Source organism: Crinia signifera, chromosome 1 (assembly GCF_055691185.1).
Source record: "Crinia signifera chromosome 1, ASM5569118v1, whole genome shotgun sequence".
Taxonomy (NCBI): domain Eukaryota; kingdom Metazoa; phylum Chordata; class Amphibia; order Anura; family Myobatrachidae; genus Crinia; species Crinia signifera.
In genome coordinates, this window is record NC_139217.1 from 267626504 (window position 1) to 267914861 (window position 288358).

General features: G+C 43.7%; 4 protein-coding genes and 1 pseudogene across 5 annotated transcripts; 2 read left to right on the plus strand and 3 right to left on the minus strand.

Moving 5' to 3' along the window:
- Positions 1-20502: 20502 nt before the first annotated feature.
- On the minus strand, positions 20503-98446 carry LOC146074831 (paralemmin-1-like). The gene is made up of 6 exons (XM_083183364.1): positions 98189-98446; positions 86527-86657; positions 35048-35162; positions 33162-33183; positions 29174-29275; positions 20503-21367 (listed from the first exon to the last, which is right to left on the minus strand). The coding sequence occupies exons 1-6, from the start codon at positions 98342-98344 to the stop codon at positions 20622-20624; spliced, it is 1272 nt and encodes a 423-aa protein (XP_083039490.1). The 5' UTR covers positions 98345-98446; the 3' UTR covers positions 20503-20621.
- Positions 58791-62194, minus strand: LOC146074777 (uncharacterized). The gene is made up of 2 exons (XM_083183264.1): positions 61765-62194; positions 58791-60848 (listed from the first exon to the last, which is right to left on the minus strand). The coding sequence occupies exons 1-2, from the start codon at positions 62182-62184 to the stop codon at positions 60291-60293; spliced, it is 978 nt and encodes a 325-aa protein (XP_083039390.1). The 5' UTR covers positions 62185-62194; the 3' UTR covers positions 58791-60290.
- An 87314-nt stretch (positions 98447-185760) lies between the features above and the next one.
- On the plus strand, positions 185761-185877 carry LOC146039337 (5S ribosomal RNA; annotated as a pseudogene).
- A 64891-nt stretch (positions 185878-250768) lies between these two features.
- Positions 250769-285407, plus strand: LOC146074857 (uncharacterized). The gene is made up of 5 exons (XM_083183456.1): positions 250769-250922; positions 272891-273061; positions 278881-278980; positions 282243-282373; positions 284290-285407. Exons 1-5 carry the CDS (start codon positions 250869-250871, stop codon positions 284563-284565), a joined length of 732 nt encoding a protein of 243 aa, XP_083039582.1. The 5' UTR covers positions 250769-250868; the 3' UTR covers positions 284566-285407.
- Positions 264001-269977, minus strand: LOC146074852 (uncharacterized). Of its 2 annotated transcripts, none has more exons than XM_083183424.1 (7): positions 268770-269977; positions 267708-267859; positions 266911-267075; positions 266154-266826; positions 265811-266077; positions 265517-265642; positions 264001-265406 (listed from the first exon to the last, which is right to left on the minus strand). In XM_083183424.1, exons 2-7 carry the CDS (start codon positions 267855-267857, stop codon positions 264733-264735), a joined length of 2055 nt encoding a protein of 684 aa, XP_083039550.1. In that variant the 5' UTR covers positions 267858-267859; positions 268770-269977; the 3' UTR covers positions 264001-264732. The 2 variants fall into 2 exon arrangements, with proteins under 2 accessions (XP_083039550.1, XP_083039539.1); XM_083183413.1 differs by having other exon boundaries at positions 269376-269976.
- Positions 285408-288358: the final 2951 nt, after the last annotated feature.

Below are 288358 nucleotides of genomic sequence, written 5' to 3' on the forward strand. Positions count from 1 at the left end.
TATGTCATCTCTGAGCGCTGGCAGAACAAGCAGACTGCACATATGGGCAGTATAAAAGGGTCTAGCCAACAATATGCCAATTACACCTTGCAGGGTGAGTGGGGTCTGATGCGCCTGTCATGTTCATAAATCCACTTTAGACCTGGCATTTTTATGGCAAATGGGTATAAGTACAGGTTGAGTATCCCGTATCCAAAATGCTCGGGACCAGGAGAATTTTGGATAACGGATTATTCCGTATTTCGGAATATTTTAATATTTCAATGATGTATTTTGAAGTATCTTGCATTTATGCTGTATAAACACATAATATACACACAAATATATTTTATTACCACATAAAATACACACAAATATATTTTAATTGTTCAAAAAACAAGGTTTCAAAACGTGAAACAAAATTTGGGTACTATCTCAGCACTGAATTTGAATGCCAAGCAATCATTGTCTTGCACATATATAGTGCCAGTTACATATCATGTCCCCAGTGATGCTGTTACAAATGTCCCCAGTGAGTTTTTAGCAAAAAAAAAAAAAAATTTCACTTTCTGGAAAGTCCGTATTTCGGAATAATTTGGATAACGGATATTCGGATACGGGATACTCGACCTGTATCACATTAAAACAGACAGTGGCACTGATAGGGGAGCAGGTACTATTAGCCCAGTCCCTTGGGAAGGGCCCTGTGAGGGCCCGGATCTTGCTACACCTCCCTTATCTTCCTCCCCTTGATGCAGAGGTACTTTTGGCAGTGAGAGATAGAACTGGCTGCTGCAGCAGGCTCTTCTCCCCAGCATAGCATAAGTTATAACATACTCTTAAGCCTGCACCAAACTCCTGTAAATCTAGCATGTGGGAGTCTTGGGGCATGCTTAGAAAGTGTATAATGGTCTATGCCATGCCAATGGCTAATGTGTACTGCAATGCTGATCCTGCGGGGATCCATCCAGCACATATATTTCATACATGATAAGCCACACCCCCTGCTTAGCAATCCCCCTGCACCACATGGTTCCACCAATGGAAATAACTGTACAAAATAAAATATGTAAAGGAATAACTGGACAAAAAAATGCAAAGACATATTTGGTAACAGCACATTATTTCTATGGACAGTGGCACTGGGAAAATATAGGAACAGAAAAAAAAGTGTATTTGATTTCAAAATAAATCTCTGTAGTCAATGAATCAAAAATCACCTACTGTATATTAGTGGGATACAATGCAGTGCTCTCACTGTTGGTTTACTTTATTACCAGTACCTGCAGTGTTGCAAGTAAGGGGGTACGGCGTGGTACGGAGTACCTGTAAGAAATATGTTGCAGGTACGCAGTACCACTTACCCCTGATCCACTGTCATTTCTATTTTCATTTTAAGTCTAAATATAATGCATCCGCAGCCCGCCCACCCAGCGTTATGATTGGTGCTGTATGCAGCTACCGGCTACTGCTGATTTAGCCTGTCACACTGACAGGCATCAGCAGCGCCGACAGCATGAAGAGCAGGCTCCACTATTGTAAGCACAAGCTGCCTGGCTCTCCCCCAAGCAAGAGCCAACCCACCCCCAGTCATTCCCTGTCTCCTGTGTCCACGCCTCTATTGTCATTTAGTCACTCCTCTAGCTTTGTGTGACCACGCCCCCTGATGACACATGACCATGCCCATTTTTGGTGGAGGCTATCAGTACCACCAAGAAAAAAATTCTACTTGCACCACCTGCAACGTTTGTGTACCAGTACCTGCAACGTATTTTATCATCAGTAACTAATGAAAATATGCTCTCCTTATGCTAGTAATTAAAAGGCGTTGTAACCACAGTTAATCCGTGTTAACAATCTCCTTAGGTAAAATAACATGTCTCTGCTATAAATGTATATGAAAGTGTCTTAATCAGCAATGAGGGAAACCCAGACGCTTATCACAGGCATGTGCCCTCACTGCCAGGCTTATTCAGCATTTTGGGCCTAATTCAAACTCAGTTGCAGTTTTGCAAAATTTAAGCGGGCGGTGCCTAGCACAGGGTAAGGCAGCACCCACGCTGAGTCCCTCCTCACGATATGCCCACAAAATTTTGCAATTACATTGCTACATAGTGAAGCACTGTGCAGCCTAGATGCAAAGCCAGACTGCCCATATTTCAGGTTGCAATCCAGGCTGCTACCACAAAACGCTCTGCCACCACCCCCAAATGGTCGGTTTCCCCACCGGCATGTCACGCCCCCCCCCCCCCCATGTCACTACTTAATCTGCAGTTTTGGCAAGAGTAACAATTTTCAGAGACTTGCTCGGTTCTCTGTAATTTAGCATACATTCCTTAGGAGTGTAAATAAAATACTCAGTAGACTAGGGACCCTCCACCCTTGTGTTGTGTACCAGGGCACTGTGTACTGACTGTTGAAATAGAGTGAAAGATCTTGAGGAACTACAAGTTTAAGCATGCACAGACATACTGGCACTTTCATGGAGACACCAAACGGCAGCTCCTCCACACGGACCAGGAGCCAAGTGCTGGGCTGTGATGTTATTGTGCAGCACCTGCTCTTGTCACTGAGGAGGAAGAGTCTCCTTAGGCAGCTCACTATCTCCAGAAATGTAGTGCGATGTAAATGCGAAGTTCCCGCAAGATCATGACTCTTTTAGGGGGGCAATTAGTCACACCAGGGGCCTAATTCAGAAGTGGCTAAAAAAATGCAATTTTGTACGCAAATTGGTTGTTCTCTTACTGCACAAGCATCTGAGCTGCAGTCCACACACGTGTCATGTCCATTCACACAGTGTTTTCTGAGTGCGCACAGATTAGCAGTTGCTTACTACTGGAGAGCCCTCTGCAGCCCAGGTTTTTCTTTCTGCCCAGTTGGCAGACATTTGATCTCAGACAACTGATTTTTCTCCAACTAACAATCCATGCTGAATTAGGCCCTTTGTAGGCTGTCGGACGGAAATTAAGAAACAGCAGTTGGTGTCCCTATGCTCAGGTTAGATTTTGCCCATATTAGCATTTATTTGCAATTAAATACGGTAAAGGGTCCCATACACTAGGGTGATTTACATGCAATTTGGGCAATTTACATGCGGTTTCAGTGATAAATTGCATGTACAGTGCCCAGATTGCATGTACATGACAAGAGGTGCGATGCCACGCACGTTCCCATGCGCATTGCAGCGCACCTCCTAGGTCGCACCAACTCACGCCGCAATTTATTAACGGGGTGGGGGGGGTAGTGTAGCTTTACCAGATGCCCACTTCTCGCTCCTACATCAATGATGGAAGCTGGGACCTATAGTAATCCACTGCAGGACTCAGTAATGAACAGAATGTGATTAACTGGTGTAGTGGTTTGAAACAACTGTGGTCCACATGCTGGCTTGCTGTTATACTAGGGAAAGCCGATACCTGCGCATCATTACTCTCCATTCCTTAATGAGAGTCAATTTGCTGGTAATATGCATGTATCCTGACTGTTCAGATGCCCCAATGCACCACTGCAGTAAAGCACTTTACATTTCCTTCCAGACAGACCTTACAGAACAGTAAAACCCCTTTCACACTGACAAATATTTCCCGGATTATTGCCCGTGAACAGTCAACAACCTGGGAAACTGGTCAGTGTGAAAGGGTCCTGGAAGATTGTCCCGGGTCCAACGTTCAATCCCGGTTCTAGACCAGGGTTGGACCCGGGACGGTTGCGGGTCCAGGGGTAGTGTGAACGGGTATTCTGGGTCGATGCAACCCGGGTCCCATTCACTGCACTGTAAAGGTGCCGCTGGGAGATGCTGACATCTCCCGCACTGCCCCAGCCCCGCCTCCCTATTACGTCACCCGCCTAGCTTTATACCGGGTCAGGGGGCTAGTGTAAAAGCGCTTGCAAGAAGGTCGCAGTTGGGATTTTGTACCCGGCTTGCAAAGCTTTCCAGTGTGAAAGGGGTTTAATGCAGCCGGTGCACAGTTGGTGGTGCATGATGTGATGCTTCAGGACTGTTCCTCTGCTCTTCCTCAGGACATGATAAATAACAGCACAGTTTTATTGTCTACACAGCAAAGTGATATATGTTACATTGTCAGCATTGGAGAACCTGTTCAACACACAGATTACTTAACAGGGCTATTTTTTTTGATATAAAACTGCATGTTTATTTCGCAGTTACATATTACAGTCTCTCCGCCCAACCCGGGAACTCCTGAACAGTAGGCAGGTATGTCATATCTTTAGCTGTACAACCCATGTTACCGCTATGAGGCCAAATGTACAGGTGTCCCAGGTGGACAGGTATTACAGATGAGCGGGTGGGCATACAGAGAGATGGACATGTGGGGGGCCATCACATTCTGAAAGCCTGCCACCCTGAGCTGCTGCTGGGAGACAGTTCCAGGGCTACCTGTGGATCTTCTGCTCAGGGATGCCGGAGCCTGCAGTCACTGAGAGGGGTCAGTAGTCAGCCTCTTCTTCATAGCTTTAAATAGCCTTATTTAGGCCAGCCCCTCTAGCACCCTGTAGTAAAGCCCATCAGATATATTGTACGGTACATGTGTATGCAGTAAATTGCATGCGATTTGTCACGGGTTGATAAATTGCATGCACTATATCTTATGCAAAATAAGCCTTCAAATACAAGAGCTAACATGCAGGACTCTTGGTTGCTGCTGGGGAGTTCAAGGGAAATCTGATGCAATTTCAAGCCTCAGATAAATTGCCCTAGTATATGGCCACCTTAAGAACAAGCACATCTGAATTAGGCCCCAAGTGTCACCGACCCCAGTGCAGCAACTGATATATAATTTATTACTCCTGTAATGCGTACTGTAACTCATATAAATCATAAATGTGTATTGCCACTATAATTTAGAAATATTTACGCATAAGAGCCATCTTTGTTGGTGCGTTATAAATATTAGTGCTACCGCTTCCACCCTTTATAAATATGGCAACTACAGTCAGATTGGGATAAGAGAATATACCACATCATTTCTAAAAGTTTGCTCCTATTCCCAATGTTCATATCTATGTATTGCCAATGTAATCAATAAATAATTTAGCTTTTGATTGGCGAAGTAGTGCAATAAATTGGCTGCGTGACTAGTAACTAACCTGGCACAACATAGATTCCGGGCTACTCAAGAGCAGTAGGTGTATTGCATTTTCTTTCATATGGACTCTTTTCCCCACTGGTTTACGTCAGATCCAATAAAGTTTATGCGTGATTGGCTAATGAGTAAGAGGCTGCCCCTGATTTGCTGTGTGGCTATCAACTAGCCAGGTCACCAGAAATGTATTAATTTAGCTAATCTAGCACAGTGAGAGCCCTCCATTTGTTACAGTTTTTCTTTCTTATCATTATAATCCTTTTGGTTTATAGCAGCCAACAGATTTTTTTAAATATAGGACATTGATATGCCCAACCCCTGCAGGTGCCATCACTTACCTGTAATACTCAGGTGCAAAAATATAACCTGGCATCACATATGCAAAGTGGGTATGCATTTTAGCATGTTCATAAATGTATATTACCAGTGGCAGAACTCAGGGCTAGATTAGACTTTGGCCATGCCCCGGTGTAAGGTGGGAGGGTTTAAATTCGATTTTGTATATTTCCCAACATGACCTATTCCAAGAGGGTCAAATGTTCTCTACCTGGACTTCACTCTTAAATTTAAACCAATGGTATATATTAGATTTAAAATACTAGTTTAATAATATCCAGAAACAAAGGTGGGGAGGGAGAAAAGCTGGGATCCCTGTGTCACTTACAGCTCTCTCTGGTCGGGAAGAAGCGCCATCGGTGCATGAACCCTGATACTCCCATGTCTCTGCCTGCACTGCATACTGGGCCTGATTCGGACCTGATCGCAGGGCACATTTTGGGCCTGATTCAGACCCCATCAGAGGGTGCCGAATTCATCCCCGTCTTCGATGACGGGGGTCTGTGCATGTGCATATATGGCGACAATTGCACGGACAGGGGAGGGAAGGGGCCGGCAGCAAGGGAACGCCCAGCATTTTATGGGTGTCCCCATGAAAATGCTGGCTGATCCCCTGAGATAGAAGGTGGGTCAATGCCTGCTTGGGACAGGCAGCTGACATTACATGACGTCAGTGCCCGCACTTTCCCGGCCATCTTTGGTGGAAATAAAGGTCAGTTCAGACTCACTTTTATTACCGAAGGGGGGGGGAAATCATCTGAAGTTCTCTCCCCCATAGCCGTAAGGGGATGTGTTCTCATATACATCCCCTAGCATACTAGTGAGGAGATGTAGGCGGGGTGGGGGTGCATTCGGCAGGGTGATGGGTGGAGCTGAACTATGCGAGTATACGCAGCCTACCGAACAGGTCTGAATCTGGCCTTTTGTTTGCAAATGGACAAAACCATGCTGCACTGCAGGAGGGGCAAGTGTAACATGTGCAGAGAGAGTTAGAGGTGTTTGAAACTGAAATCTATATTGCAGTGTAAAAATAAAGCAGCCAGGATTTACCCTGCACAGAAACAAAATAACTCACCCAAATCTAATTCTCTCTGCACATGTTACATCTGCCCCACCTGCAGTGCACATGGTTTGTCCATTTGTGATACATTCTGAATTAGGCCCACTGTCCTGCTCACATTTGGACTGCCTAGCTCTGCTGCTGCATAAGTGGGAAAGCTGGCTGGGGTGGGGGACTGACAAGGGGAAACTTGGGTACAGTATGCTCTGCGACTCCCCCCCCCCATCTGGCTATGGTGGAACTACAGCTGATGCAGGTTGTGTGAGGGCAATAGAACCCATAGGCACCCTTTTCACCCACTGACGTGACAATATTTCTGCCACATTCTTAGAAGAGCAGAAAGGATGGAGCTTATTATAGATTGCTGTCCCTGTGTCTTGCTGTGTGATAACTAAGCTCTCCTTCAAGTAGGGACCTGTACTATTGGCCCCACTGATTCACAGAAAGTACTTGTTGCAGGTGTCCTATACACTGACAATTTCAAATGAATTGTTACATGCTTTCAACATTTTATAACTACATCACATTAGAGGTATACTATCGGAGTGTACCTGTTTTTCTCATCCTTCATTCCAAAGTATTTAATAAAATGTGTTGTTTTATTCATTCTCAATCCATAAAGCAAATAGCAGTTTTTTGTGTGTGCTATACTATTTTTACTTTGCTAACCTCTAACAACTTACTACTATGAATTAAGGGCCTTATTCAGCATTGGACACAAAAGTCTGACAGCAGATGTGCCCGGACCATTTTCAGGATGGATGCATGACATCACACATAACCGCTGTAAAGGGAAAGATGGTGTTGGTGTGCCTGCCTTCGCAGCCAGGTTGCTCATGCTGGGGTAGACCCTAATCGCTGCAATCGGGTGATTTATGTGATGTAATCGCACTTAAATTGCAATCGCAGTGCAGGGCGGACATTCTCATGTTGGGTGGCCTTGCATTTTGCTAGGCAACCGCCAGCATGTGATAGAAGCAATTGCAGCTTTACAAAAAAAAATTAGCGATACTGAATAAGGCCCGTCATAATTACCTACACATCATAATTACCTACACTTAAGTATTCAGTGCAACATTAAATTTGTACTTTTTAAAAGATGGACCAAATTAGTGTTGGGATTGTACCCCGATTAGTGTGGTTTTGTAAAAAAAAAAAAAAAAAAAAGAGTATTAAAGTTTTTGATGTAATTTTAAGAAACGCTGTAATATAGTATATAGTGTTTACATCAGTGGTTCCCAAACTGTGCGCCGTGGCTCCCTGGGGTGCCTCGGGACACATGCAGGGGTGCCCTAGGTTGGTAGTCCAGGACCAACTGAAATTATTAATGGTTAATTATTTATAAGCAAAAAAGTGCTGGTGGCTGCCAATCATAAAATGTGTACAAATAGAATCAATTCCTGCCCTTTTCCACATAACTGACCCTAAGAATCGTATATAAATCCAATCGAATTAAAATAAATTTGGCCTAGGGGTGCCGCAAAAAAAATTCTTATACTCTAGGGTGCCGTGATTAAAAAAAGATTGGGAACCCCTGGTTTACATTGTTGTGTATCATTTCCTGTTAAGTAGTTTAGTAGCTAACCCTCCCAAGTCTTCAACCCATTGTAAGAGATCAATCTTTGCACCTCTTCTATGATGATGTTTCAGACGAACGAGGTGCTAAGTCTTTCTTTCAACATATATCCTTAAATTAGACCAGTAGTTCCCTTACTTTTTTGAATTACAGCAACCTATATTATCAGAATTTTATTTACAGCACCCCAAGGCCAAAAGTTTCATATTGATAAATTTAGATAACAATAATGTAAATTGGGTGTATATGTCATCCTTATGTTTATTTATGTGGTGAGGGAGAGGATTCACTTCTGTTTGACACATATTTTATGATGGGAGGACACCGCCACTTGTTTGCTTATTGTACTGACTATAAATTATTTGAATTGGTCCTCAACCACCATCCCAGGGCACCCCTGCAAGTGCCCAGAAGCATCACAGTGTGCCACAACACACAGTCTGGAAACTACGGAGCTAAAGTGTAGAACACAGGATAGTTGAGAAATATTCTGCAGCCATATAAAGTGATACAGTTTATACAAACGAAAGCATTTAATCTAGGAAGAGCCCAGTGGCGGATTACCCACGGGGAGAAAGGGACGGTCGCCCCGGGGCCCCCACACCCACCACCCCACTGCTGTGGAGGTGGCGGGTGGGAGGGTGGCAGGCAGCGGGTAGCGGGGTCGGGTCCAGGGCCCCCAAAAACCTTAATGCGGCACTGTAAGAGCCTAACGTGGCTGCATTATGTATTACTCTATTAAAATTATTATTATTATTATAATAGTAGTAATAGTAGTAGTAATATATTACACTGGTGTTGTGTTTCTTAGTCGATTACACCTTTTTCTAATATTAGTAAGTAATTGTAATGAAAATTGAATTCAATTATGGGACCATAAATAACACAAACTGATGTAAAAGAGAATCAAACAACATAACCATTTACATATACAAGTAAGAATATATGCCTTTTATAAATATAGGGAAGGATTTACCTTTGGACACAAGGCTAATCAGCGGCACTAATGAAGAGCAGTAAAGGGGTGTACATAGGATGCAAATGCGGGGGGGGGAGATGGCCGCCGGGCCCTATTCAATGCTGTCTTCCTCCACAGCATTGAACAGGGTAGCTCGTCAGAATGAGTCCGACTTCACAAGCTGTCGGGCTCGTTCTGCCGGGAAGTGACGAGCTCTCGACCGCAGCTCGCCTTTTCGCGGCCGCAACTCACGGCCACGCCCCCTTCTCGTCCCGCTGAGCCCGACGAGCTGACCGAGAATGGGACAGGGTCATGTCGGTTGAGCAAGCTCGACTGCCGTGACCCCAGATTGAATTCCCCCCTTAATCAAAATTACCTTGCCTGCACTGTCTGCACTTTTCCCACAGGGGAAAAAACGTGTACACACATTTAGATGCTGCCTAACTTGCTAGGCAATTTTGGCTATCTAGTCAAAATTGCCCAGCCCATCTCGCCATGTGTACACGGCTTAAGAGAGGCTGCACGTAAATTGGATGATAGCATATGGGAATAGCTTGCAGAAATAGCTTGTTATATAGATAGCACTAATAAACAACATCAAATTAGATCAATATATGGCGACTTTGAATATTTGTATGATTGGAACTACAGTACACAAGATTTAATGCATTGTGTAAGTGCACAATAAGGTAATAAAGGCTGCGTCCATTGGGGACACTTAAACAAAATATGGTACTGGCAACTAAGACATATATACACTGTAAAAGCAGCAGCAGTTTGTCAGACAGAATCAGTAACCAATCAATGAACCTTGTGTTGGGCAGTCAGAGAGGTGCAGAGTTAGTTGACAGTCATCATCGCAGAGACTAAAGTGATCATAGAAAGTTTGTGTTTGGAAAAAAGATTCACAGCAGTTACAGGATGTATAATAAAGAGAAGCAGAAAGGAGACAAGTAGCAGTGAAAAGCAAGTTTATTTCCTTTAGTAATACTATACAAAGAAATTATATAAGCCACAATCACAGCATCAGGTGCTGGCGGCAGGGTCAATTTTTTTATACAATGTGAACTTAACAAAAAGAAACATTTTTTAAGTATTTACGGTACTTTATAGAATAAAGGACATAATATAGCCTATCAGATTCAAGGTGTATAAATGACAGTTTATCCTGACAGATTAGTGCCACATCACTAGTTTACATACATGTCAGACATCTCTTAAATGCGGACGACGTTGGTAATTCTCACCTATGGCATACACACGTTACACAGCAGTGGTAAGACACAACAATGTCTTTGGCCTCTATCAAAGCAAAATGATTTAAATAGCACATTGTAGTTCATTGTATAAAGGATTCTTATGTCTATATACTGAAGATCTACAATGTGAGCTTTCCTTGTGCTGCATAGGAAAAGTATAGCCCTGTTTCTATCAGTTTCTTTTTGGTATATTTGTCTCTTTGTTATTCAATTTTACCTTTTATATTCTTTAAATTCCTATGTCGCAAGTGATATCTCATAACTGAATTGAAGGTTGACAGAATTGTGCAAAAGGCTAAATACTTGCAGTTAGCAGTTTGTAATGATATGTGTTGCATGCACAGCAATATCAGCTGTTATCCATTGTGTCTACACAGGGCTACTGGATACCAGGCCTAATAAAGTACTGCACTGAGCTGCTCTCAAACAAGATGTAAATGAATAAAATAAAAACCCGATGAAGGGATGAGAGATACAAGAAAACTGGAAAGAACTTAAGCACCAGCATTTTATTTGTTGGTGATTTTAGAAACTTGAACTTCTGAACCAATACGATTGGGTAGAGAGAGAACAAACTGTAGCCAAATATAATGTCAGAACATCAGAACATGATGCAGCATTCCTGAAAATAAGTGTGCTGATCGTGAGGGAGGCAGTGATTTATCAATTCCCTGGACTTACTAATGATACAGATGCAGCAAGAGCAGTGGTCAGAAAGTGGGATGGGAATGGAGGAATGGAGGCTAGCGAGAGGCCACAGACAGAGTGCTAGATATAACAGAAGAAGGGCTTCATAACAACACAAGGCCTGATTCCTTTTTTGTAGAGTAAGTAAAGCAAAAAAAAAAACCCAAGGGACTGGACAAAAGCAGTTTGCATTGTAGGCAGGCAGATATAATGTGCAGATATATTTAAATTTTGGTTAGGTGCGTTCAAAATTAAATCTAATTTGTAGTGTAACAATAAATCTGTAGATGTCATCAAGCCCCGCCCCCCAGTACTGGAATGCCCGGAACCCTACCGGCCAATCTGGGATGGTAGGCAACCCTGCTCTGCACATGTCAGGCCCACCTTCAGTGCAATATGGTTTTGCAAAGTTGGATGCCTTTTTGATTTAGTTTACAATCATGACTCAGGCCCATAATACAAAGGACAACCTACCATAACCCCCCTCTGCAACTTTTAGTAGCCTGTAATCTGTGGTTGACAGATGAGAAAATGTTACTTAAGTACGGGGCGAGTTGAGCTTTGGGCTATGCTCAGCACAGATCAGTCAGCACATAGCGCTGCACCAGCGATGCGTGCTGAACGATCTGTCACTGCCCATCTTCTCAATAGAGAGAACACAAGCGATGTCTAGCGGGGACGCGCATTGCTATTGCTATGTGGCATACACACACAGCTATCTGTGCTTAATTTCTAAGCAATCAAGACAGATCTCTTTAAAATGGGGCTTAAATAGCCCCATGTGTATGCCCCATTAGACTTCCAGGAGGAGAGGCATACAATGTATGCAGTAGCAGCGTTGGACTCCTGTTATACAGATACACACTATACCAGGGGTTCTCAAACTCAGTCCTCAGGACCCCCACACACTTCATGGTTTCCAGGTCACCCGGCAGTTGCATTCGTTAATCACTGACACATTTTAAAAGATTCACAGGTGAAGCTAATTATTTCACTTGTGGTTCTGTGAGGAGACCTGCAAAACATGCACTGTGTGGGGTCTCTAGGACTGAGATTGAGGACTGAGATTGAGGACCCCTGGACCTTGGATTCAAATATATATATGTCTGTGTTGTGTGTGTGTGGGGGGGGGGGGGGGGATTTGAGTGAGATGGAGTCGCCTGGCCCTGTGCTGAATGATAGGTTGTGGGGTTTTTTACCCCATCACTGTAATAATGTCTGTGCTACATTGTATGCTGCAAGCGTCAGTTATTATTGGGTTCTGTGATGATTGTGTTTGGCTTACGATGCCCGTAACCTTTAAATGACCCATTTGTGTTATCACATAACTGTAAACAGCAAACAAGCTAAATATAATTGCATAGGCAATTGTATCCTCTACACCCCACAAATGTGTATGACTTGGTTGCAGTAATTAATAGGGAGGGGAAAAGGCACACGCTAAAAGATATTAGTAAGCAGCATAGTATTGTAAACTCCTACAATATGAAATGGTATAGAAAGCTATTACTACAGAATAACCTACATAAGTAGGGTTACATTTCATAGTGGTATCAGAGCACTTGTTTGACAAAGTAAAATATATAAATAAGTCAGTCATTTCTTCATATGAGACTTGTTGGTTCTGTGGACTTTCTTGGTTGGCATAGGGTTTGATGGCAGCAACCGGATAGCTGTATTAGTGCTATTCCATCCACCAATCATATTACTCTCTAGTCTTGTTGGTGTGGAAACATTACCTCAGCACAATGCAGACAGGTAATGTCTGCCCAATCCCAGAAGGCAAACTATGGCAATGTACTTAAGGGCAAAATGTGAATTTGTTCCAAAGTGCCATTGTGAAAAGTCTCTAGAAATTGAAATACAATATAGTATATATAAAAGGCACAATGCATGATATTTATTTACAGGCTGATGTGATAAATCTGTGATGCAGACAAATAAATATGGTCCTTTATGATAGCTACTAAATATAGTGAAGCTGAACACAGAGCAGAAAACTACTGGTGCCGGGTCCCTGTCATCTTATAGATACTTGTCTACATTGTGGCTGGCTTGTGTGTGTGTTATGTACAGGATACAAGGAGAAACAAATATATACTTCATAGTCTCCTCAGGTGCTTTTCTTAGAATATATCTCTCTCTCTGCCACCCTGATAATTGCGTCAGTGTCCTGTCTCCTGATGCAACTGTTTTTATTTACCAGGTACTGTACTTGTACTAAACTGCCTTGTTCTGTATTGTTTTTTCTTGTTTTCACTCATCTATGTATTGTCAGGTGATGTGGAATCACCATATAAATAAACGATAATAATAATATTATTACATAATAGTAGATAATATTATTACATAATAGTATATACAGTATGATGGCAGAGAAGTAAGCAAAATAATTTCAATCCAGTGGTGGAACTATTTGCAATAATGGTGCCAGTCACTTCTGGGCATCAGGCCTGAAGAGGGCAACGGACCTCCTCCATTGTATTTTGGTAGTGTATGAGGGAGTTTCTGGGTGCTACATGGGTGGTGGTATTGCATGAGCATGGTGCAGCTGGGGTGTAGTTAGTGAATTTAGGAATATGGGTGATTGGTTGTTGGTGGGGTGCTGCTGGAGAATAAGGGGGGTGTTACTGGTGAATGAGTGGTGTGACGAGGTGCTTTGGGGTTTTGGTAATAAATGCATGTGTAGATACAAGGTTACCATGGCCAGCAGAAGGTGTGTGTGTCTGTGTATATTTGGACATGCGTGTGTATGCAAATTGCTACATCTGGTGAGTTTGTACTCATACATTCATTTTTAATACATTGCAAAAGTTTGCTGCTTATTTCTATTTCTCATAATATTTCTAATAAGGTCATTTAAATATTAAATATATACATTTATGGTTATAGCTTTCCAATCATATATATTGACGCTAGTAAATGAGGCTTCAAAGAAAATGTTGTGTTTGCACAGAATCTGTGGGAAGGAGGGAGGGAAACAGTGAACTACAGTATATAAGATAGAGGAAAAAAAGTGCTTAAAAATATTTGAAAGCAGCATTTACAAATTGTTTTCCTCATGAATAGCATTAAAACATACAGCAGGGAATAAATACGCAAATATGCCCAATAATTCATCCACACACGTGTTAATATGCTATATAGTTAAATATATCCATATTGTACACACTGAAATTTTAAAATCACATTTCTGACTAAATCAGGATTACAGTATCTTTAAACTTTGTAGAAATTGTGCACTGACTAAAGCACCTAGAATGCTAATCAAGTAATCACTTAATTTAACAAAAATCCGTAAATAGTATCAAAATATTTCATATTTTTCTAAATGACAACGAAAATTATATTAGCATTTTTTAATTTAGTGAACTGCATAATAAGTTTTTATATGACAAGGTTTCTCTGTGTTGTGAATATGAGAAAAGTAGCATGATTTAATTGGGAATTATGGGGTTTAGTAAATTATCACAACTAATGTATTCACCAGAGGCTCCAATGCTGGCTCTTATCCCCCGATGCTGGTGCTTTATCAGGGATTTTGTTTCGCCTGCCAAATCCCTGATAACTAATATGAGATTTGAGGAATCAGAAAATTACCGTTGAATGTTTATTAAGTACTAGGTAAAAATGTCAGATATAAGGAAAACATGACCGAGATGCTGGAGAGCACTTATCTCCAGATCCCCGTGGGCAGCTTCACCTTTCCAAGCAGTCTGCTGCTTTGGGTGTTATCCTATCTTGTGTTCTAGCCAGCTCTGTCTCGCTTCACTGATGCATTATTGGGAGGAGATGTGGCTGTGGTCCCGGTGTGTTCCAGCAGTCTTAGTAATGCATTGGTAAAGATAGAGAGACAGAGCCAACTACTGTAGGATGGTTGTGAATATTTTCCCTTTGTGGGAAGTACCAGGAAGTGATGTAAGGTGAGGGCAGGAAGTGGTTACATGCTTTTATATTGTTTTGTTTTTTTGTCTGGAATTTAGGTTGGTGTAGGGTATCTTCTGGATTGGACCTGTGCGAGCTTGCTTAGCTTGCCATACTTTTATATTCCCCTTTCAGGTAGATCAGTGCATCATGGGAAAGGTCCTCTCTGCAAAGGGGATCTATCTGCTACCTGACTAGGATGGAAGATGGAACTGCAAACAGCAGCAGCAAGCTGCTTGAATATGTGAGACCACCCAATGGCATCCACAGATAAATGGTCCCCTGCATTGGTGGGGAAGGGGAGGGACTGGGGGCAAGGAGGTTGACAGTACCGCACCATGTAGGGTGAGGCTACTAGCTTTATCAAGCAGAGCAGATATGTGTGTTTGTCTGAATGGAGCTCCGATGGGCTCCCACCATTGGTCGCCGGAGGGAAGTACAAAGATAAGGAGCTGTGTTAGGCTTTTATCATATAGGATCAGATGTATTTTTTAATTAAAAATACTTATTTTAATTGCGTGAAACGTATCCATTTATGCTTGATTGTTCAGAATACTGCTCACTATTATACAGTACACCATTACACAGTTTAGCTTCACTCATGATATTAATAGCTCAAATACTCAGAAGAATAAAAAAAAATGAATATTATTTATTAACATTGTTCAAATGTGCAGTAACTCATGGCAACCCATTGCTTAGGTAACGTACACCTTTGTGCCTTGATATTAAATATATTAAATAGCACTCACAGCGTGCTTTTCAAAGAATTTTCATTTACAGTACCCACAGCCTACAGATCCCATATATGCATTACTTGCTTCACAAAGAGTACTGTACGCAGTCTGTATATTCTATATCATTATTTTAATAGCAGTATCTATTGTGCTTCTAAACTGTTCTTAAGATCAGTAAATTTGGTGATGTTTGCTGATGAATTTATATAACTGGCAGTGTCACAGACTTACTGAATACGGAAGAATACCACTAGTATAATACAGTTATAAGAATATGTCAGGTACAGTCGTTTTAATTTGCCGCTCGTTTTTAGTCGCAAACATTACCAGATGTAATAACGCCAAAAACTTAAAATGCAGTGGGAAAATTGAAGGCAAAACAAAAACAACTTGACAGAAATATTTTTTTACATTAGTGAACTATTTATCTGTAAACTTTCTGACAAGCTAGGATATAAAGGGAGGAAAGGAAAATTTATTCTCACCAAATGGAATCGCCAAATCAACCGATGCTGAATAAATATTGTGTGGTAAATTTAACAGGGTCCGAACTCCTGGATTTTGTCGTATGTTTAAAGCGGCAAACAATAACATGGCAAACCAGGTTGGTTTTGCTTTGTAAATGATTGCTATTTTAATTACACAAGGTTTCTCACAAGAAAGCCCGGACCTGTGGTACCTCAGACCCTATTGCATTTACCTCTGTATTTGGAAATGCTATTTTATACCAAAGTTACATAAGCTTTAAGAATGATACACCATTTATACTATGTACTGAGTATATGAATCAACTCTATGAGTATATGATTCCCCATGTGTCCCAGTTTCTTACTGAGCAAGATATGATGACAGCCTTAAAAAAGTCACTTTATGTGGTAATTAGGAGGCAGAGTGGCACTGACATTAGTTGTACATTAGCTGTGTGAGCTCTTATCCACACAGAAAGAATCTGAGAGAAGGCACATTTATTCACTTGAAACAAACAAGACAGTTAAACAAGCAAATAAGGGCTGGTGTCCCAGCGCATGACTCATTCATATTAACTGAGGGTTTCCTAGTTAGATGCCAACTGCCAATGTGACAACACAGGGCAAGAATGCTCAGTACTGTATTTCAATGTCTTATTGTTTGTTATGTAAAAGATCACATGAAGTAAGTTAGAGATGCTTTCTTCACACAGTGTAGTTTAAATCTGCTCTGTGTAGCAAACATCTCAAGCTCTAGAATGGCAAGCAGGGGGCGTGTGCATTGTTAGTACTCAGGAGTAAAAATTTATCATTTGAGTGCACCTTCTGATGCTGGCATTAGAGGAAGGGTGGGGCAATCAGGCAGTGGGGCCCACAGTGTCCCAGTGAACTGGGCATCCCTGTGAATATGTATTTTATTTAAAAAAAACAAAAACTAATAAGGGTTATTGAGTAAGTACATAAATAAATAGTCATTTACATTACATTTTAAGTTTGGTTATCTGATATATGGGAAAACTTGATATTTTTAATGTATGGTTTTCCTACGTGGAAATAACAAAGAAAAAACAGTCACAGATAGTTGGCCTGACTTAAATAATCTACCCACACAGTAGGAATATTAAAAGCATGTTCAATTATTCATTAGTATTTATATTCTGTGCCTGAGACTTGTTGGAAAGGTGTTTTCTATGCATATGAGACAGGTCTTAGATGTGTTTGATCAAAGAGATAACAGGGAATCTTTTTCAATCCTAATTTCAAGGTTGTTTTAAAAATATCTATGAAAAATGAGTGCTGCTGTCAGAGCCTGCAATAAGATTCATTTCCTACAGCCCTGAACATGCCGTAGTAACAACCATGTCTACAGGTTTATGAACTTATACTGTAATAAGACTTTTATTTTATACATTTCACAGCAAACTTAGGCCCCTTATTCACTAGGACAATCCCACCCTCCCGACGTTAGATGCTATCACTCTATAACACCATGTTTTATGTGGTGGAGTCACTTCGATTGAATGCAATCTAAGCGGATAGCCAGACTATACAGTAGCTCAGTTTGAAATGCGCGGCACAAATGCTGAGTGACAGGATCCCTGTCCTCAGGGCCTGATTAATGGTTCCAGCCACCCTAGGCTAATACAGATTTGGGTGCCTCCCCCTTCCCATACCCAATATTATTGCTCATAGTCATCTAAAAATCTGTAACAGGCTTAGGCCTCAGCTCCATTCATATTGACACTTACCACCCTAGCTGCTGGCAATGGCGGCAATGGTATCAATCAGAGTCTAGACAGGGGAGCCAGCCACAGCTCTCACAGGATCTCCCCTTACGTCCCTGCCTCATTGACACCGGCAATCCCAACAGTCTTGGGGTAGATCTCATGAGATCAACTCCAGCAGCACTAGGAAGTGCTCCCATCCCACTGCAATCTATTGTGCCGGTACTGCACACACACCCCCTCCCCCGCCAGGACCCAGCTGCAGCCTAATCAGCCTATTGGTTGATCAGGTCCTGACTGTCCTGTTTGGCCACAGGAATCAGAAGAAACCTGTGCTTACTTCAAGCCTAATGAGCAGATTCATTTAGGCTTCATGTATCAATTAAACAAAAACGTTTTTTTTAAATCTTTAACATTTTGGGAGGGATGAGGAATTTTTGCTTTATACAAAATTGCATTGATTTATAATAACATTAGAGTTTAATTCTAAATGATTTTATGAAAGCTACTATATGATTGAACAGTACAAATAAGAGGTAATGGGAATTGTCCACCTCTTTACATAGAAAAGCATGTAGCTTTGATCTGATTTCTTTGCTTTAGCATGTAAAAGGGCCTACACACAGGGAGATATGCTGAGCGTTCTGAGCGATACTAGATTGTTCAGAATGCTCAGCAAGATTTATTTTGATATGTGTGTTTATAATATAGAAATATGAACGGGCATGCAAAACACAGGTGTCCCTTGTAATCCTCTATCTTAGCACTGTGGGAGACATGACAACAGACATATTTAGCTGCATTGTGGGAAGTGTCTTGTGCGCTGCAGTATAGTAGTAACTCACGATGCACCAAACTTCTGCAGATTAAAGTAAGCCCTAAGCCTCATACCTAGTCAGAATAAGTTCTATTACAAATACATAATAATGTCATCTAATTACAACTACAACAATATTCTCATTTATTCATTCACAGTATCCTGTTCAGGATGTATGTTGTCATTGTACTTGATCTATGTACATACATATAAATAAGTCTGTAAGTCTTTTTTTTTTAAATAAAGTTTTAGACTTGCAGTTCTTGACATTTTCATTTCCAGTTTTGCATTCCTCCAACATGACTCTGCAAAGAAACTTTTCAGTTCATTTGCTATAAAAGTTCCCTGGGCTGAATATATTGATCTGAAAATTGTTTCTTTTAACTATTAACTTTGAAAGTAACCATAGTAGTATACTCTGGGTCTGGGTGAAGTTCTGAAGCATTTTTAGGAAAATCCATATGGATTTATATATCCTCTTTTTAAAAACCATAGGCACTGTTCCCCACATACTGTGTACAGGAGCATGGAAATGAGGTAGTCCTAAAAAAGGTGTTTCTAAGATATTTTATTTTTTATTCCATTAAAATAACTGGACAGTGTTCTTGGGTGTGTCTCTAAAATATCAAAACACTTAAGATACACTTAAAAAAAAAAAAAAAAAAAAAAAAAAAAGGAGGGATAAACTCATTTATGTCCATTAACTGTCAAGAAAGTAAAGTTTGCTTCTACTACATAGAATAATGTGTTACTCTTTGTGCACATCTTTGTGTGAATCAATATGACGCAGATTCTGTGTATTAGTATGTCTAATAAAATAAGAACATCATATGTAATAAACTGGTCTCAACAGCTCTTAAGCTGTAGCATATGTAGAATTAAATACAATCCATGCACACATATAAATATACTATCATTAACAAATACTTCAAGTTTAAGAATAAAAACTTAAAAAAATCCACAAACTGTTTTGTGTAAAAAAAAAAAACACTTCCAAATAACACCCTATTAAAAAAAGTATTAACATGAAAAAATATAGCTTTACCTAACTAGACTATTTCCTTTTCGGTCTCCACATAGTAAATTCTATAAAGATGTTATTTTTCAAGCACACAAAATGTGTTATGATTAACGAGTGTAAGGTAATAACTATACAGTACTTGCTCAAAGAATGTGACAGAAAATCATCCTAGACTTTCTACTGAAAATGCCTCTGCATATACAAGACTGAAAGACAGTCCAAGTGGTTTGGCCCATTGTTCACGCCGATCCAGCAGTTTAAGCATTGCGTTATACATGGCATGACATTTTCACATTAGTGCTTTCTGAGAGGTGAACAATGTTGTAAAGTGTAAGAATTAAGGCAAGAACCTGTATCCAATCTACAGAACCAATCTAGAATTGGGGAAAAGCGGTTCAAGAAAATGTCTCTAATATGGAGTCACTTACTAATGCAAAGTGAAACATTCTGTCAGCAAAATTCCCCAACATTCACTGTTAAACCCAAATGTATTATGGAATCAACTCCATTCAATAGCGTTCCATCAATGCTGTATAGCAACTTAAATACTATTTATTTCATGTATTCATACTTCTGCTGTATACATCAGTGTGGTGTAGTGTGGATAGGTCCATGTGTCACAGACATTTGTGTGGAAAATAGTTTCAAAACTATCCAATAACTGTGCACTATACTGACTATATGCTTCACATCCTGTATTGTGGCTTTATGTTATTTGTCTAAGAGTGTCAACTGACAAGTGTGTGCGCCTAGTCAATAAAGGTCTTCACTCATAATGACTTTTCCATATATATATATATATATATATATATATATATATATATATATATATATATATATATATATATATATATATACACCGATATATATATATAATTTCAAAGCAGCATTCACAGTATTTTGCAGCTCGTACCATGGTACATGATAGTAGTTGGCAGTGTGTGCTGTTTCGGTTGAAAGCAGAGGCGTAGTTACATTACAATACAGCATTTACAGGGAGCTTTCTTTTCTGTACCTGTTATAGGTTCTGTGGCTAAACTCTCATCTTTGCCCTCAGGAGAGGAGGGCTCTGTGGTCTCAGTGAGAAGCTTCCCAGAGACCAGTTCTGCAGCATTCCCATCCATGGTGGACACATCAGTCACTGTCTTCTCCCGCAATGACTTCTCATCATCTTCATCAATGAGAACAAGCTCGGCTTTGATGGTGTCATCATAGCCCAACCCTTTTTTAGTCTCTTCTTCATCATCCATATTTTGGTAGCCCATGAAGATCATTGTCACTGGTTGCTCTAACGTGGCCTCGTTCACATTGCTTCCAGAACTTCTTCCATGTTGTTGTCCTGGTTTTCCAGGAAACCCTTTGTTTGACTTGTGCACCATTTCTAGTTTTGCTTCCTTAAAATGTAATTGCTCCTTCATGTGACTAGAGATCCCGTCAGTGATTACAGTTCTCTCAGGTAAAGTGTCTTGCCCTGCTACTATATTTGATTGTGCAGATTTCTGTATAAGAGCATCTACATCCCTTGTACTTAACTTATGGACACCGTTTTCTACTACAGCCCCTGCATGGTGGAGCTCATACACCACTTTGTTACCATCATCATAGACTTTTACTCCTCTCTGTTGGACCACTTCTGGGTCAACTGCAGCTGCAGAGAGAATCTTGGTCTCTCCTGTCTTTCTGTCTTTTTCCACATTAATTTCCATGGCGTACATTGCTTAAACAGAAACAAGAGAGGAGGTGTATGTTACAACACATAAAGCAAGTGAATGGTTAATTGGCAAACGTACATTGTAATGTGCGTGCACTAATAATGTACTACAACATCATTACATATAAAGCACAGTGTGTTAAGAGTCTGCTTGACGTGAAGATTGTTAAACTCTATATTATTATATGTGAGCAAACATAAGACAGACATTGTTTGTATAACACATACAGTATCAATTGTGATTTGTTACAATTAGGCACCCAGATGAGAAGCAATATGATATTGCCACATAACATGTGTAACATTGTGCAGATCTGTGACTCATGCAGGTATAGACTTAACAAATATTGGATTTAATACAAAGACAACACTTTCAAATGTCAAGGTATATTTGTTAATTCAACCAGTAATACTATATATCTATATATATATATAGTAATTGTGGAGGGACTGTCCCATCTCTGACATCCACGCTGGGAGCCAGGAACACGAGTGTGCCCCTCTAACAGCTCCCACTGCGAGGAAGACAAACCAGCTGGCCACCAGGAATAGGGTAAATATGGGAGCTTGGGCAGGACAGATTATAGTGAAGGCTGTGGGGCTCAGATTAGAGTAGGGTCAAGGGATGGGAGGAGCAGCTGTTTGGGCCGAGAACAAAGGAGATGAAAGAGGGGGAGGTGCTGGACAGAGCATGGAGCAGAAGGGGTGGCAGTCTGAGTCCCTTTACTGGAATCAATATAACCAGCCAAATATCACAGCACATTATAAACTGAAAGTTACCCCAGTCCTATATAACGATACTAATAATAGGATCACACAGGCGAATGATGACCTCTAATAAAACCTTTTTATCATATTATGAGGTTGCAATGGACCTGTATGTGGCAAAACAAATTCTCCTATCTCGAATCTTGGGAGGAGCAGCAGGATCATAATGTGTGAGGCTACCTTTAGACTTATTACAGGCATCTCCTATCAAATACTGTATGACAGAGGGATAAAATACAGCTGAGGAGAATACTAATATGTCTCACCATTGGTTACCCCTGGCTATTCGTTATTTAAATTCTTCAAGCCTCCTGTCTCATCTCATCATCAGCATGTCTGCTTTTCATATATACATTTTATTTGTGTGCAGCAGATTGACAGCACAGACTTAGATCTGTTACAAGGAGCACAGGCACTGGACTGAAAATGACAGTATATAACAGGGTTGCAAAGGGCTGCAGTGCAGTTAGCTTAATGTGTCCTGTGGTGCTTAGGATCTTTACGAAGACAGACATGATGGAGAGGAGACACAACATGATGATAACCGTATCAGACATCCATTGTCTGGAGCAAAGGCATAAACAATGCAGACTGTATACAGATAACCAGCCGGTCTAGGAATTTTAGGTCAGCAAATAAACTAGACCTGGAAGGATCAAATACATAAAATAGAGGAAATTGTATAAATAGAACAAGTGATGACAGCAGGCAAGCTTGTATAGTGATAGGCCTTCATAGTCAACTCATTCTTTCTGTTATCTGGATATAATGGACATTTGCATTAAGGGATGATTTAAATCATGTCTGTTTCTACCTGCAGCATGGGTAAATGGCCCACTCTCCTGATGGCAGCTGTATGTACAGGACACATACGGATGTCAGCATCCTAACTGATGACAAGATTCCGGTATCGGTATAATAGTCCTGACCGATGGGATGCTGAACGCATCCCATATGCGCTAGTACATACTTTATATTCAAATATGTCAAAGGCTGTGCTTAACCTTATGAAAAGATTTAAATGTATTCACAGGTCCACACAGAAGCAAAAGAAAAGTCAATTAAATAGAATCCTTCTCATGTAATTAGTGTATTACTATGGGTAATCCAACATGTCCACATAGATGTTTAGGATTTAGAATATGATTTATAGTAATGCTTCAAAGGAAATGTCAGAGAGTAAAGCACAGTTGAACAGGATCTCCAACCAATAATAAAAAAAAAAGAACACAACTTGTATCAGAAAAATGTTAATAAGGCAATTCAGTAATATTTAAACATTGGCTGCCATGTCACCATTGCAAATTAGCTACACCAGCTCCCAGGGACATATTATAATATGGGAAAAAGACAACTGCTTTATCCACATCTGACCTCAGGCTCAGGTCTACCTTTCTCCATTAGACACTCCAGCAGCTCTTATCCTGCTACAGTGTCCATGGAGATCAGATGGTTGCACTGCTCATATTTCTGCTCTAGTGGGTGTAATACGGTAGGCAGCCGTGCTCAGAGAGGAAGTGAGCTCATAGTCCTTATTTCCTGCCTGTGCAGCACAGGAGCATGGTGTCCAGTATAACATACTGTGTATAAGGGAGATCCTAAAATACATAAAATGGTACCAATGAGAAAAATATGTGAGGTCAATAGTAGTGCTATTAAAGATATTTAAGGGTAATAATGGGAGGAATGAGGAGAAAATATAGGATATGATAAAGATATGAGGTATTCTTTATGTCCCGAAAAAAATAAATGACATTAAAATATAGTACTGTTGCATGAGTAATAGGCTAATATACACTGTTACTGTAATTCATGCTCTTCTACATTTAATTGGGTTGCAACACACTTATCAGTGGCTCTTCAATCATTTCTAGTGAGTGATAATGATGTAGGGTGGTCTATGCAGAGCGTTGGTGATGTCATCAGTGGGAGTTAGCAGACCTGCACACAGAGGCCCTCATTCTGGTTTGCTCAGTAAGCTGTGAGGATTGCAGCTTAACAGCCATTCGCAAAGGGGAGCTGTACATGCACATAATAGATCATGTGCATGCGCAGTCCCACAGACATCGGGACAGGGTCGAACTTGCAGTCTTGCGAGTAAACCAGAATGCCCCCCAGAGTTACACCTTACATGGCAAGCAATGTAAGGAGCTGCTTTTGATGCAGCTCAAAGCCATTCTCCAAGACTGCACAGCAGGTAGAAACTTGTGATATGGGTGGCCTTGGGACATATGTGCTGCGGGATGAAAATTAAGGGAGCATATGATACAAGGGAAGTGTGGCAAGATACCATATCATGATAAGATGTGGGAAGGTAGGGTGCATCTTTGACAAGTGCAGTGTGGATGACGGTACTTGTGAATTATCACAGCTCCCACGATGTGCATCGCATAGCAAAAAATCGCATCGCATTTGAGGCTGTACCACCCCCACTATCAACGCGAACCTGAAGCGTGGCGAGCGCAGCGAGCCCGCGAGGGGTGGCGATACGCGTCCTACGACCTTTTCATACACCCACTATCCACGTCGGCGTGAAGTTGAGAATAGAAAGTGTGGCAAGCGCATCGAGCCACCGAGCCCGAAGTGTGGCGAGCGCAGCGAGCCCCGTGAGGTATACGGGGGGTATACTATACCCGTGAGGTATACTTCACAGGTATACGCGTCCCCTCGCGGGCTTCACAGGTGTCCACGTCCCCTCTCGGGGCTCGCTGCGCTCCCCACGCTTCGGGATCGGTGGCTCGCTGCGCTCGCCACACTTTCTATTCTCAACTCCACGCCGACGTGGAGAGTGGGGGTATGAAATGGTCGTAGGACACGTACCGGCGCCCCTCGCGGGCTCGCTGCGCTCGCCACGCTTCGGGTTCGCGTTGATAGTGGGGGTGGTACAGCCTCAAAAATGACATTTGGGGGCCATTGAACATGTTTGATACGAATTTCAATGCATTTGGATGCTTTTCTGTTAAAAACGCATGCGATCACTATATATGGCATGCGATGACATGCGATGGGAGCCATGATAATCCACAAGTACCTGGATGACATATGTGGTAAGGTGAGGAACAGTAATGTGCATAATGTGTGGCAATGGGAGAAGGGAGGATGACTTCATATGACCTAGGATCAGTAACCGTGCTAGTGTCATGTCAAACATGAAGCGTACAGTACATCATGAGATATGTGCATCTGAAACTTGTGTATGGTATGGAGGACTATGATATATTTCAGTCCAGGGCCCCAAATCATCTACATCCACCACTGCCTGCACCTTCTTCCCTTATTGTTAATGGTGCCTGAAGCACTGATGACAATATTACACACTTGGCTGACCAGGATGAAATGCGTATTCCTCAAAGTGTCAAACCAAAAACAATGCAGCTGTATCTCATCATAGTGGACTGTGGATTTTAGTAGCATCTTCAGTGGGCAGTATATTAGACAAATGCTACAGCAGCAACAATGCAGTGCATGCTGTTCAGTATATTACAGTGCAAAGCCGTAAAGGCATGCATAGGGCATCACAGAGAAGCGTAGTATGATCAGGCCGCTAGGAAGAAACTACACAAACTGAATAATCAGTACCAGCCTCTGGAGCTTGATAACCAGGGCACAACTGAATAATAATCCTGTTCTTGTTAAGCACAACACTAAGAGAAAACACACGTGTCTTTCGCAATACTAGAAAGAATGAATGCAATGTTTAAACACAGCTGGAATAATGCATAGCGCTTATTCAATACTTTTATAAACGAAAACAATTGATTGTTAATGTATATATTACATCAAAAACTACGCACACAGTTCACTAACCCTCCTGACAGACTCCAGAGGGCTGAAATGTAATAGGATGAGAGATTCAGAAAGTGAGTAAGTGGTAAGAAATCTCCAGTTTTTTTAAAGCGGCAATCATTTACACTGCAAAACCAGTTTGATTTTGCTGTGTAAATGATTGCCGCTTTAAAAAATCTGGAGATTTCTTACCAAATCTCTCACTTTCTGAATCTCTCATCCTATTACATTTCACCCCAGATGCACACACAGGGCCTTATTCAGACCTGCTCCCTGGGCTGCGTGTGTTCGGAGCCCAGCGAGCAGGTTAAAGCCGCCCCACCAGGCGAGCCCATGTGCATGGCTGCGAATGGATGTGTACCGTTTTTGTGGGCAGGCCCATGAAACACCAGGGGTCCTTCCTGGAACGCCCCCCGCATGTCGGTCATCCTGTGCAAAGGGACCATGGTTCATGCGCAAAGGGACCCTACCGTCTGTATGCAGGGTTTATCAATGTTCGGATGGGGTTCAAATTTACAGCCCTCCGCACTGGTCTGAATCGGGCCCACTGTACAGTAGCGTACAGTTGATAGCTACACAAAACCAACGTGGTTAAAAGGTTGACATAAAAATGGTCAACACAACAAGGATGGGTTCCTTTTTTTACCAAAATGCATCCATCATGTGACCATGGTAAGTAAAAACCTAGAGCCTTGCTGGATCGCTTTGTTCGCCACACTTTGGGCAAGTAAATATATACCCAGTTATAGTCCACGTGGATGATTAATGAAGCAAAAGCTGAATATGGAAAACATGTTATCCTGTAAATGTTTAGAATCTGTTGACCTTAGACGGTCGACCTTTTGACCATGTCAATCTTTAGACCATCTCAACCATATGCAGTCACCATTTCGACTATGTAACTAGACATTTATTCTTTGACTGGAACACTCTACAATGAATCAGTGCCAGAGGCAGTTGTTTCCATTAAATTGTTGATAATTTAGGCAGGACTGACCCTACATATCAACTATTTGGGGGGGGGGGGGGGGTAGCACTCATTCACTGATGTGCCGCTAATCAGAGAAATGGATAATGAGTGCCACGCCCTCTAATTCATTTGTTTTGGGAGAGGAACAGTGAGGCATGGCCAAATCCCAAACATGAAAACAGCTATGCCCCTCATGACATTGCCCAATTCATGGATCTAAAGTGTTGGGAGTTATTATAGATGCCACTTAGCCCGGTAATTATAAGACAGAAACACAAGAGAAGATGTAACCACTCTTCGCAGAGAACAGGCATGTTTGTAGCGGTAGCTGAAGCATCAGCTAAGTGGTGGTATTATCCATTTACAGTAAGATAGTTAGCACAGGAAAGGGGGACAGCCTAAAATCAGGGGTAGCACAGATGAAGTGGAATACTATACAGCAGTGTTATTGGCCTAGATTTCTGCTGGTGTCTATGCAGAATTCCACACATTTAATCTGATGTACAGTACTGTATTACGAGACAGTCAAAAGACAATGTGCCTGTTTTGCATGCTTACTGCCTCTAATTATTTGGACAATTAAATTCATATGCTTAGAATATATGAATGCATCAAAGATCCAGCTAGACTTGTAATGAATATAGAAACAAAACTGTTTTACCAACATACTAGATACTAGACCTTACAATGGCCCTTATTCAGATCTGATTGCAGTACAAATTTGTTTGGAAAATGGGCAAAACCATGTGCACTGCAGGTGGGGCAGATGCAACATGTTAGAGAGAATTTAATTTGGGTGGGGTGTGTTGAAACTGAAATCTAAATTGCAGTGTAAAAATAATGCAGCCAGTATTCACCCTGCACAGAAACAAAATAACTCATACAAATCTAACTCTCTCTGCACATGTTACATCTGCCCCCCCTGCAGTGCACATGGTTTTGCCCATTTTCCAAACAAATTTGTACTGTGATCAGATCTGAATAAAGGCCTATGTGTGAATATGGAGAATATAAACTACATGCTATATTCCCTGTGTTCTATTCCTAAAATTATTAGGTGATGGATGAAGCATATGATGATGCTCACAAGTAACACACCTGCCCAATAAATGTTGCTATTTGCAACATCCCGAAGTTTGTTTTTTTATGTTTTTTTCAATATCACATTCGGTCCTTTTGCATATGATACATTGTATGCGATCCCAGCCAGGCATGACTCGCAGGCTCCGATGCGATGGGCACGGGATCGAGCATCTCATCGGACATGCTGTCAACTGCATGCAATTTGGATGATTCGTTATGCGATTGATCGCCACAATCTCATAAAAAGTGTCCAAATTGCATGCATAACACCTAGCGTATGGCCAGCTTCAGTTCATTTTAGACATTTTGATTTAAGTGTTATTGTACAGTGTAGCAGCTATTCAGTTGTACAGATATTCATGTATCCACGCTGTAACTATTCCAAATTTGGGACGAGCTCCTGCTGAAGCACAAATTAGATCTAATAGAAATACATACATTTTCGCACCCTGAACAATATTATGTTAAAGCTGCTATTGCTGAACATACATAGCTGAGAAAGCTTGCTTTATATTTCACATGCTTAAACAGAGAACCCCCAGCAAACGGGTGCAATGAATGACTTTTTTCCTGTTTGACTGTAGACAGGAAGCTTTGAAGTATGTTAGTCACCGATATAAATAAAACCAGTATTTGACTAGAAGACATATGCATTCATACAGAACTGATAGATTTGCATTAAATGAGCTTTAAAATTGTGTTCCATTATTTCTGCTGTAATCTCTTCAAGTCATTATTTTGAACATCAAAAATAAAATATTTGAAAAATGTTACAAAATATTTGTATAATAAACTTATATTTTCTTTTATTTTACTCTGTCATGAATCTAAAGGTGCCCACAGACGCTACAATTGTACTGTGCTATGCGTTTTTGACTGTACAATGGTTCTATACAATTTTTCTTCCAGCTTGCTATGAGATGTGCACTTGGATGCATGTGATGAACCCATGTTTGTAATGTTAAATTTCAGATGTAGTCTAAAAAGTACGTGCAGCACATACTTTTTTAGACATACAATATCGGGTTCCAGGGAACATAAACACCATCCAATAATTGTACATAAGATGCAATTTGTGCTTAAAAAGTACAAAACGCATTCGATAATTGTAGCGTCTGTGGGCACCTTAAGAAAGAGTTAAGAGTTTTTAAGATGAGGAAACTTAGTTTCGACGTTCCCCCATAAATGAGTTGTAATATACTTACCAGCTACTCTTGCTGTTCTGTCACATACAAAAGATGTTTCTGGTTGACGTGAGTATAGGTTTGTGAGGTCAGGGATTTGGGAGTAGATATAGTTCACTGCATCTGGTTAAAAAAGAGAGTAAACAGAGTTAGGTTAGTAACACTGTGTGGAGTCCCAAGCCTGAGCTGTGCGTAGCAGCAGAGCTCATTTATCAGCATGTTCATGAGGTATCAGAGCTGGATCAGAGGACACAAAGTGCAGATTTATTGCCTTGTCATTGGAGTTCAATAGACTAGCTGAGGCAGGAGGGAACAGGTCCAGATCCCTCAAGCCCTGTAATAGGTCCATGCAGTTTGAGGTAATTTCTGGATTTGTATGGACCGTGAGGTAAAATTGAACTATCAAAGCTCTACATGTAATAAAATGAACATTTTGTTCTTATAGTGTCATACATAACCATATTTGTTATTATTGATAGGTCCTAAGACCAGTTACTATACAGACCACAGTATTACCCTACACTGCATGGGCCTGAATGACTAATCATTTCAGTGTTGTTGATTGATTGGCAGTTGATTGGCAGTTCTTCAAAAGGTAAGCCCCCCGCTAATGTAGTCCAGCAATATCTCGCTCACATTACCCACAACTAAATTAGTTCAAGCCATGCTGCTCTACCTATAAGAAGTGACTGCAAACTGTGGATTTCTAACTTGTATCCATAGATAAAATGAGTTGCATTACGTGGCATAGCAATAGCAGTCACAGCAGCCACAGTTATAAAAGGCACCTGAAAAATCCCTCATTAGTGCGGCGCTGGTCTTGGCCATTACTAAGAAACTGGGATGACAGTGTGCTTCCGCTTGGGGCAGCTACAAACATTCCCAGCGTATGTGCACCACTGGTCCTGGTCATTCCTAAGCCCCTGGGCAACCAAGGAGCCGGATGGTTGTTGGAAGTACTAATCAGCTGAGCAGACGTGCTGGGCAGCAGCTGATGTATATCAGTCATTTAAGAGGTTGGGCTAAAGGGGGCCTTTTGATTGGCCGCATGCCCCTTTATATTGCAGTCAGACCAGCTATTCCCTACTGGTTATAATTTCGGTGTTCCTAGCTCAGATTCTGTTGTGTCCAGTCCAGCCAGTGCATCCTACCATCCTGGTTTATGCTATCTTGCCAGTGATTTCTGTCATCCTGGTTTGTGCCATATTTTCAGTGATTCCTGCCATCCTGATTTAGTACCATCTTGCCAGTGTATCCTGCCATCCTGTTTGGTGCCATCTTGTCATTGTATCCTGCAGACCTGGTTTGCGCCATCTTGCCAGTGAATGCTGTTGCCCTGGTTTATTATCATCTTGCCAGTATATCCTGCCATCTTGTTTTGTGTCATCTTGCCAGTGTCCTGGTCTGCATCACCCTCCGTTGATTGGTTCCTGGCTAGCTGTCTGCATACTGACCAATAGCAACCAGTATTTCTTGTTTATGATCAGTTGAGTATCTCTAGACAGAATTATATTAGGCCTTATTGTCTGAGTTTAAATCCAGAGGGTCACCTATGTACCGTGTGCGTATCACATGCTAAGGGAGCTGCGGGTGACTGTTATTGGTCAAAGACCTCGCAAGCTACGACATAAGGTTCTTATATCATTCCTTCCTATTGAAACGTAACAATTAGGACATAAGATACTACTTTTCCAGACACTGACACATAATTCACTATTTGTAAATGGGAATGGTCTCCTTAATTCCAGGAAGACAGTAAGCCACTGCTTTCTATCATACACAGTGAACCAGGGTGTCTGGATTTCTAGGGCAGACCAACCTCCTAGATTCTACTTCTCTTTTTACGGACATTTGCGGGGCATCTTTATGAAGTATGCGTTATCAGGCCCCACCTCTAGTGCAGGGAGATGCTATATGGGTCTGATCAAGCCATGTTTAAACAATCAGCCTCATCATGACTGCTGCTCTGTGAGAATACAGGTCAAGTCATTACTGGCCAGGGTGGCAAGTCTGCGAAGCAGAATCTCCGTGTCATGCCACTACACTTGACCCCAGGTTTGTAAAGTAAGCAAGTATGCTTAAAATAGCCTACAAAAGATCACCATGCACAGATGACACAGGGTCAGTAATCGCATGTAGACTTTCTGACTGCATTTACAACACATAAACCTAGGGAATTCAAGCTAAATTGGATTAAAGCTAAATATAGTAGTCACAATATAATCACAGTCAACTGTAGTTCTCAGTCTAGAATTCAGAGCTAAAATCACATATTGTATTAGATAAATTAAAGGAATACAGCTTCAAAACATGCCCAAGATTATATAAACAGGGTATTTCTATTATGTGTGCGCTGACCTAAACAACGGCTCTCCATATCTCCTTATCAAAAAACTGTAATACAGTATCCTACTACATAAGGAAGTTTTAGTGCATATTGCATTTTAAGGAATTAAACTAATATACTCAAACTTGGAAAAACAAAACAAATTTTTTTTTTTATTTATTAAATGTTTTTTATTTAAACCCATTTATTGTTTGCATGTTTGTTTAAATTAAAAATAAATTGAATCCTGTATTAGAAACCTTGGTGAACCATGATTTATTGCTTTCTAACATGTTATTAGGCATTGATTTGATTTATTTTACATATTTCAATAAAACTTTTTTTACAGCAAATTTGTATTACATCTGAATACCTTATTATTATTATTATTATTATTATTATTATTATTATTATTATTATAAGAACATTTTATTGACAAGGCACCACAAGTGGTTTGCAGCCATACATATTAGAACAATACAGGGTATATGTACAGTAGATAGAATAAACATACAAAATATAAAATGCAGAGAAAACTTCTGCACACGCACGCACGCACACACACACACATGTGCGCGCACGCACATGCACACACACACACTTAGAAGGAAGTTTACTAAGAAGGCCGATTACGGACGATCCCATGTACGAACATGCACAAATGGGATCGGCAGTAATCGTCCCAAAATATGACCAGAGAATAGAGCAAATTTACTAGGCTGTTGTATATTCTGGATTGTATTTTCCGATTTCAATGTGATTCGTATTTGGCTGCCGAGTTTGCCGGCAGCCAAATACGGACAAGGCTTGAAACTTTGCACGGATCAGTCATACTCGCGCAATGCTTCTCTCATGAGCCCAGGGCTGGTTGAGAATGAGGGAGCCACGCCATGTTTTTAATTATTTTTTGAGAAGCCTGCATGTCTGACTGATACATGGAGGCTTCAGCCAAATACGAACAGGAAAATAAGGAGTATTTTCCAGTCTTATTTGCTGCTGAATTAGTAGCCGAATTCAGCAGTACGAATGTTAGTAAATGAACACACCATCACAGAAATTATGGCCATATAAGACCTATTGATGGTGTGTTCATTCATACACCAGAATTTGTCTGATCTTGCCGTATATTAAATACATCAAATCAGCTGAATTTGGCTGATTGTAAATTAGCAGATGCTAATTTACTGGCCGTATTTGACATTTGCACCAATTCGATCTTAGTAAATTTCAACTTAAAGTTAAGCATTAGAACTGGGCATGACACTAGCATAGAATAGAAACACACAATTTTTTTTTGTAACATAGCTGGTTTTTAAAGAAGTCGATTTATGAAGCAGTGATAAGGGAGTATAAGTGATACAGTGCCTGGTAATTTATCACCGGCCAATCAGCTCCTATTTAAACCCAGCCTGTAACTTAACAGTCAGAAGCTGATTGGCCAGTGATAAAGTACCAGGCACTTTATCACTTCTCCTCCCTTATCACTGCTTCATAAATCTACCCCACGAGCCCTGTGCCAGTGGTCACAGAATAAGAAAAAAAAAAAAAAAACATTAGGTTTAGACCAGCCATCCCCGAATCTGCTTAATAAAAATACTGAATTTATTTATGACCCTTACAGAACAAAGTTATTCTTGAACTGCATGAATTGCACATTTATACTTAGCAATATACATATCTTACCTTTATCCTGATTCGACAAGCTCTAAAAAAGAAAAAAAGAAAAAGAAACTTTACCTTTTTTTTTACTGAAGCTTTGGGATTATAAATACTAATGTGCTCAAAATGAAGATTTTTTTATTTATTTGTATATGCAGTTATGATTTTGTGATCTGACATATGTAGTCAGATAATTTTCTCATGAACAAGGTGGTGTCTTTGTGGTAAAAGTGAAAAATTACAATTGTCTAAGCGGTATTCAATCCTGGATGAAATTAGCGGTAGTTTGAAAATAACGTCCAGAACCTATTCTATCCACTCACAGCTGCATATTCAACTTTTTTTAAAGTCGAATCTGCATTGTCGGAAACGGCTGCTAAATTGGACAATTATCATCAATTTCTGAGATCGGAACTGACATTGAATAGGCCGAATGGAAATTCGACCTATACTTGTCCAAAACGGATGATATTTCTGACAATCGGAAATATCATCCGCATCAAATACCCCCTATTAGTGTAATACTATAAAATATTTCCAAAATCATAAGTGCCAATGCATGTGTATACCAAATACATAAAACAATTGTTCTTATCTGTGTATAAAGCTTTTAGGGCTCCTGGTGATGGTGGATGAATTGATGTTGGTACGCAATTGCTTTTGCAATTGTGATTTTTAGGCTTTGGAACTGTTAATGTTAGCAAGTGAAGCTGCAGTCCAGAAAGAGCGCCGGAGCCAGTACAAATGTATTCAAAACTGCGTACACATTCATAGATTATCTATCTATTTATAACATTGACTGCTAAGGTTGCCCTATGGTCACGTAGACGATGTTGGCACCATGTTTCCTTTGAAAATGGCCATGACACATTTTGCTGCCACTCCCAAACAATCCCTTTGTGAAAGTCACTCTGTGATAAAAATCTCAGTTTGAGCAGCTTCGCAAAAACACATTAGACTCCATGTTTGTATTCATATTTATTGACACTTCGAATTTTGTAAATATTAACAGCAAAACACTAATAATCACATGTTCTTTTTCCATTTGGTTGACTGAATTAACCTTGAGGAACACTAAGTAAAAGATAACATCCATGATAGGAAGCCTGTAATTGCTTATGTATGTTTGAGTTGCTCAATTAATAAAGTTTTGGTCAACAATGTATTTTATATAATTATTTTATACATGTTATGTGCTTAACTAGCCAAATACTAGGATCAGTTTTACCCAATCTATGAAGATACATTTATAGAAAGGGATACGAAAAGTGGGTAGGAATGAGGACTTCTGCATAAAGAATTAGGGTCAGATTCTCTAAGCTTCAAAAGTGATAAAATGGAGAGTGATAAAAAGCCAGCCAATCAGCTCCTGTCTGACAGTTTTCAAACACAGTCTGACATGGCAGGCAGGAGCTGATTGGCTGGCTGTTTATCACCCTCCATTTTATGACCCATCTCTAGAAAGCGCAATGGAGTCAGGTGTACAATTATTATACAGTAAATTAATAACATGCTTTTTGCTTTTGATGTACGTTTATGACTTATCAGCATGCCTTTACTGTACTTTTTTTTTTGTATTTTTCTTTATTTATCATAGTGCAATTAGTTTTGTATTTAAGCTATCCCGATCACATGCTTATTTGGTCACAGCCCATGCTCTCTTTAATGGGTAGGCAAATCAGTGTGGAGGCTGACCACAACCCCCCTTTGAGACTGGCCACACCCCTAATTATGGATTTCTACCACTGTATTTTCTCAGTGGGCCTTGGTCAGACACTGGTCATTGGAAAACATATACTTTCTCAAACAAACAATGCCTCAAACTGTTTTCTAATTGGTTGATGGAATTCTACAGAGGTTCCCCTATATGTTTCTGCGTTACTATTAATACAGAGAATAGCATACTGTACCTTTTGCAAATCGACAAATGATATTTCGGTTTCTTTTAGCTTTTCTCTCAGGATTTGTTCTTTGGCAGATATAACAGATTCTTCACTTTCTAGTCTTTCAATATCCTGCTCTAACCTATAAAACACAATTGGAGGAATATATATTTATAAAGCTATATTATTTCACCTGTTTATATGGTAAGTGATACATTCTAAAGCCCTCAGTTCCTGTAAAAAGCTGCAAAGGGAAAGGAACAGCAGAACATCCGCGCAATCGCGCAGGGGGGCTATTGTGAACGTCTGCCCATGCGCATTTTTGCGTATGCGCAGAAACTTGGTGCGAGCGGGCACAGCGAACTGCTTGTTCGCCGTCCTGTTCACACCAAGCAGTGCAAGGGGTGTGTGTGTGTATGCGGCAATGGGCTGCACCCATGGGAACGCCCAGCCTCTCATGGGCATTTCCATGAATACGTTGGGCGTTTCTGTGTAAATGCACCCGTGATGCGGTTGTGGGGGTCGGGCAGCGGACATCAGCAGATTTCAGCTGTCCGCCCGCACAGGGCACTCGTAGATGTGAGACACCAGAGAAGAGAGGATGGTCGGCGACCATCTAATGATTTCCTCCCTGCACGCAAGCTGCGAATGGATGTTTATGCAAAACATCCATTCGCATGCGTGCGGGGGTAACTCGGCGTGTGAGGGGGCATTTGGTGTACTTGCAAAGCTGGAAAATCACAGCTTTGCGAGTCAACCAGAATAAGGGCCATAGTTGTGTGCTGATATAGTGCCCGTCCTGTCCAATTGCTAAGAGGTTGCAGATTTAAAAATGCTAATGGAGGCAGCTAGACATAGGGTGTTATTCTGGTTGATTCACAAGGCTGCGAATTCGCAGCCTTCCGAGTCCACCAAGCCCCGCCTTGCGAATGGTGGACCAGAATAAGGCCCATATTCACACATGACCACCTTTGTTACAGCTCTAATTAATATCCTACATTACAAAAAGTTTAATTGTTGTTGGTTGTTATAATGATGATTATTAACTATGCATTTGGAAGTGATTTTTAAATGAAAAAAAAAAATACCATATATCAATATAGAGTTTATTAACCTTGCAATGCACTCACCAGGATCCACAAATGGGTATAATGCTTAGAGCATCTTACCTGTATGGATGTTAGAACGTTAAACATGCTGTGCAAGTGCTGTCCTCCCATTCATGAACTAATCACAAAGTCTAGAGAATTTGTTGGCCACCATAAAGGTGCTTTTATTGAATCGCCCCCGCAAAACAAAATAAAAAAGTCTAACCCCCCCCCCAAAAAAAAAATATCACAAAAAATGATCAGGGCCAATTGTCAGTGGTATTGGCCTGTACCCCTGTTGACAGAACAACAGGGGTACAGGGGTTTCACCCATGTTCCTTAACCCCTTCATGACAGAGCCAGTTTGTGCCTTCATGACAGAGCCCTTTTTTTCAAATCTGACATGTCTCACTTAAGTGGGGATAACTTTTTTTTGCTTTTACTTATCCCAGTGATTTTGAGATTGTTTTTTCGTGACACATTGTACTTCAAATTAGTGGTAAATTTGGGTCGATACAGTCTGTGTTTTTTTGTGAAAAATACCAAAATGTCGTGAAAAAATGGAAAATTTAGCGATTTGCAAAATGTTAAATTTTCTGCTTGTGAGACAAATAATCATACCACTCAAAATAGTTAATAACTAACATAGACCATATGTCTACTTTATGTTGCCATCATTATTTCAACTTCCTTTTCATTTTTTTGGACACTAGGAGGCTTACAATATGAATAGCAAATTCTCAAATTTTCAAGAAAATTTCAAACACTGATTTTTTTAGGGACCAGTTCAGTTCTGATGTGACTTTGAGGGACTTGTATGTGAGACACCCCCATAAATGATGCCATTTCAAAAACTGCACCCCTCACAGTATTCAAAACAGCATTTTGGAAGTTTGTTAACCCTTTAGGTGTTTCACAGGAATTAAAACAAAGTGTAGGTGAAATTTCAAAATTTCTTTTTTTTTGCAGAGTTTCAATTTTAATACATTTTTCTAACGAATACAGTAGATTTTACTAGAGAAATGTGACTAAAAATTGATTCCCCCAATTCTTTTGTTTTCAAAAATATCCTATATGTGGCCCTAGTGTGCACGTTGACCAAACCACAGGCTTCATAATAGAAGGAGCACCTACTTGATTTTGGAGCCTCCTTTTTATGAGATTTTTTTTTAGGCACCATGTAGGTTTCTAGGCACCATAAGTGCTAAAAGTTAGGAACCTCCCCCACAAGTCACCCCATTTTGCAATCTACACCCCTCAGGGAATTCATCTAGGGGTATAGTGTACATTTCAAACCCCCAGGGGTTTCACCAATTTTGGTACAACTGGGATGTGAAAATGGAAAATTACATTTTTTTACACAAACATGCAGTTCTGGCTCAAAATTTTTCATTTTCACAAGGAATGAAGGAGACAAAGCACCCCAAAATCTGTGCCCCAATTTCTCCCGAGTACGGCAATGCCTCACATGTGACCAAAAACTACCAGTTGGGTGCATGGCAGGACTCAGAAGGGAAGGAGTGTTTTTTGGATTTTGCAGCACAGATTTTGGTGGAATGAATGGTGGGTGCTATGTTGCACCAATACAGTGGAACCCCCCCCACAAGTCACCCCATTTTGCAATCTACACCCCTCAGGGAATTCATCTAGGGGTATAGTGTACATTTCAAACCCCCAGGGGTTTCACCAATTTTGGTACAACTGGGATGTGAAAATGGAAAATTACATTTTTTTACACAAACATGCAGTTCTGGCTCAAAATTTTTCATTTTCACAAGGAATGAAGGAGACAAAGCACCCCAAAATCTGTGCCCCAATTTCTCCCGAGTACGGCAATGCCTCACATGTGACCAAAAAATACCAGTTGGGTGCATGGCAGGACTCAGAAGGGAAGGAGTGTTTTTTGGATTTTGCAGCACAGATTCTGGTGGAATGTTGGTGGGTGCTATGTTGCATTAGCAAGACTCCCAAAGCACCAATACAGTGGAACCCCCCCACAAGTGACCCCATTTTGCAATCTACACCCCTCAGGGAATTCATCTAGGGGTATAGTGTACATTTCAAACCCCCAGGGGTTTCACCAATTTTGATACAACTGGGCAGTGAAAATGAAAAATTACATTTTTTTACACAAACATGCAGTTCTGGCTCAAAATTTTTCATTTTCACAAGGAATGAAGGAGACAAAGCACCCCAAAGTCTGTGCCCCAATTTCTCCCGAGTACGGCAATGCCTCACATGTGACCAAAAAATACCAGTTGGGCGCATGGCAGGACTCAGAAGGGAAGGAGTGATTTTTGGATTTTGGAGCACAGATTTTGGTGGAATGAATGGTGGGTGCTATGTTGCACCAATACAGTGGAACCCCCCCCCACAAGTCACCCCATTTTGCAAAGTACACCCCTCAGGGAATTCATCTAGGGGTATAGTGTACATTTCAAACCCCCAGGGGTTTCACCAATTTTGATACAACTGGGCAGTGAAAATGAAAAATTACATTTTTTTACACAAACATGCAGTTCTGGCTCAAAATTTTTCATTTTCACAAGGAATGAAGGAGACAAAGCACCCCAAAATCTGTGCCCCAATTTCTCCCGAGTACGGCAATGCCTCACATGTGACCAAAAAATACCAGTTGGGCGCATGGCAGGACTCAGAAGGGAAGGAGTGATTTTTGGATTTTGGAGCACAGATTTTGGTGGAATGAATGGTGGGTGCTATGTTGCATTACCAATACAGTGGAACCCCCCCAGAAGTGACCCCATTTTGCAAACTACACCCCTCAGGGAATTCATCTAGGGGTATAGTGTACATTTCAAACCCCCAGGGGTTTCACCAATTTTGATACAACTGGGCTGTGAAAATGTAAAAATTTAATTTTTCATTTTCACAGCTCAGTTGTATCAAAATTGGTGAAACCCCTGGGGGTTTGAAATGTACACTATACCCCTTGATGAATTCCCTAAAGGGTGTAGTTTGCAAAATGGGGTCACTTGTGGGGGGGTTCCACTGTATGGGTGCTTCAGGGGTCTTGCTAATGCGACATAGCACCCACCATTCATTCCACCACCAAAAATCACTCCTTCCCTTCTGAGTCCTGCCATGCACCCAACTGGTATTTTTTGGTCACATATGAGGCATTGCCGTACTCGGGAGAAATTGGGGCACAGATTTTGGGGTGCTTTGTCTCCTTCATTCCTTGTGAAAACGAAAAATTTTGAGCCAGTACTGCATTTTTGTGTAAAAAATTAAATTTTTTTACACAAAAATGCAGATCTGGCTCAAAAGTTTTCATTTTCACAAGGAATGAAGGAGACAAAGCACCCCAAAATCTGTGCCCCAATTTCTCCCGAGTACGGCAATGCCTCATATGTGACCAAAAAATACCAGTTGGGTGCATGGCAGGACTCAGAAGGGAAGGAGTGATATTTGGTGGTGGAATGAATGGTGGGGGAGGGGGGCTGGCGCTGCGACTGGTGGGGGGTGGGAGGGGTGCTGGCGCTTCGGCTACCGGGTGGGAGGGAGGGGGGGCTGCCGGGTGGGAGGGGGGGGCTGGCGATCGGTGGTGATCGGTGCTGTACTTAACAGCACCGATCACCACCGATCACTGTGTTACCGAGCGACTTAGCCGCCGGTAACACAGAAAACGCTGCAATTGGCTGTTCACATTTGAACAGCCAATCGCAGCGATCGGCGGCGAGGGGGGGATGTCTGCTGTCAGGGACAGCAGACATCTCCAAACTGTCACCGCGTCTATAGACGCGGTGACAGTTCAAAGCCATGACGTATATATACGTCAACGGTCGGGAAGTACCTCCCGACCATGACGTATATATACGTCATATGTCTGGAATATCTATCTGTCTATATATATATATATATATATATATATATATATATATATATATATATATACATATATATATATATATGTGTATATATATATATATATATACATATATATATATATGTGTATATATATATACATATATATATATACATACATACATACATATACATATATACATATATATATACATATATATATATATACATATATATACATATATATATATATATATACATATATATATATATATATATATATATATATATACATATATATATATATACATATATATATATATATATACACATATACATATACATATATATACACATATACATATATATATATATATGTGTATATATATATATATATGATTTCATTTTATTCCTTTTGAAGTTTTTTACATGCGGGGGGGGGTTTGAGCTGGGGGGGAGCGCTGCTGCTGCTCCTTGATGACAGTGACAGGGAGCGAGCCAGCGAGGTAGGGGGAGCTGCTGCCGGAGTGAGCGCAGCTGCCGGGCGGGTAGGAGGGAGGGCTAGAGCGGCTGCCGGGCGGGTGGGAGGGAGAGCTGCGGATCGGTGGTGATCGGTGCCAGCACCGATCACCGCCGATCCCTGTGTTACCGAGCGGCTTAGCCGCCGGTAACACAGGAAACGCTGAGATTGGCTGTTCAGATTTGAACAGCCAATCACAGCGATCGCCGACCGGGGGGGGCACCCCTGCCCCCCCTGGGCGACGAGGGGGGATGTCTGCTGTCAGGGACAGCAGACATCACCTAACTGTCACTGCGTCTCTAGACGCAGTGACAGTTAGAAGCCATGACGTACATGTACGTCAAATGTCGGGAAGTACTTCCCGACCATGACGTACATGTACGTCAAATGTCGTGAAGGGGTTAAAAGTAGACAAGGTACTTGTTTCCTAGCACGGCCACAACGATCATGATCGTGGTCATCGGGTGTAAAATCGGGGGCATCGCGGCCATCGCATGCACTAAAAAATCGGGTGCGATGGGCCAGACGCGATGGCCGCGATTTCCCCATAGAGACCAATGTTAAATGCCTCAATTTACCCACGATGACCACGATTTCCCATAGGAAACAATGTGAAATGGCTCAATTTAACCAAATTATAATAGGAACAATGGTAAATGGCCCAAAAACACCCCTGAACATTGAAATGTCCCCCCAAAAGTAGTTTACGCCACCCCGCGATCAACGTAAAACCGGAACGTGGCGAGCGCAGCGAGCCCGCAAGGGGCGGCGGTACGCGTCCTCCGACCTTTTCATACCCCCACTATCCACGTCGGCGTGGAGTTGAGAATAGAATAGTGTGGCGAGCGCAGCGAGCCACCGACCCCGAAGCGTGGCGAGCGCAGCGAGCCCCACGAGGGGACGCGGATACCTGTGAAGCCCGCGAAGGGACGCGTTTACCTGTGAAGGTATCCGCGTCCGCTCGCCACGCTTCGGGCTCGGTGGCTCGCTGCGCTCGCCACACTATTCTGTTCTCAACTCCACGCCGACGTGGATAGTGGGGGTGTGAAAAGGTCGGAGGACGCGTACCGCCGCCCCTCGCGGGCTCGCTGCGCTCGCCACGCTTTGGGTTCACGTTGATCGCGGGGTGGCGTGAAATACTTTTGGGGGGACATGTCAATGTTCAGGGGTGTTTTTTGGGGTTTCTGGCCCATTTACCATTGTTCCCTATGATGATTTGGGTAAATTGACCCATTTAACATTGTTTCCTATGGGAAATCGCGGTCATCGGGGGTAAAGTTAGCCATTTAACATTGTTCCCTATGGGGAAATCGCGGCCATTGCGTGTGGACCATTTAAGCATTTTTGGCCGCATACGACCCGACCGACGCGATTTTCACTGTTTTCAATGCATTTCAATGGAAAAATCGTGGGCATCGCGTCGGTCGCGTCGCAGGCCACTAAAAATTACACCCGATGGCCGCGATTGTGGCCGTGCTAGGAAACAAGTACCGTAGACAAAAACAGATGTGTCTTCAGGTGTGGTATGCATAGTGTAATGCTATAATACTAAACAATAAAACAGATTTGTTTTACTTTTAACATTATCTTGTTGAATTTTACATGGAAATAACTTCCTTCCTCATTTGTGCAAAAATACATGAATATACACAATAAGATTCTTACACGTGTTCAGGAAACATTAAACATTTTCTGACCAAAGTTGCAAGTTATTATTTAGTTGGGATTTATGACAAAAATAATGCAGAATTTTAACTTTCTGGAGTGACTTGAGGGACAAGCGAGCAGTCATTTGACAAAAAGCTTATTTTCATGAATGTTTCCAAGTCTTAAATATGTAAGTGTATTCAGCTGATAAGAGATTGAGGGGTAGATTTATTAAGCTCGGTGAAGTGATAAACTGTCTGGTTTTTATCACCGGCCAATCAGCTCACACCTGTCATATTTCAAATCAAGCCTGTAACTTCACAGGTAGGAGCTGATTGGCCGGTGATAAAAACCAGACCGTTTATCACTTCACCGAGCTTAATAAATCTACCCCTGAGTGAGCATGAGGTACAGAGTGAAGCTCTTCCAGGAATACATACTGTACGGTATGGATGACCAGCAGTGGGGAAGTCAGGTGTCAGAATACTGACGCCGGTATTCCAATGGAGGGAATCCCGATAGGGGTCAGGTAAGTATACTGGGCAAAATCTACATCTAGGAAAAGGAGGCAACAAGCTGCTAATGTATACTAACAGTCTATATATACTCATGGTGGCTGCTGAGTACTCAGACAGCACAGCATTAACAGAACATAAAAAAAGGCTCATGGAGCACATGGTCTAATAGCCATAGGCGAATCTAGGGGGTGGTCCGGGGGTGCACAGGACCACCCATTAGCCCATTATGTAGCTGAGGGATGGGGCTTTCCAACGAGCCCAGCCCCGTGTCTCTAGCCCCCTGGGAACCAGAGATACGGCCAAGCAAACCTGGAACGTTTTCCCTATAGGATAACATGGGACCCGCTAATTCCAACCCCCACCCAGTTCAACGGCTGCCAGTTCCCCCTTCGGCATCACTGAAGCTCGACGTTGATCTCAGTCGAACCCAAATCGCTGGTCCTTCAATCTGATACCAGGCTGGATCCATATGGGTTAATTGGTTCCAGGGATATTGAGGTTAAACCGTTTTTTTTTTTTTCATTTCTTAAATGTAATTTCATGACTGTTTATGTTTTTTGAGGGCAGATTTCTCTGGAACCAAACAGCCCAGTTTCACGGGACCAAAATCATTCGAAGCCAACTCAAAAGTTCTTCAATATGATACTGGTCTCATGTAAATGGGTCAGTTGGTTCCGAAGATATAGCTGGTTGGTTAAAGGGGGGTAGGGAGAGGGGAGTGGTTGTCTCTCCCCCTAACACCAGAAAATGCATCCTGGGACCATATTCCCAGGTAAATCCCTGCATTTTCTGTTGTGAAAGGGGTATTATTTCAAACAGCCGTGACCTGCAGTGCTCTGAATACAGCCGGGCAGCCCCCTGCTCTCTGCCCAGCTGTCAATGACTGACACCCCTGCAGCTTCCGCACTAATTCTTCTCCACGTTTTCACCTCAGCCCGCACCCCCTTTAATCACATGGTGCCGGCGCCCGGCGTGCTCCCCCCCCGACGTCATGCACAACAACAGCGCGCACAATATTTCAAAGGGGACACCAGGAGGGGAGTGGGAGCGTGCTCTGCGCTGCGCTCTGCTCCTCTCCCCATAGAAGGAGCTGCACCGCTCTCCATCTCTCCCTGCAGCAGCAGCGAATGCTTATATAAAAATTTGCAGTAAGTGGCACTTTTGGGGGCATTGCTTAAGGAATGCTACAAGTGGCGGTATGTGGGGGCATTACGCATAATGTGTGGCTTAATGTGTAAGGGGCATTACGGTGTGCAGCATCATGTGTAAGCGGCATTATGTGTGCAGCATCATGTGTAAGGGACATTATGTGTGCAGCATCATGTGTAAGGGACATTATGTGTGCAGCATCATGTGTAATGGGTACTATGGTGCGCGGCATCATGTGTAATGGGTACTAAGGTGTGCGGCATCATGTGTAATGGGTACTATGGTGTGCGGCATCATGTGTAATGGGTACTATGGTGTGCGGCATCATGTGTAATGGGTACTATGGTGCGCGGCATCATGTGTAATGGGTACTATGGTGCCATCAAGCAAGAACCCCCTAGCAATGAGCACGTAGGTAAGCAGCACTTACGTGGCAAATATGTAATGTGCATTCTGGTTTGTTATATAATATGTAATGGGCATCATGATGTGTGGCACAATGTGTAATGGGCATCATGATGTGTGGCACAATGTGTAATTGGCATTACGGCGTGTGGCTTTATGTGTAATGGGTATTACGGAGTTTGCTAAAATGTGTAATGGGCATTACTGTGCATGGTCTAAAGTGTAATACCACACCCCTTTTTGTGATGCCACGCCTCCTTTCCATTAGGCCACTCCCCCTTTTCGAGCGCGGCTACGCCGCGCAAAGCTCCACCTGCTATTATGTCTGGATCTAGGACCACCCATTACCATAATTCTAGATTCGCCTATGCTAATAGCCTATATTCAAACCTTGGCAGGTTCTCACACTGATTGATGTTCACCCATCAGCTACTGTAACTAGTGTGTATATTGTACTTATTCCATATAGACTTTTTATTTTATTTTGAAATGACTTATAATGTTGTACAATGTATGGCCATCCGATCCCACCTGAGCTTCCCGGGACCTTCCCAGGCAGCATGATCGCATGTGGTCCTTTGATTGCATATGACCATGTTCCCCACAGCTGGGAGGGGGGCCGAGTGGGAGGTCGGATGGGCTGCAGGCCCGATCTCCGACTCAGGTCCGATGTGCATGGGACCACCAATCGAACCCAAGGGGAACTTCAAACACATCTGATTTGGGCCGATACCTCAGCCTGATCCGTCGGGATCGGGTGAAATCGCCCCAAATTGGACTAGTGTATCTCATAGTAGTCATAGTAGGTGGCAAAGGTACATTTCAATTTGCATCAACGTTTTCCCTGCTACTTTGTCATATTATGGCACTGTATGCAATAACGCCCTGTAATCCTAATTCTACAGCGTGCTCCATCCGCTCCCTTCTGTATTTACTCAATGATTTTATACCATTGATTATATTGCACTTTATTTACTTAATATTTTTTAAGATGGGACAACTCTCCCCGGCTTCCACCACACACTTAGAAGCCAGACTATATGAAATCATTATATAAATGTTTGTTACTGTTGTGTTTTAATAGGACAGTGAATGTCATGATTTGCTATTACCAAGGTTCTTTTTTTCATTAAGCGGTATAAAGTGTATGAGATACATCCTCCATTGATTAAAAGTATGAGATCATTGGTCAATCTTGCCTTTGTTATCTTTCAGGAGTTTGTTTAGTTTCACTTAAATGTTTCTCCATTAATTAAAGATAACTTTGTTTACTTTATACACACTTCTGATCTCGGCCCATTAGTCATAGTCTTGTAGTGGTGACTGAGAAAAGGCTTATTCCCACAGGAAGCAATCAATGATGTCACCTAAAAATGACATTTTTGTAATCTACGTTGGGAGTATCCATATTTCTTAAAGGGTGGACATTAAAACGGAAACGCTAAATACTTGTTGGAAATTATGATGTAATGACAGGTCATTTGGTTTCCCTGCTACTTAAACACAGTAAGTACATGTGATGTAGATATTTCAAAAACAGGGACTACTGTATGTATTCATACTTTTGTCTTGAAGAGGTCAGGCTTAGGTAACTTCTAAGGGCATCAACACATAACTTCCTAACATAAAAGCGAGGGGCGGCGGTACACATCCTCCGACCTTTTCATACCTCCACTATCCACATCAGCGTGGAGTTGATTTTAGATAGTGTGGCGAGCGCAGCGAGCCCCGCGAGGGGACATGGATCACTTTACATGTATTCCGCGTCCCCTCGCCACGCTTCGGGCTCAGATTCTGCGTTCACTCGCCACGCTTCGGGCTCGGTGGCTCGCTGCGCTCGCCGCACTATCTATTATCAACTCCATGCCGACGTAGATAGTGGGGGTATGAAAAGGTCGGAGGACGCGTACTGCCACCCCTCGCGTGCTCGCTGCGCTCGCCACGCTTCGGGTTGGTGTTGATAGTGGGGGTGGCGTTGACAAAGGGGGGTATTTAACATAGTAAGCACCCATCAGGGTGCTTGTACAATTAAAAATCGCATTGCATCGCATGCCATTTGCTGGCATGCAATGCTATGCGATATTTCATTGTACAAGCACTCCTGTTAATTTAATGGGAATATCGCATTGCACACCACTAAGTACGGTATGCAATGGGCGCATTGCTAGGAAACAAGTACCTTTTATTTATTTCCGTTAACTGTAACTATTGCATTTCACTAGTAATCAAGAGTATAGCATTCTGCCTGCCATTAGGTCGACACCATTAGGTCGACATGCAGGAAGGTCAACATGAGTCTAGGGCGACAGGGTCATTAGGGCGACATGGGTTAGGTGGACAGTCAAAAGGTCGACATGGTTTTTTTTTCACTTTTTTTTATATTAATAAAGGGGAAACCTGCCAAGCAATGTCAGGTTATACCCCGCTCTCACTGACGCAAAAACCTGGGTATTTGCCAGGGCAAGCAGTAATTTCCTGTGTCCTGTCTCAGTGTGAAGGGGTCTTTGGGAAATTCCCGGGTGTTATGCCCTGGGAATTAGACACAGGTTTTTTGCAGGGTTTTTCCTAGGTAATACACGGGTGTATGGCAGTGTGAACAGCACAGACCCGGGTTTTTCTCACAAAATGCAAAAAAGCAAGTTCATTGGGGGATGTAATAATGTGATATGTGACAGCCAGCCAATAAAAGTAAATTTATTACTAACACTGTTAAGAATGTTAATGTTAATATGCACACCTGTAGTAACAAATATATGTATCAGGTGCAGGTCCAACAGCAAGTCCCTGCTCTTTTCTTAAAAACAGTGTACATTAAAATGTACACTGTAAAATATAATAATAACTACACACATAAAAGGAATGCATATATTTATTTTTCATCTGCATGCAATAAAATGTTGGTAGTATTTGAATATCTAAATTTCCATGGAGACTGCATGTAATAGTATCCCTGGCTCTTTATAGAACCTAGCAATCTTCTGGAACCTGACTCAGGTGTGCAAACACAGTGATGTGCCATAACTCTTTGCCAACCATGAAGAGAAGAATATGGAGGATATGTGACACAAAAAAAGGTTACTGATGGCTGCATAATTGAGGGGAAATGTGTGCTCCATAACAGGGCATGTGTGGTGCAATACAGGGCATGTGTATTTCATATATTTTACTGCACAGCCACACCTATGGTTAAAAAAAGCACCTTGTATCATTAGGGGCACCGACACCTACAGTGGGCCCCAGAATTGGAAGTGTATGTGGCCAGGCCCCCTCTTTATAAAATATAAAAAATGACACTTGCGCTGTACAATGGGCACCAAAAGCAGATCCAGCACATGTGTGTGTGTGTGTGTGTGTGTGCGTGTGTGTGCGATTGCCCCCTACACACACATCATGCAGGAAGAGAGGATTGAATTCTTCTGCAGCAGCCAAAAAGCAGCTAGACCAGTATCAGTATGTGTGTGTATTTCATCTTTATATATGTCTAGTGTTCGTTTGTGTGTCTACGAAACACTGCCATCTGTTGGCAGCAAGTGAGACGGCATCTCTTTCTTTCACACATGCACAAACACAGAGGCTGTCACAAGGTAGCAGACTCCAGCCGGGTTACAAGTATATATACATCGCAGGTTTTCAGAGAATATTTCGTTTTTTTATTTTGTTTTGTCCCCCCCACCTTTATTTATACTAACCTTGCCCCCCCCCCCCCCCCCCAGAGTCCACGGTGGCCATCGGACATCCTTGGGATCGGAGATGCCACTGAAGACTAGAGTAATCCAATGGCCGCCGTGGACACCAGGGAACACCGTGGACATTGGGGGACTGTTGGAGGATAGCCAGGGGACCAGGTGAGTATGTTAAAAAAAATCTGGAATAATCCCTTATCCAAAATGCTCATGGTCCCGAGCATTTTGGATAAGGGATACTTAACCTGTATTACAAAAAAAGGCCATTTTAGTCCTATGGTACTTAAACAGTTTTTTATAATGAAAGACATTTGAATATATGAATAAACACATATCATGTATATAGAAAACTTTCAGAATAAAGTTATAGAATTAGGTATCAGTAAGAAGGTGCAATGGTTTGTCAAAAACTATTTTGCACTGCAGACATAGGGGTAGATTTAAAATATGCAGATTGATTTTGAGTTGGAAATGGGATGCATCCTGCACCAGGTTCTAAGGTTGCAATGTAAAAATTAAGGTTCTCATTACTTGTATGCTACATGCAGAAGGAGACAATAATGCAAAAACAATCATGGCTGACTTGGGTTCCACTCTGCATTGCCTCTAAGTTAGGGCCCATAGTGAATTGGGAAACAACACAATCGGCCATCTTTTGTTGTACGTATGCTGGAGAGAATAGGGTGAGTGGTCCAATATGCAAGCTGTTCCCACTGTTCAGTAGACTATTGTCACTATATTGCACAACTTTTATCACAAAATAGTTTTTTTATTCTTTATAAGACACAAGTTAAAAGGTTTTCTTCTTAGAGACACTTTCCGGTTGCATGCTACACAGATATATGCGGCAAATAACTTGTTTTCTTTCCATTTTGATGGCGAGGACATATGATTTCATACATTTCACGCACAGTAATAAACTTTAATAGGTTATTAGTCAATACTAAGAGATAATTAAGGAACATTTAATCATTGACATCACTCCCTGTCATGGTGGAGTTTATAATCTAATTTTCCTATAACTGATGCACAAACACACACTATGGCCAGTTCTGTCAAAAAATAATTACTTTACAAGTATGTTATTGTGCTACGAGATGTGAAAAGGAATCACATACACTGGATATAGATGAAGTCTGGGTCTTTACTTTAAAGCAGGTAAATAGCATACCAGGTTAACAGTTTGGCAAGCAAGGTTACAGCATTGCAGGGTTTCCACATTTTTTACAGTCAGAGTACACTTAAAAGCACCTAAGCACCCAGCCGCTTTTCAGCATTGGGACCAATGACCTCCTGCCCTGGACACACTTAAAACAGGAAGCCACAGTCGATTCTTATCAGCCAGACCTTGATCACATCAGTTTACAACACCTGGACTGGATCTAATTTCATTGCTGCTGCTCTAAAACCTGGACTGGATCTTCCACATTACCCTCATTTGGAAGTATGCAGTCCCTGACACAGACTAAGCATGTGCACCGTAAGAAATGTACACAAGAATGGTAAGAACATACAAACTCTGCTGCTGTATTAAAAATAACCCAATCTATTAGAGACAGCTAAAAGTCCTCCCTCTCCATAATGACATGTCGTAATGGGATCTCACATAAGTCCAACATATCAAACCGAGGACCTTCCTTTTACATAAGTGGTTTGCCTCCAGCTCCAGCCATCCAGTCCAAACTGTGCATCTGTTTAATGCAAGTCATGCTGTCAGTCACCACATGTGGGCTTTGTTAAAGCAATGCTTACCTCTTGACAGTGTAGACTGCTGCAGAGGTGAAGATGAATATAATAGGCATGTTTAAATTAAAAGTAAACCCTTTATGTATAATATTCAGATACACTTTATTTGTTAAAAATCATTGTGCAGTAGTAGCTTAATTTGATCTTTAAAATCTTCATCATTTAATACATGGGTCTTCAAACTGTGGCTCTCCAGATGTTGTGAAACTACATGTTCCAACATGCATTGCCACAAGTACAGGCTGAAATTGGAGTCATGGAGCAGAGAGAATTGCTTGATCCTGAATGTGAGTAAAGGTGGCCATACATCAGAAAGATATTGTACCCAATCATACAATCTCAATTGATTGTAAGATGGATTGTATGCAGATTGTGTGCACATCTTGTGTACACAAATCATACAATCAATCATCAGATGGATTGTATGACTGATTGTATGATGGATTGTATGCAGATTGTGTGCACATCTTGCATACACAATCATACAGCAGATGGATTGTATGACTGATTGTAAGATGGATTGTGTGTAGATTGTGTGTCCAAAAACCACCAAGGACTGCCAGGGATTTCAAGGGAAATTGTACACAATCATGAGCGCAATGATCTTAAGATCGATCTTTCTGATGTATGGCCAACTTAAGACTAAAGAATTGATTGTGGATTTCAGAAAGTTGCACAAGACCACATACTGCCCACTGGTTTTAAATGGTCAACAGGTGGAGACCGTTGATACTTTAAAATTTTTGGGTGTTAATATATCTAAAGATCTCTCATGGAGCACTCATATTAATATCGTCATCAAAAAGGTCCACCAGCGTATGTTTTTTCTTAGGAAACTGCGCTTGGCCGGTATGAGTAGGAGAACTTTGGTGAACTTCTATTCATGCGTGATTGAGAGTGTTCTCACTTACGGTATTGTGGCATGGTTTGGTCCCTGCTCGGCAGCTGACCGTAAGTCCCTTCAGAGGGTCGTGTCAACTGCAGGTAGAACAATTGGAGTTGCTCTACCGAGTCTACAAGACATCTTCAAGAAGCGGCTTCTCTCAAAGACTAGTAGTATTCTGAGAGATTCCACCCACCCGAATAGTGATTTATTTTCTTTACTTCCTTCAAATAGACGTTACCGTTCAGTTTTATGTAAAACTAAACGATACAGGGAGAGCTTTTTTCCAGTGGCAGTTCGCACTTTAAATACTTTAAATATTTTAAATGTTTAGGGTTAATCGTGAACTATGTATGAATTCTGTAGTCATGTGTTACCTTTCTTTTAATGTCTCTGATTGTACATTTGTATTGTTCACAATTTATTTTCGTTCAATGTTCATTACATATGGGCATTTTATGATAAATAAAGATTCTATTCTATTTATCCTATAAGAGCATGCCAAAACTGTCAGGGCATGCTGGGACATGTAGTTCCACAACATCTGGAGGGCCACAGTTTAAAGACCCATGATTAATATATACCTTGCAATTACTGAGCATAAGCATCTACCTTTAAAATAACGTGTTTAAAATAACTAATATGTAATCAGTGAACAGACCAAGGTTTAAAATGGGGCAAACCTCAGAAAATACAATTTTCTTAGGATCGGCCACTTACCGCATATGCATCAAGGCTTTGATACTTTGTAGACTTCTAGAAGCCTATGGGCTTCCCTTTGCATCCCCTCCACCCCAACCCCCAGAGAGATCCCATTGGATCCTTAATAACCAACCCCCCTCTTAACTGGAGACTGTCCTTTGTGATTTTTCTTCAAGCATACAGAAAGAGTGGCGGGATACATCACATTCAAGATGCAATGTGTCATGCATCCCACCCTGAGAGAGAGAGAGCGAGAGAGGGAGAGAGAAAGAGAGAGAGAGAGAGAGAGAGAGAGAGAGAGAGAGAGAGAGAGAGAGAAATATAGAGAGAGAGAGAGAGACATGTATATATTGTATATATTGTAATTAGAAACTAAGGCACTCACACTTTAAAATAAAACTTATCTTATGGAAACTACATTTTGGCCAGGTCCTGCTGATTCCAGAGCCTCCCCTCAGTACTAGGATGATAATGCTACCCACATATCAACAAATGTCTCCTTGCCAGGCTCCTCCAACATGCGCTGGGAAACAGTATTCTCTACCCATTCTCTTAGCGTTCCTGAGTATAAGGGACAAACCAAAGGCTCATTCCTGACAGCTTCTCCTACCATGTCTGTAGTATATGTGGATTAGAGTGCTCAATCAGCATACAGGACCAGTATGCAGGGTAAATACTGACAGCTTTTCCATGTAGCCCACAAATACTGGGCAGCTTTACGCTGCAATTTAGATCTAAGTTTGGGCACATATCTCTCACATATACAGTAAACCTCTCTATTGCACATTTTAAAATTTGCCCCACCTGCAGTTCTAAAGGTAAAGGGTTTTTGAACCACCTGCAGTTCAACATGGTTTTGCCAAGGTGCGCAATAATTACTTGCTTTATTTTCTTTGCTTCCATCTCAGCATCAGTCCCTATGTATGTATATTTATTACAGCATTTGGAAACCCCCATCTGCCCTGCTCACCATTACCAAAAAATAAGAGAAAACACTTAGGTTCGCCAGCTTTGCTCCGTCAGTTGCTGTCAGAATAATCTCCTAGGGATGTGTCTCTCCTGTGGGACAAATCCAAGGTTAGCTAAGTGTGTCTGGGAAAATCAGGCTAATCAGGAAGCCCCTTGCATTGTGGGATGTATTGGATTTATAGTATCCACCCTCACTATTTTCCTGTTATTGTTTGAAGTAATATCCACCAGTGTGCGGCTGCATTGTCAGGGCTGGCCGCTCCAGCTGTGGCCTTTTCATCTGTCACTCTGATTTCTGCCAAGCATGATATAGGAAGTGAAAAGGGAACCTTAAGGGAGTAATAAGCTGAATTCCAGCTTTTAAATCACTAGCTTAAAAACACATACCATATGACATTGCAAGTAACACATTTTGGGCCTTATTTTGGTTCATTCTTTCTGACAAAATCCTTCTTAGATGGGCAAAACCATGTGCACTGCAGGTGGGGCAGGTGTTACTTGTGCAGAGAGAATTAGATTTGGGTGGGGTTTTACTTCAAAGTGAGATCTATATTGCAGTGTAAAAATAAAGCAGTCAGTATTTTCCCTGCACAGAAACAAAATTACTCACCCAAATCTAATTCTCTCTGCACATGTTACATCTGCCCCCCCTGCAGTGCACATGGTTTTGTCCATCTAAGAAGGATTTTGTCAGAAAGAATGAACCAAAATAAGGCCTTTAGATCTTTATTGTAATCATTTGCAACTATTTTATTATCTTTGTAGCTAATCTATTTATTTACTAATTACATAATTATATTTTATCAGAAGTCACAAAGTTGACACAGAGTCGCACAGAAATAAACATTTATCGCATAGAAATATATATATATAACAGAATAATAACAGAGCAGCTACCCCTGCATTAGTACATAGCATGTACAGAACATTACTGTAATACCACAAATAGGGGAGTACAAAAGCAACTGTAAAGCTGGGATGCAGTTACCATCCCGGCGGTCGGGATCCCGGCGTTCAGAATCCCGACGCCGGAATCCCGACCGCCGAAATGCCGACACTTTCTCCCTCCGTGGGTGTCCACGACACCCCTGGAGGGAGAATAAATTAGTGTGCCGAGCGTAGCGAGGCACCGGGCCCGCTGCGTGGCGAGCGCAGCGAGCCCGCAAGGGGGGGCGATCCACGTCCCCCCCTTGTCGGCATTTCGGCTGTCGGGATTCCGGCGTGGGGATTCTGAACGCCGGGATCCCGACCGCCGGGATTCAGTACTGAATCCGTAAAGTTAACTCACACTAAATGATGTGCAAACTACATAATGATCATCCCAAATTACCTTGAACTCCAGAAGAAACAATATAGTGCGCACACACTGTGCAATCTGTCAAATGACCGAACGATATATTGTGCGTTGTTTGGTCTGATATATCAGGTATATATTTATATATATATATATATATATATATACACACACACACACACACACACACACATTACCCCACCCGCGCTTAACATTTAAGACAGCACCTCTGTAGGGATCCCCTGTTAGATGGGACCCAAGGGTTTAGAGATGAAAATAAGGAAAGTTCAGGGTGCGCCTAGTACAGATTTTCACAGCACAAATGATGTAAAATTTGTCCACTAGCACAATATAATGAACATAAAGTTAAATTCAATACATAATGGTATAAAAATATTTTTTAATAAATATGTCTTCCAAGAGATGTTGCTGGCCCACCGCGTTTCGTCAATAACTTGACTTCATCAGGGGCATTGAAAGCAGAGTGATACAAAGCAGGTTCACACTGTAAATTATAAAAAATCAGTGTGATTTACACATAAAATATTGGTCAATTAGTATAAAAATGATGAATATGAAGAAAAATGATCTGAAGAGGAGGACAGCGGAGAAACAACTAGTTGGAATTAAGGAGTTGAGTGGTTTCATTAATCCAACACTCATTAGAACAAATGGAGAATGAAGAGTCAAAGGGCGGGATGTATTAACATACATCGCCGCCCTTCGCACGGCAGCCGCCGCGATGCTGCCGCATATGTACTAACATATGCGGCCAGCATCGGGTTACGGTGATGGAGACCCCCGCGATACCTGTGATGTTGGCTGCGGGGGTCTCCGCCACCTCCCGGCGGCTGCCAGCGCCCCCCTGTGTCTCCTCCTCCCCCTGAAGCCGGATGTCCTGCCGGCTGTCACACCAGGGGGAGTAGATGATCACAGGAGGACGGGAGGGGGTGGGCGCGCGGACGGCGTACGGCGAAAGAAGCCCATAGGCTTCTATAGGGTATCGCCACCCAGAGGGTGGCGATACCCTGCCTAGCGAAAACGCTGCGGACGTTTATTGATACATAGGAAAATGCCGTAAAACGGGGGTTTTACGGCATTTTCCCTTTAGTAAATCTCGCCCAAAGTGAGCGAGACATGCAGGTTTATACCCAATTTCCATATTAGAGCAATATAGATAATAACAGAATTCATACCAAAGAAATCATCTCAGATGGAATACACTGCGTTTCTATGGCAAATGTTCCCATATGATAAAAGGCACCGGAAATGAATGGAGCAAAATCTAATATAGAAAATAACCGTACTATATTGTAATTAACCTTCAAGCTCTGTACAAGTGAAAAATATATTGAAAGTAATCACATATTACATACCACTGAAGATCAATTGAAACAACTAAACGTAGCTTGGTAATTGCCCAATATTCTCCATGTTAAAATGCCAACTGGATAAAAGGGAATTAATGGCCCCAAAAAACAGAAAATATGGCACCAGGGATAGGTCAATCTATGAAAAAGGATAGAGTGACCACCATTCAATACAAATTCATTCAAACTCAAACTGTACTTACTGTAGTGGTGAAAAACCGGATGTGGATTCCAGGATTCCAAACACTGAATGAATTGCTGAGATCACATGAGGTCTTATATAGGGCTGTAACTGGTACTTATATGTTAGCTTTGGCTATGTTATCAGCGTAGCCATTGCCGGGCGGCCAGCTAATGTCGGGCGGGGATTGTGCGGCGCACGGGGGCGGACGGGCAGACAGGGGGGGTTTACTTACACCGTCCTGTTGAAGGACGGGGGGCGGAGCGGGCGCTGGGGATTCAGTGGTGGCCGGGCGGGGGTGAAACCTCTAGGCGGCGGTGAACAATGGCGGCGATTTAGCGTAGTCACCGCTGGGGGAGCATCACATGGTTTCCCAGCTCCCCCAGTGGCATTACGCTAATAGTGTATATGTCGGACTGTCATGACAGGCGGGACTGCGGTGAGCCGAGTGACAGAGACATCGTGGATGGTAAGTATCATGCACACTACACACACACTACACACACTTACACAATCATATGGCCACTATCCACGTCAATGTGGATAGTGGGCACACACACTTGACGACTTCCTGAAAAATCATTAATTATATTGTTAGATCTTGCTGAACTACAGACAGATGTGAGAATGTGAAGAACAAAGCATGGGAGCACACAATAGTGCGTATGCACTAAACAATGTGGATGATTGTCATTTGGAATTGTCTCAAAACAAAAATGATCCAAAATATTGTCTACACACTGTAATTTTTGTTTTGAGACAAATCCAAATGACAATCCAGCTTAAGGCAACTTGCCATGGCTACTGGAGCAAGCACTAGATCTAGGAGGGTGGGGGTGTGGAGGAAGAAGATCACTTACTTTCTCATTATATTAATGGTGTCCTCAATGCTAAAAGATACAGGCAAATAATTATGTAGCATGTAATACCATTAGGGAGGCGTCTGACTGGATCCAAATTTATTTGGGATAACAATACCAGGACAAACCTACTAAGGCTTGGCGTTGGTGGGGGCAGCCACAGTTGAGCAATCGTACACCAGGAAGGCAAGCGCCTGGTGGGAGGTGTGCGCCAGTGTTGCACCACTGGAGGCATCACTGTCGCAAACCTGCCAGTCGATGGTATGGCCGGAAATTTTCCAGGAGAGCCTGGGTGGGCAAACCTCCTGGCTTCTGCTGGACCTACACATCCCCTGCCATGCCGGTTAAATACTGGCATTCGTGGGTGTACACGAAAGGGGCAGGGCTAAAAATATGCATATCCCATCATTTCCCCCATAAGCATTGCTGAAGCTTTCCTTTCCGGGCATCTCCCGAAGGGGATAAATTAAAACTCGGCAAATATGGTTTGTTGTGCTGCAAAAAAACACATTTTATATGTTAGCTTAGACTACCACATTAGTAGGGCAACATATTCATGCTACAGTACTTTTCTACTGTTTTATACAAGCCTGTGTTGGTGGTCCCGTTACATAGTCCATTACTAGTTTCAAACACGTATTAAATTAAAATCTGGTTACAGTTGTTGCGACCGCAACATGAGACAAGTGTTCCGTGTATGTTTCAAGGAATAAAAAAAACACAGAACATTCCAAACTCCTTCACAAGCAGCTGAAAGCATTTGACTTCACGTGGTTTAAATGCTCCAAGTTTTTGTGGGGACAAATCACTTTATCGCATTCCACTCTGAAGAGAGCAGAATGACGATCCTACAGGTGGGGGTTTGTCAGTCAGAGCGTAGAAATGCCTGTCAGCATGCTATAAAAGGACAAGCGACAAACCCTTGTTTGTTTCATGGAAAATTGGAACTAGATAGGATTTTATGTGGGAACGCGTCTCAGATGTCTCAGTTGTTTCTCATCAAGAGAAATGAATGTAGGACGAGTCAATCGAGTGCTTCCTATTTTAGTTTTCTAGCTTTCCCAAATGACAAATAGGTTACTACCCATATCTGTCTGCAGCTATTAACCACAAAATAATACACATTCCTGGTGGTGTACTTTGGCATTGGGTTCCGGAGAAGGTTTATATTTCATTTTTACGAGGCTTCTGCACCTTCATTTTACCCAAGTAACCTATATTTATATGTAGAATGACATTTGCATAAGAGGTTTATTGAAACGTGAAGTTTCATTATTTGTCCCCTCCATCACACGAGCCATATTTACATATTAACCCACCCTGGACACAGTCGTGTCTTAATATTATCCTCATCTATATGAAATATGGTGCTTCACTGCTGTAGGCTTCCCATTTTCTAAAAGTAAATGAATCATCATCATCATAAGACTCACACTTCAAGAGTACTGTCACCAGGGCAGCTGGGAGGAGGGGGTACTAATTACCCGGGCCCAGGCTTGCTGAAGGGGCCCAGCGGGGGCCCTGATCTGACACCCCTCCATCCCTCCCATGCAGCAGCAGCAGCACACACCTACAGCTGTCAGCACAGCACATGCTGTAGGTGTGTGCTGCTGCTGCTGTTGAGGGTGGGGAGACAATACCAACAACCCCCCCTCAACTGTAGACATTTTTTTTCACCCCCCCTAAACATGTTGGGGCGTGGCCTCATAGCGTTATGTGGCCACACATCCTGCAATTAAGCCATGCCCCCACAATTTTACCGGGGCCTAGCGTACCTCTCAGTGGCCCTGGCTGTCACTGTAATGTATAACAGCTTCAAGCCACTGACTCTTTTAGTTTGCTGTATTTCTGCTCCTTACATTACAAACTGCTATAGACTGTCTCTATAAAGTTTATTCGTCTGAGCTGCTTTCAGCTCAAAAGCTGCCCAGTGTGTACGGGCCATCGATGAACGCTGATGTGCACACCCACATCATCGCTGACCTGGCCGCTCACCTGCTGGTATTGCCAGATGATAGATGCTATTACAAAGTAGAACAGTTCCTAGGTATGTGGATAGATAATCCAGAAGCTCACTGAACAAATGTGTAATCATCACATGAATTAGCAGCGCCCCCCCCCCCCCCCCAACACTTTAGAGCATTGCCCACCCCTACTTTAGAGTCACAGCTGTTATTAAATCATGCTTGCTTACATTGGAAAACGTATTACAAGGAGATTGTAAAAGCAACCCATATGCACAGGGGTGCCCAGCGTCAGGGGGTACTGAATCTGATTATCTTGGTGTGGGCCAGCTACAGAGCATTGGGCACACCTCCCGAGTCCCGAATGATGGAAACTGGGGTATGCAGTGAAGCCATGCCCCTTTTTGCAAGGCCACAACGCTTTTTAGGAGAAGCAGCCCTAAATATTAAATCCACTATGTTGGGAGTTATGCAAACTATGTACACTTAGGCCCCATACACACCAGAAAGATCAGGATCGTCTAACGATCGTCTAACGATTTTGTGTGCACTTTCCTGCGGCGCTCTCCCGTGGCCTTTTAACAATGTGCTAACGATCGTGTTCTATGTTCCATACGATTTACTAACGATGTACTCACGATACGACATCGCACATGATGGTCGTACGACAGTCGGATGTGCGGATCGTGAGTGCATCGTGAGTGCACTGGTCACGGTCGTTTTTGGAATGTAAATAAAGGGCCGGGCTACCAGAGGGGAGACAAGGGGGGGACAAAAGAACACAAAGAATTATGGGCTGGGCTAGCAGAGGAGGGTAACAAGACTAGGAGCCATTTTGCAGGACCTCATTTCTGCTTTGTGACTAGTGAGGCTTGGTGTATACCTGCTGAACGCTGCACATTGCTATTTTTGTCTGCTTTGTTTTTGCATTCCTGCTGAATGCTGCACATTGCTATTTTTGGCTGCTTTGTTTTTGCATTCCTGCAGAACGCTGCACATTGCTATTTTTGGCTGCTTTGTTTTTGCATTGCTGAACAAAGTGTGTTTTTTTCCCCCATTTTGCTTTTTTGAATTATGGATTCGTTCCAGCAAGATTTCCTGCTTTCCTACGTTGTGCTCAGGGTGAGGAGGATGAGGGCCCAGCGTAGGAAGGCTCGATCCTGCTGGACCAAGCAGTGGCTCCTGGGACGACAAGCGCGGTCTCATATGCCCCTGCTGATGGAGATTCGCGAGAATAATCCCCAGGATTATCGCAATTTCCTTCGCATGGACGATGAGACCTTCCAGGAGCTGCTGCGTCTGGTCACCCCCCACATCCAGAAGCAGGATACCAAGTACCGGATGGCTATCCCTGCTGGTGGTAACCCTCAGGTTTCTGGCTACAGGACGATCGCTGGCGGACCTCAAGTTTGGATCCATCATCTCCCCGCAAGCGTTGGGACTCATCATCCCGGAGACCTGTAAAGCCATCGTGAAGGTCCTGCAGCATCAGTATTGCAAGGTAAGGAAAAATATACCACACACTTGTAGTGAAAAGATAACCTTTTTTATTTAAATAATGGAACTGTGAGTTTCACAAATACTGATAATTTTTTTTTTTTTTTACAGTATAAATATAAAAATTGCCAAAAAAGTTATGCAAATATCAAAAATATAAAGCAAATGTATTGTCTTTGTTCGGACATGAGGTAGATCTCAGTATGACACATGGTGCTTGTGCAGATAATGCATGTCCCCTCCACCTCACGTGATGCATAGTGCAGATGCAATAGTCCTGGCACCATTGATATGCACTATGTGCCACGTGGCCATGTCCTTTGTCTGTACCACAAGTACCATGTGTCATACAGCACATTGAGTACACATAATTTTTAAAAGTGCTTTGTGTTGATTTAAATATTGTTATCCTAAATGCTTATATAGTAATGTTGTTTATTTAAATATTGCAAGAACATTATATTAATTGACTGGAATGCAGCAAGGGGGCAGTATGGCAGACGACGCATGTAGCGCGGACAACAAAAGCACCCTCATGCATCCATGGCGCATAGTGCAGAAGTAGTGGTCCCGGCCCCATTGCTCTGCACTCTGCGCCACTGTAGCATGAAGGTCCTTTCATTGTCTGCACAACATGCACCATGTGCCATACTGCTCCAAGCATGGACCTATAGAAAGAACACACATAGCATATAAAACATAGGCAAAGTGCCATAACTACTAAAATTATTTTAACTTAAAACCAAACCAGTGCCTCATTGCCTTGCAGTATGGAGCAGTAGAGAGACGGCGCTTGTAGCGCAGATAAAGAAAGGGACTCATGATTACCTGTTGCATACTGCATATACAATGGTCCCGGCCCCATTGTTCTACAAGTATGCAACAAGTCAGCATGGCCATTATCTCCGCCACAAGCACCGTGTTACATACTACTCCATGCCAACTGCGAAATAATTCTATGGGATGCGGTCATAAATCTTGCAAAACCGGTGTATCATCCAGGTTCGTGCTGTCTCCCAACAATGTTGTATACATGTGACTGTACCGGGGTGGGGTCTGAGGTTGGGTACAGGATTGTCTAATGGGCGGGGTGTTTAAAGGCAATGATGCAATGGCTGGTGAGGGTACGGCAGGCATCTGTTGCCGCGTCTGGTGCAATGGAAGAAGCCCCATCAGTGTGGTTTTGATTGACAGGCGGCCCTGTCGGCCCATAAACAGGAGTTCGCTTGTGACGCGTTCGAACGCCATCTGTTGGTCCGGATGTAGCTTCCGTAAGCCATCAGCCATGTACTTTCCAAAGGTGTCAAACTCATCAGATGGCCTACGCAGCACCTCTTCGGCTCGAACCAGAATATCATCGGGTTCTTGTTCAGGAACTGCCTTGGTTCTGCGTTTTTTCTTTTTGCCAAATAGTTGAGGCGGGGTGGGGGTTTCCGGAACTCCATAGATTGTTCCCGATGAGTCTTGTGGCTCTGGGGTTGGATTAGGGGTTGAGGTGTGGACCACCTCTATCTCTGTACTTGTTGTCTGTGGAAAAGAAAACAACAACAATTAGTTAACATCACCTTCTCTTTTTTTCAGTTCCCCAACACCGTTCAGGAGTGGCAAAACATCGCTGCTGAATTTGATGAGGCGTGGAACTTTCCTAATTGTGGAGGAGCCATCGATGGGAAACACGTCCGGATCAATCAGCCACCCCACAGCGGTTCGTACTACTTCAACTACAAGGGGTACTTCAGTATTGTGCTGATGGCTGTGGTCAATGCGAACTACGAGTTCCTCTTTGTGGATGTCGGCAGGAATGGTCGGGCCTCAGATGGTGGAACTTTGAAGGACACCAAGTTCTACCACAGGCTCGCCTCCAACACCATGCACTTGCCCACAGCTCAACAAACCAAGCATGGGCTGAACTTTGTATTTGTTGCGGACGAGGCATTTGGGCTTCATGAACACATCATGAAGCCCTATGCCAAGCGTGTACTGGACCACGACAAACGTGTGTTCAACTACAGGCTCTCCAGGGCACGCCGGCTTGTGGAAAGTGCATTCGGGATAATGGCCAGCAGATTCCGCATTTTCCACACAGCCATCAACCTCCGGCTGGATAAAATTGACTGGGCCGTCATGGCGTGCTGCGTCCTGCACAATTTACTTCGCCGCAAAGAAAGGGCACATCGCCCGGCAGGACCAGCACCGCCGGAGGACCCAGATGATCCCAGGGAGGTTGCCCCAATTGTGTCCCTGGAGATGCCGGCCCAGCAGTACCGGGGGACAGCACGAGCCAAACAGGTCAGGGACCAATATAAGGCATATTTCAATGGTGTTGGTGCTGTCCCCTGGCAGGAAGACCACATTTAAAATCTTTTTGGATAAAGGAACAAAAAAATGATTGAAAGAAAGAAATGGGGCAAAGGGGTTATATACACATTGGACCAGTACTTACTGATAACGGCTGGAAACTTTCATCCATGGCCGCTGTCACGTCATCCGCCTCGCCTTCCACCATCATGCAGAGCCCTCGCCTTGGCACCTCCTGGCTGAGTGTGAAGGTCAGCAAGTGGTAATACCACAGCGACGTCTCATACACCTCTCCTGCACCAGCACCGGACCTTTTGGAAGACTGTATTTTTTTATGTTCCTTAAGAAACACAGTCCGCAAATTCTGGATCTTTTTACGGACCCATTCCGTATCAGCCTCTGGGTTGTAGCTCTTGCTAAATTCAAGGAGATCTTGCAGCGCTTGAGCTCTTTTGATTTTATTACTATAGTCTTTCGACTTTGTCTTCCAGAGGCATTCAAGTTCGCGGTATTTCTCTATGAATGCCTCCACAAACTCCTGTTCTTTGACCAGTGCCTGGGACATTCCTGCCAAAAAAAAATAAAATTTGACAATAGTCTATGTACATATTTTTCAAATGTCAATAGTTTGGTTAATATAAATAGTAGTTAAAATTATATGTTTCATTAAACTGTATATAATTAATAAAAATAAATGTTTTGTTTTTATACATTTAAGAAATTTTAATAAATCATATTTCTAAACATTTATCATCTTTACATTACATTTAGTGGTGGTGGCATAATATTTGGTAGGTAGGCCGCAGGGGAAGATTGGCGGCTGGGCTGGCATAATACATCTGGCCACCTTTATTGGTGGGCAGCGGGGACCCAGGTGGGGTGTTGAGGTCAGAGGTGGCCTGGTATGGGCAGCGGGGACCCAGGTGGGGTGTTGAGGTCAGAGGTGGCCTGGTATGGGCAGCGGGGACCCAGGTCAGGTGGGGTGTTGAGGTCAGAGGTGGCCTGGTATAGGCAGCGGGGACCCAGGTCAGGTGGGGTGTTGAGGTCAGAGGTGGCCTGGTATGGGCAGCGGGGACCCAGGTGGGGTGTTGAGGTCAGAGGTGGCCTGGTATGGGCAGCGGGGACCCAGGTGGGGTGTTGAGGTCAGAGGTGGCCTGGTATGGGCAGCGGGGACCCAGGTCAGGTGGGGTGTTGAGGTCAGAGGTGGCCTGGTATAGGCAGCGGGGACCCAGGTCAGGTGGGGTGTTGAGGTCAGAGGTGGCCTGGTATGGGCAGCGGGGACCCAGGTGGGGTGTTGAGGTCAGAGGTGGCCTGGTATGGGCAGCGGGGACCCAGGTGGGGTGTTGAGGTCAGCGGTGGCCTGGTATGGGCAGCGGGGACCCAGGTGGGGTGTTGAGGTCAGCGGTGGCCTGGTATGGGCAGCGGGGACCCAGGTGGGGTGTTGAGGTCAGCAGTGGCCTGGTATGGGCAGCGGGGACCCAGGTGGGGTGTTGAGGTCAGCGGTGGCCTGCTTACCTGCTGTCAGGTGCGCGCAGTAGAAGACGCCGTGTGCTCCTTCGCTGCTGCATCCACGGGGCAATATGGCTGCGGTAGGAGTGTCCAGGAACTCGCGCGAAAACACGGATCGGATGGATGGTCGCGACGACGGAAGCACACTCAATGTGCTAACGATGTGCATATGATCAACACACAATCTGCGGGCGGATCGGCTGATTCTGCTGCAGGAGGCAAAACCGCCAATGCGACATACGAGCTGACGGGAGCGCGCATCCAATCGTTAACGACCACAATCGTGAGTAAAAAACAAACGATAGTGATAAGATTCATGCACAACCGTCGTTACGAACGACGAATTGTACCCTAATCTTGCATGAATCTTTCTGGTGTGTATGGGGCCTTATACAGAGGAGTAGCTAGGAGAAATGGTACCCGGAGCAAGAATATATTTTGGCACCCCCCCCCCCAAGTATTTTTTTCGTTTATAGTAATTCCTCTGACACATTATGCCGGGATACGGTCATTGGGTCTACAGCAAGTTGGTCGACAAGCATTGGGTCGACACCGTTAGGTCGACATGGGGATATGTCAACATGGTTCTAGGTCGATATAGGTCAAGGTCGACATGGGTATAGGTCGACATGGGTATAGGTCAACAGGTCATTAGGTCGACACAAGCATTAGGTCGACAGTCAAAAGGTCAACACAGGGTTTTTCACTGTTTTTTGAGCAGACATGTGCCAACAGGCGGTATTTCATGCCCTACCATCCACTAGAGTGTGGCGGAAGATTAAAATAGTGTGCCAAGTGTAGCGAGGCACCATGCCCGAAGTGATGCGAGGGGATGTAGTGGACTGTGTTGACATTCAGGTAAAAAAAAATCAGCAAAAAACCTCATGTCGACCTTTTGACTGTCGACCTAAACCCATTTCGACCTTGTTCCATGTCGACCTAGAACCACGTCGACCTAATGGTTTCGACCTAATGCTTGTCAACCAACTTGCTGTAGACCAACATACTGTAGACCAATACATCCCAACCCAATATGTCCCACAAACTGGAATGCACATACCAAATTATGCCACACACCATAATGCCAGTTAAACATTATGCCACACACTGGTATGCCCATTACACATTATGCCACACATTATAATGCCCTTTACACTGTAATACCTATAACACATTGTGCCACACAACATAATGCCCATTGCACATGCCACACACACCTTAATGCTTCATTTACTTTATGCCACACATCATAATGCCCCCACTAGTGCTGTTTTGACACATAATGCCCCCTGAAGTGATACTTAAACATATAATGCTCCCCTGTAGTACCGCTTGCACATATAATGTTCCCCTGTAGTGCTGCTTATATATATATAATGCCCCCTGTAGTGTCACTTACATATAAAATGATCCCCGTAGTGCCACTTACACACATAATTGCCCCTGAAGTGCCACTTGTGTATAGGTTGCCAGGAGGGCTTATGTGTTCATTGCAAGGGGGTTAGTGCTTAGTGAGTGGACCTGAATCAGGCCCCATGTGCCTAGGCAAGTCCTCACTATAACTGCAGCCATATTTTACATGTGGTGCTTGTGGAAAGGATGTATGTAGGACTGATACTTACTACTCCCTGGCAGTTGCATTTCCAATATAAAAAAATTGAGCATCCTGCATCCAAAAGATGTTGCTACTGACAATGGCGGATGCAAGGCAAGTGTGTACGGATCTCATCCATCTTTTCATACTAAGCTGGTCATTCTGATTGAGTCGGTAAGCGGCAAAGCCAAGTCGCTGTGACGCCGCCCCGCCGAATATCCCCCCCACGCATCCCCTTACAACCATGCGAGGGGATGTGTTAGGAAGACACATTCCCCCGCATGTGACCACAGCAGGAGAAATCATTAGATGGTCACCGACCATTGAACGATTTCCCATGCTTTCGAAAATATGTCAGTTGAGACAGACTTATATTTTCGGCCGCTGGGACAAAGACGGGGCAGGCGGTTCAATTCATGTGACGACAGCCGCCCATGTACCCATGGGAACGCCCAGTGTTTTTATGGGGACGTCCATGAAATGCTGGGGGTTCCCATGGCCCAGCACCGACACCGCCCCGACCGCCCCTGCCCCCCCCCCTACTGCGAACTGCCCAGCAAGTGACCAACTCACCTTGGCCTTTGCCGTTGGGATTTGCACAATGCACAGAAATGCACATGCACAAACCCTGATCATTCATCATCATGAAATTCATTTCACTGCACGTAAACCAGAATCGGCCCCTAAATTACTAAGCAGAATTTTTATCATCACTGGATGCGGGTCTTTACAGAACATTAGATACTCTTTGTTTTCTGTTTTCTTGTGATATATTTGTTGAAAAGGATTGTTGCTTTCATTAACACTGACCTATTTACTGTAATACTAACATATTTATCAGGACTGTACAATCATGAGGATATATTTGAGCATACAATGACAAAGTAGTTACACACAATTAAACATAGAGTGGTCAGTTTGCTGAAGCATACCCTATGAAGGATGACTTTTGCATGTGGCGTTTGTCTGAATTTCTGGTATTGGAGGACACCTTGTGGCCATATGTGGTAGTGAATACAGGGATTTTACTTGTACTTGTTGCTTATTACTTAAAAAGAATCATCTTTAGTAAAGTTAATTGGATTATAATAAATAATAGTTTGATCACATACAATACAATAAAATTAACTAACATTCTGTGAATTATATCTATAAAACCAAATTGCAATGGAGCACCCTCTGGAAACCCAAAGAAACACTGGAGAACATGCAAACTCCAACACAGCTTTTAGGGCCTTGGTAAACCCAAACCCTCAGGTATGAGAAGGAGCAATGCTAAACATTATGCCAACCATGCCGTCATAGGGTAAAGGCAAAACATGGCAATGAACCTGTAAAAATGTGAGAAATTTGCATGCACAAGTCAATGGAGGTTACAGTACAGTATCTTCAGATCATAGTTTCCAACAAAAGTAAGTCTTTCTATATAATCATTATTGGTCATCAAACTTATTTTTGGGCCACGCATATGGTTATACTGTATTGGAAAATCCAAAGAAAGACTTCACTCATGTCGACCTTTTGACTGTCGACCTTGCCTATTCACTGACCTTGGCAACTTAGGTGCAGTGGCCATGATACTCCTACAGTCAGGATACCGTCGGTACTCTGACAGGAGGACGAGTGCTAAGATGCCGATTGCAGGTGCTAAGATGGCCCTTGCATGCTCGATGGCTCGCTGCACTCGTTACAGGTTCTATCCTCCCTCTATTGGGGTCTTGGACACCCACGACGAAGAATAGCCCCTGTCAGTTGGGATCCCAACTGTGGGCAAACTACCAGTTGGGATTCCGTTGGTATACTGACCGCCAGGAATCCGACTGTCGGAGCATCATCAGGCACTGGGTCATTGCACAATTTTGTTGTTTAGGGCCCTTTAGTCTTAAGTGCTCAGGGCCCCCCAAAGCCTTAATCCATTTCTGACCCCCATCCATCCCAAGGCTACGGCCACCGGTAAAGTAACCCCCCCTCCACCAGGCGCTGCTGTTCAGCCAATGGTTGGGGTTGTAATGAATGGGTTACAAGGGGGTAAGCTCATTTGCCAGAAGGGGGGTTTGTAATTGAGGGGGTGAGGTCATCTGCGCTGGGGGCAGCCATTATATGGATATGGTATTTCTTGCCACTAATACTTCCACCGGTACTGGTGTAATAGCACGGCGCCCGTTACGTAGTTAGCATAGCGTCTGTCAGAATCAGCGCAGTGTTCGCATGACCAGTGTAGTCAATCAGAAGTAGCGTAGTGTTCCCACGGCCAGCATAGTCAGCGTCCCTGTCAGAAGTAGCATAGTGTTGCCACGGCGAGCGTAGTCAGTCAGCGTTACCCAGTTACCGTAGACAGTCAGAGGTGAAGGTGAAGTGACTGCGGAATGGCTGCAGAACCTCTCACGATGTTTAACATGTTGCAGACAGAGGAGGAGTGGGTGTTTTTTTTTTTAGCAGCACCATTTGCTGCCACTAACACAAATAGGGTGACCAACTCATCCCTTTAATCTGGGACACATAGTAATTACACAGGTTCTGTGGCAGTTTAAAACCAGGTGAAATGGAGTCTTGAGGGGTGGCAGTTTAAAACCAGGTGAAAGCCAGCCACAGAACCTGTGTAATTAATATGTGTCCCAGATTAAAGGGATGAGTTGGTCACCCTAGACACAAACCTGTGGTAATGGACACCCCATGCGCTTGAGTATGAAGGAGTGCACATTAAAACCTGCCAAAAGAAGATAAGTCTCCGTGCGGCACATTGGTTCGTATCCCACTTTTTACCCTCATCCATTTTATTTATTCATGGGCAGAGGAGCTCACAAGTATATAGTTTTGTGAGCGACAACTAAAGTTGTCAAACAAAACCACTGTGCTGTACAATAACCTTATGCGTGAGGCCTGCACCGTGGACTTAATGTCGCAGCCCCAACGCCGGATTGGTGGTCCAGGAAAAATAGTTGAGGTGGACGAGAGTCTGTTTGTACAGAGAAAAAGTCATGTCTTCTAGCATACACTTTGGGAAGCACTGCTGTACATGAATCACATGGGTTTAATCCAATTTTTAAAAGGACTGGGGAATTTTTCCTATGACGATATATACTGTATATAATGGAAGTAAAGAACAGCCATTTGTTAGAAGGAAAAAGATGACGCAGATAGAATTATTATGCTACACAAAAATAAAATACAAGGACATTAGTCACATTGCGTATGTCATTACATCAAAGCTGATCAATGTCCCATTGTCAACTGGATAAAGAGTAATCTCTATTTATAACAGGGTTGCCTACCCTCCCAATATGGCCGAGAGGCTCCCAGAAATTGGGTCCGCCTCCCGGTCCCCTGGAAAAGCGGACAAACCCCCTGGAATCCCCCAGCCTCCTGATCAGTGGGGGGTCCACAGGGACCCAATGAGGTGAGTCGCGTCATTGTGGCCCCACCTCCCGCTCTGCAATGCCATGGCCATGATGACAAGATTGCAATGACCACGCCACCAAATACAGCACATTGTTTCAGCCCCACCTCTGGCCATGTCCCCTTCATGGCACGTCCACCGGCTCCGCCCCCTCCTTCGGCTAGCTGGCTGCCCTCTCCCGGAGAGGGCAGCTGAAAAGTAGGCAACCCTGATTTATAAGACTGTGAAACCACAAATGCAGCTTGGATCTTTAGGGTTATTATTTAATAAAAACAGCTGTGTCTATCTAATATATTCTGTATTGTACAAGACTAATGGTATTATATTACATACAGTACTAGTAGGCTTTGATCTTACAGCATGGAAGTAGTTTTGTATCAATAAGTCCAGAAGTTCCTGAAGTTTTTTTTTTTTAAATACCAATAGTAGAAGTCCACTAGGCAGGTAGTGTCATAGCAATGATAAGTGAATCAGAGGATATTGCTGGACTATTAAGGCAGCTACCCTATATGAAGTAGTTGTAGTTATGTGTTCAGGAGTATGCAAATACCTTGGGGGAAATTTAATAAGATGGGAGTTCTATTTCACATTGAAGGTTGCTATGCTTAACCAAATGAATTCTATGGGCCAAATATAATAGGGTGTGAGAATCTGAAATTGAGAGAATTTGAGAGTTTTCCCATTTATTTTATTTACAGTGGTAGTCAAGTACATGGCAAAATCAACCAGTTTTTTTTCAGTGTAAATGATTGCCGCTTTAAAAAAATGGGCAAACTCTCCCAAAATCTCTCAATTTCTGATTATCACACCCTATTACATTTTGCCCTATGTATTATCTTCTAGAAGGCGCTAAATAAAAGAAAATGTAGATTCTGATTGGTTGTCCATAGCAACATCCCATGTGAAATAGAACTCCCATCATAGCAAATTTTCCCCAGTGAATCGACACTAATTTACAGACACTTGCACATATTGCATATTATTAGCATGTATGCGCTAATTGTCCACCAAAGTCCACTAAAATGGCAAATGTAATAGGGTGCGATTTGAAACATTTCCAAAGTAAAAAATAAAAAATGAGACCAGCTCCAGGCTGACGAATTTCACAGAGCCATGCACAGATCAGTTAGATATGTGCATGGTTCTGTCCAAAAAAGTGTCTAAAAGTAAAAAAAAACAACACCCAATATGGGTTCCCCCTCCGAGCTTCAACAGCCCCAGGCTCATTGAGCCAGATCTGGTTTTCCAATTACCGGGGGGGGGGACGGGGGGGGGGGGGGACCAGGACCTGGCTACAACAGCCAGTGGTGTCATGCCACCGCCGAAGGACACTTTTTACGTAAGGTCCCCCAGCCGAAACATGAACACCCTGGCTGGTCAGCCCTGGACAGGTACCTGGTGGAGCGGAGATATGGCACTGTGCCACTGGGGGCCCGGACTGTAGGTCTGTCCCGGACCCCAACATTTCTAGTGGCGGCCCTGCCCCTGGCTACTGAGAGTCACTGGTGTTTTACCCTCGGTGACTCAGGGGCAGATTTATTAAGCTAGCTTGGAGAAGAGATAAACTGGAGATAAAGCGGAGAAAAGGTAAAAGGAGATAAAGTACCAGCCAATCAACTCCCAACTGTCTTTTTCAAACACAGCTGATTGGCTGGTGCTTTATCTCCTTTTACCTTTTCTCCGCTATATCTCCAGTTTATCTCTTCTCCAAGCTTAATAAATCTGCCCCTCAGTCACTGGGTATACCATAACCCAAGCAGGGCTGAGCTCAGCTCTGATTGGTTGTAGCCGTCTCCATAGAGACGGCTACATCCAATCAGTTGGGGAACTCCCCTGGAGGTCAGCTCTGATTGGGTGAGGTTCTTCCTTCATCCAGTCACCCTCACCCTTACACTTTTTACCAGACACCCTCACGCAGCAGCCTGTCTCATAAAACGAAGGCAACGGGAAAGAAGCTCCTCGCTTTTACCTCAATTTTTCCCATGAAATTGGTCAAATGGAATAAAAGCATCACTGTATTTTCTATGGAGTATTTTTATTGCGATTAATTCTGTAGTCCAAGTCACTCCTTTTTATACAGAATTCCAGTCCCCCTACTAATGTTCTTTTGTAGATTTGATATAGTAAATGTCTCCTTCAATTTTCAGCCTAGATGTGTAAAGGGAAAAATCTCTTCATGTTATCTATAATGAGCTCTTATTGCGTCACATGATACATATAATAAGACTCTGCTGCAAACTGTAACTCACATGCTTTAAAAGGAACTTTATTTAGACATAAATGTCCATGGGGACAGGGAAATTACTTATGCTGACATTTTCAGATAAGCTTGACTGTGAAGTGGATGTACTGTACAATAATAGCTTCTTTAATGTCCTAAACAGCAATCACTAAGATTTTTTTGAACAGATTAATTAAAATTCTAATACATGGTACAGTTCAAGAATGCACGTATGTTTACTAGAGATTATTTTTGGAGAATGAACAAACAGTTAGAAGTTAAAACCGTTCTCTAAATTGCATCAATCCACCAATTCTTACCATGGAAGTCAAAGGAAGTTAGCTTATAACATTATGGGGGACATTTAGTAAGATGTGTATTCGACTTCACATGTGATGTTGCTATGGGCAACCAATCAGAATCTACTTCTTATTTATTTAGCACCCTCTAGAAGATAGCACACAGGATCTGTTTGGTTGCCCATAGCAACATCACATGTGAAGTAGAATACACATCTTAGTAAATTTCCCCCTATTTGTCTATTTTATGTTTACTATATTAAACTAGTAAATGTTATTCCACTTCACAATTTGAACAGGCCATTGAAAAACTCAAATCAGCTTTGTTCCAGCCGATTTTAAATTAATATTATCGTACATTTCTGCACCCTCTATAGCCAAACAATCCTCCAAGCAACACCACCACATTCAATTCCCTCCACCCTTTCCTAGTTGTACTTCAGTTTCCAAGGGTTGGGTTGCCCACCCTTCTGGGGGGCCGGGAGGGGGTCCCGATTTTCGGGACACTCCCGGCCATTCCGGGAGAGTCGCCAACCCTGATATATCATATGCACATATGCGACAGCCATATTTGTTTTGGGTTATGCTGCACTGTGACCAGGCTGAGGCCACTGGTAGCTGCTGGATGACGTCACCCGCCAGCGGATGGAAGCGTGGCGGTGCGGCGGACAGGCCTGAAGCTTGGTGAGTAGTGTCATGTCCCCCCCCCCCCCCGGTCAGTATCTATTCCACCTCTGCCAGATCCCCCCCCCCCCCGGGCTGTAGCGTCAGCAACACACACCCCCCGGCTGTAGCGTCAGCACAACTCCCCCCCCCTACCCCCGGCTACTGTTCCGGGGCCGGAATTCATTTCCAATCCGCCCCTGCTAAAGTATTAATAGGTCTTGAATCACTAGAATACAAAAGATAGGCTAACCAGGCTGAATATATTTTCAATGGAGAAACGGAGGTTCAGAGGTGATATGATTAGTATGTTCAAATACAGGATTGGGAAGAACTGGGAGATGATTTGTTCACTAACAGGCCTATACTTAGGACACGCGGGCATGTACTGAGGCTCAAGGAAAATAAATTCTGTACTGAATTAAGAAGAGGGTTTTTCACCATTAGAGCAGTAAAATTCTGGAACTCATTGCCGGTGGGGGGTGGTTACAGCAACTACTGTTAATGAATTTAAATCAAAACTGGATACATTTTTAGCAACTAAGGGAATCCTATATATATGACTTACTCAAGTCAGTGGTTACAAGTCAAATAGGTTGAACTCAATGGACTAACGTCTTTTTTCAACCTTAATTACTATGTTACTATGTTACTCCTATTCTTGATCATGGTGGCATTCAACATATATATGCTCTTGAAATTCAATTAAAATTTTCCTGTGACTCTCCCAGCCCATCCTCTCCTGTAATTCTGCCTTGAGGTACCTACTTATGGAGCATTACCTTAAATAAGATAACATCTCTAAAAGAGAAGTCTTTGTTCCCCCCTCCAAAATATACTCCCATTTCTGAGATCATGCCCACTTCTCACTGGAAGCCACTAAAACTATAATGCATGCCTCAAATACGTTAACCAAGTCTTTACCAGTGCACATAACTCCCACCATACCCCTCTTCAATCCAATCTAAACCCACTACCGGTTTTTATTGGAACCTTACCCCCCCCCCCAGTATGTGCCCTGGCTACTTGTCCTTCACTGAATCAAATTTAAGCTCCTCTCAAGTACCTGAAAACCCTCCTCAACCACCCATCCCACTGATTCCATCTGATAAGGACAGCCTCCATTCCTCCTTTCTGGTCCCTCTTCTCCATCTACCGTCAGGAATTCACTCAAACCACTCCATATATTTAGAATTCTCTCCTTCCCTCCCCCTGGGCAGACTTTCTTTCACACTTCCAGCATTTAAGCGTGCACTCAATTCTAATTTTTGTGTGTGTTATAAATACCTTTTGACACATTTTAACATATGCTTTAAATCAGCTTTGCCCCCTTTTTCTCTTTGGTTACTTAATTGGGGAGAGTTATTCGAAGGTAAGAATGCAGAGGAAATGTGGGATACATTTAAAAATGTGCTAGAATCACTAACTACTAATTACATTCCAAAAGTCAACAAGGGTAAATTTAACAAAAAAAAGCCACCATGGTTGGACAAAAAAGTAAGGACAGCGATCAACAATAAAACAAAAGCGTTTAAATTCTATAAAAATAACGTAAATGAGGAGACATTCATCATGTATAAAGAAACAAACAAAACTTGTAAAGAAGTAATCAAAGTAGCTAAAAGGGAAAATGAAGAGCGCATAGCCACAGAAAGCAAAACTAACCCCAAGAAGTTTTTCAAGTACATAAACAGCAAGCGAATAATTAAAGAGAACATAGGCCCACTAACAGATATCAACGGTAAAATTTTTGCAGAAGATAATGAAAAAGCGGAACTGTTAAATAAGTTCTTCTCATCAGTGTTTACTAGGGGAGAGCAGATAGTGGAAAGCACAGATACCACAACTAGGACAAACAAACCGGATCTAAATATGGATCTCTCGACCGGGGATATAATTTTGAAGCTCAGCAAAATAAAAACTAACAAATCACCAGGGCCAGAGGGGATACATCCTAGGGTACTAATGGAATTAAGGGAGGAACTAGCGACCCCTCTATATTGCATTTTTGAAAATTCACTATCAACAGGTACCAAAAGACTGGAGAATAGCAGAGGTAGTGCCAATATTTAAAAAAGGTAAAAGGGATGACCCTGCAAATTACAGGCCTGTGAGTTTAACATCAATAGTGGGTAAAATATTTGAAGGAATTTTAAGGGATGGTATCCTGGAATACTTAGACCTTCATAGTTTACTTAGTATTAACCAACATGGGTTTGTGAAAAATCATTCCTGCCAGACAAATTTACTGGGCTTCTATGAGGATGTCAGCAAAAACCCTGATAATGGAAACGCAGTAGATGTGGTCTTCCTTGATTTTGCAAAAGCTTTTGATACAGTACCACACAAGAGGTTGATAAATAAAATGGTGGACCTGGGACTAGGTGCAAATATCTGTAGATGGGTAGGGAACTGGCTGTGTAATAGAGAACAAAGAGTGGTTGTGAACAGTGCAGTATCAACTATGATACCAGTACTAAGTGGAGTGCCACAGGGTTCGGTACTGGGGCCCATCTTGTTTAACATTTATATTAACGATATCGGGATGGGGATTCTCAGCGATGTATCCATCTTTGCTGATGACACAAAACTGAGTAGAGTTATTGAATCAACAGAGGATGTGAACATACTTTAAAATGATCTTAACAAACTAGATGAGTGGGCTAAAAAGTGGAAGATGAGGTTCAATGTGGATAAATGCAAGGTTATGCATCTCGGGAGACGTAACCAGTGTGCAAGTTACAACCTAAGCGGGGAGGCATTAGGTACTTCAGCACTTGAAAAGGATCTAGGAGTCCATATAGATAATAAGCTGGGGTGCAGTGTTCAATGTCACATTGCAACAAAAAAGGCCAACAGAATTCTAGCATGTATTAAAAGGGGCATGGAAACTAGGGACTCAAAAGTAATTATGCCACTGTACAAGGCATTGGTTAGACCACACCTTGAATATGGAGTACAGTTCTGGGCCCCACACTATAAAAAGGACATCATGGAATTGGAAAAAACCCAAAGAAGAGCAACAAAGCTTATTAGGGGAATGGAGAATTTAAGCTATGAGGAGAGATTAAGCAAGCTAGGACTATTTACACTAGAGAAGAGACGTTTAAGGGGGGACATGCTCAACATGTACAAATATATCAGGGGCAAATATAAGGAACTCTCAAGCACCCTTTTTACTGCAAGAAAGGAATCTAGGACACGAGGGCACGAATTTAGATTAGAGGAAAGAAAATTTTGTTCCCTCAAAAGAAAAAATTTCTTTACGGTCAGAGCAGTCAAACTTTGGAACTCTCTTCCTGGAGAGGTGGTGTTGGCAGATACAATAAATACGTTCAAAATAAGGTTGGACAAGCATTTATTGGATAAAAATATCCAGGGGTACTAATAAGAACCATATTCTGTCTTTTACAAGGGATAAGCTATTAAAACGTAGGTTGAACTAGATGGACGCAAGTCTTTATTCAGTTTAACTACTATGTAACTATGTTACACCCATATCCATGCTATTGCATCTCATGAGCAGGGCTTTCGGTCCTACTATCTCATCTCTTTGAAAATGCTAATTCTAATAATGCTTTATTGATTATATTACTATATTTGTCTCATGTATACCTATAAACTTCTCTGTTATTGTCAAACATACTTTCATTTTGTTGTTGTATGCCATCTGCTATATATGGCATTGTGGAACCCCTATGGTGCCATATACATATTTTTCAAATACAGTCTGTGACATGGCAGGTAGGAGCTGATTGTCTGGCTGTTTATCACTCTTCATGTTATCACTTTTGAAGCTTAGTGCATCTGGCCCTAGGTATTTTGAGGAGTTGCCTATCTAAATGCGAAATCTGGTCTGGGACCCACCTCGTCAGAACACAAGCACCCCAGCCCCATCCTCGAACAGCATCCAGTAGCATACATCCAAAAATGACAAACATGGGTACTTATATGTTAGTTGGGCGCCCACTATAGTTAGTACGCTCATATCCTAACTATCCATGTCCGCATGGAGTTGATTTTATATAGTGTTGCGAGCGCAGCGAGCCACCGAGCCCGAAGCGTGGCGAGTGTAGCGAGCCCCGTGAGGGGACGCGTAAAACTAAGCAAATAGCTTAGTAGGCGCCCAACTAACATATAAGTACCGAAACATGTTATACAGTTCTATAAAAAAGCATGTCAGACAGTATCAACATTATACATTATGCACATTATGTTGACTCCCATGTTATATGGCCTCAATAACCAGCTATTATAAAGTTGACTGTGTATAACAAAAGCTTTAGTAATTAGATGTACAGGATCAATAACAAAAAAACAAAAAAGTCCAACGTGCATAACGTCAGGTGTTTTAGACGTTGCTGACTATCATGTGTCTGCCAGGGACGTGCAGTCAGTGGAAGCAGGCGAGGCAGAGCCTCCCCTGTCATAAATCATAAAAAAAAAATACAAAGATGATATTTATAAACATATACTACTGTGTTATAAATATCCTATTTGTATTTTTTATAATTTATGGTGTGAGAGGCTGTGTGAGCATCGGGACGCAGTGGGAGCTGTACCTCCAGCTGACAGTTTAAAACTGTCAGCAGCCGGGCGCAGGGCTAAGTTGCGGGCACAAACAGAGGCTGAAAAGCCCATTGAAAAAGAATGGGGAAACGGCACCTACTCCTCTGCCTCAGTGACAGGGACGTGCCTTCAGCTCACATCAAAGTACGCCCCTGTAACATCAGTCTGTCACACACTGACAGACTGATCCGCTGTCACACGCGGCTGGGTAGGAGGCTGCTGGACCCACTAACGGCAGTCGAGCTAGCCCAGGACCTGGCTTCCAAGAACGAGCTGGTGCTGGGGCAGAAACATGGCCTGGAGCGGAGCCTGCTTTGGACGCTCAGCATCGCCAGCAATAACCTGCAGTGCTGGGAGCGCAGGGCACCCAGGGATCTGGTGCGGGACAGGCTGTGAGGACTGAGCTGTATTGGCTGCAGTGGCACCAAGAGGGGGGGGAGCGGGTACAGTTTACCTGACATGTCAGGGTGGCCCAGCTAACCTCCCTCCTCCTACCCTGGCCTCAACCCCACTGGGCGACCCTGCTCTCTTCTTATGCTGCGGCTGTATCCATGGACCGCGCTGGGAGGCCTGGCTCCCCTCACTCCTCCAGCCACCTCTCCCTGCTCTCTTCATGATGATGCTGCAGCGGCTGTATCTCGGGACACCGCCGAGAGACCTGGCTCTCCAACTTCCTCCTGCCACTGCAGCCTGGGATGGCTTTCTTTATGATCAGATCTGCGGCTGTATCATCCCCTCCGCCGGGCGGCAAGGCTGTACACCCTCATCCCGCTGCCAATGCCACTGGAGCCCTGGTAGGCTTCAAAAGTAAGTGATGATTCAGCCCTATGTCCCCACTGTCACTCTCCCCACTGTCACTCTCCCCCACCCCCCGCTGTCACTATCCCCAATGTCACTCCCCCATCCCTTGCTGTCACTTTCCCCACTGTCACTCTGCCCCATCCTCCACTGTCACTCTCCCCATCTCCCACTGTCACTCTCCCCCATCCCACGCTGTCTATCTTCCCACATACCCCTCTGTCACTGTCCATAAAAGCTCCTGCCACTCCTAACACTAACCTCACCGCACATCACAATAGCAGTGTCTGCAATATGCAGTCCAGCCTAAAGGATCACACTGGTTAAACGTAAAAATGTGAAAAAGTTCAAATCTTTAGAAAACAATCAGAAAAAAACCTCTACTCACAATTTCTCCACAATATATTAAATCACTGTACATTGCACATGACTAACAGACAATATAATTCACTGTTTATATGTTTTAAACACACTTGGAACACATGGCAGCATACTTAGACACCTACTGTATCAATGCAGCAGAAGGAAGCTTGGCAAGCAAACAAGACTGACAGCTGTAATACAGCCAAACAGAAGGAGAGCAGATTACTTGAATTATTGCCTTGTCTTATCCATGCACCTTTAGAAGTACTAGGTCACAATACATGCATCACACTGTATATATGAAATGCATAACGTATCTTTTTATATGAGGGTCAATCTCAATGAACATTTCAGTGCCAACATCTCTGTGAGAGATGTGCAAAATATCTGCTAAAAATGCCAGAATCGCTTACATTTGTTATATAAATTCAAATAAAAGATGTGTAAAAAAAATATTATATTTCCTCAGGGCCGGCGCCACCACTAGGCAGCTTCAGGCATTTGCCCCTATGGTGCTGGCCACTGCCCTGAAATTAGGAGCAGGAGTCCCCCCATGGATGGAGGTGAGCTGCAAATCACCTCCCCCCCCAACCCCCCCATGAACGACTCAGCACCAGGCATCACCACCCCGACGCACCCTCCGGGAAGCAATGTGGCAGGTAGTATGTGTATGATGACAGGTTGTGTGTGGGGACCCCCACCACGGGAAGACGGCACAACCACCCCCCCCCCCCTTCCCCAGTGGAACGATGCGGCGGCCACATCGCCCTCCCCCCTGGTGGAGTGGGTGAGCGCCGGGCCGCCGCTGCAGGTCATTGTGATGAAGAAAAATGTTTGCTTGGAATATTCATACCTACTTTAACAAATTCACCTGGCACTAAAGGGTTAATAATCAGTATTAGGCTTGACTCTTTAAGTACATGGGATCACTGCAAAGTCTAAATAGGTTGCTTTGAGAGTCAACATCACAGCACATTACAGATATAAACCAGTTGTTCTGATGTTCTCTTGAAGAACAATTTTCTTTTGGAAGGATTTGAGTAAAATGGATTATTTGTGTCTAGCAAACAGTAAATGGATCCAATGTCTTGTTCTTTTCCAATGATTTCTTGCTATATAAGGACATTTCTACATGCTCTTTGATTCAAATTATAATAATTAAATCTGTACAGATAGGGTGGTCTGGCAAAGAAATTCTTTCCACAAGCTGAGAAACAAATCACGTGAAATATAGGATTTCTTTTATCTTTAAATGTTAGAAGAAAATGTCAAATTTTCACTAAGAGATAGAAATAGCAGGATTTAAAATGTAACTACAATGGGGGGGGGGGGTGTGTATGGTAGGCTCCTGCAGGGAAGCTGCGTAATATGCATATCACGTGTAAAAGAGACTTGTGTGGTGTGGCAGCCTTACCATATAGAGTCAAGCTGGGGTGGGCAATAGGCGGTCCTCCAGCTGTTGATGAACTACACATGCCAGAATGCCTTCTATCGGTTTCAGCATGGCCAAATAGCATGAAGTGAGGTGGTGGAACTCCCTTCTGCCACCCCCTCCCCCTTTATATATCATAGCCAGGGTTAGTGCTAGGGTGTTCAGCGCCCCCTGCAAGTATTTTTAGGGCATGGCTTTGTGAGACTGGGGAGTTGCAAGTTCTTCTGTGCAGTAGTTAAGGTACACGAAAGTTTTAAAACCTTTAACACCCTATTTTCCAACTATTTCAAAGTAATTATTAAAGTATTTAATTATTTTTCTCTGGAAAGGCAATGGTTGTGACAGGGATAGCAATAGATGATATTGGAATCGAGGGCTTCATGGAAACATGAAACAGATGACTGTCTAGTCCTAAATGTAAATGTTCATTTATTTTTCACCTCCTCCACCTCCATTTTAAAAAGGCCATTATGTGGCATAAGCTGAATTTCCAATTGCCTCTTTCTAAGAGGGTCACAAGCTGCCCATAATCAGATAGAAAGGGGAGAGGATTATATCATACCTCCCAACTGTCCCGATAATAGCGGTTTTCATGGGGTGCTCCCGCATCCATCCCTCCGCCGGCAGTATCTCGCGGTGGCGGGGGGGCAGTTTGGGGTCCCCCGTTAGTTGCTGGCGAGCGGAAAATAGATGCTGTGTGCATGCGCACAGCGTCTATCCCTGCATCCAGAGGGGCTGGGGGCTTGGCTAGAGGCTCACAGAGCCTCAGGGCCATGCCCCCACAGTGTAAAACGGGGGCGTGGCCTCACAGCTCGACGCGATTATAGGCCACGCCCCCTCCCTTGGCAAGCAACTGTCCCTTCTCGGACAAACTAGAAGTTAGGAGGTATGTGATACCTAGATTGGGTACTTGTTTCCTAGCACGGCGCCCATCGCATACCATAAGCCATACAATGGTATGCGATGCGATGTTACGCGATGGCAGCCGAAGTTATACAATTTTAAATCGTATACCATTGCATTGTATGCCATTGTATGCCATTGTATGCCATATACAATGGTATACGATTTAAAATTGTATAAGCACCCTAATGGGTGTTTTCAATGTTAAATGGGCCCCCTATAAGATTATTAATTGTATAAGCACCGTAAGGGGTGCTTACAATGTTAAAAGCACCCCCACACCTCCCCCACTATCAACGCCAACCAGAAGCGTGGCGGCAGTACACGTCCTCCGACCTTTTCATACCCTCACTATCCACGTCGACATGGAGTTGATCTTAGATAGTGTGGCGAGCGCAGCGAGCCACCGAGCCTGAAACGTGGCGAGCGCAGCGAGCCCCATGAGGGGAGTCGGAATACATGTAAAGTAATACACGTCCTTTCGCTTTGGGCATGGCGGCTCGCTGCACTCGCCACACTATATAAAATCAACTCCACGCCGACGTGGATTGTAGGGGTATGAAAAGGTCGGAGGACATGTTCCGCCGCCCCTCGCGGGCTCGCTGCGCTCGCCACGCTTTGGGTTGGCGTTGATAGAGGGGGTGGCGTGGGGGTGCATTTAACATTGTAAGCACCCATTACGGTGCTTATACAATAAAAAATCGTATAGGGTGCTTAAATCGCATCGCATCACATTGCATTCGGCTATATGGCATGTGATGCGATACAATGCATAAGATGCCATACGACTGAAAATCGTGGGCGCTGTGATAGGAAACAAGTACCCTAGATTGCACAATATAAAAAATATAATGCTTTTTTTTTTTTTAAGAAACACTTAAAAGTCTTCATTATTAAATAAAATGTGGGTACTTATTTCCTAGCACGGCGCCCACGATCTAGATTGTATGTATCGGGACGATATTGCAAGCATTGCATGCATCTTATGTGTTTGTGCATGGACGAGATCGACGAGATATACAATCTATACAATTGAAAAGATTTTTAATTGTATGTACAATATCGCATCTTATGGATTTCATCTTATGGATCTCATGGATCTTATGCATCCATAAGATGCATAAGATCCATGAGATCCATAAGATAAAAGATCCATCAACACCAACCTGAAGCGTGGCGAGCGCAGCGTGCCCGCGAGGGGCGGCGGTACGCGTTCTCCGACCTTTTCATACCCCCACTATCCACGTCGGTGTGGAGTTGACTTTATATAGTGTGGGGAGCGTAGCGCGCCCCGCGAGGGGACTCGCATTACTTCACAGGTGTTACACGGCCCCTCGCGGGGTTCACTGCGCTCGCCACGCTTCAGGCTCGCTGCGCTCGCCACACTATATAAGATCAAATCCACGCCGACGTGGATAGTGGGGGTATGAAAAGGTCAGAGGACGCGTACCGTCGCCGCTCGCCACGCTTCGGGTTGGTGTTGATGGATCTTTTATCTTATGGATCTCATGGATCTTATGCACCTTAGGGATACATAAGATCCATGAGATCCATAAGATGCGATATTGTACATACAATTAAAAATCTTTTCAATTGTATAGATTGTATGCCTTAATTAAGGCATACAATCTTATGCGATGGGCGCCGTGCTAGGAAATAAGTACCAAAATTTGTTAAAAAAAAAAAAGTCTTCATTGATCAAACTAAAATGTTTTGCTCAAAATATATCTACATTTATATACATCAAGCACTGGAGTTATTTATGCAAACAATTAAAAGGGCATGATTTTGATTTTGAAATAAAGAAATAGCAATTAGTGTAAATGAGGTCCTGGACAGGCCATGCTACCATGCAAGGGAAGCAAACACATACTTTTTGTGCAAGCAGGGTAAATATTGTCTGCTTCTGCATGTAGCCCCTAAATGCTGGACAGGATTATTTTAACACAGCAATTTAGATTACAGTTAGAACATATACCACTCATCTCTAATTCTCCCTGCACAGGTTACATCTGCCTTATCTGCAGTGCAACATAGTTTTTATGTTATAAATAAATAAATTAATTAATTAATAAATCTATAATCTGTTTCCTAGCGCAGTTTAATATTCTTGTGTTTTTCTTAAACACAGCCCTGTCCTAATACCTCCCTCTCTGCACTCACAGCCTTGGCCTAATAACCCCTCTCTACACTCACATCCCTGTACTTATATCCCCCTATCTGCACTTATAGGTTTGTCCTCCTAATACCTCCCTCTCTGCACTCACAGCCCTGTCACAAAACCTCCCTCTGTGCACTCACTGTCCTGTCATAATGGGCCTTATTTTGGTTCATTCTTTCTGACAAAATCCTTCTTAGATGGGCAAAACCATGTGCACTGCAGGTGGGGCAGGTGTTACTTGTGCAGAGAGAATTAGATTTGGGTGGGGTTTTACTTCAAAGTGAGATCTATATTGCAGTGTAAAAATAAAGCAGCCAGTATTTTCCCTGCACAGAAACAAAATTACTCACCCAAATCTAATTCTCTCTGCACATGTTACATCTGCCCCCCCTGCAGTGCACATGGTTTTGTCCATCTAAGAAGGATTTTGTCAGAAAGAATGAACCAAAATAAGGCCCAATATTATGTGTGTATATATAGTACACATTGCATTGTGTGTACTATGGCTTATTATCAGACGCCAATGGGGTGATCCTGGAAACAAGGTCATGCAGCAGGAAGAAATAAATTGCAAGGTGCGTGTTAAGCTCCACTTAATGGGCATGTCAAGTTCCATAAATGGAGAGATTGTGAAAAGAGATTGTGAACGGGCACCTAGAAGCGTGGGTGTGTACTGCTACATCTGAGAGGAATCTTTTAAAATGACTTATATACAAATGTAGATGAGCCCCAAAGCAGTTAGTAAGAGCTACTATTCTTGGTAAAGTGCTGGGAAATGGCGCTGATGATTCAGTGTAAATGTATCTGTCTCTCATTCCTTTTTCCCCGAAAATCTAACAGTGTAATGTGGGCTAGGTGAAATAAGGGAGATTGCTAGACTAATGAGGAAGAGAGGGAGATTGCTGCATTTTTAGGGAGTCTCCTGCAGAATGCAGGAGGGAAGGCAACTATGCCTTTCACACAGGTGAAAAACCTATGTAATAGAGCAAATCTTCGGGTCCAAATTTTAGACCTGGAGATTTGCTCTCCTGTGAGAACGGAATCTGACAGCAGGCGGCCGAATAACACAGCGCTTCAAATGCCGGGTAATTGCTGGCTTATGCAGCAGCCGCTTATTTTCTAAGCAGAGCAGGTTGTGAAACTTAGGGCTTTATTTTGGTCGCTTCGCTCCCCCGCGTGCTCACACGGTGGAGCAATGTTTTTGTTCTGCGTATGCACATTTCTGCGCATATGCATATGATGAGTGCGAGCAGGCATAGTTGCTAGTTCACCATCCCGTTCACACCTAGCAGTGCAAGTGTGGGGCGGCGGCGTGGGGCCTAGCGTTTCATGGGTGTTCCTGTTAAAAAGATGGGCATTCCCATGGAAATTAGGCAGTGATGGGGCTGCCGGGGGCGGGCAGCTGACGTTACCGGATGTCAGCTGCCCACCCTCTTCCCTTACAGGAGAGTGTCTTAGTTTTGTGTGTACCTTCCAAATCATCGAATGATTTCGCCCTCGCACCCAAGGTTGTGAACGGAAGTTTATGCAAAACATCAATTCATAGCCGTGCGGGGAACTTCGCGAGTGAGGGGGGGGGCAGGTGGTAGCGTTAGCGGCGTTCAATCCGCATGCAACGTTGCGAAAATCGCAGTGCTGCGAGTGGACCAGAATAAGGTCCTGACTGAGGTATTTGCATTAGTTATTGTAAGACAGAAAATCTGCCAGAACACTGTATAATATATTAGCTAAGCAAAGTAATATTCTGTGTCCCTTGGCAGATATACACAGGTTACTACTGTACTGATTATGTTGGGGAGGGAACCTGCATAGCTAGCTGGCTGAAACATTCAGCAATTATCAGAACACTTGGCTGCCTCTTGGCGTGGGCAGTGTGATGTAGGCAGGCTGTTATATTCACTGAGGCACTTCACAATCTAGCAGTCAGTCATATGGTGAACAGAAACCTCAGCTGGCATTAATTAATTACAACACTGGTTTTATCTGCAGGCATCCTTTTGTTTTCCCTTCTTACAAGTGGAAAATACAAACTAGCATTCCTATCTACTATTTAATTGGGTAAAGTCAACGTCAAACACTGAAAACCAGTAATAATAGAATTTTCCAATATACTTTGTGCAAAGAAATAACTGCAATTCCAGGTTTAGCTAAAACCAACAAAGGTTTCAGACGAATTTGTGAAGAGCATCGCATAGAAATGCAACACAATAACAATTGAGCTGAGACATGTGGTGAGGTAAATGGTAAGCTTGTCGGTATACCCATATGAGCGGGGGGTCACTCGGTTCCCCTTTCCTCTGGCCGCTCATCTCCGCTGTGTCGCCGCCGGCTCTTCCTGCACTTCGGGGAAAGGTGGAAGAATCTAGGCCCCGCCAGGTGAAGGTAAACTGCTTATGTCCAACTTCGGCCTCCATAATAGACACGGCTGACTTACACTTCCCGTATCAGATCACATGCGCCCGCTTCTCCAACCTCCTCCAATCAGCGTGCAGTGCCAGCTTGTGCTGGCTGCCATGGCGAAAAGGAACAGGGGGGTGTTTGCGGTGGGCAAATGAGCTGCCCGGGCCCTTCCAGAGGCCGGGGCCTGGGACAGCTGTACCCACAGCACCCCCCTGTCGGCGGCCCAGCCGATATCAGGCACCCCCCCTCAGTTCTGCTGACAGTCTCCTCTCCGTGCTTCTGCCGGAGAAAGGACTGTAAATGTAGGCAACCATGGACTAGTATCAGAACCAGATTTTCACAAACATATACAGTATGAGCCAGTGTTCCTTTGGACATTATAGAAAGGCGTAGCAGTATACACTACTGAAAGTTGAGTGAGTTTTGCAGTGCACTGTCTTACCTGGTCTGATTCAGACCTGATCGCTCATCTGAAAATTTGTACATGATTGTGATCCACTGCCCAGACAGAATGAAGTCCTGATTGGTGCAAGTCTGCAGATGACTTGCTAATGGATTGCGGAGCACCATTGAATATTTTCCCAGTGTGTGAGTAATTCTGACCCTTCCGCAACAGTTACAGGCTGATCAAGACCGGCGCTGATGTCACACACCCTCCCTTAAAACACATGGACACGCCTGCATTTTTTAAGGCACTTATGGAAAACGTCCAGTTACCAACCAGCTGTTGCATGATACCTCTGGCTGTTGTAGCCTGGTGCTGGTTCGAAAAATATGAGGGACACTTATTTTTTTTCTGCCTATTTTTCTTCTCCCATATTTCTGTAATCAGGACCAGTCCAAGAGCCCAGTGCTGGTTTCATGAATACGGGAGACCCCAGTTCATTTTCCATATTCGGGAAACCAGGACTGGTTCAAAAAGCCCGGGGTTGGTTATACTTATACAATTTTTTTTATTATTATTTAATTATTTCTCTCTCTTTTTTTACACAGAGGAGCAGTCAGATCTGTGCGATGCTTCATGCCTGTCCATATTTGGCTGCCAGGAAACTTGGCAGAATGACGCCATAGAAAAATATGACTCCTGAGAATTCAGCAGCTTAGTCAATTTTCCAAATTCTCAGGATGTATTTGCGGCCCAATCAGGCTGATCCCAGTCTACCCGTTCGTACACGGAATCCTCCCTGATCGGGGATCTTAGTAAATTTCCCACTAAGTGCCCCTCATGATACTTCATCCTGCCACACAAAGTGGTACTTCTAGCTGATGTACCTGTAGAAAGAGATGCCGTAAGAAAGCCCAGGTAGTTCATTGTCATTAAAGATATAGATATTACTACTGTTGCAGTTTTATGATGGGATCATCATCTATGCACATCTGCCCTAAGTGTCAGTTATGCCTGAAAATCCAATCCTTTTGGCTAAGAGTCCATACATTGGCCTTGTATAATCTAGTTAATTACCTTCCGTTTACCCCTGAATGGACCATTTTTCTAAGACACCCCAAGGTCACAGGATATCTCATGGGGGTCGAAAGCTATTATTAATACTAAGTTCCGCAGCCCCCCAAAAAGTGGGACTTCAAGTGTGGACTCACACAGGAACGCCTCCCTTTTCTCTGTAAAGCAAAACTGTTTTATTTACTCCACATAGACTCGGTAGAAGCTTCCTTGAATAAAGAACTTTGGCAAAGTTATATTTTATCTCTTAGTCTACACAAAACAATTACTTATTAAATGTATTGCATCTACGTTATGGTATTTACCATGACTGGTAGCCAATGGTCCCCCTATAAAGATGGTATACAATAATTATATGTGGCGTGTCCCTCATCACAAACAATGTCTCAATTTTTTGCCTCTATGTTACCATAGCTGTGATTGGTTTTAACATGGTGTTATTCCTGCTATTTGTACATATGTAATCCATCCATTCTCAGTAATACCATGCATTCTTAGATTCAGAGTCTTTCAATAAAAATATTTTTGAAAAAAAAAGACATAGATATTAAATAATGATCACATGAAGTCAGGTTTTCAATCCTCTATCCTCACTTGCTCAGTGGGATTCAGTCGTAATGTCAGTGACAGGGCACCAGTAAAGTCTATGGCCTTAGAACTTATCACAGAATGTGGGGACTATTACTAACAAGCAGAGAGGATTGGTTGAACCGAAGCATGTCATGGGTCACATGAGTAATCAGTCAGCAGGCACTAGTATAATCAGGAACAAGCAAGGTCATTAACAGGTACACAATAAACTAATAACTAACAGGGAGTTAAAGTGCAGAATATCTGTTGCTCAGTCCCCACAGTTGGCCTTAAGGTGGGTTTCATTTCAGCAGCTTGTTATACCAGTTTTAAATAACACATTATGAGCTTAAGAGAAAAGAAATTACATTTGTCATCTAAAATAATGGTGCAGTTATAACCATGAGAAACTTTAGGTTTGTTTTTAGATTTCCATCTGTTAGCAGCAACCAGCAGAATACCGTATTTATAGTCTATATACTTTAGATAGAATCTGTTTAGCAACATAAATAAATGGTCAGCATAAGATGGCTGCTCATATGGACAGAGGCAGTATATTACACACTCACCTTTGTACATTCTCTTCAAGTGATTTTAACTTCAGTTCATCTTCCTCACACTGTCGCTTTCTTGCTTCTTCCTCTTCCACTGTGCCGACCGGTGCTCCTTGCATAAGCCATTTTTCTCGGAGAGATTTAGACTGAAAGTACACAAGACCAGCTTATGAAACACAGTATTCCTTCACTTTGTAGAAACTCTTGTTTTAAACAGAAGATACTATAGAAAAATAAAACATTGTGCAATTTAGGGAAAACATTTCTAGTGAAAGTAAATATAGTACTGACATGTTCCCCCAAGTAGCTGTGAATTATTTATTAATTATTATATCACAATTGTTTACAGAATAGTATAGCAAGATTAATTAAAAGTCAAGCAAGTAAGTAGACCAAATGTTTAACAGGGAATTCACTTAACCCCAGTAATATACTGGGCGTGAAAAATATGTTAGCCATGGCCTTTAGTGCAAGGTGAGCGCCCTCACCTTGACAAAGAGGCATGTTTGGTAGAGACGTTTTGATGTTGATTTAAATACATATTTACCACTTACACCAGTCTCCTGAGTGCCACTGCTACCATCCACATTGATGCACTGCAAGCTCACAGGGGGCACCGGAGCAATTGTCCAGGCTAAGTGGATTGCCAGGCCAGAACACACCATCAACACTGTTCTCTCCGTAGCAGGAAAATCCAACATAAAGTAACGGCTCTATAGGAAATCCTCAGAGCTGCTGTGTTGGATGTCCCTGGCTATGGAGAAAGGAGGGGCTTTCAATAAATAAATAAAGGCCAAATACTGTAAAGGCCAATGTATTGTAATGTATGCTGTCAATTTGCATACAATGTATTGCATTTGATCCCATTCACCGCTGTGGGTCTGATAAATCCTTGCTGCAGCACTGACAATCTATGGATCTGATCCGATTTGCAAGGGACAGTACATTGGAATTGGAATTAATGCTTTGAGTGCCAACGTTGCTGTGAGAGATATGCAAAATACCCACTAAATATGCCAGTCTCGCTCACATGTTGTTGTTTTTTTGTTGTTGGGGGGAGGGGTGTAATAACTAAACCACATTAACTAAAGTGTTTCATTTTTCTCAACTGCGGCCCTGGCATTTTTAACAGATATTTTGAACATCCCTCACAGCAACGTTGGCACTCAAAGGGTTAAATGGAATACGATTTGACACTTTTCACATGATTTATTGGCCCAATGCATAAAATGGTCTAGGAAAGGGAAGAATCGTACCAGTGTATGACTATCTGTAAAAAAAATTAAAAATATTTGCATTTCTAAAGGAACAACTAATATTGGAGGTAATGCCATAGAGACTGATCTGTGTTATCACAAAATTGTTATACCTTTCATTTCTGATATGAAGCTAGATACTACATAACCTTGTAAACCCACAGAATTTTTGTAAATCATTACTATATTCTGAATTTTAAAATAATTGTTCATTTTGTAGTTCCAGTTAATTGTATTATTGTGTTTCATTAGATTTTTATTCTTAAAATTAATGTTAGCTATGGAGTAAGGATTCATTTTTGTAGCAATTATCTGGTTTAAAAAGAAATAAATAAAAAAAATCTAAAAATAAGTGCGAAAGCATGTTACCATGACAACACTACACAGTAATGTAGCTTTGAATGCTAAGATTTAAAGTGACCAACTTACAATTTTGCTGCTTAACTCAAACCTGACCTATGTTATGTATACTCCATCCTTGTGTTTTGTGTTACACCCCAATCCTCTCTGCGTATCTCAGCAGGTGGGAGGTGGAGGATGACATACACCATGGGATTGGAAGTGTGGCATTTGCCTGTAACATCACAGTGTAACACTGACATGCAGGAGCAGAGACCAGCTAACATGTAAGAAACAGCCAGGCGCTTCTCATTCCACTCTGCGTGTGGGCACTGGATGAGTAACATTTTACCTAGGTTTACATTTTAGCAATGTTGCTTCTGGCCTAGGTGCCCTTAAAAAAATTGGTATACTCGGAGACAATAAAATACAATCAGGAAACAGGGATAAAAGCTTCAGAAAAAAACATAGTATGCTACACAGACACCAAATATATGTGCACAATCCTGATAACTGCTAGGTAAGTACTCTAACTCGCTTCTCCCACCACCCTAGAATTTACTTGACTCTAAACTATCCTTAGTGCCTAACCCTAAACCCCCCCAAGCCTAACCTTAACCCCCTTAGCAGCTAACCCTAAAGCTGGGTACACATATATACAATCGTCGGGCCAGTCTTCCGATCTGTGATGAACGGCCGTTCGATTGTATAGGTGTGTACGCTGTCCCGACTCCCTCTGTACGAGCAATAAACGTCCAAAAACGGTCTTGTCTGTCCTTACTCGATCGTTCGAAGGTTCAGTGCTATTTAATATTCATCCGACAGGACGGTCTCATATCAGAACAAAAGTGCAGTGTGTACGCATGTTCGATCAATATGCTGCCCATTCTTGCGATTATACTGCCAAAGCTGGAACGCCCAGGTGGGCGTTCCGTAGCTGCATGATCTCTCCTACAGCACAAGAAGCGTTCACCTCTCCCCATGTATATTTAAAGAAATAATCCTAATATACATGCACCCCATCTTTATAGCAGGTCACCGTATCTGTCCCTAGTCAACCTGCCGGCTGCTATAAAGATGAGAAAAGCGTCTACAGTCAGCCGGCAGGGTGACTATGGACAGATATGGCAAACTGCTATAAAGACGGGTACTCGACTACAGTCAGATTGCTGTATCTGTCCATAGTCGCAAGAAAACAGGGATTGTATATATGTGTACCCAGCTTAACCCTCCCCCTCAACAGCTTACCCCTTATATTGCCTGTGTTTTTGTGACACTGCTCTTAGTTTAGCCAGCCTTTGACCTAAGTTAGTGAAGGTTATTTAGTTTGATAATACTGAAGCAACAAAAAATATCCATATTCTTAGATTTTGGCTGTTTTTATTACTTTTTTAATACTTTTTCAAAATCAAGAGAGGTAAATACAGATACAAAAATATAATATGGGGTTTGGCACACCTCTAGCAAATTGTGATGTGTACTGTGGCATTCTAAAGAGATGAGACATCTACAAAAAGGCTTGCCTACAGTCGCCTCACACACTTTCTTAATGCCTACAACTTATTGGACCCACTTCAGTCAGGCTTTCGCTCTCAACACTCCACAGAGACAGCACTGACTAAAGTAGTAAATGATCTGGCCACTGCTAAATCCAAGGCCATTTTTCTCTTCTTATTCTTCTAGATCTCTCGGCTGCCTTCGACACTGTTGACCATTCTCTTCTCATACAAACACTACAATCCCTTGGTCTTCAGAATACAGCCCTTACTCACATCTCAATCCCTCATTTCTGTTCCAGCTTCTAACTCCAGACAACTTTTTAATACCTTTAAATACTTTCTGACAGGGTTGGAAAAAAAAAACAGATTTTAAACAAAAACAAAACACACTGAAGTCATGGGTTCAATTCAATTCTCACCATGGCCCTAACTGTGTGGAGTTTGTATATTGTCCCCGTACTTACGTGGGTTTTCTCCAGGTACTCCAGTTTCCTCTCGCAATCCGAAGCATTGTAGTTTTCAGGGGGATGCCAAAAACCCTACCACTGGCCCTGTCTGCCTAATAGGGGGAAGGGGAGTAATTATGGGGCATAGAGAAATTAGTTCCCCCACCTCTGCATGACCACTTTATGCCCTGCTGGTAGGTTAATTAGCTTCCAACAAAATAAACCCAAGAATGAATGTGTGTGTACATGTGCTAGGGAATATACAGTACATTATAAACTCTACTGGGGCAGGGACTGATGTGAATGTTCAAATATTCTCTGTAAAGTGCTCCGGAATATGTATGCGCTATATAAGAAACTATCAATAAATAAATGGTTTAAACCATTTGTTTTTAGTTTGTTTAAAACAATTTTTTTTACATTAATATTTTAATGAAAGAAAAAATGTAATCCCATTTGTTATAATAATACTGTGAAACATTGCTATGTACAGTATTTGAAACATCTATTATCTTCTAGAAGGTGCTAAATAAATAATGCTGCTTTCACATTGCAAAACCTGCTCAGACCAGGTATTTAAAACGGTTTTTGAAACGGGTCAGAACAAGTTTAACCCCTTTCACACCGCATGTAAATACCTGGTCTAAAGCAGGTTTGCGGTGTGAAAGCTATTGTGAAAAGCGGTAAAGCCCCCCCCCCCCCGTACGCTCGGAGAGACGGCGCTGAGACACAGGCAGCAGCAGCGGTGCAGCTGATGGAGAGCGGGCAGGGGGGCGCATGGTGAGGTGGTGGGGGCATCACCTCACCATGCTCCCCCCTGCCCGCTCTCCATCAGCTGTACTGCTGGCTGCTCTCCATCCCTCTCATCATCAGCACACCCTGCGCTGCTGCTGCCAATGTCGGACTGTCTCTCAGCACAGTCTCTTCCACCACCACCCCACCGCAGAGGCAGCGGGACATCCACATCGTGCTCCCGCTGCCCGCACTCCGCTGCTGCCCCGCTCCGGAACTGGGGAGACAGCCGTCCGCACCTCAGCCAGAGCCGCCCATCCCCACTCACCTCCTCGGCGCAGTGCAGCAGCCCCCACTCTCACCCCGGGCAGGGCAGGACACAGTGCCCCGGAGTTGCAGGGACCCCCTGCCCCCAGCGCGACCATTCCCTTCCCTGCGCTGGGGGGGGGGGGGGGGGAGAGAGGAGAATACCGTTTCAGACCCATTCTATGCAGCAAATAAACGGGTCTGAAACGGGTAGGACCCTCCATATTTACCGTTTCCAAAAACCGTTTTTTTTGGAAACGGTAAAATCACTCAGCACCTTCACACATTACCGTTTTGAAACGGTAAAAAAACGGCAATAAAACGGTAAATATGTGCGGTCTGAAAGGGGCATAAGAAATACAGATAGAGCCTGGCTCATCCTGACTAAGTTTCTGCACCTAGGCGACCAGAAAATGCTTCCTTTCATCTATTTTTCTCAGCTGCAATACAATAGAGAGAACAATACAGCAAGGGGATTAGTGTGACTGGTCTTTCTCAGTTAATCCTATTAAAGGCTAAGAAGAAAGAGGCTACATCTGTAAAATCTGAATGGTTGCTATAGGCAACATCCCAATTGCAATACAACTCCCATTTTAGTAAATTAACCCCTAACAATTCAAAGTTATTATCCTTCGATATGATTTATTCTTTCAATAAAACCAATTTTTGAATTTTAACATAATTAAAATATGCAAAAGTACTTTTCAGAGAAACACACAAACACAAAAAATGAAGGGATTAAGCATTAGCACTGGCACTAAAGGTTTTGAATAAAAACACAAGTTTAGATGCCTTTTCAGTTCCCTGTCTGTTTTGACGCTTCGAATGAACTAAACTAAAAGAAGAAAACAAATTATTTGTATACAAGTCGAAGATGATTCAGCATTTAGAAGTTTCTCAATAATGGCAAATACATTAGTTTTAATGAATGTTGGGTGAGAAGCTTGATGCTCAGCAGACTTAGCACCTCATTTATCTGAATCACTTCCCCAAATATCTGTTGTGTGTGTTTTACTGCATTGGTTCAGCTTACTTAGATAAAGTCCACAAGCAACAAGAATGTGGAATAACACCAGGGGTTCCCATACAATAGGATTTTTTTTTAAGATGTCACGGTGTCTGTAGTCACAACATGAAAAAAAAACAATCTTTTTTTAAAATAACTATTTAGTTTAAATCATGGTTTAAACCAAAGTGGTTTAAACCAGCCAACTCTTATTTCTGACTTTTCTCACAACCAACCCACCGGCTAATATCAGTGCCCAAGATCTTGCTTCCTATATTAAGGACAAGATTGATAGGATCGCAAATGAAATGACATGCTCCTTCTCAGCCAGCAACCTGTTGAATTCCTTCCCTGAACCCTTCAGCCACCTTCTCTTCATTTGATCCCACAAATGAAGATTAAGGGGGGTATTCAATCGCCGGTGACCATCTCCCACGGAGGAGATGGCCGCCGGACCCTATTCAATGAAGTCTTCCCCGACAGCATTGAGCAGGGTTTCTCGGCACACTTCACAAGCATTCGGGCTCGTTCTGCCTAGAACTCGCAGCCACGCCCACTTCTGGTCCCACTGCAGGCGGAACATTGAATCCCGCCTGCATGTTCTCGGTTGAGCTGACCGAGAACACGACGCGTTAGAGCAAGCTTGACCGCCGTGACCTACACATTGAATACCCCCTAAGTATCTACACTCTTCTCATCTTCCTTCTTTTCTTAACTCTCCTTTTGATCCTATAACCTCATAAATCAGTAGAGCTCTGCTTCCTCCTCTTGATCTTAGGCAGTTGAGAGTACCCCTGTCACTCGCTGCTCTGCCTAGTAGAATATTCAGCAGTGAATATTCAGGGAGACAGAGGGGTAGGGGGCATGGCCTGAAGCTCACAGAGTGGTAGCCATGCCCCCACAGTTGCAAAAATTGGGGCATGGCTTTGTGGGAGTGCCACAATCATAAGCCACATCCCCTAACATCAGGGCCGCTTCATCTCAATTAAAAGTTGGAAGGAATGTACATCTGTTTGTTTATCTCAAAATATATCCCAGCTCGAACTCTGCTTTGCACTCTGCTTTTTATTGGTAACTCCATCCTTTTTAACTTTTCATAACTTTCATCAAATGCCTCTAATTATAGTATTCTTATATACTGCACTGCTAAACGACATGGAACATTGTGATTCCTGCCATCCCAAACAGACACCGAAAAGATTCACGAAGTGGCAATAATTTAACTATTTACTGTAATTGACAGAAGGGTACTGCTATATCACCCATTTTCATTAGTCATAGGAATAAATCATTTAAAGGTATCTTTTTTTTTTACTTTTGGAAAAACAAATGTAGGTAAAGCCTGAAATCAGGGAAAATAAGCATTCTCAGAACAAAGATTTACAATGTTAATCCTAGTTAACATCCTTGGAAAGACTGCAAAATGTGAGGTCAGGCAGGAAGGCAGCTGGCCGAGTCTGGGAGTACACCCCGTTTCTGTAGAGAGTAAACTAAACATGATCAACCTGTTCTTTTAGCTTACAGTGTTCAGGTTATTATGTTCTACACTGAATGTTAATTGGTTGCCAGGATTAAGTGATAAATAGCAATATTAGACTGAAACTCCTATGCTACTTTCATCAGGTTTTTAAAGGATAAATTCCCCACATTCTCAATATGCTTCAGAACTCTGAGTTTAAAGGTCAAAGTATGAACAAGCCAGATGCATCTCCTGCATGGCCACCTATCGAAGCTTTAAAGGATGTGTTTTAGGGATGGCCAACGACCATCAATGACTCAAAATCATTGATGGTTTATGGCCGATGTAGAATAGTTTTGCCATCGATGGGGGAGAACCAGATGGTTTCCCTCCATCGTTGTCAAGCATAAACGTCAAGCATAGCTCTACCCCTGACACAAATGAAGCCCCCCATCCTTGTGTTTTCAATGGCCCACAGGCCAATCAGTCAAATAAAATGGATGACTATAGATAGGTAAAAACATTGATGGTCATCCACTGCATAGTATGCCATCCCTAAAGTTTGCATTGTTAAATAGAGTTGTCACAGAGATGTTATACAGACTCCCTCCCTTTGCAATCTCTTGTCTGCCTGTACTGCATCATCTCAGCGCTGACACTGTGCTTAATACTGCACGCCTCTAATACACATGTGCAGGGAGAATAAGAAACAGGTGATGCTGAGATTTCAAGACTTAGCATGTGAGAGCAGAAAAAAGATTGGGCATGCCTACATTTTAGAAAGAGCATCTGGATGTGACAGCTACACTGAGTGTGGGCATAATGCTATCTTTTTCAGGTGGCATTAGGTGTCATTAGCCAAACTCAACTTTACTTAATAAATTGCATCGTCACCACAGTGGGCTATGATGGTGGTGTTGTTAGAGAAAATGAAGGCACTGCTTGAGAGTTCTCTGATTTCTTCACAGACTTTCTATTTTACAGAGGAGGAGAGCTAGTATCCCCTTTTCCAGAGCAATGTAGTAGCTTTGTGGATCAATGCTGATGACAGATGTGTTGCTTACTGTTCAAAGTCTTTCTATTTTTCCTCATCTTGCGATGGACCGCTGCCACAGGTGATGGCTTACTCACTACACTCGATGATCTCAGGTCTCCCTGCTTTCATCTCCTTCTTTGGAATACTCGCTGTGCCCTCACTGGCTCCACAGCTGCTATTCTCTGGTATGGGCAGAGCTGTGTCCATGCAAATCACCTGTGTCCATGTATTTCACCTAGCTACGTGCTTTGTCATGGAAGCAACACATCTATACTCAACATCAATTTAGAGAAGACACTTAGGTGTAATGACAAGGTAAAAACAAAATCAATACAGAAACCGGTATTATATACCAAGAAGACAGGAGATTATGCTGTAATGTCCTATTCTCCTGTGCAGATAATTTGCTTCTACTAACATCTAGTTTTATAACTGGTTAACACATAAATACTTATTGTCCGCTATTATTTAATCACATACTACCATATCTATACATCCCCCTTTAAGGAATACTTAATGCACTATGATCCTTTTCCTTTTCTTTAATATGATATTCATACCCTATTGTGCCTAGCAGTGGGTTAGTGGGGAATGCCTAGGTAAATAAATACACAAATATATATGTATACAGCACTTACGCGGCACAGCGACATTTATGGAAATAAATACTCCACATTGTAAATAATTTCAATGTTTCAATGCCTGCATGAAGTTGTGTGTGTGTGTATAGCTGCAGCAGAGCAGACAATGCTGTCCTCATCCCCCTCTCATCCACCAACCACTCACCATAGAACACTGAGGCCTGCTGCTGCTCCTCTTAGAATAAGGGTGCCAGAGGTTTGCCTGCTTGGTCCTTGGCTATATGCAGCGGGCTCACTGCATTAACCAGGAACCTCACCATTCAGGGGAATCCTCGTCATCCTCTGACAGTGAGGATTCCCCTGGAACATAGATTAGGACGAGTGGCCGGGGAGGGGGTTAAACGGAGAGGATGCCATGTTTTCTGTGATCCTCGCTGAAAACAATCTATCCTCACCATAAAAACCCGCTCACTGGCTGTATTGAATACACCTGCATTGAATACACCACATCCTGCTTGCTGCAGCTTGCTTCTGCCACCCAACCAACCGCAGCGTACAGTAATAACAACTATTGCTGCACTAGTAACCCCCGGATCCGCCTATGAGTGTGGTCTTGTATTTGCAAACAATTGCAGACATGTAGCCTTGGGGAGAGAAAAAGTCTTGAGCGATAAACTACCAACCAATCAGCTTCTAATGTTTTTGTCCTTTTCCTGTCCTTGGGAGCAAATTTCTGAAGTAAATATTACATTTGCTCCCACCCAGTACCATATTTTTATTCCATCCAAGCAACTAGTTGGATGGTTGGAGGAAAGTTGGTCTGATGTGTGGCCAGCATTACTGTGACATGGCAGTTAAGAGCTGATTGGCTGGTTTATCACTCTCCAAGGCTTCCTACATCTCGCCCCCACAACAGATATATGTCAATCCAACTAGAACCATTTTCTGGAGCTTGAAGGCAAAATTCAAGGTGATGACTGTTGCCAGCTCTACCACATTACTTCTGATTGGCTGATGCACTGCTGTCAACTTTTTTAAAACAAAAGATAGTGAGAAGCACATGCTGTGCTAGAAGAGTTTTTTTTTATCTGACTAAATCAAAATAGGGAATACATCTTGTTCAAGCAAAATAATTGGTATAAAACATGGGAATAAGGGTATATTGGCACATATGTTACTATAGGACATATGTATTAAGCCTGGTAAAGTGATAACGTGGTGACAATGCACCAGCCAATTGGCTCCTAACAGGGATGGGTCATAGGGTCAACTCACTGAAGGTCGACATACATTATGGTTCACGGGGCTTAGGTTCACACTTGAAATAGGTCGACATGGCTAAGGTCAACAGGGTCAGAAGGTCGACACAAGCATTAACTAGTGCAGCGGATGATACATTCCTCAGCTGTGCTAGCTAAGTGGAATTGACAATTTGTGTTTGTTTGCTGTGATATTGGTGAAGGGGAATAAGGAACCCTTTATTTATTCTACTAAATACGTTGCAGTTTGTGCACTTTATCATATTTTTTTGTTATTGTTATATTGTTTTAGCAACACAAGCATTAGGTCGACAATGGGAAGGTCAACAGAAAAAAGGTCGACATGAGTTTTTCAAGTTTTTTTTGTCCCGAATGTCGACATAGTTGACATGGACACCATCTAAGTGTACCGCGTCCCCTCGCAGGGTTTGCTGCATTCGCCGTTCTTCAGGCACGATGCATCACTGTGCTCGGCGCACATTATATTCTCCCACCATGCCATAGTGGATGGTAGGGCTAAAAAAAGTGAAAAAACTCATGTCATCCTTTTGACTGTCGACCTTCCCATTGTCGACCTAATGTTTGTGTTGACCTTCTGACCCTGTCGACCTTAGCCTTACTGTTATTTTTCAAACACTGATTGGCTGGTACGTTATCACCTTCCACTTTATCCCCGCTTAGCCATGCCAGCAAATGTGGATTTATTAGTAAACTCCTTTGACTTTGAGTGCAACTGCAGCCAACTCAGCATCAGTCCCTATGTGCCTATTGCGCACAGCACTCCTACATAACGCACAAAGTACTATTCCTTGCCAAACCAACACAATTACAAATAGCTAATATTGTGGTACATCCTGACCCCGGTATTGAATAGTACACGCCATACATGATGCTCCCCAGCCTAAAAACTGTTGCCCTAAAATTGTGACAACCACCACTGCTGCCTACTGTTTAGATGCTGTCTTTGTTTCGTTTTTTTTTTTTAAGTGTTTTACTATTTTTGTTACTTTTCCCATTTCTTTTATTGCTGTAATTTCCAAATTACAATGTACAGCAGCTTCTATTTGTATCCATCTAGCCCAGGAAAGGCGCAGATGTTCTACAACCTCTGTTGCAAAAAAACAGTAGAATTATTGTATTTATTAAAATGTATGATTTCTCTGTAGGTGTCACTGTATTAGATAACTCACTTCCATCTACCTGCCAGGCCTACCATGACAAAATTGCATGATGGGTAATAAAAGGATTGGCCAACTTGTTCCCTATTCCTATTATTGTATGACTTTTTTAATTGAACCATAACAATGCCTCTATTTGATATATTTGTCCACCCCCACTGAAAAACTTAAACAGCACTGGATGCATCAATTCATTGAGAGTATAACTGAAAAATAATAATAATAATAATAATAATAATAATAATAATAATCTAATAATAATAATGAAATGAATACTATACCATTCATATTGGGAAAACACACAATAGATAATACTATAATGTAAACATAAACATCACCTATCATATTTTACATGCAAAAAAACCAAACAAACAACCTATTAACCTGAGAATCATTAATTGTGCTGTTAGATGAATAAATAATACAAAACTGCTTTCATACAAAAGCCTGACTTGGAATTTTTCCAAGACAGAATCCTCCTCCATTGACAACGCGCCACTATAGAGACTCATGTAACCAACATGTTCAGCATAACATGGATGGAGAGAGAAAGTGCCTCTCCCTGGCAGCTAGCTCTTACCTTTAGGTGTTGCAATTGGAGAATCTGGTCTTCGAGCTGCTGCCTTTTGTCCTCAATTGCAGCCTGTCGTTTCCTTTTTTCCTTTGCGAGAGAAAGAAATAAAATGCAGAATGAGTACATGCACGCTCTGGTTCCTATTTCAGCAGCTGTTACCATGTGCTGGCAGTGCTCTCCCAGTGCTGGGGATAATACATGTTATCATGAGGATAACTGCTGCACACTGACTGACATACAGTACAGTGAATCCCTCTAGTTCTATCACTGATAGCTGCTACACTCCCAGTTTAAAGGAACATTCATATTTTATTTTACAAGCACTGTTCTTTTTATTATTACATAACTGGTGTAATGATCCTAAATAATAACACTTTGTTATTTGATTCAGGGACAGTATAATGTACATTACTGCAATGGCTTTTTCTGTCTACTGTCTATGAAAAGACAAAGATCTAATCAAATGGCTACAGACTGGTCTGCATAGAGATGCAATCATAAAACAACAGTGTAGATATCAATAATGCCAGTATACACATTAATAATGCATGACGATAAAACACGAAAACAAAATTAAAATAAACATAAACGATATTAGCAGATATAATTGATGCACTGGGTGTGGCTGTCTGTAGTAACTAAGGACAACACCCTGGGCTTATTAACTCAGGTATTATGAGTGTGTCTACACAGCAAATAGGACACGCATAATATGCTGCCTAAATGCCAATGTCAACAGGTTCTGCTGACTTTGTGTTTGGGTGTAATTAAAACAAGAACCCGTGCACTGATCTTGCATTCCTGACTTAAGCCCCGTACACACGGGGGAGATATATTGCTCAGCCATATATTGCTGAGCAATATATGGCTGAGCAATATATTGCTCAGTTTCTCGTTTTCATCAGCGACCAGAGATGGTCGCTGATGAAAAAGAAACTGCCGGGGGAGCCCGGCAGTGGTAATCAGCTGGTTGCAGGAGCATGTTCCTGCGACCAGCGATCACTACAGGGGTAAAAACGGGAGCGTGCACCCGGCAATATATCGCTTAGCGACCATATTTCCCGCGATATTGTACAAAATCGCCCCCGTGTGTACGCACTATTACACACAGCCTTTATAGATTTATGTTATTAGTAATAGGCAGCCTGATAAATCCGGGAACCGCACAGGGTGGCTCTCTGACATTCACTGGGGCCCCACTTTCCTCAGGGCAAATGAAGTGATTATAGTTAATTAATGAATGAGAGACCGATCGGTAATAACAGAGGCCTGTTAATCAGCATTATACGTTCTAACAAATAAATATGACAACATAGTCTGAAGGAAGTGGAGACATCTAGTGTAGGTTGGGATGGCCATCTATTGCACCATCACTGGCCTACAGACTCTGGGGGGGGGGGGTACATTTACTTAAGTTCAGGTTTACAGAATTGTAGATGTTGGCCATAGTAATCAACCTGACCTCTCACCTAATCACCTCCTCCCACTCCCGTGTCCAACACTTCTCTTGCGCTGCCCCCCTGCACTGGAACAACCTCCCGCCACTTATCAGGCTTTCTGATTCCCTTACCTCCTTCAAGCGCACCCTCAAAACCCACTTCTTCCGACTAGCCTATCCCTCCTCCTCCTAACCTCTTTCGCTCCTCCTATCCTGTTTACCCTACCTCTCCATCCGTTCCCATCCGTTCCTACTTATGCTATTGTTTTCCGTTCGTCCACCTGTACCTCCTTTTAGTCTGTTAACTCTTATGAGTAGGGCCCTCCTGGAATTACTCAAGTCTCCCAGCGTTACCCTCTTCCCAAGTAATGTGGCCGATCCGAGAGAATCAGAGAGGTCAAGAGCTGCAATTTTCTCATATATATCTACATTTAAGGATTCTTTGGCTCATGTTCACTTTGTTTGTTTCATTATATGATAACAGATAAATTATAGAAAACTGTTAATGGATGGCAAATGGGGTTATGAGAAACTTTAAAAGACAGAAAATATGTTGCTATAGCGGGTGTAATAGAGATCCTAAGCAGTAGAACAAAATAAATAAAGTGATACAAAATTAGACTTATTTCATGTCTAATAATTCTGAAAATGTACACACAAATATATATATATATATAAAAAAAAGGGCCATGATGGTCAGTGATAAAAGGCTGCTAATATTTTGCACCTAAGCGGACTGCGGCGGTTTTCAAGATTGGGACTTACATTTCATTATACAGGTATACTGTAGCTATTAGCGATGGTATGTTGTTGTGTCTGATTGGTAAATACAGCGAGGCCATAATGTTAATTCCGTTATGCCTGTGATATAAATTATTGATGAACTCACTTATAAATGTTAAATCATACTAGATAAATACAGACATAAACACTGAAATAAAAAATGCCCCAAAGTATTCATTACAATTAGAAGCTATAAATGTCTACATATACAACGTACGGTATTAACCCCTTCACGACATTTGACGTATATATACGTCATGGCCGGGAAGTACTTCCCGACACATGACGTATATATACGTCATGACTTCAAACTGTCACTGCGTCTAGAGACGCAGTGACAGAGGGACGATGTCTGCTGTCCCTGACAGCAGACATGTCCCTGCATGCCCAGGGGGGGCTGCGATGCCGCCCCCCCGTCGGCGATCGCTGTGATTGGCTGTTCAGTGTGAACAGCCATTCACAGCGTTTTCTGTGTCACCGGCGAATAACGTTCGCCGGTGACATGCGATCGGAGGTGATTGGTGCTGTAAAGTACAGCACCAATCACCGCGGGGTGTAAGGGTGACACTGGTGTCACCCCACCTCACCCCGCCCGCCCCCAAAGGCCGTGATTGGTTCGTCGGGCCGACGGACCAATCACAGCCATGGAGGGGGGTTTAAACTAACGGTGACTGCACTGCAGACGCCATTCCGGTCTGGAATAGCGTGCAGTGCGGTCACCGTGCCCAGCTGCCGCCATATACTGACCAGAACCTTGCTCAATACTTACCTGATCACTGCTTGGGATCTTGCTTCATATTGTGACATCCTGTGCTGTGTTGTGCTGTGTTGTGCTGCTGCAGTGTCATCGAGTTAGAGAGAGAGAGATAGAGAGAGAGAGATAGAGAGGCCTAGTGACAGAGAGTGCTATATTTTGTGCTGCTGCAGTGTAATAGAGTTATAGATAGAGAGATAGAGAGAGATAGAGAGAGATAGAGAGAGAGAGATAGAGAGATAGTGACAGATTGTGCTATATATTTTTTATATAACTGACTGCTGCCACCCCTTTTGTGCTGATCAGTATAAATTAACTGATCAGCAACTTTTTGGGGGCGCAGGTTTTTTTATATATATATATATATACCTGTCAGTGCTGCTGCTGCAGTGTCATAGTGATAGATAGTGAGAGATAGAGAGAGATAGTGACAGAGAGTGATAGAGACTGCTATATTTTGTGTCTGCTGCCCCCCTTTTGTGCACCCCCAGCAACTTTTTGGGGGTGCAGGGGTTATTTTTCATATATATAACTGTCAGTGCTGCTGCTGCAGTGTCATAGAGTGATAGATAGTGAGAGATAGAGAGATAGAGAGAGATAGTGACAGAGAGTGATAGAGAGTGCTAAATTTTGTGTCTGCTGCCCCCGCCTTTTGTGCTGATCACTATATCTGAGGTGATCAGCAACTTTTTGGGGGTGCAGAGGTTTTTTTTTTTTATATATACCTGTCAGTTGCTGCCAGTTGCACTGTCAGTTGCACCAAAGGTTGTGCACCTGCTGCCCCTCACTGGTAATCAGTGTCGCATCACTGATCACCTTTTTTTTTTTGTGGGTGCTGTGGGGTCTTTTTTTAATTTTTTTTTTACACACACTGTGATTTTGTGGGTGTCCTGTGGCCACTGTGCGCTGATCAGTGACGTACATCACTGATCAGCTTTTTCGGCACAGGGTTGATCTATTTTTTTCATTTTTATCAAATTCCTGTTGCCTTTGAGCGCTGTTCAGTGACGGACGTTACTGACCAACATCTGTGCTCAATTTTTGGCGCAGGACCTTTTTTTTTTTTTTTTTTTTTTTAACCCCTTCAATTTTTTTTTTTAACCCCTTCAATTTTTTTTTTTTTTTAACCCCTTCAATTTTTTTTTTTTTGTATAAAGTATATATTTTTTTCTCTGCACTACATACACACTACACACTACATACCCCCCGGGTTGAAATAAAGTTTGTACCCCCCCTACACTATACACGTGTTGAAACATTTCACTACCAGTAACACAAAAATAAAAATGGCATCCCAAATGTCATCCCAAATGTCATCCCAAAGGTCATCCCAGTCATCCAGAAGAATGTATTCAGTGGAGGAGGCATATGCCATGCTTGCCTCTGACTCTGACACAGCCAGTGAGGCAAGCGGGGAATTTGAAGGATTCGTCTTAAGCTCCTCTTCCTCCTCTGGTGATGAGGGACCTCCTCAAAGACGCCCCCGTAGATCAGCTGAGACCCCCCCCCCAATAATTGATCTCGTATGGACCCCACCACCAGATAATTTTGAGCCCCAAGTTCCTGAGTTTTTGGCCATGCCAGGAATCCAATTTGATTCCACAGGTCTCAGAGAAATTGACTTTTTCAAATTATTTTTCTCTGATGATTTTATAAATTTAATGGTGGACCAAACTAATTTATATGCCCAGCAGTTTATTGCTCAAAACCCCACGTCATCATTTGCTAGGTGGACCCCTGTAGATGCAGTAGATATGATGACGTTTTGGGGTCTGGTGTTTCATATGGGCATAGTAAAAAAGCCACAAATTAGGCAATATTGGAGTACAGATGTTCTGTACAGCACCCCATTTTACCGTATGGCCATGCCCCGGGCTCGATTTGAGACGATCCATAAATTTATACATTACACCGATAATGCACAGTGCCCACCCAGAGATGATCCCACCTTTGACCGGCTATTCAAAGTCAGGCCGGTCATTGATCATTTCAGTGCCAAATTTGCAGAGCTATACATCCCTGATAAATGTATTAGTATCGACGAGTCCCTTATACATTTTAAAGGAAGGGTTAAATTCCGCCAGTACCTTCCCAGTAAGAGGGCAAGGTATGGCATAAAAATGTATAAGCTGTGTGAAAGCACCACAGGGTACACCCACAAGTTTAGGGTATATGAAGGGAAGGATTCAAGAATTGAACCGCCAGAATGCCCCCCCTCCCTCGTAGGTGTTAGTGGAAAAATTGTCTGGGATTTAATGCACCCCTTCCTGGATAAGGGTTATCACCTCTATGTGGATAACTTTTACACCAGCATCCCCCTGTTTAAGGCCCTTGGTTCAAGAGGTACAGCAGCTTGCGGTACTGTGCGCAAGAACCAAAGAGGCCTCCCCAAAACGCACATTGCCCAAGTACTAAGAAGGGGTGAAAGCAGGGGAATATGCACCGAAAATATGTTGTTGGTCAAATATAAGGACAAGAGGGATGTCCTTATACTGACAACAATTCATGGAGACAGTACCACCTCCATCCCTGTACGAGGTACACTGGTACCCACACCTCAAAACCAAATTGTATCCTTGATTACAATAAGTACATGGGCGGAGTGGATCTTTCAGATCAGGTACTGAAGCCGTACAGTGCCCTGCGGAAAACAAATATCTGGTACAAGAAGCTGGCCGTGTATATCATCCAGATGGCACTGTATAACGCTTACGTGCTATTCCGTTCTACCGGCCAGAGGGGGACATTTATGCACTTTCAAGAGGAAGTCATAAAGGGCCTAATATTTGGGAACCAGCAGGCAGAGGGCCCCAGTACTTCTAGTACTGGCCCCCGTATTGTACCAGGGCAGCATTTTCCCAACGAAATCCCCTCCACTGCAAGAAAGGGCAGGACACAAAAAAGGTGCAAAGTTTGCTATAAAAAGGGAATAAGAAAGGATACTATTTTCCACTGTGAAACTTGCCCCGACAAACCCGGCCTATGTATAAAGGAGTGTTTCAAAATATACCACACATCTATGGATTATTAGGTTCATCATTTCACCGTGCTTCGGGGGTCTTGCTAATGCCACATAGCACCCACCATTCATTCCACCAGAATCTGAGCTGCAAAATCCAAAAATCACTCCTTCCCTTCTGAGTCCTGCCATGCACCCAACTGGTATTTTTTGGTCACATGTGAGGCATTGCCGTACTCGGGAGAAATTGGGGCACAGACTTTGGGGTGCTTTGTCTCCTTCATTCCTTGTGAAAATGAAAAATTTTGAGCCAGAACTGCATTTTTGTGTAAAAAAATGTAATTTTTCATTTGCACTGCCCAGTTGTATCAAAATTGGTGAAACCCCTGGGGGTTTGAAATGTACACTATACCCCTAGATGAATTCCCTGAGGGGTGTAGTTTGCAAAATGGGGTCACTTGTGGGGGGGTTCCACTGTATTGGTAATGCAACATAGCACCCACCATTCATTCCACCAAAATCTGTGCTCCAAAATCCAAAAATCACTCCTTCCCTTCTGAGTCCTGCCATGCACCCAACTGGTATTTTTTGGTCACATGTGAGGCATTGCCGTACTCTGGAGAAATGGGGGCACAGATTTTGGGGTGCTTTGTCTCCTTCATTCCTTGTGAAAATGAAAAATTTTGAGCCAGAACTGCATTTTTGTGTAAAAAAATGTAATTTTTCATTTGCACTGCCCAGTTGTATCAAAATTGGTGAAACCCCTGGGGGTTTGAAATGTACACTATACCCCTAGATGAATTCCCTGAGGGGTGTAGTTTGCAAAATGGGGTCACTTGTGGGGGGGTTCCACTGTGTTGGTAATGCAACATAGCACCCACCATTCATTCCACCAAAATTAGTGCTCCAAAATCCAAAAATCACTCCTTCCCTTCTAAGTCCTGCCATGCACCCAACTGGTATTTTTTGGTCACATGTGAGGCATTGCCGTACTCTGGAGAAATGGGGGCACAGATTTTGGGGTGCTTTGTCTCCTTCATTCCTTGTGAAAATGAAAAATTTTGAGCCAGAAGTACATTTTTGTGTAAAAAAAATGTAATTTTTCATTTTCACAGCCCAGTTGTACCAAAATTGGTGAAACCCCTGGGGGTTTGAAATGTACACTATACCCCTAGATGAATTCCCTGAGGGGTGTACTTTGCAAAATGGGGTGACTTGTGGGGGGGTTCCACTGTATTGGTGCTTTGGGAGTCTTGCTAATGCAACATAGCACCCACCATTCATTCCACCAAAATCTGTGCTGCAAAATCCAAAAATCACTCCTTCCCTTCTGAGTCCTGCCATGCGCCCAACTGGTATTTTTTGGTCACATGTGAGGCATTGCCGTACTCTGGAGAAATGGGGGCACAGATTTTGGGGTGCTTTGTCTCCTTCATTCCTTGTGAAAATGAAAAATTTTGAGCCAGAAGTACATTTTTGTGTAAAAAAATGTAATTTTTCATTTTCACAGCCCAGTTGTACCAAAATTGGTGAAACCCCTGGGGGTTTGAAATGTACACTATACCCCTAGATGAATTCCCTGAGGGGTGTACTTTGCAAAATGGGGTGACTTGTGGGGGGGTTCCACTGTATTGGTGCTTTGGGAGTCTTGCTAATGCAACATAGCACCCACCATTCATTCCACCAAAATCTGTGCTGCAAAATCCAAAAATCACTCCTTCCCTTCTGAGTCCTGCCATGCGCCCAACTGGTATTTTTTGGTCACATGTGAGGCATTGCCGTACTCTGGAGAAATGGGGGCACAGATTTTGGGGTGCTTTGTCTCCTTCATTCCTTGTGAAAATGAAAAATTTTGAGCCAGAAGTACATTTTTGTGTAAAAAAAAATGTAATTTTTCATTTTCACAGCCCAGTTGTACCAAAATTGGTGAAACCCCTGGGGGTTTGAAATGTACACTATACCCCTAGATGAATTCCCTGAGGGGTGTACTTTGCAAAATGGGGTGACTTGTGGGGGGGTTCCACTGTATTGGTGCTTTGGGAGTCTTGCTAACGCAACATAGCACCCACCATTCATTCCACCAAAATCTGTGCTGCAAAATCCAAAAATCACTCCTTCCCTTCTGAGTCCTGCCATGCGCCCAACTGGTATTTTTTGGTCACATGTGAGGCATTGCCGTACTCGGGAGAAATTGGGGCACAGACTTTGGGGTGCTTTGTCTCCTTCATTCCTTGTGAAAATGAAAAATTTTGAGCCAGAAGTGCATGTTTGTGTAAAAAAATGTAATTTTTCATTTTCACAGCCCAGTTGTACCACAATTGGTGAAACCCCTGGGGGTTTGAAATGTACACTATACCCCTAGATGAATTCCCTGAGGGGTGTACTTTGCAAAATGGGGTGACTTGTGGGGGGGTTCCACTGTATTGGTGCTTTGGGAGTCTTGCTAATGCAACATAGCACCCACCATTCATTCCACCAAAATCTGTGCTGCAAAATCCAAAAATCACTCCTTCCCTTCTGAGTCCTGCCATGCGCCCAACTGGTATTTTTTGGTCACATGTGAGGCATTGCCGTACTCGGGAGAAATTGGGGCACAGACTTTGGGGTGCTTTGTCTCCTTCATTCCTTGTGAAAATGAAAAATTTTGAGCCAGAAGTGCATGTTTGTGTAAAAAAATGTAATTTTTCATTTTCACAGCCCAGTTGTACCACAATTGGTGAAACCCCTGGGGGTTTGAAATGTACACTATACCCCTAGATGAATTCCCTGAGGGGTGTACTTTGCAAAATGGGGTGACTTGTGGGGGGGTTCCACTGTATTGGTGCTTTGGGAGTCTTGCTAATGCAACATAGCACCCACCATTCATTCCACCAAAATCTGTGCTGCAAAATCCAAAAATCACTCCTTCCCTTCTGAGTCCTGCCATGCGCCCAACTGGTATTTTTTGGTCACATGTGAGGCATTGCCGTACTCGGGAGAAATTGGGGCACAGACTTTGGAGTGCTTTGTCTCCTTTATTCCTTGTGAAAATGAAAAATTTTGAGCCAGAAGTGCATGTTTGTGTAAAAAAATGTAATTTTTCATTTTCACAGCCCAGTTGTACCACAATTGGTGAAACCCCTGGGGGTTTGAAATGTACACTATACCCCTAGATGAATTCCCTGAGGGGTGTACTTTGCAAAATGGGGTGACTTGTGGGGGGGTTCCACTGTATTGGTGCTTTGGGAGTCTTGCTAATGCAACATAGCACCCACCATTCATTCCACCAAAATCTGTGCTGCAAAATCCAAAAATCACTCCTTCCCTTCTGAGTCCTGCCATGCGCCCAACTGGTATTTTTTGGTCACATGTGAGGCATTGCCGTACTCGGGAGAAATTGGGGCACAGACTTTGGGGTGCTTTGTCTCCTTCATTCCTTGTGAAAATGAAAAATTTTGAGCCAGAACTGCATTTTTGTGTAAAAAAATGTAATTTTTCATTTTCACTGCCCAGTTGTATCAAAATTGGTGAAACCCCTGGGGGTTTGAAATGTACACTATACCCCTAGATGAATTCCCTGAGGGGTGTACTTTGCAAAATGGGGTGACTTGTGGGGGGGTTCCACTGTATTGGTGCAACATAGCACCCACCATTCATTCCACCAAAATCTGTGCTGCAAAATCCAAAAAACACTCCTTCCCTTCTGAGTCCTGCCATGCACCCAACTGGTAGTTTTTGGTCACATGTGAGGCATTGCCGTACTCGGGAGAAATTGGGGCACAGATTTTGGGGTGCTTTGTCTCCTTCATTCCTTGTGAAAATGAAAAATTTTGAGCCAGAACTGCATGTTTGTGTAAAAAAATTTAATTTTCCATTTTCACATCCCAGTTGTACCAAAATTGGTGAAACCCCTGGGGGTTTGAAATGTACACTATACCCCTAGATGAATTCCCTGAGGGGTGTAGATTGCAAAATGGGGTGACTTGTGGGGGAGGTTCCTAACTTTTAGCACTTATGGTGCCTAGAAACCTACATGGTGCCTAAAAAAAAATCTCATAAAAAGGAGGCTCCAAAATCAAGTAGGTGCTCCTTCTATTATGAAGCCTGTGGTTTGGTCAACGTGCACACTAGGGCCACATATAGGATATTTTTGAAAACAAAAGAATTGGGGGAATCAATTTTTAGTCACATTTCTCTAGTAAAATCTACTGTATTCGTTAGAAAAATGTATTAAAATTGAAACTCTGCAAAAAAAAAGAAATTTTGAAATTTCACCTACACTTTGTTTTAATTCCTGTGAAACACCTAAAGGGTTAACAAACTTCCAAAATGCTGTTTTGAATACTGTGAGGGGTGCAGTTTTTGAAATGGCATCATTTATGGGGGTGTCTCACATACAAGTCCCTCAAAGTCACATCAGAACTGAACTGGTCCCTAAAAAAATCAGTGTTTGAAATTTTCTTGAAAATTTGAGAATTTGCTATTCATATTGTAAGCCTCCTAGTGTCCAAAAAAATTAAAAGGAAGTTGAAATAATGATGGAAACATAAAGTAGACATATGGTCTATGTTAGTTATTAACTATTTTGAGTGGTATGATTATTTGTCTCACAAGCAGAAAATTTAACATTTTGCAAATTGCTAAATTTTCCATTTTTTCACGATATTTTGGTATTTTTCACAAAAAAACACAGACTGTATCGACCCAAATTTACCACTAACTTGAAGTACAATGTGTCACGAGAAAACAATCTCAAAATCACTGGGATAAGTAAAAGCAAAAAAAAGTTATCCCCACTTAAGTGAGACATGTCAGATTTGAAAAAAAGGGCTCTGTCATGAAGGCACAAACTGGCTCTGTCATGAAGGGGTTAAGATATATAATTCATGGTACACAAATTTCTGCATAATGAAGTTTATTTAACATTATTTAATTCATCAAAAACTAAATAAAAAGTCCCAAAGAAATGTTTTATTCCCTCAGAAGGAGCGATTCATTTTTTTCAATGCCGCGATAATTAATAGGCACCCATTATTGCAGTTCAATACCTTTGGGTGAACTTTAATAATTGTGCTTGTCGCACCCAAATAGTCAGTGTATGTCGTATGGCATTGTATTCAATTTAAAATTGTATACCATTGTATATGGCATACAATGGCATACAATGCGATGCGATTTATAAATTGTATAAGCACCCTAATGGGTTTTTTCAATGTTAAATGGTCCCCCTATACAATTTTTTATTGTATAAGCACCTGAATAGGTGCATACAATGTTAAATGCACCCCCGCGCCACCGCCACTATCAACTCCAACCCGAAGCGCAGCGAGCCCGCGCCGGTCGGCGGTATGCGTCCTCCGACCTTTTCATACCCCCTCTATCCACGTCGGCGTGGAGTTGATTTTATATAGTATGGCGAGTGCAACAAGCCACTGAGCCCGAAGCGTGGCGAGCGTAGCGAGCCCCGCGAGGGGACGCGTATTACTTTACATGTATTCCGTGTTTTGACATGTAAAGCAGCAAATCTAAACTAAATTAATGGGTGTAAAAGGAAAAAGTGCTGTTTGAACACTCAAACAGGTGACTTTTCGCACATAACAGCTCTCCACCACCAGGGCTGTGTGCAGGGATCTATTGTGGGTAGGTAGCATAGTTATATCTAATGCATCTTATTCAGAGGTGTACGCTGTGGTGACAATAGATGAAAATGGTCCTTGCTTTCAGTTTACAAATGAGTCATACTGTGCATGCTATCCGATGGTAACCAAACAAAGACGCAGGGCCAAATGTAATAGAGTGAGTGATTTTGGGCGAGTTTTCCCTTTTTTTAGGTTGATTTTTCCATGTACCGTATATACTCGAGTATAAGTCGACCCAAATATAAGCCGAATCACCTAATTTACAGGGAGTGGTGGAGCGCTAAATGATAAGAATATATGACCAATTGGGTATTACAATTTATTTTATTATAACTAAAAATTCAATAAAGTACTAAAAGCAATTGCATAAAATTGAGGTGTACAGCCTGATATGGAATCACATAAATTGGAATACAGATATAGACATTGTGCAGTGTCTCACTTGTTCCTGAGATTACTCTCCAGATGGAAAAGGGGTACTGTCTCCCAGAGGGTTTTGGGAACAGCTGGAATGGCGGGTGTCCATAAACCTGACCGGAGAAAAAAGTTGGATCTTGGTTGGTAGGATAGAGGTCTCAGTCCTTGAATAAGGAGCTCCGGTGAATAGCAGGTGGTGGTGTCCCTTGCGGTGTCCAGTGAATGTCCCAGATGGATCAACCTCAATATGGGGGAGATGGCGGAGAGTTGGTCCAAGTGAGAACTTGTTTCTGTATAAGGTCCCAAGTGTCAGACTGTAGCACTTTGCCTGACGCGTTTCGTTGCCCACAGGCAACTTTTTCAAAGGTATAATGGCATGGATCTAATGAGGGTTTATATACCTCTGTACAGGAAGTAAAACATTTGACATTTCAACCTGTAACCTGATTGGTCAATTCAAACATTGGTAAAAAATCTACACATATCTAATAAAAATAGTCATATCATATAGTATAAATAATAATAATTAGTAGGAGGCAGTAGTTGTTAAAAAAAGGAATTCATAGATGAGGAATATGCAGTAAAAAACGGTAAAATGGTTATATTTGTTCTACTTCTGGTCGTTGGAACGCACACCGCGTCCAACTTCCGGTTTTACGTGGAACGCATATGTATAAAGCGTCCCTCGATCTTATATGGGGTCTAGAGGGTTTTAGATGGCTAGTACCACATAATTGTTCTATGTATGCATCGTATTTAGGAAGCGGAGTACAGTGCTGCGCCGTTTCCAGCACTTAGATCTCATCTGTAGCGTAAGCCTGGACTTCCGGCTTCCGGTGTTTAGTGCGTCATTTCCGCCACACGGAGTGAGCATGCACAGCTCCATGGGTTTCCTGTGTTTGGACCGCATAATGAGGGGACAGGTACTTCCGGTCACCTGGTCCTTTGTAATCTGTGCACACATTATAATACAATTTAATCCTGTGAGCATAATTTCTGTATTTACTTTGTGTGGTTTAATAGAATCTGTCACAAGGAGAGTGGCAGGCTAATTATTTGTTGAATTTTGTATGTAGAAACGGGCCGCCTCCGGGTTGCCATAGCAACCATCGGAACCTGTCCGATTCCAGACACACAATATCCCAGAGATCTGATAGGGAATAGAGATGATACATTTACTTCAATCTAAGGTTAATATAAACAATATTCTTGTGTATACATAGAGAGAGGGATATACGGAGTGATTCTGTAATAACAATTTAGTATTGGCTTTATTAAACAAAATACTAATAATCATGGGTCTGATCAACACCAAAGTCAAAATAAATGTAATGAAATAAGTACTAATGAAATAATAGATATAAATATAAAGAAATATAAGAAATAAAATACCGTACATATCTAAGAATGCATAATAATTGGCAAATAAATTAAATTAAGATAAAGTATACTAAGGTATGAAAAATAATAAAATTAGTAATACTGATAAGGTTTGATATGATCAGTTTTAAGAAAAACAGGAGAGAGTGCATAAATTAGTTTTAAAGGGGCTTCAAATCCAGTCTTTTTTGTACATATATGGCAGGATTATACATACATAAATAAAGTTGTGTCCAACATTAGTCTAATAGCAGGTCAAGGAGAGCAATACAATTTATAGGCATACGTTAAGTTCTACTTGGTCATTAAGACCTTCAGGGTAGATGGAGTTCATTATGTGCATCCAATAAACTTCTTGGCGTGAGAGGATGGTGAAACGATCTCCGCCTCTTTTGGTGTTCTTTACATGTTCCAACCCTGTGATTTTAAAACATTCGGGATCACTATTATGATGAATAAAGTAGTGTTTCGAAACACTGTGGTTTGTAATTTTGTTTATAATATTACGTCTGTGTTCCAGGAAACGGGTTTTTAAGGCCCTAGTAGTCCGGCCTATGTAATTTACATTACAGGAACAGGTTAGCATGTAAATCACAAACGTTGTTTCACAGTTAATAAATTATTTTATTTTATAAAGTTTGTTGTCAGCCGTCATAAAATGTTGTTTCTTATTTTGAATGTGTTTACAAGTAATACACCTGGTTTTATTGCATCTAAAACAGCCCAGAATAGATTTAGATAAAGTATTTAGCCAGTTGGTCTCTGTGGGTTGTTCGCCCCTAAAAAAACTTGGTGCCAACATATTTTTTATTGTCTTATTCTTCTTAAAGATACATTTTGGATCCTTGGGGAGGTGGTCCCTTAGAATGGGATCACATTTTAACAAATTGTAATTTTTGTTAATAATTTAATTTGAACTGATTCATTGTATGTAGAGATGAATGGGGCTTCCATATTATCTACATTTTCATTTGTATATATTCAGTCCAATCTTTTTTTATTTTTAGGGGATAGTAGTTTAGTTCTATCTAGCATTTCTACCTCTTGGAAAGCTTTTTCCACCAGGTTTTTTGGATATCCTTGTTCTAGGAATGCTGAGGCCATATTGGTGCCCTGTTCTTTAAAGGAGGTAAGGTTGGAACAGTTCCTGCGTAACCGCAGGAATTGACCACGGGGATGTTCTTCTTCCAGGGGGGGTAATGTGCGCTTTTATAATGTAAATAGGAGTTTGTATTGACTTCTTTATTATAGTTTGACGTATGAATCTGGTTATCTATGATATTTAAAGTTCTATCTAAATAGTTAATTGTGGTGGGATGATAAGTATGGGTAAATGTTACAGTATATTATAAATAATTGAATTCAAATAAGTGACAAAAGAAAGTGCTGATTGTTCATCCCCTTCCCAAATAAAGAATAAGTCATCTATATAATGGCCATTGAGGACCAGGTTTGCCCCATGCCCGCCACCCCACACTAGCTGATCTTCGACCATGCCCATGTAGAGGTTGGCGTAACTAGGGGCAATCCTGGTCCCCATGGCCGTCCCCATCACCTGTAAATATTTATATTAACCTTAGATTGAAGTAAATGTATCATCTCTATTCCCTATCAGATCTCTGGGATATTGTGTGTGGAATCGGACAGGGTCCGATGGTTGCTATGGCAACCCGGAGGCGACCCGTTTCTACATACAATATTCAACAAAGAATTAGCCTGCCACTCTCCTTGTGACAGATTCTATTAAACCACACAAAGTAAATACAGAAATGATGCTCGCAGGATTAAATTGTATTATAATGTGTGCACAGATTACAAAGGACCAGGTGACCGGAAGTACCTGTCCCCTCATTATGCGGTCCAAACACAGGAAACCCATGGAGCTTTGCATGCTCACTCCGTGTGGCGGAAATGACGCACTAAACACCGGAAACCGGAAGTCCAGGCTGACGCTACAGATGAGATCTAAGTGCTGGAAACGGCGCAGCACTGTACTCCGTTTCCCAAATACGATGCATACATAGAACAATTATGTGGTACTAGCCATCTTAAACCCTCTAGACCCCATATAAGATCGTGGGACGCTTTATACATATGCGTTCCACGTAAAACCGGAAGTTGGACGCGGCGTGCGTTCCAACGACCGGAAGTAGAACAAATATAATCATTTTACCGTTTTTTACTGCATATTCCTCATCTATGAATTTGTTTTTTTAACACCTACTGCCTCCTACTAATTATTATTATTTATACTATATGATATGACTATTTTTATTAGATATGTGTAGATTTTTTACCAATGTTTGAATTGACCAATCGGGGAACAGGTTGAAATGTCAAATGTTTTACTTCCTGTACAGAGGTATATAAACCCTCATTAGATCCATGCCATTATACCTTTGCAAAAGTTGCCTGTGGGCAACGAAACGTGTCAGGCAAGGTGCTACAGTCTGACACTTGGGACCTTATACAGAAACAAGTTCTCACTTGGACCAACTCTCCGCCATCTCCCCCATATTGAGGTTATTCCATCTGGGACATTCACTGGACACCACAAGGGACACCACCACCTGCTATTTACCGGAGCTCCTTATTCAAGGACTGAAACCTCTATCCTACCAACCAGGATCCAACTTTTTTCTCCGGTCAGGTTTATGGACACCCGCCATTCCAGCTGTTCCCAAAACCCTCTGGGAGACTGTACCCCTTTTCCATCTGGAGAGTAATCTCAGGAACAAGTGAGACACTGCACAATGTCTATATCTGTATTCCAATTTATGTGATTCCATATCAGGCTGTACACCTCAATTTTATGCAATTGCTTTTAGTACTTTATTGAATTTTTAGTGATAATAAAATAAATTGTAATACCCAATTGGTCATATATTCTTATCATTTAGCGCTCCACCACTCCCTGTATATTTGTATTTCTGTTTTTAGGGGGCTGACCTCCCCACGGTGTGAGCAGCTTGCCCAACCACTTATCTAGAAGCGCCTGTACATATTACTCCACCTAGGTGATCTAATATACTATTGTCTGAGGCACCTAATTTTACAACAAAATAACTGGGAAAACTTATTGACTCAAGTGGGACCCTCACTCGAGTATAAGCCGAGTGGGGGGGGGGGAATTGTTCTGAAAAAGTAGGCTTATACTTGAGTATATATGGTAATTGATTGCCGCTTTAAAAAAATGGGGAAACTGTCCCAAAAGCCCTCACTTCCTGATTCTCACACACTATTACATTTGTCCTGCAGACTGATTGCATGCAATTAGGGAAGAGGGCCTACAAGTGATATCTTGCTTAGGGACCTCCGAGGTCTCAAAATGCATACTATGACATTCGGGTAAAAAAAAGTGAAAAACCCCATGTTGACCTTTTGACTGTCGACCTTCCCCATGTCAACCTAATGATTGTGTCGACCTAATGACCATGTTGACCTAACCCATGTCGACATTCTGTCATGTTGACCTTCATGCATGTGGATCTCCAGTCATGTCGCCATTCATGCATGCCGACCTTCAGTCGTGTCGACCTTCATGCATGCATATTGTGTATAATGTCTAGTGCAGGGGTCCTCAAACTATTTTACTATGGGACCCCATCAGACAATAACATTAATTACAGAACCCCAGCAAGTTACTGCAGATGGTCATCACATCACATGGGTGGGTAGTCAGCAGACAGCACATACATAGCAGCATTGTGGAGGCACAAAATTATGTGAGTCTAACATTGGGCAGTATTCAATGCGGGAGTGAGAGGCTGGCGAGGGGGTTAAATGGCGGGATCTCAGAAGACCAGCGATCCTCGCTGTTTAACCCCCGTGCTGGCCACTCTCTCTATTCAATGTTCCGGGGAAATCCTAGCTGTCACAGGACAGCAAGCATACCTCCCAACTGTCACGATTTTAGAGGGACAGTCCCGATTTTCGGGTCCTGTCCCGCTGTCCCACCCACGGCAGGCATTGTCCCGCTGCGGGGGGTGGCAGTTGGGAGACCCCCCAATCTAGTAGAATAGACGCTGTGCGCATGCGCACAGAGTCTATTCTCGTATGAAAATGAGGTTGCGGCTAATTAGCATAAGCCGCGCCCTCATTTGCATACGCCCCACCCCTATTTCCTCCGGACAGAAGTTGGAAGGTTTGCAGCAAGGATTCCCCCAAACAGCGAGTCTCGTGGCTAATGCAGGAAGGCCACTGCATTTATCCATGAGTCTTGCTGCTTCTGCGGCCGCATACGCTGATTCCCTCATGCTCCAAAAACGGAGCGAGGGGGAATCGGCGTATGTGGGGGGGGGAGGGGTGAGTTGAATACTGATGGGCCAGCTGGGACAGCGAGCAAGCAGCCCTGCTCGCTGTCCCCGCTTGCCCCCGGCATTGAATACACCTACTTGAATCACTGGCTGAGATTAGAAAAGTCATCAGCCTGATAGTCAGCAAGGTCAGAACCCACTTTGGGGTCAGGTCCCACAGTTTGAGAACCACTGGTCTAGTGTGTACGCAATATACCATTACCGATGCACACTCCTGTGGGTCTTAACATATGTATAATAATAATAATAATAGTAAAGCACATGATATATACCACATTAATGCACTACATATGAAAGGGACCCCAGTATTTACTAGCCAGTGCTGCTGGTTATTCATATAATTTAGAAGCCCCAATTAGGAGCTCATTTTGTCTACACATATAACCATAGAATCCATCTGGAGAATTTTTACATTCATGGTTGTAAAGCAATAACTGATTTATGTGGGCAGGGAGATAACACAAAGCATTGTGTAATCATTTTTGTACTTAGAATTTGAGAACCACTTTTTTTTATATATCATGAATAACATAAGCAACCTTTTTTTGTACTGGGATTAGGTTGTTTATTCAATGTATTTTATTGAACTAACAAAACATTTGTTTGATAATAACTGGTCAAATTCAGCAATGCTAATCCTTTACATACGGTATTTGTTGTATTTCAGTCATATGCACCCATTAACTGGTGGTAATGTACTACATTTACATGAGGTTTTATGAGCATAGTCATACAAATAGTTGTAATAATATGTAAAATAAAATCACAATTCATTAAAACAAACATTTTCTGCGCAATGTTAGAATTGCTGTAAATCAAGTCGCCCACTTTCTACATAACATGGAGCCAGGAATGTTATCATACAGTATCTATTTTAGTTTGAATGATTTCGCTGGTTCCCAGAAAAAAAATCCAACAGGTTAAAAAGTTATGACGTTGTCTCAGGCCATTAATCTTACAGGTCATTTCTGGGCCGCACTTTTCCCAGATTTAAATTCAGTCAGTACCATTTTGTGATTCATTCTAATTAATTTAAATGTTCAAATTAACTGAAATGTAGACAGGTGAAATTCTGGGGCAAAATGTTGCACATTTCCAGTAATGAAGTTATCTTCCTTACGGTAGCCAGATAATACAGTGTATACACACTAAATACAGTGTATACACACTAAATACAGTGTATACACACACACACACACATATATATATATATATATATATATATACACTTCGGGTGGTGGCGGCACTCTCAGACGAAATGAGGACACAAAAACACTGTAATGTGTTTCAACGTTTCAGTGCAAAGCACTTTTATCAAGAACAGTGTAACACTGTTCTTGATAAAAGTGCTTTGCACTGAAACGTTGAAACACATTACAGTGTTTTTGTGTCCTCATTTCGTCTGAGAGTGCCGCCACCACCCGAAGTATATGCTGTACCCGTTACACTAACGGGGAATCTATTGGAAGGCACCGGGCAAGCTATCTCCAGAGGCCAGGGAGTGCCGGCCCCACGCTAGCTATATATATATATATATATATATATATATAACTTTTTCATACTTCCTCATGCACTCGGATTGGGAACAGTAGTTCTATCATCAGCCAAGTAGAGAAGTAGAGAAGAATAATTTGTGTGCACCACTTTCCCTGAGACCTGTAAGTAACCTCTGGCCCAAAGACGGGGCCCACATGGAGATTCCTCTTTCTTAAGGGCCCTACACACGGGGCGACATTCAGGCATTTTCTGAGCAATTTTATTTAATCACTCCGAAAATGCCTGAAAACGCATGCAAATTGCTGTGCAAGTAGACCACACATTGACTTAAATGTGAGGCCCCGCCATTCTGAATCTGCCCGCAATTCAGAACGGCCCCATTGGATAATGTCTGTGCAGTCGCTCAGAAGGTCCTGCACATCTCCCGCATGTGTGACGAGGGAGGATAAGCAGTGCCTTGTGTGCAGGTGATGCAATACTGCCGTGCCTCCTGAAACCCCCCCACCCACGGCACCCCCTACATCCCCTCCCCCATCTGCGCCATCCATGGCACATCCGACTCCCCCTTCCCACCCGTGGCACATCTGACCCCCCCCCCTCTCCTGGCACATCTGACACTCCCCCCCCCCCCCCCCCACGTCACCCTTAAAACCCCTTCCCAATCCGCGAAAGTCCTATGGCAGAGAAGGAGCAGAGAAGAGCTCCTGAAGAACAAGTCCTGGGTGGTGGCTGCCATGCAAAACAGCTTAAAAGGCTGCTGCCCCCAGGGGTAGAAGCCGCAGAAGCCCTTGGGGGCAGGGCCCCTTGGGTGAAGAAAGAAGATGCAATTCAATAAAACCTTTTTTTATTTTAATACTTCCTTTACAGGGGGCTATAGGTACCAGTGGGTCTTTAATGTCCCACATGCTGGTACCTGTGGTTCTCCCAAGTAACAGCATGTGGGCAGGCTTGCTGGGACCTGTAGTCATACTGTAAAGGACAATACTACTGTTAAACCTAGCTATCAAGCCCACACCCAGTGCCCAGGGGTGCGGGGGATAGCCCTGGGGTGCCCTGGAGAGGGGGAATCCCTTTATTTGGGGGGGTCCCCACCTCCCCAAAATCTTACGGCCTGGACTGACTACTTAGGGTGGGTAATGCGCTGGCCACCGGACCATTCCACCTCCTGCTGGTGCTGGTCCATAAAAAATGGGGGACCCCCACTCATTTTGTCCCCTGTATTTTGGAAACCAGTACCAGCTCAAGAGCCCAGTGCTGGTTTCTTGAATATAGGGAGACCTTATTTAGTATTTCCCCTTGGTATTCAAGAAGCCAGGACTGGCTCAGAGAGCCCGGGGCTGGTCATGCTCATGGGGGTGACCCCACGCCATTTTTATTTTACATTATTTTTTTATTTTTCTATTATAGACAAAGAAGATGACACTCCCCAAGGCTTTATTCCAACCCATTCAATTTTAATACTTTTTTATTTCCCTGAAGTTCGAAAGATTTTAAGGGGGGTATTCAATGTGTAGGTCACTGCCGTGACCCTGTCCCGTTCTCGGTCAGCTCGACCAAGAACATGCAGGTGGGATTTAATGTCCCACCTGCAGTTGGACGAAAAGGGGATGTGGCTGCGAGTTGTCGCCGGGAAGAGGCGAGCTGCAGCCGGCAGCTCGTAACCCTCCCGGCCGTTCTCAGCAGAACGAGCCGACAGCTTGTGAAGTTGGGCTTAATCTGCCGAGAAACCCTGCTCAATGCTGTAGAGGAATACAGCATTAAATAGGGCCCAGCGGTCGCTGGCGATTGAATACCCCCCTTAATCTCTCATGCTGAATCTCCCATTGTGAATCTCTGGTACAAATCTCTCCATGTGTAGGGCGCATTAAACCTGCACTGATTGAATTGTTCTGTATTTAAATGCAAATGTAAAAAAAAAACATATTTTTCCCTTTGTCAAAGACTACACCCTGATGCCTACTATACAGTAAATATACAATATACTTGTATTTAAAGCTCTCCTGCTTGCGAAAGATATGGTCTATCCTAATAACTATCCAGACATGAATTTCATTTCAAAAAGCCATTGTCCATTTTTCCTGTCAAATGTTGTCCTGGTTGTTTGTTTCAGTGCTCTCTATCCTCTCTTCTGGATTGGCCAACACCCACTTGCTAAGATCAAATAGACAAAGTCTGGTGACTCCCATCATCCTGACCCTACTAGTCATTTCACATAATAACCTGCCCAAGATTGCATTTGCTAATTGGACAACTGTGCTCTATCTAACTGTCAGAACAACTATGCAGGTGCCAGTTATAAGGGGGTATCCAATTAGCTGCTCTAATTTATCAGCCAATAAAAATGGCTAATAGCCCAATATTTGACCAAAGGTCATTATTGGGCAATCCAATTATAGCTTGTTTTTATTGCCCAAAAAATGGGATCTGGAATTAAGTATCTGGACCCATCTGGGCTGGTTTGGGGGATTATGCGTCCTGTGACTATGGTTGCCACCTCTCCCGGATTTCCGTGACTCTCCCAGACTTTGTGGCAACCCTCCAGAAGGCTTTTCCAGTAACCTGGATTCCAGAATTCTCCCAGAATCCGGGTGACTAGAAAAGCCTCCACAGGTTCAATCAGTGGCACCGCAAGCATCGGGAGTGGTTGCGTTTGGACCGTGTGCACGTCACGTGGATGAGAGAGGCTCAGGCTCATCACCCGCTGCCCTCTGGCCTGGTGCACATTTGCCAAGTCCCTGAGCTCGCCTCAAAGTGGTATGTAGCTACTTGTTTGTGGCCCACAAAGTGTATAACATTGTCTGTAATTGCTTTAGAATGTTTGCTACAATATCTTTTAAGCCTCAAAATCCATAAAATGTGGTGACAAAACCTTGCGCTGCCCTGCAACCTCCTTGCGCCACAGAACATCTGTCCCTGGATAGTAAAATAAAATCAGTCAATAATGGTGTGTGATGTAACGTGTAAGGGGCATTATGGTGTGCAAAATCCAGAATAGGATATAAGCAAGGGTTAAAAAAAAACATGATAGGGCAGGTCATGGGCCGGGTTGTGGGTGGGCCAAGAGGTGGGGCTGTGGTGGGTCAAGGGGTAGTTTGTGGGTGGGTCAAGGGGTGGGGCTGTGGGCAGGTTAAGAGGTTCGCCAATGTCCAGGAATCTCTGAACACAATGATGGTAACCCTACCTGTGACTGCTGCATGCGAAGCATAATCCCTGATAAATGTTGGCTATTAGGGCTAATTGGATCAACCATGGTAAATTACCAGCCATAATGGATACTGGCCATAGTGTTATTCCTGCTTCCTGGCTGTTGTGTGTTCAGCACAGCTTATACCTGTTCTATTCACGCATCTGTGTATATCAGATCTGACCATGGCTTGCATTCACCATGCGTGAACTGAAAATTTGGCATTGACCCTGACGGCCTCTCACCATTTACAGACCAATATATACAGGTATATAATTTGACCCCTGGGCTTGCACTCACCATTTTGACTTGAAATACTGGCCTTGGCTATATTTGCCTGTCACTATCCTTGGACAGATATACTGGTAATCACCAGCTTTTTCACCTATACGAACGGTTATACTCCAATCCAAGATCATACTCTGTCAGTATTCCTGGACTTACTGTAGCATATAAAATATTTGCAAATATAAATGGCTACTTCATAAAGTGCCTCTGAAACTGTACTTCATCTGGTCACTGGAGTTTCCTCGGTTACTTTTCTTTATGCAGTCTATGCACCATTACCCATATATGATATTCTGTAGAGATAGGCAAGTTCTGTATTTAACTTTCAGTAAAAATAATCAGTTACTACTTGTAAGCATCTAATACTCAACAGAGTTAAAACCTGGGGGCATCTGAGTATCTGAGAACACGTTCAGTTCCACAAGACAGACAGCTGCTTAGATAATTTTACTGGCAAGACTGTTCTAAAGTTTTACTACAGGAGACTGATAACACCCTGCTAGGATAGAAGGATTTCAAGTGCGTATTTCAGTATGGGCCAGATATACTAAGCTTGAAAAGTGATAAAAGGTAGCATGATAAACCACTAGCCACGCAACTCCTAACTGCCATGTCGCAGGCTGTTTGAAAAATGACAGGTAGTAGCTGATTGGTTGTTTATCACTTTTCAAGGATTAGTATATCTCGACCTATGACATCTATCTATCTATCTCTACCTTTTAAAGGTACGTATGCAACTACAATTAAGAGCAATATTGAGCAATAAACAATATTCTTCTTAATGATCCCACTCTATTCCTAAAATATACCTTTACCCAGGGTTGGAACCAGAACAAAATGAAAGGGGGCACCATGACAGGGGAAGACGGAGGTTGCAAATTATACCAGTGTTGCTGGTGAAGTGGACTTGGTCTCACAACATGGGGTGTGTCCTCAAAGGGAAGAATATCCTATCTGTATAAAAGGGAGAGAGTAATGCCTCGGAGAGACAAAGAGGGACAGAAGAGAGAGGGTGATGGGAATACAGTGATGCAGGGAAAGCACGGAGGATGAAGCAGTGGGTGATGGAGAGAGAAAGTGGGAGACAGATAGGCAGTGGATGGTAGGAAGAGGTAGAGGGTGACAGTGAGAGGCAGTGGATGATGCCAGGAAATGGTGACATGGAGGCAGTAGTTGGTGCTAGTGAATGGGTGACAGGGAGAGAAAGGTGGGTGATTCTAGGGAGAGAGTGTGATATCTGGAGTGTTTTTGGACACTGGTGGCAGTTAAAGAAAAAAATGATGGCAGTTAAACAACTGGCGGTAGTTAAACTTTAAAAAAAAAATCTGTCACTGCCTATACCCTGCAGTTCAGTCCCAGTAAGCAGTCATGGGAAAACACTGTCCAGCATAAAGCTGCTGCAGCAGCTACACACAACTCAAGGTTAACTGATTTCAGATGACAGTGAAGGTGTCTGGGTGTGTCAGGCACTACTCTCCTACAACTGGGGGTATCATGGTGTTGTGCTGCATAACTCATGGTTTTAGTTGGTGAGTACTTGCTGGCCAAGTGATACTAGTAGCAGTGGCCAGTAATTCATACCTCCCAACTGTCACGATTTTAGAGGGACAGTCCCGATTTTCGGGTCCTGTCCCGCTGTCCCACCCGCGGCAGGCATTGTCCCGCTGCGGGGGGTGGCAGTTGGGAGACCCCCCAAACTAGTAGAATAGACGCTGTGCGCATGCTAATTAGCATAAGCCGCACCCTCATTTGCATACGCCCGCCCCCTTTTCGGGCACTCGTGCGGCTTCGCCGCGTGAGTGTCCCTATTTCATCATGTCAAAAGTTGGGAGGTATGAGTAATGAAAGGTTATTAATAGTAAGAGGAACCCCAAAACAAATCGGTAAAACTGCTTTTCCAGATGGCAATGTTAGCATTTCAAGAAATAGGACAGTTATTTATATTTTGGTTTAAGAATCACACAGGTCTGCATCATGTGTGTCCAGACATATCTAATTTCACTTACTGAAGAGGATGGTGGATGACATATTGACAATCAATAGGTTAATACTATAGGGTCAACAGTCAAAAGGTTATCAGGGTCAACAGTCTAAAAGTAAACAGTCAACAATCATAATCTGTCTAAAACTAAATCAGAATATACAATTTATATAAGGGATGTAGCAAATGGATCATACACTCTAACAAAAGGTTGAACCCGATGGGCGCACGTCTTTATTTAGCCTTAACTAAAATGTAACGTGTCAACCTTTTTTTGTCGAAATGTCATGTTGACTGTTGAACTTTTATATGTCAACCTTTTGACCCTCATGGCCTTTTGTGCCTGTCAACCCTATGGTGTTGACCTTTTGACTGTCGACATTTTAAATGTCTGTTAATCCACACCTTCTGTAGGTAGAGTAGGAACTGAATTTATGGTATGGTCACTGCTTGCACACAAACTCTATTTATGCATATAATTGCTGGAAACATAATACTTGGATACGATCCCAAAACACTCATCAAAGCTCTAAATGATAACAGCGAACTGCTTGGCAAATACCTGTGGTGAGACAAGTCTAAATAGCTGAAAGGCAAGTACAGTGATGTTATTGATGATATTAACGCTCTTGTTGTTTCTGCTCTTCCCATACTTGTGTGCAATGTTATTATTCTGTGAGAAAAATGATCTAAATTGTTTGGGTTGCAATAAAAGTATACAAACCAAGAGAGACACAATTATGGAAGAAAATAATCAGTCTTAGGGGAAAATGTGTAAAGCGCCAGCATTTATATAATATACAGGAGTTGCACATACATACAGCTGTGCCCTAGCAACAGTCTTGCTGCTCAGATGTGTTTCATAGCTCAGACTGAAAGCTAGTCACTCCGTTTATGGATTAGCAAATCATTTTATCAACTAGCAGACCACTTGCATTACCATTGTGAGTGTGTAACCATAAAACCAGCTATTGTTCCCCACGGTGCCCAGTGATGTTCCGATGGTTGGGATTCTGACAGTCAGTACACCGACATTGGAATCCCAACTGTAAAATGCCCAACAGTCAGGCTCCTGACTTGCAGGGGCTTTTTTTTTACCTCATGGGGGTCCATGACCGGTCCTGGTGGCGTGTACCAGCTACTATTGCCATTTATATAATGGGTGCAATACGAGTCCAGGATGGCCCATCCTGCACCTAATTTTTTGCAGACTCCAGCATTGGGTGCTTTAGCAGTGTCAAAAATCTATGCCAAAAATGGCTGCTGCACATACGTAGTAGTAAAATTAGTCATGTGTCATGCTTCAAGAGGCCTGCACATGTGCAGTAGATTCTGGCTTAATGCCTACTGACACATAAATAGAAGGGGGCCTGCAAATGGGCCCCCTCCTCTGTTAAAATGCCCCTGCCCTTCTACCACACCTTTCTTTTGACTGTTACATGTACAGTATAGAGGGTCCAGTGTAGGGACTGGGAGACTGTGTAATACAGTATGTGAAAATTATTAATCAGTGCCAATGATGTGCATTGCATTTGTACTTTGTGGACAGTGTGCTCCGTTCCCTTTTTAACCTGGCTGATACCCAGGCTGGCTGATTGACCGGCAGCCAGCATTTGATTTGTGGGTATCAACCGGCCGTTTGATGGGAGTTTCAGGGAAAACACCGGCGTGGCCAGGCATGCTACTGACGTCAGCTGCGGCCCTGAACAGCCTGTTTTATCAAAGCCACAGAGTAAGTCCTGGGCTATGTACAGACTGAACACACTAGAAAAATCATTCGATGGTGAGTGATTCCGAACAGATTTGCAGCTATTTGCAGGGACTACAATATTTTTGCTAACACAGGGCGGGATGTCACTCTGGCCGAGTGGTGGCTATCTGATCGCAGAGCTCTGCTTTTTAGCAGTCCTGCGAACAGGTCTGAATCAAATCCAATGTCTGAACATATGTTGAAGCATAAATAAAATGCTTTATGACTTCTCATTTTCTCTTATATTTAGGAACTTATTTCCTACTGATATGATTGTTACCGTTTACATTATAGACTTTGCCAGGCTTTGTATTAGATTTTTCTTTTTATTTATGTTCTCGAAAACATAAAAACCGAGACATTTCTACTTGGTTTGGCAAACATGTACGTTAGAGGAGAGTCAGTGGTTTACTTAAGTTCTGTCTGGTAACGTTTTGGAACATTGCTAGTTAACTATTTATTGTTTAATTGCCCATGTTATACATATTTTACACTACTCTATTCTTTTGTTAATATATTCACATATATAGAAAAAGAAAAGTAGTATATAGTCATTGCGACTTGGCTTAATGCTTCAATTAGTTTATTTATTCATTTAGTTTAGCCTAATTTGTTGATAGAACCATGTCTGCATCCACACAATGAGGTAATGCATGATAATTTTGTATAAAAATATATTTATTTACTTTTCTACTGCAGAGTACTGAAACATAGTAATTTACTTATAAATACACAATGAGGAATAAAAAATGTGTGCATACTGTAGGAATAAAATAATAAAAAATATATTTATTGTTTATCTTGGCATATATGTTGTAACTGTTAAACTCAAACTACATTTAAAGGTATTTAAACTACTATAATTACAGCTACTATAACTAGTAGCAAATTATAGAAAGTGCCCCTATGGTTTTCCTGCATTCTTATTGGTCCGATAGAAATAATGCACAGGATGAATCTCATGTCAATGAATAAGTCCCCGTTGAACTGTTGTTGTTTTTTTTAATGAAGAATATCAAATCATATAGTACATAATTTATCCTTGCCAATATTCTTTTATAGTATTATAAGCAGTTATTTATTTATTATTTATTTATAACTGTTTACATACAAAAAAATGTGGAATAAAGTAGAAAGTCACATTGCTTAGATCAGGCATGTCCAAAGTCTGGCCCGGGGCCAATTGCGGCCCGTGCTGTCATTTCAAGCGGCCCGCAGCCTCCAGCCAGAAGCGGGTGGAGCATCAGATGCGGGACACACAGCACTAAAGGTGGGGCCCTGGCGAGCGTGCCTTTGCTGTCTGCAGCAGTGAGGAGGTGCCGGCCGCCACAATGAGATGTGATTGGAGTCTTTCGGGTGAGTATGCTTCCAAACCCTGCAGCTGGAATTGTATATCACCCTTCTCCGCAATCCCAGTGACAGCAGTGTGTGGGGAGGGGGTGCAGCAAGGGGGAAGCCATCTCTCGTAACATGCAGAGTGGAGGAGGGCGGCAGCGGGAGCCCAAGCATCTCCTGTCCTTGCAGTTCCTGCTTTGCCTCTCTGTCCTCTGGCTCATACAAGGGGCTGGGAAACATACAGGAAAGGGAGGGACAGGCCGAGGGACATACAGTCAATGGGGGCAGAGTGGGCGACATACAGGGAAGGAGGGTCAGGCTGGGGGACATACAGTAAATGGAGGCAGTGATGGACATTCAGAGAAGGGGGGGCAGGCGGTGGTACATAGTGAATGGGAGTCATACACTGAATGGGAGTCATACAGTGAATAGGGGCAGATTTGGGGAACTACAGTGAAGGAGGGTCAGGCTTTTGGACATACAGTGAATGGAGGGTCAGGCTTTGGGACATACAGTGAATGGAGGCAGTGATGGACATTCAGAGAAGGGGGGACAGACTGGGGGACAGAGTGAATGGGTGCAGAGTGGGGAACATACAGTAATTGGACATACAATGAAGGAGGAGCAGGCTGGGGGACAAACAGAGAAAGATGGTCAGGCAGGGGTATATACAGTGGAGGGGGCAGAGTGGGGGACATACAGCGAATGGGGGCAGGCTGGAGGAAATACTGAGAAGGGGTGCAGTCTAGGGAATATATAGTGAAGGGGCACGCTGGGGGACATAAAGTGAATGGGAGCAGAGTGGAGGACCATTCTGATGTGATTAATGATTCAAAGAATGTCAGGCTGAATGGTCGGCCCCCCACATTTTCACCTCAACAAAACTGGCCCTCGTCACAAAAAGTTTGGACACCCCTGGCTTAGATGCTATGAGAAGCTTGAAATGCCTCTGTTCTAGAAACGGAAGTCGTCACCACCCCCTTCCCATCCACAATCACTGATTGTCTGATGCCAACCTGCACCCACCAATACAGACCTGCAGTACAGGTTTGATGCATGTGCAAAGTACCTAACAATTGTACTTTGCACATCCACTGCAAATCCTTCTGGATCTTAAAAAGGGCCCGTGTGATCATATTTAGGGCCAAATGCACTAAGCTTCAAAAGTGATCAAATGGAGAGTGATACACAGCCACTCCTACCTGCCATGTGACAGACAGTGTTTAAAAAATTTCAGGCAGGAGCTGATTGGTTGGTTGTTTATCACTCTCCATTTTATCACTTTTGAAGCTTAGTGCATCTGGCCCTTAATGAGATTTTACATGTATGGCTACAGCTGTGGCTTTTGTAGAAACTAATACAATGTAATCTAATCCAAGAATCCAATAAAAATGCTGGTACTTGTATACCTTCACGGCTCCCATCGCATGCCATAGGTAGTGGCATGCAATGGCATGCGATTTTTCCGTTTTTTTTATGCATTTGATGCAATGCCATGCGATGGCATGCGATTTTGATCACAAATACATCCAAATGCATTTAAATTATGAGCAAACATGTTAAATGCACCCCAAATGTCTTTTTTCACACTGTACCACCCCCACTATCAACGCCAACCCGAAGCGTGGCGTGCGCAGCAAGCCCGCGAGGGGTGGCGGTACGCGTCCTCCGACCTTTTCATACCCCCACTATCCACGTCGACGTGGAGTTGAGAATAGAAAGTGTGGCGAGCGCAGCGAGCCACCGAGCCCGAAGCGTGCCAAGGTCAGCGAGGGGACGCGGATACGTCGCCACGCTTCGGGTTGGCGTTGATAGTGGGGGTGGTACAGTAACAAATGCCCTTTGGGGTGCATTTAACATGATTTTAACACATGTCAATGATTTCTGTGAAAAATGGCATCCCAACGCATCGCATCACATCGCATGCGATGGCATGCGATGCAATGCGATTTTTTCCTATACGATGCCCATCGTGGGAGCCGTGATACTACACAAGTACCAAAATGCTATCACCAAAATTTGATCACTATAATCGTTTAGTACTTAAAATTTAATTAAATCTATGTTTGAAGGGATTAACCCATCAATTGAATATACTGTATATATATTTATTCATTTCTCTCAACATGACTAATTGAGTCCCCGGTGCTAGAGAGGAGGCCTTTCAGGTCAACATGTGCTCTCCAAACAGGCCAGAGCCTGGGTAATCTGTACCTCCCCCACTCTCACCTCTGCAACCCATGTTACAGGAGACTAAATATTTTCCTGGGTATGGTAATTTATCAAATTGGGTGCCTCCACCTTTTAAATTACCTTTCAAAAGCAACTAATTTCCTGTTGCTCACACTCGAAAATAGTGCTAGAATTTTAGTTGCTTAAAAAATACAAAATGATTATTGAAAAGACAGCAGGTATAGTTTAACAGTATAGTCATGATATCCATTATATAGTTTGTTAACATAAATAACTACAAGCAATTAAATAATGAGTGGGAATGCTAGTGATAGAGCATTGCCTTGCACAAGGAAGTTTTGAGGCAAGGTCAAGCAACATTGCCAGATGGATAAATGCTTAGGTTACAATAAGCTCATCATAATTTACTACCAAAGCAAGATACATTGGCTTGAGGAGACAATAAACATTTCAATGTATGGTATGCACCAAACTATGATAAGCCATTTTCTCAGCTCCAGCTCCTCCTGGGCCTTAATACAGGGGTCCTCAAACTCCATCAAAGTCCCCATCAGACAATAAAAATAATGACAGGACCCCGGCAAGTTACTGCAGAAGGTCATCACATCACATGTGTAGGCAGCAGACAGCACATACATGGCAGCATTGTGGAGGCACAAAATGATGGGAGGAGTTGAAAATAACAGACAATAAAACTGATTTTTCAGACTCCTTAAATCACTGACTGAAATTAGAAAAGTCATCAGCCTGATGGTCAGCCACATGGAGTCGCGACCCCATGCTGAGCAGGTTGGGACCCACTTTGTTGGGTAAGGACCCACAGTTTGAGAACCGCTGCCTTTATAGAATGAAGCACATTCATTAGTGACATGTCATCAGTGACATCTCACAATAGATGCTTGACAATGTCAGGCTTTTCAAATTCAGGTACCAATTTTGGAACGTGGATAATTTCTAATTACAGCCTTAGCTTAGTGTATATATCATAGAGTATACATCCTCCAGACATCACAAGAACCTCTCAAAGTTTTCCATGGCACAGGAAATAATTCTACGGTAAGATCAGCACAAGAAGTATGCAGTAGACTGTTTAAGATTGTATCTAATTATTGCCCATTTGGGGCCCACTGGTAAATCCAATAAAATCATGGATAATCAGTCCAAGACTGGGCACTGTAAGGGTTGGAAAGTGCCAACAATATACAGTATTCATAAATCCTATCTAGACACTGCCAGTTAGTTAAATCTCTGAAGTGGTATAATTGGCTGCTATTTTCTATACTGCTACAAGTAAAAAAAGAAAGAACATACAAGTGTTTATTGTATAAGGATGGATGTGGTATTTCTAATGGAGTCACATTAATAGTTATCCTACACCCATTCTCAAATATTCTCTGATCATTTTTATAGATAATATTTTTACTGAATCATAATGTATACCCTTTTTAATGTACTATATGTTGTTTTCATACATATATTTCCACCTCTCCGTAAATGTGGTGAGGTTACAACCAATGTCTGCAGAGAAAAGGAAAGGTGACGTACAGCTAGCGTATGTTACATGGATTTAGCCAGAGTCAACACAATAAAATTGCTTATGTTTTATCCCATAAGTAGGCCTGGCTTGCTGCCTTCTACTCCTTAATTCATAAGATGTAGCCAAATTTTTGCTCTGGATGTTGTTAAAGTTTCCATATAAAAAAACTATTGAGCACATGGATATTTCAGTGTTGGCTTGGACAAAGCCTTCAGAATATGACAAGAATATAATTTGAAATAGTGAGGGCACTGATAAATAATGACCAATAACTGTTGTTGTACATTTCCTTAGTTCTTCTCTGTCATTTGTAACATGTTGACTTTCATATTTAGATTCCTCGTGTTACTTTATTTGATGTTCAATGGTAAAGAAAACAAAGGACAGATTACACCAACTCTCACCTCCGCATCCCATGTTACAGGAGACTACATTTTTTTTTCTGGGTATGGTCAGTGCTATTTTTCTGCAGGAACAAGCAGGAACTCAGTTCCTGAACCTCTAATTAAATATGACATCATCAGGAACTGAAAATGTACTTTCCATAAGATAAGTTTTATTTTAAAGTCACCTGTAAGTGCCTTGATTTCTAAATACAATATATACATCTATCTCTCCCTGCCTCTGTCTATTATATACATATTTTTTTATTGAATTGATCCACCCCCAGACCTGGAGTTCGTGGACCTATCTTTCCAGAAAACCAGGTACTGGGTATGGTAATTTATCAAATGGGGTGCTTAAGGGGGGCGTGGCTTGACCTTCTAGCTGAGCGGACGTGTGTGCTCCGGGCTCTGCATCTATCCTGCCTAAATATCCTGTCCCGGAGGCCACGAACACACTGCCCCTGAACGCTTACTCTCCGGAACCTCTTCCGATCCTCCTGGGACACCTTTGACGCTGCTGTTAGGTGCCTGTGGGGAGAGGCGGCTGTCAGGGCCTGTGGCTTGTCACGCTGCGGGCGCCATCTTGGAATCCTCAGACTCGGCGGGTCCTCCTGCGGCCTTGTTTCCCGGGCGTAGCGGTGGTCCAGGAGCCGGGCGCACTGCTGAAGAGATCCTCCACCCGTCTGCTGCTATTAGCGGTGAGCTGCCGGGACCCGGCGCCGCACAGACTATATCCTGCTGCTGGGGTGCGCGGCGGGATCGCAGCCCGCCGCCATCTTAGCCTTTGGAGACGGGGAGCTACTGTCTGCTTGGTCTGTCGCGCGGCTTCTGGGAGGGGAGACAGAGGCTGGACCCGACCGTAAATATACTTTAGCTATCACCCGCCACTGAAATCCTCCCCAGCTGTGTTGATTGCTCCAGTTTTCTACATATATCCTGGACCTTGCTATTCGAGCATATCTCCTCCTGCTGCAGACTATTTGTGGTGCCTGGCATACTGGTGCTTCTATTTCTACACACTTCGACAGGTACTGTGCTACACTTGCTTGCTTTGAGCCAGACCACCTGGAACGCTGTTTTAATTCCTGCCATAAATAGAGCCTGTTGCTAGTGCTCTTCACTATATATCCTATCTATTGATTTGGGGTGCTCCAACAGCCTAATTGGGTCTTACTGTGTATCACCTGTTGCACTGGACGCTCTCTACTCGACTTACCAGGGGCACTATCCTAATTACCTGGTGGTGTGCTAGCCGCCACCATTTCGTCACTGTACTGGGTGCAACCTAAAACACACAATGTCGATATCTTTGCAACACATAATTGAGGCCATTAATGCCTCTACCCAACGGCTTCTTCATGCTCTAGATCCGACGGAGACCCCTCCTGTATATTCTGCAACCTTGACCTGCGCTAATTCCACGCCTCCGCAACCTAAGGAACTACTACATCAAACAAAGCAACCCTTCATTACTCCCGACTTGATGGATGAAGGCGATGTGTATCCAGACGCAGCAGAAATTGTGCACTTCCAGATCTATGCACCTGGTTCTCTATCCTGCTCCTATATGTTTCCAGGACACCTGACTCTCTATCCTGCTCTTACATTCTGCTCCTCTATCCTGCTTCTATATGTTTCCAGGACACCTGGCTTTCTATCCTGCTCCTATATGTTTCCAGGACATATCCTTTATATGGGGTGGGAGGGGGGTTACGGGGGTGTTAAAATTTTCTTCTCTGCCTCTGCTAAATACTGGCCGGACTAAGGAGAGATATTTTGCTCTGATTTACTATTCTGGATGCCATTTACATTCCTACGTTTATTGATTCTTCTCTTCAGAACGATATTTATGTGCTGCCTTGGTGTGAATTAATATTCTGTTTAATATATTAGAGCTGGGTTTGTTATAAATAGGATCACTACTACATATCCTGGGTGGAATGTATTTTTCTATTGCATAATTTAACCGAGAGGTCTGGCCCTAGCTTTGTCAGAATATCCAATCTTTTTATATGCCCCAGCCAGTTATCCGGGGGGGGGGTGTATAGCGTTAGCTTAGTTAGTTAAGCGGGATAGTGTTCTGGGATATACGGGGGAGGGGGAGGAAGGGGTGAATTAGGTTTTGTAGGCTAGTTTAGCTAATATAAGCTAGAGGCCACTAATTCATCTATTCTTAGGTAGTTAGTACGAGAGATGGTTGAGGGGGGGGGGGGGTTGTTAGGGATCCAGGTATACCTAAGTTGGGGGTAGGTCATACAGGGTGGGGGGGTTCTGGGGAGGTTTGTTTTGGGTCCTTCTGGGGGGTTTTTGTTTTGGGTAACATAGGCATATTGTTATAGATAGTGAATTGTGTAGTTAGAAAGTGGTGTTTCTGACTGACGTCTGCTCAGTATTATATCCTGATGGTGTGTAACAGTTATTCGAGAGATATGATGTATACTAGTGCCTCCTTTCATAATATGGATCGCGGCCGCCCGGATGGCGCCTCCGGGTGTTGGTGCATTTGCTATATTCCCGACGTGTATATCCTTATAATTGTTTTGCGTGAATGTATATATACCCCTATATTGGTACTCTTAAGTATTTGTTTCCAGATATGTTATATTTGATGTATACACCTCATGTAACACCACTGTTGTAAGGCTGTATTTTTTTTTTTTTGTCTTTGTTTTTTCCCTGTAAAACTAATAAAAATTACTAAATAAAAAAAAAATGGGGTGCTTAAGTATTCCTCCACCTTTTAAATTACCTTTGAGGTGACCTGACCAATCATGTGATCAGGAAAGATCTCGATATACCTCTCTCAGGTCCAAAAAGTCCCCATTTGAGCCGTAGCAATGCCAAAGCCAACACAGATGCTGTCTGTTCAAAATGGTGGCGAGATCACTCCCCTCTCAAAGTGTTTATTCAACATATATCTTTATTATAATTAAATATAAATAAAACTGTTACAGAAATTAAACATAATTTTTTATTTACTTTCACAATATACATAGCTTTAATTAAACCAGAACTTTGCCTATAAAGGCATAAGGCTATCTACTGAATCGAGCAATGTTTCACTGAAGCATTGATGCTGACAATGGTCAAGTAAGAGAATGGAATGACTTCAAACATTGGAAATACTGCTATTGAAGATTTCTGTATAGGGTCTAAACTGATCCTCTTGCTGAAGGATCTCTCTAATTCTTAAACACAATGGCATGTATTCAATGCCAGTGCGAGCGGCCGGCGAGGGGGTTAAACTGCGAGGATCGCAGAAAACCAGTGATCCTCGCAGTTTAACCCCCGCGCCGGCCGCTCGCACTATGCAACGTTCCGGGGGAATCCTCGCCGTCACAGAACTGCGAGGATTCCCCTAAACTGCGAGAGCCGCGGCTAGTGCAGCAAACTCGCTGTAATTAGCCTCGATTCTCGCAGCTTTTGGAGGCACATACCCAATTCTCCCTCGCTCAAAAAACGGAGCGAGGGGGAATTTGTGTATGAGGGGGGTCAGTTGAATACTGACAGGGTGAGCGGTGACTGCGAGCAAAAAGTCCTGCTCGCAGTCACCGCTCGCCCACGGCATTGAATATATGACAATGACATTTAGAGGGCTTTGCATGTTATGCAATTGCTCAAATGTCTCCATTTGTTGAGCGATTAAGAATGCAATGCTTAGCCAGTCACCAGCAGGATTGGAAAGGATTGATTGCACTGTAAAAAGTAATGTTGGCAGTTACAGCCCTAGCCACCCACTCTTGTTTTTATTAACATCTGATATCTCTATCTGTGTGATGCATGTCTCTTTGTTTTCTTTGAGGTTTTTTTTTTTTAAATCTCACTTCAGAAAACAATTGCTGGTCTTAAAATAATTTGCTGAAGAAATATAGGAGCATACTATACTGTATATTAACAAACAATTTCCACATTTCTGTAAAAAAAATTTTTTATGTTTTTTTTTGCCATGGATAGGGCTTGTATATTTGGCATACCTCCCAACAGTCCCGAAAACCTCGGGAATGTCCCGGTTTTCGAAGACATTCCCGCGTCCCTCCCGCGGCCGGCAGTGTCCCGCGGCGAGGGGGGCTGTTGGGAGTCTCCCCTGTCGGCTGGTGAGTAGTGGTGAATAAACGCAGTGTGCATGCACAGCATCTATCCCCGCAGCCAGGGGGCATGGCTAGAGGCTCACAGAGCCTCTGGTTCATGCCTCCATAGCGGCAAAATGGGGGCATGGCCTCGCGGGTGAGCCGCGAGTATAGACCACGCCCTCAAATTAGGCCACACCACCAAATTTTACGGCAGCAGTCCCCTGTCCCTCCTCCTACTCCCAAGAAGTTGGGAGGTATGTATTTGGTATAGTTGGTGATACCCCTGCAGACAGATGTTGGGTGAAATATAATAGGGTGAGAGAATCAGAAAGTGAGAGATTTGGTAAGAAATGAAACACGAGTGAAATCCCGCCTATGTGCATGGCTGCATGCACACAAGGGGAAAACCATTCATAATCACTTACCATCAAATTGATTCCCCCTGTTCACAAGCGTCGAGTGAGTCTAGAAAAACTTAGCACTGCAAAAGCCGCTGCCCTCCCTCCCAACGGCAAGGGAACACCTGTGTTTTCTGGGGCACTCCCAGAAAATGCTGGGTTACCGCCCCAAAACTTTCACAGTGTGTCAATCACCTTGCGTACAGACAGTCAAGGCTAGCCTTCGCTTGCTCCATTTGTACAAATGGCTCACGCATGCACACAGCGCGCCCTGCACATATGCAGTAATAATCAATAATCACTCAGGCAGCGAATTTGTAGTCAAGCATGCAGGTCTGAATCGGGTACAGTACTTATATTTTGCTTACTTATTCACATCACTGATGCAGCAATTAACCACTGAAAGTGTCATAGAGACGCCTTTGCTTCAACTTTAAGTGCACGGGAATTAATTTTGAATACATACAAAATGGCGAAGAAAGCACAACAGAATTGTACTGAGAAAATTCTGCAAACACTCACAGCGGAGTTATACAAACATTGTACATTAAGTCGTTTCATCCAGTTGTCTTATTTATGTGATGCATACAGTATATAGAGCAAAAGAGACGCTGGGTGGACCAAAGTCACCGTGGGACCTGGTACACTGAGAGGGGCTATTTCCCAGCACTTATAAAACAGTGTACGAGGACAATTCAATAGACAGACAGACTTAAATGACACAATTTTATTTGTTTATTAATACATTGTGTTATGCTACTTGAAATTCTCAGCTTGTACAGCACCAAGGGTTAGCAGACAAGTTACAAAGTAATGATGTCATTATTTCCAAAAAGCAGTACGTTTGCTTGTTGCTCCAATTTGGCTAGTGCATTTGTGTATTGTAAGCTTCTTTGTACAATTCAATAACTGAAAGAGTAAAAATGCCCAATTAATGGGTAATGGGTAACATGCTCCAGACAGACCTTCCCTCTGTACAACCAGACTACAATTTCACTAGAGTGATGGTAGTGCTGTTGGTGATTTAGACAAAGGAGCCCTGTGCTTCTGCCTAAGATTAAACACAGCTGGATTACAGCTGTGCTGTATTCACCTAAATCAGTGCCCCAGACAGAAAGAAACCCAATAATGCTTTCACATTCACTATTATGATGTGTAGGAATTCTTAGTGACCCTGTGGATTTTCGAATTCTGCCAATTTTTTTCTCCCTTGTACATAAAGGAATAACATACCTGACTTTTATATAGAATCATTATAACATTAAAATGCTATAGTACAATGAGTATATATATATATATATATATATATATATATATATATATATATATATATATATATTGAAATCATACAACCTGAATCATGCTAAAATATTTCAAATATGCTGCGTACAAGGTTGAAATCTTTTTTCAGCAAGGTTATATATATATTTCAGCATATTAAAAAAATGATATAGGAAAGCAATCTATCACACCAATGAACCACTTCATTATTGGCTGCATTAATGCAGGGCAGAGTTTCGGTGTCACAGAAGGCATTAGGAAATAAAAACTAAAATGGTGTGTTTGGAAGAGATTACATGAATAAACTTTTTATTGGTGCAGGACACCTGGTATATACTATGTATATACAAAAATTGTATTTAAGGCATTGTTGCCTACTGTCCTGCATTTTGCAGGAGACTCCCTGAAATAGCAGCAATCTCCCTCTCTCCCTAATTAGTCACCTAGCCAACATTGGAGGTTATTCTGGTTGACTCACAAGGAGGAACAAAGGATGTAGTACTAAAGGTAATCACATCACACAGATGATAAATAGATTACAGTAATGACAGAGCTGCAGCAGAAGAAATCCAAATAGACTGTGGTGCAGTATTACATGGTGTAATAATTGTTACAGTTCAACAGTAGTTATAGTATGAGTGTGACAGGAAAAGCAGTTCAAATGGTTTGTGGTCAAATGTAACAACTAATAGTTTGCAATAGATGGTTTAAACAATGTTAAAAGAAGCATACCAGAGTCACAAGCAGAGGTCAGAAGAGAAGCTATGTGAACACTATGTTGAACACTACAATTATCTGGAATGAACAAATACAGAGATAGTATGGCTCTAGACTAGAGATAGAACAGCGGGATGGGGTGGAATGGGGTGAAACTGAGTTCCACCAACTGTAACGGTGAACTGGAACTAGTTCAACCTCTGCCTTTGCCCTGCACAGTAATTTTAACAGAAAAGCTTTATAGATTTCAGGACATTGCCAAAAACTTTATTACTGGCCCTGACTCTGCCTAATGGGGTAGGGGAGGAATCTGGTGGCAGATGAAAATGATTTCCACCACCTCTCCAGGACCATTTTAAACCCTGGCTATACCAACTGAACTGCCAGTAGTGATATATAAACACATACTGTACTAGTTTTATAGGACATTCAACAGGTTGAGAGCACACAATTTCATGTGCTCGGCGGCGGCTCCCTGCTCAGGCTGTGAGGCTGCGGCAGAAGTCTGTGCACTGGAGGTCGAGCAGAGTGTCCAAAGTGAGGCAGCGATGAGGATAGTAAAGATTATGGAGCCAGGATACCGATGCCGCCATCTTCAGACTGAAAAATCGTTAAAGGGGTCCTTGTCACGACCCTTTTACTATCCACTCCATATCCAAATTTTTTTAGAGTCACATTTTAAAATAAAGATAACACTGCGCTAGCTGTCCCTACCTCTAACATTCAGTCCCGTTGGCTGTCTGGGGTCTGGCCAGAAGATGAAAGGAAACTTCGGCTGCTGTTAATCCCCACTGCCGGGTTCCCTGTGCTGCGGCACTTCAGGCTGCTCATTCTTTGATCGCAGTGGCTTGTAGTGGTGGTGGGTAGTGCAATCCACAGTCAGTCACTGCTGATTGGATGCACACAGCTTACCAGGACTTGTAGCCTCCCGACAGCCTTGCAATTACGTGCCCCAACTGCAGTCTGTCCCCTAGCAAAGGGGGGGGGGGGGGGGCAGGCCCGCCACGTTCCCTCGTCATGCACCCTGGGAGATGTAGTCCTGTCCGGCCGCTCCCCCATGCTCCCTGGTGAGCAGTCAGTGGTGTTGTTAACTACAACTCCCAGAGTCCCTCAGTCAGCAAGAGCTTCGGCTAAAAACCGGTACAATCGATACACTTTATTTTAGCTGGTACAGACCATTAAAAAATAGTACAGTACCAGCTAAATCGGTACAGTTGGAAGGGTATGCAGACTTGGCAAATTAGCACTTCTTCTGACATCCAGCACTGACAGCCAATGGCAGCCGCCCTTTGGTTATAAAGGGTATCTACCTAGGCTGTTGAGTGTCAGTACACTGCTCTTATACTGGAGCCTCCTGGCGAATTTTGGCCTTCTTCGGTCTCTCTGCACAGCCTGCTATTAGTTGCCATCCTCTGGGATCCTGAACCATTCATCGGCTGACTCCTAACCTCCCTCGTTTGTCACAGATTTCTGGATAGCTCCATTAGTCTGCAGTCTGTGCTGTACACCCTCTCAGTGCCTTCTTGTTCTTTGGATCCTCCTCTTCAACACCATCAACGACCAAATTCTTCCAATTCGTTCATTCAAGACCCTATTACCACCATAAGCTCATCCAGTTATTCTCTCGGATCATATTATCTCAGAACAGTGTTCATCATCATCCTCTTCTTTGTTTTTCAAGCCTACTGTAAAACGATGCAAACACATATTTGCGTTCACCTCATGAACTTTCATTTGATTTTCTCAAAGATGATATTTAAGACTCGTTTTGTTTTCTTCTATATGTGCAAAACCTTCATTAAACCTGAATGACTTAACCCTACAACCTTGTTCTGCTGTAATTCCTACAATACACCCAAATCATCCAAAACATCACCTGTGATACATCACCATGGGCCTTATTTTGGTTCATTCTCTCTGACAAAATCCTTCTTAGATGGACAAAACCCATGTGCACTGCAGGGGGGGGCAGATGTAACATGTGCAGAGAGAATTAGATTTGGGTTAGTAATTTTGTTTCTGTGCAGGGAAAATACTGACTGCTTTATTTTTACACTGCAATATAGATCTCACTTTGAAGTAAAACCCCACCCAAATCTAATTCTCTCTGCACAAGTAACACCTGCCCCACCTGCAGTGCACATGGTTTTGCCCATCTAAGAAGGATTTTGTCAGAAAGAATGAACCAAAATAAGGCCCCATGTGTTGCTCCACATGGTTTGTGCTCAGTTATTTTGTTAAGCCACCAATGTTGAAGATGTTGAGTTACTGAGAAAGACTTCCTTGTTTAGTAAAAGGTAACATAAGGTTGTCCATAACTAAAAAGTAGATATTGTAAATAGTCTCAATTTTGACCATGGCATTTATTTACGGGAAAGTCTGATGGGAAATTGTTTTTGCTTTAATTTTTTAATAATAGGTCATTCACATGGTGCCAGTATATTTCTCAGTACAAATACTTGTTCTTACAAGTTCTTGTAAGTACATCACATTTATCTACCTTGGTATCTGTCAACCAATCTAGTGCCATTACACTGGGCTTCTCTGGGGACAAAATTTTGTAATACAATAACCACTTCTCCAATTCCTAAATTAAGCTAATGAGCATTCCTCCAAGTGTAAGGGCTTAATTTCACAATGAGGCATAACCCCGTTAGCACTTACACCTCCTTTTAGCAAACAGTGGTAAGCTTAGTCAGGACAGGTGTCTCATGTTATATGGCATAAAGACCCACAGTGTATTATCACACATCTGCTAATGTCTCACACTTGCTGACATACAAAGGGATAAACTGCATAACTGTTGTATATAGCAGGGAAAAAATTAATAAATAAGAAAGGTGTGTGATTATCACTGCATACAGAATAAAGTAGAGATTTTTCGTTATAAAAATAGCCTGCTTTTTTCAAATTCACTGTACTATATATACTGTATATGTGTCTCCGAGATGCCCAAGTGAATTGTAGTAGCTATTCTGTGGGAGTAGTTAACAGTTATATAGGGGCGTATAAATAGTTACAAAGTAGACTAAAGGGAAGGGTGCCACCGCATTGCTACGTCTTGTAATTAATTGGTTAATCACTAAAACAGCATACATGCTATGTGACGGCGCTGTTTTTGAAATAAACTTTCCCACCAGACAGATTAAATATTGGATTAGTACAGACCCGTGAGCATTTTGCTCGGTGTGTACTTTCCATATTATCTCTTAAATAGTATAGGTAAAGACATCACATACAGTATGTAGTACACTACACAGGGTATCATTCCCCAGACCATTGCAGGTGTATTTTAAGTCATGTATTGGCTTCAAACACTTCAACACTCCTGCATACACACTATCCAAATATAGTGGACTGATCAGCCTGATAATTGGATAATGTGTACTAATATCCCCAGATAAAGCCCTGTTTTCAGACTAAATAGGGCTGTGTCTAGTGAAAACTTGAATACCTGCCTATTAACCGGTCAGCAGGAATTGAGAATTCACAATCTATGCAATTATCGAAAGAATTCCTATTGTGCATTCATGGTGATAATTACCAAATAAATATCCATATGCGTAGCATTCGCATTGAAGTAGCAGCATTCATGAGCAAAAACATGGCATTTTCTGGGTCTGTTTGTGAAAATCCAGTAGTGCAATGGTATTTTTGGGGTGGGCCTCGAACGTCAGTGATGACCACTCAAAAAACTGTTCGATGGTCTGGTTTTTGCAAATGCACTATGGGTGATGCATTCCCAATTTGCAGGGGGCATTTATTCTTTCTATCTGGACAGAAACTTTTTGATTGCAGGCAACTGCTTTTTTAAACTAGTGATCAATGCAGAATAAGGCCCTATGTGTGCATTTATTATTACAGTATGTGCCATTTTTTTTTTAAATCCTGACTTCTGTGACATCAGGAAATTGAAACTTATGTTTGTAAAGATTATAATGTTCAGTGGAATGTCTCGTCATACATAATTTGCATTGCCTGTGTGTGTGAGACCGTGTGGTTAGTTAAGATCTCCTATTACAAAATGATTAACACATTTTTTATATGCATAAAAAAGTATGGATTAACATGCTAATTCAAAATAAGTACATATTCCATATTCATAGCTCTTATAATTGCAATCTAAAATATAACTCATAATATTGAAAAATAAGACATTTTAGTAGGTTATGTTTTGCCAGTTTCATAACTATAAGGAGTGAAAGAGTACACCCATATCCTGCAAACCTTAACAGGATATAAATTAACAATGTTCTAATATAAAAATCACAGAAAGGGAAGTAAAGTCAGGAGATGAGTTTCTTATTTGTAATACTATGCTTGAGGGTGCCAGCCACCAGAAAGCATAACAGAGCTGGCTCTGTTGAGAGCCCTGGACATCAAGAACATGTTGCAGGAAAAATAAAAAATAAATCTATGTTAATTAATTAAATTCCAATCCAATTCCTGAGGCAATGGCCTACCAACAAACTCCCAGTGGGACCTTCAGCCAATACCTCTCTAAACCCAGAAAAAGAAGCAGGGGTTTGCAAGATTTTAATACAGGGTTCCTTTTCCTGACCAAAAAGGTAATCTTATATGGCTGTAAATACTGTACAGCTTTACAAATTAGTACTAATATTAACAACCCAGTTGTTATTTCAGCCCCATGAGAGGTACTGCTTATTGAGATGTGGTAAAGCAAATTGGAGAGTGGCTGAATGACCCAGTGTGTGGCCTGGGTGAATCATTTTTCTGTCAAGTGTTGAGAGTATGCAAATATAGTTAATCTGTGGAACTATTAGTCTTTTGTCATAGGCTGGGAATGCAATTAATTAGCTACTGTAATTAGGAGATGTTGTCAGGATCCCAGCAGTCAAGCAGTCAAAATCCCAACACCGGAATCTCCACACTGAGAATGCTGACGCATCCCTAAACTGGGTATAAGGGTTTGGATTAGGGTTAGTTTTACAATAAAGCACTAGGACTCTAGGAGGGTTAATATTAGGCTGCAGAATTTAGGGTCAGAATGCGGGAGGGAACGGTTAGGGTAGGCTGTGGGAGGGGTTGTTTAAGGTTTGGTACTATGGGTAGAGTTACGTGGCCATACATCAGAAAGTCCCGGCCTAACAATCATGATTGTGTCCAATTTCAACACACAATGTTGAATCGGTCATACAATCCATCTTCTGCATGACTGTATGATTGAAGCTTCATTTAAATAAGGTGGCTTGCCTACTAAGATCAAAAGGGTAGGAGTACCAAATATCCATTTTTATATATTTTTTATTTACAGGTTGCCAACAACTACCAATCTGCTCACGACTGCATTATTAAATAGCCTGAAAACTGTCTTCAGATCAGAGTAGTGACAGAATTGAGCAAAGGGACATCCAGCGCTCTCTTCAGCCGCCCGCCTGTCTGCCACTTGGAAACTTCAGAGTTTCTCAGCATCTTCACTGCCATGGACCGCCCAGAAGCTGCACCTCTCTTCTATGCCAGTCAGGGAGGGAGTGTCACATGACTCTGGTTGTATGAGCCATCTAATGACAGATTGCATGTGCTAAAAAACACATGCAATCTGCTCCCAATCCCAACTAATCTGACGTGCAGCACGTCAGATCAGAGACCAATCCTCCAATCTCCCAGGGCCAGCATTGTAGGATTGTTTGCACACGATGTGCACACAATCCATTTTACAATCTACTGAGATTGTATGATTGGGTGCAATGTCTTTCTGATGTACGCCACCTTTAGGGTTAGCCCATGGGTGGGACAGTTTAGGAAGAGCAGAAGAGGAAGGTTAGGATTAGGGTCCTGGCTCAATGTGAAAGGGTCGACCCAGGTTATGACTAGGGTACAATCCATTCCACCCTAAGTAGCCTGCCTAAAAAGAGCTGATTGGATGATTGATATCATCTCCAAACGTCCAGTGTTAACAGAGACAACCTGTATCCAGCGGTCTGAAAGGGTTAAGTAAGTTCTGAATCTGAGCTTGAACCTGTGTTCAGTATCTCAGCTCAGACACAGTTTAAACCTAAAAGCCATGTTTCAATGTGAAAGGGGTATAAGTGAGGAAAAGCTAGGCACAATGTAGGTTTCTGGCAGCTAAGTCATAACAACCAGAAGTGTGGTGCTCTTTGAAATACAACATTGCCAGCTAGGGACTAGCATTAGATCAGGAAGGTGTCACTTTAATGAACTCCTGAGAGCTGCAGATTCATGATTGTAAAATTCTATCAAACCAGGGCCCATACCCTCTCTATTCAAATCACTCCATGATCTATCCATGCCACATACTTGTCAGACATTCCACTAGAAATGCTCTTCAGGGATCTGCAGAAAATTGGACTATATGGTCCATACTCTGATAACTGTAATAGCAACCATTGCATCCCGCAACTTGTACTTCCCTGATTGTACCAAAATCCCAGAAGTCAGCTCCATCACAAAGGGGCCTGTGCATTGCACTCACATATTACTACAAAAAGGCATTGCTTGTATTTACATTCCAGTGAATAGCACATTATAACAAATGAGATTAAGATTAGTTTTTATCAAGTTTGTCATTGGGTTATGGTTTTACTGGATACTGTTTGTAATTACTTTACATAATCTTGCATTATGTTTTACTTTATCTGATTAATCCTATTATTGTATTGTATCAGGTTACTAAATGTGTAATTTGATTACCGCGATCTTTTCTCATTGGGAGCACTCATTTTATTTCCAGGCATCCTAAAACCTTTGAGTGGTGAAATTCCACATCATCAGATATTCCACTCTCTCACTTGGCAGAAGTGAAAGCTAATGGCTGCAATGTGCCTGAGTGTAATTTCCCAAAACAAATGTGTAGACCAAATTACTAGTCAAAATTACTTAGCTAAAAATCAAGATGATAAGCAGTGAGAGCAGATGGTGCATCCAGAGATAAGAAGAGACTGCAGGGGAGAAGTCTATTTGAGCCAGGTGTAGCAAGGGTGGTTCCGGTGGAGCGCGAGCTCCAGGAACCAAAAATTTCAGAGGGCACCATGCCAAGATGGCATGGAATCTACCCAGACTTAAGGGAACTGAGTTCTGAAAATGAGTCCAAACACTGAAATCCTGGGGAAACATAAATAAGGGACTCTACTGTGTGGTGTCACATGTATAAGGAGTGCTACTTTGGCATAATGTGTATAAGGAGTACTACTGTTGGGTAACATAGTAAATAAGGAGCTCTACTATGTGACATGTATAATGAGCACTAATGTGAGGCGGGACATGTATAAGAAGTATAAGGCTTTACTGTGTCGCATAACATGTACAATAAGTACTACTGCTGTGTGCCATCATGTGTATAAGGAGTACTACTGTGTGGTGTAATGTGTATAAGGACATGTATTATGACATGGTGGTGATTGTCTTGTCTTTGTGTGCCGCTTTTATAGTGTTGATTATTTGAAAAATAAGCACATATTATATTGATATAATTTTTAAATAGACTTATACAGTGCCATGAATGCCAAGCCTTGTATATTTACTAAGACTTGTGGTATTTAGGTTTTCATTTGTAGAACAGCCTCAGTGTCATTGTTTTTTCTTTTTAATAAAATACCTAATTTCATCAAATGATCATGTTCCACCAAAGTCCCACCTGAGTACAATATTGATGTGCTTTATACTAGCTGGGGAGTATACAACTTTCTCCTTCCAGTTTGTGCCGCTACTCTGTCTCTTTGTTTATCCAGCCTTTGGTCTTAACTGGATGAAAATATTGTGAGTGGGTCAAAATTAAGTGTTAATAGTAACTGGAAATTAATGTCATTAATGTTAAAATGCTGTAGGAACAAAAAAGGCCGAATGTGTGTTTCTTTTGATCCAGGTGCATTGAAAATATGCTACGCATCTGACTGTAGCAGTAGACCAAGACTGCCATTTGGGAAATATAGGTAGTTGGTATTAGCCCTTAAAATCCACTAATTGGAATTTGTGAATGTGCTAGTGGCACTGTAGACTAAAAATGAATTTGTATTTATTGTGGATGAACTAGAGGTACCATGGACTGAGATATATTATCGATGAATAAAATGGATTTTTACAGGTTGGTTCGGTTATTTCTATATCGTAAATCTACAAGGAAGCATCATGTTGTCTATGGTAGCATGCAATCTCGATGGATATTTTGCCCAGCTTGTCTTTTATTCTCTCCATTCTCTGTGGCAGTAGATGATGAAGCTATACCAAGTCTTATGAGTTTTTATCCCATCCTTAGTACCATTCCTCTGCTCATTTTGTTCTGGATTGGATACATGGCCAGAGCTGTGAGGACAACTATGTGGACTGACGATATATGGCTATATTGTATATACATTGTAGAGTGTGCATGATATTTGCCATTCACATTCCTGCTGTCATTTATATATAATAGAGTGGTGCTTGAAAGTTTGTGAACCCTTCAGAAATTTCTATATTTCTGCTTAAATTTGGCCTAAAACTATCGCACACTAGTCCTAAAATCAAATAAAGAGAACCAAATCAAACAAATGAGACAAACATTTTAGACTTGCCCCCTCATGCCGAATTGGAGCAATGGTTTAATTGGAAAGCTACAGTACTGTACTGTACTGTACAGTACAAAATTGAATTTAATTGCAGAGCTACAATAAAAAGACATTTGAATCGCCCCTATACAGCATGTTACATGATATAGTTCTTTGCTTCTGCTGTCCACTCATTTGTATTTTGAAATAAAAATAAAGTTTTCAGTTACATTTATAGACATTTGCCCATTTTTAAGCCTCGGGGCCTGCTCCTAGATCTGTACAATATAACACTGATGGTGATAATGTAATGAATCTCGTAGATATAGTAAATCCTTTCAAAATTAATGCACATAACGAGACCAGGGAATTAGATACATCAACATATTGGACTTCTATTTAATTCTTGGAGCTTATTTCCATGCATTTATATATGTGAACTTTAACCAAAGATCACAGTATTGTATTGCATGTTGCAATCCACAAGAGCAACTAATCTGAATTCCTCTGACTTAATAAACATTTTCATAATTGGTTTTACTTGGAGCAGAAATTCTTCATGGTAGTTTAGCAACAGCAGTTTAATATATATCTATCTTTTCAACAAAGAAGTCAAAATGTGAATCGTACATGATATTTTCTGGTATGCAGATTTGGACCCACTTTGATATGCGCAAGTGTGCCAAGAGTTTTACTAAAGCGCATGTGTGTGCAAAACAATGTGAAGGACCACAAATCTACATTATACATAATGGGCCAAGTGAGCCATTAATAGCAAACCACAGATTGTGTCTTGTTTTGTGCCAGACAGAAATATTAAAGACATGACATAATGAGAGAGGTTTTTTTTTTAAGGAACTACATCCACAACATCCAACTACTTTTGCAATCCTTGAAAGATATAAATATTTGCATGTAAACCGCACACGTACAGATGTAGCAGCCATCAGCTTTGCCACGTGAGATCATTGTAGTTTGCTGCATGGCAGGCTAGCCTTCCACTATCTACACCCCAAGATTTCTACATACATCTCTATGGGTGTGCGCACTAGTCAATTCCCCACAGCATTGAAGGCGGATTTCAACAAAACAAATCTGACTTTAAAACAAGTCGGATCTGTTTTGTCAGAAACGGCAGTGTATTGTCGAATTCACAGCCGTTTCTCGACAATCCATGACACGCCCACTTTTCACCACTCAACATTGAACATTGAATTCCGCCTGTCTAGTTGCAGACAAGCTGGCCGAAAACAGCCCGGGGTTCCGACGGTTGGGACACTCCGACAGTCGGAATCCCACATTGAATACCTCCCAAAAACTTACTTCAAAGACAATGAAACAATGAACCTTCACCTCAACTATGTACAAAAAATGTCTCCTCTTTTTGTACATTCTAAGCCCATCACTCAGCATGGAGGATGGGTCGCCCCGTGTGCACAGGGCTTAACTCAAATGACTGCTATATAAATGACATTCCCCAGTATTGTATTATCCTGGCTTGTTTGCGTATTGAATAATTAAAAATGTATATTAAATCCAGAAGCCAAACTACAGTACATTCTAAAGTGTATTTTACAGTCTCTGCGCGATATTCTTACAACAAGCATCAAGACACTAGGCACTGTTCTGCAATTAGGCACAGAGCAGCTGCTACTTCCAGTAATAGCCTCAGTTGACTTGTGAAGGCTACAGCTTCATGTATGCTTACATGGTGCTTCTAAATGGCAAATCTTTTAAAAGTAATAAATTCTTTATGATGACAGAAAAACGAATTTACTATCGTAGCAGGAAAGTGCAACACTGGCACTAAACCGTAACTAAGCAGCAATTAGCTGCATGTCTCCAGTTACTTGATGATGTACACCAATACTGTTCCTCACACTGTAGCTTACTGTGAATTTTCTCCCTAGTGTGAATGCCCCAGTGTTACTTTATTATGTTTAAACTAGAGTGTAACCAATGCTCCTTATATTAAAAATCATATAATTTTATTGAGTGTGCTTTAGAACAGGAGAAAACATTAATTGCAGTAAATGGACATGGGTGATTAGGTCGACCCATAACCACGGAAGGTGGTTATGGGTTGAAAGGTTGACACGTGCATTAGGTCAACAATAGCAAGGTCGTCAGTCAAATGCTAATGGGAGAATAGCCGGTATGTAAAAAGCTCCAACTTTAGCGCCTAGGAGAAGGATGCACAAAGTCAGACGTTAGAACTCCTCAATTTGTGAGAGCAGCCACCATCATTATCATCAGCAAATACACAAGGTGTCAAGTTACTAAGATGGGATGCTACCCACAGCAACCAATCCCATTCTATATATTATATTCTAGAAGGTGCTAAAATATATAAGAAATAGAATCTTGGCTGCTATGGGCAAAATCCCATCTTCAATATTACTCCCATCTTAGTAAATTTAGCCATAGGTGCAAGACATGTGATGTAATTTGACATTACCTTTGCATTGTTACAACTCTTGAAATATTCTCCTATTTGTGAATGCTCTGTATGTTACTACTCAGTACTACCTAAATGCATAGGACTGAATGATACCCCTTTTACACCAAAAATCCCGGATCCGACCCGGCATTTGGAAGAAGGATCCAAGCCAGGTCAGATCCCGGATTTACACCGTTTACACTGCGGTGCCCACCCGCAGTGGAAATTACATAATCTCCAAGCGCCGGGACCGCGGTGATCCCCGCCGGGACCACTGTTCGCCGTGCTGGGGGCAGCCCAGCACCAAGATAATCTGCTGATCTGCCCCCAGCCTCCGTGCACCCCACTAGCCATCGTCCGGGAGGTGAATGGATGCCGCACACAGGCATCCATTCACCTCCACTGCTGCTGCTGCTGTCTGCAGAGTATAGCAGACAGCAGCGCAGACTGTGTGTGCCCCCCTGTCCAGCCTGCGGATGCTGCGGTCGAATGACCCAGTGTACCCATTTACACCGACCCCTAGCCATGTTCTACCCAGGTCAGGACCTGGGTAGAAGTCCTGTGTAAAGGGACACGGCGTATCCCATTTACACCGCCGCTAACTCGGATCCGACCCGCCGAAGACCATCCGGGGTTTTGCGGCGGTGAAATAGGGGTATGAATTACTAGTATGTTTGCAAAGATGAGTTTGCAGTCAATAACGTGCAGTATGATATGGCATTCTGACGTGTGTACAACTCAAGCAAAGTGGCCATTTTTACCCTTTAAAGTTCTTGGCATTCTTGGAAGCCGCAGCATATCAGAGAGGCCAGCAAGAGGCTTCTCCTACAGCATTAGCATATTTTAGCACAGTCAATGTGTACAAAGATGAAGTGGCTGTAGCTACTGCAAACATCACTGCATCAGGATCTATATTCAATCCTTAAAACGTCTAGAAATCAGTGGAATAGGATTCAGGTACGTACAGGTAACCCTTTCGCAGATTTTGTGAAAAACAAATTCACATCTTTATAAGCAATGATTGTTTACACTTAACATGCAATAATTACTGCAACATACTTTCTAGTACCTTATTCACATTAATAAACAGACTTAGTAGGCAGTCAATATGTAATAGGTTTCCATTTTTAGAAGTCTGATCTTTCACAGTCTGATCTATTGCAGTAGCAGGGTATTAGTATGTTCAAACATGGTATATTACTGCCTAACATTTGCAGGACTTTATACAAGTTAGGAAGCTAAGATCAAAGACAAAAGGAAACAGATAATTTTACAGAATTTTCCAGCATGAACAGTGCTAAACAACACCCTTTAGTTTTTTATAAGGTATCTCAAAATTCTGCTGTCAGACAGTCAAAGTTATAGAGGGTACACATGGTGAGATATACACTATTTTTCTATTCGATTTTGCTTATAGAAGCAAAATCAAATAGAAATCGTATGGGCATCAAATGGTTTTTCAACATTCAATGCAGATTTGATCCCAATGCGCGCTCCCGTGTAGTGTAGTCAAGTCAGTCAAGATTATATAGTACAGATCTGTACTATATAGTCAAATCAAATGTAATTTGCGTACCATTCGATTTAATCCCGATTTGATCCCAATTCAATCCCAATCGAATCGCATGCAAAATCCCACCGTGTGTACCCACTATTACAGATCATATGAGATACAATTGCAGATAAAGAGATGGCCAGAAGTTGGCATAAAACTGGATATGGTAGAACATACTGAGGTTGTAGTGTACAGTGGGGGAAGTATCCTAAAGAGGTGGGTTTTAAAAAGAACACTTAACATATAGGTGGTTTGACATGTGGACAGGGTGTTCTATAAGTTCAGAGGCGAGAGTGAGAATTAGTTACAAGCAGAGATGTAGGTTAGATACATATTGCCAAGGGTGGTATCTTGCGACAAGGTCGGACATGTACTGTATGAAATGGAACAGTTGGCTTTGACAGCGAGGGTAAAGTTTTAAATAAAATTGAGAAGAATTAGGGAATGAGTGCTGATGAGGAATGGCTGAAAGCAATTTAGCCTCTGTGCCACATTTAGGAGCATATTCAATAAGGGCTTGCAGCAGTGCCTGACGTTATTCCTATGCACCCCGAGGTAAGCCCGCTGGCTTCACATACAATCCTGAAGTGCAGACAAAAATCCATGGTAAGTAGGGCAAAAAGCCATACTTACCATGGAGGTTTGCCTTTACCTACTTGTGTCCTTACTTTTGCTCTTACCTACTTTTTGCCCTTACCACAGCAGCCACAAGTGCATTAACCAATATCTTCAGGAATCTATTGGCTAAGCCATCATAAGAAAATTGATTAGCTCCAGGCATTAATGCTCGAGAATCTCTTCCAGCAGTTAGCCCCACAGCTAATTGAATATATACCTAAAGACTGACTGCAGAAACAGGTGAATAGGAAATTGCAGTAACAAAGTAGGAGACAATAAGGGAATGAATAAGTTATTTGGAAACGTGTTTTGTAGGACAGAGCTGTCTTAACAGCAGTGTGGGCCCCTGGGCAAAGCAATGCACTGGGACCCTTACCCATTCTCCCCTCTTAGGGCTGGGGGTGGGGCTATCAGCAGCAACTTTGATGTCCCACGGGTGGCAGGGGGTGCTCTATCTTCCACTTAACATGTAGGACCTGGAGCAGTAACTTCTGCTAATTACTCCTTTACTGCACAGGTGGTGGAAGGGAGAACACTAACGTGTGGAAGGGGGCACTGAGAAGAATGAAGGGTCCCTTGTAAATGACTTCCAGGGAGGTAGGGGGTGTTTTATACGCAGTGGAGGGTTGGATAATGGAGTGGACTTAGTATTCATCATTTTCCGGTGGAAGGGCAGCTTGTTTGACTGCAGATATCTCCATTATCTGGAAATAGATTTCTTAGCCTTCAATAGTATAAAAACCTAGAGTCCCAACTTTCAGGAGGTGCTGGGGACTTGGGGATCAACGATCAGGATGGAGCCAGAGCAATCCATTGAGAAAAATACTGTATAAAACTGTACACCAGATGTTTGGAGCTGGAGCAGGGACTGGCTGCTGGAAGGTTGATATCTCTGGTTGTGGGCAAGATAGGGACAAGCCGCTAGTGTCCCCAGAAATGGAATCTACTCTCAGAAAAACTCTAAGTGAGATAGAACCTGAGAAATATGACTGGGAAGTGCAATTAACAGGTCTGAGGTGGACTGCTGCTTTGAAGTTGGATATCTCCATTTCCCCAGGGCCGATTTTCAAAATTCTGGTATCCCTGGAAAAAAGAGGATCCTCAGCTATCAGCATAGGGCCCTTATACACCTGGGGCCCCTTGGCAAGTGCCCATTAAGCCCATACGAAAAAACGGCCCTGTTGTAGGAGGCAATAAGACAGGGCAGGGCACTTGATATCTGTACTTAAGCTGATGACAACAAAGCAGTAATCTAGGAAAGCAGGGGATATACTGATACTCTTAACTTGTAGGTAGAATAGGGAGCCTAGAGAAACTGGAGAGATAAAGGTAGAGGCATAACAGAACCTACAGGAACCTCAACAGAGGAAGAGGGGGATATGATATGTTAGTAATAGAGGCTGAGCCTGAAGAAGCATTCAGAAACATTGGAGGTTAATTCTGTGAGGCCAATGAAGTGACGTGTATCAAGGACAAGAGGTTTGTTACTTGTTTGCTTAATTGAAACTGGCAGAGAAGTAATAGAGGATGAGCAGTGGGCAGTCTCCTGGAGTATAGTGGGCTGGATGCAGATGGTTATTTACAAGCAGATTAAGTACTTTGATATTCTGTTATTATTTTATGGATTTGGATAAAAGATTGTGACAAGAGTTTCTATTCTAGATTGTGGTTTATCTGTGTTTTTTTCAGCATATTTGAGCTCAGTAAATCAGCAAAATGCAATTCTGCTGGGAAAAAGCTACAATCCCACTAATGTACTTTATTATATTTTCTTCATGAAGGAAAAGTTTGAGAGGGAAGATATATTACACAGCGCAGTATATAAATTACAATTTTCATATTTAATTCATGTTCATGTTTAGGGCTGCTCTGCATGCATGTATGTTTAGTTGCAGTCTAGCTGTGTGTTATTTTTTCATTCACTTTAATTATGCTTAGATGCAAGTCTGTTGTAGTGTCAAGTCAACAGACCTAGTGTTTCAGCACGCACAGAAAAAAGAGAGCTGGGAAAGTAATGTATGTCAATAAGTCTGGAAATGTTGGAGGTACGTGGTTGGTGTGAAATGTATTGGGGACTTGAATTAGGGAAATTGTCATGAGAGCGCTGCGATCATAGGCCATGCCTCTGGTTTCTAGGCCACGCATCCTAATTTAAGGCTCCCTCGGCATGCACAGGCTGTCCTACTCGCTGCACTCCAAAGTTGGGCGTTATGCACATGGACAGGGGTTATTCACAAATGAATACAATTATAGCAGCAGTTAGTATATAGGTCTATATTGAAGGGAAAAAAAACCACAGTATCCATTGCATGGCCAGACAAACCTATTCTAATTTGCAAAACCATGTGCACTGTGGGTGAGGTAAATGTAACATGTACAGAGAGAGTTAGATTTGGATGAGTTATTTTGTTTATGTGCAGGGTAAATACTGGCTGCTTTATTTTTACACTGCAATATCACACCACTCACCCAAATCTAAATCTCTCTCTACATGCTACATTTACCCTACCTGCAGTGCAGCATCAAGTCTGAATGAAGCCCTATATCATTAACAATGCGTGCTCTTGCAAGGCATTAGCGATGTCCTCTGTCATTTGTACATACAACAGAGGATATTGCTAACGTCAGCCATGCTGTGGAATGCAGCATAGCACTCGCTCCCCCTTCCTCACCTGCGCTAGTTGCTGCCAGTATCACCTAGTGTATATGCACTCGCGGATGCCGCACCCCTGTCAGGTTCTGACGCTCTCCACAACTTAATGCAAAAACTGTTGTATGTACTAAATATGGCAGATGTTTTTCTAATAAACTGTTTATGCTTGAGAATGAAGTAATCACCTGCATTATGCTCACACTATTATATCATTATCCTCGCACTATTAATTTCTGTAAATGTTATATAACGATAGGTCGATTTTTGCCATTTTTCCATGTATAATTCTTCAGAATGAATACAATACAGATGGTGCCTGGACACTTTCTCTATGCTATTCTTCTGTGAGTGACAGTGACAAAGCAAATATTACTTTGTGTGTTGCTATGGAGATATGAAAAGTATTTGGTATAGATGACAATAAATGAAAATCCCTTCAGATTTATCTATCACATATAAATAATTTGTTTACCTATTGGACTGTAAAATAGTTACATTCAATCATCTTTCAATAAAGAATTTAAAAATCTGAAATACAGGTGGCTTTCATATACTAATTGAATTCTATATCACATCAGATTGTGGATGGATTTATAAAAATACAGAATGTATACATACATATCAGAGCATTAATAAGCACAAAGGTTAATAAAGTTATAAGAATCACCTGCAGTTTATATTACATGACTCATTAAAGACTCTTTGCATATATAATGCTAAGGGACCTATACACTGGCCTATATACTAAGCCTTAGAGAGAGCTAGTGTATGGCAATAAAGTACCGGCCAATTGGCTGCAAACTATAATTTTTCAAATGACAAGTACAGGTTGAGTATCCCGTATCCAAAATGCTCGGGACCAGGAGAATTTTGGATAACGGATTATTCCGTATTTTGGAATATTTCAATATTTCAATGATGTATTTTGCAAGTATCTTGCATTTATGCTTTATAAACACATCAAACACATGAAATGCACACAAATATATTTTATTTTTTCAAAAAACAAGGTTTCAAAACATGAAACAAAATTTGTGTACTATCTCAGATATTGAATTTGAATGCCAAGCAATCATTTTCTTGTACATATATAGTGCCAGTTACATATCATGTCCTCAGTACTGCTGTTACAAATGTCCCCAGTGAGTTTTTAGCAAAAAATATATATTTTTTTCACTTTCTGGAATGTATGGTTTTCGGAATAATTCGGATAACGGATATTCGGATACGGGATACTCAACCTGTATTGCATTTAGAAAGGTGTAATTTTGGTGGGTTGTTCTGGAGTGGCAACAGGGAGGTTGCTACACAGTCCCTTAGGTGTACTAAGCCTTGAGAGAGATACAGTGGATGGAGATAAAGTGCCAGCCAATCATCTCTTAACCATCATTTAACAGGCTGTGGGACAGATTCTCTAAGCTTCAAAAGTGATAAAATGGAGAGTGATAAACAGCCAGCCAATCAGCTACTACCTGCCATGTCACAGGGGAGTATTCAATGTTTGTATTCTCCAAGTGCAGCGAATCCTGTTTAGGATTCGCTGCACATTCGCAGGGTTCGCTGCCAGCCCTCCCTGTCACCCTATTCAATACAGCAGGGGCCCACTGCCCCCAGAGCCGGCCCTAGGCATAGGCAAACTAGGCAATTGCCTAGGGCATTTGGAATGCCTAGGGGCAGCAGCAGCTTCTGCTGATTAAAATGATATGCAACATGCCTATATTCTGTGTGTGAGTGAGGCTGTATCTGCATATGAAATAGTGTATTCATGGAAATCACTGTAACATAGCATTCCGTATGCAGGTACAGCCACAGTCGCACACAGAATATAGGCATGCTGCATATCATTTTAATCATTGGAAGCTCTTTGTGTGTGCTGGTCATAACAATGCAAATAATACGAATTTTCAGCAAAAAAGGCACCCAACGTTACCAGAACTGGCCAGGAGCTGCATGGCCTATTGAGGCAAGATGTATGAGGAAACATCTGTATCCAAGCAGAGGCAGAGGTCACAGTGTTAGCGGCTGTGCGAGTGCTGTCTGCGGGTGGGTTGGTTGTGCAATAGTGTTCGGCATATGTGTAAGGGGCATTATGTGTGTCATGTATAAATGCATTAATAATGTGCGACATATGTGTAACATGCATTATGTGTGTCATGTGTATGAAGGGCATTAATAATGTGCAACATATGTGTAACAGGCATTGTGTGTCATGTGTATAAGGGTATTAATAATAATGTGCAACATATGTGTAAGGGGCATTATGTGTGTCATTATGTGTATGAAGGACATTAATAAAGGTTGGCATAATGTGTAAGGGGCATTATGGTTATAAGGACATTAATAATGTGTATCATGTGTAAGGGGCATTACTATGTGGTATTATCAGGGGTGCAGAGAGAAAGGGGTAGGGGGTACAAATTATCCAGGCCAAAGTCTGAAGGAAGGGCCCAGTGGGGGCCCCGGGCCCCCTCCCCTTAAGTGACTGCAGCAGCTGCAGCTCTTCTCCTCTGCCCAGCACACACTGCTTTGTGCTGGGTTGCAGTGTGGCCATGGAGGTGCTTAAAATGCAATATTTTCTCAGGATTTTTTTCTACTGGTATAATGTGAATAATGTGAGGAGTAATGTACATAAGGTAAAGTGGTACTACTGTGTGATGTAACGTGAATAAGGGGCACCATCACATGATATAATGAGAATAAAGTTGCACTACTGTGTGGCATAATTTAAATTGGGCGTACTATTGTGTGGCCATGCCCATTCCCCTGTTTGGGCTGCGCACCGAATGTGTGCGCTGTTTCTATTTAAAATATTGCGGGTAGGATCACCAAAATGATGACTGCTATGATGAGGGTTCATGGTGCTTGGAAAGGGGAGCAGGGTCAGAGACGGAAATAGTGGCGGTGCTAGGGGGCACCAGCCAAAATCTTGCCTAGGGCATCATTTAGGCTAGGGCCGGCTCTGACTGCCCCTGCTGGCGAATTTTAACCAATTTAAATTAAATATATATAAATGTGCTTCAAGCACATGAATAAAAATAGCATGCCCCTTCACAGAAAAAAAAAATCAGTTTTTTTGACACCAAATAAAAAAACTTGTATTTTAAAAGATTTTTTATTATTTAAAACTTTATCTACATCCACTGTATCTCTCTCAAGGCTTAGTACACCTAAGGACCTGTGTAGCAACCTCCCTATTGCCACTCCAGAACACCCACCAAAATTGCACCTTTCTGCATGCAATACTTGTCTTTGAGCAGTAACCATAGGGACACATTAGTAGACTGAAGACATTAGCCACTTGCATCCGACGTCTCCACTACATCCACCTTTGAATCGGGCACTAATGCACCACCAAAAGTTCTCAATAACCAATACCCATACAGAATGTGTAATTTCACAGAAAAGAAATCACAAAGTGAAACCAATTTATTAATAAAAACCATAGGAAATTAAAACAAATAATTGTTACATTACTGCAATAACTCAAAGCTGGCAAAATTGATATTACTTTGTATTATATAGAACAGTGGTAGGAGGAAGTTATGATCCTGCCCTTGTTTGGGTAGCAAAGCCAACTAGCAGTTAATGAAAGTAAGTAAATGATCAGCTGCTCTTTTCCCACCAAAACGAGGTTCTGAACCACTGCAAAACAATACCCCTAACTAAAACTAGACATAATCCTCTACGAAGAAAAAAAACACATACTCAGTTACAATAAAAAGACTCCAAAAGGCATGTAAGGTTAATTATATCTAAACAAAATCAAAGGCTGATGTACCACTATCTCGAAGAGCCAACAATAACTTTGAACAGAAACATCCATGCAGTAGCTAATAACCCAGCTACACTGATATTGTGTTAAAGGTGAACCATGACAATTCACCAGCCAAGAACCAATTTTCCTTTGTCTCATAGCCAAATATTAGCAAGCAAGGGCCACTTGACAAATTTGCCCCTGCTAAGTTGACTAGTCTTGAAGTGCTGCAGTTGACAAAGAAATGCTACCTCTAACGTAAGTACTGGACATCAGAACAGAGAAATTAAGACTCCCAACAGCTTAGAGGAAGCAACTCTGAAATTTGGAAAGCCTCATGGGGGTCGATCAATACTCCTGCAGCTATTCTCATCAGCGCAATGCTAACTCTGACTAATGGATTTCTGATTGCACCACTCCTGGAGTGCGAGCAGAAATCCGACAAAACTAAGGCAGGGATGCTGTTCTAAGCACTTGCGCATTAAAAACAACATCGATAAATCGATAAATGCCAGTACACGAATACGACTAAACATCCGCGAATGTTGCGTTCCTGGCTTTCTCCAATTTAGCAACTGGTCAAAGTACACTTCACCACTGCCCTGGATTAGCCAGACACATTAAGAATCCATATACAGTATATGAAAGAATCAGCAAGAGAATACTTACTATTCTTCTCAAGCATGGCTAGAAGTGTGAAAAGTGTCTGAAGACAAAGGCCTTCCAGCTAAGACCACCAGGGCGGCTCAATCACCTGCCAAACATGGACAAAGCTCAACAACTGCAGTTAGCTTATAGACAAAGCACCTGCAGTCACATTTTAGACACCATGCACATATTGGGCTCAGAACAGAACATTATATCACAAGCAATGAAGCTCTCTGTATATGACGATAACTACACCAAGGTTACCATAATTAAATACAATACTATGGCTGCGGAACCTAAAGCTCCAAAGTAACAATGACTGGGAAGAGTTGAAGGATGTCTTGAGCCATTCAACCGGGAAACCCATTCTGCAGTCCAAGAAACTGCACACACGGAACCAGTGAATAGCTGTAATTGGCAGTTGTCCAACAACGGCACTACCCAGAGAAAGACACCATTGAAGGTCTCCAAAAGAGTAATACAAACAATTAGATCAGGTTACTTTCATCAGAAGCCAATAACCTACCTGCAAATATTTGGAGTGTGGGAGGAAACCAAAGCACCCTGAGGAAGCTTTGCAAACACAGGGAGAACATACTGTACACAACAACTTCTTAACAATATGTCAAAAAGTTTTATGCACAAAGGTGGCATGTAAAAAATTAGTTTCCTCATCTCTTTATTTTATAAATAATTAAAGCCATATATACTTATATTTATTTTGCGCCCAAAATGCAAATCTGGGTTATGGAGGTTAAAAGGTTATACACTGTAGATTGTAAACTTGTGAAAATAACCTTTTCGTTAATGTTCAGTCTCATTTAGAGAACTGAATTCTACACAACTGTAGCTGCTTTCCATGCAAGGAAATACATTTATATCAAGGGCGTAACTGCCATAGGTGCAGGGGGTGCAGCTGCTATGGGGCCCAGAGCTGAGAGGGGCCCACTTTGCCTGTCAAAGTATCATATGCTGTATAAATTTTTCAGCATTTTGTGATAAATTGGGGCCCTTACAAACTTTTGCTATGGGGCCCACATGTATCTAGTTACGCCACTGGCTATGAGCAACTACAGGTGATTCCGAGTTGTTCGCAATTAAGTTGTAAGTACATTTATTGCTGAAGGGGTGTAATTCGGGGGCAGCAGGGTGTTCAACTCTATTTACAGCCTCATAGGGCTCCAAAAACTTTTGTGTGATGTGGGGCTGATTTAAGTGCTCAAATGGTGCAAATTATGGTGCAGTTGTTTTAAAATGCAGCGACAATGACACATTGCACCTTTTGCACCGATTCTGATTGACCCACTAAGTACAAGAGTGTGTAGTGGGTATATAGAGGGAATTGGGGGCTATTGTTGAGTGTCTGTCTGATGGTGCAAATGTACATTGATAGCGATGACACTACTTCCACAAGCAGATGGGTGTGGTTGGTGTGGCTGAATTAATGCATGCAACTCTGCATATGGGTAAATATATAAATCAGTTGCATTACAGTATACAGTATGTTCGTCTGCAGAGCACGCACAGTGCTAAAAATCATTAAATCTGTCCACAACATGGAGTGTGAAGCAAATCTGCATCAGTCCCAGAGTGCAGTGTACTGTAATGTTGGTTGGTACCAATTTGCATCTGGAAATATATCCACAGTTGGAAATCTTCCTACTATTATAAAATGTGAAAATACTGTATATTGAAGTATAACGGAATGAAAGTGATTTGCTTTTTTTTTTTAAGATTGCCACATTTCCAAATTCAAATAAACAAGTCAGAAACATTCAAGGTCTTCTAGACGTCTGTTACTGACATGCATGTTTTCACTAGAATGCCGCCTGCGAGCATGAAAATCTGATATGTAGCCCACCCTAAGGAAAAAACCTGGCTAGCAATGATGTATGGCAAATGGAACGCTGTGGAAATACATTAATGTAAGTCAGACAAAAACAATGAAATATTTATTTTTAAAATAAAGGGAATTGCAAGCTTATTAAATGAACATTAAATATAAGTAAGGTATGTTAGTAAAGGAAATATCCTTTGGTGATTGAATTGGTGATCTATAACAATAAATATGCAGACATGAGCATTACTACATTTGTGACAGTGCCCCTGTTCGGTGTGGTGCAAGATGGCGTACCTTAATCTGGATCTGGCGACGGCGGCGGCTTCTGGATTCTTCGCGGCTTCTGCTGGAGAACCTGTGGCAGGGAACAGGACAACCCAAAGAGACCCACAGAAGACAACACTAAAAACGTTTAGCAGCGACAAATATTTATTAAGGAAAACACCTGCACTAGTCGCTGTGTTACACTCGTACACCTATGCAAACATCAATAAACAAGACAAAAAAACAACCACAAAGAAAATGACATCAAAGAGAGAAATATTAAAGACAATAATATGACATCACTAGAATGCTTCACTACACCTGTAATACTATAACTCAAGGTGTCCAATGGGTGGCGCTGCACACCCTTTAACTACAGTCTCAGATATCACATGCAGTTCCTGAGAGCAATCACGGTCCCACGACGCACAAATCCCCACAGGTGAATTAGGCCCTAACAGTGTGCACACTACTTTTAGAGATATCAATAAAACAATCCTCATTCAGAGAGGGACAAGCCGATTCCCGTTACCTAGGGTAACCGCTTGTATTTAAAAGGCAAAAAGACAGGCTTCAGGCACACTCTCTTTTATAAAGCTCTATCAGCAAGGAGTCTCACTGGATGCCTGGTGCAGGGCTTTCAGGACAGCAATGGGACAACACAATATCCCTGTAGCTGGGGGTGACTTGGGGAATCTGTGATGGGGCAATATGGGTACAGGCTGGGTGGGGTATAGAGCACTCCAGTACCTTATATGTTGCTGACTCCTGCCAGTTGGACCACCAGCTGTGCTGCTCTTGTGTCTCCAGGTGCACCATGCACCACCATGCGGCTCCCAGCTCTCTGTATCACATGCAGGGGTATGGGTCTTGATGTGTGCCTCTCCACTGTTCTCCTCTCTCCCTCTGGAGGGTCACTCTTCTGCCTGCTTCCAGGTTCAAGCTACAAGCTGTCCTCTTCTCCCATTACTCTCTGGGCTGCTCTTCACATATCCAGCACACTGCTCTGCTTTGATGCTCTCTCTCTTGGTCTCTCCTGGCTGCTGCACTTCACGCTGCCCAGCTCTGGCTACTGGACACACACTACACAGTGTCTCCTCTCTGGCAACACATGAGTCTCCTCTCTCTCACGCTGCTGCAGACTTCTCCCTCTCATCAGTTTCAGTTTCAGTTCCTCCTCACGCTCCCTCAGCCAGCTAATCAGGGGGGTGTCAGGTTCTCTGCACGTGGATGTGAGCTGGGTCTGTTAACCCCTCACATCCCTGCAGTGTCTATGAAGCTGCAGTCTTTCCTAACAGCAGCATTGGCTGCCATTAAACCTTTTTGAGGGCACAGGGGCACTCAGAGTGGATTGTCACATACCTCCCTGCTGGAAATTTGCCTGTCCGCAGGCAACTGTACCAGGACCAATAAGTTCCGGGCAAAGTCCTGTCAATGTCCATGACAAAGTATTTAAACGCTAAATGAAAACAGGTGTGAACAATTAGACATTACATAACCATTACAAGTATCACTACCTTCCTATCTAATGTGGGCTCCCCGGGTCAACCATCCCTCCGCCACAGGTCTCCCATCCCTCTGCGGTCCAGGTGCTTCATCGACGTCCATGGATGGCGCCCACTCTCACGGCATACGACCGGCACTTAAGCACGTCTCGACTCTCGATCTTGCCTCTTGGATCGCAGAATCGCCTGCTGTATCTGGAAGGCAAATTCTTCCCCGGAGATGGTCGTGTACTCTCCATCCGTTACAGGCTTCCCTTTGATGAAAAAGGTCTCGGCCTTCTCATCTCTCTCTGCTGGTTCTATCTTGGCCTTGGGTTCAGGCAACGGTATAGCTGGTTCCACTTCTGATGGCTCCACGGTCTCTGTCACAGCCATATGGACCACAATTTTGGAGTTTCTCTCCGGTTCAGCCATTCTGACATTTCTTGGCCCTAGGTTCGCCGCTCGGTAACCGGCATCATCCATTCTAGGGACGTACTCTCTTGTTGGCTCTGCAAGTTGAGGCCTAGTCACTGCTTGCTGCCTCTGGTGAACTGGCTCACTCCACATGACCGGTTTCTCGCTTGTCCTTGTGATCTCAGGTTCTGGTGGGCGGGGCATCTGTCCTGGTCGAGGGCGTTTGACGCTAACCCTTTCATTCTCGCACTTGATCTCCCTTGGTTCGGCTCTACTTCCACCATGGCTGTACTCTTGCTGATAGTACGGTGGAGGCTCTCGATGGCGTGGATAGTGCTCTGGAGCGCGTCTGTTACGTTGCACTGGTGTGCCATCTGGCCCGGTCACGTTGGCGGCCTTGGTGCCTTTCTTCCCGCTTGTCAATTCGAATTCTACAGCCTCACCGTTGCTCAGGCTCCGGAAGCTATTTTGGGGATCGGCATGCTGGATGGCGGTATAGTGCACATACACGCTACGGCCGGTATCTGCGCGTTTAATGAAGCCATACCCGCGTGGTACATCAAACCACAGGACACGACCTGCAATTCTTCTTGGGCTGGCTCGTGGTCTACCCCTCGACGATATCACACCGGATGCTCTTGCCGTGTTCTGAAACACTGCCGGTGGACCTCCTGTCCTGTGTCTTCTCACGGTCTGTGGGCATACATTGGTTCGGTCAGTGGGTAGTTGTCCTGACCTCCATGGGGGATTCCGCTTCTGTCTGCGCCTTCCGCCACATTCACGTCGCTGTCTTTCCTTTTCATCCTCCGCCCATTCCTGACGCATCTCACGGATCATCCTGGTCATTTCGGTCATCGCTTCGATGATGGCCCCAATCGAGTTCTGATTGGCTTGGGCTGGTGGAGTGGCGGTTCTTCGCATCTCCAGCGGTTCTATGTACTGCGATCGCCACATCTTGCCGTTCACAGGGGTCTTGTGCAATCCTGTTCGTAGACGCCAAGTGTGACAGTGCCCCTGTTCGGTGTGGTGCAAGATGGCGTACCTTAATCTGGATCTGGCGACGGCGGCGGCTTCTGGATTCTTCGCGGCTTCTGCTGGAGAACCTGTGGCAGGGAACAGGACAACCCAAAGAGACCCACAGAAGACAACACTAAAAACGTTTAGCAGCGACAAATATTTATTAAGGAAAACACCTGCACTAGTCGCTGTGTTACACTCGTACACCTATGCAAACATCAATAAACAAGACAAAAAAACAACCACAAAGAAAATGACATCAAAGAGAGAAATATTAAAGACAATAATATGACATCACTAGAATGCTTCACTACACCTGTAATACTATAACTCAAGGTGTCCAATGGGTGGCGCTGCACACCCTTTAACTACAGTCTCAGATATCACATGCAGTTCCTGAGAGCAATCACGGTCCCACGACGCACAAATCCCCACAGGTGAATTAGGCCCTAACAGTGTGCACACTACTTTTAGAGATATCAATAAAACAATCCTCATTCAGAGAGGGACAAGCCGATTCCCGTTACCTAGGGTAACCGCTTGTATTTAAAAGGCAAAAAGACAGGCTTCAGGCACACTCTCTTTTATAAAGCTCTATCAGCAAGGAGTCTCACTGGATGCCTGGTGCAGGGCTTTCAGGACAGCAATGGGACAACACAATATCCCTGTAGCTGGGGGTGACTTGGGGAATCTGTGATGGGGCAATATGGGTACAGGCTGGGTGGGGTATAGAGCACTCCAGTACCTTATATGTTGCTGACTCCTGCCAGTTGGACCACCAGCTGTGCTGCTCTTGTGTCTCCAGGTGCACCATGCACCACCATGCGGCTCCCAGCTCTCTGTATCACATGCAGGGGTATGGGTCTTGATGTGTGCCTCTCCACTGTTCTCCTCTCTCCCTCTGGAGGGTCACTCTTCTGCCTGCTTCCAGGTTCAAGCTACAAGCTGTCCTCTTCTCCCATTACTCTCTGGGCTGCTCTTCACATATCCAGCACACTGCTCTGCTTTGATGCTCTCTCTCTTGGTCTCTCCTGGCTGCTGCACTTCACGCTGCCCAGCTCTGGCTACTGGACACACACTACACAGTGTCTCCTCTCTGGCAACACATGAGTCTCCTCTCTCTCACGCTGCTGCAGACTTCTCCCTCTCATCAGTTTCAGTTTCAGTTCCTCCTCACGCTCCCTCAGCCAGCTAATCAGGGGGGTGTCAGGTTCTCTGCACGTGGATGTGAGCTGGGTCTGTTAACCCCTCACATCCCTGCAGTGTCTATGAAGCTGCAGTCTTTCCTAACAGCAGCATTGGCTGCCATTAAACCTTTTTGAGGGCACAGGGGCACTCAGAGTGGATTGTCACACATTACCTTCTGCAGAAGGCTTTTACTTCATGCTGTAAAGCAGCACACATTATTGTCCTGTGAAGAGGTTTTAATTAGAGAAAAATTCTTCAGGGATCTGGAGGCGTACAATGGTATCCAGAACTGCCTTAAGCTAAAGCAAGTTTATTTACTATAGAGTAAGAAGCTCCATGTGTGAATTGCTTCTTTCTGCTCATAATGTCAAAGCTTGTATATGCACAGACGTGTCTACATTATAGGGTCACATAGCATTGTGATTGGGCCATTGAGACAACTCGGTAAAAAAATTATACAAATTTGTGCTATAGTGATGCATCACCTACTTGCAGAAAGTCATATTACTTGTTTATACCCCTTTCAAACTGCACTCTCCACCCAGGTTATTACTGGGTCGATACATCACTAACCCGGGTCGAGGTGCGATGGGAAAGGGGCACTACAGGTTGAGTAACCCGGGAGTTCAACCCTGGTCATGACCAGGGTTGAACACGGCTCTGACATGGGTCGAGGTGCAGTATGAACGGGTAACCTGGGTCGAGCGACCTGGGTCCTGATCACAGTATGGAGGAGGCATAACTGTCAGCTCCAAGCGCTGCCCCCCCCCCCCACCCCCTTGGACGCAATGCCACTCAGCTCTGCCCCCATGTGCCTTTGTCACATGCAGGCTGGTCTACATTAATGTAGTTACACAAGGGGACAAGGTAATGACATAATAAGTAAATGTATTTCTTGAACTGTGCTCTGGATATGAAGATACATTAACAACTATAATTTGTAGCAGACCTCATAATTAATTGATTTATTTACAGTTTCTTATATAGCGCAGCAGATTCCATTGCGCTTTGCAAATGTTGACAAAACTGAAAGAACAAACTGGGTAAAACATACAGACATAGAGGTAGGAGAGCCCTGCTGCAAGCTTACAATCTATAGGAATATAGGAGGGAAACGCAAGAACAGGCACCAGTAATAGCATAGCAGTCCCACCAAGTTGCAAGTTGATACCTAAATTTGATAGGCTTGCCTGAAGATATGAGTTTTCAGGGAACGCTTGAAAGTTTGCAGGCTGGTAGAGAGTCTTATTGTGCGTGAAATAATGACTATTGCACATCAAGGATTTGTCCTGACAGAGAATGGTGGATTCAGATGGGGTAAGGAGTATAAGGATATTCATCTTCATTGGATTTGAGCTTCAGTGAATTGCAAACACTCACTTAAAATGTGATATCTGTCAGCAGGGGTGGATCTAGTACAAAATGACAGGGGGGACATGTGACTTGGTACTTGTCACCCCCACTGAATCCACCATTCTCTGTCAGGACAAATCCTTGATGTCCAAAGTCATTATGACCCCAGCTTACTGAATATCGGCCATAATAGTCTTTGTATGTTAAAGCAGTCGTAGAGCAACAGCTCTGGTGGGTGTTTATCATTTTTTCTGCTAAGATTAGCAGTTCCGGAGCTTAAAAAAAATTGTGTACAAACATGTACTGTACACCCCAAATCAGAACCTTTAGTTTTGAGCTAATGCACCACAAGCTGGGAGAGAGAAAATCACATAACAACCTTGCCTTGAGGTCATTAAAATGAGTCCAATGTGAGGATGAACAGCAACCATCTGTATGAACAAGCTATAACTTAGTGGTACAGTGACATGCAGGGCTATTTTTCAGCAGGCTCCAGCAGGAACTAAGGCCCTTATTCTAGTTCACTCTTTCTGACAAAATATTTCTTAGATGGACAAAACCATGTGCACTGCAGGTGAGGCAGGTGTAAAACCCCACCCAAATCTAATTATCTCTGCACAAGTAACACCTGCCTCACCTGCAGTGCACATGGTTTTGTCCATCTAAGAAATATTTTGTCAGAAAGAGTGAACTAGCATAAGGGCCTCAGTTCTTTCTGGAGCCTGCTGAAAAATAGCCCTGGTGACATGTATGTGGGCCCCCAACCATACCATTTATTTAGCCATTGTTCAGCCTCAACCAGTAACGTTACATAACATTAAAAAATTCATACTATTTAGGTATCTACAATTCATTATCAATTTTAATCTCTTTTAAAACAATGTAAAGTAAATGAACTGTAATAGCACATTTTATTCTATTGTTTATTTGTGCACCACAATAGAGAGAACAGATATATTTTCTTGCAGCAAATAGGTAAGTAGAATGTCAATCATCTACAGCAGTGGAACAATGGCTGCAGGTTCTCATGTGACCATGCAATGGCAGGCAGCACAGTTTCAATGCAGCATCTGTCTGATCTTGTGTGTAACTGTAAACTATTGTTTTACTCAGCAAAAAAGCCACCAAAATGTGCTAATCTCTTGTAAAATAAATAAAATGAACAGACTACTATAGCAATTTACACCCTGCACACATGCAAAACGCTAGCTAATCTCATCCCTGCTCTTTTCCAGCTTCTCCCGGTTTACTCCCTGGCATTGTCTGAGGAGTGGCAGCTACATCTATATTTAGATTTACTTAGTCCAGTCTGTTACTGCACCGACCTAACTCTTCTATCCAGATGATAAATAACGCTGGCACACGGTAGAGGGTCTTAAATGAAAGCCATCTGTGTAAACACATCAGATTGCTAACTGTGCACTGCATCCTTCATGCATTAGGCTGTGCTAGAAAGTTATCAGGAGGGAGTCTACGTAACTGTTATACAAGCTCAGGTCATCAGACACACTACTACTTCAAGACAAAACAAACATCAATCAATCCCCCAGCGACTGTCTCACTCTGGTGAGCTGCAGAGTACTAAACAGTATTGCTTCCTATACGATGTACTATATTATTCTGTTATTAATTATTACAGGACTGGGGAATGATTGGGTTACATGATTGGTTACCTTATCAGTCCACGTTCTGCATACCAGAGAATAAATGCAGATAAATTGTTCCAAAAAACATAAGAGTAACAGTAACAGGTCTGTTAAAATACAATGTTTCAGAGTTTTCTTATTTTTTTGAATGAAAACGCTCACAATGATATGATAACATTTGACCAAATGCAGAAAATAAACCAAAAATCAGACATTACTAATACAACTGACCTAGTAGCGTCCGAGAACACAAAGAAAAACCTTCTTGTCTATAGGTTACTTGAGTACTAGTGAGTTTAAAACTTCATTTATTTAGATCTGACCATTGCTCAGGTACCTCCACCAGTGAGCTTTCACTCATGTCCAGTAATACTTAGGGAACAAAAAAGTTAATTGGAACCTCCTTCTTAAAACCCCAAAAAGTCAGAAACAAAGTTACCTCCCAACTGCCCTATATTCAGCGGGACAGTCCGGTATTGTCCCGCAATGGGGAAGTAGTTGGGGGAAGCACACCCAATGCTGTTCTCCTTGGCATCTATTGAAAGTGCAAGGGGGGGGGGGGGGGGGGGGGGGCTGGTGACAACCCAGCATCTCAAAGAGTGCTGGGCACCTTATTGTACCCTCTGGAGGTGTGAGCAGGTGTGCCAAGAGAAGGAAGTAAGTTCTAATTATATGGGCCTGGGCTTGTTGGAGGGGTGACCATCTTCAGAGGTTTTGCGCATGTGCAAAATTGGTGTTTTTGCATATGCACAAATCAAATAAATAGCTTTTTTATCTAAATATTTTGATGCGATGGTTACCGTCGCATTGAAAGATTTGATGGCGGAAGTCCAACAATCCTTTTATGGTGGGTTTCTGATGTCCATCCCTACACTGCTGTGTGCTGAGCTGCAGGGGGGGGGGGGGGGGGGGGGCAGGGATACTGCTGCTGCTGAGCAATGGTATGTCTGGCAATTTTGAGTCGGGACCTGTACACAGCGAAGCTGCACCCACCTGGAAAATGGGTGGGGCCCTCAAATGAGAAGGGGAGTGGTCTCTGGTGGATGTGACTTTGCAGCAGATCCTATGTTTTCATCATTTTGGGGTGTACCCAGCACTTTCCAAGCTGCTGGGCAGCCCCCAGGCTTGCTGCAATACACTGTTTGAGATCACCTGCTGCTTTGCTGGGCAGAGTATCAGCTATCACAGGCTCACCAACCTGCCCACCAGCCAGTGGGACACTGCAGCCCACAGTAGGGACAACAAAACTGTCCTGCTGAAATGGGGACACTTTAGAGGTATGGCAATAGCAATGTCCTCTGTAGAAGGAGAGGGGGGTGTTGATCATACTCTCCCCAGTGGCAAACGCAGTATTTCTAGAGGGGGTTTCCAGATGCAGTCCACAAAATTTCCACTGGAACATTAGAGCAAGAGTGGGAGTCTGGGGAGCGCTAGTAGAACCTATTAACGACCCTTGGTATTAATGTACACACTAGTCTTTTTATACACTGGATACTGTATGGAATACAGTACTAATATTAAACACTATATATATATATATATATATATATATATATATATATATATATATATATATATATATATATATCAGTCCAATAGACCGGCACAATCCACGGCAAAATGCTGGGTAATGAGGCTGGGTGCCTGCACCGGAAGATAGACACATGCAGGGATGAGAGCGGCACTCGCAGCAAAAATAACTTCAAAGGTACACGAGGTTTGATGAGCGACGTTTCAACGTCCTTTATTTGGACATTTTCTTCAAAGTGTTTGTGAATCGTCAACACACACTTCCTTCCTTAAGATACCGCATGATCGACCATATTCCACTCAACCCGAGGGGTGGCAATCGTGGGTTACAACTTTTAAAATGTGAGACACGGTGGATACATCATCTGGATACTTTGTCACCCCGTGGTCTCAATGAATTGTCTGGCATCAGCTGCCTAACTAGGAAATAGTGAAACTATGTGATTTATAGTCACTATTTGATTTTATTGTTCTATACATGTAATACGGCGCATTAGATACATAGCTGCTATTTGCACACACGTCACTTATTGGCGTGATGTTAATGTGTATGCCGTTTTCCGTTGATGCATTTTTCCCCGATCGATGTGACGTAATGTGTGCATCTTATTGTGTTTGTATACATTGATAATTGTGCTATTATTTTGCCCATTATTGAATCAGTATTCATTTATCTGTTCTGTCTTAGGTGCCTGTCTGTATGTTACGGATTGCATCTATTGTTTTATATGTAACCTTGGTGATGGGAGCACTTTGATGACGTCACTCCGGACGCGCCTACCAAGCGTAACGGCGGGAGACGTTCTTAGCACGGTGGTGTATAAAAGTATGGTAAGATGTTGCATTCATTAGCCTGAAGAAAATGTCCAAATAAAGGACGTTGAAACGTCGCTCATCAAACCTCGTGTACCTTTGAAGTTATTTTTGCTGCGAGTGCCGCTCTCATCCCTGCACCCCCCCTCCCCCCCCCTTCCCCATTTTGAATTGAAGTGCATGGGGCTGATTTTAAATACACTTTAAATTAACATAATTCTCACCTTATATTGGAAATTCTAGTATAACATAATAAATTAAACTTTCTTTTCTACACACCCAAAAAATGTCTATGTCAAATAATAGCACTGAACTTAGTACAACGGTCCAGAAATCAGATATCACATATATAACCCAGACATCTGTTGGAGTGTTAGAACGCCTGCCAGCTACAGCTGATAATCTGTTTGAAAACCCTGTGGCTCCACTGCTATGGCTAACACTATGTAGTAAGTCTGACTTAACAATAATATAACATAAGGTCATCCAATAAAATTAACTGCATAATGAAACCAAATTTATATACACAAATAAATCTATATAACTGCCCTGTACCCACCATTCTTAATCATTACCAGACCAAGGTATAACAATATAGCCATTTATATTAGGACATTATAATATTCCAATATTATCAGTGAGGTTTGGATAATTCATAGAACGCTCTATATAGTTGGACATGCCCCCTCCTCCCCATAACAATAAAAAGTATATACAGATAAAATCTCGTGTTGTGCCATATGAGGGGGATCTACCAAAGTCTTTGTGCTTGCACAGTGCAGTGCTATCTACAACGGTGTGGTATGACTGCCCGACAATCGGGATCCCAACAGTCATTATACCGAAATCTGAATTTTGAGCGAGCACAAAGAAGCCCCTTGCGGGCTCGCCACAGGTTCTGTTCTCCCTCTATGGGGTTGTCGTGGACTCCCACAAGGGAGAATAGCCCCTGTCAGTCAGGATCCCCCTTGTAGGAGCACCAGCAGTCAGCATTCCGATGTCGGTATACTGACTCCCGGGATCCCGATTGTCGGGCAGTCTTCCGGGACACATCTTCAACAAGCACAGATTCCACTTACTGCAACAATGACTAGAAGTGCATCTAGTAAATATAAAATGTTGACATTTTCCATTTTACTTTGAAGATGGAAATGCCCTTCGCTGTTGACGTGCAACCGCAGTTGTGTAGCAAGAACCCAAGGCAACTGAGGTCAGCAGCTCCAGTTAAAAACAAAACCAGTGGGAATGAGGCTAGCATGCAAGGATTGTGCTTAGATGTTTAGAAGAACCTTGAAGTCAGCACCGATGGATGTGTGTGCCCGAATGGAGCTACAAGTGAATTGCTCTGTAGGGCACCATCTAGTTAGCCTTTTATTATATAAGATAGGGCACTATGGGCCTGATTCAGACCGGATTGCTGAGTTGCAAATGTTCAGTGCCCAGTGATCAGGTAAACAATGCCACGCCAGAGTTCCCCCCGCCCCTGTGCATGGCTGTGAATACATTACTTCTGTGCACATGGGGAAAAGCAATCGCAATCACTCACCGTCGAATGAATTTCCAATTTTCGCAGCACCAAGTAAGTCTAGACACAGGGTTACAATGGCCATGGGGAGGGGACCACTGCTAACAACAACGGCCATCCCTCCCAACAGCCAGGCAACTCCTACTCCTACCAGCGTGGCTGGCCCCAATTTGCAGCCCTGGGTTCAGGACAGAATCAGGCCCTATATCCTATCTAAGTCCTATATCCTATGTAAGTTTACAGATGGTGCTAAAGCAGTGGCGTAACTATAGATCCGCAGCCCCCGCGGTGGCGGGGAGGCGCAGAGAAAGTTTGGGCGCCGGGGGTCTGCGGGGCTATAGTTACCAGCTGCTGTGCTGTTTCTGCTGGTACCTGCTGCTGTGCCGTCACGGTCCCTGCTGCCGTGCCGTCACGGTCCCGTCTCTCCCAGCGCCGGCTCCTGCTGCTATAATGAAAACGGACACTTAGAAAATGGCTGCTTCCATACTGCAGACCGTTTTCTGTCTGCAGTATGGGGGCAGCCATTTTCTAAGAGTCACTTTTCATTATAGCAGCAGGAGCCGGCGCGCCAGGAGAGACGAGACCGTGACCGCAGATGCAGCCAGGCAGGTACAGGCATGGGGGGGAAGCCGAGGGGAGGGGGAGTGGGGGCGCCCAAAATTTAGCGGGGGGGCACAAAATAGGTAGTTACGCCACTGTGCTAAAGTAAAGTCTAAAGGTCAATACACACTTGGCAATATTCCCAGCATATATGGACATGGATGATCGCTGTCATCGTGGGGGGAAGACGCTCAGTGCATACACACTGAGCACGTTTTCCCACCTGCCTGCAGCGTTATGCAAAGCCGTCCACAAAGCCGCTCATCTGCTGGTAATAGAAGCAGACTAATGGCTTTCCCGGAAATGATGCGGGAGCGCGCATAACTGCTCGTTGCCGGGCCATACACACTGGGCGGCTTTGAGCTGAAAGCCAAACACCAAGTTTGAGCGGCATTCAGCTCAAAATCACCCAGTGTGTATGGGCCTTTATTGTTGTGTCTAAACAGACTTTCCCCTCACCACACCACAAAGAACACCTCATAAACAGCACTCTAGTTTAATCTAAATAAACTTGTGCCACACATTTAAATAAAGTGAAATAGTAAAATATCATCTTTTTATATTGTAACTATATACTGTGCTTTTAAATCAATGAAATTGCAACTGAATTCAGAGTAAATCAGTTAGTTCCCCCCTGCTATAAGCTAACAAAGGAATGTAGTCATCTTTTACTATGCCCAAGCATTTGACACGTGTTTCTGTTGTGGTTGAAACGGATACCAGTGAAGAACATTGAACTGCTCTGTGCTAAAATTCACTCTCCTGCCTGTAAAATGCACATACAGAAATACGCGTCCATCTTTATGTTTAGCGTTTTATTTTTTTTCTCCTGTTTTTGTTATTAAAAGATGTTATTTAGCTGGCATTACTGTACATCCTACATGTTCCACATGAATTCTGAATGTTTAAAGAAGCAGCATGTGGTTCTTACGGTATGCTTTTCTAATTAGCCAGTCCCTACCTATTATATACATGCTGTATAGTTATTGGCAAACACTCAAACCCACTCAGAGTGGCTGACCCTCCCCACATTTGAAGTTTATAGTTTTGGCTTGCACCATAGTTATTCTAATGGAATGGAATATTTGAAGTAACCCAGAATACTGCGTCTGGAGGATGTACACTGTAGTTAGACTTCCTTTTCAAATAGTGAATGTTTATACAAACTGTCGTCTGTGAATCACACTAGACATATTTGATATTATTTTGTGTTAAGTTATAAAACTATTTAAATGTGCCGGCTGTTCTCTGTGTATAAACTTTGTTTTCATTTTATTAAATCTATAGTTTTTCCAGCTAGCTTCTAATCGGTTATGGTATACCAAATCAACAACATCTAGATCGACCATGCTTAGTCAAACCCGTCTAGTCAGACACCTAAAGATAGTCGACAGCGTCTAAATCGACAGTAATGAAAGTTAGACGCAAGCGTCACATCAATGGGAGCGTGATCAACAGTCACAAGGCAGGGCCATCTTAACAGCATTATGGGCAATGAAGTGCAGTGGGGGCCCTACCTACACAACCACACAAAAATGTAAATTATCAGAACACTACAGCCATGAAATACTTCATATACATTTTAATAGCAATGTGCAATGTTTCAATACAACCATAGGACAATACTTTGCACAAGGTAGGGGCTGAGAGATTGTGCTGAGCTCTGCTTGGTGGAGCTCAACATATGCTTCTCAGGCCCATGAAGGATAGCAGCAGCTGCTGCCTTGTCATGGGAGGGTTTTTAATCAGAGGCAGCGCTGAGCCTGTCAGGGCTCCTACAGAGTAAGGTACAGAGGGACAAACACAGGCTTTGCATGTGGTATTATATATATATATATATATATATATATATATATATATAATCTGTAGGAGGAGGCACTCCCCGAAATAAAGAACACAACACATGTGATACTTCTTAGAAACATAGAAACATAGAATTTGACGGCAGATAAGAACCACTTGGCCCATCTAGTCTGCCCCTTTACCTCTGAAGAAGTATCACACGTGTTGTGTTCTTTATTTCAGGGAGTGCCTCCTCCTACAGATTGTATTTCAGCCTCCTTCCCAGATATCGGGAACCCGGCTGTCTGTGTTTTAACAGTCGGGATCCCGACATCGGGTAAATGACTGTCGGGACCCCGTCCGGCACCCGGGAGGAGCAGGGGTAATGCTACATTGCAGGGCTTGGTTCTCACTTGTGATATGCTTTGCCGTCCTGCATGTACAATGATGTAGGACATTACTAATGACTTGTGCGTGAGCGCCTCATTAATGATATAGGGCCTAATTCAGGTTGGTTAACAAAAGCAAAATCTCTGTAATAGGCAAAACCATGTGCACTGCAGGTGGGTTAGATGTAACATGTGCAAAGAGAGTTACATTTAGGTGGAGTGTGTTCAAACTGAAATCTAAATTGCAGTGTAAGAATAAAGCAGCCAGTATTTACCTTGCACAGAAACAAAATAACTCAACCAATGAACTCTCTTGTTACATATGTTTACATTCCAGAAGCATTGTTCAGTTCCCTTTACCAATTTTATTTTTAAACCTGTTTAGTATTTTATGAATTGAGAAATTCTGGTACGCAGGCGTGTATTAGTGGAAAAGTAACACAGGCATTATCTCTAAAAATAAAACATGTACCCTTTATGTTAATCATTTATCTCATCGCCACAATACTCGGATTGTAAATGTTAGCCTTCAATTAAAAAAGTCTATCAACATGTTTGAGCTGTAATCATCAAGTACTATGTAGTATAACAACTAATAAAATAATACAATTACAGCATTCATGTTGACGACAATTAAAGTACCTCAGTCTTGACATGGAGCCACCTGTCAGGTCACTTGTAAAATATTCTCAACTACTGTAAATGTCTGACATGATCTTATTACACAACATTAACATTGGCTGTAAAACACTGGAATTAGTCTGTTAAATAACTGTCATTTTCACACAACTCTTTCTCATTAATACCCTATTATAATTTTTTGTATTTAAAGCATCTTCTGATACAATATACCATATATACTCGAGTATAAGCCTACTTTTTCAGAACATTTTTTATGCTGAAAAAGCCCCCCTCGGCTTATACTCGAGTGAGGGTCCCACTTGAGTCAATACGTTTTCCCAGTTTTTTATTGTAAAATTAGGTGCCTCGGCTTATATTCGGGTCGACTTATACTCGAGTATATACGGTAACTATAGAAAGGCTCAATAGGTACTGATATGCTTGCTAATATACACTCATAGTGCCGCTTCGTTTATTGACAATAAAGCTTTTACAAAAGAATTTTGTATTAAAAAAAGCAATGTGCTGAAAAAAAAGTTTTTCAGGACACAATTGTTCACATGTTTCTGATGATTGCCATGGCACAGCTCTGCCAGAAACAAGACTAATGTTGTACACAATGGCCCATTCTGTCAGCATTTCTGACGTCTCATGTTTCTACAAGCCTGTAATTGTTTCGCTTTTTTGTTTGCCCTTATTTTGTTCTGCATTATTGATGCTATTATCTCATTTGAGACACAACAGAAAGTGATATAGAGGGTCTCCATGTGCACTCACACATAATCACACTTAAAATCATGTCAATCAAAAATAATATTACGGGAGACAAAATCATGTTTAAATCTAAAATTCAAATTGGCACAAAAATAAAATGGCTTACAACAGATATTTTCTCTCTTTACAGATACAAACACTATCTTGATAAAGCATATGGGTTCCCTGTGAGACATTTTATTTCAACATGATATCCATCGCAGTAAGTACAGTATATCAACAGTGACGTGATGGATGGCTTTCCATAGCGTCTTGCTATGGAAAGTTGTCCACCCACGGGAAAATCGCTTAGACGGGCGTAAATCGCTCAGTGTGTATGCACTTTAAGCGATAGTTTAAAAGATATTGTTCATTTTGGCCCTTGTTCTGAGCATAACACGCTGTATAAATACGACTGTATATCTAAGCAGCTTGGCTATGCTAATCAAACAGTGTGCTGGAAGCAGATTTGTGCTGGATGCTGCAGGCTGCATTACAGTAACTGAACTGAAGGCAGAATCAGTGGGGAATAGTGTGGGGAGCGTGCTGCCTCCATTCAGCAACCGTTACTATGTAGGAATGCTCCTCTGCCTGCTGCTGCTGCCTCCAGGCTTAGGGGAACTTCCTTACAGCCGGCAGCACAAGGCACACACACACATACACAAACACACACACAAAACACATTCGTATACAGACAAAACACTCAAAACCAAGTTGAATAAAACAATGCACTTACTGCTATGGCTTGCAGGCGCTCCCTGTGCAACTCTGCCTCTGCCATCCTCATGTAATGCCAATAGCAAATTGAAGGAGTCTGTCAGCAAGAGGATAACTCCAGTGAGTCTGCTTTCCTGATAAGTCAGTGCACTAGTGAGTCCCCACAGCCTGGCTCAGGGAGAGACCATTCTACACAGTCACTGACAGGACCAGTGCTGTGTGTGCTCCCCAGCTGTGCCTCTACCAGCATTGCACTGCTGCTGCTGCCAGACAAGCCATGTATGTTCGTATGTATGTATATATGTATGTATGCTGCTTGGAGGCTGCTGCCTTAGATGAGGCACAGACTGCACCAGTTTTTTTTTTCTCTACGTCTTAGCTATATTGCTCCTCCTATGTGTTGTCGTCAAGTCACGATAGGACCTTGACACTAGTAGCAGCAACACACTCATACAGATGGTTCAATATGTCTTCCTAGAGAGAGATGGAATTGGAAATCACAAGTGACTAAGATTACTATAAGGCATCCACTGCCTTTATTTTTTTAATGTGAGAAATATGAGCTGGCACTTAAAAATTATACTAGCAATGTGTATGATGGAAAATCAAATTTCCTCTTGAGTTTTATTCAGTTTTTCTTTTTCAGTAATGAACCACTTTTAGCAGCAGATTGTTTTATTATATTTTGACATATATATGATATTAGTACCATCTGAATACACAACATATATGAGTTCACAATACAATATGATGACATTTTTAACACATTTGAAAGCTGAACATACAATACATTGAGAAGTTTGTTACCACTTGTTTAGGTTTGCTTTGGCAACAGTAATAAAACATTTAAAATATTTCCATAAGTCGCTGAAATCTAGTTAGTTGCCTAAATTAGCTTCATTGTCATCAGAAGTGTGAAAACTATTAGACTGTTTCATTCATACCCCTTTCCCACTGCAGCTCTTAAACGGTAATTTGCCGTTTTTTTAGCCTTTTTGGTACTTGTTTCCTAGCACGGCCACAATCTTGGGCATCGTGTACCTTTAAGTTAAGGTACACGATGCCCGCGATGGACCTGATTTCCTTTGAAATCAGGTCCATTTTGCCGGCAAAGGGAAAATCGGGGGCATCGCGTCAGTCGCGACCATTAACATTGGCGCCGACGCGACCGACGCGATGCCCCCGATTTCCCCATAGGCTTCAATGTTAAAATAATTTTTAACATTGAAATCGGGAGCATCGCGTCGGTCTTGTGCCATTATAATGGCACAAGATGAGATGGACTTGATAAAGTCCATCTCACATAGTAAAAAATGTGAAATGGGCCAATATGACCCATTTCACATATATATGGTCTCGTCGTCACCCCAAAATTGACGTGAACCCGAAGCATGGCGAGCACAGCGAGCCCGCGAAGGGCGGCGGTGCGTGTCCTCCGACCTTTTCATTCCCCTACTATCCACGTCGGCGTGGAGTTGAGAATATAAAGTGTGGCGACCGCAGCGAGCCACCGAGCCCGAAGCGTGGCGAGCGCAGCGAGCCCCGCGAGGGGACGCGTATACCTGTGAAGTTATACGCGTCCCCTCGCGGGGCTCGCTACGCTCGCCACCCTTCGGGCTCGGTGGCTCGCTGCGCTCGCCACACTTTATATTCTCAACTCCACGCTGACGTGGATAGTAGGGGAATGAAAAGGTCGGAGGACGCGCACCGCCGTCCCTCGCGGGCTCGCTGCGCTCGCCACGCTTCAGGTTGGCGTCAATCGTGGGGTGGGGTTTAAGGTGTTAAATTTGGGGGTCTAGGGAATATTTTACATTGAATCCAATGTAAAATCGGGTCCGAGGGACCCTATTCACATTTGATTCAATTAAAAAATCGGGTCGGTCGCGGCGGTCGCATCGCATGCGACCAAATCGCATGCGATGCGACCGACGCGATTTTTCGGGGTGGCCATGCTAGGAAACAAGTACCGCCTTTTTAAATGGGTAGAGCTGCAGTGGGAAAGCTCCAGGTTGCTTTACCCGGTTAAAAATAAAAAACATTTTTAAACGGGTAAAAAGCAGAGTTTTACCCGTTTAAAAGCCGTTTTTTCGGCAGGGTTTTTTCAGCAGTACCCCTTTTACACATTTAAAAAAAACGTCATGGGGTGTCCCCCCCCCACTGCCGTGACCAGCACCAGGCTGAAAGAGCCAGGGATGGTATTAAAAAATCAGTAAACCCAACAAATAGGGCTTAGCTGATTTTTTAAAACCAGTCGGCTCCTGATTGGCCACTAGGCGGCCAATAGAATCATGAATCGTGGCGAGTGGCGGCGGAACGCGTCCTCCAACTTTTTCATACCCCCACTTTCCACGTTGCAATCTGTGATGCCTGCTTTCTTACAAAAAGTAATATGACATATTGTCCTATTCCTTTTCAAGCTATCAATAACTTTTGGGTACTTGTTTACTAGCAGGGCACCCAGTACACATTTAGCGTACTGGGCTATTCTCCGTAGTGAAATCGCATCGCATGCTGCGTGGCATGCGATGCGTATGATGTGATACAATGAGATGTCCATATAAAGTGCACAGGAGTGCATATACACAGGGCTGCCAAGAGAAATCCTGGGCCCCGGTACAACAGCGTCACGGGGCCCCCCTGGAGTGGCGAGCTACAGAAAAGAGGTGTGGCCATTAAAGGATATAGGGGTGTGTACCACACCATATACCCTTTATGCAAAACAATAGTAGACCCCTTATACTTGCCCCTTACACATTATGCTACACAGAATGAGCCAAAATTAAAATAGATTATTTGCCGCCCCGTTTGCATGCAGCAGTGTGGACAGAAGCGTGGGGTGGTGGATATGGGTTGCACCCATGGGAGTAAGGGGTCGTGGCCACAGATGGGCAGATAGCGGCAGGGTCCCTGCGGAGGATGGGAACTAGGTAATAGCTCCCATCCTCCGCAAGGACCCCACTGCTGTCTGCCCATCTGTCACAGGGCCCCTATGCCCCCCTGCGCTGCCCAGACCCCTATGCCATACAGCAGGGGTGGCCAGCCCACGGCTCCTCTCTCCAAGATCTGTGGCTGGCACGATCATTTTAATGGAATTAAAAACTATAGAATTCCACCTACCAAATGATATTGGGGACGAGGGGATCAGAGTTCAGTAGGCAGAGCAATCTGCCAAGGAGTATATAAAACTACATACCAGGTGTGTGGAGCCGGAGCAGTAACCAGCTGCTTGAAGGCCGATATCTCTGGTTCTGGGAACAGTAGAGACAAGCTTCTAGTGTCCCTCAAAGGGGGAGAGTCCCAGATTTTGGAATATATCCTCAGAAAAACTCTACGTCAGACAGAACCTGAAATATCTGACTGGGAACAGCAATTAACAGGCTTGGATGGGGACCACTGCTTTGAAGTCCGATATCTCCGGTTCCCAAGGTCCGATTTTAAAAATTCTTGTACTCTTGGAAAGAGGGGACCCTCAGTTTTCAGACAATGGCCCTTAGACTCCTGGGGGGGTTTCTGGGTACTCGAAACCCCCCCCTGCGTGCGCTACTGCTGCCAGTCCCTCCATTGGTTACCTGTATCTTACCGTATTCAATATAAAACACTTCTACTAGTATATAAAGCTATTAACCATACCGCACCAGCATATATCTCTCTACTTATCACAAAATATCTCCCATCTCGACCACTCCGCTCTGCACAAGATTTCCGTCTCTCTTCTGAACGGATCACTAGCTCCCATTCACTATTACAGGACTTTCATCAGGCTGCTCCCATCCTATGGAATGCCCTTCCACGCACAATAAGACTCTCCGCTAGCCTCCAAACGTTCAAGCGTTCCCTGAAAACTCACCTCTTCAGACAAGCCTATCATATTTAAGTACCACAAGCATAACCCTCTGAGGCACTTATGTACTATATAGCTTTCCTTCTGGACTTGTAACTTGGTGGGACTTCTATGCTATTACTGGTGCCTGTCCTTGTGTTTCCCTCCTATATCCCTATAGATTGTAAGCTTGCAGCAGGGCCCTCTAACCCCCAAGTCTGTCTGTTACCCAGTTTACCCGCGATTCACTTAACCACACAACCCCCCTCCCGCAATTTGCGGACGACCTTCCCGCAATTCACTCCCCTTGCGCCCCCCTCCCACGATTTGCGGACCCCCGCACCCTCCCGCAATTCGTGGACCCCCGCGCCTCCCGCAATTTGCAGACCCCTTTCTGGCAATTCCACCCCCCAGCGGACCCCCGCAACCCCGCTCCCCCATTTCACGTACCCCCGTGAGAATGGGGGATCCTGTACCGTCCCTAGGTGGGAAATCCGGCCCTGGCTGCTGCGCTGCAGGTTCCCCCACTGCCAGAAGTGTCCCCACGGTCCTCTGCACCAACGTCACAACTTTTATCAATGTCTTGCCCACATACCACTATTATAAAGCCTCCTGCTCTCATGCACCCTCACTCCCTCCCAGAGGGAGGAGACGCTGACCCACTGCCAGCTGCATACAGTCCCCCACCCTCCGCCAGTTCTAGGGATGCCCATCGACCATCAATGATTTCAAATCATCGATGGTTTATGTCGGATATTGAATACTTTTGCCATCAATGTGGGAGGACCAGATGGTTTCCCAAGTTTTTATGGTGCCGGGACACGGAGCATAGCTCCGCTCCCCCACACCCGACAGTCCCGTCACCGAGTTCTGATTGTCCCACGGCCTATTCAGTCAGATACAATGGATGACCATCGATAGCTACAACAATCGATGGTTATCCAAGTAATATTTAACTACTATTGATGGCAGGGTGCAAAATAGCCATCAATGCCAACCATCAATGGCATCTGTACCAATGCCCATCCCTACTCTGCAACAGGCAAAAACTTTTACTACCCCTCATGCCCACACACCTCTATCACTGCCCTGGCTCCTGTTCTCCCGCCCCGTAACTTCCACCAGTGGGGACCCGCTCACCCTGTGTTGCCCACATTCCCCTATCATGCTTTACCACCCAGCCTCCTGCTCTCATGCACCCTAACTCCCACCCAGTAGGAGGAGACACTGACTCAGGGCCACCATCCTGTTCTCCTGTGCTGCCACGCTGGACCCTCACCCACTGGCAGAAGCTGCACAGTGTCCCCCTCTCTCCTCTTTAGTCCCCCGTATGCCCACACACCCCTATCACTACCCAGCTTCCTGCTCTCCTGAACCATAACTTCCACCACTGGGGAGTCTCTGACGCTGTCATGCCCACATACCCCTATCACGCCTCATAGCCCAGCCTCCTGCTCTCATGCACCCTAACTCCCACCCAGTAGAAGGAGACACTGACTCAGGGCCACCGTCCTGTACTCCTGTGCTGCCACGCTGGACCCTCACCCACTGGCAGAAGCTGCACAGTGTCCCCCATCCTCCTCTTTAGTCCCCCTTATGCCCACACACCCCTATCACTACCCAGCCTCCTGTTTTCCTGTGTCGTGACCTCCGCCAGTGGGGAACCGCTGACTCAAAAACACCCTACTATACTATTGCATACACGCACACCTAAACAACAGGCAAACACCCCCCACACACACACCCACAAATGTCACTGTACCCTCCACACTATCAATGTACATCTTACTCTGTAACCGCTTTTTAATTAAACAAAACAATACTGTTACGATGCCCTGGCCTGGGCGCAGGAGACAATAGCTGGTTCCAGAAGATGAGGTGATCAGGCGTGAGCCCGTAGCCGGGACCGCCGGTTAGGACGGCCACAGCGGGTACTACACTCACTCTGTTAAATCCCCGAGGCAGATGGCAAACCCCTGCGGAGCTAGGCTTCACCTGGGGCCGCTGCGTCCGAAGGAGCGAGTTAGGCCCGCTCCGACCCCGATGCAGCCAGGTCTTATGCAATGACAAGGGGTAAGCGATCGCCATGGGGAATCCCAAGAGGACCAGCTAACTAATGGACCTAACTGGAAAAAGGCCCCTAACTGCCGGCACCAGGCCAAGACGGGAGCGTGACATAGTCGCAGACACCAGCTGAAGGAAGGGAGTCCCCAACAAAACACACCAGAGGGACCGTGACTCCCCAAAGCAGGTATCTGGAGGAAGAAGCGATACTCCTGCCTAAACAGAATTCTAATGACATGCAGGGGCAAGGGAATATATACTGAAAAGGGGATAAAGAGATAAAAGAGAGGACACCAAAGATAATCCCACGGAGGGGCAAAGCCACGGAGGGCCAGCGGACCAAGGAAGGAAAAGACCAGGGCTCCACTGGGGCACTTACGTGACCCACGGAAGATGGAGACTGTGGGTCCGATGCAGACTCACAGGCTGAGAATGGTACACAGCTGAGAAGTCCAGGAGAAGACTGGAAATGATCACCGCTGGAGAAAACTGACAGACAGGCTGGGAACACCAGGCAGACTGAAGCTGAGTACTTCAGTCAGGATACCTAGGACCAAGGACCTAGGGGACCGGAGGGCATAAGCAGAGTGCTTAGACAAGCAAAAGCTATAATCGGCGTCTGTGCCCGGCATCTGTGACGCCAGGCGCGCGCGCTCCCGGCCGCCCGCCGGAAGTTCGGGGACGTTGCCTAGCAATGCCCCGACGCTTAGCCTCAGAGTGAGGCTTGGGACGCTGCCCGGCAACGTTCCCCGCCGCGTCAGATGATGCTGCATCTGCCGTCCGTCCGGGTGCAGGGACTCCCGGACGGCGGCGTGCAACAAATACACACCCCCTTCCAAATCATATGCTCTCTATTTAACACATTTCACCTATAACTCAAGTTGCAATACAGGGCATCTTTCATACAATTCTAACCATATTTCTCACAATACAAATGTTCACAAATTAAGGGGGCGCAGCCCCTTACGACGGTGTGAAGAGTGCCCGTAGGGCGCGATGAATCACCTAGCAATAAATATTTAACATGCTATATATAGAGTCCTAATTCCATGTCACCGTCATATATAATGTGTTAATAAGGTTTTTTTTTATTATTATTATATTTATTAAAGGTCAGAGTTGTATATGGTAACAGAAAGACAATGCACAATCATATGTCAGTAGTCCTAAAGCAAACAACTGAACTACAGGGTTAGATCATCAATGAGATATAATACAATAAGACCCATTTTTGTAATAGGTAGTGAAAATAAGACAGGGCGGAAACGGAAGGGAGAAGAGATGGTGTGATTAGAACCATCAGAGAAAGAGGGGGGAATAGGAGAGGGAAAAGTAGAAAGAGAAAATTATGTAAAGGGAAAATAGCATGAAAAAGGGGGCAGCCACAAGCCTGAAGTGGCCTACACACATAGAGATTTTTCTGAACAATGCTAAATTGCTCAGATCCCTCAGCCAGATCACTCAGATCGCTAAGCAGGATCTCGTAGCACAAAACTCCAGGTAATAATGTGTCAGTGATGTGTGCTGAGCGATCTATCAGGGCCAGTGTTTTCCGGTGAGAACACTGGCCCTGACCGATGATCTAACTAGATTTATCCAGCATACTGGATCTTAATCACTATGGCCCCCACACACTGATACCCATTTCACACCGGCAACTTGGCAATTACCTGGCATTTTTGAGTGCCGGGTCATTTTGCCGGGCACAGCCTGACCCCAATTCACACCACCCGCAAATTACTGGGTTAAAGCTATTCAACCTGGAAATTTGTGGTAAGAAACGGGTTTTTCTGTGGTGTGAAAGTGTCAACATGGGTCTTAAATCCTGGCTCACCGGGAGTGCTGGGATTTTAGACCAGTGTTGAACCTTTCACACCATAGAAAAACCCTGGTTTTTCTGCAAATTCCTGGATTGAAAATCTTTAATCCGGTAATTTGTTTCGGTACTTATATGTTAGTTGGGCGCCCCCACTAAGCTATTTGGTTAGTTTTCCCCATCCCCTCGCGGAGCTCACCACGTTTCGGGCTCGGTGGCTCGCTGCTCTCGCCACACTATATAAAATCATCTCCACGCAGACATGGATAGTGGGGGTATGAGCGTACTAACTATAGTGGGCACCCAACTAACATATAAGTACCTTTATTTCTGGTGTAAAAGGGGCATGAGTGATCTGGGGCAAGTGATCTAGTCAAATTATGTCAGATCACATAGATGCCTTGAAATCGCCCTGTGTTCAGACCACATTATAGACTTAGGGGGGTATTCAATGTCAGGGGTACGGCTGTCGAGCAAGCTCGACAGCCGTGCCCCTGTCCCGTTCTCGCTTTGCTCGACGTGAGCTCGGTGGTCGGGATTCAATGTCCCGGTCGCCGAGCGGCGGGAAGGGGGCGTGGCCGCGAGTTGAGGACGGAAACAGACGAGCTCCGGCAGGGAGCTTGCCTATTTCAGGCTTTTCTCGGCAGAACGAGCCCGACAGCTTGTGATGTCGGGCTCCTTCTGCGGAGAACACCTGTTCGATGCTGTCGGGGAAGACAGCATTGAATAGGGCCCCGCAGCCATCTCCCCCCGTCGGGAGGTGGCTGCGGGAGATCGACACACATAGCATACCCCCCTTGGAGTTCTTAATAATGTTGGTTATGAATTCCAAGCAAGTAACCTGAGACCCTACTAATAATTAATTGAAGAGTGTTTGTGTGTGTGTGTGTGTGTGTGTGTGTGTGTGTGTGTGAGAGGGGAGGGGGGGAGTGCCATGTCTGTTTCCAATCAGCCCTAATCTGACAGGTGGACAAATCCTGCTCCCAACCTAATTTGTGCTGGTTGTGTAGTTATTGTGTATTTCTTTTTATTATCAATAAGGTGAACTGTAAATGACCCTTTGGTGTCTGCTGTTCAGCTGAAGGGTTGTTTGTCGGAGAAGATTTCATGTGAGGGGAATGTTAACAGATTTACATGTAGCCCATTAGCATGGCCAACAAATTATTCAACAGACAAATAATGGTAAAATTATGGTGTTTTATCTGTTCTAGGATTGCGCATTTTACCAACATAAAGTTGGCCTGGTCAGTGTCGGTGACACAACAGAAAGGGGGTTATATGACAGCTCACAGGCACACAAAATATACTATGCAGAATTCAGAAACTGTACCATTTTTGGGAGTCATTGGTAACTGCTCGATAGTCTTGCATCTCCCTGCAAACCATTTCATGTAAGGAAGACTGTTAGGGTGACATTTAATGGAATGCAAATTTTAATCATTTTCAAATTCGTCCATTATTGCACTTTTTAAAATAAAATGTTGGTACTTATGTAATATCTAGACGCCCGATTTTTTTCATTGGGTCGGAAAAATCGGTCGCATCGCATGCGACCAAATCACATGCGATGCGACCGACCCGATTTTTACATTGGATCCAATGTTAAATGGTCCCTGAGACCCGATTTTACATTGGGTCCAATGTTAAATGCCCCCCCGACCCCATTTTTAATTGTATACCCACCCTGATGGGTAATTACTATGTCAAATGCCCCCCATTGTTAACGCCATGCCACGATCAACGCCAACCCGAAGCGTGGCGAGCGCTGCGAGCTCGCGAGGGGCGTCCTCCGACCTTTTCATACTCCCACTATCCACGTCGGCGTGGAGTTGATTTTATATAGTGTGGCGAGCGCAGCAAGCTCACCCCGCTGTCAGTGCGGGGTGAGCTGGCTCTGCACAGATCTCAATGATCTGTGCAGGGTTCTGGACAATTCACCTGTCAGAACCTGGTCTGCATGTGTGGCGATTTTTAAACACATTTTCCCGAATTTGCATCACATTAAATATGCGACTTGTATACTTTTCAATAGGAAAACATCTGGGTGCGAGTCCGGACGCGACTAAAAATCGCACTTTGAGATCGTTTTTCGCATCTCATTAAATATTGGAATTCGGGAGAAAGTGCGATTTCGGACGTTTTTTGCCCAAAATTCACACAAATCACATATTCGCATCCTATTAAATGTAATCCTTAAGGTCCATACACACTGGGCAACTATGCCCAGCGTGTATGGACAGCAATGATTGCGTTAATCGCTGCGGGGAAAGCCGCTCAGTACATACACACTGAGCGGCTATCCCCCTGCCCGACGCTGATGAAGGGGGAGAGCGGCGTTTCATAGCGGAGCGCTATGCAAAGCTGTCCTGAATGCTGCTTATCTGCTGGTATAACAGTGACGTCACTGTGAACAAGCTAAGCGTGGCGAAACACGTGTTATCTGACGTCAGGGGGAAACCCAGCCACACGAACCAGCTCTCCCCTGTCTCCGGTAAGCGCTCCTACACATTTGGCGACGAAATCAGGCAAACGCGGATGCACTGCCTTGTGCGACACCCGCCCGCCTGTGTATCTCACCCTGCACTAGCATCGCAGCCGGCGGGGAGATACGCCTGGGAACAGGACACAGTCTGTGTGTCGGATGCGCTATTGGTTCCTGCGCTAGTTCGCGCTGCTGATAGAACGGCACTGCATGCAGGAACTCTCATTATCTGCAGGTATTTTTAAAGCTTTATCCTCTTAATGGCTCTGCACTGCTAACAAACCTGTGTATTTACCATACACTTTAATGATATTGCTTTGCACTGTTAACTCACTTTGCATGTATAAACTTACACTGGAGAGAGTGTCTACAGTCCCAGGTTTGCATTTATGTTACCAATTGTTGATGTACAAGTGGCAACAATTGTATCTAACCTGTTACTGGTCAGAGTGACCACTAGACAGTAAGAGAATCAGCTCATATTATCTGCACCGCTCAGGTATTCTACAGTATTTACGAGATTTTTGATTGATTTATCTCTCTCTCTCTCTCTATATATAAATATACCTCTCCTCTATATATAATTTTTGTGATATATTTTTTGTGCTCTATTTGGATTCTCCTCAATACTTAGATGTCATTATAATTTACAATCATTTTCTCTGAACAAGAGTCACTATATTCGTTCTATGTATGACACCCTTGTTGATTTTTCAATCATTGGGTAGTCAAATCAGCTAACAAAGTAACAAGACCTCATTTACCCCTGCATGTACCACAGTACACAGCACTTCCCATTGCTGGCACGGTGGATACATTGTGGACACCTAAGCAGTGGGCACATTCCTTCTTTCTGTCAATCATTTCCCCATCTCACTTGTTCCGAGCTTACTACTGTCTACCACTTGCACTCAATCACTCTCTCATTCACCTGGTTGACACCAGAGGAAAAGCAGAAGTGATACTTGTCTACTAGTACCATTTTGGGGCTCTCTCATCTGTCGATACATACTGCCATACATTGCTGTGCCGCCTGATCCCATCCGAACTCAGCAGCTAAGCAGTGACTGGCTGGATCAGTACCTCTTGGGAGACCACCAGGGAATATCAAGTGCTGTATTTTCATTCAGACAGCAGAAGCAGCAAGTGTCTACAAAGAGCATTCATCTATCCTGCTTGAAACTCTCATTCAACCCTATGCAATCCAAACCTGTGAATAACATCTAAATCTGAATAACATCAAATCTCTGGTCCCTGAACAAGAATTATTGTGATAGACTGTATTGTGATAAGACAATATCTAACATGTGCTAATTTTCACAATTTATTTCTTATTCTTTGTTTCAAAACCATCAAGTGGCTGGGCTTACCCTGCAATAATTTTCGCCTACTATATCAATATATGATTAATTATCAGTGTCATGTATATCTAGATATTAATGTGTTTTTGCACTTAAAATTGCATATTATATGTTACTTCCTGTAACCTCTTGTGCATTTAAAATTTGTGATGTAATTTTTTATATATGAATGAATAAAGGTTAGATTTTATTTCACCCATCCTACATTCTCTTCACTTACTTATTTCTAAAGTGTGCCCCAAACAACCTCTGTGTTCTTCCTGCGTCTGTCTTAGACACTTTTTTGATTCAGTTATTGGTACTTGTGTATTATCTGGGTGCCCGATTTTTTCATCGCATGCCACTACTTAAGGCATGCGATGCGATGCATTTCATTGGAAAGACCCGATTTTTAATTGTATGGGTGATTTCATACCCCCACTATCCAACTACGCATGGAGTTGATTTTATATAGTGTGGCGAGCGCAGCGAGCCACCGAGCTCAAAACATGGCTAGCGCAGCGAGCCCGCGAGGGGATACGGATTACTTTACATGTATTCTGCGTCCGCTCGCCACGCTTAGGGCTCGGTGGCTCGCTGCGCTCGCCACACTATATAACATCAACTCCGTGCGTAGTTGGATAGTGGGGGTATGAAATCACCCATGGGTGGCTATACAATTAAAAATCGGGTCTTTACAATGAAAAATCGCATCGCATGAATTGTATGCCACTATATTGCATGCGATGCGATGCAATACAATAAAAAAATCGGGCGCCCAGATATTACACAAGTACCCAGTTATTCTGCTGAACCTTTTTGGGAGCACCACCAACCTAGCACCCCTTACGAATACCCTCGCATGATAAGGTCTTACGTTGGTTCTTTCTAGATCATAAACACTAACTCATCAGTAATTGCACTCAGCCTGTGACAATCCCTCCAGTTATTACAAATATTTTTGCAGCAATTAGCGGCCATATAGTGTAAATTAGGAATCCCCCCTCGACTGAATGATGATTCCTACTCTTATTCTTTCAAAGGTGTATGCATCTGTATTCATAAATATGAATTTGCCATGAATACGAATATGAATTGGCATAATTATGGCATAGTACATGTAGGCAATGTGTAGACAGCCATATTTGCATTCAACTGCCTATGAATACGCCAAATCCAGGTGTATTTTCATTAGTACATTTCCCCCATTGTTTGCTAAAATTTGAATTTAAGGTGTCTGAGATTTCATTCTCAGTTTACATCATTTTGAATAAAGGTTTTAATATGGATCCAATAAAAGTTAAAGCTATAGACCAGGGGTGGCCAACCGGTCAGAGGTAAAGAGCCGAAAAATATCAGTTGTCAAGCCAAAGAGCCAACGTCATGCGCGCGCAGAAGGCGCGCGCGCCAAAAAAGGGGCGTGATCGGGGGAGTGGTCAGGGGCGTGGTCATATGACACAAGGAGAGTGGCCACATGACAAAACTTTATGCCCCCAGTGCCAGATATGCCCACCACAGTGCCAAACATCATATGCCCCCCACAGTGCCAAACATCATATGCCCCCACAGTGCCAAACATCATATGCCCCCCACAGTGCCAAACATCACATGCCCCCCACAGTGCCAAACATCACATGCCCCTCAAAGTGCCAAACATCACATGCCCCGCAAAGTGCCAAACATCATATGCCCCCCACAGTGCCAAACATCACATGCCCCTCAAAGTGCCAAACATATGCCCCCCCACAGTGCCAAACATCATATGACCCCACAGTTAGGAAGCTGGGCCCTCCAGCACAGGTGTTGCCCACAGTGCAACACCTATTCTGGAGGGCCCAGCTTCCTAACTAAAGGGCCCACCTAGAGGGCCAGGAGGGCCCAACAAATAAATGAGCCACGGGCCAAGAGGGCCCGACTAATGCGCACACAGGCCAGAAGGGCCTGAATTTGCCCACGGGCCTAGTGCCCGACACCCGGTGGTCTAGGGTGGATGGAGGGTAGGAGGCCAAAGGCCCCTACCTGGTGTTGGGAGAGGCCGCTGGGGGGAGCTTCGTCAGCTCTTTTGCTTCCCACCCCCGCTGGCCTCTCCGCGAGCCATCTTCTTTTTTCTTGCAGAAGGCGCCGGAGATCTTCTGTCTTGATCCCGGCGTCTTCTGGCCTCTTCAGCGGCGCCGGAACTCTTCTCCCCGCCGCCGTCTTCTGCGCCATCCTCCAGCGGCTTCTCGCGTCTTCAGGAGCGCTCCGCCGGCGTGGAGAAGACTTTTCGCCCTCCCGCTGGCGTCTGATGTCAGACGCCGGGGGGCAGGGCGGAAACGGCACGGCGAGTGCTTATGGCTCGCCGCGGCCGTTTCCTATTGGCCGCCGATGCGGCGTTTTGAATTTGGCAGCCGAATTGGCGCCAAATTCAAAACCCCGCTTTGCAGACGGGAGGCTGGAGCCGCAGTTTACAGCTCGGCGAGCCGCGGGTTGGCCACCGCTGCTATAGACAATTTTTTCACCAATCACTGCTTTAACCAACAAAGGGGCAGATCCTAGTAATTGGTCATTGTTTGTAGTTGGAACATTTGAAACTTTAAAGAAAGCGTTGTTTCTTCACCTGTCCTCAGTGGCAAACGCAGGATTTTTAGAGGGGGTTTCAAATTTAATCCAAAATCTCCCACTGTGCAGCACATTGGAGTAAGTACGGAAGTTTGGGGGAGCGGTAACAGCCCTAAAAAATTGGTCTTTTTTATAAAATGGATACTGTATGGAATACAGTATCAATATTTAACAGTACAAATGGTCTATAAAGTACAGGCTGTTTAAATTTTTAATAAGATAAGTGGTCAGGAAAAGGTTAAACATATCATAATAAATACCAACTAGAGATGGCTCGGCATCCTGTGAATTCGGCGCCATTTAGTCACACACTTCCAAGCAGCGCACAGCTCTGCCCTGTAGTCAGTCTCTTACTTGCCTGGCAGTGGTCTGTGGCAGAGGGGTCTGGGCAGATGCAGAGGGGTGTTGGTGTTGTTGTGCAGCAGAATGGTGTGTTGTGCAGCAGAGGGGTGTGTTGTGCAGTGCAGATGGGTGTTGCATTGTGCAGTGCAGAGGGGTTTGTGCTGGGCATTGTACTGGTCAGTGGTCGTTTGTTAGGCAGGCTGTGTCAGTGCGCAGAGGGCAGAGGCTGTCAGTCAGTGTAGTGGGGTACAGTACACAGGCAGGGTGTCAGTCAGCTTTTCATTTTTTTTATTATGGTGTGTGTGGTGTGCTGCACTGCAATCCAATACACCATATACTATACTGTCAGAAGTTCTGTGTGGGATTGTTCTGCCTCCACGCAGTGTTATACAAGCCCCGTCCTGAAAAAATAAAAATGTTGCTTTTCTTTATTTTTTTGTGTGTACTGCACCCCAATAGTATACACCATATATATATAGTATACACCATATACTATACTATACTATACTGTCAGATGTTCTGTGTGTGATTGTTCTTCCTCCACGCAGTGTTATACAAGCCCCGTCCATAAAAAAAATGTTTTGCTCTTCTTTATTGTTTGTGTGTACTGCACCCCAATACACCATATACTATATTGTCTGTGTGTGATTGTTCTGCCTCCACACAGTGTTATACAAGCTGCACATAAAAAAAAAATTATTTAGCTCATCTTTATTGTTTGTGTGTACTTTATCCCAATCCACCATACTGATACTGTCAGAAATTACGTGTGTGATTGTTTTTCCTCCATGCAGTCTTGGACAAGCTGCGCACATTGCTCTTATTTATTGTTTGTGTGTACTGCACCTCAATACACCATACTGATACTGTCAGAAGTTCTGTGTGTTAATAACCAGCCAGCTTGCTGCAGACCTTGGCCTAAATTGAATGAAAACAACATTGTGAGCTGTAAAGTGGTCAAAATTGTCTGGAAAAGGCTGGAAATGAATGTTATTGAGGCTAATATTACTCTAGGGACAAAAAAAATGCAAAAATTACATGATTTGGGTGTTTTTTGACCATTTTTATAAAAAATCCAAATCCAAATCTTCGGCCCCGGCACCCATCTCTAAAATAAATACAAAAATATAATGAAACCAGTACTGCACTAATCTCACAATCTCCCACTTCGTGGTAAGGTTCCTGTATCTTCCTCCTGGCATCTACTCTTTGGTCCTTTGCAATGTCTGAGGGCTCAGATCCACACATACAGCTAATGTGGTAGAAGCGGGTACACTAGGCATGTGCAGCAGCTCTGCTCTGTCCCTCACACTGCATGATGTGGTTGCAGCTCCATTGATCATATTATATACCAGTGCTATTGTTGTCATCATTTAAGGTACTTGCCAAGAGGAAGGGGGTTTCTGGGAAAACAGAACCCCCCCCTGCGTTTGCCTATGTGTTCTTGGCCACCCAGATCCATTGGCATTATATGCTGGTGAAAAGAGACTGTGCTGCTGGATATCGAGGTAACGTTCTCACAAGATAGCTCACAGGCAAACAGATGTTATCCACATGCCAAAGTTCAGGATCACTTCAACGGCCTTTTTGGAAGGCTTTGATGAGCACTATAATCAGGAGCAGACAATGACAGAGTCTCAGATAGAGCAATAGTGAATATGCAGTAGAAATACAGGCACTTGACCAAGCTGTAGTTGTTGTAGACCGAGAGCCATTCAGTGTACAGGTTTTCTGAAGGAAAAGATTATTGGCTGTATAAGTCTGTGTAATCTTCCTGTGGCGAAAGCTGAAACTGCGTGAAGCACTGTTAACAGCAGGAAATGTAGAATATACCCTCAGGAGACAGGAAGTCAGCATGTGATTTGCAGAATGACAGTCAGAATGACATAAACTGGTACAGAACAAAGGGCAGACAAGGTATACATAGGGATTGCACATCTCTGATTGGTTGCTAATATCAGCTGTGGCAAGGAGCATTTTTATTGGAGGTTTATGTGTCCATCAAACTATTTAAATAATTAATGGATGGTGTTGGTTTCTGGGGCAGACTGCGTCAGTTATATCCAGATATTAATTAATCATTAATTGATTGCACCCAGATGATGTTAATTGGTCAGTTAGATTTGACCTGGAATGTTGTATCCTAGCTGCTCGGGTAGGACTGCGGGGGAGGGGAAGGTAATGTGAAGCTGTGTCGGTCCGACCTAGCAGCCGCCCGGTCAGAGCAGCTGTCTTAGTGTTTGATGTGTGTAGCCCCAGCTGGACCGCTGATTGCCTCACACCTCTCCCACCAATTGACCTTGCTTTTCTTACCGGCCTCGACCCGCCTGTCCTCTGTTCGTACCTCGGATGCTCTTCTTAGTTCCTCTTGGTTCGGTGACCCTGCTTTCCTTGTTTAATATTCTCGGTATTAATCACATTACAGGCCTGGTCCATTGTGTGATGCGGGTCTGTGAGACAAGGAAAATCTGATAGCAAATACAAAAAATGTATTGTCGCATACAGGATCATAACAGTAATATGGGTGGTGTGTGATCTGAATTCGGCCACTGCCCTGATGGTCAGGGTTTGAACCTGGCATTTCTGCACATGTGCAATCCTTGACAGTGAACAGCTGCGGTGAGTTACACACTCGCAGGGCCAGTTGCAGTGGGGAGGGAGGGATGGGAGGGATGGATGGATGGCAGTGGGAACAGGGATCGCCCATGGGAACACCCAGCATTTTATAGGGGCATCTCCATGCAGGGCCGGCGCCACCACTAGGCAGCTCTAGGCATTTGCCTAGGGAGCCGGCCACTGGAGGGCGGTACTGAGCCGCCGAGGAGAGGTACCATAGAGAGGTGCCATAGAAAGCAGGGAGCAGGTGAGCTAGTGAGAACCCCTCCCCCCTGGACACCGGGGGTGCGGGCGCCCACCGCAGTACCGCCCACACCCTCCCCACTAGTCAGCGGGAATCAAGCGCCCGACACCCCCCCTCGTGCCGCAGTATCGTCCGCCCCCCTACACACTCACAGAGCGTGTCTAGTGCCCACGGAAATTCCCCCCCCCCCCCAGAGGGGAGAGGTGGAGCGGAGGGGGAGGGGTGGTGGGTTGGATTTCCTGTGGCACAGACAGGGTTTGCACCGGCCCTGTCTCCATGCAAACACTTGCAGTTCCCATGGGTACACAGGTGGGCCGATGACTGCCGGGGGGGTGGGCGAGTGAAGTCACCGGACGTTGGCTGCCTTCCCCACCTTTGTCCAGCCGCATGCAAATAAGAGTCAGTTTTCACTGACTTCTATTTACGAAGGCAGGAGAAATTATTTGATAGTCTGCAACCATCGAATGATTTCTCCTGTAGCGGAGGCATGCAAGAGATTTTTGTTACACAGTTTACCGAGCAAACCTGAATCAGGCCCTTTGTTTTATTGCCCAAACTTCCATCTGCAGACGCTTCAATTTTAAGACAATCCTACAATTAAAACCAAAGGATATACTTAAGTTTGCTCCATTATTTTTTATTGATTTTGATTTATTCGATCTATTTAAAGGGGATGCAGTTACAATCCCAGCGGTCGGAATCCTGGCGTTAAAAATCCCGACGCCGGAATCTCGACCGCCGAAATCCCAACACTTTCTCCCACTGTGGGTGTCCACGACCCCCATAGAGAGAGAATAAATTAGTGTGGCCCGCTGCGTGGCGAGCGCAGCAAGGGGGGGGGGGGCGATCCGCCCCCCCCTTGTCGGGATTTTGGCTGTCGGGATTCCGGCGTCGGGTTTTTGAACGCCGGGATTCTGACTGCTGGAATTTAGAACCAATCCCATTCAAAGAGTTCAATAGGTACATTAGGAACTTTTGTAAGAAAATGTATTTGTCCGTTAAAAACAAAATAGATCATGCAACATTGTTATGGATTTGCAATTCAATGTTCAATAAAAAGTATTTAAAAAATAAAAATACATTAAACTCCAAATATTATGGAATTCATGAATATTACCAATGAATAACACTATAGGTGATTTTAAAATCTATTCTAAGAAATGTCTGTTTGAGGCTATTGCCCAGTGCACATGGAGCGACAGGAGCAGTGTACTTAGCAATTTAGTTAAGCACAGATCGCTCGGCACAGATTGCTCAGCACACAGCACTGCACCAGCGATGTGTGCTGAGTGATCTGTCACAGCCAGTGTTCTCAATTGTGGCGAAATGGCGAAGACTAGTAAAACTCTAGTCAGGCGATAGCGATGTGCAGTATTGCGCATTTTCGTCGTCAGGGACCATACACACAGAGTGATCCGTGCTTAATTTCTAGAATCTAGACAGATCGCTTAGAAATAGGGCTGTAATCCCATGAAAAACAATTGCCTGTCTCAAAATTTTATATCATATCTCAAGACTCCACCTGACTATGGGAGTTATTCTGATCACCATGCTCCCCTACATGTTCCCGCAGGGGATCAATGGTGAGCGACAACGTATGCACATATACTTTTATGTGCATGTGCAGCCACTTGGTGCAAGCGGGCGCAGCAAACTGTTGTTTGCCGTCCCGTTTGCACCTAGCAGTGCGGGCGGGGGTGTGGGGAGGCGTCGAGGGGCTGCGCACATGGGAACGCCCAGCGAATTTTGCAGCTTTGTGTGTCAAACAGAATGACCTCCTATATCAGAAAGAATGAAATGATCTATTTGAATCAGCATTATCCAAGTGTAATACAGGTTGAGTATCCCTTATCCAAAATGCTCGGGACCAGGAGAATTTTGGATAACGGATTATTCCGTATTTCGGAATATTTTAATATTTCAATGATGTATTTTGAAGTATCTTGCATTTATGCTGTATAAACACATAATATACACACAAATATATTTTATTACCACATAAAATACACACAAATATATTTTAATTGTTCAAAAAACAAGGTTTCAAAACATGAAACAAAATGTGTGTACTATCTCAGCACTGAATTTGAATGCCAAGCAATCATTGTCTTGCACATATATAGTGCCAGTTACATATCATGTCCCCAGTGATGCTGTTACAAATGTCCCCAGTGAGTTTTTAGCAAAAAAAAAAATTTTTTTTCACTTTCTGGAATGTCCGTATTTCGGAATAATTCGGATAACGGATATTCGGATACGGGATACTCGACCTGTATAGCCAAAGATGAGTTTTATTTTCTATTTCATGTACACCAATATACTGTACAGTATAATCAGTTATTACAACTTACTGTTAATCCACACAACACTTGACATAGCACCAGGGTGTCCTATTACCAAGCCGATTCTCTGAAATCCCATATTAGGGATACCCCTCATTTCCTGTACATGGGAACCACTAATAGAATAGAATAGAATAGAATTAACTTTATTGGCCATGTATGCTTGCACACACTAGGAATTTTTTGTGGATTACAGTGCAGCATCAAGCAGGGATGAAAAGGGGGGGGGGGGGGAGACATTACATATATTACATAAAGACTTTACAAGCATTTAATTTCTAGCTATGACTATGGTGGTCAGGTCGCCAAGTAGGGACACGTTGTTTGGCTGCTGATATTGGGATTGCATTCACTTTGATTGGATTGTTCAGGTGATGGACGGCTAACGGAAAGAAGCTTGGAGAAGATGGACCTGAACCGTCTTCCGGATGGTAGGATGTCGAACAGGTTGTGACCAGGATGCAGCTTGTCATTTGCGATCTTCTCAGCACGTTTCCTTACCCTGGACGAGAACAGATCCCTTATCGGAGGGAGGTCGGTACCTATGATCCTTTCCGCAGTCTTCACTACCCTCTGCAGTTTTTGTTTGTCGTTCTCGCTTGCGCCACCGTAGCAGATTGTGATCGAGGAACATAAGACAGACTCCACGATGGCGGTGTAGAATACGCACAGCAGCTCCTGTGGGATGTTGAATTTCCTGAGTTGCCTCAGGAAGAACAGGCGCTGTTGGGCCTTTTTGATGTTTGTGGTTATGTTTAATCCCCATCTTAGGTCACTGGACATGGTTGTCCCTAGGAATTTGAAGGAATCAACCCGCGACACCACTGCGTTGGCTATTGTTAGCGGGACTAGTGCATTTGGTTTTTTCCTGTAGTCGACCACCCTCTAAACTGTTTTGGTGGGGTTTAGATAGAGGTTGTTGCTGCTGCACCAGTGTGTCAGCTTCTTGACTGCATGCCTGTACTCGGTCTCGTCACCATCCTTGACTAGGCCGATGATAGTGGTGTCATCTGCGAATTTGATGATTTTCACTGACTGCTCAGCTGAGGTGCAGTCATTCGTGTAGAGAGAGAAGAGCAGAGGGGAGAGGACGCACCCTTGGGGGGCTCCAGTACTGATTGTTCGTGTGCTGGACGAGAAGGCGCCGGCTTTGACCACCTATTCCCTTGCCGTTAGAAAGTCCACTATCCATGAGCATGTTGATCCTGGGACTCCTAAGGAGAGGAGTTTTGGCTGCAGGATGCCGGGAACGATAGTATTAAATGCTTAGCTGAAGTCCACGAATAGGACTCTTGCCTTGGTGGTCGAGGTGTTGTAAAATATGGTGCAGCCCGAGGTTGACCGCATCCTCTACACTTCTGTTCGCCCGGTAGGCACACTGCATGGTCAAGGTGAGAGTTCATCACTTCTCTCAGGTGCTTTAGTACTAGTCTTTCAAATGCTTTCATTGCCACTGAGGTTAGTGCACTGAGGTTAGTGCAATTGGCCTGAAGTCATTTAGGTCCTTCGTGGGTGTTTTCTTAGGGACCGGGATGATGATAGAGCATTTGAAGCAGGCAGGAACCTTGCACAAGTCCAGGGAGGAGTTGAATATCGTTGTGAAGATGGGGGCGAGCTGAGCTGCACAGGTCCTAAGGCTGGATGGCGACACACCATCCGGTCCTGCAGCCTTCTTAGGTTTTATTCTTTTGAGTACTGCTTCTACCTCGCCTTGGTCCACGTGGAGGGCCTGGGTGTGGTGGTCTTTGTGATGGAGTGGGGGAGGTACGGCCTGCTCAAATCTGCAGTAGAACTTGTTCAGGTCTTCTGCAAGTTCATGGCTGGTTTCAGACTGTGTTTGGGCTTTCTTGTAATTTGTGATGTTTTGCATGTCCTTCCATACTGCCGCAGGGTCCTTTGCTGTGAGGTTGTGCGTCAGCTTGTTTGTATATTCCCTTTTTGCGAGTTTCATACCCCAAGTCAAGGAGTTCCTGGCTTCTTTGTACTGTGTCCTGTCCCCGCTGCTGTATGCCTCCTCCTTGGCTTGGCAGAGTTTCCTGAGCTGGCTTCCGAACCATGGCTTGTTGTTGTTAAAGGATCGGATTTGCTTGGTTGGTACACATAAGTCCTCGCAGAAGCTGATGTAGGATGTGACTGCATCCGCTTGTTCATCTATGTCAGAGGCAGAGGCTTCGAACACCATCCAGTCAGTGCAGTCAAAGCAGGCCTGAAGCTTTGTTTTTGCCTCGATTGACCAGTTTTTGACAGACTTGATAACAGGCTTAGCAGATTTTAGCTTCTGGATATATGTCGGAAGAAGGTGGACTATGCAGTGGTCAGAGAGACCCGGTGCTGCATGGGGTATGGATCGGTATGCAGACTTTATGGTGGTGTAGCAGTGGTCTAGCATTCCCCCTCTCTTGTGTGACACGTGACCTGCTGGGTGTATTTTGGGAGCTCCTGGCTCAGGTTGGCAACACTACTAATTGGCAACAGTAGTGAAATCTATACAGCAGGCTCCAGTGTGGGTTTTCTTTTGTCCTGTCATTATACCCTCACTTACTATTCTTTTTTACCCACACTTTTTATACAGATTAATACTAGTCGCACACGGATGTACAAATGTTGCAATCCCCAGCGGTCAGTGTATGCTACAAATGCAAATTTGTAATTTTCCATTGTTGTATTTGTGAGATAAGATACACAAGTTATTGAGTTTAGCTGAGTCAGTCGCTCAGGACCTGGTGTGCTGTGACAAACTATTTGTTCTTTCACAATTAAAAAATAGAATTATGGGGAATTCCACAACTGATGTAAGGGGAAAGAAAGACAGTAGTATGGGCTACTGCTCATTTCCTGTACATGGTAGCAGCTAAGCCACTATTAATTGGCAACAATGAAGACATCATTTACAGGAGTATCTAGTGTGGGGGTTTTCTCTCTGTTCACTATACCCTCACTTACTATTCTTTTTTAGAATTTAATAATGTTTTCTACCTTCAGATCTTTGGCATGGTAATGAAAAAGTGTATAAAAATTGCAAGCAGGCACAGCTATTTCTCACGCCAATTCCGATGTGTTTGCTCTGTGACTTTCTGCATGTTTGTAACCAATACCTGAGCTGGCAAGGATGTGTATACATATTGTGTTAGGATGCAGTTGAACAGGATCCTGTTTAGCAGGAGGCAGCTTCTTGTATCTACACATTGCATTTTAGCAGGATGCTGCAGGCTTGTGTATATATCCTTTTTAGTGAGCATCCTGCTAAACAGCTCCTGTTTGACTGCATCCTGCTAAAATGTGATGTGTAGATGCAGCCATAGATTTACCTGTGCAGGCTCCTTCCTGCCAAACAGGTCCCTTTGAAAGGGACCTGTCAAAATGCAATGTGTACACGGAGTCTAAACTTACAGTTTAGTATCACTGTTAAACTCTGAGAGGGTTTTTGCTGTATGAGGGATGTGACAAATATTCAGATTTAAAGACAAATACGGAATGCTACTCATCTCATAACATTTTGCTCTTGCCGGGGGTCTTGCACTGTATGGCATAAAGATGCTCAGTGTATTTGGATACATCTGGGTTTTAATGGACCTCTGTCAAATGCAATATGTTGGACGAACTACAAGGAAATTCAAAATAAGATTTTTGGAACACTGTAAAACATTTTTGAAAATAATCTCCACACTCAGCTTGTCAGTTACCTCTTTGAGGTTGACTCTGGATATCACAAACTGCTAAGGAGAGTGGTGGCTGACAAGGCTGATCCTATATAGAGGGAAGGTGATGGGTACTAGAGACTTTGTATGCAAGAAACCTGGTTAAATAGCCTTAAGGTGCCCACACATGGTGAAATGTATGCTCCAAGCATTTTGTACTATATTGCATCGCATCATGCAATACGCTACAACAGCGTGCATTTTTAACTGGATGCGATGCTATCTAGTAAAAAAGTACAGTCTGCGCATACTTTTTGCACCTTGCAATGTGATGTGTGCATAAGACAACAACGCACTGTGTATGGGCACATTTAGAACATTATATCTAGAGGGTTTGAGTGAAAATCGTTATTATTTATATTTTCAAATTCATTTTAAAATGAGCTGTGCAAAAAAAGCAATCTTTAATTGTTTACTTGCACTTTAAATATATGCCAGCATATGATATATTACACAGACTTTTCCTTTTGATGAAACCAGGGATTGTGCCCAGAGAAACACATTAAGGTTACTAGGTATTACACTCTGGGCACAGCAACATATGCTGGCAATCCTCTCTTCTGGACCAGTGTCACTAATTTGCTTGTAAAGCCTGCAGACTTTTCTCCTGCGGGTGAAGGACTCTATGGCAGTGATTTTCAACCTTTTTACCTTGCGGCACACCATGAGATCCCCACAGGGCAAAACACATTGGCCCCCACAGGAAAAAAAAAAAACGATTGGCCCCCATATAAAAAAACAATCACACTGGTCCCCACAGGAAACAAAAGTAAAATACATTGGCATGAAAAAAAAGAGACCAGTAAATAACAGTTTAACTGGTGGTGGCTGTAAACTGGTTTGGGCATCTCTAGATCTGGTGGCACACTTGAGAATAGCTCAAGGCACACTGGTGTGCCACGGCACAGTGGTTGAAAAACACTGCTCTATAGGGTATATTCACTTGCTGTTGGAACTGTCACCTTGTTGGAAAGACAGCAGTTTCTGACTTGAATAGGTCAGAAGGGGTTCGACCTATTCAATAAGGCTGTTTTTTTCCATCAGGTCGGAATGCTCCGAGCTGTTGGAAACCAAGTGGATTGGTGGAATAACTGCTAATACACCTGGTTTTGTCTGAAACTCGCCATATACAACTGGTTTTGGCCCCGTTTCCAGCAATATCAATTCAACTTTAAAAAGAGTTGGATTGAGGCAGCACCGTCCTCCTGTCCGCCATTTCCCACGTCCCTCACCTATCCCGCCATCAGGCCGGGGGAGCAGCAGCAGCACCCAGTACCTGTCCCACTAGTATTGGTTGAGTATACTTTGGCCATTCCAAGCTTCCAGTGTATGACAGTATTATTCAGACCCATTTGCCAGCCTAGTGAGCAAGTAAACACCGCCCTGCCGAATGACCGCCTGCCAAACCAGTTTACTAGCATGCAGGGGCACCGATTTAATTTTTGTCCAGTTGGTGCTCTCTTTCCCGACCGACACCCCCCCCCAGGCTACCCCCCACCCCGGGACTCACCCGCTGCTCGTAACGATTGTCGGGATCCTGGCAGCCAAAGCGGGGTCCCAGCAGCGGATTTGCCGTCAGCAGCTGGGTCCCTGCGAAAGATGGGAAGTAGCAACAGTATTAATACTGCTACTAGTCCCCATCAGCCGCAGGGACCCCCGCTACTGATGGCATATCCGCTGCTGTGGCCTGTGCCGTGAGTACTCCTCACTTTCTGTGGGGCAGTCTGATCGCTGTTGCCAGGAACAACGTGGCTGTTGGAAAACGGGGGCAGGTCTGGCAGGGGGGGAGGGGAGGAGGGTAGATGAGAGAGCACCAATCCCCAGCGCTCACCTCTATTATCTCCCGCCGGCCACCGTGTATGTGTCACACGTGTCAGCGTCCAGCTTCCCCTGATCCCCTGTGCGGTGCTGCCTACTCCGCATGATCCCCGATGGCTGCTGGCATTTAGGGGGGGGGGGGCTAGTTACGCCACTATCTCAGTCTCTACATCATTGTTTTCCATACTACATAATTTTCTTTTTACATGAATATTATAATTGTATCATACTGCTTCATTGTTTATATTTACAATTATATAAATTATTATTATTAAAATATATTTATTTTTAGGGCAAAATAAAATAGCCTGTGAGATGCAGACTGTTTGGGAATTCCTGCGAGTCTTCAAGTAATTTAAAGTGGCAATGACCTAATTTTGCATTGTAAAAGATTACGAATTAAAAAATATGGGCAGAGTCACAGGAATTCTGACATATCCTGCAGCTTTCAGGCTATTACATTTTGCCCTTGGTATCCAACATGTTGGTGTGTGAAATGCAATAATCATCTTAAGACCCATACCCACTGGGCAACTTTAAGATGAAAGCCGCTTAGTTTACTCATCTGAGCTGCTTTCAGTTCAAAAGCCGCGCAGAGTGTATGGGGCAGCGATGAATGGCGAACGCTGATGCATGCTCCCGCATCATCGCTGGCCGCGTGGCTAAGCTGCTATTATTACCAGCAGATGAGCGACGGGGTGGACGGCTTTCCATAGCATTCCGCTATGGAAAGTCGTCCACCCCCCGGGAAAATCGCCAAAACGGGCGAAAAACTCTCAGTGCGTATGCACGGAGCATTTTTTATCCCAGTGAATTTACCAATCATCTCTTACCATACACGCTGGAGAAAAACGCAGAGTGTGTATGGACCGTAATTTTTATCAGACCAGCAGACAGTCTGAGAAATAATGTCAACAAGCATTCTCTGTCAGACTAACAGCATTTATTAAAGCTAACCAGTATATATAAATTTACAAAATATAATTCCTTATAAAGGAAGTATACATTATATATACACCATAAACACACAGATCAAAAAAATATATAGCAATTACTGTAGGTATTTCCAATTAAACAGAAAATAAGACCCGCAGCATTAATATCAGAGGCAAATTCATGTTAAATATGTTGCCAACAACAGAGCTTTGATGGTCAATTGAAGTTCATGGACCATCCATCAAAATCCTTTCCAGATGTTATATAAACAATATTCCAAAGAGCATGCAAGATGATAAATTACACAAACAGTTGGAAGTTGCAGAGTTTAGTTCAGTATTATAATCCATGCCGGCAGGTTCTGTGCACGTTTCTGCTATAGGCCCTTATTCAGATCTGATCGCAGTAGTAAAAGGGGCAGACTAGATAGGCCAAGTGGTTCTTATCTGCCGTCAAATTCTATGTTTCTATGTTACAAATTTGGTCTCAACATGGGGAAAACCATGTGCACTGCAGGTGGGGCAGATGGGTACAGAAAAGAAGAGGAATATTTTTGTGGGTACACAAAACAATTCCTGCTGCAGAGACATTCAAATTGTTTACAATGTATAATAATATTAGGTACATGTTATCAGTGGTGCCAAGATGAGGAGTGGGTACTAATTATCATGGCCCAGGTTTGATGGATGGGCATGGTGGGGCCCCCATTACCTGGCAGCAGCAGCTCAAGTGAATCAAGTGGTGAGCGGGTGGGTTCCTTACTCACTCTTAGGTCTCAGATGTAAGATGACCAATAGTTGTAGGTGGCACTTGGTGATTGCCCAGATGGTTGTGGAATAATCGGCACCATCTCCCAGGGTCTCTGCAGCGTGTTCCAAGTTGGTTGGTATGTGCACGCTCTGCTGATCGCCTTGCGGCGTCAAGTGCTCACCCAGCTCCTGCACCTGCCAGCAAGCCAAATGCAGGCTGGGGTGCACTGTCTCCGGTGGGTGCAATCTTCGTTGGTGTGCGTGTGCACGCTGCTCCTTTTGGAGACCAAGCTTGTAATCACAGTCCTCCATGTGTGCGGCGGCTGTCAGGGAATCGCTCTGTGCCGTATCCAGATACCAATACCGGAGACCAAAGTTCGGGGGGATTCAATCAAAACTCTGTACTGCAGATGTACCCCTTAGGTCCTCGGTTAGTGGTGCTCACGGAACTCCTCACAAGACACTTTTCGCCGTGCTCAGGCGGCTTTGTCAATTAGGAAAAATTTCGGTACTTGTTTCTTATCACGGCCACAATCGCGGGCATCGTGTGCCTTAACTTTAAGGCACACGATGCCCGCGATTTCCTTTGAAAAAACAGTACTCGGGTACATCGCGTCGGTCGTGTGCCCTAAGAAGGCACACGACGCGATGCCCACGATTTCCCCATAGGCTTCAATGTTAAAATATTTTAACATTGAAGCCTATGCGCGCCCGACACTATGCCCCCGATTTGTCCATAGGCTTCAATGTTAAATTATTTTAACATTGAAACTGAGTCCATTTAACATAGTAAAAAATGGGAAAAGGCCGAAAAAGGGCCATTTCTCATTGGCTATGGCCCCGTCATGTGTGTAAAAAATAATGGCCCCCCATTGTGGCCGCCACCCCCACGATTAACGCGAACCCGAAGCGTGGCGAGTGCAGCGAGCCCGCGAGGGGCGGCGGTGCGTGTCCTCTGACCTTTTCATTCCCCTACTATCCACGTCGGCGTGGAGTTGAGAATAGATTAGTGTGGCGAGCGCAGCGAGCCCCGCGAGGGGACGCTGATACCTGTGAAGCCCGCGAGGGGACGCAGGGATCTGTGAAGGTATCAGCGGCCGCTCGCCACACTTCGGGCTCGGTGGCTCGCTGCGCTCGCCACACTAATCTATTCTCAACTCCACGCCGACGTGGATAGTAGGGGAATGAAAAGGTCGGAGGACGCGCACCGCCGCTTAGTGGGCCATACTTGTTCAATCTCCCAGAACCTCTGGAAAACTCCCACAGTATTGTTGCCATAGCTCCCAAGAAGAGTAGAGCACCCTTTGCCATCCCAGTACTCCCTAGAGAAGGGGCCTGGATGATGTGATTCTCTACAAATTACATCATCATAGCAAGAGAAATTACACAATTTGCCTTCCCAAGAAATAAAAAAATATAAGCACGTATTTAGTAGTGGCTCTTTTATATACTGCTAATATTGGCCTTAACCCTTTGAGTTCCAACATTGCTGTGAGAGATCCTCAAAATGGGCCAGATTCTCTAAGCTTCAAAAGTAATAAAATAGAGAGTGATAAAAAGCCAGCCAATCAGCTACTGCCTGACATTTTCCAAACACAGCCTTTGACATGGCAGGTAGGAGCTGATTGGCTGACTGTTTATCACTCTGGATTTTATCACTTTTGAAGCTTAGAGAATCTGGCCCATAATCCTCTAAAAATGCCAGCTTCACTTTAGTTCTTTTAGTATAAATAAATACAAATACAAACAAGTCAATTAGTTTAGTTAAACATTGCATCCAAAAAAAGAACAGTCTTTGTGAGCAATGCCGGCATTTTTAGTGGATATTTTGAGGATCTTTCACAGTAACGTTGACACGAAAGGCCCCCATACACTAGTCCAACTTGTCCTAAGGAAAGTAGGACCAGTTTGCCCTTGAGAGTCCCCAGGCAGAGGGGTCCGGGCAGCATGGATCCGGGCAGTGTTGGCTGAGAATCGGCATCCAGTCAGTGGGGATCCGGGCAGCTGCGGCTGGGAGCTTGTATTGCTATTTGCAAGGGCGAGAAATGCTGCTGAATTTGAAAACATACTTTGAGAATTCTCAGCCATTCAGCGTCCAGCCGTTTTTTTCAACGTATGTTTTAAAATTCAGAAGTGCTTCCCGCCCTGCCACCTGGCAAATAGCGCTACAAGCTCCCTGCTGCTGCCCGGATCTCCGCTGCCTGGATGCCGCATCTCAGCCGCCATCCCCACTGCCTGGACCTTGCTACCTGGACCCCACTGCTGCACATAGGTATGTGCCAGTAGTGAAATCCTAGATTTAATGTACAGTCCATCCGACCTCCCCACTCCTACCCAATGTGTATGAGACCATGCATCTGGTCAGAGGAGATGTCAAACACATCCAATTTGGGACGATTTCCAGATCCGGCAAAATTGGCCTAAATTGGACAAGTGTATGGGCACCTTTAAAGGGTTAATATATTAATCCATTTTCAGAATTATGATGAAAGCCAGAAAAAAAGAAGAAAGTAGATAATTTCTGCTGAACAGTGAACATGTAATATACACACGTGTCAATGTGTGTGTATTTTGTTAATGATAATTAAAAATATTCATTCTTGGCTCTAGGAAACATTTCAACCAGGGTTAATTTTTAATTCTTAACATTATGGGTCACTTGACAAAATATTTTCTTTAAAAACTTGACTTTAAATTGTCTTTTAGGAATTTTGCTAAATGGTGCAGGGGTATAAAACCTGCATGACCCAGCATAAAACACTGTTGGTTTTGTACGATATGACAGTGTTGCTAATGACCTAGCATGGCCACTAGAAGTTTTGCTGAACTTGCAGCCACAGTTGAGGTTTTAAAAAGTTCACCAATCACACGTTCTTCCCCTCTCCCTCCATTATCTCGGAATGGAAGCTGTTCTGTGTTTCTCATACTTTATGGAATGTCACCAAGGACCACATTTAGTCTCAATGGCACAGGAATGTGTTTTTGTATCTAGTTTTCTTTGAAACGTGTAGCCTGCATTCACCATATTTGGGTTCACATGGGAACAAAATGCATAGCTACCAATGTCTTAAAATGGAATCAGGAAAAAACCCTGTGTATATTTATAGCTGCTGCTTTGCTAGAGCCAATGTTAGGAAATATGTGGCTTTCATTTACTCATGGTTTGAAATAAATTGTGTTTTTTCAAGCCCTGTGTTCATGGTTTTTAGCAACTTCATATGAAATGATACTGTAGCGTAAGCATTTTATTGTTATTCTCCTCTTTTAACCTCTTCATACATCTGTAAAATGGAAACATTGCTCATAAGCAAAACAAAGGTTAAAGGATATAATTGTTTTGAAATAATTTCTATTATTTAAAAAAAAATAGTAGATTGTTTTACTGGCTTTAATCTTATGTAGGGTACACACCAGAACGACCACGATCGTCCACAACCGATAGACGACCATGGAACGATTTCCCTTGTACTGCCCGGGAGCTCCTGGACAGCACCCAGCTAACAATTTGCAAAAAGTCTGTTTCTTTGGGAAACGATCTTGGTCCGATCCCGATGCGACCGTGATGGTCGTAAAGACGGTCGGATCGCTGGTTTTTGTTTTGTACAAAGAACCCCATGCGACCGTCATCAGATTGGCCTTTGAAATTAAAATAAAGGGGCTGGACTAGCTGAGGGGATAAAAATAGCAGCAGCCATTTTAAACCAGTGTATTTCTGCTTTGTGACTAGTGAGGCTTGGTGTATACCTGCTGAACGCTGCACATAGCTATTTTACATTACTTTGTTTTGCCTGCCATTACAAAGTGTCTTTTAACCCCGCACTACAGTGTCCACTATGGAGAATACAGTGATGTGTCTTCACCAGCAAGATTACCTGCTCTATTATGCTGTGCTAAAGCTCAGGCTCAGCATCATAGGGCCCAGCTTAGGAGAAGAAGATCATGCTGGACAAAGAAGTGGCTACTGAGTGGTCAGACTCGGTCTCACATGCCACTGCTCGGGGATATCAGGGAAAATAACCCGGATATCCCTGATGCAGATGGATGCTGATGGATGATGCCACCTTCCAGGAATTGCTGCGTCTGGTGACTCCCCACATAGAGAAGCAGGCTGCTGGAGAGGACAGTAAGGGTCAGACTGCATGAGTGGATAGTGAGGGCTGGACTGCAGTAGGAGACAGCTATGGTCAGGCTACGAGAGGTGGGTTAGGGTAATCTGCATGAGAGGATGATTATGGTCACCCTGTAGGTGAGATGGATTATGTTTATGCTGGGGGAGGGGACAATTAGGGTCAGGCTGTAGGAGAGGACTGTTACAGCCAGGCTGCATGAGAGCACAGTTAATGTTATACTGCAGTAAGGGATGATTAGGGTAAAGTTATTAGAGAGGACAGTTTGGATTAGCCTGCAAGAGGGCACAGTTAGTGCTTTTTCACATGCTCTGGCTGAAACACCGCACGGACCAAAGCCGTGCATAATAGTTAATATAGACAGGACTGTGTCCATTCACACGGTATGGCCATGGCCCTGCCGACCGGTTGCCGCCGGCTGTCACCACTGGAAAGGACGGCTGCCGGGCTGTGGCCATCCTGTCCATTGCAAACTTCTGTGCATGGCTTCTTGGCCGTGCGGGGTTTAACCGCCTGGCGGCTGCCAGTGTGTGTGAAAGGGGCCTAAGGTTCAGGATGTGGGAAAGAATGGTTAGGGTTAGGCTGAGGGAGGGTAGGGTTAGAGGTAGGATTAAGGTTAGAGTACTCACCAGGAATGGTCATCATTCTGACCATCGGAATTCTGATGTCTCCATTTTATCCTTTGGGATCCCACTTGACCATTGGTATTCTGTCAGTATTTCAATAGCATCCTCTGAGAGAATTTTATTGCAAAATGTGTGATCACAACCAGCCAAGCACTGTCCTATTATTTTGTGACAGTTTGGGCACTGTTCCAGTGACATTTATTGATAATATAATTGTAGAAGGCTCTGATATGTCAACTGATATATTTGTTTCCTGTTGTTTTTGTTGTGTTATGTGACATCGGGATGGTTTAATCCAAGAATTGCATTGCTTTGGAGTGGACCAAATAAAGCAAAAGGTACTTGATTTATCAGATTTTTAGATCTCAGGCTGAAATGCACCAGTATGTCTATGAGGTATGTTTAATGCGGGTGGCGAGTGGCGGCGAAGGGAGTTTGTATGGCGAGGATGGCTTTTTTGTGAGTAATTCCTTAAAAAGCGAGGATTGCTGCAAATGCAGTGAGCCCGCTGCATTTTGTGGCGAGCCCCACCATTTTGAGGGCCGAACTCGCTGTTTCCAACTCGTCTCAGGAAACAGATGAGGTGAATACGGTGAGTGAATGGTAGGCCGTTGAATACTCTGACGGCAAGCTATAGGCACTGCTCGTCATATAGCACGCCATCCGCATATATTGTTAAGAACCTATAGTGGGGGTCAGAACAATGAAGAGTTAATATTATCCATTACCTTATGGGAAGGCTGTTGATGTAGAGTGTCCGTGTAGGTGTAAGAGATGTACAAGTGGTAAGCTAGTAACTGTGTTTTGTGCATGCAAATAATTTCAATCATTCACAACCATTTTTATTCTTCAGACTCTGCTTTCTCTGTTTAATGATTCTTCTTCTTTACTGGAAGGAAGAAGGAAACACCACCCACTTAATACACCCAAAACACCCAGGAGAATCATACATACAATAAAAGAAACGATTAACCTTTGCAGTCTTCTCAGCCCTTTGGTCGATGAGATAAAGATTTTAAATGTTCACACTTCCAAAAGACAAATTACAATGCAGGTTATCAGTTTGTTTGACTTTTCAAATACATATGTAGTCTCCATTTTTATTGTTACATTTTTACATTATTATTGAAAAAATATCTAGTTTTCTGATAAAGGGTGCAAAAGAAAGACAATTCTGTGTCATTTTACTCTATGTAAATTCATTGTTCTGTGATCGAATCCTGGTTAATTATATAAGCATTGACTTTCAAATATGGATTATCTTGTGCTAAAGACTAAGCTTTGTAATGCAGTTGCTAAAAAACAAAGTGATTGGCTACAGTTTATCTAATCCATTAACATTAAACATTTACTTTGGGTTATTGTGTACACACCTTCCTAACCACATTTCCCGTATAAATGGGCCTAAAATTAAACAAGTTGCTCCCTGCTGTCATTATGCAGTCAACTCTCCCACCTTAAGCTAGGTACACACCTATACAATTAATGGTTTTTATGTATGCAAGAGCATTGGCCGATAAAAAGCTCAAAAACTCTTCTGCAAATGGACAAATCAAGAGGTCACATCTTATGAGCAGCTTCAAATTTAAGATGTCCAACCTCCTGATCCATTGCAGAGGCACACACTGATCTAAAAATAGCTAATTGCTAATGGGGTGCGCGCTGATCGGGTAATCACTCTGAGGATCCATTTGTTTATCTGATGTGAGACCTACAGAGTGTTTAACTAAATCTGGGTACACATATATACAATCATCGCGCCGTTCTTCCGTTCTGGGTTGAACGGCCGTTCAATTGTATAGGTGTGTACGCTGTCCCGATTCCCTCTGTACGATCAATAAACGGGCAAAAATGGTCTTTTCTATCCATACTCGGTCGGTCGAAGGTTCAGTGCGGTTTAATATTCATCCAACAGGGTGGGCCCATATCGGAACAAAAGTGCAGTGTATTCGCACGTTAGATCGATATGCTGGTCGTTCTTGTGACTATACTGATAAAATTGGAACGCCCATGTGGGCGTTCCATAGCTGCATGATCTCTCCTACAGCACAAGAAGCGTTCACCTCTCCCTATAGCATTTCTATAGAGAGTATATATAAAATATATATGTGTATATCTGCTATGATCTGTTATCAGATACGAGTGTTAAGCGTCTAAATTTTATTTAGACTGCAGGGTGTCTATGGTCAGATACGGATGGTAAGCGTCTACATTTTACTCAGCTGGCAGGGTGTCTATAGTCAGATACGGGTGGTAAGCATCTAAATTTTACTCAGCCGGCAGGGTGACTGTGGTCAGATACGGGTGGTAAGCGTCTAAATTTTACTCAGCCGGCAGGGTGACTGTGGTCAGATACGGGTGGTAAGCGTCTAAATTTTACTCAGCCGGCAGGGTGACTGTGGTCAGATACGGGTGGTAAGCGTCTAAATTTTACTCAGCCGGCAGGGTGACTGTGGTCAGATACGGGTGGTAAGCGTCTACATTTTACTCAGCCGGCAGGGTGACTATGGTCAGATACGGGTGGTAAGCATCTAAATTTTACTCAGCCGGCAGGGTGACTATGGTCAGATACAGGAGTCTTATTAGTAGAAAAGTGCTATATAAATAACATCATTATTATTATTATTATTATTATTATTATTATTAACTATTACACTATATATGGTATCTTCTCTACATTTTCATATATGAACAACTGGGAGAAAAGAAGAAATTTAAATATATGAACCGTTTTGGAACAACAACAGGACTTTTGTATGGGGTCCTCATATTTCTTTTAGGTTGTGAGCGCTGTGTGTGACAGGTGAAGAATTTGTTGCTAAAGGTTGGGTGAACTTTGCTTTGCATTGTTCACATACCATCTCCAGAGAGCACACGTAGGGGTATTGTAATTTAATTTTGGTCCTTGGACCTACCTGATAGAGTACTGCCCACTTTCTGCTACATGAGTACAATAGCTGCCTCAGAAGAGGAACAGAAGTAACAGGTAAGTTGTGTATGAGATAATAATTAGGAGGTTAATGTAAATAAATGGATGATGTAGGTGCTAATTAATAATGGGGATTATGAACGTAATTAGGGGGTGATTCTGCTTTGATCGGACGAGGCCGAACTCATCCCCATTCCGATGGTGGTGGGTTTGCACATGCTCGTATTTGCGCATATGCAGACCCCGGAAGCGAATGTCTTTGCCGAGTTTCACACTCGCTGAGCCATTCGCTCCAGAGGGGGTGGGCGTCCCCATGAAAATGTTGGCCGTTCCCATGGGAACGCAAGCGGGACAATACCTGGTCAGGATGGGAGGTTGACATCACAAGACATCTGCGCCCACCCCCTTTTCGGCCATCTCCGGCTGAAATAAAAGTCAGTTTTCATTGATTTTTATTTCAGAAGGGGAGAGAAATCATTTGATGGTCAGCGACTATCGAATGATTTCTCTTCCCTTTGGCCACAAGCGTGGGGATGTGTTCTCAGACACATCCGCTTGCATGTTACCGAGGGGATGCGGGCGGTACTGGTTGTGAGGGCGGATGTTCATTGTGGCTAGCGAGCCAACCTGAATCAGGCTCTTAGTGTAAATGGGTTATTTATATTAATGACATTAAATGGAGTTTACAATAAAGGGAGTTTCTTATAGTGATACTGAAGTAGTTAATCATTTTTGCCTCAGATTTAATTATTGCTAAAGGAATATTGTTTACGGATATATTTTATGTTAGTTACTGATAATCTCTGTATTGTGTAGCAGTTACTAATGCTCTCTGTGTTGTATGGTGGCCATTGATGCTCCCAGTATCACATAGTCTCCAAGGCACTTGCAGCGGGGTGGGGTGGGGGCGTGCAGGTGGCATGATGGGGGTGTTCACATGTGACCGACCAGTGTTTCCGGGAAGTACCTACGAAATCACTGGGTGCACCCAGGAAAATGATGGGTGTCCAAATGCAAACAGGGGTGGCTTCTTGCTTTCTGGGGCTTTGGAGGTGACATCATCAGATGTCAGCTGCCCTCCCTGTTCTAGGAGCATGCAGCCACTAATCTAAGTCACCGGGAACTGACATAGATTAGCTAGAGCTTGAGAAATCATTGGATGGGCGGTGATGGCCTCTCATGTGCATGGGTCATGAAAGAAGTAATATCCCATTTGTGACAGTAGAGCATTCTGTGCATTGTCTACCTAGACAACATATTACTGATGCACCAGGACATCAATACTATACTGAAGACCTAGCCCTCTCCCTGTTATCCAGTTTGGGCTTCACTCTAAACACCCAGAAGTCCATCCTTACCCCAACTGAAACACTAACATTTCTGGGGTTCAACCTGGATACCCATTCTTTCTCTCTGGTGGTCCCTCCAGAGAAATGGCTAGACACAAAGCTTTATATACAAAATACTGTAAACAAACACAGACTATCTCTCTGGGACTTAGCGAGAATAATCGGGAAGATGATCGCCATACTGTATCCCCAGTTTTTCGACACTTGCTATGCAGAGAAATACAGGGTCTTCTCAGATCCCTAATCCATACGCAATATACCTGGACAGATACGATATTCCTGTCCAGAAGAGTGAAGACAGAATTGTCCCAATAAAACTTCCTATTCCTCTTCCTTTTCCTCCTCCTCACCCTCTCATAGATCCCCCACCATCCATGACAATAATCACAGAGACGCATCTTTAACAGGATGGGGAGGCTTCTTACATGAAAGAGAAGACAGGAGCGTTTGGTTGGCCCAGTTGTTCATAAACATCCCAGAATTATGGGCAGCGAAACTAGCTTAAAAAGCCTTAGTTCCCAAACAGATGCATACAGCTATGTCTGGACAATACGACAACGGTGTTGTACATAAACAGGATGGGAGGCACAAAATCAATCTCCCTCTGCAGAAAAGCCCTAGAGATTTGGGAAGGGCAACTCAAAGGGACATAATCTTATTGCATCCTACATCCCAGGTCAACTAAACAAGCTAGCAGATTTGTTATCCCAAAAAAGATTTTCCTAAACTCTTTGGTACTAAAAAGTCAACTCTTTAAAAAAAAACTTAGAAATAGACCTCTTTGCCAATCCCACAAATGCCCAAACCCCACGCTTCATATCCAGAATATGGACCGAAGGGGTATGGAGGATGGATGCGATATCCTTTCCCTGGATGGACCTCCCTCACCCATACACTTCCCTCCCGCAGCCCTCCTCCTAAAAGTCCTTCAGAAAAAAGGGAAGACCGGGTACCCCCACATAGTGTTGGTGTACTACCCTGTTTTGCCATCCAGAGTGTGGTTTACCCTAATCAACAAATACATATAGGCCTATCCAGGGAATGCTTCCAGGGAACTCCATATATACTGGAGTCTCTTCCCCAGTGCATGTGGATGGCAATATTACTGGGCTGTTAACTGACCTTCCCCTAGCAATCCTCCACAAGATCACTAACTAATGCTTCTTAAGACCCCGCTCTAGATCCAGATACTGGGTGATCATTAAAGAATTAGATCTCTGGAGAGCCCAGCAAATCTCGGGGTTCACTTCTCCACCTAACTCTAGATGTTCTAGCATCCAAATACCAATCGGGACTAGCTTGTACTACAGCTCTGCTTTAGCTCTTATGATCCCTAATCTAACAGACAATAAACTTTACCTCCACCTACTCAGAGGTATTCACCTCTCTAGGCTCATTATACCAAAATATTCCAATACCTGGGACATTGAGCAATTTCTTTCTTTATTGGCTTCTCAGGAAGCAGATAATAATATCCGCTTCAGTGGCGTACCTAGATATTCGTAGGCCCCATAGCAAAAGTTTTTAAAGGCCCCCTGTTTAGCAACTGAGGGTGATAAATGTATGTAAAACATATTACTGAGACAGCAAAGATGGGTCCCCTTCACCTCTGGGCCCCATAGCAGCTGTACCCATTGCACCTATGGTAGTTACGCCCTTACTTACTTTCTCAAAAATTGTCATCCTTACTAGCCCTGGCTATACCAGCAAGATGGGCTGAATGTACACTTATTCACATCTCACACCCATGGCTGTCACACACCCCAACAGGATACCACATCATCCTTAAGGAGCATACAAAAACCTCATCTTTTATTACCCCAAAAGTGGAATTCGATATCATAGAAGATCCCACAGAGCCTAATATATATGCGTGCCTTCATGCCTAACAGCTTACTTTACCCTAATGGCAAGAGTTAGGGACAATATGACCCAGCTCTTTATCACTTGTAAAAACTTTATCGCTCCGCTAAATCCTCCACCATCAGAGGATGGATAGTAGCCTCTATGAGTGAAGCGGTAATAAATACAGACCAATTTAAAAGCCATTCCCTACGGGGAGCAGTGGCAACAAGAGCAGCTGCTAAATGCATTCCTCTGAAGTCAATTATGTGAGCGGCAAGATAGTCCACTGTCCGTACATTCGCAAAACATTATTGGAGACCAAATGATCTACAAAAGATGGTTGCTAGGTGGCAAGCCTTCCGAAGAACAAAACACTGGTTTGCAGGAATCTAATACCTGCAAACCGGATTTTTTTTTCTAGGGAACAAGGTTGTAACCTAGCAACAGCTACCACCCGTCCCACCCTTGGTTTGAACCAATGTTACTAGGTCTATTGTTTCCTCTGAAAACTCTGCTGGATATTGATATTACCCTCTTTTCATTCCCTGAAGGTGTGTACACAGGCTTCAATTTGCTTTAGATTCAATGTCCGATACAATTTTCCATTAGATTTGGTATTATTTATTATTTATTTATTAGCAGTTTCTTATATAGCGCATACATATTCCACAGTGCTTTACAGAGAATATTTGAACATTCACATCACTCCCTGCCCCAGTGGAGCTTACAATCTATATTCCATACCACATTTACACGCACACAGACATACAGTACTAGGGTTAATTTTGTTGGGAGCCAATTAGCCTACCAGTATATTTTTGGATTGTGGGAGGAAACCGGAGCACCTAGAGAAAACCCATGGAAGTACGGGGAGAATATAAAACTCCGCACAGTTAGAGCCATGGCAGGAATCGAACCCATGTCCTCAGCACTGTGAGGGAGTAATGCTAACCACTACACCATCTGTGTATGTCCTTTGCTCTAATATCTGATGATCGATTTACCACCCCACATCCTGGGCCTTATTCTGGTTTGTTTGGATTTCTCCGAATGCGTACGGACCGCTGATGGTTGGTTATGCGCATGTGCAGAGGCGTATCTGTGCATGTGTGAAAGCCGCGCACGTCCGAATACGGCGTGAATTTTGTACAATCCGAACAGGGGGTGGAGAGGGGAGTGAAGGACTGTTTGGGCTCATTACCATATGCGTACGCCCCACGTTTCATGGGAGTTCCCATGAAAACGCTGGGCGTACGTATGGTAATGCGGCCGTGACGCACGTGTGGGGGGCGGACATATGACATAAGTGGATGCCAGCTGCCCGCCCATAACCCTGCTTTTCACGGAAAATGCCTGAGTGGTCTGGAGCACTTGGTGCTGCCTGACCATTCGGTCCAGCTTTCGATGGTCGGCGACCATCGAATGATGGGGGAGGTTCCCACACATGGAGGGGGTTTTCACATGAAAAATCCACTCGCGGTCCGTTCGGTCGGCGTCTTACCGCATTTGGACGGTGTGAGCGATCCGTACGGAAGGCGGGGATATGAACACTCAGATCCAGTCCGCAAATACGCATCCATCTGAACCAACCAGCATAAGGCCCCCTGTGACCAGAATCCTCTCTTGCAGCTGTTCTTTCTCCCCTGACATCCTCTGGCTGGTGGCCCCTTTACTACCCTGCATTCTCTGCCATAGACAGGGAGGACAAGTTAGAAGGGATCTGAAAAGATCCGTCTGTTGCACATGCTGTGGCAGCCTATGAAGACAATCAGGGGCTATATGCCATCTCAGGCTGTTGGTCACCTTCACTCGTAACTTTCAAAGAAAATACATAATTTCTACATCCCCACTGTGGGAGTTATTCACGGAGAATGGTAACCAGAATATATCAGTGAAATCTCCTGTGTTACATGCTTAATGGATGGTCCTGAAAATTCGACAAGTAGGTGACAATGATAGTTTTCACCTGCTTTTAAAAAAATGTAGGTATTATAATTACAGTGGCGTAGCTACGTTTCGGGCGCCCCCCCCCCCGCCGTTAGGAGGGGGGCGCCCCCCCTCGCCGCCGCCCCGCCAAGCACCCCTACCCCCCTGCCCTGCCGCCCCGACGCCTATGCAAAACCCCCCCCCCCCAATCCCCCACAGACTTACCTATCGCGCTGGTCCCGGCGGCTCCGTTCTTCTGCTGAGGACCACCACAAAATGGCCACCCCCATACAGCAGGCAGTTTCAGAGAACTGTGTGCTGTATGGGGGCGGCCATTTTGTGGTGGTCCTCAGCAGAAGAACGGAGCCGCCGGGACCAGCGCAATAGGTAAGTCTGCGGGGGATTGGGGGGGGGGTTTAACTATAGCACCGCAGCCCCCGGCGCCCCCACATGCACAGCGCCCCCCCGCGGTGGTGGGGGCTGCGGTGCTATAGTTACGCCGCTGTATAATTAGACCCCTTAGGATTAATAGTAAACCAAGATGATGCAATATAGGGCCCGGACAAAACCATGTTGTGCAGGAGGAAGTGGGGAGGCAACCTTAAAATGATTTAAAATTGTGAGAGTCTGTAGGTTAGGTTTACATTTCAGCATAAAAATAATACCTTGTTTTTCCATTCAAAAGAAGACTACAGTATATTTTTTTTCTACGTCCCCAAAAATTTAGCATTTGTTGCATTGAAAACATTGTTTGTGGAAGTGCAACTTTGCATACTTTAGCATATGTTGCTGATACATACTTCTTTTGAAAACTAGTTTCAGGAAGATTTTAGTTGATAGTAGATTCTTTGAGGGGGCGAGTCATGCTCCTCCCAAAGGGCATGTCTAGTTCTATATATGGAGAGATTGTGAAACCTAGAAGCGGGGGTCTGTTCTGCTACATTTAAGAGGAATCTTTTAAAATAACTTATCCAAATGTAGATGATCCCCAAAGCAGTTAGATAAGAGCTACTATACTTGGTAATGTGCTGGGAAATGGTGCTAATGATTCAATGTAAATGTATCGGTACTTGTTTCCTAGCACGGCACCCACGATTTTGATTGTATTGATCGGGTCGGAAAAATCGCGTCGATCGCATCGCATGCCAACCAAATCGCATGCGATGCGACCGACACGATCGACCTGATTACCCGATTTTTACATTGAAATCAATGTAAAATGGTCCCTGAGACCCGATTTTACATTGATTTAAATGTAAAAAGCCCCCATTTTAATAGCAAACCCCCCCTGATGGTTGAAATGCCCCCCCATTGTTAACGCCACCCCACTATTGACGCCAACCTGAAGCGTGGCGAGCGCAGCGAACCCGCAAGGGGCGGCGGTACGCGTCCTCTGACCTTTTCATACCCCCACTATCCACGTTGGCGTGGAGTTGATGTTATAAAGTGTGGAAAGCGCAGCGAGCCACCGAGCCCGAAGCGTGGCGAGCGCAGCGAGCCCCACGACGGGACGAGCATAACTTCGCAGGTATACGCGTCCCCTTGCAGGGCTCACTGCGCTTCGGGCTGGCGTCAATAGTGGGGTGGCGTTAACCATACTTTCTATACAATGAGAAATTGGCCATATTGGCCCATTTCCCATTGTTCCCTATGTAAAATCGGGTTGATCTTTTTTACTTGATTTTAACTTTAAAAATAATTTAACATTATTCTCTATGGGAAAATCGCGTTGATCGCGTCAGTTGCATCGCGGCCCATTATAATGGGCCGCGATGGACCCGATTAACGCGATTTTCGGTACTTGTGTAGTTTCACGGCGCCGCCACACGCACACTCTGGCTCAGAAACTTGGCAGCCTGCCAGAGGCTCTGATTAACCATGCGCGTGCCACTCTAGCTCAGACAGAGTGTGCTTGCGCCGCTCTAGCTCTGTCTGACTGAGCTTGTGCCGCTCTAGCTGTACGTAAATAGCGTAGCGGCCGGCCAGCAGCAGCAGCAGCGCTACCCTGGCGCTGACAGGTCAATGTCACTGTGGCACTTGTAGTTCCACAGTGAAATAGGCAGCGCCTGGGCACCGCTGACAACGGGGGTATGTTAAAGTGGACACCCCGGCACAGCGATGCCGGGGCTTCTAAACTGTACGCGAGATTCAGACGCAACTGCGTCTGAATCTCGAGTCACATAGATAGCCGCTAAGAAGCCGGAAAGCCTGGATTCAGACGCTAAAGCGTTAGAATACAGGCGCCTTGCAAGCCGCAAAGGTGTTGGGGCTTGTAAACCCAGACGCAAATGCGTCTGGATTTACTTAGGTGAAGGGGTACATCTAAATTTAGATGCAAAAGCATCTAAATTTAGGTGGCCCTAGGGGAACACTATTGAAACCCACCCTCAGTGCCACTAGTGGACGCCACAGCTGTGGACCGTGTAAATCCCACTATCCCGAAGCGTGGCGAGCGCAGCTAGCCCCGCGAGGGGCGGCGGTACGCGTCCTACGACCTTTTCATACCCCCACTATCAACGTCGGCGTGGAGTTGAGAATAGAAAGTGTGGCGAGCGCAGCGAGCCACCGTGCCCGAAGCGTGGCGAGCACAGCGAGCCCCCCGAGGGGACGCGGATACCTTCACAGCTATCTGCGTCCCCTCGCGGGCTTCACAGGTGTCAGCATCCGCTCGCCACGCTTCGGGCTCGGTGCGTGGCGAGCGGACGCTGACACCTGTGAAGCCCGCGAGGGGACGCGGATAGCTGTGAAGGTATCCGCGTCCCCTCGCGGGACTCGCTGCGCTCGCCACGCTTCGGGCTTGGTGACTCGCTGCGCTCGCCACACTTTCTATTCTCAACTCCACGCCGACGTGGATAGTGGGGGTATGAAAAGGTCGTAGGACACGTACCACCGCCACGCGTTCGCCACGCTTCGGGTGGGCGTGGATAGTGAGGCTGATTCAGGAACACATTCACCTCAGTGTCTCATACAGGGCTACTGTAGACTGACTGACTGACTACGCAAACTGCGTAGCTCCCTGATTGACTACGTAACGCTGTCCACGCGCGTCTAAGCCGAAGTGCCGGGAGTGTGAATTGAGACGCTAAATAAGTTAGCGTCTACATTGGGAACACCAGCGGTGTGCCGGGGTGTGCGATGTGCCGGGGTGTGCGATTTATAAGCCCCGTTTGTCTGTTTTTAAGCCCCGTTTGTCAGTTTTTTACACGATACACTTCATTACATTTGGCACGCGCAGCGCTACGCTACCTGGCAGGCTGCCAAGTTTCATAGCTAGAGCGGCACGCGAGCCTCTGCACTTCCGGCGCCGTGAAACTACACAAGTACCCGATTTTCTAATTTAACATTATTCTCTATGGGAAAATCGCGTTGATCGCGTTGGTCGCATCGCGGCCCATTATAATGGGCCGCGATGAACCCGATCAACGCGATTTTGTCTTTCACCGGCAAATACACTGGTGATTGACATAAAATCGGGTCCATCGCGTCGATCGCATGCCTTAAGTACCTTAAACTTAAGGCATGCGATCAACCCGATGGGCGCCGTGCTAGGAAACAAGTACCAATGTATCTATCTCTGATTCCTTTTTTTCCCAAAAAATGTAACAGTGTAATGTGGGCAAGGTGAAATAAGGGAGATTGCTAGACTAATGAGGGAGAGAGGGAGATAGCTGCTATATCAGGGAGTCTCCTGCAGAATGCAGGAGTGTAGGCAGCTGTGTGCTGATACCACTAAAGGAGGCCTACAGTATATTGTAAATATTAGCGCTACAAATGCATCCATTTTGCCGAATTAGGGCTTGATTCAGGGGTGGATGCTTTGGGGGAAATTTCCCAAAAAAAATTTGTGGAAAAAAATCGTATTTTCATATGAAAATACAATTTTTTGAGGTGTATACGTATTTTTGGCATTTACTATGCCAAAAAAACGTATTTTCGTATTCTTAATGATGGGAAATTCGTATTTGTATTTACAAATATGAATGTCTACACCATCGATAGAATACGACAGGAATCACCATTCAAAAGAATGGTGGTTCCTGATTTACTAAGCAGCCGTATTGATAATACGCCTGCTAATTGGCGTGAAACAGCCACGAAAATACGGCAGGAAAATACACCTTATTTTCCTGTCGTATTTGCTTTAAGCCTGCACAGATCAGTCAGATCCGTGCAGGCTTTAGTGTAAAAAAAATAGAAAAATAAATAAATAATAATAAAAAAACAGCGTGGGGTCACCCCCACAGCTGTAACCAGCACCAGGCTGAAAGAGCCGAGGCCGGTAATTAAAAATCAGGGAACCCGACAAATAGGGGTTCCCCGATTTTTAACAACCAGCCCCAGGCTCCAGGTCCGGGGATGGTTCCCAAATTACGGGGACAAAATGACTAGGGGTCCCCCGTATTTTAAGAACCAGCCCCAGGCCAAACCAGCCAGCAGGGTAATGCCACAGCCGGGGGGAGACTATTTATACAAGTCAAAGCCAAAGCATTAACCCTCTGACCAGTCAGCCTGGCCAGGGGCCCTGGGGGAGTGGGGACCCCCCCAATAAAGGGGTCCCCCCCCCCCTCCAGGACTTACCTGACCAGGCTGAAGCCTGGTGCTGTCCTCGATGCCCCTGGGCGGTGGGCATCGAGCTGATGGTGTGTAAAAAATAGAATAAACTATTGTTTTTAACTGTGGAACTATGAGTCCCAGCAAGCCTACCCTGCAAGCTGGGACTTGGAGAACCACAAGTCCCAGCCTGTGGGGCATTAAAGGGCCTGCTGGGTCTTGTAGCTCCACAGTTAAAAAAAAATTGTAAAATAAACACACACTGACACATACAGTAAGAAAAAGTAGGATTTCCTTCCACAGGTCCACCATGGATTTCTTCGGACCCCGGACAGGACGCCGACGCCGACATGGACATCGACTTGGAGAAGAATGCCGACATGGATCCGGGACCAGGACAAGGCACCGGATCAAGACCCTGGTACCTACCTACGGGATCAAGATAGGTAAGTATCAGTGTGTGTGTAATGTATGTATTAAAGTTTTATTTTTGTTATGTGTCAGTGTGTGCTTATTTTACTATTTTATAACTGTGGAACTACAAGACCCAGCGGGTCCTTTAATGCCCTGCAGGCTGGGACTTGTGGTTCTCCAAGTCCCAGCTTGCAGGGTAGGCTTGCTGGGACTCATAGTTCCACAGTTAAAAACAATAGTTTATTCAATTATTTTACACACAATCAGCTCGATGCCCACCGCCCAGGGGCATCAAGGACAGCACCAGGCTTCAGCCTGGTCAGGTAAGTCCTGGAGGGGGGGGGGACCCCTTTATTGGGGGGGTCCCCACTCCCCCAGGGCCCCTGGCCAGGTTGACTGGTCAGAGGGTTAATGCTTTGGCCGGGGGGACTTGTATAAAAAGTCTCCCCCCGGCTGTGGCATTACCCTGCTGGCTGGTTTGGCCTGGGGCTGGTTCTTAAAATACGGGGGACCCCTAGTCATTTTGTCCCCCGTATTTTGGGAACCAGCCCCGGACCTGGAGCCTGGGGCTGGTTGTTAAAAATCAGGGAACCCCATTTAAAAAAAAAAAAAAAATTATTTTTCTTTTTTTTTACACCTTGCAGCCTGCACGGATCTGACTGATCCGTGCAGACTGCCTCCACTAATTCGTATTAGCGGCCATATAAACGGCCAGCTAATACAAATTAATAGACATCGGAGGGTTACAAATCAGTCGTATTTGACTGCTTTGTAAATCCCCCCCGGAACATGACAAAGCATACAAGGTATGCTGTTGTATTACTTCGTAGTAAGAATACAAATGCAACTTTTTGCATTCGTCTTCTTAGTAAATTTCCCCCTTTATGTCCACACATGCATCTTAGTTGCACAGTTCTCCCATGGATACCACAGGCAAATGCAGAATGAATTTAGTCACAAAAATAAGTAATTTGATTGACAGTTATATGCCTCCATAGGGCCCGGTATAATGTGTGATGGTGCGACTTTTTATGCATGACAGCGGATCTGCCCCACAGCCGGTGGCCATCTCTATAGGAAACCCAATGACTGCAACATTCATACTGCACAAAATTATGCAACTGCATCCTCCTCCAGAATCAGGCTGCTAGCCTAGTCTAGGTGACAAATCATAGGCAGATTTCACTATTTATATGCAAAAGCATGTTATATTATATTCACGTGGACAGTAAAACTGGTTTTGTTGTATTCTATAAGAATTTCTGTCATGTATCTTAGACAGAGACTGAAAGCTCAAGTGAACGTAGTAGATGCCAGCAGGAATACTTCAGAGGGTTTACAGTGTTTGAGTGACCAGGGTAACCTTGCCTGGAATGCATAGCAAAAATAAACCTATGTCATAACATTCAGCATGGTCACACACCACATCCAAGTGCAGAGAACTGTGTGACAGGGGTTTGTAACTGGTTCTATACTAAAACAAACACATATACAGGACCCTTGTCACTAAAATATTTAGGCTGAAGAGTTTTTAACCATACTGATTCTGGAATACTTAAACTTTACATTACCTAACGCGGGGTGATGATACAAAAGCGATAGCTGGTTTCATTCCAGAGACCAACTAAAAGATTGCTATCATCTGTTCCCAACAGGCCAGGCACTTGAAATGGTTGTCATTCTTTGCTACAGAAATTCAAATACCTTTTAAGGCAAAGCCTGAGCAGAGGGCTCAGCATCCTAAAGTGCACCAGAGCCTCCTGGGAATGTGCTGCGTGGCCCTGGAAAAGATCACAGACAACAAGCTTACTACTGGAAAGCATTGCTCATAGGGAAATTTTCATTGTAGGCTCAGTAGTATGTGCTTGAAAAATTATAAATGTGGTGGATGTCACAATGGGAAGTTCTGGCCAGTGGGTAATGAAAGTGTCCTAAATGCTGATATGTTTTGTATAATGTGTCTGTTACTACAGTACAGAAATATACTATGAAAAGTCACATTAGGTTTAGCCACACTTGTAACACTGAAGGACAGATGTGGGTGTTTTTTTTACTTCAAAGTGCCATTTGTATTTTCTGATAATGCTAATTTCTCCTAAAACGTATATCAAATAATAATTGCCTATTCCCAAGCAGTAGGGTTGGATGCTGGCTTATAAACAGACTGATATGATTGATAGGGGCTAAAAAACACACTAAAAAAAACACATGAAAAAAATGTGCTCTCTTAACACTTTGCCTGCAAAAGCGGTGCATCAAATGTGGGCCCAGAAGTGTCATGAGGGGCTAGAAAGTAGAGGGAAGGGGGGCTGTCCCCCAGGTGCTTACAGCAAGCAGCAGAGCATCTAAAGAGAGCCCTAGCATACACAAAGTATTGTGACCACATCCCTACACACTTGGCCATATACACCTTGTACCGACCCCCAAAACAGGGGGTGTGGGTAATACTTACACAGGCATTGGCCTGTTGTAGGGGTCTGGCAGGGGCTTGGGTTAGCTGCTGAGAGGGATAAGAGTGTGTGTGGCCCAATCACCACATACGGCTGGTGAGAGGAACATGGTGGACCTAAGAGGAGGATGCTGCCTCTAGAACATAGACACCCCCCCCCCAGTTGCAATTCTCCCAATTGTAGATCCATGCATCCAAATAAGCAGGAACGCAGGTCCCAGAAAACCGCTTGGGATGCACCAGCAGTACGTGCACCAGACCTATGTCATTTTGAGTATGGCCCTTTATGAGAGCAGTTTAGTCACTTTCTGCGACTCACATGCAACCTGACTCCAACACCCATAAAAAGCGACATGCCTGGGACCCTTTTTAGCCATCCCCTGTTACCTCCCAGATACAGGCCAGGAATGCCCCTCACATTTCTGTTGCCATGCTTCCATCTATACAGCGACTCTGTATGCTTTTAAATATATGCTTTTCTAAAGCTGGGTACACATATATACAATCGTCGGGCAGTTCTTTCGATCTGTGACGAACGGCCGTTCGATTGCATAGGTGTGTACGCTGTCCCGATTCCCTCTGTACAATCGATAAATGGCCAAAACCAGATTTGTCCATCCATACTTAGTCCGTCAAAGGTTCATTGCTGTTTAATATTCATCCGACCGGACGTTCGACCGATATGCTGGCCGTTCTTGCAATTATACTCCCAAAGCTGGATCTGTTTGTATAATTTTGACCAACCATTCTACAATACTTCATAGTAATAAAAAATTTGCAACTTTGAAAAATGCGTTTATTCAGAACACAGGAATGTCACATATAGGTCCATGACATAACAACCGCCCCCCAATGAAGAAAAGAATGGACATACAGTATAATGATGGATGTAGTTGATCCTGCAACAAGGGCAGAGGCTGAGCGGATCATCAGCGACACCCTGTACCGGGCTAGGGTCGTGACCCTTACCTGACAAACTCGGCTGACAGATGACCCCCCCTATGTCACGGGTTGAATTCCAACCGATCAGCCCTGCCCCAGTCCCACACCACCAAACGTATCACCCTGGTCATTATCCCCACTATTTCCAGTTTGATATGCGCACACATCCGACTTCTGCGCAACCACGGCAGCAATCAGCAGGAGGTTTAGCCAGTGGTCCCATCCAGGGTTTGGGGGAAACCCCACCCCCCTCCAAAACTGCGATGGATTCGGAGCAGTATGCCCGTAACCCAGCCCATTATGATAATATTGTTTATATCTGATGTGTCAATAGCCCGAATCGAGAGAGTGTGGACGGGAGTAGATCGAACGTCGCAAGTAATATTGTACAGGTGTGTACGCGAGTATCGGCTGGTGTTTGTGGATGGTCGGTCGCGTGTATGGTCGATCGAACGCTCGCAAGAAAACAGGGATTGTATAGATGTGTACCCAGCTTAACTCTATATGACCAACATGATTTACAGCGGAGGCCAAGAAATGTGTAGCATTGACTATAACTGTGGCCAAGAAAATGTGAACTCTGCCTTGACGTGGGCAGCAGTTAACTTTATTGCAACGGACGCCTCATATGTACCCTCTCTACATGCCAGAAAACTGCATGGCCAGTTGCCTTCACTGATTATGTATGTGTGAATGAAAGAGACCAGGAGTCCAGCTTGAAATCATTCAATATTTTATTGTAAACATTCACATGTAATGCCATATTTTGATTTAACAAGCTGTTGATTGATTGTGCATATGTTGCTATCCATAACACTGAATGTTTGAAGAGTAAAACAAAACAACTAAAATCAGGATATAGCTGGATCCAACGTAAAGCAAGTAGCCGTGGCTCTTCTACAGTGTACAGCATCGGATGAGCTAGAAGAAATACGCTGTAAGAAAATACAAGACGGTTCCATATGATGTAGAATTTAGTACAGAGACCTTTCTAGTGACCACTGCAGTAAAAGGGGAGCATTCTTATTATGATAATAACCATGTGATAACCATGCTAGGAACGTTTTATTAAAGCAAACCCAGCTCCACAAATCACCATCCCATGATTTTCCCAGTGTGTGCAGTCTGTACATAGCTCAGGACTTACTGCGATAGAAACAGGCTGATCGGGGTGGGTACGGACATCACACCACATTGCCATCAAACACCCAGACACGCCTGCGTTTTACCTGACACTCCCAGAAAACAGCTGGTTACCACCCACAAACACCGGCTTCATGTCAATCAACATGTGTACGGACAGCAATCAACATAGCAGTAGTCTTTTATCACAGAATGGCCTCAAGCATGCGTACTATGAGCCATATGCATGCACAGTCTATCCATTATCGCTCGGCCTATGAATGTACAGCCATGTGGTCAGGTCTGTATAATCCCAGTGGCGTGTGTGTGTGTGTGTTCAAGGGTCTATTATGAGAAGTGGAGGAGGTGAGGGTAATGCCATGTAGGCATGTAGAACCCATATACTATACTCCCTACATATATTAAAATACAAAAATTGCATAATTGTGTGGAAAGTAGAAATGCATTTGTAATGCTTTATATGTGGCCAGCTGGTGTCTGGTGATCATCATGCTGTCATGATGATGGGCCTATTTTTATGTGGAGGTCTGAAAAATGTAGGCTTCTATAGGGTATCGCCAGAAAAACCTGAACCTGAATCCCAGCATTGTGCTTAACCCCTTCCCGACATTTGACGTACATTTACGTCATGGTCGGGATGTACTTCCCGACACATGGCATAAATGTACGTCATGACTTGTAACTGTCACCACGTCTAGAGACGCGGTGACAGAGGGACGATGTCTGCTGTCCCTGACAGCAGACATCTTCCCTCATTGCCCAGGGGGGGCAGCGATGCCCCCGCCCATCGGCGATCGCTGTGATTGGCTGTTCAATGTGAACAGCCAATTACAGCGTTTTCTGTGTACCGGCGAATAACGTTCGCCGGTGACACAGGGATCGTTGGTGATTGGTGCTGTTAAGTACAGCACCAATCACCACCGGGTGTAAGGGTGACACTGGTGTCACCCCACCTCACCCCACCTGCCCCCAAAAGGCTGTGATTGGTCCGTCGGAACGACGGACCAATCACAGCCATTACACCACATAGAAAATACCAGAGACAGCTCTGCAGCCGCCATTCCGGTCAGGAACAGCGTGCAGAGCGGTCTCCGTGCCCATCTGTGCCCTATACTTACCTGATCAGCGTTGGTGGCATCCGTGCCAGCTCCTGTGACTTCCTGGTGCTTGTGTTGCTGCTGCTGCTGCTGCAGCAGCGTCATTGTGTCAGAAATTGTGTGATATCATTTTGTATCTGCTGCCCCCTGCTGCCCCCCTTTTGTGCTGATCAGTATAAACTAACTGATCAGCACCTTTTTTGGGGTGCAGGGTTGTTGTTTTTTTTATATATATATACCCTGTCAGGTTGCACCCACAGTTGTGTGCCTGCTGCCCCTCACTGCTAATCAGTTGCATCACTGATCAGCAGTTTTTTTTTTTTGGGGGGGTGTTGTGGGTTTTTTTTTTTATTTTTTTTTTACACCCACTGTGATTTTGTGGGTGTCCTGTGGCCGCAGAGCGCTGATCAGTGACGTACATCACTGATCAGCATTTTTGGCACAGGGTTGATCTATTTTTTTTTTTTGATCAAATTACTGTTGCCTTTGACTCATCAGCATTTTTTTTTTTATTTTTTTTTTTTGGACGGTGCTGTGGAGTCTTTTTTTTTATTTTTTTTACACCCACGGTGCTTTTGTGGGTGTCCTGTGCCCGCTGAGCGCTGATCAGTGACGTACATCACTGATCAGCATTTTTGATCTAATTTTCTTTTTTTGGGTCAAATTCCTGTTGTCTTTGACTCATCAGAAGTTTTTTTTAATTTTTTTTTTTTTGGAGGGTGCTGTGGAGTCTTTTTTTAAAAAAATTTTTACACCCACGGTGCTTTTGTGGGTGTCCTGTGCCCGCTGAGCGCTGATCAGTGACGGACGTTACTGACCAACATCTGTGCTCAATTTTTGACGCAGGAGTTTTTTTTTTTCTTTTAACTTACACGTGTTAAAGCACTACATACACACTACATACCCCCGTGTTGAAATAAAGTTTGTACCCCCCCCTACACTATACACGTGTTGAAACACTACACTTAAAAATAATAAAAATGTCCCAATCATCGCAAAGACTGTTTTCAGCGGAGGAGGCATATGCCCTTCTTGCCTCTGACACTGACACAGCCAGTGAAGTAAGCGATGAATTGGCATTTGTCTTAAGCTCCTCTTCCTCCTCTAGTGATGAGGGACCCCCTCAAAGACGCCCCCGTAGAGCAGCTGAGACCCCCCCCCCCAATGATTGATCTCGTATGGACCCCACCACCAGACAATTTTGAGCCCCAGGTTCCTGAGTTTTTGGCCAACCCAGGAATCCAATTTGATAGTACAGGCCTCAAAGAAATTGACTTTTTCAAAGTCTTTTTCTCTGATGATTTTAAAAATTTAATGGTGGACCAAAGTAATTTATATGCCCAGCAGTTTATTGCCCAAAACCCCACGTCATCATTTGCTAGGTGGACCCCTGTAGATGTAGTAGAGATGATGACGTTTTGGGGTCTGGTGTTACATATGGGCATAGTTAAAAAGCCAGAAATTAGGCAATATTGGAGTACAGATGTTCTGTACAGCACCCCACTTCATCGTATGGCCATGACCCGGACTCGTTTTGAGACGATCCTTAAATTTTTGCATTACAACGATAATGCACAGTGCCCACCCAGAGATGATCCCACCTTTGACCGGCTATTTAAAGTCAGGCCGGTCATTGATAATTTCAGCGCCAAATTTGCTGAGATGTACATCCCCCAAAAATTAATTTGTGTAGACGAGTCACTTATACATTTTAAAGGAAGGGTTAAATTCCGCCAGTACCTTCCCAATAAGAGGGCAAGGTATGGCATAAAAATGTATAAGCTGTGCGAAAGTACCTCAGGGTACACCCACAGGTTTAGGGTATATGAAGGGAAGGACACAAGAATTGAACCGCCAGAATGCCCCCCCCCCCCTCCCTCGTAGGTGTTAGTGGAAAGATTGTCTGGGATTTAGTGCACCCCTTCCTGGATAAGGGTTATCACCTCTATGTGGATAACTTTTACACCAGCATCCCCCTGTTTAAAGCCCTTGGTTCAAGAGGTACAGCAGCTTGCGGTACTGTGCGCAAGAACCAAAGAGGCCTCCCAAAAACGCACGTTGCCCAATTACTGAGAAAGGGTGAAAGCAGGGGAATATGCACCGAAAATATGTTGTTGGTCAAATATAAGGACAAGAGGGATGTCCTTATACTGACAACAATTCACGGAGACAGTACCACCTCCGTCCCTGTACGAGGTACCAGTACCCACACCTCAAAACCTATTTGTATCCTTGATTACAATAAGTACATGGGCGGAGTGGATCTTTCAGATCAGGTACTGAAGCCGTACAGTGCCCTGCGGAAAACAAAAATCTGGTATAAGCAGCTGGCCGTGTATATCATCCAGATGGCACTGTATAACGCTTACGTACTATTCCGTTCTACCAGCCAGACGGGGACATTTATGCACTTTCAAGAGGAAGTCATAAAGGGCCTAATATTTGGGAACCAGCAGGCAGAGGGCCCCAGTACTTCTAGTACTGGCCCCAGTACTTCTAGTACTGGCCCCCGTATTGTATCAGGGCAGCATTTTCCTAACGAAATCCCCTCCACTGGAAAAAAGGGCAGGACACAAAAAAGGTGCAAAGTTTGCTATAAAAAGGGAATACGAAAGCAAACTATTTTCCACTGTGAAACTTGCCCCGACAAACCCGGCCTATGTATGAAGGAGTGCTTTAAAATATACCACACATCTATGGATTATTAGGTTCATCATTTCACCGTGCTTCGGGGGTCTTGCTAATGCGACATAGCACCCACCATTCATTCCACCAGAATCTGTGCGGCAAAATCCAAATATCACTCCTTCCCTTCTGAGTCCTGCCATGCACCCAAATGGTATTTTTTGGTCACATATGAGGCATTGCCGTACTCGGGAGAAATTGGGGCACAGATTTTGGGGTGCTTTGTCTCCTTCATTCCTTGTGAAAATGAAAAATTTTGAGCCAGAACTGCATTTTTGTGTAAAAAAATGTAATTTTTCATTTTCACAGCCCAGTTGTACCAAAATTGGTGAAACCCCTGGGGGTTTGAAATGTACACTATACCCCTAGATGAATTCCCTGAGGGGTGTAGTTTGCAAAATGGGGTCACTTGTGGGGGGGTTCCACTGTATTGGTGCTTCGGGGGTCTTGCTAATGCGACATAGCACCCACCATTCATTCCACCAGAATGTGTGCTGCAAAATCCAAATATCACTCCTTCCCTTCTGAGTCCTGCCATGCACCCAAATGGTATTTTTTGGTCACATATGAGGCATTGCCGTACTCGGGAGAAATTGCGGCACAGATTTTGGGGTGCTTTGTCTCCTTCATTCCTTGTGAAAATGAAAAATTTTGAGCCAGAACTGCATTTTTGTGTAAAAAATGTAATTTTTCATTTTCACAGCCCAGTTGTACCACAATTGGTGAAACCCCTGGGGGTTTGAAATGTACACTATACCCCTAGATGAATTCCCTGAGGGGTGTAGTTTGCAAAATGGGGTCACTTGTGGGGGGTTCCTAACTTTTAGCATCTTATGGTGCCTAGAAACCTACATGGTGCCTAAAAAATAATCTCATAAAAAGGAGGCTCCAAAATCAAGTAGGTGCTCCTTCTATTATGAAGCCTGTGGTTTGGTCAACGTGCACACTAGGGCCACATATAGGATATTTATGAAAACAAAAGAATTGGGGGAATCAATTTTTAGTCACATTTCTCTAGTAAAATCTACTGTGTTCCTTAGAAAAACGTATTAAAATTGAAAATCTGCAAAAAAAATGAAATTTTCAAATTTCACCTACACTTTGTTTTAATTCCTGTGAAACACCTAAAGGGTTAACAAACTTCCAAAATGCTGTTTTGAATACTGTGAGGGGTGCAGTTTTTGAAATGGCATCATTTATGGGGGTGTCTCACATACAAGTCCCTCAAAGTCACATCAGAACTGAACTGGTCCCTAAAAAAATCAGTGTTTGAAATTTTCTTGAAAATTTGAGAATTTGCTGATCATATTTTAAGCCTCCTAGTGTCCAAAAAAATTAAAAGGAGGTTGAAATAATGATGGAAACATAAAGTAGACATATGGTCTATGTTAGTTATTAACTATTTTGAGTGGTAAGATTATTTGTCTCACAAGCAGAAAATTTAACATTTTGCAAATTGCAAAATTTTCAATTTTTTTACGACATTTTGGTATTTTTCACAAAAAAACACAGACTGTATCGACCAAAATTTACCACTAACTTGAAGTACAATGTGTCACGAGAAAACAATCTCAAAATCACTGGGATAAGTAAAAGCAAAAAAAAGTTATCCCCACTTAAGTGATACATGTCAGATTTGAAAAAAAGGGCTCTGTCAGGAAGGCAAAAACAGGCTGTGTCGGTAAGGGGTTAATACATATTAGAGATGTTGCCATAACATAAATGTTGCTGCCATAAGTTTAGTGTGCTCTATGTAGTGTTTGCCCCATGCTGCCATATGTGTAGTGGGCGCTCTTAGTTTTTTTTTCCTGTGGTAACCTACTTATTGAGGCCAATGTGTTTTTGTTTTATTTTCCTGTTGGGCCAACATGTGCTTTTTCCTGTAAGGAAGTGTTTTTTGTGGAATGTTTTTAATCTGTGCATAAGTGTATTAGAAATGTTTTTTTGCAGCTAGGGAAGGCGGGGCTAATCAGATAGTAGTAGTGCAGTATGGGCATGTCATGCTCAAATGGGTGACCTGCACCTAGCACGGTGCTGCTGTAAATTTCAATGGTGCAACTGAATGTTGTGTCTAAAGGGCCCCATATACTGTACTAGAACAATTTTGCACGATTTCATCCGATTTTGATGTTTCCTGCCGATATATAGTTTGAAAAGTGTAAAATTGTTTGTGTTTTCAATCCGATCCGATGAGCCCCTAGGTCAGTCGTACTGCACCAGTGATTAATCGGAATCGTGTGGAATCAGATGGAAAATGAGTGCCTTTTGCTCATGCGATATATCGTAGAATGTTTGACTAATGTTTCCAGTCCCTCTAGCCCCCTAGTCCAGCCCATCAGATATATGTTATGCAATGGCGGTTTTTACCTATGCGCTGCAGACCCCCAGGTAAAATCCGCCAATGTAGTGAAGCCAGATGCAGTCTGTGAGTCTGTGAGACTGCACTGGCTTCACTGTGACTGGCAGTGACTTCCTATTCGAAATCCGACCTGCCAGTCATCAAGGCAGTCCCATTGGGTGGTGTTCCCTCCCTCCGGGACGCCTTGCTGCGGACTGCCGTGCAAAATCGGCAATTGCGCATGCGCAGTACCTATATCGGTACTGCCCACGCACTGGTCCCGGGGCCTGTCATTTGTATTGTACATGCGCCGGGACCAAGATTCCTTCTATGGGCTGTTGCTGAAGCAGCCCATAGAAGCTGGCCATATGTGCAGTGTAGATGTTTGTACTGCGCATGCGCCAGTCCCGGTGCCAGTCATCATTGGGACGTGGCCTAATTGTGGTAGGTGGCCACGCCTCCCATGATTAGGCCACCCCCCCTCAATTTTAACTGGGCTGGCATACCTCTCAGCGGTCCTGATTGTGCTAAGCGATTTAGTTAAGCAATGATTGCTCAGCGTACAGAAATGAGCTAGCCTGACGACATCGATGTACGGGACTGTGCATCGGCATTGCTAGGGGGCATGCATATACCTCCTAACTGTCCTACTTATAGCGCCTACGGCGTGCGCACTGCCCTTCCTTGGGACAATCAAAAGTTGTGAGGTATGCATACACAATGAGCGATTTCTGCTTAATTTCTAAGCGATCTAGCTAGGTTGCTTATAAATCTCCCTGTGTGTAAAGAGCATACTGACACACCATTGTGAAATTGCATCAGCCTTTTTGAAAGCCAGAAGACTCGCACTGGGCACACTCTCCGTCCATTCACCCCAGAAAACCCTTGGAGCAGCTTTCTTGAGCCAAGCGTTTTGGAAAACTGTTTTCCAGAATGCCACACTGGAGTTTATGCATAAGACAGAAACCTAGGCACACATACACCCCATCTATATTATACAGCAATGTTACAAGTGTTTCCATCACAGCAACCACCTACAGTATACTGGAAGTGTGTCAGCCAGTGAGCTTTATTTTGGCTGTCAGCTTTCAATTGCCCTCTTGAAATCATTCCAGTATTTCTGTCTATTTAGCTATCCTCTTCTGCAAATAGCAGCATAATAGAGTCCACTGGCATCCGTAATATTCTTTACTGTAGGTTAACCCTGTTACTGTCTGATGCTGAGGAAGTCTTGCAAGCAAATAGTTACACGTTCTTGCATTCTGCACATATTTGCTGGTCAGCTTTATTTTATTACTGCATACAGTTGGATTGACATCCAGGCGGGCCCCAGTCCCTTTGCATCAGTCCCGGCACCCTAGAGCAGACCTTTGCCCCAAAGCAGGACGGCGCAGATGGGACGGTGCAGCTGGAGTTTGTCCATTGCAAATTACCATTGGAATCTCTGCCGTAACATCGAGCTGCAGTACACTTGTAACGTACCGTTTTTGGGGACTACCTGGCTAGCGGTGGATGGCCATACATTACTTGTTCAGGTACTGTTCCGCCTTTCTTGTTTACCAACTCGGTGCAGATTGTTTTTATGCACACCACCTTTGTTTTACCTTGATGAATAAAAGAATACTTGTACTGAGAGAGAACCTTGTTTCCTTTCATGTTATACTGGAGCGTATTGGGGGTACCTGCTGAAATACCATTGGTCATACTGCGACCTAAAGATACCTCTATAGGAGTCAAATTGTTTATGCATATGTGAGTACGGTACGCACTCATTTAAAATCCTTTTCCCTGCACGGAGGTGTTTTTTCAAAAACCTAAAGAAACCTTGATGTGGATGTACACGCACTGTTCCGTGTGAGTGAGGGTACGATATCCCTTTGGGAACCCTTTTCTGCCAAAATTGGTCCTTTCATTCTCCTTTTCAAAGCCTATATACAGACCTCATATTGATTACTGTCCTTTCTTTTTGCTTTCTCCTCATAAAAACATATGAGCTATTGGACAGCTACTATATCGGGTTAACAAGAATCCAGCGCCCACCCTACTATACACTTACACTTGTGTGTGTACACATGTGTGTGTGTCAGTGGCGTAACTATAGCACCGCAGCCCCCGCGGTGGCGGGGGGGGGGGCGCTGTGCATATGGGGGTGCCGGGGGGGCTGCGGTGCTATAGTAATCCCCCCGCCCCCCATCCCCCGCATGCTTACCTGTCCGCGCGTCCCGGCTCCCCTCCTGGCTTCAATCAATGCTATGGAGACGGACCACAATAAAATGGCCGCCCCATAAAGCAGACTGTTCTCTGAAACTGTCTGCGGTATGGGGGTGGCCATTTTATCGTGGTCCGTCTGGATAGAATTTATTGAAGCCAGCAGGGGAGCCGGGACGCGCGGACAGGTAAGCATGCGGCAATGGGGGGAGGGGCACAGGGGGCACGGGGGCACATGGGGCACATGGGGCACGGGGGGCACGAGGGGGCAGGCACGGGGGGGGGGCGGCCGGACGGGCGGGCGGGGAGGGGGGGCGCCCCCCCCATTAACGGCGGGGGGGGGGCGCCCCAAACAAAGCTACGCCGCTGGTGTGTGTATGTATATATATATATATATATACACATATATATTTATATATAATTAGTCCAATGACCCTGTAATAGGGACAAGAGCACTCTCCACAAAAAAAAAATATAAAAAAAGGTATGTCACCATAAACAGAGGAGGCAGCATAGAAATGACCACTTGAAGGGCTGTTTGCTTGCTTTTGCCCCCCAGGTTATAAATTGCCAGCCAGCCCCTGGTAGGCAAGCTGTAACTTTTGTTCCTCGCCACTAATAAATCTTAGTGCCAGGGGAGCATAAATATATCAGATTGAACAATTCTATTGTTCAATATATATTTACATTTTTTTTTGTAATATGCAATTATAAGAAATAATCTCCCAGATCACCAGGCAAATAGATGCAGAGGATCGGGCAGTATCTCCCTGCCATGCCACTGACGTTACTGGCTACCTAGAAGCAGTGCTGGAAGGATGTAAGTATTAAATTGGGAACTAAAGGGTTAAAGCTTAATGATAACCTCACATGTGGCAGCTCATTAACTAGCTGCAGGAAACCATTCCTTGGCCAGATATCAAGATTTCAGCAGAAGGAAAAACATAGTAATGTTGGCATAACAGCATTACACATGGACCGTCATACTCTATAACTTTCTTTGGTGCAGAGTCCAAAGTCAATACTAATAAGTAGTAGGCAGTCTGTCGGTTCTGCAGTAAGTCACTCCTCTCTTCTCCTCCCCCTATCTGCCACAGCTTGGCACAGTCCCAGAAGCATATAAATGTATATTATCATTGTAAAATAAAGTGCTGTCTCATCATACAGGTAAAGACTGATGGGACATTTGGTAACATGGCCTTGTCAATATATCTATGGGCCAGGCTGCAGAAGTGCACAGAGGGCGGTATTAGGACAGGGCTGTGAGTGCAGAAAGAGGGGTATTAGGATAAGGCTGTGAGTACTAGGGGGGGGGGGGGGAATTAGGACAGGCAGGGCTGGATTAACAATGGGCCTGATGGAGCTACAGCTCCAGGCCCACTCTCCAAATAGGCCCATTTTGTAGATGAGAACAGGGGCTTTCCAACAAGCCCAGCCCCGCGTCGCTAGCCCCCAGGAACTGGAGATACTGCCGGGCAAAACTGGAAAGTTTTCCCAATAAGATAACATGGGACCAGCTAATTCCGAGCCCCACCCAATTTGGACGGCTGCCATTTTTTTATTTCTGAAATGTAATTTCATAGCTTTAATTTTCTTTGAGGGCAGATTTCTATGGAACCAACTGGCCCAGTTTCATTGGACTAAAATCATTCGAAGCCAATTTAAAAGGTCCTCAAATGGATGCATGCAGAGGGACAATTTGGACTATAAAGTGCCGATTTGTGCTCACACGGGAGCGCGCATCGGCAGCGCATCAGGCTCGCAAGCCCTAAAAAAGCATGTGATATGGCATCCGATGTTCACTATATCGGCAACATCGGAAGCCATATTGCCCCGTGTGTACACACTATAACCTCCACTTCCAGCCGGCCAGTCTCAAACATTTTTGTATGATGCTATTCTATTATGAATATTAAAAATATATTAACTATTAATATAAAAAAATCTAAGTAACCCTAAATTTATCAGGCCTCCATATTTGGGTCTCATGGAGAGATCAAAAGTTTTAAAACTTTTGAAACCACTAGCTGGCATCTTCTTCATCAGTTGACTTATATCCTATACTCTAAATTAATTGCTGGAGCCCTGTTTTGTACCCACTTGGCTTCTGGTTTCTGGAGGGTGGAGGTTCTGCACCTACCATTACTGCCAGGTATTAATTTTCATCATTATTTTTATTTAATTTTCTACCTATTAAACCCAGCTCTCACTTACCCAAAAACATGGGATACTACATGGGCTCAGTGTGATAGTGTATGACTGCATCTACCTGGGTCTATTAACCCACGTATTGGACTCTAAAGTATTTCAGGGTTATTGCCAGATCTGACATGGGTAGCCATCAGTTTGAACAGTGCGACAGTTTTAACCAAGGTCCCAAAGACAGGAGCTGATTGGGGGGATTGGATCAGTTGACATGTGACATATTAATAATGCTGCAGAGAGAAGAGAAGACATGGATCACTGGAATGATGAGGAGGTATGGGAGCTGCTGACCATTTAAGAGGACGAAGTGATAAAAAAAAGGACACTGGCACTGTAAAAAAGATGCCACACTCTATTATAATATAGCCAAAATATTGACCGGGAAATCAAGCAAACCCAGTAGTGTCACACCTGAGGTCTGAGTCTGGGTGACGAAGGCCACGGGCATTGATTCTGGTACTTGATGTTAGCATGGAAGCCTAACCAGAATGGAGGAGGCAGATGATAAAAAGCACAGTCTTTTATTAGACACGCAGAGAATGATAACAGCAGTGCAAAATGTGTGGAAACTTGAGTACACAGTAACGTTAGGCACACACTCAGATATTGATGAGGCAATATACTGGTATTATCAGAATAACAGGTGCAGTGTAAAAACTGATAAAGTTCTTTAATGCGGCAGAGGCCGCTAAGCATAATATGCAGAAGAATACAGTTACTGTAGTTGCAGATGATGAATTCAGGAATGATTGTAGAACATCAATGATTTGGGAGCAATGGTAGAACATCGGTAATGAGGATGACAGAACTCTTTGGTGCTCATCATGCCCCTACAAGTGGTGCACCCCACACACTTGTAGCACCCCCCTGTTTTTTTCTGGGTATTGAGGTCAAGGCGTTGAGAGATATCTGTATTGATCACCCAATCTCGAATATTGCATCCTCGCTTGTAGCAAGACATTAATGTTGTATTTTTAAACTTGCTCAGATCTTTATCTCTCTGTATCACCGGCCATCTCTGTTTGGAACATTTGGAGATAATGGCATCGGCTTCATTGAAATCACGGACACAATCAAACCTCTCTGACCCATTATCACTAGGAGCTGATTTCTTTAAAAGCTCACTGCAAGCTATGCCCTCAACCTCAAAACCTCAAACCCTCAAATATATGTATATATTTATTTATTATTTATTTATTAACAGTTTCTTATATAGCGCATACATATTCCGCAGCGCTTTACAGATAATATTTGAACATTCACATCATTACCTGCCCCAGTGGAGCTCACAATCTATATTCCCTACCACATGTACACACACACACACACACACACACACACACACATTCTAGGGTTAATTTGGTTGGAAACCCATTAATCTACCTGTATATTTTTGGATTGTGGTAGGAAACCGGAGTACCCGCAGGAAACCCACGCAAGCACGGGGAGAATATACAAACACCGCACAGTTGGGCCGTGGTGGGGATTGAACCGATATATATATATATATATATATATATATATATATATATATATATATATATATATGAGTAAGCGGAGAAGCAAACTGCGGCACTCTGGGAAATTTTCAAAAACGTATATTTAGTAAAACAGCATACCAACGTTTCGGGGGTATAAGTCACCCCTTTGTCAAGGTGAAATGTGCAATAACATTGCGCTCTGCTCCTCTCCCCATAGAAGCAGCTGCACCGCTCTCCATCTCTCCCTGCAGCAGCAGCAGCGAAGGCTCATATAAAAATTTACAGTAAGTGGCACTTTTGGGGGCATTGCTTAAGGAATGCTACAAGTGGTGGTATGTGGGGGCATTACGCATAATGTGTGGCTTAATGTGTAAGGGGCATTACGGTGTGCAGCATCATGTGTAAGCGGCATTAGGGTGTGCAGCATCATGTGTAAGCGGCATTATGTGTGCAGCATCATGTGTAAGGGACATTATGTGTGCAGCATCATGTGTAATGGGCACTATGGTGCGCGGCATCATGTGTAATGGGTACTATGGTGTGTGGCATCACGTGTAATGGGTACTATGGTGTGCGGCATCATGTGTAATGGGTACTATGGTGTGCGGCATCATGTGTAATGGGTACTATGGTGTGCGGCATCATGTGTAATGGGTACTATGGTGCCATCAAGCAAGAACCCCCTAGCAATGAGCACGTAGGTAAGCAGCACTTATATGGCAAATATGTAATGGGCATTACGGTTTGTTATATAGTATGTAATGGGCATCATGATGTGTAGCACAATGTGTAATGGGCATTATGGTGTGTGGCCTTATGTGTAATTGGCATTACGGCGTGTGGCTTTATGTGTAATGGGTATTACGGAGTTTGCTAAAATGTGTAATGGGCATTACTGTGTATGGTCTAAAGTGTAATACCACACCCCTTTTTGTGATGCCATGCCTCCTTCTCATGAGGCCATGCCCCCTATGCCACGCAAAGGTACCCCTACTATTGTTTCTAGATCTGGGACCACCCATTACCATAATTCTAGATTCGCCTATGATAGGTAAGTGTTTAATTAGAGGAGGACACATGTAGGAGTAGATAGAAGATTTAAAGCTTTCACCATAATTCTGCCAGCCCTTATTAGGTAAAGCCTTATTTTAAAAAATAAATAAAACTATTATGGTACTGATACAAAATGAATATCACTTTTATTGTGTTACATATAACTTTATTCTTCCTCCTCGTCCATGTTTCTGAATGTTACTTGTTATACGGAGCAACCGGATTCCTGTGTGGAAAAAGACTGTTGGTAGGGGTAGAAATAAATCACTGCCAGTGGAAGCACGTACTGGTGCATGGAGCAGCTGGTATGTATGCGTGAATGGGAAACTGTTGGTCCGCCTTTCACATCACATTTATAACCTGCAGTGTCAAAGCACCAAAGTAATAACCCATGTTGACCAACCTGGCAATTTAACCCGAATGATACTGTAAGAAGGGTTAAACCCGGGTTGTCCTATGTATAATGTGTGAAAGAGTCAGACCGGGGATCAAAATCCCGGGTCCGACCCATGATAGCTATGTGAAAGCGGTATAAATGACTTTTGATGACAGAGTTCAATTCAGTACATTTTACTACTGAGGGAAAGTCAGCTTTGGCTATACTTTAAAATATCATAGAAGCAATATGTTATGATATATAATATGCTATCATGTGTATTTTTACAAACATTTTATTATTGTGAGCACATCTAATTATGTAAGGGATAGCTTGGCAAATGTTTGTGTTATTTAGAGGAGCTCTGTAATAAGCTGAAATAAAACGGTGGATGCAGCTGCAGTGATACCAGCTGTGGAACATACAGTATGTTTGTCTGCTTTTATACACATCTCTAATTATAATAATTCATTTGACAAGATGTAACATTACTTCAGAGACCTAATAATAAATCAGTACTTTGAGAAGATTCCTAAAGGTTTATATGTAACTGCTTATAGTCTACAGATGGGAAGAAGTGGTCTCATTAAGCTGTAAATCTATTTCAGCTGTACTTTAATAATAGAGATTTATCAAATCTTAAAAACCAATCAGATTCTATAATTTTTTTTAGCAGTATTTAATATAACAGAAGCTGATATACTTTGAGTCTCTACACTTTAAGGGGGTTATTCTGGTTGATTTTTAAGTCCACCAAACCCCGCCCGCCAACTGCCGAGCTGTCAGCCCCCCCCCCCCCCACCTCGCAGTGTGTGTTCGTACGCAGGGCCTGTGAACATAAACATTAATTCACAGCCTGTGGGGGAACCGACCACCAGCCAAATGATGTAGAATATGCACGCATATCTAAGTGACTCTCAGGTCACTTAGATTTGTGTGCACCCACGGGAGGAAGTGGACGGGCAGTGATGTCAGCTGCCTGCCCCCAGCACCGACGTCACGGCTTGATTACCATCGGAAAGCACAGCGTTTACATGCCCATGAAACACTGGGAGTTCCCAGGGGCGCGACTATCCACCCACACCCTCCGTCCGCAGCCTTGAGTGCGTGCGCCTGGCGGACAATCTTCGCCATGGCCGCATGCACCCTGCATCTGCGCATGTGCAGTTGCACACCATCATTTCCCGTGCGAACGAGCGGCCAGGTACAAACAGACCTAAATATGGTCCTTATTCTCTACAAGAATTGCCATATCTCCCTCAATTAAGCCATAGTGACTTTTGCTTGTATAGCAGTAAGGGAGGCTGTGTATTGCTAGGTTTCCTGCCACTATCAGTGTTAGCTGGTTTGTTTGTAGATATCCAGGGTTGCCTATAGCAACTGATTCAGATGTGCTTACACAGGTCCAAATTCGGCCCCATCCCTGAAGGCATTAATGCGCATGTGCAGACCCCCACAGCAAGTGGCTTTGGGGATATTTTCATTCTCTGGGGCACTCGCTGCCTGATTAACAGGCAGGGGGCATTCCGGTGTGGACACCCATTGTTTCTTGGGAGTGCCCACAAAAACCGTTGGGCGCCCCCATAGAACGCTGGGAGCTCTGCGGCTACGGTGTTTTTGTGAGAGATGACCACCCGCTCTTTACTATGATATGCTGGCAAGCTGTTACCTGTAAACCTATATGTACGTGAGCTGCTACATTTTATAAAAGTGAACTGAATTTTATCGCTCATTGTGCGCCTGTCTCCTGTTTCTTCACATGTACCTTGGGACAGTGGAATCGGTCACTTCGGAGGAGAGCTGCACCGTACTTGATTTAAAAGAAGTGCTATATTAAGGACTAGCGCAAGCCTGTTTGTTTTCCTAAGCATTTAAATCCCCCTGGAAATGAGCATGTAACTCCCCCAGCAGCTCCAGCAACGAGCATGCAACTCCCCACCAGCAATGAGCTTATAACTTCTCCCCTGGCAAAGAGTATTTAAATCCCCCCAGGCAACGAACATGTAATTCTCTGTGACAACAAGAATGAAATCCCCTGGCAAAAAGCATGTAACACCTGGCAAGGAGCTTGTAACCACTGGCATTGAGCAGTATAACGCTGGCAATGAGCATGTAGGTAAGCAGCACTTATATGGCATAATAGACCTTATTCTGGTCCACACACAATGCTGCAAAATTCGCAGCGTTGCATGTGGACTAAACTCTGCCCGCTGCCTGCAGTGCTGCCGCCGCCCCACTCGCTCCTGCAATCCCCTATACGGCCGGCTGCGAATGGATGATTTGCATACATCGCTGTAGCAAAACATCGCTCCCCTGTGCAAACACGTGGGGGAGCAATGTACCCAGAATCAGGCCCTAAGTGAGGGTCCATGTGTGGCATTATGTGTAATGGTCATCACAGTGTGTGGCACTAGGTGTAATGGGCATTACAGTATACATTTTTGTGGGTACTGTCCCTATTTCTAGTGTGTTTGTGTGTGTGTGTGTGTGGGGGGGGGGGGGGGGGAGGGGAAAATTCACTCTGAAGTCCATATACATAAATAAGTCACCTTCTTTTTAGTTTACATTGATAACCAGTAGGAACCATTGGTCATACTGTAGCTTGCATCCTCCTCATGCACCAGGGATTCCTTCATAAATTGGCATATACTCCCCTGTGACCTCTGTTGCGCTCCTTAAAAAGATTGTGAAGGAAGTGAACATGATAACTTCTTTGGTGTGCAGTGCTGCTTATGTACAGTTCTGTACCATTCAAAAAAACCTTAGTCCAAGATCAAAGTTCAAAACCAGAGAAATTGTGGGAAGTATCCAATTAGCTGTGGTGTATTACCATGGCTAATGAATCCCCCTGGAGGCGATCCAATTAGCCCAGGCTGCCAAAACTATTGTGAAAAATAATTCCAGTATCAGGTTTTGTTGTGGATATGTTACTGATGAGGTGAGAAAAGCAGTGCAACGTTTACTAGTGATTGAAGCAAGTCAGATATAGGCCCTTATTCTGGTTCACTCGTAAAGGCAAATTCCTTCTCAAAATGACAAAACCATGTGCATTAGAGGTGGGGCAGATGTAGAGAGAATTAGATTTGGGTGGGGTTTTACATCAATGCAGTCATAGGCGTGCGCAGCACATTTTATTAGGGGGTGCACCGTCAAAGGGGTGTGCCTAGCACCACATCTTAAACATGTATAACACCGTCTAGTGGGTGTGTCTAACAGCGCCAATCAGGCATGTCAACTATCATCTATTGGTACTCGCTACAATATAAAATGTCTCTCAGTATAACAATACATGTAAATAAAGTAAAAAACATATGGATGACATGTAGTGATATGACAATGGTCTGGTAAAAGTAACAATGCAAAACACACATAATTGTTTGATGGGCGCTTCTTTCAATGGAATACAGTTCTAAAAAACAAAAGTCTTTGGTAAAAGGTATTGCTGGTAGGGAGGTGTTCATAAGAGTAGGCACAGCATTAGGGGGTGCCTGTGCAGCCATAAGACTCAATGTGCGCACACCTAAGAATGCAGTCAGTATTGACCCTGCACAAAAACAAAATAATTCACCGAAATCTAATTCTCTCTGCACAAGTTACATCTGCCGCCCCGCAGTGCACATGGTTTTTTCCATTTGAGAAGGAATTTGCCTTTGCGAGTGAACCAGAAGAAGGGTGGGACCGTATACGGTCAAATTGGGCTTTTTTTTCATCTGCGCATGCGTATCTTTCGCAATGCGCATGTGTGGCGACCGCACAGCGCTCGTGGACGGGTCTCTCCGTGCGAAAAAAACAGTCCGCAAGAGCACGTCATTGTGGGCGGCATGTGGGCGTTTTCATGGGAGCGGCCGGAATAATGAGGAAACTGGGCGTAAACATGGGCGTACACGGGGATGTGCACACAAAAAGCACGGTGCCACAACCGCCTCGATCGGCGAACGCACCGTGCATTTTGGCCCAAAAACAGGCGGACGCCAAAAAGTGCTCATGACCACCCCTAGAGATACCTCATGAGAGTGGATGCCTGGGTCTGCTAATTAACGCTGATTACTAGTCAAACACATACATCTGAATGTAATAAGCAATGCTGCAGCCTATTAAGTGAAAACCATTATTTCACTACCTGCAAGCCACACACAGCACTCAAACACATTGGAAGCTTATCTTTCTACACTTCTCAACATGTAAAGGTTGGTTTAATTTTAGGTAATATTCATTCTAATACCTGGTTATATATGTCCAGCTAGTTATTTTATAACCATCTACACCCATTCAGAAAGTGTTTTTTTCTACTTTAAAAAGCAGGACACTCAATTCACAGGAGTCGACATGTGTCAACTTTTTAACTGTAACACAAACATACCAGTTTTTTATTATGAAAAAGACACATAAACCATGTCTAAGAGCAACAATGATGTTTTTGGACTCAATTTCTACTTGTAATGGTGGAGCAATGTCCTAAGGCCATGGCCACTATTTTGCACACAATCTGTATTTTTCCCCCAAGAACATACATTATGCACTTTCATATCTGCTATGAACTTTATGTAGCACACTCTGTATGTAAGATGCCACAAGCACATTATTGCAATCACATATCTCTAACAAAGGATCCCAGCATCTGCCTATCACACTCTAAAGTCTTATTTTGAACAATATTAGAACATGTTTGCACACAAACCATTTTGTTATGCTTGGTCGACTGACACATCTTTAATACTGCTTGCAGAAATGGGTAATGACACGGTATTCTTAAATGGGACTTTAAAACGGGTCTGAGCCTTGAGACCTTTCACATTGCAGGTGAAAACCGTTTTAAAAATCATTTAATACCATTCAAACATTCAACCCGTTTAACCCCCAAGGGACACGTTTAAAGCCATTGAAATAGAGCTGTTCAAACTGCCAAAAAAACGGCTTTAAAACGTGTAGGACTCTGCTTTTTAACCGTGTTGAAATACCGGTTAACTTTAACCGGTAAATCACCTTTGGTACTTTCACATTGCAGCCTTAAACGTTTTAAAATGGAAAAAAAACGGCAATATACCGTTTTAAAAGTGCAATGTGAAAGGGGTATAACACACCTGTACCAAGAACTATGGGGAGTCATCACTGTTTGTTTTTGGAGGACACATATGCATTCCTACACAAATGTCACTTTTCCCCCTTGTTTGCCTACCTCACCCACTCCATGAGGAACTCATTGTTCTAATTATGGACACAATTTAGTACATACACACAAACACCAACATGACTTTATTTAAAAGTTAATCCAATGTGGGGACACATAGGTAGTGAGTTAAGTGCCACATTAGAACATAAAAAATATATATGTAATGACAGTTAAAATGTTGTTTTATTACGGTGTTTATTAAGGTAGTCAATTTAGTTAATATAAATCAATCATGAGCTTAATTGGGAAAAATTAAGTAATTGACACAATTAAGCTTGAAAGGGAATATTTGCAGGCCCATATATGTGAAGGGTACGCCACCGTGCACATACGCTTCCTCTTACGATCGGTGACGCGCTGAGTTTTCCATTGAAAAAGGCAAGAGACCTGTCCGTGCACTGTGGCGAACGCTTAGATATACGGAAGGTGTCGGTGGGAAAACAGACGAGGTCTGTCCTGCACTGTGGCGTACGCTCAAGTGTATGCCACTCCCCATTGTCGGTGTCTGTGACCGTCCGTGTGCGGCTGTTCTGTGGGTGGACTTGCGCTCACCGTGAGCGTACGGAAAACGCACGGTGTGACGGACCCTACGCACGTTTCAACGTACCAAACAGAATAACCCCCATAGTTCCTTCTCATGTATATGCTTAGAATTAGTAGATGATCTGTTAATACTTGATGTCACCACAAAAGTATTAGAGTATTAGACGCTTAAAAAGTCAGAGCAGTTTTAACTATTTGCAGTCTAAATGTTTTTTTTTTTTTTTTCAAAATCAAAATCAACCTGGTTTTGCAGTGTAATTGATTGCTGCTTTAAAACATTGGAAAACTCTCCCAAAACATCTAACTTTCTGAAACTCTCACCCTATTACATTTGGCCCAATAATGGAATAGCCATATTATATATTCACCATTGGGTAAAATCACTATAATAGCCTATTTTTTGGGTCCAAACTGTAGCATGGCTAATTGGATACCGGTACTTATGTAGTATCTGGGCGCCCGATTTTCTGATTGTATGCCTTACCTTAAGGCATACAATCAGATGCGATTAGACGCGATTTTGCATAGGATTCAATGTTAACAAGGTCCTGTTCATTTCCCCACTATCCAAGTGGGCATAGAGTTGATTGTCTAAAGTGTGGCGAGCGCATCGAGCCCGAAGCGTGGCGAGGGGACGCGGAAAACATTTTAAGTAATCCGCGTCCCATCGCGGGGCTCACTGCGCTCGCCACGCTTCGGGCTCGGTGGCTCGCTGCGCTCGCCACGCTTTATAGAATCAACTCTATGCCCACTTGGCTAGTGGGGAAATGAACAGGACTATGTTAACATTGAATCCTATGGAAAATCGCATCAGATCGCAAGCGATATCGCATGTGATATCGGATGCGATTCGATGCGATTCGATGCGATTTTTCCGACCCGATTTTAAAATCGGGCGCCCATATACTACATAAGTACCTGGATACCCATATGGGTCTACCTATGGATTACTCATCCTTTTTAACACAACTAATATGTCTGTTTAATGTAACTATCCAGCGGCCACTAGTCCCCTTTATCTTCAGTCATGAACCCTAAAGCTGGGTACACATCTATACAATCCCTGTTTTCTTGCGACCGTTAGACCGACCGTAGACCCGTCGGACCGTCCACAAACAACAGCCGATACGCGCATACACACCTGTACAATTTTACTTGCGACGTCCGATGTACTCCCGTCCAAACACTCGCAAGGAAAATATTGTACCACCGTACACACTCTATCGATTTGGGCTTTTGACACGATACATATAAACAAAATGATCATAATGGGCTGGGTTAAGGGCATACCAAAACAAAGAGGCGTGAGTACAGAACCTAAACAAAAGTCGGGGTACGCCTCTAGAGTCAGCGGGCAGGGTAACTATGGACAGATACGGCAAACTGCTATAAAGCCGGGGGAAAGCGTCTACAGTCAATTTGCGGTATGTGTCCATAGTCACCCTGCCGGCTGCTATAAAGATGCGGAAAGCGACTACATAGTGACTTTGCCATTTCTGTCCATAGTCACCCTGCCGGCTGCTATAAAGATGCGGAAAGCGACTACCTAGTCACTTTGCCATATCTGTCCATAGTCACCCTGCCGGCTGCTATAAAGATGGGGTACGCGCTGAGCCGGCAGCCCTAGAAAGAATGCAGTGAGGAGAGAGGTCAGCTGGTGAGTGGAGGAGACAGGACAGCACAGGGATTTGGGAGGGGGATGGAGGGAGCTGCTGTATGTGAGGACGGGATGCTGTCATGGCAGGTACAGGCAGAAGAATGCGGTTCTAGAGCATCACCGACCGACCACACTGGATGCGCCTGTAATACACTGGTGAAAGCAGTAGAGGTGACAGGACTCCGGGGACCACTCTATATTAGTACATAGGGTGATATTAGTACATAGGGTGATTTAGTACATAGGGTGATTTAGTACATAGGGTGAGAGCAGATGGCCAGGCAGAGCAACCGCTTCCCTGAGCCGCCCCTCCATGCCCGGGCATCGCTGCCCTCTGTGCCCTGAGCATGGGACCTCCCCGGGCAGCCAGCGCCGGCACCTGGAAGAGGGCATGAACCCCCCTTCCTCCCCGTGTCCCCATAGGGGTAGTAGTAGAGCAGGGTGCCCCCTGCACACAGCGATGGGACAGATGCCGGGGCACCCCCCACATGCACGCAGCGCCCCGGCACCCAGGCAGGACAGACAGTGTACCTGAGTCAAGCAGATTGGAGAATACATCATGGCTTGGCCGCACGGCTCCCCACACACAGTATCCACGGGGGAGGCTTCACCTATTCATTGTAGCCGGTGGCTGGAGGGCAGGAAGGGCTGCGGGTCCCGTCCGACTACTGGGCGCTTGCCCCCTGTGCTGGCATGACCGGCGCTCCGTGTAGGCTGCTGGGAGATGATGAGCTCGGCGCTGTGCGGTGTCAGTGAGCGGATGAGCTGTGTTACCCGGCACTAGGAAGCAAAAGCAGCATATCCCACACACACTATCAGCTGCTGCTAGAGCCGGGTAACACAGCTCATTCGCTTTTACCCGTAAAAAAAAAACCGGCATGGGGTCCCCCCTCCCCACTGCCGTAACCAGCACCAGGCTGAAAGAGCCGGGGCTGGTATTAAAAAATCAGGAAACCCAACAAATAGGGCTTCGCTGATTTTTTAAAACCAGCCCCAGGCTCCAGGTCCGGGGCTGGTTTCCAAAATATGGGGGACAAAATGACTAGAGGTCCCCCGTATCTTAAGAACCAGCCCCAGGCCAAACCAGCCAACAGGGTAATGTCATGACAACATCCCGTCCTCACATACAGCAGCTCCCTCCATCCCCCTCCCAAATCCCTGTGCTGTCCTGTCTCCTCCACTCACCAGCTGACCTCTCTCCTCACTGCCTGCTCAGCGCGTACCCTGGGATGCAGTTAATTTGCCGACACTGGAATCCCGACCGCCGAAATCCCGAAACTTTCTCCCTCCGTGGGTGTCCACGACACCCATAGAGGGAGAATAAAATAGCGTGCCGAGCGTAGCGAGGCACCGGGCCCGCTGCGTGGCGAGCGCAGCGATCCATGTCCCCCCCTTGTCGGGATTTTGGCAGTCGGGATTCCAGTGTCGGGATTCCGACCGCCGGGATCCCGACCGCCGGCAAATCGTATCGGATCCGCGTACCCTATCGTTATAGCAGCTGGCAGAGTGACTATGAACAGATACGGCAAAGTGACTAGGTAGTCGCTTTCTGCATCTTTATAGCAGCCGGCAGGGTGACTATGGACAGATACGGCAAAGTGACTAGGTAATCGCTTTCCGCATCTTTATAGCAGTTTGCCGTATATGTCCATATGCCTATAAACATGGGGAGAGGTGAATGCTTCTTGCGCTGTAGGAGAGATCATGCAGCTATGGAACGCCCACATGGGCGTTCCAGCTTTGGCAGTATAGTCACAAGTACGGCCAGCATATCGATCGAACGTGCGTACACACTGCACTTTTGTTCCGAGTATGGACGGACAAGACTGTTTTTGGCCGTTTATCGATTGTACAGAGGGAGTCGGGACAGCATACACACCTATGCAATGGAACGGCCGTCCGACCCAGAACGGAAGAACGGCCCGACAATTGTATAGATGTGTACCCAGCTTTAGAGTGCGCACCAGGTGTCACATGTGTGGTACATGACTGGCAGAAAGCATATGTGATTTCAATCTTTTTAAAGTTTACATTTTAAAGGGAACAATATTGCAACAAGGAATTTATAGACCTGTGCGCCTGATTTTTTGCCATGGGTACATTAATCGAATAGATTGCAAGGTATGTGATTCCTAAATAGACTGCAGTAAATATGTCAATAGGACAGGGTTGGGTTCTCTACCGGTTGTCATTTATTCCCATACATTTGGTAGGACAGGAGAGCTGCCTGATCACTCTAATCCAGTGACCTTATATTTCAACTGATTTCTTTCAGGATGACTCTAGTCCCCTTTGAACGGGGCAAATTTGGGGTAATGCGCCTGGTATATTATGCGCATGAGCAGTTCCCCTTTGTGAGCTGTTTCGGCAGCTATGCATGTTCGCAAGGATCGGGGCGGCAAAGGGATGGACGGCGGCAGGGGTCGCCGATTGGAACGCCCATCATTTTATGGACATCCCCATGAAAATACTGGGCATTTCCATGGGTACCCGGGTGGGCCAATGCCTACCAGGGGTGGGCGTCTGACATCACAGGAGGTCAGCTGCCCACCCCGTCTTTGTCCCGGTGTCCACAAACAAAAGTCAGTTTCCACTTATTTTTATTTGCGAAGGCAGAAGAAATCATACGATGGTCTGCGACCATCAAATGATTTCTTCTGCTGCGGAGATATGAGAGGGATGTGTTTTTATTATACATCCCCTCGCATGTTAACGAGGGGAATCGGTGGCGGTGGACAGGCAGGCGCTCGGACGGGCAGCAAGCGGCGTCTCTGGTGCTTGGTAAGTTCCGATCCTTGCATGCTTACAGAGCAAACCAGAATGAGGACCTTAGATCGGGCTGACATATTAGAGGAGTCATTAGCCTGTTGGTTAGCAATATGGAGATGAGATGGTTGGGACCCACTTTGGGGTCAGGATCCACATCTCTAATCTCATATAAATATGTAGTCAGAAAAAGGATAAACAATCTATAAGAAATAAACACACTTTAGTGCCCAGAGTTAACATCATGCAAAACAAAGCCTCTGTTCCACCATTCTTGTGATGTACTGTAGCTACAGAGCCAGATTATGGTCTAAATGGGTCTGGAGCTGAAAATGATCTAGGGCCTATTATGCGCAATATAGGGGTTGTGACCAGCACCTAATAATGTGGTTGGTGTGACCAGTGTTCTGGTTGGGTGGTCTGCTCATGGGTGTGTCTCTATTTGTGTTAATACTTTCAACTAATTATATATGCCTGGAAAAGGCAGGGGGCTGGCCTAAGAAAAATGCAGGGAGATATATTGGCGGCTGCACTCCAATGGTGCACCCACAGGATGCCAATGTCCTAAGATACTTGCGGCACTCCAGTCATAAAAAAATACTGAAAGCCCGAAACTTGGTAGACAACATTTCAGCACCTTTTATGTGGTCACCTAAGTTTACCACACCCTATACCCCTTATACAAATCATGCAACACAATATTAACCCCCTTATACTGTACTTGGCTCTTACATATTATGCCACATGGAATGAGCCAAAATTCACACCGATTGAGCCAAAATTCACACTATGGCACACAGATTGAGTCAAAATTTACGTTATGCCACACAGATTAAGGCAAAATTCACATTTTGCCACATGGATTGAGCCAAAATACACACTATACCAGGCATGTCCAAACAGTGGCCCGCTAGCTGTTGTGAAACTACACGTCCCAGCATGCCTTGACATAGTTTTAGCATTCCCTAATAACAAAACTGTGGCAATGCATGATGGGACTTGTAGTTTCACAACAGCTGGAGGGCCATAGTTTGGACATGCCTGCACTATACCAAACAGATTGAGCAATCATGCACAATATGCTTAATAAATAGGGGCATTGCGCGCCAAAGGCACGCATTAAAAATTTACACCATAATGCCCATTACATGTTAAGCCTCACACCATAATCTCCATTATGTATTATGCCAAACACCATAATGCCTATTAAAATTTATGCTACATAAGTGTTGCTTACCAACATGTTCATTGCCAGGGGTTCCATTCTCGTTGCCATGTGGGATTACATGCTCATTGCCAAGGGGGAATACATGCTCATGGTAACTGGGGGACAGCTGCCGCCGGGCGGAAATGACAGTCATTGACATCTGGACAGAGAGCAGGGGGCTGCCTGGCTATTTAGAGCACTGCTATTTGAAATAATACCCCTTTTACACCAGAAAATGCAGGGACTTACCCAGGAATATGGTCCCAGGATCTTGCAGGGACATTCCCGGACTGGCCCATTTTACACCAGCCTAGTCCCTGCATTTTCTGGTGTGAGGGGGAGAGAAAACCAGCCCCGCCCCCCTTTAAACAAGCAGCTATGTCTTCGGAACCATCTGTCCAATTTACATGTAGGCTTTGAATTATTTTGGTCCCGTGAAACTGGGCTGTTTGGTTCCAGAGAAATCTGTCCTCAAACAACATGAACAGCCATGAAAAAATAAATTGGTTTACCTGCAATATCTCTAGAACCAATGAACCCATATGGACCAGGTATCAGATTGAAGTCCCAGCAATTTGAGTTTGACTGAGCTCAACTTCGAGCTTCTGTGATGCCGGAGGGGGAACTGGCAGCCGTTGGAACCGGGTGGAGGTTGGAATTAGCGGGTCCCATGTTATCCTATGGGGAAAACGTTCCAGGTTTGCCTGGCGGTATCTCCGGTTCCCAGGAGGCTAGCGACGCGGGGTTGGGCTCGTTAGAAAGCCATAGCCCTCAGCCACAAAATGAGCCTATTTGGAGAGTTGGCCTGGAGCTGTAGCTCCATCAGGCCCATTGTTAATCCGGCCCTGTGTAGCTATGTGTGGGGGCCCATGTGTGCAAGCCTGGATGCCATGTTGTTAATACAGCCAGAGTGGTAGTGTAGAACCAACTGCAAGTTTCCTTTGTGCAATTCTAGAAAAATCATAGTGAGAAATAAAACAATCAAGTGTGTATTGTTCTTATTTATTTCCAGTTTATAGCACGCGCATTTTGGGGGTGGTTCTGCTTGACCCGCAAAGCTACGAAAATGTAGCCAAAGTTTGATTAACAGGAAGCTGGTGTTTCTTAGAATACTAATGTTTTCTGGTCAGAGGTGTAGCGAGGGTGGAGCCGGCGGAGCTTGAGCTCCGGGTGCCCTCTGTCTTCTCCGTATCCTGACTCCGGGGCGCCTGGCCGGGCATACAATATATATTGTCTGTGAGCCGATTGGCTCAGGAGTCAGGGCACTCCCTTCAGGCTCCATCTGTACTTCCCCTTCATCTGCACTCCCCAGCATGTACATATTACGTATGTCATGCGCTTTGAGGAGTCCGAGAAGAGATTATGTTAATGCTGATGCCTGCTGGTAGAAATGGTGCGTACTTGGCCCAGGCTGGCACACATAACAATAAAAAGTGGGCAACAATATTTATCATTGATCGGAGGCAGGGGTTGTGGTCGGTGTCACAATATATGAAAATCATTGATGATGATGGGGCGGGGGGGGGCGCCGTCACGTCAACTTGCTCCAGGTGCCATTGGTACACGCTATGCCTCTGTTTCTGGTTAAAAAAGCACAAGTGTGCCCAGGCTTTTCTGACATCACACCTGACCACTTCCATCCCTTCTCCATCGCAGATCAGTGGAAACCTCAGCCCTACTCGCATTTGCTCATAAGTCTCGTCGATGTTTCAAGATTGCGTATGGTTTTGTGAGCGGATAGCGATATGATATGCATTTGCTAATTTGCACGGGGCATTTTTTTGTTCTGTCTGGGTGGCAGCATTCTGCAGTCATCTGCAACTTCTCACAAATATAATAATGCTCTCTGTGAATACAATATTGCTATGTGATACAAGCACCTTGTGATTAAATATTGTATGTAAACAATACCCAATGTTTTCCAATGGTTTACTTATAATGTATGACGTCTAAAATACTGCAGTACTTTATAAGTTAGATCATATACAATCATAGACATAAAAATGATGATCACACTCAAAATTCATGAATTGTATTCTGTGCATAATAGATCCCAAAAATGTTTACAAAACGTCATTGTTCTGCCAGGAGCTGTGGGCACGTCCTTACAGAGTGGTGTATACACCAAGTGAACAGTATATACACACAGTACTACTGTACTGACACAGCATGCACAGTTACTATTGTATAGAACCAGACCAGTGTCTGCGCTGCTTGTGTGGGTGTGTGCAGGAGGGAGGGACCTGCTTCTTACATGGGAGGGGGGAGTGAGCATGACCCTGAACTAGGAAACACTAGCTGAGTAGCAGTGTAGCAGGCTCGCTGGTGGCTGGATCTAATCACCATGAGAGTTATTACCGCTGTACTAAAGCTTAGCAGCAGGTTCAGCCTCCCTACTGTGAGTACCCCAACACTAGTACTCAGGAGCCCTGCATGGCACACGCAGCTCTGCACTTGCTTATGGGACACTAAACAAGTGATTTCCTTATGCAAAGTTCTCTTTGTTATTTTCTTGTCACTTTAAATCCACACTTACTGTTTGCACGCTGCAATATAAAGCAGTGTGCACTACGGTGTGCTAATACTATTTTGGCAATATCTGTATTATTCTGCAAATGATAAAGGTAGACAAGACTGCTGCAGGCACTTTAATGTGCACGATAAGTGAGGCTGATCAGTTGTGTTATTGGTAACAAAAATATGTATTCAACTATCTGTCAATGTTATATTGCTTTAATGTATATGTTATCTAAGAAATTGGGTCTGTTACATTATTTACACATGTATACAGATCTACATATAAAGTAATGTTTAGCCTTGTGTATTCCATAGATCTTCTTCGTATTCATTTAATTTTTTCTTTAATTTCCCATATATGAAATAATAATTGTGCAAAAGTATTCACTAACCTACATGTTGTAAGGTTTTCTGTAATAGAATTGTGTCACTATAAAAAAAAACCTTGAATTTCAACATATGTTTGCAGCATTTCTTTTCACTGGTATTTTTGTCTAAGGGTCTAAAGGGGCCTACACAGGGAGAGCTGTTTCTGAGCAATTTATAGTACGTTTCTCAGCAAGAACGCTCAGCACACAGCACTGCACAGCAATGTGTCAGCTATGTGTATTGTGCGATCTGTCAGGGCCAGTGTTCTGACCAGCGATCTAACTAGATTTATCAAGTGTGCTGGATCTTAGTTGCTGAGCGATAGTGCTGCGCATTGCTATCACTACGGCCCCTACACACGGAGCGATGTAGCTGCATTTTCTAAGCAGTCTGGTGAGATCGCTTAGAAAATGCTCTGAAATTGCCCCATGTGTAGGCCCCTTTAGCAATGGATTTTCAAAACCCACGATTTTTGTAGATTTTTTTTTCAGCTATTTTTTAAAAGGGCAATCCTAGTAAATGCAAAATCAGCCTTGTTTTGCATTCACTGGGGCAGATGTATTATCGCGCCGCTATAATACTTCCTGCTTCGCCTCGTTAGCGAGGCAAAGCAGTAGGGGAGACCGACAAGATCTTGTCTGCCGAAGCGGGGGAGCACTAACTCCCCCCTCCGCCAATGTCCCCTCCTGGAGATAGTGCATCAGTTTACATTGATGCTCTGTCCCCTGGCCGGCTGCACTGGGCATGTGCGGGATCTCGCTACTCATGCGAGATCCCCAGTGCCGCCCAGACCTAACAGCAGGGACAGAGTTGTCCCTGCTGTTTAGATAGGGCTTCACCAGCCTGCTGCTGGCGAAGCCAAAAGCAGCAGCGGGCAGAACTGTCAGCGATGCTGACAGTTCATACATTCGATCTGCTTTCATTTAGATAGCAGCGCCCATATGGACATAGCGCCCCTGTCCATTACCGCACGCTAGCGCCGTCATACATGGGGGAGAAGCGGTCACATAACGTGTGCTGATACCCCTTCTCCCCCATAACGAGTCTTCATACATCTGTCCCACTATTATTTACCATTTAAATGGCAGGCTAAATCTACAAATATCAAGGTTCGATAAAATGCCTGTTGAATGAGATTTTATTTGGCAGCCTATAAACCCAGTATGGGATTGGTACTAAATCCCGATGCCGGAATCCCGACTGCCAAAATTCCAACAAGGGGGGACTTGGATCGCCCCCCCCCCCTCCCCCTCCCTTGCGGGGTCGCTGCGCTCGCCACGCAGCGGGCTCGGTGCCTCGCTAGGCTTGGCACACTAATTTATTCCCCCTCTATGGTTGTCGTGGATTTGGAACACTGGGATTCCGACCGCCGGGATTGTAACTGCATCCCCTCAGGTATCTCAGTGTATAGGGCCATAATATCTGGTCTGTTTCAAAGAAGACTCAACATTTTATCGTTCCTTCTGTGTGAAGGAATAGGGGAAATGATTGTCGGATGGCAACATCAGTGCATACACTCTCTAATGCGATTATTTTAGATATGAATTTAGCTGCATTGGTCAGACAAGTTGGTAATTCAGCATTTCCAAACAATAGATGGGTCATGCAAATATGCAGTATAATTATATGGTCGATCCATGAGCATTAGGCGGATCGCTCAAATATTGTATGCCTAGTATAAAGCATATATACATATAAGTATAATATGTATGCCTAGTATAAGGCAGTGGTCCTCATCCTCAGCACAAATGATGTACAGTATCTGTGTTGAAGCAGGTGGGATATTTACTGACCCAGTAAAATAGACTAAATCACTTTTGGCATGAATAAAGAAATCCAGAAAACATGACCTGTTCATACTTAAGGATTAGAGTTGAGAACCGCTACTCTAAAGTCCCATACTAGAACAGGGGTAGACAACTCCAGTCCTCGACAGCTACCAACAGTTCACGGTTTCCAGACAACCTAGCTGCTGCACAGGTGCACTCATTACTCACTAACACATTTTAAAAGATCCACAGTTGGAGCTAATTACTTCACTTGTGATTCTGTGAGGAGACATGGAAAACATTAACTGTTGGTAGCTCTTGAGGACTGGAGTTGGCTACCCAGCACTAGAGGATATAGTGAAATATATCGCTTGGGGAAGGCTTTCTGAGCGATATTGTTAACGATACGCGCTCCAACGCATCCTAACTATGGTTGATGTCTGTTAAACATGCAGGTCAATTTGGCTATATAACCAGCGATCTGCATGTTTATTGGGTCCCGGTGACATCGCTGAACAATGTGGGTGGCCGATATCATTCAGTTTGTACGCACAATACCGGCTGACTGTTAGTTATCTATATCGGCATCATGTGGGTCAGCTAGTGTGTATGGAGTTTAGGGAATGTTCTTTGCCCTCTGTATGTATTGCATCATATGACGTACTTTTACAGCTGAAATCCAATAAAATTAACTGTTTTTTAAAAATAGATCACTGTCCTATCATACTCTCTTTCTATTTAAAGGGGAAAAAAACTATATGGCATTGCTGATTTTGGATAATTGTTTTGGCAGTGGGTTTAACCCCTTCCCGACATTTGACGTACATTTACGTCATGGCCGGGATGTACTGTACTTCCCGACACATGGCGTAAATATACGTCATGGCTTTAAACTGTCACCGTGTCTATAGACGCGGTGACAGTTTAAACATGTCTGCTGTCCCTGACAGCAGACATGTCCCTGCATGCCCAGGGGGGGCTGCGATGCCGCCCCCCCGTCGGCGATCGCTGTGATTGGCTGTTCAGTGTGAACAGCCAATTACAGCGTTTTCTGTGTCACCGGCGAATAACGTTATATAGAGCAGCTGAGACCCCCCCCCAATAATTGATCTCGTATGGACCCCACCACCAGACAATTTTGAGCCCCAGGTTCCTGAGTTTTTGGCCATCCCAGGAATCCAATTTGATTCCACAGGTCTCAGAGAAATTGACTTTTTCAAATTATTTTTCTCTGATGATTTTATAAATTTAATGGTGGACCAAACTAATTTATATGCCCAGCAGTTTATTGCTCAAAACCCCACGTCATCATTTGCTAGGTGGACCCCTGTAGATGCAGTAGAGATGATGACGTTTTGGGGTCTGGTGTTTCATATGGGCATAGTAAAAAAGCCAGAAATTAGGCAATATTGGAGTACAGATGTTCTGTACAGCACCCCACTTTACCGTATGGCCATGACCCGGACTCGTTTTTAGTTAATCCTTAAATTTTTGCATTACAACGATAATGCACAGTGCCCACCCAGAGATGATCCCACCTTTGACCGGCTATTCAAAGTCAGGCCGGTCATTGATCACTTCAGTGCCAAATTTGAAGAGATGTACATCCCAGATAAATTAATTTGCATAGACGAGTCCCTTATACATTTTAAAGGAAGGGTTAAATTCCGCCAGTACCTTCCCAGTAAGAGGGCAAGGTATGGCATAAAAATGTATAAGCTGTGTGAAAGCACCTCAGGGTACACTCACAGGTTTAGGGTATATGAAGGGAAGGATTCAAGAATTGAACCGCCAGAATGCCCCCCCTCCCTCGTAGGTGTTAGTGGAAAAATTGTCTGGGATTTAGTGCACCCCTTCCTGGATAAAGGTTATCACCTCTATGTGGATAACTTTTACACTAGCATCCCCCTGTTTAAGGCCCTTGGTTCAAGAGGTACAGCAGCTTGCGGTACTGTGCGCAAGAACCAAAGAGGCCTCCCAAAAACGCACATTGCCCAAGTAATGAGAAGGGGTGAAAGCAGGGGAATATGCACCGAAAATATGTTGTTGGTCAAATATAAGGACAAGAGGGATGTCCTTATACTGACAACAATTCACGGAGACAGTACCACCTCCGTCCCTGTACGAGGTACCAGTACCCACACCTCAAAACCTAATTGTATCCTGGATTACAATAGGTACATGGGCGGAGTGGATCTTTCAGATCAGGTACTGAAGCCGTACAGTGCCCTGCGGAAAACAAAAATCTGGTACAAGAAGCTGGCCGTGTATATCATCCAGATGGCACTGTATAACGCTTACGTGCTATTCCGTTCTACCAGCCAGAGGGGGACATTTATGCACTTTCAAGAGGAAGTCATAAAGGGCCTAATATTTGGGAACCAGCAGGCAGAGGGCCCCAGTACTTCTAGTACTGGCCCCCGTATTGTACCAGGGCAGCATTTTCCTGATGAAATCCCCTCCACTGGAAAAAAGGGCAGGACACAAAAAAGGTGCAAAGTTTGCTATAAAAAGGGAATAAGAAAGCAAACTATTTTCCAGTGTGACACTTGCCCCGACAAACCCGGCCTATGTATAAAGGAGTGTTTTAAAATATACCACACATCTATGGATTATTAGGTTCATAATTTCACCGTGCTTCGGGGGTCTTGCTAATGCCACATAGCACCCACCATTCATTCCACCAGAATCTGAGCCGCAAAATCCAAAAATCACTCCTTCCCTTCTGAGTCCTGCCATGCACCCAACTGGTATTTTTTGGTCACATGTGAGGCATTGCCGTACTCGGGAGAAATTGGGGCACAGATTTTGGGGTGATTTTTCTCCTTCATACCTTCTGAAAATGAAAAATTTTGAGCCAGAACTGCATTTTTGTGTAAAAAAAATGTAATTTTTCATTTTCACTGCCCAGTTGTATCAAAATTGGTGAAACCCCTGGGGGTTTGAAATGTACACTATACCCCTAGATGAATTCCCTGAGGGGTGTAGTTTGCAAAATGGGGTCACTTGTGGGGGGGTTCCACTGTATTGGTGCTTTGGGGGTCTTGCTAATGCGACATAGCACCCACCAACATTCCACCAGAATCTGTGCTGCAAAATCCAAATATCACTCCTTCCCTTCTGAGTCCTGCCACTTTTTGGTCACACATGAGGCAATGCCGTACTCGGGAGAAATAGGGGCACAGATTTTGGGGTGCTTTTTCTCCTTCATACCTTCTGAAAATGAAAAATTTTGAGCCAGAACTGCATTTTTGTGTAAAAAAATGTAATTTTTCATTTTCACTGCCCAGTTGTATCAAAATTGGTGAAACCCCTGGGGGTTTGAAATGTACACTATACCCCTAGATGAATTCCCTGAGGGGTTTAGTTTGCAAAATGGGGTCATTTGTGGGGGGGTTCCACTGTATTGGTGCTTTGGGGGTCTTGCTAATGCGACATAGCACCCACCAACATTCCACCAGAATCTGTGCTGCAAAATCCAAAAATCACTCCTTCCCTTCTGAGTCCTGCCATGCACCCAAATGGTATTTTTTGGTCACATGTGAGGCATTGCCGTACTCGGGAGAAATTGGGGCACAGATTTTGGGGTGCTTTGTCTCCTTTATTCCTTGTGAAAATGAAAAAATTTGAGCCAGAACTGCATTTTTGTGTAAAAAATGTAATTTTTCATTTGCACAGCCCAGTTATATCAAAATTGGTGAAACCCCTGGGGGTTTGAAATGTACACTATACCCCTAGATGAATTCCCTGAGGGGTGTAGTTTGCAAAATGGGGTCACTTGTGGGGGGGTTCCACTGTATTGGTGCTTGGGGGGTCTTGCTAATGCGACATAGCACCCACCAACATTCCACCAGAATCTGAGCTGCAAAATCCAAAAATCACTCCTTCCCTTCTGAGTCCTGCCATGCACCCAAATGGTATTTTTTGGTCACATGTGAGGCATTGCCGTACCCGGGAGAAATTGGGGCACAGATTTTGGGGTGCTTTTTCTCCTTCATACCTTCTGAAAATGAAAAATTTTGAGCCAGAACTGCATTTTTGTGTAAAAAAATGTAATTTTTCATTTTCACTGCCCAGTTGTATCAAAATTGGTGAAACCCCTGGGGGTTTGAAATGTACACTATACCCCTAGATGAATTCCCTGAGGGGTGTAGTTTGCAAAATGGGGTCACTTGTGGGGGGGTTCCTAAATTTTAGCATCTTATGGTGCCTAGAAACCTACATGGTGCCTAAAAAATAATCTCATAAAAAGGAGGCTCCAAAATCAAGTAGGTGCTCCTTCTATTATGAAGCCTGTGGTTTGGTCAACGTGCACACTAGGGCCACATATAGGATATTTATGAAAACAAAAGAATTGGGGGAATCAATTTTTAGTCACATTTCTCTAGTAAAATCTACTGTGTTCCTTAGAAAAATGTATTAAAATTGCAAATCTGCAAAAAAAATGAAATTTTGAAATTTCACCTACACTTTGTTTTAATTCCTGTGAAACACCTAAAGGGTTAACAAACTTCCAAAATGCTGTTTGAATACTGTGAGGGGTGCAGTTTTTGAAATGTCATCATTTATGGGGGTGTCTCACATACAAGTCCCTCAAAGTCACATCAGAACTGAACTGGTCCCTAAAAAAATCAGTGTTTGAAATTTTCTTGAAAATTTGAGAATTTGCTATTCATATTGTAAGCCTCCTAGTGTCCAAAAAAATTAAAAGGTACTTATGTAATATCTGGGCTCCCGTTTTTCTTATGAAACCACGTCCCCTCGCGGGGCTCGCTGCGCTCGCCACGCTTCGGGCACGGTGGCTCGCTGCGCTCGCCACACTAGATAAAATCAACTCCATGCGTATTTGGATAGTAGGGGTATGAAAAAATGGGGTGCATTTAACATGGGAGCCCAGATAATACATAAGTACCAATTAAAAGGAAGTTGAAATAATGATGGAAACATAAAGTAGACATATGGTCTATGTTAGTTATTAACTATTTTGAGTGGTATGATTATTTGTCTCACAAGCAGAAAATTTAACATTTTGCAAATTGCTAAATTTTCCATTTTTTTACGACATTTTGGTATTTTTCACAAAAAAACACAGACTGTATCGACCCAAATTTACCACTTATTTGAAGTACAATGTGTCACGAGAAAACAATCTCAAAATCACTGGGATAAGTAAAAGCAAAAAAAAGTTATCCCCACTTAAGTGATACATGTCAGATTTGAAAAAAAGGGCTCTGTCAGGAAGGCAAAAACTGGCTGTGTCAGGAAGGGGTTAAGGCTAGCTGTGTACACACGGGGCCATTAAGGGCTGGAAATATGGAAGATGGCGACCATATTGCCAGTGATTGAAGTGTGCCCCGGCGATAAATCGGCGGGTGCGCGCTACCGTTTTCAGCCCCATTCTAATCGATGGTTGCAGGAGTTTGCAGATCGCAAAAGGTATTGATACAGTCCAGATACACCTCAAATGGTATTTATACAGTCTAGAGGTATAGATCAGACCAGGGCCGGACTGGGACCAAAAATCGGCCCTGGCATTTTCAGTACACAGGCCTACCTGCTATGGCCACACAGGCCCACCTGCTATGGCCACACAGGCCCACCTGATTGTGACCTCCATTCATGATAGTGTGGCACGCTGATGGGGCAGTGTGGGTACAGTCACTGGTGAATCTAGAAAAATGGTAACGGGTGCTCCTAGATCCAACCACTCCAGGCGGCGAAGCCACGCAGCAAAAAGGGGGACATGGCATTGCAAAAAGGGGACGTGATATTACACATTATACCACTACAAGTCCCTTCAGCGGGGCCAGAGTCTGCCTAACAATGTAACAGATCCCTAGCACAAGAAGAAGCAGCCTGGTACTGTGGTTTAACTAAATACATTAGCTTATGGCAATAATTCCTGGCTGGGTAACACTCAGTGTCGGAACTTACGAGTGGTTGGCCCAGGTGCAAAACTACATTTTTGGGCCCTCCTCTTCCACTCCAGACCAAGTTCACAATATGCCACTTAGCAGTGGGTGGCAGAAGTGGGCCCCTTAGTCTTCAGGGGCCCCGGTGCAATGCACCTGCTGCACCAATGGTAGTTCCGCCTCTGGTGACACTGTCAACCAGCCAGGAATGATTGCCATTAGATAATTTGGTTAAACCACAGTACCAGACTGCTTCTTCTTGTGCTAGGGAACTTTTAAACAAAGTTGGTGTAAAACTGTAAATGTACCTCATGTGCTGCCTGAGTCCTTCTCTCCTCAGCATTCTGCAGTGCAGGCTGCAGCCGCCATAGCCAGCCAGTCAAGATGGGAGTCAGTCACTGGGTCACTCCAAGGCATCCATGCTGCGCTTGCTGCACTTGATGGCGCCCACCCGCCGCCCTGCCACTCAGCTCTTCCTACACAGTTAAGGTACTTGGAAGGCAGGCGGGCTTGCGCCATGACGTCAGACAGTAGGTCCGAAGTCCACAGATTCCTTTCAGGTCTGCCTTTCCTTTCCCCCACGCCAATCAGCCTGCCTCTGCGCCTCCCCGCTCAAGCCAGAGCTACTCAAACTGGAAGCCGCCGAAGGGGGGGCTCAGTACGGTCGCGTCATGACGCCATATGCAAATGAAGGCACCGTCCGCTTAGCACAGTGATGCCCAGGAAGCGGTGCTGAGCGCTCAGTACACACTACCACTTTAAGTAAGCAAAATTGGCCCAGCTGGTCATCGGCCCTTCTGGCATTTGCCAGAAGTGCCAGATAGTCTGATCCAGGGCCGGACTGGCCATCACTAGGTATAGAGAGGTGTTGTTGGACACTTAAAGCCCCAAACATGGGGGAGATATATTGCTCAACAATATATTGCTCAGTTTCTCCTTTTCATCAGTGACCAGAGATGGTCGCTGATGAAAGGGAACCTCTGCCAGCTGTGCCGCAGAGGTAATAAGCTGGTCGCAGGAGCAAGCTCCTGCGACCAGTGATTAGAACGGGGCTGAAAACGGTAGCATGCAGCGCCAGCGACCATATTTCCAGCGATTTCAGCCCCTGTCACCCCCGTGTGTACACAGCTTTAGTTAATGAGTCTGTCCCAGGATCTGTACACGCAGCTTTCTAAAGGTGCTGTGCCTATCGTTCAGTCTGGTGATTATATTGTTGGTAGATGTTTCTCACTCAGGGGGGTATTCAATCGTTATCGAAATGGTTTTTTTCACGTGTTTTTTTTCACTTTTTCACATCGGAGAGTCCTCAGCTATTCAATCTAGTCATTTTTCGAGTATGTGAAATGTTTTTTTTCACGATGCATTTTCGTTTGATTCGGTAGCGATATTTCCACTTTTTCACTTTTTTTTATAGCTTTTTTTCGACTTTTCACTCAGACATATTCAATGATATGATACCGATATGAATGTTTCCGCGTGTATGCTCTTCTTCTCAATTTTCCTTTCACCATGTTACGGGTGATGAATTCATAGATTCAACTCTGTATTTTGTTAAGTAACGGCTCGTTTGCTCTCCAGAATAAAATATATGCAGGATTGTTTGCCCTTATTTTGTTTTTTGCTTATTTTGTGTGAAATATTACTTGTTTTCTTACAATTCACTTCCCAGCATGCCTTTCTTTTCTCCCATCATGCACTTCACCACACCTCCTCACTCCTGCGTTTGGGATTTCATGGAGTAGCAGCCTTGTGCAGTCAGCTGTATTTGGAAGCGTTTTTATAGGTCAATTTGCGTTTTTGGATACAAATTCCTTCATTTTTTATCACTGTCTCAAAGAATGGATTATTTTGCTGACTTGCTTGTGATGTTCATGATCGTGTCAACATACCTGATGCGCTGTCGACGTCGTCGTTTGGCAAGTGGCTATCGGTGTCCTGTTCAGGGCCGTGGATATCATCATCGTGGTCAGCATCTTACTCCTTCTGGTGAGTCAGTGCGTGTTTCAATTCCACGTCCACGCCAGTATCGTACTAGGCGTGTACTGGATGGTCTCTCTGAGACGGAAGTGATTGGTACCTTTCGCTTGTCGTCTCAGGATATATATTCGCTGTATGATCTGTTGGAAGCTGACCTTGAGCCCCGGGTACGGTCAAACCATGCAGTCAGCGGTTTCCAGAAACTGCTGGCTGCATTGCAATTTTTTGCGTCTGGCACCTTCCAGCCAACTTTATCCCAGACATGCGGTTTTTCCCAGCCAACGATGTCTCGCTGTTTATCTCAGGTCATTAAAGCTTTCCGTAAATTAACGGCCCAGGTTATAAAATTTCCAGACACTGACAGCGAATGTAATGAGATCAAATTTGGCTTCTTTCAAAAATGGAGATTCCCCAATGTGCTGGGCGCGATTGACTGCACCCATGTGCAACTCACACCTCCCAGGGAATCGGAAGAATGTTATCGGAATCGAAAACACTTCCATTCCCTGAATGTCCAGATGGTGTGTGATTCCACAATGAGGTTATTGGACATCTGTGTGGGTTTTCCTGGGTCGACCCACGACTCCTTCGTTTTAAGCCAGTCATCTATTTTCCGTGATTTTGAGGAAGGAAGAATGCCAGATGGCTGGTTGTTAGGTATGTAATCTATATATATATATATTTTATAATGCATAAGTTATTAGCAAATATGTTACAACTTTTTATTGATATTTTAGGTGATGCGGGTTATCCGAATAAACCGTGGCTGTTGACCCCATTGCTTAATCCTGTAGGTGATGCTGAAAAAAGGTACCAGGAGTTACACATTGCATCGAGGGGTGTAATTGAAAGGACCTTCGGTGTACTTAAGAGCCGGTTTAGATGTTTAGACATCTCCGGTGGTAGCCTCTTATATTCTCCGGGAAAAGTCTGCGGCATTATTAATGCCTGTTGCATTCTGCATAATATCTGTGTCGCAAGACGTTTGCCGGTGAATATTCGTGCTAGTGTTAACCAGCATGGGGATCTTTCTTCAGTGTTACCTGTGGGCATGGACGAAGGAGCAGAAACCAGAAGAAATCTGATCAATACTTTTTTCGCATGTGAGTATTTCTGTGTTTTTTTTTTCGTTTAAACAGATATCTCTATATATCATGATCCGTATCATTAACGATACATATGTATATACACACATGTCTGTATGGTTGACAGACCTTGTAATATTATTGTTTTAACGATTGCTATCGTATTGGGACATGTGTGTATAGCACACATTAGTTCTTTACATGTAAATGCACATGGACTTTACATATATATATTTGGTGTTTGTAATGTGATGCAATGGAACTGATTTTTCCGTGGTATTCAATTTGTACAATATTTAACTACGCATGGCGGTGGATAGAAACCTGTGCCAAGGGTAGTGACCCTCCGTGGCCCAACGAGGCAAGCACAGCGAGCCATGCAAGGGGACGTTGTTTTGTTTTTAACTAATCAGCATCCCCTTGCGTGGATAGCTGATCATGTCCCCGATCTGGGTGGGTGCCTCTTGACGCTTGTCCCAGGTTTAGATCCAACTGAATGCCTTGTTGGATAGTGGGGATTTGCAAAGCTTACTTCCCATACAACCCTTTGAAAAATCGGGACCATCACATTGCATCGCAGTGCATATAAATTTGTTACATGCGATGTGATGCGATTATGGAGTTGCAACACACCAGATTGTGTGCCATGTTTCTGAACAAGTCCCTGAATATTTTTTAACGATATACTTTATCCCTTTCTAATTACAGAGTTGATCCATGTTGGTTCTTGTTGGCCTAGTTGGTTCTTGTTGGCCTTGTTCGGCTTGAAGTTTTCTGTCTTTTTTGGAGTTGTTGATTCAAAGTTTATTTTCGAAAGAGTCTGCATCACAAAATTATTGGGGTTCATTTGCAATGGATGTAAGTAGCAAACTGCCAGGTGTACCTCGGTGCCATGTCCGTCTGCAACAGGGCCACTACTGACCAGCACGCTATGTTCCCATTCATGTTTCCCCCTGCAGGTCCTTATGTCTCCTGCTGCCTCTGCAAACATCCCTTTGCAGTTTGATGTCTGCCTTCACGCCACATCCAGTTCATTCCCAAGTGCCAGAGACAGGCCCCACTTCTCAGCTGCTGTGTGAAATTGGTAAGTAGCTCATTCATGTGCCCCCGCAACACTGGTGTTCAACCTGTGGCACTCCTCAGGGAGGGCCACAGGTTGAAGACCCATCCCCTAGGTTAAACCCCAAACAAACCAAGGGCGCATGCGCTGTGTGCCAGGTGTACCTCGGTGCCATGTCCGTCTGCAACAGGGCCACTACTGACCAGCACGCTATGTTCCCAATCATGTTTCCCCCTGCAGGTCCTTATGTCTCCTGCTGCCTCTGCAAACATCCCTTTGCAGTTTGATGTCTGCCTTCACGCCACATCCAGTTCATTCCCAAGTGCCAGAGACAGGCCCCACTTCTCAGCTGCTGTGTGAAATTGGTAAGTGGCTCATTCATGTGCCCCCGCAACACTGGTGTTCAACCTGTGGCACTCCTCAGGGAGGGCCACAGGTTGAAGTCCCATCCCCTAGGTTAAACCCCAAACAAACCAAGGGCGCATGCGCTGTGGGCCAGGTGTAACTCAGTTCCATGTCTGTTTATAACAGGGCCAATACTAACCATTAATTTTTCCCCTTGCAGGTCCATATGTCTACTGCTGGCCACACAGAGAACACTGTGCTTGATGACCGGTTGAACCGATGGCAAAATCTTTGCATTACACCACTTGCATCGTGTGTCATAAAATTGTATTGTTATACTATAATAGTTCAATGTAAATAATTGTATACGAAAAATGATTCTTGAAATGTTGTTTGGTTCATTAAAATTTTATTGAACAATTTTGGATTTTCGACTGACATGAATCATGACCTTTGATGTTGTTTCATTTATAAATAGTTAGAAAGATATAAAAACGCTCAAAAAATGAGAAAATATTCAAAGTGTTTAGAGAAACAGAGAACCAAGATAAGCCACAAGGTAAAGTTTCAGAACTGTCATTTGTTTGTAACAATGACCATTGTCACCACTGACCACGCTGCTCCTTCCAAATGTGCAGTGCGTCACATCTGGGGGGAGAAGGTTGGCCAGTGTTGACAATGGAACATTGAAATCAGCACAAATGATATACGCCACAAGGTAAAGTTTCAGAACTGTCATTTGTTTGTAACAATGACCATTGTCACCACTGACCACGCTGCTCCTTCCAAATGTGCAGTGCGTCACATCTGGGGGGAGAAGGTTGGCCAGTGTTGACAATGGAACATTGAAATCAGCACAAATGATATACGCCACAAGGTAAAGTTTCAGAACTGTCATTTGTTTGTAACAATGACCATTGTCACCACTGACCACGCTGCTCCTTCCAAATGTGCAGTGCGTCACATCTGGGGGGAGAAGGTTGGCCAGTGTTGACAATGGTTCCTATGTTGCTGCATTGAAAAAAAAAACTTATAGATAATAAACAATAAAAACTTAAATAAGTGCAATTTCACAATAAAAATACCTATTCCTTCCTAAAGAGACCAGAGTCAAATCTGGATGGAGATGGATGTTACAAGTTATTACTGTGAAAACAATGTAATTTTAAACTTTTTATAATTCCTGTGAAATCTGAGTTTCATCGTCATCCTGTGTAGGTGCTGATAATGACAGATCGTTAGCTAACGATTCAGGTTGCACACAAGATGTTGTCGCATGATCTGGCTCTCTAACATTTGGAAACATGCCTGAATATCCTGTGTACATTTGGGAATAGGAATAGGTATTTTGTGTGGGAAATACACCCCCTTTCCTCTCGTTTACTGATGCTTTTCTTTGTTTTTCACTTATGTTTTTTTTGTGCGACTTTGCAATCATGTCCTCTGCAATTAACTTCAGAGAAGTAGCAATCAACCCTGTACTGGCAGAAGTTTGTCGATGGCACTCTAACATGATATTAAAGGTATTTGCTGATTGTGCATTAGCATCTGAAATTTTCATTAAACTGTGTGCGTGGCTAGTTGTATTGTCAACCAATTTGTTGATTGACACAGCTATAATATTCAGTATATCCTGAGTAGTTTTGTATTGGCTCTGGCGGTTTACATCAATCTGTTTTACTATGTCTATAAAACCTTTAAAAGTGTTTTCTAAGCTATCTAGTCTTTTGTTTAAAACTTTTTCAAAGTCAACATGTCTCCGCTGCATTTGATCTGCCAAAGCTCTGATATGCAGATATTCTGGTTCTTCTGATGTGTCGTTGTTTCCAAGCTGCCTTGCTTGAGATGCTGTAAGGATAGAGAAATTTTGAAGAACATTCAATTACTTGATTTTATTTGTAAATAATGAAGAGTGTAGTAGAAAACCAAAGATATTGCTGAAATATATTATTACTTACGTATAGGTGTTGATTCCGATTGTCGCACCTCCACATCTCCATCCTCAGACAAATTTTCAATTAAATCAGGCCTAAAAAAACGACCAATTCCGGAGGAAAGTCCTCCACTTGTCATAGGCATATCTTCTGTAATTAAAATTCCCATAAAATTTATTATAAACAAATAAATCACACTTTTCATGTAAGGAGTGCATAATATTTCCAAAAAAGTATTACTGTTTAATAAAATACATCCCTTGATTATAAACTGGTTTTATGCCGCAATACACAGCTATTTTTTAAAAAAAAACTAACCTTTTTCTTTTGGATTTACAGTACTCTCGCATTCCATCTGTTGAGAATTTCTCTCCCTTGAGGATCGGTTACCGGAATAATTATCTATGGAACTGCTGTTGAAACCCTCAAACGTTACGTCGGTTACATCAGATGATTCAAGGAAGCATGTGGGTATACTTTGCAATTCAGCCATACCACTGCCATCATTATCTTTCGAACGTTCAAGAACTCGATTGCTGGAATTATTGTGCCTTCTTTCCGCTTGCATTAAATGTTGACGCTCATCTAATGAAGGTAAAAATATTATTAATAACATTTCATTACATTTTGGTACATAGATTTTATGCTATTAAATTATTACCATTTTTACTAGACATATTTTTCTCATTGCTAATTCTGCTGCCTCTTTTCTTTCTAGGATTCTCCTCTTCCTCCTGAATGCCTCCTCGTCTAGAGTCAACACCTCCTTTCACTCCATAAATCATTATTGGGTTTAATCGTTTCTTGATTATTTCCTCCCAGGAAAGCCACTTTATTTTCATCTCCGGTCCGCCACCTGTACCTATCTCATGTCTTCTTTGCATACCCATTTTTTTTTTAGTTTGCCTGCGGCAGTCACTATACCTTTTGATACAATGTTTGGAATCTCTTTGAACACCTGATATAGAGGTGACTTTTTCGGCAATATTATTCCACATCTTTCTTTTCAATTTTGGAGCTGTAGTTGGTGCCCTTGGACCAAACAACATATCATAATATCTATCAACTGCCTCCACCAGAGCATAATTCTCGGACTCATTGAACCGTACGCCACGTTGAGCCTTTTTCAGATTTTCACCACCGGATCCTTCACCAGAAGAATGATGAGATGCTGAGTCATCAGAAAACCTTGCAACCTCATTTGTATCACTTTGCATGCTTTCTTGACTACGGATATTTGATCGCTGCCTATCATTGGGACGCTTCTTTTCTAGACTGTTTTGTGGCCGGCTGTGATGAACATTTTGTAAATGTTGCCTTTTGCTGTGGAACATCTGCAAACAGAATGAGAATTTACAATTTAAACATCATTACATTGCAAAATTGAAATCATCTTTGGTTGAAATAAAAATAAATACCTTCGAATGTCCACTTGTGGTGGCTTTTTGTTTATTGCGCGATGCTTCAACTTTCGCCCTCCAGATTCTAAATTCGGCACTTTGCTCCCAATCCTCCTCAAATCTTTCAAAATCTTCCTCCGTTGTCGAAATATCGGAACGATGTGGGCTTCTCAATGTTGGAGACTGTATAAAAAAGATGTAGTGTTATTGTTTTTAAACAAGCACATAATAAAAATTATTTGCCATGTTCAATTTGCCCTTAGTTTACCTATCTCTTTCAGGAATTTTTATTGTATGTCTAAATAAAAGGCATGTGTGCCAATGACATTCATTGATCACCCAGTTTAAGAAACCATAATGGTTATAGACCCAGCACCCACCCATGTTTTACCAAAGCACACCAAGCTGTAACCGCTACGTTTTGCCTTATAGAAGGCTGCTGTGTCTGTTCCAACTTCTCGAATAATGTGTTGTACTTGTGAGAGCCAAATACCATTTCTTCCAATAAATTATGGTTGGATATTAGGACAACATTTTAAGAAATTGGCGTGTTATAAAATCACCATAAACAAATAAATGGATGTTAGTATTGATGTACCGACACATGGTGATTTTTAAAATCGCATTGGGGCGTGGTGTGAGGGTTGTTGGGGTTGGAATATCATATAGGAGGGTTCACTCTGAGGTGGCAACAGTATGAGCCGCACACCCACAGGCCTTGTCCGTGACACTCGATGCAATGCATATTTACTGATCCAGACTATCATTACATATTGGTGATACTATATTCATAAACCCAAAATTATTTTAATTACCCGATGTCTTCCATTGCTTTTCTTTCTAGTTCCAACAAGGCTTGTCGTCTTCAAAGCCATCTCATCCAGTTCTTGATGCTCTGTATTTTTATGCACTGAATCTTCTGAAGAGGAATCCACTGGTGAAAAAAGACTTCTTTCTGTAGACATTCCTAATAAATACAAAGGTCATGATTGAGCATGGTCGTTTCAATGTACAACAAAAGATCCCCATGTGCTAAACTTGCACAGTGAATACACCCAGTTGAATAACTTTATAACAGATGCCCATAGGCGGGGTGTGGATCATGTGTGAGAATGAAATTATATATGTACAGTCATAAAGTCGTCCCCACTAGTGCAACTTCCCTGGAAGGTCGACCTGACTTAGGTCTAAAAAGGACAAGGTCTTAATGAGTTATGTTGGAATTTGAATAGAGATCGACAGGTCATAAGATGAGCAGGGAATTTCCAGCACTTATGTGGGCACGACATATAACTGTAGAAATAAGGTCAGTCTGATTGATTACCGCTTCTATTAGAATGACTACTGTTTATGCCAGACTAATATACAGACACACCCGCATAGGCACACACAGCAACTCACACACATATAAAATCCACATATATAGAAACTGCAACATACTTCACATGTACACACATAACAGGACGGACATATGCACATACACCCACAATTCATATATGGCATTAACAGACACAAATCCATGTATACACACAACAACATATGCACATACACCCACATCCATACACACAGCGTTATATGCACAAGAACCACCATCTATACACACTTCCACAAACATCACATGTATACACATGCAGTTGCTACAGATGCACATACACCCACAATTATAAACTGCAACTTTCAGGTACACAGACACATGTATGCACACAGCTACATGTGCCCATACATCCACATGTACTGTAGACCAACCTCTCTAAATACAGTGACATAATAGCCCTTACATACACACAAGCAACACATACATAAATAAACAAAGCAGCATCTACATAAACACACAATACACATACAAATCCTCACACACTGCGACTGCCCCCTCACACCTCTAAAAGAGCCATCTAGCTATTTCTTTATTCATAAGATAGTTGGAGGTGGTCAGCTGGATGGGCTTTATGGCTGCGAGGAAGACACAGGGGCTTTCTGCGTGTGACAGGAAGTCACGTCTCCTCCTGTGACTGAGCTCCTCCAGCAATGCTGCTATTCACTGCAGCGCTGCTCCATCACAAAGCATTCTGGCTGGCACGCAGGGGCTGGAGTTTAACAAATGCTGCTGGTCAGGCAGGGTGCACCCTTAAGACGTTCCCCAACAAGAAAGTGCAAAGCTTTGAAAAGTGGCCATGCTGACCCACCCCAACCGTGCACACTTCAAAGCTCATATAACAGTACAATTTGAATTTATCCCCTTAACAACCAAGCACTAAAAAAAACCAATTTGGAAATATGAAAGACATGCCACACACAAGGAGAGTATCGTTTAAAGGACATGCTAAAATCTCACTAACAACGGACAAAACTAAAAAGCCCTAACCTGTGGTTAAATTCAAGGACAACGCTGTCGAGCAGAAGGTTCCATTTTAAAGAAAATAAACAATAGAAACAGCGCAGCAATACTGTACAAAACAACTAATAAAATAAAGGATATTACTCACTCTGTTTGAAGACACGCGGTCCGAACGTGGAAGGGGGCTGCTGTGATCCACTGCACTACGGCCATTAGACACAACACTGTCGGCATCCCAAAATGGTGGATGCGTTGCGCAGCACGTTCTTTTTATACAATACGCGTAAGTTTCGCTTAGCGAAAAAGTCACGCCCATTTTTCGATACATTTCACTTTTTTCACTTCTTGCTGTCTCCGGAAAAAAAACCTTTGAATACCTCGAAAAAAAAAATAGCGAAAAAGGATTCTTGATGCGAAATAAACGAAAACATAATGTTAAACGTAAAATAGGTTTTTTCGGAGCACATTGAATACCCCCCTCAGTGTGCAATTGGGATACAAAATGTTTTTTTGTCCTAGCCAGAATTACCCCTCCCTTTTGGCACCTGAGTGACACACCTCTGATTGAGCAGCTTACCAACAAATGTGTTGTGTAGGGCTAATAGTTACCCAGCGCCGCTAGAGGCCTTGGGATAGCATTGCAGCAATTGTCCTCAGATCTATATGGCCAATTGGGAAAAGGTGTTGGGATCATTTGGTCTACAGCATGATGGTCGACATGGGTATAGCTCGACAAGGGGAAAAGGTCGACATGGTTCTAGGTCGAAAGGTCATTAGTTCGACAGGTCATTAGTTCGACAGAGAAAAGGTTGACATGGGGTTTTTCACTGTTTTTTTTTACCTGAATGTCAACACAGTCGACATGGACACAGTTTCAAGTGCACCGCATCACATGCTGCGCTCCCTATGTGTCGGGCACGGTGCCTTGCTGCGCTCAGCACACTATTTTATTCTCCCACCACGTCCTAGTGGATGGTAGGGCATGTCTGCTCAAAAAACAGTGAAAAACCCCATGTCCACCTTTTGACTGTCGAACTAATGACCTTTCGACCTAGAACCATGTCGACCTTTTCCCATGTCGACCATCATGCTGTAGACCAAATGATCGTATACCGGGAAAAGAAGGTTGTATTTGTAATCCAAGCTGGAAGCAGTGGAAACCAACGTATAAATTATACTGTCATATATTGTCATTTGCATGGGGATTCAAATGAAAAACCGGTACTAGCACGGCGCCCATCGCATCGTATACCATAACACTAAATAAGGTATATGATGTTATGCGATGCGATGTTGTACAATAAAATATTGCATCGCATCATATGCCATACAATTTTTGATTGTACAAGCACCCTGATGGGTCCTTACAATGTGAAATGGCCCCCCATAGTCAATGCCACCCCCAGGATCAACGCCAACCCGAAGCGTGGCGAGCGCAGCGGTACGCGTCCTCTGACCTTTTCATACCCCCACTATCCACAGGGCCATTTAACATTGCAAGGACCCATCAGGATGGTTGTACAATAAAAAATCGTATACCATTGTATGCGGCTATATGGCATGCGACCGAGAACATGCAGATGGGATTCTATGTCCAGCCTGCAGTGTGACAAGAAGGGGGCGTGGCCGGGAAGAGGCGCGCTGCGGCTGAGATCTCATCACTTCCCGGCAGTTCTCGGCAGAACGAGCCCGTCTGCTTGTGAAGTCGGGCTCGTTCTGACGAGCTACCCTGTTCAATGATGTCGGGGAAGATAGCATTGAATAGGACCCGGTGGCCATCTCCACCATCAGGAGATGCTCGACGGTGATTGCATAACCCCATTAGTATAGTTTAGTTTGATATAAGGAAATTGTACAACAGGATAAAGACATGTTCTATGTACAGCAGTGATGGCTAACCTTGATACTCCAGCTATTGTTGAACTACACATCCCAGCATTCCCTGCTACAGTTCTGCTTGTTGACCATTCCTAAACTGATGCAGGACATACTGGGATGTGTAGTTCAACCTTATACACACACACTGTAATGTCCATTGCACATTATGTTGTACACCGTAGTGCCCATTACACATTATGCCGCAGACCATAATGCCCCTTACACATTATGACACTCACGTAATGCCCATCATATTATGCCATACACCATAATGCCCATTTGCACTGTGGGAGGAAACTGGAGTACCCACTATGTAGTTCTGCCTGCACAGTCTATTTTTCTATCTGATTTTGATGCTGCGGGTCCGCGCATTGAATCAGCATTGAATGTGGCTAAAAACCATTTGATTTAGATTCCATTTTGCTTATGTAAGCAAAATTGAATAGAAAAATAGACCAAATTGAACAATGTGTACGGGGCATTAGACCCAGGACCCAGTAGCTACAAGTGTTGGAACGATCAGCCATACGGACCGTTTTTACATTGCCCGACAATCCCCATGCTATCTTACAGATAGCAGCGCTGATAATGATGCTGCATTGTGCCCCTGTTTCCTTGCTCGTGTTGCCGCAGTTATACATGGTGAGAATCGGTATACCACATCTGCACCATAATGGTGCATAATACATTTACCCCTTATATTCCACCAACTTTACTTAGACTTTAAGTTATCGTTAGCAGAGCCTTCCAGACTCTTGTTCTCCCTATGCACTATCCTTTCCTCCAGTGCACTCCCACTCACAGCAGCTCTGATCCTTTGTGTCAGGGCAGTGCGTCATTTATGCAGTGGCGTAACTATAGCTCTGCAGCCCGCAGGGTGGCATATAGAAAGTGTGGGCGCCGGGGGTCTGCGGGGCTATAGTTACCCACTGCTGTCTGGCCTGCGTCATGGTCCCATCTCTCCCGGTGCCAGCTCCTGCTGCTATAATGAAAACTGACACTTAGAAAATGGATGCCCCCATACTGCAGACCGTTTTCTGTCTGCAGTATGGGGGCAGCCATTTTCAAAGAGTCAGTTTTCATTATAGCAGCAGGAGCCGGCGCCAGGAGAGACGGGACTGTGACCGCAGATGCGGCCTGGCATGGGGGGCGCTGAAAAATTTGTGGCGGGGGGGGGGGGGGGGGGGCGCAAATTAGGTAGTTACTCCAACGATTTAGGGCCTTATTCTAGTTCACTCTTTCTGGCAAAATCCTTCTTAGATGGACAAAACCATGTGAACTGCAGGTGGGGCAGATGTTACTTTTGAAGAGAGAATTAGATTTGGGTGGGGTTTTACTTCAAAGTAAGATCTATATTGCAGTGTAAAAATAAAGCAGCCAGTATTTACCCTGCACAGAAACTAAATAACTCACCCAAATCTAATTCTCTCTGCACATGTTACATCTGCCCCCCTGCAGTGCACATGATTTTGTCACAAAAAGTGAACTAGAATAAGGCCCTGAGTGCTACTGTTTTTATTGGTCTCTCTTTACTCTTAATTTTGCAATGTTTCATACATTACCTTTTTAATAGTCTGTTTGAGTCTATTCACAATTAATTATCGCTTCTTATTCCTGTATAGCCCTACAGACATCATAAATCTAATAATTAAAAATGTTTTATTTTCCTAAACTCATTCTGCTATTTGTCAGTTAATGAATAATAAATAAAAATGTGATAATAAAATTAGAAGTGTGTTGCATGCCAATCTAAAATTGGATATTTACCCTTTTATTATGTTCTAGAACTTATCAGGAAATGTTTCCTATGGACGTTGGAGATTACCAAGAGCTATTGCAGGAGAAAGACATGGATATGCAACGCAATCTGACAGGCCAATCAGTCGTTTCCCTATTCCGTACAAAAAGGACTTACCGTATGACATAGTGGAATTGATGGAAGAAGTAGAGAGGAAGGTAATTATATAAACATTTTAATTAAATATACTCTTTAAAGCTTTACAATTGTTGCTTATGCTTTTACTAGCCATATTTTGCTAGCAAAATCATTGTCCTTATAATTTTGGCTAATGAATCCCCCGTGGGCTATCCAATTAGCTATCCAATTAGCCCTAACCGCTGGCAATTAACGGGGATTAGTCTTTGCGTGCCTCAGGCATGCAAAGCCGAATCACTGATAACCAGCCCTATCAGTCCCTTTTCCCACAATAACAAATGGGTCCAGGAACTTATCCCAGATCCCATGTGTTTTTGCTTAAACATGGGTCATTTACTACATGGGAAAAACTGCCTGTATTATTAAGTTTACAAAGCCTGTTTTGGCATGTGGTGAATACAGGGTGACAGGCCAAATCTTTTTTTTATGTTCATTGTGGTTTTATATTGTGACTTTTTTTTTTTTTTTAAACGGTATTACACTATTGAAAGTTTATTTATATTTCCCTCAACCTTGCATATGAGAATGAAGTATTGGGGAAGCTGGAGTCCCAGTGACATCAGGGTGTGATCCCTCTCCTTAAGCTGTTTTAAGTCTACTCTGGCCAGTAGACTAGAGAATTGGGTATGAGTCACTTATCTTAAGGCCCCCATACATTAGTCCGACTTGTCCTAAGGACAAGTCGGACCTGATTTCCCCCTGCAGCTCCCCGGGAGGGGGACACACGATTTGGCACTTGATGTGCCAAGTTTTGCAAATGCAATGTGGAGCGAGCAGGGGGGCCGGGGACATCGAGGTGGCGGGTGGGGGATGCTGCAAGGCGGCTGGGGGGACAGACGCACGCTGCTAGTAGTGCGGACGCTGCGGGGGACACAAGCGGCAGTAACATAGAGCCGGGCGGGGGGAGCCGGGAGCTGTCAGTACTGAAAAAAAAAAAGCCCATACAATGAATGGGCAGCCTGTGATTGGCTGAGCGCTCTCTCAGCCAATTGCTGACAGGCTGAGAGAGCGCTCAGCCAATCACAGGCTGCCCATTCATTGTATGGGCTTTTTTTTTTTTTCAGTGCTGACAGCTCCCGGCTCCCCCCGCCCGGCTCTATGTCACTGCCGCCTGTGTCCCCCGCAGCGTCCGCACTACTAGCGGCGTGTCCCCCCCCCCTACCCGGACGGAGCATGACAGCTCCCTGCTCCGGCTCCCCCTGCCGCCCCCCTCCCTCGCCGGCGTCTCCCGCCCCCCTCCCTCGCCGGCGTCCTCAGAGTCCCCACGGCTGTACATAAGATTTATCTTATGTGCAGCCGGTCCGACGTCCCGACTCTGACCCGATGCCCACGGGACCGCGCATTGGGTCGGACCGGGTGTCAAAACCTGCGATTTGGTCCGATTTCACTGCCCGATTCACCTGGATCGGGTGAAATCGGGGCCAAATTGCATAGTGTATGGCGGCCTTTAGGGTATTATATCTAAAGACATATTTATAACAGTGGTGTGTGTATGTATATATATATATATATATATATATATATATATATATATATATATATATATATATATCTTTTGTCTTTGAGTTACTATTCAATCGTATGAAGAGGAACCAGACGGATACTGGATATACTGTGCCTATGGAACTTGTCAGTGGTCCTTTGTACATTATTGTTTGAGTGTTGGTGACACTTAAGGCCCCCATACACTACGCGATTTGGCCCCGATTTCACCCGATTCTGGAGGATTGGGCCGATAAATCAGGTGAAATTGGCCAAATTGGTCCTGTGCGCATCGGATCAGATCCGGATGTCGGACGGTCTGCACATAAGATAAATCATGTGCAGCCATCTCGGGGAGTGGCAGGAGCAGGCTGGGAGTGGGGTCCGGTCCAGGGGAGCGGCACGAGATGTAGCGGCAGGCAGGTACCGGGGCTAGGGATGCCAATCCCGGGGCATTTTTTAAATCACGGGAATCGGGATTGAAAAATGCTCAATCCCGGGATTGGCATCAGTTTAGGCCAAAAAACATGCTACAAAGAAGCCCAGTCCGCCCCGCACATTCATTTACTTACACCGGCGGCCGGGAGCAGGGCAGACTGTCTGAAGACAGGAGCGGGAGGCGGCGGTAGCAGCAGCAGCAGAGCCGCCCGGAGGGCGGGCGGCCAACGCTGCCAGGTCCAGTCCAAGTCAGAGATGATTCTGGAGCAGGTATGGGCAGTCCGAACTGCGCAGCGTGATGGTCAGAGGTCACGCTGCGCAGGTCGGACTGCCCATACCCGCTCCAGACTGCAGTCTGGGGATCAGGAACTCCTGGGTAGCGTCTGAGCACTCGCTCAGACGCTGCCCGGCATTAGATATGCGCATGCGCATATAATCACGAAATCCCGGGATTGGAAGATCCAATCCCGGGATTCAAATCCCGGCGTTTTTTAGGCCAGATCCCGGGATTGGCCACCCTAACCGCGGTGCAGATGCAGAGCAGAGAGACCGGGGGCGCGGCGGGAGAATAGAAAGAAATCCTATTCAAAAGACTGGGCGGCCGCTGATTGGCTGGGAACTCAGCCAATCAGCGGCCGCCCAGTCTTTTGAATAGGATGGTTTCTATTCTCCCACTGCTCTGCGGTCCAAACGGCAAGCGGGAGAATAGAAACCATCCTGTTCAAAAGACTGGGCGGCTGCTGATTGGCTGAGTTACCAGCCAATCAGCGGCCGCCCAGTCTTTTGAATAGGATTTCTTTTTTATTCTCCTGCCGCGCCCCCGGTCTCTCTGCTCTGCATCTGCGCCGCGGTCCCCGCTCCCTGCCTGATGCTACATCTCGTGCCGCTCCCCGCTCCCACCGCTAGCTCTCCAGCAGCTCCCCAGGTTTTTACATGTGATAAATCGCATCCGATTTATCACATGTAAAAAATGGCACATCAAGTGCCAAATCTTATCAAGCTCCCCCGGGGAGCTGCTGGGGAAGCTCAGGGGAAATTGGAGCTGACTTGTCCTTAGGACAAGTCGCCCTAGTGTATGGGGGCCTTTACACTGGTTTGGTTTAGTGGGTTGCCTCTGGTGTACTTGTTGTATTTCAAATCTTTTTTTCTACAGTACTTAGCAGAAAAACATTTGCTTCAGGTAACAGATAAGGCTCTTAAGGCCCCCATACACCAGGACAATTTACATGCAACTTGGGCTTTTTTTCCATGTAATTGTGGTGATCAATCACATGAAAATCATCCAAACTGCATGTGATTGACAGCAGGTCCCTTGCGATGAATGGTCCGTGCGCATGGCATTGGAGCCTGTGAGTTACACTGGCTGCAGAAGCTTCTGAGCTGGGCAGGCTTTGCTAGAATGGCATGCAATCCTGTCGCCTGGGAAGCTCCCAGGCAGCTCAATGGGCGACCACGGGTGACTTCTCCAAGGCGAGAAGTTGCATTAATGGTGTGTACACATGGTGAGTTTCCTTTGCTATTGGACTAAGATTCGATTGCTATGCAATCTTTGCTAACTCACGTAAATATACATACAATTCATACTATTATTATTATTATTATTTTATTTATAAGGCGCCACAAGTGTTTTGCAGCGCCGTACAAAGGAACAGTACAGGGAGACAAAATTTGGCATTGCATTGAATAAATAACAAAAATAGAGTACAAATAAAGAGCGCCACAGTTCAATACACATTACAGCTTAAATATAAGTAGTGAGGACTAAATTAACATACTATAAGAGGCTTGAGGCCAATGATGGAGAGGAGTATTCGGATGGAGATGGTCATTGAGTGTTTGAGTATGGGAGAGCTGTGAGTGAAATATAAAGAGAAGAGGGCTTTGACAACAGGAGGGAAGAGGGCCCTGCTCGGAGGAGCTTACAATCTAGTAAGAAGGGGAAACAGACAGATTACAAGAGGTGCAAGCAAGTGGGTGGTGGCTAAATAGCAGGATGTAAACAGGCAAGTGGTTGGAGAACCAGCTAGTTTATGCAGTGGAAGGGTACGCTTTGATGAATAGGTGAGTTTTCAGTGCCCGTTTGAAGCTTTCCAAGGTCGGGGAGAGTCTAATGGAGCGAGGGAGTGCGTTTCACTGAAGGGGTGCAGCACGGACAAAGTCCTGTACTCTAGCATGGGAAGCAGTGATCAGGGTGGAGGAGAGACGACAGTCGTCGGCCAACCATAGAGGCCGGGAGGGTGTGTGAAAAGAGATGAGGCTAGAGATATACAGTATGGAGTTGGACCAATGGAATTAAAGATGGCCCTGTATGTGAGTGTGAGGTGTTTGAAGAGGATTCTGTAGGGGAATGGGAGCCAGTGCAGATTTTGTTGAAGGGGAGTGGCAGAATTAGAGCGGCGGGAGAAGAAGATAAGTCTGGCTGCAGAGTTGAGGACAGATTGGAGAGGAGCCAGTTGGAATGGAGCGAGGCTGGTGAGGAGAGCATTGCAGTAGTCGAGCCGTGAGATGACCAGTGAGTGGATGATAAGCTTAGTTGCACTCTGTGAGAGAAATGCCTGATGTGAGCAATGTTGCGTAACTGGAACCGGCTTGGATGTGGGGTGCAAAGGAGGGAGGAGTCGAGAGTGACACCCAGGCAGCGGAGTTGGGGAACGGGGGAGATGATGGTGGTGTTATCAGTGATAGAGATATTAGTAGGGGACTATCTACATACAATCTGCACTATATAGTCATTGCTGCACTGTGTATTTGGCTTATCGATTTCAGCTGAACGGGAATCCGCATCGAATCGGGATAGAAATTGCTTTCTTCTTCTAAGGTTAGCATTAATATTTGGGAGGGGGTGTTTCAATAAAAAAAAAAAATTGTGGGAGGGGGGTGGGAGTCAATCCTATGAGTGATACATGTGTTTTCGAGTATGCCGGCACTTATTGGGGATTGTTTTGCCTGCTTGCGGCTCACTACAGTTTTGTTGGGGTCAATAGGACCCCTGCCAATCCAAATATCTACTATAAATATCCGCAGGTAATTGGATAACCCCCATAGTCTCTAATCCGTCTCGTTCTAGGGGGGATATCACCAGTGGATACAGATATTGCAAAAAACTGGAATGGAATAGACCCCACATGTAAACAGGGAAAGAAATGAATTAATATATCAAACCTCCCAAAGGTCCCAATTTTAGCAGACTTGTTTCAGTTTAAGGAGAATGTCCTGCAGTTGGCAATTGCAGACAAGAGGCAACTTCTTGCTCACCATGGAGCAGGTACCACAGGCAAATTCAGACTTAAATTAAACAGTGATATCAGGGGATGGGTGCTGAGGCAGGCCTACTGTTTTATATTGCTATGCCCTTCGCCCTGAGTTTGTTTAGCCTTTTGCAACATAACTGCTCCCCGCTGTCACAGCCCCTTCTCGAGTTGCTTCACAATTTAGATAAGTCTGTTCCTGAGAGGTTTGTAACATAACTTTAGATTAAATTGGTTCCTAAAACCTTACGTTGTTATTTCAAAGAGTCCAAATCAGGTCACCTCAAAAGATCCTTCATAATTGGGTGGTGGTTATTATTTATTTATATAGCCCCATCATTTTCCATTGCTCTTTGTAATTGGGAACATCAGCCGCCTGTCCCCGGCATGTTGATGAAACACTGGCCGTTCCCATGTCCCATTGCCGCTGTCCCACCCCCTCCCTCCCCGCAGTGCAAATCACAGCGGCCATTCGCGGATTGGGTTTGCACATGTGCACGCATGCGCAAAACTTGACCATTGGGCAGGAGACTATTTTGGTTCATTTCAAATGAACCAGATTCTGCCCTTGTGTCCTTTTTGAATAATATTGCATGTTTTTTTATTTATTTTTTTACACCATTCAGCTAGTATTTACATGTCCATTATATTCTTTCTTTTTTCCTTTTTAGAGTGGTTTTTTGCCAAATGTTTTTAAAGCAATGGCACATCGGCCAGAAGAGTTCAGAGCATTTTTTGCTTATTATGATATCATTATGAACAAGGAAACTGGTAAGCAGAACATTCTGTTTTTTTTCCAAGCTTCATTTTTTTTTATCTTTTATATGGGCCTTATTCAGATCTGAGCTCAGTATTTTTTGTGAAAATGGGCAAAGCCAAGTGCACTGCAGGTGGGGCAGATGTAACATGTGCACAGAGAGTTAGATTTGTGTGAGTTATTTTGTTTCTGTGCAGGGTAAATACCGGCTGCATTATTTTTACACTGCTATTTAGATTTCAGCACACCCCACCCAAATTGAACTCTCTCTATACATGTTACATCTGCCCCACCTGCAGTGCACATGGTTTTGCCGATTTTCCAAACAAATTTGTACTGAGCTCTGATCTGAATAAAGCCCCATGTGTAAAATAAATCATAGACATGGTGCAGTATTCCTACAGACACCAGTGTACTGTTTTTATGGAACTATTGTTGGAAGTTTGAAACTACAGGCAGCCGAGTTGTAAAATAAATTTGTGCTGCCACTAAGATATAATTATTGTGTTACACCACTGGTTCTCAAACTCGGTCCTCATTTTCCTGGTCACCTGTGGATTTTTAAAACATGGCCTTTTGTGATGCACAGTACTCTTGCCGCATGACCTGGAAAACATGACCTGTGTGAGGTCATGAGGACTAAGGGGAGTGTAATAAATGGCACTGCTCATGCTGGTATTTTTTATTCGACAAGATATAATGCCATCTTGTTTGGGGAGTGAATCCAGTGATCCCCATCAGCCGTTACAGTGCCTCAGCCTAGTTCTGATGGTATGGTCTCATCCCCAGCCGGCTTTAGTGCGCATACATGAGATCTCGCTACTATAGCACGATATCTTGTGAGCAGAACACAGGTGGCAGAAGCAGCAGCCATCACAGCGATTGTCAATGGGGCAGAAACACCTGCAGCTGTCAAAATCAATAGCTGCAGGTTTCAGAATGGTAAGTGCCGACTATGCGCCCCTGTCACCTTGCACGCACCGCTGCTGTAATACATGGGGGAGAAGTGGTATCTGTGCATATAGTGTGTGCCGATACCACTTTTACCTCATACATCTACCCCAGAGTTTGAGAACCACAGTGTTAAGCTGGTCATACACTACTGCAATGTATCGCAGCAGTGTATGGCCATCTGATCCCCAGCGAGCGTCCAGAATCTTCCTAGGCGGCAAGATCACATGCAATACATCACATAAGGTCATTTAACATGTGATGTATCGCATACGACCCCTGTTCTCCATCACCGGGAGGGGGTCCGAGTTGGAGGTCGGACCTACATGCAAATCTGACCACCGCATCGGACCCAATGGCATGTCATACACATCCGATTTGGCCCGATTTCTTGGCCTGGTCCATTGCAAATGGGTGAAACTAGGCCAAATCACTGTAATCGCTTTAGACTTTTCTATTACAGCATATAAATGTTCCATACTTTTTATTTTATTTTCCAATTTATCTATCTGTATTACTTATGCCTTCAATTACAGATTGGGCCAGGCTTTTGGTATCTGCAGGTTATTTGAGCGAAAATGTACAGATCTTTCCTTATGAGGAAAATCCAAGCTTAACCCAAGTGGTGAATCCAGCTGGGTTGCATTTTACTACATCATATTTGTGATAGGCTGTTCATGGGTTCATCAGAAATCTGATTTTAGTGCCGTAACTAGACATTTTAGTGCCCTGTTTCCCCCTTACCCTCCCATGAGAGCTGCTGTGCTGCTAAAATACCTTCCTTGTGCCAGGCCACATAATGGCTTCCCTTGGCAGTCACTGACGCTGCAGGAGACGTGGGCCGGGATTGGGTGGGCAGCTGCAGTGCTGCCTGTTGTAATCACTATGGGACATATGTACTAAGCTTGAAAAGTGATAAAATGGAGAGTGATAAACAGCCAATCAGCTCATACCTGTACATTTTCAAACACAGCCTGCAGGTAGGAGCTGATTGGCTGGCTATCATTCTCTATTTTATCACTTTTCAAGCTTAGTACATCTGGCCCTATATGTTGCAGCAGCTTTGCGTACATTAGAATGACAGCACTGTTGCTGCCGGTGACAAGTGGATACAGGGGTGGTTGTTCTTCATCCACACTGCATATGCGCTGTGGAGCAGTCCATCTAGTCCTATGCATTAGAGCAGAATAAGCACTCTATCTATACTGGATGGATAGAGTTCCTTGCAGTCTCAAGGAGAGACTATGGCCCAGATTCTCTAAGCTTCAAAAGTGATAAAATGGAGAGTGATAAACAGCCAGCCAATCAGCTCCTGACTGACATTTTTCAAACTCAATCTGTGACATGGCAGGTAGGAGCTGGTTATTTATCACTCTTCATTTTATCACTTTTGAAGCTTAGACAATCTGGGCCCCTGTCATCTGTCAAAGACAAAGGTTGGGTGGGCACCATGTGGGAGTGTCCAGAAGGGCGCAGAATATGAGTTGAAGGCACCTGCACTAGCGGGTTAGTTATACCCGATAAAGACAAAGAAAAATGGGTGTCAGAACACAAGTTCTGTGGCAGCTCTAGGGTTGATTGGTTAAAAATAATAATGGATATTGAAAGATTGGATGATAGCTGTGTCTACACATTGCATTTTGACAGGTCCCTTTCAAAGGAATCTGTTTGGTAGAATAGAGCCTGCACATTTAAAGCTATGGCTGCATCTACACATTGGCCCTTGTTCTGGTGCACTCGCAGAGGCAAATTCCTTCTCAAATGGACAAAACCATGTGCTCTGCACGGGGGGGGGGGGGGGGGGCAGATGTAACATGTGCTGAGAGATTTAGACTTGGGTGAGTTATTTTGTTTCTGTGCTGGGAAAATACTGACTGCTTTATTTTTACACTGCAATATAGATCTCACTTTGAAGAAAAACCCCACCCAAATCTAATTATCTCTGCACAAGTTCTATCTGCCCCACCTGCGGTGCACATACATGGTTTTGTCCATTTGAGAAGGAATTTGCCTCTGCGAGTGAACCAAAATCAGGTCCATTATGTTTAGCAGGATACAGTCAAACAGGAGCTGTTTAGCAGGATGCTTACTCAAGAGGATATATACACAAGCCTGCTGCATCCTGCTAAAATGCAATGTGTAGAGGCAGCCTAATACATGAGTGTGTGGCAGGTCATAAAGAGGAGGGGTTTTATTAGTGACTGTACAATGAATTCAAAGTATGCTTGTCTTTGTGAAAATAAAATTATATTTTAAAGATGCATCCAAATTTTAAGCAAAATGGGATTGATGTGAAATGTAGAGTGATGTTCCTTTATCTTGCAGGCAATTTATCCAAAGCTGATAAAGAGTTAATAATTGTAGCAACCAGCGCAAACAACAAATGTCCATATTGTGTGACAGCTCACAGTGCATTACACAGAATATATTCAAAGAACAAAACATTGGCTGACCAGGTAAACCATCATTCCAGTTATGTTATGGCTGTTATACATATGTACCCCCAGTTCTTGTTGGAGAATAAGGGTTCGCTTCATTTGACCATCCAAATATTAACTATGTATTGCACCTTCCAGAGGGCTAAAGTGGATGGAGATAAAGGAACTTATTCTAAATAACTTGCAAGGCTGCGAAATTTGCAGCTTTGGGAGTCCCTCAGATGTCACCCGCACGCCAGCCCCACGCCCACTCTCAAGCTGCGATCCCCAGCAGGCATGTGAATGGATGAATGGATGATTTGCATAATCATCCATTCACAGACTTGGGTGCGAGTCTGTGCATCGGTGAACATCGAATGATTTCTCCAGCGCGCGATTTGAGACACCTTTATGGGTGCAGGCAGGCTGCTGACATTCGCTAACGCCAACTGCCCGCCCCGCGTCACCTGGTCATTACCATGGAAACGCCCAGCGTTTTCATGGAAACTCTAATTTTTTATAGTAGGATCTGTTTTGTTGGAAACCGCTGCGGATTGTCTAATTCCCTGCCGTTTTTCGACAATCCGTGCCGTTTACGGACTTTCCGACACTCTGTACATTTGAATTCCCACTGTCGATGTACTGTTGGAAGCCAGTATTCCGACTGTTGGGACGTCCCAATAGTCTGAATCCAGGATTGTATACCCCACAGTGTCTAGATAGACGGTCAATAGGTCTACCCCAAAGATCATATGTCAACATGGGCAAAAAGGGCGACTCTTGAAAGGGTCGACATGCGTTTTGCTAATTTTTTGGTTGTCAATGTCAACAACTGAACTCCCAATTAGAGTAACGCTTATCCTCGCATGACTCTCTTTGACCATGGATGGTGAGGTAAGAGCAAGCAATTAACAAAATCATGAAAAACTCATGGCAATCTTTTTTCATGTCGACATTTTGACCCTGTTGACCTTTTGGAGTAGAACTATTGACTGTCTAGACCAGGGGTTCCCAATCTTTTTCTAATCACGGCACCCTAGAGCATGGGTCTTCAAACTGTGGCCCTCCAGATGTTGTGGAACTACATATCCCAGCATGCCTTGCCACAGTTTTAACACTCCCTTATAGCAAAACTGTGGCAAGGCATGCTGGGATTTGTAGTTTCACAACATCTGGAGGGCCACAGTTTGAAGACCCATGCCCTAGAGTATCAGAATTTTTCCACGGCACCCCTAGGCCCCAAAATATATATACATCAAATGAAGTAGATTGGGTTTATATGTGTTTCTTAGGTTCAGTTATGTGGTGAAGGGCAGTATTTGGTTCTGATTGTACACATTATTTATGATTGGCGGCCGCCAGCACTGGTTTTGTCCAGAAAGAATTGATCATAAATAATTTAAATTGGTCCTGGACGACCAACCCGAGGCACCCCTGCCAGTTTCCCAAGGCACCCCAGGAAGCCTAGGCGCACAGTTTGGGAACCACTGGTCTAGACACTGTAGATCTATCAACTGGAACCAGGTTAGTTGGTACTTTTATCTCCATCCACTTTGTTTCGTTTAGAGCATAAACTCCTATGTTCTTAACATCCTGAACAGTTCCCGGTCACTATTTGTTTGGATTGCAGATCATGGGCCAGATGCACTAAGCTTCAAAAGTGATAAAATGGAGAGTGATAACCAGCCAGCCAATCAGCGCCATGTCACAGACTGTGTTTGACAAATATCAGATAGGAGCTGATTGGCTGGCTGTTTTTCACTCTCCATTTTATCACTTTTGAAGCTTAGTGCATCTGGCTCCATGAGAGGTCAGGTAATGGCTAAAAATCAAAGGATGCAGTTTCAAATGTGGCTTTGCTAGAGTTAAATCTAAATGTTTTGGAGTCCTACACAAATAATAGCTACTTTGTTTTTCTTAATTATTGCTATATGTTTTTTGTTTTTTTTATTTAGGTAGTTATCAATTATGATCTAGCTGATCTCGGCCAGAGAGAACGTGCCATGCTAGAGTTTGCTTTGGCAGTTGCCAAACCTGAAAACGTAACCGAGAAGCACTTCAGCAAACTGGAGGAACATGGTTTGGACCATGAAGATGCTTGGGATATTGCCATGGTGACTGCTTTTTTCGCTATGGCCAATCGTATTGCTCACTTAACAGATCTGCGACCTAATGAAGAGTTTTATGCCCTTGGGAGAATTCCAAGAGAAAAATCTGAAGAACCAAAATAAATGAGTTGTGGGACGAAACTGATTTATATATATATATATCTATGATGAATGAAACCTCTATTCTGGAATTGACTAATCTCACAAACTAAAAGATCACAAACTTGTTTGTACTACAACACTAAGCTTGAGTCAAAATGTAACAGTAGTAATATGGTAACTGGTTTAATGACATAGGGCCACATGCACTACGCTTCAAAAGTGATAAAATGGAGAGTGATAACCAACCAACCAATCATCTCCTGCCTGAAATTTTTTAAACAAAGTCTGTGACATGGCAGGTAGGAGCTGATTGGCTGGCTGTTTTTCACTCTCCATTTTATCACTTTTGAAGCTTAGTGCATCTCGCCCATAATGGTTTATGACCTATGTCCTAGGTTTCTTTGTATTTGGTTTATGACCTATAGCATCATCCAGGTTTACTAATACCTTAACTCATTGCAAATTAAATAAAAACGAAGAATTCTGAAATAAGTATAATAATACGCAGCAAGCCTCGCCATTTTCTTATTCACGCAATATGGAGGGATGAAGAAGGATAGATAGGAAACAAGGTTGCACAGAATACAGGGAGAGTTCCACTGGGTTTTCTCTGTATGATATTTTAAAGATAAAATTTGGTACTTATATGTTAGTATATGTTTGGTTAGTTTTCCACGTCCCCTCGCTGCGCTCGCCACACTATATTAAATCAACTCCATGCCGACATGGATAGTGGGGGTATGAGCGTACTAACTATAGTGGGCGCCCAACTAACATATAAGTACCGAGCATAGGCGAATCTAGAATTATGGTAATGGGTGGTCCCAGATCTAGACCTAACAGAAGGGGGACCTTGCGCGGCCTAGCCGCGCGACCAAAAAGGGGGCATGGTCTCATGGGAAGGAGGCGTGGCATAACAAAAAGGGGTGTGTTATTACACTTTAGACCATACACAGTAATGCCCATTACACATTTTAGTAAACTCCGTAATACCCATTACACATAAAGCCACACGCCGTAATGCCAATTACACATAAGGCCACACACCATAATGCCCATTACACATTGTGCTACACATCATGATGTCCATTACATAATATATAACAAACCGTAATGCCCATTACATATTTGCCACATAAGTGCTGCTTACCTACGTGCTCATTGCTAGGGGGTTCTTGCTTGATAGCACCATAGTACCCATTACACATGATGCCGCACACCATAGTACCCATTACATATGATGCCGCACACCATAGTACCCATTACACATGATGCCGCACACCATAGTACCCATTACACATGATGCCACACACCATAGTACCCATTACACATGATGCTGCACACATAATGTCCCTTACACATGATGCTGCACACATAATGTCCCTTACACATGATGCTGCACACATAATGCCCCTTACACATGATGCTGCACACATAATGCCCCTTACACATGATGCTGCACACCGTAATGCCCCTTACACATGATGCTGCACACCGTAATGCCCCTTACACATGATGCTGCACACCGTAATGCCCCTTGCACATTAAGCCACACATGCGTAATGCCCCCACATACCGCCACTTGTAGCGTCCCTTAAGCAATGCCCCCAAAAGTGCCACTTACTGTAAATTTTTATATGAGCCTTCGCTGCTGCTGCAGGGAGAGATAGAGAGCGGTGCAGCTGCTTCTATGGGGAGAGGAGCAGAGCGCAGCGCAGAGCACGCTCCCACTCCCCTCCTGGTGTCCCCTCTAGCTGAGTGGACATTTGAAATATTGTGCGCGCTGTTGTTGTGCGTGATGTCGTGGGAGCACGCCGGGCGCTGGCACCACATGATTAAGGGGGGGGGGGCGGGCTGAGGTGAAAGCGGGGAGAAGAATTGGAGCGGAAGCTGCAGGGGTGACAGTCATTGACAGCTGGGCAGAGAGCAGGGGGCTGCCCGGCTGTATTCAGAGCACTGCAAGTCACGGCTGTTTGAAATAATACCCCTTTCACAACAGAAAATGCAGGGATTTACCCTGCATTAGAACCAGCTAGTTTATGCAGGACTTGTTTATGCAGTAGAAGGGTACGCTTTGATGAATAGGTGAGTTTTCAGTGCCCGTTTGAAGCTTTGCAAGGTCGGGGAGAGTCTAATGGAGCGAGGGAGTGCGTTCCACTGAAGGGGTGCAGCATGGGCAAAGTCCTGTACTCTAGTGTGGGAAGCAGTGATCAGGGTGGAGGAGAGACAACCGTCGTCGGCAAACCGTAGAGGTATCAGTATCATACAGGGACATTCCCAGGCTGACCCCTTATACACCAGCCTAGTCCCTGCATTTTCTGGTGTGAGGGGGAGAGACAACCACACCCCTCTCCCTACCCCCCTTTAACCAACCAGCTATATCTTCGGAACCAACTGACCCATTTCTTTGAGACCAGTATCATATTGAAGAACTTTTGAGTTGGCTTTGAATGATTTTGGTCCCGTGAAACTGGGCTGTTTGGTTCCAGAGAAATCTGCCCTTCAAAGAACATAAACAGTCCTGAAATTACATTTAAGAAATGAAAAAAAAACGGTTTAACCTCAATATCCCTGGAACCAATTAACCCATATGGATCCAGCCTGGTATCAGATTGAAGGCCCAGTGATTTGGGTTCGACTGAGATCAACCTCGAGCTTCAGTGATGCCGAAGGGGGAACTGGCAGCCGTTGAACTGGGTGGGGGTCGGAATAAGCGGGTCCCATGATATCCTAAAGGGAAAACATTCCAGCTCAGACTGGCTGTATCTCTGGTTCCCAGGGGGCTAGAGACACGGGGCTGGGCTCGTTGGAAAGCCCCATCCCTCAGCTACAAAATGGGCTAATGGGTGGTCCGGTGCACCCCCGGACCACATTCTTTGTATAGAGGCACAATTACATTTGAGTCCCTAGTATCTCCATGTCCCTTCTTCATGTCCCTTCTTATACAGACATAGCTGTTGGCCCTATTTGTTGCTAAGAACCCTGTGGCACTCCACTTAGTACTGGTGTCCAACCCGATACTGCACTGTTCACAACTATTCTTTGTTTTCTATTCCAAAGCCAGTTTCCTACCCATATACAAATTTATACCCCTAGTCCCAAATCCTGCATTTTTCAACCTCTCATGCGGCACACTTTCAAAAGCATCAGCAAAATCCCAGAGGACGAAGACAACGTCTACAGCATTTCTATTATAGTTTATTGCTGACTTCCTCATTAATGCTAATTATTTTTTTATGCAATCAATTTTTATTGAAGTTATACAAGGTTTACAAATTGAGCAGGTAGTACATCATACTTCCAATAAAGAGAGGAAACAAGGAAACAAAAATGGCCACCAGCCTTAACAGAAACCTCAGCAATAATTATAATTATGTCAAACATTCAATACAGTCTTTGTTAGTACTGACCGGAGTTTGTCCAACATCCTTCAAGTATAAGTATGAAAGCACAACACACATATCAAACAGGCGCAAATTGTAAACAAAAAAAACCCACACCATTATTGCAAAATAAGAGAGGAAGAAATCAGGAGAAAGAGGAAGAGGGCCATCCATGTGAGGTGAAGGTGAATGACCATAGGTGGAAAGGGAAGAGAAAGAGGAAAAAATAGACTACAGACAGGGTATGGGTATGTCGGGGGGGGGGGGGGGGGGAGGGGAGTGGCGTGCTAAGGGGGGGTGGGGGGAGGGGGGGGGGGGAGTGCCGCACTAGCTCCGCCTAACTTGAGTCAGAGAGTTGCTTATAATCTGCGGATTCTTTAAAAGTAAGCCAGTTCAACCAGGTGGCCGTAAATGATTCCGGGGAGTTTTTC

What these genes read in the sequence shown, in the direction of transcription:
- LOC146074852 (XM_083183424.1), bottom strand. Translation starts at nt 267,857, where the DNA reads ATGTCTACAGAAAGAAGTCTTTTTTCACCAGTGGATTCCTCTTCAGAA. An exon ending in CCACAAGTGGACATTCGAAG is followed by an intron (nt 266,827 to 266,910) that starts GTATTTATTTTT and finishes TTCTGTTTGCAG; the next exon opens with ATGTTCCACAGCAAAAGGCA. An exon ending in AAATATGTCTAGTAAAAATG is followed by an intron (nt 266,078 to 266,153) that starts GTAATAATTTAA and finishes TACCTTCATTAG; the next exon opens with ATGAGCGTCAACATTTAATG.
- LOC146074857 (XM_083183456.1), top strand. Translation starts at nt 250,869, where the DNA reads ATGAGAGTTATTACCGCTGTACTAAAGCTTAGCAGCAGGTTCAGCCTC. An exon ending in GCAGGTTCAGCCTCCCTACT is followed by an intron (nt 250,923 to 272,890) that starts GTGAGTACCCCA and finishes ATTATGTTCTAG; the next exon opens with AACTTATCAGGAAATGTTTC. An exon ending in TGGAAGAAGTAGAGAGGAAG is followed by an intron (nt 273,062 to 278,880) that starts GTAATTATATAA and finishes TTTCCTTTTTAG; the next exon opens with AGTGGTTTTTTGCCAAATGT.
- LOC146074831 (XM_083183364.1), bottom strand. Translation starts at nt 98,344, where the DNA reads ATGGTAACAGCTGCTGAAATAGGAACCAGAGCGTGCATGTACTCATTC. An exon ending in CTTGAAGAGAATGTACAAAG is followed by an intron (nt 35,163 to 86,526) that starts GTGAGTGTGTAA and finishes TGTGTTTTATAG; the next exon opens with GTTAGAGCAGGATATTGAAA. An exon ending in CAGAACAGCAAGAGTAGCTG is followed by an intron (nt 21,368 to 29,173) that starts GTAAGTATATTA and finishes TTTCTGTTTAAG; the next exon opens with CAATGTACGCCATGGAAATT.
- LOC146074777 (XM_083183264.1), bottom strand. Translation starts at nt 62,184, where the DNA reads ATGTCCCAGGCACTGGTCAAAGAACAGGAGTTTGTGGAGGCATTCATA. An exon ending in AAAGTTTCCAGCCGTTATCA is followed by an intron (nt 60,849 to 61,764) that starts GTAAGTACTGGT and finishes TCTTTTCCACAG; the next exon opens with ACAACAAGTACAGAGATAGA.